At 43.8% G+C, this 214,829-nt stretch overlaps 1 long non-coding RNA gene and 1 pseudogene across 7 annotated transcripts; one reads left to right on the forward strand and one right to left on the reverse strand.

The window, feature by feature from the left end:
• Nucleotides 1–18,675: 18,675 nt before the first annotated feature.
• LOC137571495 (eukaryotic translation initiation factor 3 subunit I-like) lies at nucleotides 18,676–131,382 on the reverse strand (annotated as a pseudogene).
• Nucleotides 131,383–149,931: 18,549 nt separating this feature from the next.
• Nucleotides 149,932–181,363, forward strand: LOC137547512 (uncharacterized). Of its 7 annotated transcripts, XR_011026604.1 has the most exons (7): nucleotides 149,932–150,036; nucleotides 150,437–150,533; nucleotides 160,139–160,229; nucleotides 163,215–163,375; nucleotides 174,725–174,773; nucleotides 175,700–175,870; nucleotides 181,114–181,363. It is a non-coding gene; the product is annotated as an uncharacterized lncRNA (long non-coding RNA). The 7 variants fall into 7 exon arrangements; XR_011026597.1 differs by lacking the exon at nucleotides 149,932–150,036 and having other exon boundaries at nucleotides 150,189–150,533; XR_011026600.1 differs by lacking the exons at nucleotides 149,932–150,036; nucleotides 175,700–175,870 and having other exon boundaries at nucleotides 150,189–150,533.
• The last annotated feature ends 33,466 nt before the right edge of the window (nucleotides 181,364–214,829 follow it).

Below are 214,829 nucleotides of genomic sequence, written 5' to 3' on the forward strand. Positions count from 1 at the left end.
TCATACCTTTTCTTTTATTGCCTTTGTGATGTAGTCCAGCAAGTCTGAGGAAGTACACAACATATTGGGAGTAGAAATAAAAGAAAAGACCAAAACAAAGGCAAATCACAGGAGCCACCTATGAAGCCAGGGGCCAGATAGTTTTACTTTTAAAAATCATTTGCTATTTCCACATGTGCATAATTTGTACCTTATCACATGACAGAATGTAGTAGGTCTGTATAGACACCTCCAACAGAAAAATCATTTAGATTTTGTATTATTATTTTTGACCAAAGTGAATGATGGAGGTTTAGTACTTTTTTGATGAGCATATCTTAGTATCTAATGGATCAGAATATCCATAATTGTTAGGGAAGTATTGATTCTGACCTTTTCATACTTAGTACAAATGTGGCGGGAGGGGTGTATTAAAGTGACACTGGTACGAACTGGCATGAATTGTATGTGTAGTAAGGATAATTCATAGAATATTAGTAACAAAGAAAAATGTTTCTTTTTTTTTATTTTCAGTTATATAACTTTTTAATAACATTGCATCATTCTTTGGAGTTTACAAACTATACTCTGTATTTTAAACTATGAAACAGAGCAGGAAAGTTCAAAGGGTCATTATCTCTGCAGTAAAACCTTAAACAAACAAGAAACAGTGTTATGCTCTTTTGAATAGACAACAACTGAAGTTTCTTAAAGGTAGCCATACATGTAGTGATGATGGGCAGATTCGAACAAGAGACAAATCTCTCTCTAATTGAGGGTTGGTGCACACCAGAGCGGGTTTGAAGCATTTTTTAAAACGCTTGCAGGGGGAAAACTGCTTGGCTAATAAAAGTGAATCCCGGTACACACCGGAGCGGCTCGTTTTTTCCACAATCGCAAACTCGGGGGTTGCATAATTTTTTAGATTTCCGAGGCGTTTCTGCCTCAATGTTAAGTATAGGAAAGTGGAAAACAGCTCTGAAAAACGCTAGATCAGAGCGGTTTTCCAGGCGTTTTTGTTACAGAAGCTGTTCAGTAACAGCTTTACTGTAACAATATATGTAATCTGCTACACAAAAAACGCTACACAAAACGCTAGGCATGTTTAGAAAACGTCTCTAAACATGCCTAGAATCGCTCTGAAATCTGCTTCAAAAACCTCTAGCGTTTTGCGGATTTGCTAGAGGTTTTTGGTGTGCACTGGGCCTCAATCTGATTAGAGGGAGATCTGTTGGCTGCCCATACACCGCAGGCTGTTTCCCGATCAATTTCATGCTGAAATTGTTCAGGAATCGGCCTTGTGATTCTGCATCTGGTTGTCTCAACGCAATCCTCTGATATGAAATGTCCCCAGGGCCCAGTGCAAGTGATACATTACCTGTCTGCGGCCTTTGCTTTTCCTCCGCTGCCTCCGGGCTCACTCTGTTCTCCATACACGTGCGCCACGTGGCCGTGTGTGTGACGTCTTACTAGGCAACCATGTGGGGCAGGCGTGTATGGAGAATGGAGTGTGCCCGGAGCCAGTGGAGGACAAGTGGAGGCTGCGGACAGGTAATGTATCACTTGCACTGGGGGACATTTAACATTAGTGGGAACAGCGCCGAGGGTTGCATCGCATTTGACCTTCGTCCCGATAGTGCATGCCATTACCACTGTGCACCCGGTCAAGCAAGTTGGCCCCACATCTAGCAGCAAGGGGGAACGACTAATGAGACCAATTTCGGCCCGAAATTTGGTTGCATTGACGGTGGGGCATGCTCTTGGCAGCACCAATTTTCATCCAATTCGATTATAATAATCGAATCGGATGGTCGATCAGCCGCCAAGTCGCCTGATGTATGGCTACCTTAACCACCTTACGACCGCCTAATGCCAATTGGCGGTCCTAAGGTGGCTCCCCCAGGACTGCCTAACACAGATTGGAGTCAAGTTCTGGGGAGTGTTTTGCACATCAGCGTGCGCATCCCTGCTTAAGTGACATTAGTCTGCCAGCGGCGATCGCCGCTAGCAGACTGTTAGACGGTGAAACCACTGCCTATTCACATTGTACAGAGCTGCAATCTAATGCAGCGCTGTACTGGGGACAGCCGTGTCATTTGGCTGTCCCCTGGAAAGGCTCCAAACGCGATCCTATGAAAGAGGATCGCTGCGATTGGGGGGAGGGGGAGGGAAAGTTAAATAAAAAATAAGCAATTTTATTTAAAAAACAAAAACATGAATAATAAAGAAAAGCCTGAAGCAGCGATCAGAGCCCACCAAAAGAAAGCTCTGTTGGTGGACAGAAAAAAGGGATCTGTTTGTGTGCTGCGTTGTATGGCCGTGCAGCAAGCTTTTAAAGCTGCAGAGCACTGAATTGTAAAAAATAGTCTGGTCACTACAGGGGGTGTAAGCCTGTCGTCCTTAAGAGGTTATTTCTTCCTGTATTGGAAACAATATGAGACTCATATCTGTGCTACTAATGTTCTATTTCTTAGCTGTACTACACATACAAATCATTATATCATTCATAAGTTTATTTTCACTTCAGATTCCCTTGAAGTCCCCATATACACCATTGCCTCCCTTTCCATGAGCATTGGACTCTTTTGCACAGTGGTCCCCTCTTCCATCCCTTCCCTTCCATCCCATGTACAGTAGCACCTCCTCTATCCATGTGCTTGGCATTCCCATTCCATTGACAACCCATGAGTTCAATGAGCAGCTTTGATCTGTGGACAGTTCTTCATAGGCTATGGCTTATGTGGCATTTGCCGAAATCCAGTCATGCCTGCTGGAAGGGTTTAAGTGGAGCAAATGTAAATGGATTATATGTTGATTAGCCAAAACATTTAAACGACCTGCCTAATATTGTATAGGCTCCCCAATACAGCTCTGTGATCGATACCATGAGAATTGTGAATGTGTCCTTTTGTGTCTGGTACCGAGATGTTAGCAGCAGATTCTTTGAGTCCTGTAATGGGGCTTTCATGGATCAAACATGTTTTTTTTTCCAGTACATCCATGTATGTTGGATTGGACTGAGATCTGCAGCAAAAAAAAAACATGATTCATTATACAAGGCCACATTTGCTCCATGGTCAACTTGGGTCACTTATGTGCCAGTTGTAGGCACCTCTTGGCAGTGGATTAGGTGCTATCCACTGGATGCCGTGAACATCCCACAGGATCTACCATTTCAGAGCTGCTATGATCCAGACGTTAAAATTGGAAGAAACTCATATTTGATCTATGATCTAAAGTGATAAATGCAGCATAAAACTAATATTAAAAACATACAGTTTTTGAAGCTACTGGAAGGGTTAAGTCTCAGTTTTCTACTTCACTCATAAGCTAATTGATAAGATTGCTGTTGCCCTACCAAAATTACCAGATTGTGTTCAGCTGTACTTAGCTGTGTAAACAATGCACAAAATCCTCTGCTGTTATGGGCCGGTTTCCACTAGCTCCCATGCATCTTGCGAGTTGCCCGGCGGCACTTGTTTAGCGAGTATGCATCCATGCACAGCTATGGGATTTGCTGCCACCAGCACAGTAAATGCTGCAATATTGACCGAATAACTAAGGCAAGCGATTAGGATGGCGTCAGAGTTCCCGTGTGATTTGCTTGCGGGGAAACTGCGGATTTCGCCTAATTTCTGCAATAGTGGAAAAGGGCCCTAATAGTATATCATGACTATTATCTGGGAGGGAGCAGAGAACTTTCTCTACTTTGCACATAAATAACTACAGGACAATCTGATAATTTGTACTGCAACTGGCAATCTTATCAGCTTCAGCGAAGTGTTACTATGAATTGCAGATATTGTTTTCTGTTCCCTGCAGAGTGTTACTATGTGCCTGTCAGGCTGCATTGTATCTTTGAGCACACTGCCATCTGCGCTTAATGGGCTTGATTCACTTACCAAGATAACTGATATCACGGTCGCGCTAGAGTTTTGTGGTTTTCTCGTGCAATCGCAAATTTTTGTGCGAAAAATGCATCGTTTTCAGGTGAAAATTCATGATTGTGCGTGAAAACCGCTATGCATGTTATAACATGTGCAAAACGCTAGCGCGACCGTGATATCAGTTATCACGGTTTAGCGAATCAAACCCAATGAGTGCACTGAAAAACTCATTGCACAAAGTTTACTCCTTGCTACCTAGACCATATATTAGATGCTAATAGAGAATGCATGTTCCACACTGATGGCTCAGCAAGATAATGTACTGTATATTTGGATTTACTGCTATGTTTGTTTAGCCATGATTCAAAAATGAGTTCATAATTCATTCAGCTTTTTATTATTTACTTATGTTTATCTGTATGTGTCTCTCCTGTCGTGCCTAGCAAAGGCTTCACCCAGAAACATAACATGCTTGCATTACATTTTGACAGCTAGGAGCTCAGTGTTTGTGAACATCAGATAGGTAAAGTCTAAATCATACTGTAACATGTAAAATCATGCATTCATGTATTCCTTCTCAAAATATACATTAGTCCTGTAAGGTTCAGCTTTGCCTTCTTGAAGCCTAATTTCACCTGGATTGAAAAACAACCCTCCTGAGAACTACACAGTGTAGTAAATACTTTACTCACCATGGGCCCTGATGCTATAGAAAGCAAAAAAATAGTTAAGAATTTCAATTCAAAAACCCAGTTATATTCAAGCAAATCTGGGGTATATTTACTACCTGGCAAGGCAGGTAAAGTTTACCTTGATTCAGTAAATACATTCCTATGTTTCAAGCAGGATTGTTTTTTTGTAACCTACCTTGTTGATCACGTGACCTCTCCACCCTGATTTTCAGGAGTCTATAGGCACAGACGACATGACTCCACTTCAGCCCTCAGTCGTGTTTCACTTTATGCATCCAAGCAATTTTCACCTCCCATTCATTCGCCTATAACTCTATCACTACTTATCACAATGAACTGATCTATATCTTGTTTTTTCCGCCACCAATTAGGCTTTCTTTAGGTGGTACATTTTGCTAAGAGCTACTTTACTGTAAATGCATTTTAACAGGAAGAATAAGAAAAAAAACGAAAAAATTCATTATTTATCAGTTTTCGGCCATTATAGTTTTAAAATAATACATGCCTCCATAATTAAGCCCACGTATTGTATTTGCCTAATAGTCCTGGGTATTACCCTGTTTAAATTATGTCCCTATCACAATGTATGGCGACAATATTTTATTTGGAAATAAAAGTGCATTTTTTCCGTTTTGCATCCATCACTATTTACAAGCCTATAATAAAAAAAAAAATAGAAATATTTCATCTTTACATGGATATTTAAAAAGTTTATGCCCTCAGGTAAATTTGTACTTTTTTTTTATTATTGCGGCCTATTGGTGGTAAATTATGCGTCCAAAAGGCCAAAGTAGTTAAAGGACCTCTGTCGCGAACATCTTACAATTTTAAATACATGTAAACATATACAAATAAGTAGTATGTTTCTTCCAGAGTAAAATAAGCCATAAATTCATCCAGATAGGCTGTGCTGCTGTCAGTGTGCGGTGCGCATGGTCACGCGCGCTCCCGGTGCCCACCGTTAGCCCCCCGATCAATGAATGGGAATATAATTCCCATTCATTGATCTAAGTCCCCCGCTGCAAAACCGGTGGTCTCTTATCAGAGACCGCTGTATTTCTGAAAAAAAAAAAGTTCCCCATCCTCTTTCTAGTTCATGGAAGCGTGATCGTACGCTTCCAGGACTTTTTTTGACTGTAGCCATCTTGTGGCCAAATAGTAAACTACACACACATGTATTTTTTTTTTTATAAATAAATACATTGTATTACATTTAAAAATTTGCTGTTTACTTCCCACACCAAAAATTACCCAAATAACATTTTTAATAAAAAAAAAAAATTACAATTAAAAAAACAACAACAACATAAATAGTTACCTAAGGGTCTGAACTTTTTAAATATGCATGTCGAGAGTACGTTAATATAATTTTTTTAATTATAGGCTTGTAAATAGTGATGGACGCAAATTGAAAAAATGCACCTTTATTTCCAAATAAAATGTTGGCGCCATAAATTGTGATAGGGACATAATTTAAACGGTGTAATAACCGGGACAAATTGGCAAATAAAATACATGGGTTTTAATTACGATAGCATGTATTAATGTAAAACTATAATGGCCAAAAACTGAGAAATAATGATTTTTTTCCATTTCTTTCTTAATCTTCATGTTAAAATGCATTTACGGTAAAGTAGCTCTTAGCAAAATGTACCCTCCAAAGAAAGCCTAAATGGTGGTGGAAAAAACAAGATGTAGATCATTTCATTGTGATAAGTAGTGATAAAGTTATTGGGAGGTGAAAGTTGCTCAGATGCAAAAAATGAACAACCCTGTGGGCTTAAGTGGTTAAAGGAATACTATCGATTCACATCTTTTTTTCAATTGACACAGGAAATGTTTGGGAAGTGCTGCTAAGTACTGGTGTATACATTTTAGTAGCAACTTCTTTGTTTACTGTTATCAAAATACATTCAAACTTTACTGATGCCAAAACTGAAGGCTGATTGAGCCATGAGGAGAGGGGAAATTCCCCTCACACTTGATCAGTTAACTCTATTTGTAGCTCTGTGTGTGACAGAGAAGAGAGCTCCCAACAGCTGTAGCTCCTGTGTCCTGTGTTTCTGACTGACCTGTCTGAAGAGAGCAGAGGAAATGTAACTAATTGTCACAACTTTTTCATACTGTTTTTGCTTTCAGAGTTTGATATGTTTGATATTTGCTTTCTGTAGTCTGATATGCAACTCTGGCTGTGCATTGAAGTAGACACCCCTTCTGCAATTGATTTGTCCCAATATAGCTAAATCCTACCCTCAATAAATTACAGCTTTTGCCTCTGACATTTAACATGAAAAGTAGGAAAATGTTTACACAGCTACTTAGACATTATTTGCACACTGTCATTTTAGAACACTTGGGTATCGATAGTATTCCTTTAAAGAGAATCTGTAGTGAAAATAATGAAATGAATAAAATTAGTTATTTTTTACAATATTCGTTCATAAATTATTTAGTCTTTCCTCACCCTTCCATCCATTCCTGTCAGGTGCAATGCTGCAACAAAATGTTTCTGTTCCCAAGCCAGTATAAATAATACCTGGTTTACTGGGAGGGCGTGGTTATGTATATAGTGTTTCTGATGCTAAAACCAGAATAATTGACAAAGAAGAGTTTTATCTTGAATAATTTACTACATTCTATTTGTCACTACTTGTCCTCTTAAGTTTTCTTTCATATGGGTGGCCAAACTGTATCCTATCCAGCCTCCCATCTGCCCTCAAGCGGCTAAAAGTTAATGCAGCTGAATAACAGTGTTTGGAGCCCAACATTTTACATGTGGTGTAGTTACCCAGAAGCATCATGTCTCGTCTGAGTGCAGCTACTCAATGGCCTGCTTCTCCACTGCCTGTGCCAAATGCTATCAAGGGCATGGCTGGTGTCCGGCAGCAGCTAACAAGTGGTGAATTTATGAAGCGCCTTTCAACAGATGCCACACCTTACGTCACACCCACTTTATGCTGGTACATTTCAGTGAGATCACTGGGAGGGAGAAGGCGCCCCCACAAAATAACAATGGATGTTAAAGGGGCACCATGGCGAAAAATTTTAAAATTAAAAATATGTGCAAACATAGACAAATAAGAAGTATGTTTTTCCAGAGTTATATGAGCCGTAAATTACTTTTCTCCTATGTTGCTGTCACTTACAGTAGGTAGTAGAAATCTGACAGAAGTCATTTCAGTCATGTCAGTTTTGGACTAGTCCATCTCTTCATAGGGGATTCTCAGCAAGGCGTTTATTCTTTAGAAAGATATTCCCTAAAAAGGATTTAAACAATGATGCTGGCCAGCCTCCTTGCTCACTACACAGTTTTTTGGCAGTTGGACAGAGCAATTGCCATTCACTAAGTGCTTTTGAAAATAAATAAATCCCTGAGAATCCCACATGAAGAGATGGACTAGTCCAAAACCTGTCGCTCCTGTCAGATTTCTACTACCTACTGTAAGTGACAGCAACATAGGAGAAAAGTAATTTATGGCTTATTTTACTCTGGAAAAAAACGTACTTCTTATTTGTATGTTTGCACATTTTTTTTTTTTACAATTTTTCGCCATGGTGCCCCTTTAATAAATGTAAAATAGCTTACTCTAAGAACAAGGGACAACACCAATATTAGAAAGAAATTTGAATAATCAGACACAAAAACGATAACGCGTTTCACAGAGCACAGTCCGCTTACTCAGATCAAATAAAGCAGTGTCTTGGTAGCCAAGGTGCAGAGCTTGGAGCGCTCCAAGCGCTGTACATTGGCTACCCAGACACTGCTTTATTTGATCTGAGAAAGCGGACAGCACTCTGCAAAAAGCGTTATCAGTTTTGTGTCTGATTATTAACATTTTCTAATATTAGCGTTGTCTCGTCTTCTTTGTGGTAAGCCATTTTACATTTATTACATCCATGGTTATATTTTGGGGCACCTTCTCCCTTCCAGTGATATTGTTTACAGCCCCCTAGCTATTAGAGGTTGCTGTCAATTGTTTTGTGTAGCCAAACAATCAGGAGTGCAAACCATATATTTGAAGACATTTAAAGACAAAGAACCTGAGTAGGGACAGGATTTCCCCACTTGCTTTTATACTGTGCTTGCTGGTCTTGCAACTCACCTTTGTGAGTACTCTATCACTTTGTATTTATCCAGAAGTTGACATTAATATACTACACCATAAGGGGGTCCTAGTCTCTCTCTGTGTTTTGGGACTACTCTGGACTACACATTCCCACACCTTTTAATGGGATTCAAATAATTCCAAGTTGAAGCAAATTTGTGTTATTTTATGCTAAGTAGCTTGAAAATGGACCAAATGCCACAGCAGCAGCATTTGACTGGTTCATTTTCAAGCTGCCTAAATGGTGAGGTGAATGTTTAGTCCTAAGGGGTGTATTCTTTCCTGAAAAGAGTATTGCTATTACATCCCGAAGGAGATATAATGCAATTACTTGCACTGTAGACAGTATAATAATAGCATAGTGAGAAGGACATCAGAATTATTAGATGCATGTGCAGCATTATTAGAATTAATTGCTTCTGGGAAGAGGCAGGCCCTTACCAGGAAACAGGTGCTTACAATTATAGTGAATGACAACCTACGTTTTATTAATTATTAAATAATGCTTGTTTAGTTTAGCATGTCTAGTGCTAAAGTGACACAGCTTGGATGTGGCGGGTACTAGGGGTATTTAGTGTCAATAGATCCTTTGGTGTGAGCTTAGCCCTGATGGCAGCCGACAAACCGAGTTCCAATCTATGATTTCATCATCAGTATGAAAAGCATCTAAACCAAAACAACTAGAATAATGATCAAATCAATGAGCTAAAAGCAAACTTCATAAGATAAACTGTTTACAAATCGCAGGATGTAGAGAAACCAAATAACCCACTTCATGCAAATAAAGTAAATTAAAGGAATAGAAGGAAGTTAGTGTAATGCTTTCTTTGTGTTGAAAAATCTTTTGTTAATTGTGACATAGGAACAGTTTGTGATTTCTGTGATAATGGCACTATATTTGCAATAACGCAACCCTTAGCACTTGATTCACAAAACAGTGCTAACGGTCGTGCTATGCGTTTAGCACGCAATGTAATGCGTGTGAAGGTTACGCGCATAAAGATTTACATGCGCGCTCTAACAAAGGTTGTTCAGGTTAATGCGCGCACTTTTCCGCGATAGCGCACGCACGTAAATCTTTACACGAGCAAACCTTCACGCGCATTACATTGCGCGCTAAACGCATAGCACGGTCGAGCTATGCGTTAGCACTGTTTTGTGAATCAAGCCCATAGTATGCTCTGTGGTCCCATTATTTCCTTCACTACTGCTCCGTATCAGGGTCAAGTATGTATCCCAAACCATTTCCATATTGTATTGCTCATTGCTTTGCAAGTGGGTGTTTCATATTAATGCAGATGAATGAAATAAGGATACAGTGACGTCAGTCTACTTAGTACACATACATAAAGGGTCCATACAACAGGGGGCTCACCCCTCCTACCTTACAGCTGTTTAATGGTGAATAACAACATCTTCAGAGGCATAGATAACAAAACGAGGGGAGCAGGGAGGCCAGAGTTGTTGCATCTTCCGACTCATCCTCACCCCCACCCACACTCCGCCCAATGGAATGTACCCATATGTCCATACGGACTATCCCCACCCATTCAGTAGCAATGTTACTAAATGTACTGTAGTTACACAGGCTCCACCATGGACAGGAAAAACCAATAGCACTCTGGGCAATCGGGGCCTCCCATCCATACACAAGGGTGTGGGGAATCCTTTCACCATTGCCCAATACTACATGTTATTGGCCCTTTATACACATGGAGTAAGTAGGCCAAATGTACTGCATCCAGGGCAGTTTCTAGGCTAAATTGCACCCAGGGCAAGGGTGTAAAAATTGCGCCCCCTCCCCCCCACCCCGTGGACTCGCTGACCATTACTCTTTAGGGACAGTCACACAGCCACAGGTCAGATCTGCCTACTTACTAGTGACCAGCCGCTCATCCAGGAGGGAGCAGGGACCAGGAGAACACACAGGCGAAGAGAGCCTGGAGAGCCGACTCCTCCATGGACTGCTCCATGCGTCACCAGCTCCCTAGCGGTTATGTCCTTTTGCCTGCCCCCCCCCCCTTTTTCTACTTGTTGGTCTGCGCCCAGGGCAGTCGCCCTGCCCGCACTGCCCAAGAAACGGCCCTGACTGCATCCTAAACCCACTTTCACTTGTCTACACTGATGCTGCTGCTTTAGTGGATGCATGGATTTCTTATATGACACAATGATGATCAGGGCTGTCAGAAGGTTGTCAGCCTAGAAATAGCCCATACATAAAGGACCACAATCAAGAAAAAATGTAAATGTGCATACATACACATGAAATAAACATGTCTCAAAATAAAATGAACTATAAATTACCGTACTTTTTTCCTTTATCACTGTCAATTACTAGTTTATCTCATGGTGAATTCTTAGACAGCTGCCAGAATAGTATATACCTAAGGGACAGGCCTACCAGCATCTTTGTATAGGTCCTTTCCAGGGAATACTTTTGTAAAGAATAAGAGAAATACACATAATTCCTTGATGAGTAGAAGGACTAGTCCAAAACCTTTCAGATCTGTCAGATTTTTACAACGTACAATACATGAAAATGACACAGCAAACAAAGTAATTTATAGTGCATTTTGTTCTGGGACAAATGTACATTTTGTATATACAGTATGCATACGCATGTACAGTAGTGTAATTTACCCAGCACAGGCAGACATTGCCTGATGCCAGATTTGTGTTCTTCAGGGCCACTGCTAGCTACAAGTGAAGCAAGCAGCAGCCTAGGGCCTCACTTTCTGTAGGGCATCAGGCTGGGCTGCCCTGTGCTCCGTAGCCTCCCTTCTGCCTTGCCAGTTAGCTCAGACTGCTGGATGCCTGAGTTCCGGTTAACAGAGACTTTACTGTACTTTAAATCAGGGGTCCCCAACCACCGGGCCCCACCCACTGCCGGTCTGTGAGCCGCTCCTGTAACCTTATAAGCTGGTGGCAGCTTCCTGTTTTATATTCCCTGGTGGCCCCTCTCCTCCATGCACCATCTTCTATAATAGGAGGAAGGAAGCGGGACAGCGGCTTCCTGTGGCCGTTACCATGGGAATCACTGTCCTCGCTTCCTTCCTCTTTACAGCAGCTGCGGGACGCGCTGTTGTTGTAGAAGATGGTGCATGGAGGAGAGGGGCCACCAGGAAATATAAAAGAGGAAGCGACCGGCAGCTCATAAGGTAATAGGAGGGGCGGCTGCGGGAGGAGGGGCACTCTGGGCACCTATCCTAACTATACTAGGGTAACTATACAAGCTTTACTGGGGTAACTATACTAGCTATACGGGGTAACTATTCTAGCTTTACTGGGGTAACTATACTAGCTATACTGGGTAACTATACTAGCTATACTGGGGTAACTATACTAGTTATGCAGGGGTAACTATTCTAGCTATACTGGGGTAACTATACTAGCTATACTGGGGTAACTGTACTAGCTATAATGGGTAACTAGCTATACTGGGGTAGCTATACTATTTATGCAGGGGTAACTATTCTAGCTATACTGGGGTAACTATACTAGCTATATTGGGGTAACTATACTAGCTATACAGGAGTAACTATACTAGCTATACTTGGGTAACTATACTACCTATACTTGGGTAACTATACTACCTAACTAACTATACAGGGGCAACTATACTCCTTATACAGGGGCAACTGTATTAGCTACCTATACTGGGGGCAACTATACCTAGATACCTAATTACCTATACACTGCAAATCGAGGGGGGTGGTGTGGGGGGTCTCCTGCCTCTCCAAATCGGCGGGGCTACCACTGCTAACTAGTCATTGGAGGACCGGAGGGGACGACCTGGTGTGAACAAGCTCCAAGATGTAGGTAGGGCAGGTTTTGTGCACAGATTTTTACGCCAGGAATAGAATCTTGAAACTTATCCTGAATTGGATAGGGAGCAAGTGCAGGAATTTACAGAGGGGATATGTGGAGCAGTGCGAAGAATGGATGAGTATTGCAGCCACATTCATAATTGATTGAAGGGGGGAAATGCATTTCAATGGGAGGCCAGACAGGAGGGAGTTACAGTAATCAAGGCGGGAGATGATGAGGGCATGGATGAGCAGCTTGGTCATGTCCAAGGTTAAGAAGGCGTGGATCTTGGAGATATTATGAAGGTGGAAATTGCAGGCTCTGGTGACGTTTTGGATGTGGGGGATGCAGGAGAGGTCAGAGTCCAGCGTGGTGCCCAGACAGTGGGCCTGGGAGCTGAGAGGTGGGGCGAATGGTTGTGTTGTTGATTGTGAGATGGAAATCTGGAAGGGGTGCAGCAGCGTGGTGTGGAAAGATCAGGAGCTCAGTTTTATAAAGGTTAATCTTCAGGAACCTAGCTGACATCCAGGAGGAAATAGTTTAAAGACACGAGGAGACCTTGTTCATGATAATAGATGAAATATCGGGGGTATGGGGGTAAATCTGATTGTCGTCGGCATAAAGGTGGTATTTGAAGGCCAGGGAGGAGATAAGTTTGCCAATTGAGGAAGTGTATATGGAGAACAGAAGAGGGCCCGAACAGAGCCCTGGGGGACCCCGCCTGAGAAGAGGGCAGGGGTTGAGGAGGAGCCATTGAAGGAAGTTTCGAAGGAGCAATTAGATAGGTAGGAGGAGATCCAGGCCAAGGCAAGGTCATGGATGCCCATGGACTGTCAAGACTGTCGGAGGAGGGGGTGGTCTACAGTATCAAATACCGACCAAAGATCAAGGAGGAGCAGGATGGAAAAACTGCCTTTGGGCCTGTCAAGGGTAAGGTAGTTGACCACCTTGGTGAGGGCTGTTTCAGTTGAGAGTGCAGGTCGGAATCCAGACTGTGGGGGGTCAAGTAGGGTATAGGTGTTGAGGTATTGGATAATGCGTTGGTGGACCAAGGAGTTTAGAGGCAAAGGGAAGGAGGGCGATTGGGTGGTCATTGAGGGTAGGGATGGGTGGAGTGAGGGTTTTTTCAGCAGTGGAATTAGATGTGCTTTAATAGACTGGTCACATTCCCAGCCTACACCTCACTGCAGCTGTCCTTGGCAGGGTTTGGTGCTCCATATCAATTGTTATGTATAGAGAGCTTTAGGGGACCCAATGTAAAACTTGCACTGGGGCCTAGCGCTCCTAAGATACCCCACTGCACTGCAGAGAGGCTAATGCATACCGACAAACATTTGAAACAGGAAAAGGAGACACCTTTTAGTGCAGCAATATTTAAACCAAGGTGACATGTGACATGATGAGATAGACATGTGTATGTATAGTGCCAAGCACACAAATGACTAGGTTGTGTTCTTTTTTCTTTCTTTGCCCGAAAGAGTTAAACATCAGGTATGCAAGTGACAGTTTGTGTCCAGGTCGGGACTGAGTTGGACTGTAGCATACCCCTCACTGATAAAGAATTACAGCCATAAAAAAACTTTCCTGTAAGTAAATGGCTTCTGAGAGCAGGAAAGAGTTAATAGTTCATAGATTTGAGCTTTGGCATACTTCAATGCATGTGTCATTGAGCAGAGACAATGGAACAGTAACAACTTAAAAACTAGATTCAAATATAAAATAAAATCGGGGGATATCTTAAAAAGTAATTTTTAGAAGAAGGAGGTTAGATGCAATGGTTTATCTCATCAGTTGATTTTCACCTTGGATGCCCTTTAAGAAAAGAGCACCCCTTCCCTCAATGTTTTCACACCTTCACATTTACCTACAGTGTTTATTGCACACCTACACCACACCACACTACACCTACAGTGTTTACAAAGGAATAGTGAATGATGTTGATTCGTCATGTAGAGGTTGTTTGTGAAGCATAAACTAAAAAATATACTGTAGAAAACACTTGCTGGAGGAAGACCTGAAGAGCAGAGAGGGACAGAGGGACTTGGTTAAAAATTAGGGACAGTCGCTTCTAAAGAAAAAATTCTGAAGCATTTTTCGTCTCTTCTCAAATGTCATCTATTTAAAATTCTTTGAAATATATAAAATGTATTCAGTTCCAAAACGTTTGTAGACTCAATATGAATCATACTTTCTTCACCCTTGCCTATCCATTAGTGTTTTATGAAGGCTTGAAGAAGAGTCTTTGGCAAATGTCAGTTTTCCCCAGTGTGACTGTGTACCTGTTTTATGGCAGTGATACACTCTGGTGTAAACTCCTTTGAAGTTGCAATAAATTCTGTGTTTTTATTATTTACAAACAAAGCCATCAAAGCTTCAGACGCAAGGTAATTGCTCGTAATTATTCTAAAATTTTCAATATATAAATATGTGTTCCAGTCATTTCTGCTACTGTACCTGTAAGTTGGGTTACTGAACTGTTTTTTATTACTGTGTTTGCAAGTCAAAAGTTACTCTCCAAATGATATTATAAGAAGAATTAAAATAGAATACATAGAGAGAATTAGAATGAAAAAAACTAGACAATTTTAAATACCACACATATAAGATTTATATTTGTCCATGTGTAAAATGTGCTATAAATGACTTTTTATCCTATGTAGATGTCAAAGTAAGTGTTATTAATCTGATGGCTCTGTCCCACACTGACAGGTTTTGTACTAGTCTATCTCCTCACGTTGCAGCAAGGCTGTTATCAAATCCTCCCAGCCATTGCCACCCATTTTTGGTCACTTTCCTGGCTACCCATAAAATTGAGAATCCTTTTAAAAACTGCCCTACTACTGTTTAATTCTCTAAACAATGTAGCCCTGGATACCTGAAGGATTTGTTGGAACTGCATCACATCTCTCAATCTTAGATCAAAAGGATCTAATAGCTTGGTCACTCCCAGAGTCCCCCTTAAATCCTTTGGTACCAGAGCCTTCTGTCATAGTGCCCCCTACATTTTGGAATTCCATACTTAGTCAAGACAGCTCCAACCTTGGAGGCATCTATATGCAAACTGACAAGCCACCTGTTTAGTCCAGCATTTATAAACAAATAATTTGTTCCTCTGTAACACATTCTAAAACGCAATATGTACTGTGCATTGAGTCCTATGGGAGAAAAGCACTTTACAAATGTTGTTGTTTTTGTAGGATTGGTAGCCAGAAACATTCATTCAGAAATCGGAATTATTATCAGATACACAGTAGTTAAATTATTATTAGGATAGAAGCAGCAGTGACCCCTCCACCTCTGACACTTTTGATGGTTTTCCCTCCCACCTTGCAAGTTACCTCCCAATGTTAGGAAGCATGGGGCTAGTATATATTAAAAAATGGAGTACCATGCTCATTGTTAGTTCATCACAATCATCATTCTATTCTGAACTGGGCATTATCACAGTTGTTTGAGACGATCAAAGCCTGAACTCTGAAAGTCTGTGCCACAAGCAAGAAGTGTTAAATATGTGGTGTGTTCTGGAGGTGTAGCTTATAAAGGTACACAACACAAAAACAACCAGGAACACCAATATAGTGTAGTATTCCAAAACAACAGAGCAATACATATATGAGAGAGAGTCATATTGCCAATAAAACAACCATGGTATAAGGCAGTGGTGCCCAACCTTTTTTTGCCCGAGGGCCGAACTTTAAATCAAGAAAAATCTCGAGGGCCGGAACACATGCATACAAATTTTCAATGTAAAACTTTAAACGTTTTTCTAGTAACAGTTAACATGGTGTTGGAAATGGAAAGAAAACGACAATATAAGAATTGTTGTACTCACCATTTGATGCACATTTTCTTAATGAGAAGTTTGCGGCTGATTTTCAGAAACCAATTTCTGGATATTTGGCTGCAAATTTGTAACATTTATTCTTAATACAGAATGAAGATGATCATCTGTGATGCGAGAACGTGAGCCAGTTTCTGTGTCGGGCTGCCCGCTCTGTGTGGGGCTGAGGGGGCTGCCCGCTCTGTGTGGGGCTGAGGGGGCTGCCCGCTCTGTGTGGGGCTGAGGGGGCTGCCCGCTCTGTGTGGGGCTGAGGGGGCTGCCCGCTCTGTGTGGGGCTGAGGGGGCTGCCCGCTCTGTGTGGGGCTGTCTGCTCTCTGGGGGGCTGTCTGCTCTGTGGGGGGCTGAGGGGGCTGTCTGCTCTGTGGGGGGCTGTCTGCTCTGTGTGGGGCTGAGGGGGCTGTCTGCTCTGTGGGGGGCTGTCTGCTCTGTGGGGGGCTGAGGGGCCTGTCTGCTCTGTGTGGGCCTGTCTGCTCTGTGTGGGGCTGTCTGCTCTGTGTGGGGCTGTCTGCTCTGTGTGGGGCTGTCTGCTCTGTGTGGGGCTGTCTGCTCTGTGTGGGGCTGTCTGCTCTGTGTGGGGCTGTCTGCTCTGTGTGGGGCTGTCTGCTCTGTGTGGGGCTGAGGGGGCTGTCTGCTCTGTGTGGGGCTGTCTGCTCTGTGTGGGGCTGAGGGGGCTGTCTGCTCTGTGTGGGGCTGTCTGCTCTGTGTGGGGCTGAGGGGGCTGTCTGCTCTGTGTGGGGCTGTCTGCTCTGTGTGGGGCTGAGGGGGCTGTCTGCTCTGTGTGGGGCTGAGGGGGCTGTCTGCTCTGTGTGGGGCTGCCCGCTCTGTGTGGGGCTGAGGAGGCTGCCCGCTCTGTGTGGGGCTGCCCTGTCTGTGTGGGGCTTAGGGGGCTGCCCACTCTGTGTGGTGCTGCCCGCTCTGTGTGGGGCTGCCCTGTCTGTGTGGGGCTGAGGGGGCTGCCCGCTCTGTGTGGGGCTGCCCTGTCTGTGTGGGGCTGAGGAGGCTGCCCGAGGAGGAGAGGATCGGGTGGTATTGCGTAGTTAAGTATCGGCGTAGTCCCGCGCATACTTGAGAATGTGCTGGTATTTCTAACTATCCCAGCGCTACCCGGGGCTGAATACCAGCATGTATGCGTGGGACTACGCCGATACTTTACTACGCAATACCACCCGATCCTCTACCCCTCCGCGGGCAGCCTCCTCAGTCTCCCCCAGCCTCCCCCTCCGCAGGTCACCGCCGCGCGGGCCACAGAAACTGGCCTCGCGGGCCACAAATGGCCTGCGGGCCGTAGGTTGGGCACAGCTGGTATAAGGCATATGGAGAAAGCCTATCCCTACTTGGGATTGGATGTAATTGGTCGCTCTCTTGAAAATGGTTTGCTGAAAATTCTTGGAACCATCAGAAGGCAAGAAAGAAGAAGGAAATTTTTGTCAGCACGTCGGCCACATTTTCGTTAGTTGCTACTTACGATCCACATTAATAGCATGTTGCTATTGGATATATTGGAAGAATTGATTTTTCTGTAGGCTACACTGTAGCTTTGTGTCATCTCCTAAAAGGACATGATCATTGCCGTAAAATCTTATGGACAAGTTTTAACCCCTTTCAAACCATACTAAAACCTAAGCTGGCTATTTCAGGGTGTGAGTTATTATTCCACAAGACATCTTCGTGTCACTGCCCTGAAGGGTGGCTTCAAAACTTCAAATGATCGATTAATAGCAGAAACAAAATTTATAAATCGGTTCAAAGCTGTGGAGAAGGGTTTGAATAAAGACAACAACTTTTTATATTGGTATGAGGCTGATGATATTTGAACTTTCTCAGCCTTTCTAGCTTAACTTGTGAACTAAGAATTTACGATACCTCTGGGACAATCCTAATCCCCGGTCTGTGAGCATGGAGTAATACAAGGATCCTTATCTCAGCTAACAACCTCTAACCCCATTTAGATGGTCTGTTTGAATTAAGGCATCTTAATGACATGTATTTATGCTTGAAAAAAATATGTTTTCCCTTTTGATGTTGCATGTATATAGCTGTCTGTACCACCAGCCTGCAAACTAACAGGATATAAGCCCGACGAAGGCTGCAAGGCCGAAAGCTTGCTTATTTTTATTCATTTTTAGTTAGCCAATAAATGGTATCATCCTGATTTATAACTTCTTCATTTTAAAGAGAGTTATTTCTTAACCATATCTTTTAACCATATCTTTTGTATCAGGGATGTTTAGTAGAATGAGATACAACATTTTGTGCCTCTATACATGCTGTAAATTCCGAGATATCCGGAACCTCCCATCCTGCCAAATGCTGGATTTGGGAAGCTATAATGTAGATACGTTGAGGGAACAGCCAAACCACCATTATCTTTTGCCCTTTGCAATGTTTCCAGTCTGATCCTTGGCTTTTTCTAATTCCAAAATAATCATCTAAAGATCATTTAGAAACAGTTTAAAAATATTTAACATTTATCCATATAGGTGAATTATGAAAAATCCATAAAAGCTCAGGCATAGTGATAATTTTTATTACTTTAACTCAAGTGGCCAGGCAAATAGGTAACTTAGCCCAGGTTTTGGCCTGTCCCCTTGCGTTAATAATGGCAGGACCAATATTAAAGAGGATATATCAGCATTGCTTAATATGTTGGCGCTTTAGAAATATAATAAATAAAACCATAAAAGAAACTGTCTGTAAACCCCACATACCTATAGAGCTTTTACCTTGCAACAATAGAAAGCTTTTCAGAAGATTCGCATGACAGCCTGTGTGAAAAAATGCTTTGTTTATAAGCTTTTGTAACAGTTTGTGTTGGTGGCATCAGGGCTAGAGCTGTACCATGTAAAAATGAAAAGATGAAAAAAAAGCATTTGTATTACAATTTGCTAGTAATTACTGGAAATATATGTAGCAATTAGAATTTGAGTTAACTTTGATAATTGTCCTTTAAGGTCTGAAACCTGGTAAGGGATGCTGGCAACTTTATTTACAAGTGTTTGAAGCTATCTACATACTCTGCAGTGAATTGTACTATAGAGAGGGATGACCATATCATCAAAAGACACCAAAGCTAATTTGCTCTAATTTATCCAAAGCCCAGAGTATTTTTCAAAGTCAGTGATAATTTTTTGCTTTACCAAATTGCTTTACCAAGGGAATGGGATGTATCCCTCAGGAAACATAAGGCATCATTAACTTATAATGCTATTGTCTCTTCAACCATCCACCATACTTGAAGCTTACACATCAAAGTCCCCCTTTATAAGGGCTTCCAGGGGCGTTGCTAGCCCCAAAGAACAGTGGCACGTGCCCCGGATCTATTCTGGGGTGCCCTGAATGTCTACCAGGCAGAGTCAGCTGTGATGCCTTAATGGTGGGCATGCTGGGAGCTGTGGTGCATCAATCGGGGGTATGCTGGGTGCTGTGGCGCCCCTATGTGGGCATACTGGGTGCTGTGGTGCCATGCTGGGCACTGTGAGGGAGCTGTGGTTCTTCTATGGTGGCATGCTGGGAGTTGTGGTGCCTGAATGGGAGGCCCATGGGAGTATGGGAGGGGGTCCACTAGAAGGTCAGGGAATGCTATGGGTTAACTGTCAGATAACCTGGCAGCAGGCCAGCCCGCCTACTAGAATGACAGAGCAGCCAGCACAGAAGCCAGGTAACTGCCTAGTTATGTTTAAGTGACATTGCTTATTTGTGTGATATGCTGCATTTTTTTTATTAATAGAGAGGGGTCTTCAGCCAACATTTTGCTGGACAGGCCTACTTAGACCACTGTTAAGTTCATGTAAATGTGGCTCACCCATGACCACACCCACAGTCTGTAGCATGGCCACACCCTGTTTTGGCTAGAGTGCCCAAGAGTGCCCCGGTTCTCTTAGGATCCTAGCAACACCCCTGAGGGCTGCTAAAGGCTCCAAAGCAATAGAGAATAAATTAAGGGATGGGGAATCCTGCCTGGTTTCTCTCGAAGTCTAACATCTCACCATCAACTCTTAGCCTACCTGAGGGACATACAGCTTGTAGAATTTAATCCATTTTAGAACTGGTGTTCCAACATTTTAGCATAACTGACAAAATAGCATACAAATGCTACTGAGCATGTGCAAAGTCATGCAGGTCATAAATTAACCCCATCAGCAGCACTAAACTTGCAAGCCGAGTTAGCTGCACACGAGTTAGCTGCCTGTGTGCTGATGTGCAATCTCCACTATCCAAGTGGACATAGAGCTAGAATAAAAAGTTGTCCGAGCGAAGCGAGGACCGAGCCCGCAGCCCAGCGAGCGAAGCGAGCGGGCAAGGGGACACGGATTCTACTCAAAAGGGGTATATCACTTTCAATGTATGCTGTTTTGACAATGTATGCCAGTTTGTTGGAACACAGTCCACAACGCTAACTATGCTCACACAATGCTTACAGTGCCTTACATCAACATCACTGCCCACAAGCTTCGAAGAGATCATCACTAAAATGACCACCGCAGTGCTGATTAGTATGTTTAATGACTGTATGTCACTATTGCAGTCTGAAGGTCATCTGCTTCACCAGAAGACGATCATGTATAACTTTCTGACCACCATGCTAAAAACCAGCAGACCTGGTACAGGAAATTTAATTCAAGAGGAGTTTATTAACATCAGGGCCATTTCTTGGGCAGTGCGGCCAGGGCGACCACCCTGGGCGCAGATCAGCAAGTAGAAGAAGGGGGGCTCAGGCAGAAGGACATAACTGCTAGGGAGCAGGTGATGCGCGGTGCAGCCAAATGGAAGAAGAAAGAAGATTACCAGCGTGATCACCTTCTTTGACTCCTCCTGGGCTGCCTGTGTCAGGCGTCAAGTCATCATCACGTCACCACCGCGTGATGACACCTGATGTCCTGTAGCAGTACTGCAGACTGTCAGTACTCGGTGCCCATGGAGGAGTCAGCTTTCCCGGCTCTCTTCGCCTGTGTGTTCTGGTCCCTGCTTCCTCCTTGATAAGTGACTGGTCACTAGTAAGTAAGCAGATCTACTTGTGACCTGTGGCTGTATTACTGTCCCTAAAGAGTAAGGGTTCGCAAGTTCACGGGGGTGGGGGAAAGGGGGCTCAATTTTTACACCCTCGCCCTGGGTGCAATTTAGCCTAGAAACTTCCCTTATTAACATTACAGTAAAAAGTATGTTGAAGGGAGAACAGATACCAGTTTGGCAAAAAGACTCACATACTGTCTTGGAGGAAATTATGGAAATTTAGTAATCTGTGAACTCCTGTACTCCTCAGAGCATCTCCACTGACCAAGTCTTGTGCACCATTTCTACTGTCACAAGGCACAATAATGGGCAAATACACCTCTCGCCAATGAAGTCCAATCAAGAACTTCATTCAGGAGTGCAATCCAATCCTGCCACAGAAGGTGCAAAGTGAAAACAGATCAATGTGAACAGTCGTCGAGGCAACCTCTCTGCATGTATGTCTTCAACACCTGGCCACACAATGATATCTTACCACACTATTGTTCATCAGAAGGAACTCTCCATCTGAAGTAATGGGCAGTGGGCAAGGCAAATCTGTTCAGCCATCGGCAGAATCACCAGCTTCTAAAACCTGTTGTCCAGGGGGTACCATTGGACAATCAAAATGGGAGTCCACCTGGAGAAAAGGAATTTTACTTACTTGAGGCTTCCTCCAGCCCCCTGCAGTCTATCTGCTCCCTCAATGTCCTTTGGGTCTGATCCGCTGTGCTCCTATGCAGTCCCCTATCCAGCTGGGTTGTGGGCCAATGCGCATAAGCAGTTCAGGGCTGTATGCGTCCTCCATCACACTCCCGTGGCGTTCTGCACTATCACACTTACATTCTTAATGAACTGCTGATGTGCAGAATGCTTCTGGCCACAGGAGCACAATCGGGGGGTGCATGGCCAGGACCGTAGTCCGTGACTGACTCAGTATCAGCGCAGGCAATTTCAGTGCAGGTTGAAGTCAAGTCGAGAATCAGCTTACCCTGCTTTTGCACAAGCTACCATCCTGGACTAAATACTATTCCTCCTTTAAGTTGTAGCAATTGGGGCGGGGGGGGGGGGGGGCAGCACATTATTTGGGCACCAGCTATTACTAGTGGCCAAATTACCTTTATGTTTGCTAATTTGTGCAGCACCCAGCTGAAACTCTGGGCACCCAAATCAGACGCACAGCGTTGGGCCAAAGTCAGTTGCCTCGACTTTACAGGACTGAAGACAGCATAACCGAGGGGACGGCAAGAGAGCTTACAGACTGCAAGGGGCTGGAGGACGTACCTTATATACTCACGTATAAGCCTAATTTTTCAGCACAAAAATGTGCTGAAACGTTACTCCCTCAGCTTATATGCGAGTCCGTGGAGCAGAACAGATGGTGGAGCAGGTTTTGTTATTGGCAGAGGAGCTTATAGATCGTGCACTAGGCTATCCTGCTCTTGCCAGCTGGCTCCCTGCTTTGTCCGTGCCCCCAATCCTCTGCAACATGGTGTGCAGAGTGCACTGCTCAAGACTACCTGTGTCCCCTCAGCATTGTCAGCTGTTCAATGATTGGGAATTCTTCCTGTGTGGCCATTGCTGTGTCTCATATCTATGACGCCATCTAGTGGCGCCTTGAGACACAGCTGTATCATCCTTGGGGCACATCTGGCTATGGAGTGGGGGTATGACTTGTACTGAGGGCACACCAGGCTACTGTGGAGGGTGCTATACTGGGGAGGGGGCTTATACACGAGTCAATCACTTTTTCCTGGTTTCTGGGGGGAAAGTGGGTTCTTCAGCTTATATGTGGGTCGGCTTATATGCAGTATATATGGTAAGTAGAAGTCCTTTCCTCCAGTTCATCTCAAGTACACTTTAAGCAGTGGTATCCTCCCCCATAGATATGAGTTGGTACGGTAATGTATGATGCACCAAATAAAATATAATGTATGCGGAGGCAGATATGTATAATTACCTCTCACTGATACAGAGCCTGTAAGAAAGCATGTCTCCCAAAACACAATTTTAAAAACACTTCTCCAGATACAGTGATATCATTTCCTGCAAGGGATTATCACCACATTATTTATTTGTCGTTACAGATAGCCCAGCAAACGTATGCCTAACCCAGAATTCTTAGGCATGTGTAAGGGGCTGAATAGGACCAAAAAGCCTCCTAACTAAAAACGCTATATAAAACAGAATTTTGCCTTCTTGAAGGTATTTGCAATTGTTCCGGTTAAAGAGACACTGAAGCGAAAAAAATATATGATATAATGAATTGGTTGTGTACCATCAATAATTACTAGAAGATTAGCAGCAAAGAAAATATTCTCATATTTTTATTTTCAGGTATATAGTGTTTTTTCTAACATTGCATCATTCTCTAATATGTGCAGATTACACAACACTCAGCATTCAAAATGATTCTTTCAGAGCAGTCTGTGAACTAATGACCTCTCCTCTGCCAGAGAAAAAGTAAATAGTTAACTAACAGTTGAGATAATAAAAGTCAGAAAACAGCCCTCTCCAGGACTTTGAAAGTCGTAGAGCTTAAAGAGTAACTGTCAGGCTACAGAAGCTAATTTAAACCTCTATTCTCCTGTGTTAAACAGTTTAGAAGGAAGCCAAAAAGGCAATACTGCAGTTAAAAATCTCTCTTACATTTGATGTGTGCTTATCAGCAAAGCTGTTAGACCCAAGCTCTTAAGAGGGCGCAAGCCGCATACCATACTGCAAAGCATTCTGGGGCCCTCCCCTCGGCTGCTAATGAGAAGTTACAGGATCAAGTTTCAGCAGCTTGTAACTCAGTCCAGCGCACAGCACTGAAAAAACTCCGGGCAGAGTACACTGCAGGAGTCCGCTATTGTTCCTAGCCACATGGCTAATTAATATTCACTGCACACTAGTGTTATTCAGTACGAGCTTTTCTGTGATCAGGAAGCAGGCAGGACATGACGACACATTTGGCTTCATAGGAGACAGACAAACATGGAACCTGCCATGAGCTGTCAGGAGCATCATTCTCTGCATATACTATATACAAATTCTGTGAAGTAAAAACGTGGACAGTGAAATGCATATGTAATGTAAGTACAGCCAATCTTTAGCTACTGATATATGTGTTTATTTTCTCTGAGACCTTATACCTAAAGCCGCATCTACACGAGTAGATGCGGCCGCGATGCTCCTTATCAATCGAGCCGCTGATGTGGCTCGATTGATAAGATCCGACAGGACGGATCTCCGCACCGCCGATTCCCTGCTCGCTCCCCGCGAGGGGACCATGGCAGGGAATCGTGCGGGAGATAAGCGGTGCCGGCGGGGACGAGCGGGCACAAGCGGGGAATCGAATGCGGCGCACGCGCGGCGAGCGGGGACGCGGCGGGCACGCGGAAGAGGCGATCCGGCGGCTAATTGAGCCGCCGGATCGCTTCAATGTCCCATGGTGTAGATGGGACTTAACAGCTCCTCTTTAATGGCTTTTTTGTATAGAGATAACAACTGGAGTTTCTTAACTCTTCCTGTACTGGAAACAATTAGACTGATGTATCTGATCTTAATGTTTTATTTCTTAGCTGTACTACACATACAAATCATAATATCATAATTTTTTTTTCGCTTCAGTGTCTCTTTAAGTGAGCATTTGAGGTGCCCCACAGTGCATCACTGATGCAAATCATCCCTTTGTTGCTCACTTGTCGTAGTCATGAAAAACACTGAAATATTCAACACAGCTTCCATACAGGTTGGACTTTTGCTGAAAGCTGCCATTGCTAACCTGCTTCTAAAAATATAAATTGCCTGTATATAATGCTGATCTCCTGGCTTCAGCAGTTTCAGTCACACCCCAGTAACAGGTATACAGGTAATGTTGACACTGTGAAATCAAATCATTTGATCTGCAAACTCATTCTGGGTTAGTGTGACTCAGAAAGATTTAAATGCAGATTAAGGATTACCGGTAGAGCACTGCCAGCATTTTTAGGTTTAGGTTAGCAATGGCAGCTTTTATAATCTGTCACTATTGATAAGTAGAAGTGACTAAGTGTAATGGGACAGGTTATGGACAATCTGCATTATTGATCAGTGAGAAGTTTGGGTTTGACTTAATATATTATGGTATAAGTGCCCTGATCTATTAAGATATTTTGGCTGTTGGGATGTGCTTGGCATGGAGCCATTTACCTCCCTTAGATCAGATAGAACCATCTTTCCAAACGTCTCCAAGGAGAAGAGATGGTAAGCAAATATAGGCAAGCCAAATTCCCCCAGCACTGGTTCCAGTCCTTTACCCTACAAATCCACCATAAGAATGTATACAAATGTGCAGAACACAACGATGGGGGGAAGGGCAGGGAGGGGGGGGGGGCTGACATCCAGCAAGGACACACCTGGAGTTGGAGGGCCAGTGACTTCTGGTAATATATCTGCTGATACTGGATCAGCCTCATATTCTCCTGCCTAGCCTCACTGTTTGCATCCATCTTCAGCTGGGGAACAACATGAAAATAATAGAGCAGCCAGAAACACAAGTGCTGTCGCATTGAAGGCACTTGTGTTTCTATGCGATTCTTCCCAATGCGGTTGCAATCTCTGTTCATTATAATGAATTGAAATCACAATACGTTTGCAGGAATTTGTCAGAAGCCATACATTTGAATTCAGCAATGAATCGTAACGCATGGATGGGAACATGAGAATATTGTGTTGCTGATAACATGAATGTGGAGTCAGATACCGAAGAAGTGACAGGCCTTACTAATGCGTATATTTAAAACGGGCGCCTGAGAATTTCTTATTGCCAATAGTAGAATATTGGTAATATTACTGATATTCTACCATCACCTAACTTAATTCTCATACTGACCTTCCCCCACCTACTCCTAACACTACCTTCACCCCTCTACTTCTGACACTAACCTCCCCCACTATTCCTCACCCCCCTACTCCTAACACTAATCTCCCCCACCTACTCCTAACACTACCCTCGCCCCTACTCCTAACAATATCTTCCCCAACCTACTCCTAACACTACCCTCGCCCCTACTTCTCACAATAACTTCCCCAACCTACTCCTAACACTACCCTCACCCCCCACCTACTCCTAACAGTACCCTCTCCCCCCTACTTCTAACAATAACTTCCCCCACCTACTCCTAACACTACCCTCATCCCCCTACTTCTAACACTAACCTCTCCACCTATTCCTAACACTACCCTCACTCCCTACTCCTAACACTAATTTCCCCACCGACTACTAACACTACCCTCACCCCCTACTCCTAATAATAACCCCCCACGTACTCCTAATACCGGGCATACACGGCTTGTTTTTGCGCCGGCGCATCCCCGCTCGTCCGCGCGTGCGTGCGGATCGATTGCCGCTCGTCCCTGCCAGCGCTTCCTTATCACCGCTCGATTCCCTGCCATTGTCCGCCGGCGGGAATCGAGCGGGCGCGGGTCGAGCGGCATGATCGGGCCAGCTGAATATTATCAGCTGGCCGGATCAGCTGGTAGATACACGTTACAGAAACGTACCATGTATCCCCAGCATAACACTCCATCCTCATCTCCCTAATCCTAATAGTAACCCCCACCTACTTTTAACACTACCCTCACCCCCCTACTCCTAACACTAACCTCCCCCACCTACTCCCAACACTACCCTCACCCCCCTACTACTAACACTAACCTCCCCACCTACTCCTAACACTACCCTCCCCTCACCTACTTCTAACACTAATCTCACCCACCTACTCCTAACACCGAAACAGGAAAAAGGGTGCAGGAGCCCTTATGGAAGAAAGGGCGCCTCATAGGTGACAATGTTAAAAGCTGCGATTAGCAGCAGAAAAGGGAAATTTGAGCGCATAACAGCTGCCACTATGAGCCGCCTACCGGTGCTGAAATTGACAGCATATCGCGGATTTTACTTTGTGACAAAGCGTCCGCTATGCATTTCTACAAAGCCCTAGCACCCACGATTGCATCGGGGACCCGCGGATGTGGAAATCTTTAATGATTGCCGCTAATTGGGAGCCTCCGGCCCAAAATTAACTGCTTAGCTACAGTATCACGACTTTACCTTGGGGGATGTTAAGGGTTATGAGAGGGGAGGCTTAGAAATGGAGGGTTAGGGATAGGCACCACCAGAGGGGTTAGGGGAGGGTTCTGTATGTGAGTAGGGTTAGGTTTAGCAATAGTAAAATATCGGTACATACTACCGATATTGTACTATGGAAATGTAGTAGTAGAATATTGCTAATTTTAGTGATATTCTATTACCGGCAAACCAGGAGTCCTTTTTTAGACGCCTTTTTTCATGTATGCCCTAAAACTACCCTTACTCCTTACTCCTATCACTAACCTCCCCCATCAACTCCTAACACTACCTTCACCCCCCTACTCCTAACACTAACCTCTCCCACCAACTCATAACACTACCCTCAAACCCCTACTCCTTGCACTAACCTCCCCCACCTACTCCTAACACTACCCTCACCCCCTACTCCTAACACTAACCTTCCCACCTACTCCTAACACTACCCTCACCCCCTACTCCTAACACTAACCTTCTCACCTACTCATAACACTACCCTCACCCCCTACTCCTAACACTAACCTTCTCACCTACTCATAACACTACCCTCACCCCTACTCCTAACACTAACCTCCCCACCTACTCATAACACTACCCTTACCCCCTACTCCTAACACTAGCCTCCCCACATACTTATAACACTACCCTCACCCCCTACTCCTAACACTAACCTCCCCCACCTACTCCTAACACTACCCTCACCCCCTACTCCTAACACTAACCTTCTCACCTACTCATAACACTACCCTCACCCCTACTCCTAACAGTAACCTCCCCACCTACTCATAACACTACCCTCACCCCCTACTCCTAACACTAACCTCCCCACATACTTATAACACTACCCTCACCCCCTTACTCCGAACACTAACCTCCCCCGCCTACTCCTAACTGGAAGCCCCCCACCCTGACCTACTCCTAATAGTACCCTCACCCCCCTGCTCCTAACACTAACCCCCCCACACACACACACACACTCATACACACACACTCTTATTTCTAATATTACTACTAACACTAAACTAACTTTCCCCTGGAGAGCACCCGGTAACGTACCCTTCTATGCTCCTCTGCTGTGTCCTCCGATATTTCTGGCACTTGGCCATACTATCAATTTTTCTTCCAAAGTTATATCTAATCAGTTTTGATGTCACAAATTTAAATGGCGTAAAAGGTGTCTTCTATTTTTTGGGAGTAGTCACGTTACTAATGATTTGTATTCTGTAGAACAGCTCCTAAATGTTCCATAATTTTCATGCAGTGTGTTGTCATTTCTCAAGATTTGGCGAATGTCTGCATAATCATATCCAGAAATGTATTACTTAAGCCATTCACCACTTAAGGACCAGGCTTATGTTCCCGGATCTGTGCTGCGTGGGCTCTCCAGCCCACAGCACAGATCACCTTGCAGCCAGGGCGACCAGACTTCCCCCCTTTTTTCCCCACTAGGGGGATGTCCTGCTGGGGAGGGGGTCTGATCACCGCCGGCTGTCTGCGTGTAGCGCGGGGGGGGGGGCTCCTCAAAGCCCCCCTCCGAAGCGATTTTCCACCTCTTTCCCTCCCTCCCCTCCTTCCCATGGGCGGCACAGGACGGCGAACCATCCTGTACCGCCTCTGATAGGCTTCAGCCTATCAGATGCCGTCGATCCCCGGCCAATCAGAGGCCGGGGATCACCTATCTCCTTTACGGTGCTGCTGCGCAGCAGCGCCGTGCGACGTAAACACCGGGGATTTCTTCCCGGCGTGTTTACATTTAGCTTGCGAGCCGCGATCGGAGGCTCGCAGGCTGTTCACGGAGACACCCTCCGTGAACTGACATGGAACGATTTCCATGCAAAACCAGTTACGACCTGCCGCTGCCTATCGGCGTTAGGCGGTCGTTAAGTAGAGAATTGGTTATACATCAGGGATGCTAAACCCATTCATAAGGTCATGCTGTGTTGTTTGATTCACTTCGCTGCACTCCTAATAAACACCCACATCATGCCTGTTTATCCTACGGGGAAAATTGTTCAGGTGAACTGAAGCCATCAGTGTGACGTAAAAATGTCAAACTAATTGTGAGTGAATGTCACTATGGTTGCTAGTGTTAATTATTGTGGTTTGTGGTAGGATTACATTTTACAATGTAGCAGACTCATTTTTATGCTGGGCTGAACCACTTGGCATAGATTGAATCAATCTATTTTAGAGAGACTGTCTGCCTTGCTTTGTAATATGGCTCTTGCTAATGTCCATCATTGACTCTGGGCTATTTTTTTCTGTTTTGCTCCAATAGCGATGAACTGAGACAGATGAAGGGTTCAACAGTAAATTGTATTTGTCTCCACTAATCCATACAGATGGATATTACAGTGACTATAGAACAATGGGGACTTTCCTGTTCTTGCAAGTAGTAGAGACAAACTGAATTGGGAGAGATATTAAAAGTACCACCATAGTGGCATCCTACTTAGCTAATGTTCCTTGCCTGAGTATTAAGGTGATTGTCCTAGGCAGGAATGTGACTAAAGAGTGAAGACTTCGAAAGACTAGGGACGAATGAGAACAATTTAGTATGAAGTGAAATTATCCTAGAGTGTGCAGGGAGCTGTGTAAGCAGGGGTTCACTCACCTCACTTCTGATGTGTTCCATGCTGCTTTCCATCTTCTGATGCTTCTGCCTTCTAAACCGGAACTTCTGCTGTGAAGGCAGAAGTGTCAGAAGATGGAACGCGACATGGCGTCCATCAGAAGGGTAGCAGCAGCCTAGGTGAGTTAACCCTGCTTATACAGCCCACGTCCCCTGCATGTTCCAGGCCCCACTTAGCCCCATTTCTATGGGTGTGCGATGCGTGCAATCACCCCGGGGCGCTGGACTGTTGCGGCCGTAGGGGGGCGCTGTGGCGGTGGGAGCGGGCATAATAGTAATAACTGATCTTTCTTCAGCCAGATAGCCGATCTCCCGCAGCTTCAATGTACTTACTTTCTCGGCATCTGTCTCAGTAACAGCGCCCCCTGTGATGACGTACCGCATGTTATCCCAGGGGGCGCTGTTGAGACAGATGCCGGGACAGGAAGGACATTGAAGCTGCGTGGGATCGTCTGAAGATGAAGAAAGGTGAGTTATTACTATTATGCCCGCTCCCACCACCACTGCAGCACCTACCTATCTAACCTATACTGCAGTCACCTACCTATTTATCCTATACTGGCACCTACTTATCTAAGCTATACTGCAGTCACCTACCTATCTAAGCTATACTGCAAGGCAAGCACCTACCTACCTAACCTATACTGCAAGCACTTACCTATCTAACCTTATACAGCAGGCACCTACCTATCTAACCTATACTGCAGTCAACTACCTACCTATCTAACCTATACTGTCACCTACCTATCTAAGCTATTGATAGGTAGGTGCAGTCACCTACCTATCTAAGCTATACTGCAGTCACCTACCTATCTAAGCTATACTGCAGGCACCTACCTATCTAACCTATACTGCAGGCACCTACCTACCAAACCTATACTGCGGGCGCCTACCTATCTAATTCATACTGGTGGCACCAACATAGCTAACCTAACCAAGAAAACTGCCCTGGCCACACTTCATGAAATACTTTACTCTCCTCCCTGCTACAGACCAAGACACTGCCATGATAACCAAGCATTTTATTTTTAAAGACAATTAAAAAGGCAGCATTCTTACACCTTTACTTTGGGCTCCCTTTAGGCCTCATTAACATAGGAAGCTGAAGGTGGTAAATCCACAGCCTGCCAGCACCTCTAGTGCACCATCTGGGTGCTTCTCATTGCTTGATATGGGCGGGCAGTGCAGTGATCTCCACAAATTAACTAATTACAATAAAATATACTGTGCTGATTATCAATCTGGGGTACTATAATATGGCGGTGTGCTTCTTGTAAAAAAAACAAAGAACAGATGCCCCAGTATAGTTGCCCCCAGTATAGGTTAGCCAGGTAGGAGCCTCCAGTATAGGTAGCCAGTATAATTGCCCCCAGTATAGGTTAGATAGGCAGGCAGGCGCCCCCGGTATAAGTTAGATAGGTGCCCCCCAGTACAGAAGAAAGCGTTCAATTGTACACAAGTCTTTAATATAGGCAAAAGTCCCTTATAAATCTCAGTCTTCAATAAGGATTCTGGCTGTGGTGACACTTCAACCTTTAAATACAATACACCGCCACTCCAAAGCCCCAAACCTTCAAGTGCCTATGACTCCACATGTTTGTAGGTGCACATCGTTTTTATAAATAAATGTTTTATACGGTTTTACGCTATGGTTGGCCAATTATGTTTTATCCTTTTGAGGTGATATGGTACAGACTGATCTAGAACTAGAAAGTCCACAAGGAGGATCCTGTTAAGGCAGGGGGCGGCCTGATGACCCCATAAGCGCTGCCGACCTATCTAACAGAAGGTCATATCACAATGCTGAGTGCCCACTGCTCTGGGGTGTGGTGGCAGTGTGCTGTATTTGAAGGTTGAAGTGTCGCCACAGCCAGGATCCATATTGAAGACAGATTATACGGGACTTTTGTCTATATTAAGGATTTGTGTACCATTGAGCACTTTCTTTGTGGTTTATTGGCATTTTTCCACAAATTAAGTGGCATATGAGCATGGCACATATTGCGTTCTTTGTTGCTGGGTAAACACATGACACATGTGCGAAAGCAAACCCTGCCATTCACCTGCAAAAAAAATGCAGCTGGAAGAGGCTCAGTGTCTGGCAGCTGGGAGGCTGAACTGCCCTACAAGCGTGTAGTTTAGCCTCCCATGTAAAAGGGGCCTTAAAGGTAAACTCTCCCACTAATCAATTTGAGAGGGGAGGATTACAAAAGAGACTTATAGATTGGCAAGTACACACGACGACACACAATGATGCAAATGGGAAGTCAATCGATCGCAGTACTTTGCATCGACTTGTCTGGGATCTTAACTAAAGATCCGATCCGTTGCCTTTATTGCCGCAGGTCGACAAACATCGTTCATGTAATGGTGCACCTAAATCCATGTTACGAGATCACAGAAACAATTGCTCATCACTCAAAAACATCTCCAGTCGTTGGAAAAATGTTCGGAAGAATTGTTGGACAAATCACATAGCGGGTACGGGCCTTTACTCTTTTATAAATACAGAAACCCTTTCTGTATGTATAAAGAAGCAAAACAAAGCACTACTATAAACCTTTTTGTGGGTGAAAAACACACATATATATATATATATATATATATATATATATATATATATATATATATATATATATATATATATCTTAATTATTATCAGGGACATAACACTAGCCCACAGGGCTCTTATCATGCGGGGGCAGGGGCTAATGGGGGCCCGGCTGTCATGAGATGTAGAGCAAGGCAGCGGAAGTGAAAGTTTCATTCATTACCTGTCAGCAGAACAGCGACATGTCCTCTTCACTCTTTGCGGCTTTTGTCTCTGCATGTCATGTGATGTGTATCAGAGAGTTGCTAAGAGTTCCAATGTACGGGCCGGTGCAGCTGTAGAAAGGAGGGTAGATCACATGATGCTAGCTCTGCTGACAGGTAGTGTATGCCATTGCTGCCTTGCTCTGGGGGTAGTTATAAGGTAGTGCAGACTAAATTTTGATCAGGGGTGGGTGGGATTAAAGGTTTTGCTGCAGGGCCTGCCGAGCTCTAGTTACCCCCATAATGATCATGCGTTTGAAGAGGAACTTCACGGAATATAATGTAATGAATAAAATGCTTTATTTTTTACAATATACTTTATAAATTATTTGCCCATTGCCAATTTTTGCCTACTGTAAAATCTTTCCTAACCCTGATTTACATTCTTAAATTTATCACAGGTGGCAACATCTTTACTGCTGGCAGGTGCATCACTGTGAGATGATTGTTTACGGTGTGTTCCAAAGCCAGCAGAAATAATAGATGGTCTCCCAGAATGCTCTGTCAGGAGCAGTGCAGTTTCTAGGCTAAAACGCACCCAGGGCGAGGGTGTAAAAATGTCGCCCCCCCCCCCCCCCCGCGGAGCCAGGTTTAGGTGCACGCAGTATAGGTTAGTCAGGTCTAGTTGCACTCAGTATAGGTCCCCCCAGTATAGGTAGCCAGGCATAGGAGCCCCAGTATAGTTGCCCCCAGTATAGGTTAGCCAGGTAGGAGCCTTCAGTATAGGTAGCCAGTATAATTGCCCCCAGTATAGGTTAGATAGGCAGGCAGGCGCCCCCCATTATAAGTTAGATAGGTGCCCCCCAGTACAGGTTAGCTAGGTGGGTGCCTCTAATATAGGTAGCCAGAATAGTTGCCCCCAGCATAGGTTAGATAGGTAGGCGCCTCCAGTATAGGTTAGGTAGGTGCCTCCAATATAGGTAGCTAGTATAGTTGCCACCTGTATAGGCTAGCTAGGAAGGTAGGTGCCCCCAATACAGGTTAGATAACTAAATGCCCCCAGTATAGGATAGATAGGTAGCTGCCCCCCAGTATAGGTTAGAGTGATAGTTGCCCCCCAGTATAGGTTAGATAGGTAGCTGCCCCCCAGTATAGGTTAGATTAGGTAGCTGCCCCCCAGTATAGGTTAGATTAGGTAGGTGCCCCCCCAGTATAGGTTAGATAGGTAGCTGCCCCGCAGTATAGGTTAGATTAGGTAGCTGCCCCCAGTATAGGTTAGATTAGGTAGCTGTCCCCCCCAGTATAGGTTAGATTAGGTAGGTGCCCCCCCCAGTATAGGTTAGATTAGGTAGCTGCCCCCCAGTATAGGCTAGATTAGGTAGCTGCCCCCCAGTATAGGTTAGATTAGGTAGCTGCCCCCCAGTATAGGTGAGGTAGGTAGGTGCCCAGCCCCCCAGTAAAGGTGAGGTAGGTTGGTGCCCCCCAGTATAGGTTAGATAGGTAGCTGCCCCCCAGTATAGGTTAGATTAGGTAGCTGCCCCCAGTATAGGTTAGATTAGGTAGCTGCCCCCCAGTATAGGTTAGATTAGGTAGGTGCCCCCCAGTATTGGTTAGATTAGGTAGCTTCCCCCAGTATAGGTTAGATTAGGTAGGTGCCCCCCAGTATAGGTGAGGTAGGTAGCTGCCCCACAGTATAGGTTAGATTAGGTAGCTGCCCCCCATTTTAGGTTAGATTAGGTAGCTGCCCCCCCAGTATAGGTTAGATTAAAGGTAGCTGTCCCCCAGTATAGGTTAGATTAAAGGTAGCTGCCCCCCAGTATAGGTGAGGAAGGTAGCTACCCCCCAGTATAGGTGAGATAGGTAGGTGCTGTGCTACCCAGAATAGGGTAGGTAGGTGCCCCCCCATAATGGAGGGGGGAGCCGCAGCCGCATGGAGGGCAGCCCGACCTCTCCATCCCTCTCCCCGGGCTGCCCTCCATGCTCCCCCCTCGGAATGCAGAGTGAGCACGCAGGGAAGCGCTATACACAGCTACTCACCTCCCAGGTTCCAATCGCCGCTCACTCGCCGCTGGTATCCTCCTCTGCCCAGCCGCTGATACACACACTGCTTCCTGTTTAGCAGGAATCAGTGTGTGTATCAGCAGCTATGCAGAGAGGAGACCAGCGGCGAGTGAATGGCGATTGGAACCTGGGAGGTGAGTAGCTGTGTATAGTGCTTCCCTGCGCATTACTCTGCACTCCGAGGGGGGAGCATGGAGGGAGGCCCCGGTAGAGGGAGGGAGAGGTTGGGCTGCCCTCCCCGCAGCTGCGGCTCCCCCTCCATTACAGCGCCCCCCTCCCAATAGCGCTCAGGGCACTCGCACGGCTGCAGGGCCCCTTGAAACGGGCCTGGTCAGGAGATCTTCACATAGATAAACAGTCTAGGCCAAACATCACTGGGAAGGTGGGAGCTGCATACCAATTGACAGCAATATATAGATAATTAGATGATTAACGTGAAAGTGGGTATCTTGAATACTTTACTACATTCTACTATATGTCACCAGCAGGGGCGTAACAATAGACCCTGCAAGGGATGCAACCACAGAGGGGGCAGAAGCCACAGGGGGCCCTGTCCTGAGAGACTGACAACTAAGGGCAAGGAGAGAAAAAAACTTTCTGCTCTCTGCACAGTTGTTCTAATGACTGCATTTGCTCAGCCACTGATAAGGAATCATTCAAAGTTCTGCAGACAAAGATTTGTAGACAGTCCCTATTCAGTGTGCAGCAGGCTCTTGTGTATCACGCCCAGCCCCCAACCTCTCTATGCCTCCCCAAGTGCTCTGTACTGTAGTGATGCTGGAGAAGTCTGCAGACCCAGTTCTGCTCCATCACTGATAGACAGAGTGAGTGTAATAAGCTGAGGCTGTCGGTTTTCTGTATGCATTTTCTGCACATCTGGGGCCATATGCAATTCACTTTTTCACCTGACTTTTCTCTTAGTAGATAATTTTTCATCTTCAAATTAAATTAACTTTCCAGCACTTTTCAACTAAAAAAGTACCAAAAAGTAAATAAAAAAGTACTATCAAAATTATTTTGAGCATTTTCTTGCTTTCTGATGGCTTAAAATGCATTTTATTGACAAATTTAAAAATATCACCCAGGAGAAAACTCAGGTGAAAAAATGAATTGCATATGGGCCCATGTGTGGCTGTATGTGTGAAAACATGCACTTTTATAAGAAGCTAATGTAATTGATAGAGAAAATGCCTCCAGTGCTTCACTGCTGTCTGTCTTTATCTGCATAGGGAAAACACCTCCAAGTGTGGACTAGCCAATTGAATAACATTGGTTCTCAGTTTACCTATGCAGAAAGCAGGGGGCCCATCCAAAGTTTTGCAGGGGGCCCCAGTGATTTCTAGTTACGCCCCTGGTCACCAGAGGTTTTTTTTTTATTGGCCCCGTAGTGTTTAAAGTTTATAGATGTTCTATATACCTTTCATCTCATATAATATTATGAGTAAGAATGATAAAATATCAGAGGCTTGGAGCTCCCATTGTGGTTTGAGAATCTTTTACAGATAGGCACAATCTGTTGCTCGCTAGCCTAGTCTGTTTTTTGGGGAATTTTTCAAACATATTTATGCTAGGCCAGCCACCTTATGTTCACTTGTCTCCGTGTGAGTTAATAAGAGGCCAGGAAAATTCTGTGTGTAATTTGAAATCTATGGCTACACACGTGCCTGAGGCTGCTGCTCAGGTTATTAGGCCTAGGAATGCTTTCATAAAACTTTGGAATACTGCTTGGAATGGCCATATTAGCGGTCACCACAATGGCATGTGCCTCAAGCCTGTACAGCTGTGAATCCCTCTTAGCTTCTTTAGTTTTCCCACCCTCACTCTTCCCCAAAGAAGATGTGTGCGTCATTGACTGATTGTGGCTGCACTGTAGTTTATGAAGTACAATAAAGTTTAATGACCAGTCTTTCATAGCGGATAATGGTGGCAACAGCTCATCAAAGATAAACAGTACCCAGTGGTAAGTTTAGTTTGACACATTTAACATATTTGCCACATCTCCCTTTCTGGAAAGGGTGGGATATGGATGCTGCCATGATAATTGTGCCTTAAAATTGCTAATCAGGGAAGGACTGGCACCTTTTGGACTGACTGTAAAACGCAACTAGTCAAAATAGCTTTCATAGCCCAAATTCATATATTTCATGTGTGCAAATATATCAGTAGTTTCCAGGCGCAGGTTTGAACCAGACACCCTAGTGATGCAAGGTGAAATCAATAAGCGTGTTATCCAGTACATCACCATCACAAAGTAAGCACTGCCTGGAGGGAGGCCAGGAAGTCTGTTGTCTCTCTGCATATACAAGGGCAAGAATTGCTGAATGCACAATTGTTGCTTTTGGTTTTAAATCAAAATGTGATATGATAATTTGCCTGATGGGCACTTGCAAGAATTTCTTATTTGCCCTTCTAGGCTTGGATTCCATTTAGAATGGAGCAAAACAGCCCATTCAGATTGAGGTGAACCAGTTCAGTGTTCACTCTGCTCCATTTTCTCCTCCTTAGGGCCCTTTTACACTTAATGCATTGGTATCTGTTAGTATGCATTGGTACACGTTTTTTCCACAGCACTACATTGTGAAAAACATTTCATTTAAAACTCCTCTATTGTGAACTGAGCCATCTAAAAACATGGACATTACTTTGAAAATCAGTTTTCCTTCAGTTATAACTGAGAGCAACTGATTAAAGAGGACCCAAATTAAAAATACAAGATTTCAGAAATAATATCTATTTTCTAAATTATAATAATAAATTGGAGCCTTTTTTCAGCTGCATGATGACAAATATAAAATATTTTACATTTATTGGGGGAACCCCTCCCTTCTTTTCATATTGCCGGGACAGAATCCAGCAGACTGGTGGAGTAGGTGGTGTCCGGCAAAGGAGGAATTGCTAATGGCTGCTACCTGTGTAACTCCTGCCCCTACTAGACCCACTCCAGTTCGCCTACAGGGCAAATAGGTCCACTGATGATGCTCTAAACATCTGTCTGGAATACATCCACAACCATCTAGACAGGAAGGATGCGTATGCCAGAGTACTGCTATTAGACTTCAGCTCGGCATTTAATACTATATGCCCATACACCCTCCAGAATGTTCTGGCCACACTTGGGGTCCACCCCACCCTACGTCTATGGATCGTTGACTTTCTCTCCAACAGATCCCAAGTTGTCAGGCTGGGGGACATCTACTCACGAGATGTGACGACCAACACAGGGACACCCCAGGGCTGTGTCCTGTCCCCGCTGCTCTTCTCCCTTTACACAAACGATTGCAGATCCATGGTAGACTCTGTCAAAGTCATAAAATTTGCGGATGATACCACCATTGTCGGCCTCGTCACCAAGGACAACATCCAGGATTACCAGCAGCAGGTGGAAAGACTATGCCACTGGTGCAAGGAGAACAGCCTGGTGCTCAACACGGCCAAAACCGTCGAACTTATAATTGACTTTAGGAAGTCAGCACCTACCCCACCTCCCATCTACATCGATGGCACCGAGGTGGCCAGAGTGCCCTGCGCTCGCCTGCTGGGCACCACCATCTCCAGTGGTCTCAGTTGGAGAGTCAACATCACGTCAACCCAACGGAAAGCCCAGCAGAGACTCTTCTTCCTCCGCCAACTGCGGGTTCGGCATGGCGCAGGAGATTCTAACATGCTTTTACACTGCCACCATTGAATCTATCCTTTGCTCCGCCATCTTGGTCTAATATGCGGGAGCCACCGTCAGTGACAGGCACAAATTACAGAGGATCATTAGGTCGGCGGAGAGGATCATTGGGAGACCTCTGCCCCCACTTGACCACCTGTATAACACAAGACTGCGAGCCAGGGCATTGAGGATAGCAAGTGACCCCTCACACCCAGGCCACTGTTTTTTTGACCCCACTTCTACTGGGTCGGAGACTCCGGGCTATCCCCACCAAGACCACCAGACACAAGAACTCTTTCTTCCCGATGGCCGTTAGCCTCCTGAACTCCCTTAACATTCTACCACCCTCTATCAGCGCCCTACCACCTGCATAGGAGCGCCCTACCACCTGCATAAGAGCGGTAGACTTCTGCAGTGTATTTGTGAAAGATGATTACTGAGCTATATGTATATCTAATGTTGATTGTATATTGTGTATGTCTATATTTGAGTATGCTGTATTACTGTCATTCTAACGTTTTTCCTGCCTTTCCCTCTATGTACCGCTCCATTGTGCCAAACCCAATTACGGGCATGACCCAGTCCTGCTTGGCGAAATAAAATGATTCTGATTCTGATTCTGTTATGAAAAGAGAAGGGTGAAAAGTATGCACTGAAATGCTCATAGGCTTGAAGGAGTGTTTATTTATCTTTGTATGTGTCAGAGTGGTGCAACTAAATATTTTGATTTAAAAAATGTTTGGTTTGGGTCCACTTTAAATGGAACCAGAGACGAATGGTCAGCTAAAATAGAAAAAGATTTTATACATACCTAGGGCTTCTTCCAGCCCCATAAGCCTGGATTGCTCCCACGCCGCCATCCTCCGCTTCCTGGATCCGCCGGTACCCGGCCCGTCACTTCCGGCGGACGCGGCCAATTGTCCACATCACAGGGGCTCTCTCCATACCCGTACGCATGCGGCTGTGCAGTAGCCAGCAACATGCGTAACTGTATGGAGAGAGCACCCTGTGATGCGGAGAATTGGCCGCGTCCGCCGGCCGACTGGCCGATTGGCGGTAATGACGGGACCCGGTATCGGCGGATCCAGGCAGCGGAGGACGGCGGCGTAGGAGTGATCCCTGCGTATGGGGCTGGAGGAAGACCCAGGTATGTATAATTGATCCTCTCTGGTTCCCTTTAAGTAAAGGGGCCTTTGCGTCCAGAGTGTGTGTGTTTTTACCTTAAGTTGCTATGAGAAATTCTCTCCACTTAAGATGCAGCAGGTCAGGACTTTGCATTCCATTTACTGATGTTTTTAATCACAAGTGGAAGCGGACCCTATTTTTACCATGGGATCTTCATGCATTTTGCTGCGCCACAGTAAACATACTGAGCTCGTAGGTTTTCTGCTTAAGTGAGAACTGAGCCTTATTTTGTATTTCAAACAGATGTGGGAACTGTCTAAAGGTGGCTCCTAACGGTATAATATTTAGCAAATAATTGTTTGCAAACGATTCTGCGATCTTTCAAAGGCAATTTTTTGGTTGAAAAAAAAAGTTTTATATAATCGGTTTCGATGGATAGGAAGTACAGATTGGTTTGCTGATGGTGAAATAATCGATGTATTACAAGTTATCAGTGACTGCATTTATCTGATGGCTCAAACAATTCTTCACTAAAAACAGGATCACTAATGACCACCTTTAGATGACATGGTAGAGGTTTACCCTAGACAATAATAAGGCCCCAGTTTGTGCTCCCATATATTGTGAGTCAAGCTAGTCTTGGGAAAAAGGCTGGCTAATGTGCACTAGAATATTTATAAAAGTTCAGACACTACTGTGGGTCACAACGCATTCACACAGACTCTTGACAGGTGCTCAATATAGAAAGCGTGTGCTAAATTTATCTACACGCTTGTTTGCCAGACAAGTAAATAAATGAAAACTTCCAGTGACAGGAAGGTAGAAAAGTGATCAGATGCTAAAAACAGCTACAACAGATCTATTTTTGCTTTCAAGGTACTTCTTCAGTTAATCACACTTAATCACTGACTCGTATGGCTGAGTTGCATTCAAACATCACACAAACTACACCTGTTGTTCTGCAGTGCTGTTATTTTAGATTTTGTCAGACGGAATACAGAAAGTCGCAGCATAGTAGGAAGTATAATGAAACAATTAGAACACCTGCATTTATGTGCAAAGGTGGCCAATTTGATCAAACCGTCCGTCACTGTCTTTCTGGAAAGGCATTTCAGATTAGGAGTACAGGAGTATTGTTCTTTACATCTGCGACAAAGAAAAATGAGAAGTGCAACTATGATCTCGTAAAGGAAATCTTAAGTGTGGAAAAAAGTTGAGATTTACTTACCTGGGTCTTCTTCCAATCCCCCACAGCCTATCAGGTCCCTTGCTGTCCTCCCGGTCCAGACCATAGTGCCACACCACCCAACAACAGTCCGTGACTGGCTCAGACCCAACCTGCACATAAGTAGAAATGGCCCGAACAGTTCGCCCACAAACTTATTCGCGCGAACTTCGGTGGTTGTTCGCGATCGAACGTGAACTTTATGGCGGTTCGACCCGCCCCCTATACTACATCATTAGGGTCAACTTTGACCCTCTACATCACAGTCAGCAGGCACAGGGTAGCCAATCAGGCTACACTCCCTCCTGGAGCCACCCCCCTTCCCTTTATAAAACGCAGGCAGCGTCAGCCATTTCACTCACTCGTGTGGCTGCAGTAATTAGAGAAGGGAGAGAACCTTGCTGCTGCTGACATAGGGAAATCTTAGTTAGGCTCTTGTGTTAGGCTTGTTAGCTTGCTCCTTCTTGCTGATCTTATTGCTAAAAAGCACTCCTCATCCTCAACAGCTCTTTTGAGAGCTAATGTTGTTCTTGTGATTTATTTTTTTGTGTGTGTCCCACAGACACTTGTGTTGCATATACAGCCTTGGTAATTCCTACTGTGCCACTGCCAGGCCCAGCAAATTCAGTGACTACCTGTGTGTGTGACAGGCAGCTGCACATTTGTAATACCAATCACTGCATACCTACCTGTTGTTGTTCAGTGCACCTACCTACCTACGTGACTGCACGCAGTGTCACTGCACCTGTTCACGGTACCTGTGTGTGTGACAGGTGCACATTTGTAATACCAATCACTGCATACCCACCTGTTGTTGTTCAGTGAACCTACCTATCTACCTACCTACGTGACCGCACGCAGTGTCACTGCACCTGTTCACGGTACCTGTGTGTTTGTGTGACAGCTGCACATTTGTAATACCAATCACTGCATACCCACCTGTTGTTGTTCAGTGCACCTACCTACCTACCTACCTACGTAACTGCACGCAGTGTCACTGCACCTGTTCATGGTACCTGTGTGTGTGTGAGATAGCTGCACATTTGTAATACCAATCACTGCATACCCACCTGTTGTTCAGTGCACCTACCTACCTACATGACCGCACGCAGTGTCACTGCACCTGTTCACGTTACCTGTGTGTGTGTGTGACAGGTGCACATTTTTAATACCAATCACTGCATACCCACCTGTTGTTCAATGCACCTACCTACCTACGTGATTGCACGCAGTGTCACTGCACCTGTTCACGGTACCTGTGTGTGTGACAGGTGCACATTTGTAATACCAATCACTGCATACCCATCTGTTGTTGTTCAGTGCACCTACCTACCTACCAGTGACCGCACACAGTGTCACTGCACCTGTTCACGGTACGTGTGTGTGTGTGTGTGTGTGTGTGTGTGTGTGTGTGTGACAGGTACACATTTCTAATACCAATCACTGCATAACCACCTGTTGTTCAGTGCACCTACCTACCTACGTGATCGCACGCAGTGTCACTGCACCTGTTCATGGTACCTGTGTGTGTGTGTGTGTGTGTGTGTGTGTGTGTGTGTGTGTGTGTGTGTGTGTGCCAGGTGCACATTTGTAATACCAATCACTGCATACCCACCTGTTGTTGTTCAGTGCACCTACCTACCTATGTGACCGCACGCAGTGTCACTGCACCTGTTCACGGTACCTGTGTGTGTGTGTGACAGCTGCACATTTTTTAATACGAATCACTGCATACCCACCTGTTGTTCAGTGCACCTAACTACCTACGTGATCGCACGCAGTGTCACTGGACCTGTTCACGGTACCTGTGTGTGTGACAGCTGCAAATTTGTAATACCAGTCGTTGCATAATTGTTCACAGTATCTGTGTGACTGCACGCTGTGTAATATACCAGTTCGTGCATATCTGTTAACTGCACCTGTGTGACAGCTGCACATTGTATTGCAATACCAGTCACTGCATACCTTTCACTGCACCTGTGTGACTGCACATTGTATTAGTTAAATCAGTGCATACCTTTCACTTCATCCCCCCTGATATGGACAAAACAGGTAGAGACAGGCAGACCCAGAGGCAGGCCACCCGCCAGGTCTGTTCGAGGTTGTGCTGACGTGATTTCATGCGGCCCTGGACCAAAGTACAGTGCTCAGAAGAAGGCACGTCCCATCAACTCCCAAGATTGCCAGGACGTGGTTGACTATTTAACACAGAAGACCTCATCTTCCGAAGCCACCAGCGCTACTACAAGCACCACATCGGCTGCATTTGACACTTCGCAGGTGTTATTTGGTGGGGAATTAACTGATTCACAGACATTATTGTTACAACCAGATGAAGGCGCTAAGCAAGTTACACCACCTCATATGTCTGAGTTAGGCGACACTATGGACGTAAGGTGTGAGGAGGAGGATAATGAAGTACCTGCTGTTGGTGCAGTTTATGAGGTGTCTGAGGCAAGCGAAGCTGGCGAGGATGATTATGATGATGATGATGATGATGATGATGATACTGCCATGGATGCCACGTGGGATCCTAATAGACAAGATGACCAAGGGGACGGTTCAGAGGGGGAGTCAGAGGGGAGTAGGAGGAGATGAGTTCCTGAAAGAAGCAGGGGGAGTTCGTCGTCAGAAACAGCTGGTGGCAGTGTCTGGAGCCATGTATCGCCACCTACGGACAGCAAGCCAACATGCCCTTCAACGTCATCTGCTGATGCCACTATAGTGCCATCACCCCAGGGGGGCTCAGCGGTTTGGAAATTTTTTAGCGTGTCTGCCGAAGATCAGAGCAATGCCATCTGTTCTCTCTGCCTCCACAAATTGAGCCGTGCAAAGGCCAACAGCCGCGTAGGGACAACTGCCTTATGAAGGCACATGGAGAAAAGGAACAAACTGCAATGGGAAGAGCAGGACGGGTGCAGTGAATGTCCTGACAGGCAAGGTAATGTAAAGCAAAGCAATACAAAAACAACTTTCACAGCATGGACCCAGCAACAATTCAGGTAAGCTGTAGGCTATGTCGGGTGAGGTCTTGAATGAGAGGCAGGCTTTTATATGAACATCAGCCAATGGGAACAGACATGCAAATTCCCACACAGCTGAATGGTAATCATGCAATACTGTGCTACACTGATTGAAGGCTGTGAATGGAAGAGATCTTCATTACAAATGCATGCGAGATTATGCAACCACATGCATGTAAGAAATCCACAGCTGTCTGACTGCAGTTCAACTGCAGTAGGCCATAGGTGGATTCATAACAACATCCTAGGCTACTCTGAACTGCAGTGTGATTGCAAATACCAAAAACTCTCATGGCAATTGTAAACAAAACCAAGCAACCAAATGCAGGTAGAGTGTAACGATTGCGGAATAATCTCCGTGGTTTTGTGTGCCGACGCGGCAGAAATCCTCCACAAGCGTATGAAGAGGGGAACCCAGCTTTGGTGCAAGTACCAGTAGAGGGAAATTCTCACCGGCAGGTGGAGCTGTGGAGCGCAGAGAAGCAAGGTCTCCGCGCTGCCACAGACGCCAGATGAGAAGTGTCCGAATTGCAACCGGGTACGGCTAGATAGTCCTTAAAGAGAAGAGCATAGAGAAAGGCTAAATGTGTGTTCCCCAATCTAGTCGCCACCCAGCGACGGTGAACACACATTCGCAGAAACAAAGTATGAACGCGATCGCGAGAGAGGCGATTGCCAGAAGTGACACAAGACAGATCAGAACAGAACACAAGAGTAGCAAAGGCAGAGCAAATCGACAATGAGAAATAATGAAAATAACAAACGCTAACTAAACGCGAACACCGCACTCATTCGCAACAGCGAACGCGTTTACAGCGCGATCTCCGCACGTTAAGTGCAACAGAGACAAGCACGCTTAACTAACCACCGACAGACAAACATGAAACAAAGAACGCGAGCGCTTGCTTAACGTTTACCTCACCGAGCCTACAGCAAGCGCTCGTATCAGACAAGACAGACAAACGGAAAACGGGAATACGAGAGGAAAGATCCACTGCTCTTTCCGTCAGAGCGAGTGCGATCCGAGTTCAGGAACAGGCTAGGGAAGATCCACTGCTCTTTCCGCCAGAGCAAGTGCGATCCGGGTACAGGGACAAGAAAGCAGATCAGAAGGATCCACAGCCGCTACCGCTAGGGGCTAGTGCGATCCAAGCACGACAGACAGATGAGATAGCAGGGAGCAACCGCTGCTCCAGCTATACTCCAAGAACAAAGATCAGAAGGATCCACAGCCGCTAGTGCGATCCAAACAAGACAGACAGATTAACAGAAGGGGCTACCAGTAGCGACCGCTGCTCTGGTTAGCACCCCAGACAGACAGAACGATTTCCTGACAACCACCGTTGGTGACAGGACAATCGCAACAGAGAGGCAATACAGACAAAACAGATAGCAAGCTAACTGCACTAGGGAAGCTGCCTAGTGCAGTCCCAAGAATTACTCTAAGATAACTTTGACAAGAAATAGCATGGCTGACACTCTAGAAGTGTTTCAACAAACCCTGAAGGATGACCAGCAAAGGACTCTGGGAAACATAGCTCTTTATACTGCCAGCCTACAAAGGAATTAGCTGGTCGATTTGCATAACCAATGTATGCAAATTCCTCAGCAGCAGAGCAGATCAGAAACTTGCAAAGGAAAGACAGGTCTCTCTGCCTGCAGCCCACCTGCAGCCCACAGACTAGAGGAATGGTCAAACAGCTGTCTGCCTGTGCAGCCACCTGAACAGATCATTACATAGAGAAATCAAAACTGCTGGGCTGCAGCTCCGCTGCAACCGGCAGGAGGGACACTTACAGACAGTCACCCTGTCATAAAGGACATGACTATCAGAGTCCGGATCAGTGAATAATGGCGCACAGCGCCTATGCATAAAAATGGCGCTGCATTAAAAAGATACACTTATCGCTATTTATCGTTAGTACTGCATAATAATGGCGCGCAGGGAAAAAAGAAGAAAAACAGCACACAGTAACGTTATTTATCAATAGCGCCATTCATATGCCAAACAGCAGACATTATTGCGCACAGTAACGTTATTTATCAATAGCTAACCTACATAAGCCAAACTGCAGAAGTTATTTAACTGCAAAACGGTGAATGGATTTAATGTAACACTGTCAAGGTTAGGGTTAGGCACTACCAGGGGAGATTTAGGGTTAGGCACCACCAGGGAGTAGGCACCACCAGGGGGTGCTTAATGTTAGGCACCTCCAGGGGGGGTCTTAGGGTCTCTCTCTCTCTCTGCAGCAATCTGCATTCCACACTCTTTCTATAGCACTCTGCACTCTCTTTCTTATTAGTATTTTGCACTCGTTTTCTCTCTTTGTCTGTCTGCCACTTTTCACACTCTCATTGTGGCACTTTATGATTTCTCTCTTACTCTCTGTGGCATTTTGTGCTCTCCGTGTAACAGTTTTTGCTCTCTCACTCAGAACTTTTCCCCAGTACAGGTAGTATAGTTGCCCAAGTATAGGTAGCATAGCTGCCCCAGTATAGCTGCCCCACTATAGGTAGTATAGCTGCCCCAGTATAGGTAGTATAGCTGCCCCAGTATGGTTAGTATAGCTGTCCCAGCATAGATAGTATAACTGTCCCTTTGTAGGTAGTATTGCTGCCACAGTATGGGTAGTATAGATGCCCCAGTATGGGTAGTATAGATGCCCCAGCCAGGGCCGGCCTTAGGTTTCACATCGCCCTGAGCATGACCAGATTTTAGTGCCCCCTCCCATTCATCCTCTTCTCACTCGCGCACTCTCACACTTGTGCACTAGTCAGATCCCCTTTTAGTGTATATAAGCAGATGCCCCCCCCCCCCCTTTTAGTGTATATAGGCAGATTTCCCCCTTTAGTGTATATAGGCAGTCCCCCCCCCCCTTAGTATAAACCAATACCCCTTTTAGTGTATATAGCTAGGCAGACAAATAGTGTATAGTATACAAGCAGATCCCACTTTAGCGTATATAGCCACCCTCGTCCCCTTCCCCAACTGGGAGGCAGTTGGGGAATCTTACTTTTGTGCTTGTAGCAGGGGACAGAAGATGGCTCGGAGTCAGGAGTGACAAGCCAGTCTCTCACTGAATAGTGCGCAGTGTAGACATCGCCTGTGAGCGAGGGGCGGCGCTACTGGCACGCACGGCTCATACAGACTCAGCAAGAGGCAGCAACAGGTTCCTGAAGTCTTAGACCCCATCACCCCCGGCAGCACCAAGGGACGGAGCTACCACTCCCTGCAGCCACAGACAGACTCGGAGTCCACAGCCTCAGCCAGCAGGTAGAAATGCGGCCAGGGCAAGTTTAATGCACATCATGTGCGTCCCCCTGGAAGTTGGCGCGCTGAGTGACCACTCCGGTCGCTCAGGTCAAAGGCCGGCCATGGCCCCAGCATAGGTAGTATAGCTGCCCCAGTGTAGGTAGTATAGCTGCACCAATATGGGTAGTATAGATACCCCAGTATGGGTAGTATAGCTGCCCCAGTATGGGTCGTATAGCTGCCCCAGTATTGGTAGTATAGCTGCCCCAGTATGGGTAGTATAGCTGCCCCAGCATAGGAAGTATAGCTGCCCCAGTGTAGGTAGTAGAGATGCCCTAGTTTAGGTAGTATAGCTGCCCCAGCATAGGTAGTATAGCTGCAATAGTGTAGGTAGTATAGATGCCCCAGTATGGGTAGTATAGAAGCTCCAGTATGGGTAGTATAGCTGCCCCAGTATAGCTAGTATAGATGCCCCAGTGTAGGTAGTAGACCTGCCCAAGTATAGGTAGTAGAGCTGCCCCATTGTAGGTAGTAGAGCTGCTCCAGTGTAGGTAGTAGAGCTGCTCCAGTATGGGTAGTAGAGCTGCCTCTGTATAGGTAGTAGTGCCACCCCAGTATGGGTGGTAGAGCTGCCCCTGTATAGGTAGTAGAGCCGCCCCAGTATGGGTAGTAGAGCTGCCCCAGTATAGGTAGTAGAGTTGCTATAGAGCTGCCCCAGTATAGGTAGTATAGCTGCCCCAGCATGGGTAGCATGGATGCCCCAATATAGGTAGTAGAACTGTCCCAGTATGGGTAGTAGAGCTTCCCCAGTATAGGTAGTAGAACTGCCCCAAGCTCCCCCTCCGTTCCCGCGGCTGCTGCTCGTGTATCCTTCTGAGCTGGCGGCCACTACCTTTATGAACGTTCCTGCTGCCGCCTCCTCTCCTGTGTCACAGGCGCTCCCCGCTTCCTCTCCCTCTGTAGTCAGCTACAAGAAAATGGGTGCCGATGTCCTCATTTGTGGACATCGGTGGCAATTTTCTTGTAGCACTGCTCTAATTACAGAGCGGGGCCACGAGGGGCAACACAGGGGTGCTAAGGGTGTGCTTGGACTAGTTTTGGGGGTGCTTCAGCACCCCCCTGGCGCCACGCATGCCCTCCAGTTATGTGTGCAGCATATCAGGCAGTAGTGGGCAAGGAAGTAATTACTCACCTCTTCCTTCTGCTTTCCAAGCGCTGCGCATCACAGCTCGTCTCCTCCTCAATGCTGCCCACTGTACTTGTGCAAGTACAGTGGGCGGCATTACATGAAGTGATGAGCTGTGGTACGCAGCGCTGGAACGAGGAAGGAAGAGGTGAGTAATTACTTCCTCTCCTGCTGCCTGACACGTTGTGCACATAACTGGAGGGGGAGAGCAGACGGGGGGTTCCAGGTGAGGAAGGGGAGGTCAGACCTCCCCTCCCCACTGCTTTCCCCGCTGACCGCCCTTCCTGGCTGCTACCTCCTACAGCTTGACGGCCCCGCACCCACGGCCAGTCAGCGCCACCTCCCCCCCACTTCTGCCGCCTGAGGAACCCGCCTCATGGGCGGCCTTGGGCTGTCTACATGAAGTGAGCAGGCAGCTGTACATCTGCAAGGAAGATATAATAACAATAACATTTCTACAGCGCTTTTCTCCCATAGGACTCAAAGCACTTAGCCTCTCTCAGATTCAGTAATTGGTAGTAGGATGAGGTATTAACACAGCAAAATTATATTTCTGCAAATGCCTGATTGAACAGGTGGGTTTTCAGTCTAGATTTAAACACGTCCAGAGATGGAGCTGTCTTAATCTGCTGAGGTAAGGAGTTCCATAATGTAGGAGCAGCATGACAGAAGGCTCTGGGACCAAAAGTTTTCAGGTGGACTCTGGATATGACTCGATTATTAGAACCTTTGGATCTGAGGTTGCAGGGGTTGCTACACAGCTGCAACATTCCTTTCATATATCCAGGGCCCAGATTATATAGTGATTTAAATGTCTGATATATGCAGCAGTGAACTGTTTGTTAAATTTGTTATTGTTAATCCATTAGAAATCATAGTTTTGTCATAACTGCATGCATGCTTAATATGCTCAAAATCAATTCACTGAGTGAAATTTTATAATGGATAAGGTCATTTGGGCAGGTCCTCTTCTCCTGCTAAGTCATGTTTTCATGAAGGTAGGTGTCAGCTTGGTGATCTGCATCCCTTAATATATATTGCACTGCTTAATATATTGATGCTTTATAAAAGAAGGATGATGATGACAATGATCACAATACTACTAATAATACATGCATGTTAATTAGTTAAAAAATGTAAAAAGATTAATATAACTGCTTATGTCATGAAACTAATTTTCAAATGAGAGCCTGACAAAGCATGTGGAATCCTTAGAGATGAGCTGAATCACAGTCTCAAACAATATGGCAATAGACTAGAGAGGGGTAAAAGGAAATAAGACAAGTATGTATATATACCTCTGTATATACTTCTGTGATCAGCTGGTGAGCTGGCTACATAAAGAAGGCTTCAGCTGTGGCTCCTGACATCACCAAAGGGTCACACGTTATGTATGCCCAAACGATGCAGAATATTTCTATCGCTTACAATATCAAATGCTTATTGTTATTGCTGTCATATACTGTATCATTCAAAGGTTCGGACATACCATCAGGGCTGTTTTTAACCAACCTTATTCCAAGTCATTGCCTCAAGAGCCATTGGTCCTGGGGGCACCATGCCCCTGGATTAAGCTTTGCCCTCCTTCTATCCCTCTATTCGTCCCCCATTGTGCCTCATTATGTGCCTCCTTTGTGCCTTCTTCTGTCCCACTGTGCCTCCTTCTGTCCCCTTTTGTGCCTCCTTTTGTGGCTGATTGTGCCTCCTTCTGTCCCCCTTTGTTCCTTCTTCTCTCCCACTTTGTGCCTTCTTCTGTCCTTCTTTGTGCCTCCTTCTGTCCCATTATGCCTTCTTTAGTCCCCTTTGCCTCCTCCGGTCTCCTTGTGCCTCCTTCTGTCCCCTTGTGCTACCTCTGCCCCGTGTGCTTCTTTCTGTCGCCTTGTGCCACTATCTGTCCCTGTCCCCCTCCTGTGCTCCCATAGCCCAGTGTGTAAATGCATAGCACAGAAGAAGCTGTTCTCTCACTTCCCTGCCGGAGTCCAGTGCTCTGCATGTGCAACCATCCTGTCTGTTTCCTCCTCCTTCTAGTGCTGACACCTCGCTGTCCTCATGTGGTGTGTAATCATGTGACATGCAGTAGGAGATGCCGAGCACTAGCCTGAGCAGTGAGCCGACGGGCTGAAGCACAGCACTGAACTATGGATGGAGGTAAGAGCATAGATTCTGCTGGCTGCGCTATACTCTGCATATACACACTGGGCTGGGGGAATGCAGGATGGGGGTGTGCATCAAAATACAACAGGAGCAGCGGGTTGTTTGTATCTCGGGACTTCATCCACCTTAGATGGCACATGGTTTATCCGAGTGCTGTTAAAACAGCGCAGGAGATTTGGGCGCAGTTGGCGCCACCATTGGCCGTAATAGGAATTATGGTTATAGCGGCGCTCAGTGAGTAACTTCTGTGCTGTAAAAAGACTGCTCAAATTACTTTTAAAACACTGTAATTCGGCTGCCAGCAATAGCTGGAAGCAGAATTACATAATTTCCCACCATCCACCGCGACCTGGAGAGGGAATAGTAATTAACGCCGCCGGGACTTATGCAGGAGCAGGGTAAGGTGTATTTCGGCTTTATCCTGTGCCCAAATCTCCCGGCTGGTATTTCATAGGTATACTGGTTTATATTCTCTAGAATGTGTGATTGGGGGGAGGGAATGACAAAGGACTTCTTGCTTGTGGTGACAAAAAAGCCAGAAATAGCCCTGCACACCATATTCAATGGTTTCCCTTTGTTTCACATAAGAAACACAGATGGAATTATAAAGTAAACAGAACAGTGTTCACTGTTCAATAATCCAGAATATATTTTTATTGTAGCTTTTTCAAAGTATCCCCCTTTTGCTTTTATGACAGTTTTGCATTTTTTTTTACATTCTCTCAATCAGATTTATGAGGTAGTCACCTGGAATGTATTTCAAGTAGCAAGTGTGCCTTGTCAAGAATTTCAGAATTGTTTTTGCCTTCTAAAGGGGCCCATACACTCAGACGATTTTCTGGCCGACCGATCGATCGATTGCAAATCGGTTGGCCAATCGACCGATCGATGGCCGATTTCGATGGATTTCGATGGATTTCCATCGAACTGGCAGGGTGGAAAATTTAGGTCGATCTGATGAGATTGCTTATCAGTTTGCATTGGCCTTAATGGAAATCTGATGGCAAAAAAATGCCATCAGATCGAATGTCAATAGATTTCAAACTGAAATACATTGGAATTCTATCCTGGTAAAAAATGTTCTAAAAACGCATCAGATAGATCATCAGATGCATTTCTTATCTATCTGCTGCCAATCTGACGAGTGTATGGGCACCTTTAGTGTGTTTGAGAGTATCAGCTGTGCTGTGCAAAGGTAGAGTTGGTACATAGTTTTATACAGTTAACAGCCCTATTAGACTATTTATCTACTCTGACTATTGTTCTTACTATGAATACAACTAAAATGTTAGTACGTGTTCTTTTTTAGACTATTGTAATATACTACTTTGTGGACAACCAATCAGGGGCGTAACTCTCAGGGCTGCAAGGGATGCATCCGCAGGGGGGCCCGGGTAGAGTTGAGCCGAAATTTTCGTAATTTCGCATTACTATAATTACGCATGCGAAATTTGCGATTACGATGCGAAATTACGGTAGCGTAATTGCCATTAAAATCGTAATTGAAAATACCGTAAGCGTAATTTTCAACGCGTAATTTCGCGTTTCGTTCATGCCTTAATTTCGCATTAAACGCTACCGTAATTTCGCGTTAAACCGTAACGCTCCGTATAATATTAAAAACCCGCCGACTTTAAGGGTTAATAGCAAAGCCCCCTTAAATGCTAAGAGCCTCAAATTTGGAGAATATATTAAGGAGATCAGGAGGAATAAGAGGAAAATTTTTTTTGCAAAAAGACCTTATAGTTTTTGAGAAAATCGATGTTAAAGTTTCAAAGTAAAAATTTATACATTTAAAAACCCGCCGACTTTAACGGTTAATAGCAAAGCCTGCTTAAAATTTAGGAAAACCAAATTCCTAGGGTATATTAAGGGGATCAGTGGGAATAAGAGGAAAAAAATTTTTTTCAAAAAGACCTTATAGTTTTTGAGAAAATCGATTTTTAAGTTTCAAGGGCAAAAATGTCTTTTAAATGCGGAAAATGTCAGTTTTTTTTGCACAGGTAACAATAGTGTATTATTTTCATAGATTCCCCCAAGTGGGAAGAGTTTTACTTACTTCGTTCTGAGTGTGGGAAATATAAAAAAAAAACGACGTGGGGTCCCCCCTCCCAGACCTCTTTAACCCCTTGTCCCCCATGCAGGCTGGGATAGCCAGAATGCGGAGCACCGGCTGCGTGGGGCTCCGCACCCTGACTATACCAGCCCGCATGGTCCATGGATTGGGGGGTCTCGGAAGGGGAGGGGCAGCCAAGCTTTCCCCTCCCCCTCCGAGCCCTTGTCCAATCCAAGGACAAGGGGCTCTTCTCCACCTCCGATGGGCGGTGGAGGTGGAGGCCGCGATTTCCTGGGGGGGGGTTCATGGTGGAATCTGGGAGTCCCCTTTAAAAAGGGGTCCCCCAGATGCCCACCCCCCCTCCCAGGAGAAATGAGTATAGAGGTACTTGTACCCCTTACCCATTTCCTTTAAGAGTTAAAAGTAAATAAACACACAAACACTTAGAAAAAGTATTTTAATTGAACAAAAAACATAACCACGAAAAAAGTCCTTTAATATTCTTAATTAACCATTAATACTTACCTGTCCCTTTAAATAAATGATCCCACGCAATATCCTCGGAAATGTTCTATCAGTTACAATGTAACAAAGTTATTACAATGTAACAACTTTGTTACATTGTAACTACGCCGCACCCGACGCCATTCGCCGCTCAGCCGCCGCATACGCGTCCGTGCTGCACGGACCCGACAGAGCTCTGAGCTATATAGCTCAGAGCTCTCTAAGCATCTTTGTATTTGGGCTCCAAGGAGCCCCATTGGTCCTTAGCAGACCAATGGGGTTCCTTCTGATTTGAAGGAACCCCATTGGTCTGCTAAGGACCAATGGGGCTCCTTGGAGCCCAAATACAAAGATGCTTAGAGAGCTCTGAGCTATATAGCTCAGAGCTCTGTCGGGTCCGTGCAGGACGCTAAGTCCTCTCCGGCTCCGCTGCCCTCCCCGCCTCTCCCACATGTCACCCACATGTCACCCACATGTGGGTGACATGTGGGTGACAGATGTGGGCGGGGTGGACCGCGGGGGCCAGCGGGGACTTAGCGTCCTGCACGGACGCGTATGCGGCGGCTGAGCGGCGAGTGGCGTCGGGTGCGGCGTAGTTACAATGTAACAAAGTTGTTACATTGTAATAACTTTGTTACATTGTAACTGATAGAACATTTCCGAGGATATTGCGTGGGATCATTTATTTAAAGGGACAGGTAAGTATTAATGGTTAATTAAGAATATTAAAGGACTTTTTTCGTGGTTATGTTTTTTGTTCAATTAAAATACTTTTTATAAGTGTTTGTGTGTTTATTTACTTTTAACTCTTAAAGGAAATGGGTAAGGGGTACAAGTACCTCTATACTCATTTCTCCTGGGAGGGGGGGGTGGGCATCTGGGGGACCCCTTTTTAAAGGGGACTCCCAGATTCCACCATGAACCCCCCCCCCAGGAAATCGCGGCCTCCACCTCCGCCGCCCATCGGAGGTGGAGAAGAGCCCCTTGTCCTTGGATTGGACAAGGGCTCGGAGGGGGAGGGGAAAGCTTGGCTGCCCCTCCCCTTCCGAGACCCCCCAATCCATGGACCATGCGGGCTGGTATAGTCAGGGTGCGGAGCCCCACGCTGACGGTGCTCCGCATTCTGGCTATCCCAGCCTGCATGGGGGCCAAGGGGTTAAAGAGGTCTGGGAGGGGGGACCCCACGTCGTTTTTTTTTTATATTTCCCACACTCAGAACGAAGTAAGTAAAAGTCTTCCCACTTGGGGGAATCTATGAAAATAATACACTATTGTTACCTGTGCAAAAAAAAAATATGACATTTTCCGCATTTAAAAGACATTTTTGCCCTTGAAACTTAAAAATCGATTTTCTCAAAAACTATAAGGTCTTTTTGAAAAAAAATGTTTTCCTCTTATTCCCACTGATCCCCTTAATATACCCTAGGAATTTGGTGTTCCTAAACTTTAAGCAGGCTTTGCTATTAACCGTTAAAGTCGGCGGGTTTTTAAATGTATACATTTTTACTTTGAAACTTTAACATCGATTTTTTCAAAAACTATAAGGTCTTTTTGCAAATTTTTTTTTCCTCTTATTCCTCCTGATCTCCTTAATATATTCTCCAAATTTGAGGCTCTTAGCATTTAAGGGGACTTTGCTATTAACCCTTAAAGTCGGCGGCTACCTAACATTGATCCATGCGTCAACTTTTCCGCTTGGGAGCATGGCCATACGCATTAATTTCGTAATACCCACTGTAATGCGAAAATTACGCTTACGCGACATTTCACGAAATCCTTCTTCATTACGATTATGTACTTACGGCCATAATCGTAATTACACTAATTACGCGAAATTTCGCGAAATCGTAATTACGTCATTACGCTCATCTCTAGGCCCGGGGCCCCTCTGGGGCCCGCCTAGGGCCATTTTTGGGGGCAGGAGAGGTCGCAGCGCATGAGGGGAGATCATTGGCCACCCACAAATGCGGGAAGGGGGGCCATTCCCCACTCGCTCACCTCCGGCTCCTCCTTCAGCGCTCTCCCCTCTAGCATTAATAGGCAGCAGCAGCGGGCAGGGACAGGGAACGTGGACATACCTCCTCCATGTTCTATGCACCAGAGGTCTGGTCTCTGTAAGCACCTCACGCTACTTCTTGTAACAGGAAGTAGCGTGACGCGCTTATAGAGACTGGTCCTCCGGCGCAGGGAACGCATGGAAGAGGTATGTCCGTACTTTCATTGTTCCTGCCCGCTGCTGCAGATGCCTATTAATGCTGGATTGGGGGCACTGAAGGGAGAGCCCGAGGTGAGGAAGGGGGAGTGGCCACCCTCCCCGCTGCTGTGGATGGCCAATGCTCTCCCCTCATGTGCTGTGACCCTGGGGACACCTAACTGGCTACTTATACCATGCTATACTGTGGGCACCCAAGCCTGGTTATACTGTGGGCACCTGTACCTGGTTATACTGTGGGCACTTATACCTAGCTATACTGTGGGCACCCATGCATGACTATACTGTGGGCACCCATACCTGGCTATACTGTGGGAACTCATGCCTGTCTGTACTGTGGGCACCCATACCTGGCTATACTGTGGGAACCCATGCCTGTCTGTACTGTGGGCACCCATGCCTGGCTATACTGTGGGCACCTATACCTGGCTATACTGTGGGCACCTATACCTGGCAATACTGGGGACACCCAAACCTAGCTATACTGTGGGCACCTATCCCTGACTATACTGGGGACACCTATACCTGGCTATATTGAGGGCACCTATACCTCGCTATATTGGGGGCACCTATTCCTAGCTTTACTGTGGGCACCTATACCTGGCTATACTGGGGGCACCTATACCTAGCTATACTGAGGGCACCTATACCTGGCTATACTAGGGGCACCTATACCTGGCTATCTTTACTGGGGGCACCCGGCGGTGAGCTCTGTGTGGCGAAAACTGCACCCCTCCCACCTGTGTGATGGTGAAGAGAAGAAGAGACATGAAAGCAGAAGAGAAGACAGAATATAGCAGAAGAAGGAAGGTGAAGGTGACAGACGAAGGCAGAAGAAGCTGACAGAACTGAAGACCTGCACACGTTATTTTCATAGTATGAGAAATTTGATAGAATTGCTATGTAATGTGCATGTTATTGCACACATTATGCAAAAATGCTCTGTAGAAAATGCATTAGGCTAGCATGATCGGTTATAAGTGCAGAGGTGTGATCATAGCAATTCAGTTTCCTGGACAGTGTTTTCACATTCAGGAGCGTAGCGAGAAGCAACTCACATAGTGTAAGCACATCATTAGTGTCTGGAGACACAGCCTACACCACTAAGTTTCAATTTACTTATGGAATTAATCTCAGACCCTATTGACACTACATACCTCATGCACAAACGCAATTTCATGCATGCGTTCCCGATGCATGGCATGCGCATCACGGCACGTTGGTGGCTGCAACACAATAGAGCCTGACAGTAAATCACTTGTGTTGTGCAATAAAATGTTTGTGGCTGCGTTACATAGCAACGCGCGGGAGCGCACAGCTGTACTGTGAATGGTAGAATTAAAGTCTATAGACTAGTGATGCTCGTAATCTGTTAATTACTATTATGTAACATTTGCTTAATTTTTCACAATTATGGCCCTAATTAAATACGGTTTGGACATGCCATAGATTTCGCGTAATCTATCCATAATTTCACTACAAGGTTTTATTGACATAAACATATGTAGCAATTTGTTGATGATAGCATGTATGGGAACTTTGCTGTTAACCACTAAAGCGTCCAAAAATGATGTGATATTTTGCATAACTGCGCAAAAATTACGCATGGATTACGTTTATATGTGAAGTTAATTATGAATTTTCCTGAAATTTCGTATTACTATTTTGCAATGTAATTGCGAATTATGATGCCATATTACAATTATGCAAAATTTGTGCTCATCACTACTATGGACTTTCATGTTACAGTACCATGCATATACAGTGGTGTGAAAAACTATTTGCCCCCTTCCTGATTTCTTATTCTTTTGCATGTTTGTCACACTTAAATGTTTCTGCTCATCAAAAACAGTTAACTATTAGTCAAAGATAACATAATTGAACACAAAATGCAGTTTTAAATGATGGTTTTTATTATTTAGTGAGGAAAAAAAACTCAAAACCTACATGGCCCTGTGTGAAAAAGTGATTGCCCCCCGTGTTAAAAAATAACTTAACTGTGGTTTATCACACCTGAGTTCAATTTCTGTAGTCACCCCCAGGCCTGATTACTGCCACACCTGTTTCAATCAAGAAATCACTTAAATAGGAGCTATCTGACACAGAGAAGTAGACCAAAACCACCTCAAAAGCTAGACATCATGCCAAGATCCAAAGAAATTTGGGAACAAATGAGAACAAAAGTACTGTAATTGAGATCTATCAGTCTGGTAAAGGTTATAAATAGTGTTGGGCGAACAGTGTTCGCCACTGTTCGGGTTCTGCAGAACATCACCCTGTTCGGGTGATGTTCGAGTTCGGCCGAACACCTGATGGTGCTCGGCCAAACCGTTCGGCCGCATGGCCGAACTAAGAGCGCATGGCCGAACGTTCCCTGAACGTTCGGCTAGCGCTGTGATTGGCCGAACGGGTCACGTGGTTCGGACCCGAACGCGCTCTGATTGGCCGAACGGTCACGTGGTTCGGGTAAATAAATACCCGAACCACGTCATATCTCCGCCATTTCTCTGTGGGTTTAGCTTTGGGTAGGCAGGCAGGGTAGTTCGCGCTCCAGCCATGCTAGCCAGGGTCCCCCCAGTCATTGTGTGTCGCTGCTGGGAACAGTAGTACACCGCTCGCTCAGCCACACTATATATAGCATTGTTTACTGCCACTGTGTACCTCGCTCAGCCACACTATATATAGCATTGTTTACTGCCACTCTGTGTACACCGCTCAGCCAGACTATATAGCATTGTGTGTACTGCCACTGTGTACCTCGCTCAGCCACGCTATATATAGCATTGTGTTTACTGCCACTCTGTGTACACCGCTCAGCCAGACTATATAGCATTGTGTTTACTGCCACTCTGTGTACACGGCTCAGCCAGACTATATAGCATTGTGTGTACTGCCACTCTGTGTACACCGCTCAGCCAGACTATATAGCATTGTTTACTGCCACTCTGTGTACACCGCTCAGCCAGACTATATAGCATTGTGTGTACTGCCACTCTGTGTACACCGCTCAGCCAGACTATATAGCATTGTTTACTGCCACTCTGTGTACACGGCTCAGCCACACTATATAGCATTGTTTACTGCCACTCTGTGTACACCGCTCAGCCAGACTATATAGCATTGTGTGTACTGCCACTCTGTGTACACCGCTCAGCCAGACTATATAGCATTGTTTACTGCCACTCTGTGTACACGGCTCAGCCACACTATATAGCATTGTTTACTGCCACTCTGTGTACACCGCTCAGCCAGACTATATAGCATTGTTTACTGCCACTCTGTGTACACGGCTCAGCCACACTATATAGCATTGTTTACTGCCACTCTGTGTACACCGCTCAGCCAGACTATATAGCATTGTGTGTACTGCCACTCTGTGTACACCGCTCAGCCAGACTATATAGCATTGTTTACTGCCACTCTGTGTACACGGCTCAGCCACACTATATAGCATTGTTTACTGCCACTCTGTGTACACCGCTCAGCCAGACTATATAGCATTGTGTGTACTGCCACTCTGTGTACACCGCTCAGCCAGACTATATAGCATTGTTTACTGCCACTCTGTGTACACGGCTCAGCCACACTATATAGCATTGTTTACTGCCACTCTGTGTACACCGCTCAGCCAGACTATATAGCATTGTGTGTACTGCCACTCTGTGTACACCGCTCAGCCAGACTATATAGCATTGTTTACTGCCACTCTGTGTACACCGCTCAGCCACACTATATAGCATTGTTTACTGCCACTCTGTGTACACCGCTCAGCCAGACTATATAGCATTGTGTGTACTGCCACTCTTTGTACACCGCTCAGCCAGACTATATAGCATTGTGTGTACTGCCACTCTGTGTACACCGCTCAGCCACACTATATAGCATTGTGTTTACTGCCACTCTGTGTACACCGCTCAGCCACACTATATAGCATTGCGTACTCTGCCAGTCAGTGTGTATATTGCTGGGATCAGTAATACTCCACTCACCGCCAACCACTATATGAGCTCACCATGAGTTCCTCAGAGACCTCCGCTGTGAGCAGCACTCCCAACAACAGCAACAGCCAACGCCCCACGCAAGCTATAACATCCACCCCAGCAGCCAGTGGTCAGCAGCAGCCCTCCCCGGAGGAGAACGTTGTGTCCATCGGTCCGTCGCCAGAGCGATTAATGAGGGCTGCCATTGAGGAGATGATGGGGCCTGATGTGGAGGAGGAGGTCTGGCTCAGGCCAGCATCCCAAGTTAATGTTGAGGACGATGAGGGGTCTGTGTCTGGGGATGTTGGGGTGGCAGAGGTGGTGGGTGGGTCAGACTCAGGAGAAGAGTTGTATGATGAGGATGATGATCGGGACCATCTGTATGTGCCTCAGAGTCCGACCTCGGAAAACATGTTGTATCGTGTGTTTAGGTACTAAAATCTGCATTCCCAGTAGTGTTGGGTGAACAGTGTTCGCCACTGTTCGGGTTGTGCAGAACATCACCCCGTTCGGGGTGACTATATAGCAGACTATATAGCATTGTGTTTACTGCCACTCTGTGTACACGGCTCAGCCACACTATATAGCATTGTGTTTACTGCCACTCTGTGTCTGCTGGGAACAGTAGTACACCACTCACCCGCCACTGTATAGCATTGTGCTCTGTGTCGCTGCTGGCAATAGTGGTACACCGCTCACCCACCACTGTATAACATTTCTGTACTGCCACTGTACTGCTGCCAGTCAGCGTGTACTTTAAGGATAAGTGAAATGAGGAAGAAATCCGGTGAAAGAGGGAGGGGCAAGGGAAGAGGTGTTTCCCCTGACGGTTCACGTACAGGCCACAGGGGAGCACCCAAGAAAACCCACTCAATACCGCCCATGTTGTCCAGGACAACCACCCTCACAGATCCAAAAGAACAGGACCAGATAATTGCGCAGAAAAAGTGGGATCAGCGCATCACCAGGCCGCCTCTGAATGGCCTCAGCTCAGAGATGCGCTGAGCCCCCCCAGAGACTACAAACGCACCTTGAACCCAAACAGAGGCTCTGCATATACACCAAAGAAAAACTAACAAGTGGAAGCAGATGACCAGAATTAAATCAAACTTAGCAAAGAAATGAACAGCGCTACTTAAAAACAGATGAATGCTTACCTGCAAAAAAGTGCAGACCCCACTCATGGGATACAAATACACAATGAGCACACATACAACCTGTCTACCACTTGGAGGATGTTAGTTTCCACTAACAGCTTGCAATGCAATTTGTTAGGTACTCGTCCCTCCCACTGTCGAAGAAGTCTTTCCTCCATGGGAGGGGACCTAACACTAACTAAAACCTACCTATGCATATGCATAGCCTGGGCGCGCTACCAGTAAAATTAAGAATTGCGCAGAAAAAGTGGGATCAGCGCATCACCAGACCGCCTCTGAATGGCCTCAGCTCAGAGATGCGCTGAGCCCCCCCAGAGACTACAAACGCACTTTGAACCCAAACAGAGGCTCTGCATATACACCAAAGAAAAACTAACAAGTGGGAGCAGCTGACCAGAATTAAATCAAACTTAGCAAAGAAATGAACAGCGCTACTTAAAAACAGATGAATGCTTACCTGCAAAAAAGTGCAGACCCCACTCATGGGATACAAATACACAATGAGCACACATACAACCTGTCTACCACTTGGAGGATGTTAGTTTCCACTAACAGCTTGCAATGCAATTTGTTAGGTACTCGTCCCTCCCACTGTCAAAGAAGTCTTTCCTCCATGGGAGGGGACCTAACACTAACTAAAACCTACCTATGCATATGCATAGCCTGGGCGCGCTACCAGTAAAATTAAGAATTGCGCAGAAAAAGTGGGATCAGCGCATCACCAGGCCGCCTCTGAATGGCCTCAGCTCAGCGATGCGCTGAGCCCCCCCAGAGACTACAAACGCACCTTGAACCCAAACAGAGGCTCTGCATATACACCAAAGAAAAACTAACAAGTGGGAGCAGCTGACCAGAATTAAATCAAACTTAGCAAAGAAATAAACAGCGCTACTTAAAAACAGATGAATGCTTACCTGCAAAAAAGTGCAGACCCCACTCATGGGATACAAATACACAATGAGCACACATACAACCTGTCTACCACTTGGAGGATGTTAGTTTCCACTAACAGCTTGCAATGCAATTTGTTAGGTACTCGTCCCTCCCACTGTCAAAGAAGTCTTTCCTCCATGGGAGGGGACCTAACACTAACTAAAACCTACCTATGCATATGCATAGCCTGGGCGCGCTACCAGTAAAATTAAGAATTGCGCAGAAAAAGTGGGATCAGCGCATCACCAGGCCGCCTCTGAATGGCCTCAGCTCAGAGATGTGCTGAGCCCCCCCAGAGACTACAAACGCACCTTGAACCCAAACAGAGGCTCTGCATATACACCAAAGAAAAACTAACAAGTGGGAGCAGCTGACCAGAATTAAATCAAACTTAGCAAAGAAATGAACAGCGCTACTTAAAAACAGATGAATGCTTACCTGCAAAAAAGTGCAGATCCCACTCATGGGATACAAATACACAATGAGCACACATACAACCTGTCTACCACTTGGAGGATGTTAGTTTCCACTAACAGCTTGCAATGCAATTTGTTAGGTACTCGTCCCTCCCACTGTCGAAGAAGTCTTTCCTCCATGGGAGGGGACCTAACACTAACTAAAACCTACCTATGCATATGCATAGCCTGGGCGCGCTACCAGTAAAATTAAGAATTGCGCAGAAAAAGTGGGATCAGCGCATCACCAGGTCGCCTCTGAATGGCCTCAGCTCAGAGATGCGCTGAGCCCCCCCAGAGAGGTAGGTTTTAGTTAGTGTTAGGTCCCCTCCCATGGAGGAAAGACTTCTTCGACAGTGGGAGGGACGAGTACCTAACAAATTGCATTGCAAGCTGTTAGTGGAAACTAACATCCTCCAAGTGGTAGACAGGTTGTATGTGTGCTCATTGTGTATTTGTATCCCATGAGTGGGGTCTGCACTTTTTTGCAGGTAAGCATTCATCTGTTTTTAAGTAGCGCTGTTCATTTCTTTGCTAAGTTTGATTTAATTCTGGTCAGCTGCTCCCACTTGTTAGTTTTTCTTTGGTGTATATGCAGAGCCTCTGTTTGGGTTCAAGGTGCGTTTGTAGTCTCTGGGGGGGCTCAGCGCATCTCTGAGCTGAGGCCATTCAGAGGCGACCTGGTGATGCGCTGATCCCACTTTTTCTGCGCAATTCTTAATTTTACTGGTAGCGCGCCCAGGCTATGCATATGCATAGGTAGGTTTTAGTTAGTGTTAGGTCCCCTCCCATGGAGGAAAGACTTCTTCGACAGTGGGAGGGACGAGTACCTAACAAATTGCATTGCAAGCTGTTAGTGGAAACTAACATCCTCCAAGTGGTAGACAGGTTGTATGTGTTCTCATTGTGTATTTGTATCCCATGAGTGGGGTCTGCACTTTTTTGCAGGTAAGCATTCATCTGTTTTTAAGTAGCGCTGTTCATTTCTTTGCTAAGTTTGATTTAATTCTGGTCAGCTGCTCCCACTTGTTAGTTTTTCTTTGGTGTATATGCAGAGCCTCTGTTTGGATTCAAGGTGCGTTTGTAGTCTCTGGGGGGGCTCAGCGCATCTCTGAGCTGAGGCCATTCAGAGGCGGCCTGGTGATGCGCTGATCCCACTTTTTCTGCGCAATTCTTAATTTTACTGGTAGCGCGCCCAGGCTATGCATATGCATAGGTAGGTTTTAGTTAGTGTTAGGTCCCCTCCCATGGAGGAAAGACTTCTTCGACAGTGGGAGGGACGAGTACCTAACAAATTGCATTGCAAGCTGTTAGTGGAAACTAACATCCTCCAAGTGGTAGACAGGTTGTATGTGTGCTCATTGTGTATTTGTATCCCATGAGTGGGGTCTGCACTTTTTTGCAGGTAAGCATTCATCTGTTTTTAAGTAGCGCTGTTCATTTCTTTGCTAAGTTTGATTTAATTCTGGTCAGCTGCTCCCACTTGTTAGTTTTTCTTTGGTGTATATGCAGAGCCTCTGTTTGGGTTCAAGGTGCGTTTGTAGTCTCTGGGGGGGCTCAGCGCATCTCTGAGCTGAGGCCATTCAGAGGCGGCCTGGTGATGCGCTGATCCCACTTTTTCTGCGCAATTCTTAATTTTACTGGTAGCGCGCCCAGGCTATGCATATGCATAGGTAGGTTTTAGTTAGTGTTAGGTCCCCTCCCATGGAGGAAAGACTTCTTCGACAGTGGGAGGGACGAGTACCTAACAAATTGCATTGCAAGCTGTTAGTGGAAACTAACATCCTCCAAGTGGTAGACAGGTTGTTTGTGTGCTCATTGTGTATTTGTATCCCATGAGTGGGGTCTGCACTTTTTTGCAGGTAAGCATTCATCTGTTTTTAAGTAGCGCTGTTTATTTCTTTGCATGGACCAGATAATTACTTGGATGACCTCTCAAGCGTCCAGCAGTGGGTTAAGCAGCACCAGCACATCACGCACGAGGTCCGAGTCCTCAGCCAGTTACAAGGATCCAGTGGGCACAAAGCTGACACAACTGGCAGCGACACCACGCACACAACTGCCAGATAACCAGACGATGTTGGAGTGAGCTGCGCAGAGGTTGTTCTGGGGAGCTCTACTCCACGGCGGCGGCCCCCCACAATGACATATGACGAGTTTGAGGAGATGGAAGAGGAGGGTATGGACAATGTGGACATAGACCCAGATTTTGTTTGTGAACGAGAACATCGCCGTCGTAGCAGCAGCACAGATGAGTCTGTTGAAGAACCCACTGCTGCACGAGTTCGCCTTGTGCCACAAGGTAGGCGGCGCGCAAATTCAGGCACCACAAGCGGGGAAGTTCAAGTGAGAGGCAAAAGAGGCGCAAACAGAAATCGCCAGCAAGGCAGGTGCTCCAAAGTCTGGGCTTTCTTTGAAGACTGCACTGAGGATGTTACCATGGCGATTTGCAAGGTGTGCAAGACCCGCCTGAGCAGGGGGAAAAGTATTAACAACCTCTCCACCACCAGCATGAGCCGCCACATGCTATCCAAACATTCCACTCTGTGGGCAAACGCGACAGGACAGGGTACCACCAGCAACACTGCCTCCCTTGGGTTCACCAGACTCACCACCAGACCCGCCTCAGCAGCAGTAGCCCAGCCATTGCGTGGTTCACAACATTCACAAACATCAGACGACGCTGACACTGTCACTTTCCGGAGTAGTGCTCTTGAGGTCTCCCCGTGTTCATCAAACACAACAACCAACTGCCCTTCGGTGTGCAGCCCTACGGTTCAGTTGTCTGTCTCGGAGATGTTTGAGCGCAAGAGGAAATTGCCAGCAAATGACCCCCGGGCCGTGGCAGTAACAGCCAGCATAGCCAAGCTTCTGGCCTGCGAAATGCTGCCATATCAAGTGGTGGAGACAAACAGCTTCAAGGGCATGATGTCAGTGGCCATCCCACGTTACGTGGTTCCCAGCCGCTACCACTTTGCGCGCTCTGCAGTGCCTGAGTTGCATGAGCACGTGGTCAGCAAAATAACCCGAAGCTTTAAGAATGCCGTTGCCTGCAAGGTTCACCTCACCACTGACACCTGGACGAGTGCGTTCGGCCAGGGTCGATACATCTCCCTTACCGCGCACTGGGTGAACCTTGTGGAGCCTGGCAGCGATTCCTCACCTGCTACGGCGCGGGTGTTGCCCACGCCGCAAACAGCTGCACCGCCGTCCCTCCCACTGGATAACAACAGCAGCACCTACCTCTCTGACTCCTTCTCCTCCAACGCATCTCAAAGCTGTACCTCACCCGGAAACGCTAACCCAGCACCAGCAGCAGTAGGATCGTGGAAGCAGTGCAGCACAGCTGTTGGCATGCATCAGCAAGCGTTGCTGAAGCTGATCTGCCTTGGGGATAAGCAGCACACAGGGGAGGAAATTTGGAGGGGAATAAAGGAACAGTCGGATTTGTGGCTGGCACCGCTGGACCTGAAACCGGGCATGAAGCTAGACACCTGGCACGAACTGGCAATGTACGCAATAGAGGTGCTGGCTTGCCCGGCAGCCAGCGTTATGTCGGAACGCTGTTTCAGTGCTGCCGGAGGCATCGTCACAGATCGGCGTATCCGCCTCTCCACAGAAAATGCAGACCGTCTGACTCAAATTAAAATGAATCAATCCTGGATTGGAAACGACTACGCAACACTCCAGGACCCCAACCAAGTAACATGACTAATGAACATCTGGGATGGTTTAGCGTTGCCGGTCCCTGTTTATGGAACCTCTTATCTTTATTACATTTATGACTGCATGGCGGTACAAAGCATGCTATCCGCACGCTTCTTGTCCTCATGCAAGGCTTGTGTTGTTGTGTCTCAAAAAGCATGGCCTTCTCCTCCTGCGCCTCCTCCTGTTCCATCACGTCTGCTGCTGCTGCTGCTGCTGGGTTAGCATTGCCAGTGACGGTCCCTGTTTATGGAACCTCTTATCTTTATTACATTTATGACTGCATGGCGGTAAAAAGCATGCTATCCGCACGCTTCTTGTCGTCATGCAAGGCCTGGGTTGTTGTGTCTCAAAAAGCGTGGCCTTCTCCTCCTGCGCCTCCTCCTGTTCCATCACGTGTGCTGCTGCTGCTGCTGCTGGGTTAGCGTTGCCGGTCCTGTTTATGGAACCTCTTATCTTTATTACATTTATGACTGCATGGCGGTACAAAGCATGCTATCCGCATGCTTCTTGTCCTCATGCAAGGCCTGTGTTGTTGTGTCTCAAAAAGCGTGGCCTTCTCCTCCTGCGCCTCCTCCTGTTCCATCACGTCTGCTGCTGCTGCTGCTGCTGCTGCTGGGTTAGGGTTGCCGCTGACGGTCCCTGTTTCTGGAACTTCTTATCTTTATTACATTTATGACTGCATGGCGGTAAAAAGCATGCTATCCGCACGCTTCTTGTCCTCATGCAAGGCCTGGGTTGTTGTGTCTCACAAAGCGTGGCCTTCTCCTCCTGCGCCTCCTCCTGCTCCATCACGTCTGCTGCTGCTGGGTTAGCGTTGCCGCGTGGTCCCTGTTTATTGAACCACTTATCTTTATTACATTTATGACTGCATGGCGGTAAAAAGCATGCTATCCGCACGCTTCTTGTCCTCATGCAAGGCCTGGGTTGTTGTGTCTCAAAGCGTGGCCTTCTCCTCCTGCGCCTCCTCCTGTTCCATCACGTCTGCTGCTGCTGGGTTAGCGTTGCCGGCACGTGGTCCCTGTTTGTTGAACCTCTTATCTTTATTACATTTATGATTGCATGGCGGTAAAAAGCATGCTATCCGCACGCTTCTTGTCCTCATGCAAGGCCTGGGTTGTTGTGTCTCACAAAGCGTGGCCTTCTCCTCCTGCGTCTCCTCCTCCTGTTCCATCACGTGTGCTGCTGCTGGTGCTGGGTTAGCGTTACCGGTCCCTTTTCCTGGAACCTCTTCTCTGTATTACATGTATGACTGCATGGCGACAAAAAGCATGTTACCTGTGCAAAGAAACATGACATTTTCCACATTTAAAAGACAGTTTTTCCTTTGAAACTTTACAATCAATTTTCTCAAAAACTATAAGCTCTTTTTCAAATATTTTTTTTCCTCTTGTACCCACTCCCAAGGTGCACATACCCTGCAAATTTGGGGTATGTAGCATGTAAGGAAGCTTTAAAAAGCACGAAAGTTCGGGTCCCCATTGACTTCCATTATGTTCGGAGTTCGGCGCGAACACCCGAACATCGCGGCGATGTTCGGCGAACGTTCGCGAACCCGAACATCTAGGTGTTCGCCCAACACTAGTTATAAAGCCATTTCTAAAGCTTTGGGACTCCAGCGAACCACAGTGAGAGCCATTATCCACAAATGGCAAAAACATGGAACAGTGATGATCCTTCCCAGGAGTGGCCGGCCGACCAAAATTACCCCAAGAGCGCAGAGAAAACTCATCCGAGAGGCCACAAAATAACCCAGGACAACATCTAAAGAACTGCAGGCCTCACTTGCCTCAATTAAGGTCAGTGTTCACAACTCCACCATAAGAAAGAGACTGGGCAAAAACGGCCTGCATAGCAGATATCCAAGGTACAAACCACTTTTAAGCAAAAAGAACATTAAGGCTCATCTCAATTTTGCTGAAAAAACATCTCAATGATTGCCAAGACTTGTGGGAAAATACCTTGTGGACCGCCGAGACAAAAGTTGAACTTTTTGGAAGGTGCGTGTCCTGTTAAATCTGTCGTAGAAGTAACACAGCATTTCAGCAAAAGAACATCATACCAACAGTAAAATATGGTGGTGGTAGTGTGATGGTCTGGGGTTGTTTTGCTGCTTCAGGACCTGGAAGGCTTGCTGTGATAGATGGAACCATGAATTCTACTGTCTATCAAAAAATCCTGAAGGAGAATGTCCGGCCATCTGTTCGTCAACTCAAGCTGAAGCGATCTTGGGTGCTGCAGCAGGACGATGACCCAAAAGACACCAGCAAATCCACCTCTGAATGGCTGAAGAAAAACAAAATGAAGACTTTGGAGTGGCCTAGTCAAAGCCCTGACCTGAATCCTATTGAGATGTTGTGGCATGACCTTAAAAAGGCAGTTCATGCTAGAAAACCCTCAAATAAAGCTGAATTACAACAATTCTGCAAAGATGAGTGGGCCAAAATTCCTCCAGAGCGCTGTAAAAGACTCGTTGCAAGTTATTGCAAACGCTTGATTGCAGTTATTGCTGCTAAGGGTGGCCCAACCAGTTATTAGGTTCAAGGGGGCAATTTCTTTTTCACACAGGGCCATGTAGGTTTTGAGTTTTTTTTCTCACTAAATAATAAAAACCATCATTTAAAACTGCATTTTGTGTTCAATTATGTTATCTTTAACTAATAGTTAATGGTTTTTGATGAGCAGAAACATTTAAATTATGGCAAACATGCAAAAGAATAAGAAATCAGGAAGGGGGCAAATAGTTTTTCACACCACTGTAGCACATTGCGTGCAGTGTGTCACAGCTGACAGTAGCGCACATTGGGCTTGATTCACTAAACCGTGAGAACTCATAGCATGGCCGCGCTAGAGTTTTTGCGCGCAATCGCGGGTGAAAATTTGCGATTACGAGCAAAAACGCTGGCGCGGCCATGCTATGAGTTATCACGGCTTAGTGAATTAAGCCCATTGTGTGGATGAGCCTTTAAGCAGCCAGCTGCATACATTACTACATCCTGTGCTTGATGGTATCCTCATTTTGTAACAGGCTTTGAATTTAAGGTTATGAAAATACAGACTTTCTTATTTAATTTAAGTCTCGCCTTCTTTTATTCTCCAAAAAGGACAACTGGACAGCCCAAAACATATAACAGATTCAGTATAACAAAGGTGAGCTAATGTATTCATCTGCCATGTTACAGACACCTAATTATCCCGTGTAAAATGCTACTTATATAAATATTCAGGACAAGTCTGTAATTAAGGCTAGGCTGAACTGCTTGAGATTATTTCTTTGGCAGGGATGGCAATGAGCTCGTGGGAACGAGACAACACCTGCCCATGTTACTTGCAAAACTGGATCAGCACCTTTGTTTGACTATAGATGAGAGGGTTCATGGGAAAGGTGAGGACATTCATAAATATTAAATACCTTGATGTAATAAATGATCTATAATGCTATGTTATGATTTAGATACAGGCATCTGTTCCAGAGGATACCTACTACTTACTTCCCAAATGTTCTATTTTTGGAGTAGCCGCTTTATTCCTGCCCTTTCTTTTCTCCCAGAGTCCCCTTTTATTCAGTACTGAAATTGGTGGGCACTCACCCCATTAGGCTTGGTTAACACTGCTCAGGGTGAAAAACTGATCCGGGAAAATCAAATTAGTTTTCTATTTTTCAAACGGATCATTTTTAACATTGGGTATCAGTTTTCCATCTGGTTGGCTCTCGCGGTACCTGCCACTGTCCATCTGGGTTGTCTTCCACTGCTAGTATTGGCATTCAGGTCCTTGCACTGAAGAAACGTACAAATCACATACTCCCCATACTTGTGTTCTGTGTGATGGCATAGATACAACAGATCCATTGCAAATGGACTGATGTAAATGGATCATATTGCTTAACATAGGATCCATTTGCATCTGTTGGAATCCGTTCTGTTTCTTTTTGTACAATGAGAACCAGGCCTTACCCTCTGGGGGCCTCATTTCCTTAGGGAATTTTTAATGCCACCCAAAGATGATGGCACGTTTAATTAAAGTGACTTGTTTGTATGATTAAATACCTGTGCTTTCAATTTGTGTTAACTTAAATGCAAATCTCATCACTATCTAGAATCAGCTGAGTGCGGCAACTGAAGATTGTTAGCATGGATATACAGGCTGGATTTCTGCAAAGGCCACAAAGGCCATGGCCTAGGGCGATAAAATCAGATAAGATCAGAAGGGCGGCATGACTTGGAGAGAGAAGAGGTCATATGTCAAAGTAAATCATCTACCCTGTTCCCGCAGCGCAGCCAGCCAGCGCCCTGCTCTGCACTAATAGATGAATTCCAGAGTTCCCCAATCCCTGCACCTCTCACTTCCTGATGTGTTATAACAATCAGGATCAATCATAACTGTCACCTGATGATTCAATTATCTATATGATCGGCATACAGTACAAGTGTAAGTGAGAAATACCAGGGATTTACATTACAAAGCAGATAAAACTAAGTTCCGCTGAGTTCTAATGCAGGCATTCACAAACATTTCTGCTAGTTTCTTTGCCTTCTTTTTTACAGCTGTGACACTGACCCCAGCAGTTGTAAATTACACTTTCTTATCTAGGCCTAATTTATTGCTTTTTTTTTTCTTCCTAGCCAGTGATCTCCTCTCTGCTTAAGTTAACTCTTTCCTGACTCATTTTCTGTCCTTCAGCTCTGACCGTCTATGAGAACTGCTGCAGCCTGGAATGAAAATGCTGTATGCTTCCATTTCATTGCTAAACTACACATTCCTAGTAGTTTGGGTCACCCTGAGCTGCTTGGTTACTCTGTTGTACTCGTCCAAGCCCTATTTCATACAGCCTTATCAATCCCTGCCATGTACTGATGAGGACCAAAAGTCCTAAACAGGCTGTCACATGTGGGTTTGATATGGCTGTGTAAAACTTAAAGCTATAGGCTTGCTATATACCAGCGGTTCTGGATGCTTGCTTGGCTTAACAAGGGCGAAAAGGGATAATTTGCATATTTAGTAGTAGTGCATTGTGGGTAACCACAAATGTTCATTTATAACTAAATTATTGCAAATTTCCTTCTGTTTTAAGAAGGCAATTACACCAAGCTTTGCTTTTTTAGTAAGAGGGCTTTTTGGTCCCTTTTATCCCCCTACACATTCCTAGTAGTTTGGGTCACCCTGAGCTGCTTGGTTACTCTATTGCTAAACTGTCACTGTCACCTGAGCTGTTACTACCTCTATGCTAGTGTGTATGGTTTGGCATCCTGCTTACCTGTAGCAGTGAAGCATTGCACCATCTTAGCCATCAGCAAAAGCAGAGAGTTTTGAATCAGGATGATACCATTTATTGGCTTAAAAGAAAAAGAGTAATCGTTCTGCTAATAAACCTTCTTCAGACTTTGTTCCTGTATACTGTCAGTATGTTAGAGCACACCACCATATGTACATTCAGCATTCAAAAGAGATACATAGATTTTTCAGCAAATATAAATAAATGTCATTCAGATGCTTTAAAGTGGAGCTGAACTCTTGCACAGGACAGAAGGAAAACATGCAGAGAAATGCACCCTGTATGTATTTAGAGAGCCTTTCGAATTCTTCCACATCTGTGTCTAATAACAAATTTGATATCTTCCCTGTGTCACCTGACTGCCACAGCATATACGCTTATTTTAAAGCACAAGATGTTAATATGTCTGCTTCCATGAAAGTAGGAATTAGACACACTGTCTATTTATTGCAGGATTTGTATCAGCTGTAACAAAGACATGTTTTTTCTTTAAAGGTTATTATGTTGCTGAGTATCTTTTAGAGCAGAGAGGAAGTTCTGAGTTCAGGTCCACTAATTACAACCAAACATCCAAAGTAGGTCTTGACAGGATGTTTGCTACTTACCTGTTCTCTGTTTTGGATGGGCTTCTCTCCATTGCACTGCCCTGCCACCTGTTTGTGGCTCCGACTGCAGCCAGTCACACAGAGGACAAAGAAGCAGCGCATGCTCTGGCCACTCGCACTCCTTGTAATTTCCTGCTCCTGCCCAGATGTGAACAGCAACCAAGGCTGGTACAGTGTTATGCATTCTTGACGAGTACCGGTCATACATCAGCGTCATTTCTCAAGTATGCATTTCCAGAACACTATCGGCTGCTGCGCACATTCGAGTAGGAGCGCAAATTTCCATCGTGAGAGGGCAGAGCATCCACTGATTCTTTGTTCAATGAGGGGCACAGCAGCACAACTGAAATGAGCCCATTCAAACCAGTGATCGCTAGTCAGATAGATTGACAGAATGTTTTTTGGTGGTGGTGATGGCGGGGGGGGGGGGGGAGCGGGAGGGGAGGGGGGGCGCTTGGTGACAGCAGGCCTAGGGCACTGGAAAGTACGAATCCGGCCCTGTGGATATACATTTACATATGCACCCAGTCCATGACGCAGCATGTCGTGCGTAAACTTGAATTCATAGTTTCCTACTTCTCTGCTAACCATAGTATGTTCAATATCATATATATTTATTTCTTGACTATTACCAATGGTAAGTGGTTTTCTTTTGAAATAAATCAGTTCTATATTCTACACACCTTAAGCATTTGCATGCCACTTAGCAGCTAGAGACAGAGTTGCACCTCATAAAAGTGCTGCCAATAGATGTGGGCAGAAGAGTTGTATTTAAAGGGAACCGAGGTGAGAGACACATGGAGGCTGACATATTTATTTCCTTTTAAACAATGCATATTGCCTGGCTGTCCTACTGATCCACTGCCTTTAATACTTTTAGCCATAGACCCTGAACAAGCATGCAGATAAGATGCTTCTGACAAAAATCTGACAAGATTAGTGTAAGGATATATGGGGCGATGAGGATATGTACGGTAATATTCAGAACATGGTGGCCATTTTGACTGGTATCTGATGTAGCATCCATTTTAACCCTCGCTTTAGGTGGAATTCATTTTGTATATTTCTGTCTGCTGTGTGGGTGAAATACTGTCTTAGATGTGTATGTCTGTTAGAGACTTTCTGGATGCTGTTTTGAAATAACCTGACACATGTAAATGTTCAATTTGCATGTCTCTGTAAAGGGCTGTGAATCTCATTTGAATAGAATTGCTGACTTCAATAGCCCACAGACACCTAGACATAGGGCCTGATTCACAAAGCGGTGATAACTCAGTTATTACGCCTTAAAGACTTTAGGCGTGATAACCTTTGCACCACACTGGTGAAAAGCCAGTTTAGGCGTGATAAGTTTAGGTGTGATAAGTTTAGACATGCTAAGTTTAGATAAGTGTAGATAGCGTGCAAAGTCCCGCACGCAAAGCAGCGCCATTAAACTCTATGCGAAGTGCACCAGACTTTGCTAGAGCAAAACTTTTGATCAGCTGTGCACTGCGGTGCTAACCCAGTTGGTGCTTAAACTTATCACGCCTAAACTTATCACACCTAAATAGGCCTGAACGATTTTAGGAAAAGATTGAATCGCACGATTTCTGTCAGAAATTGCGATTTCGATTCGATTCACGATTTTCTTTAAATCAAGATTTAGCACTAAATTCACAATGTACATTACTAGGAAAAGGGAGGGCGAGTTGCATTGTTGATCAAGCATGTCTTTGACAGCGCAGATTGTCATCCAATTCAATATTAATTATTGAATTAGATGGGTCGATTGGCCGCTAAATCTGCAGATTGAAACCTCCCTCAGCAATGGTTGCAAGTACAATCAGGAGGAATAAACAACCAAAATATTGCACAAAGTAATGAGAGGTTTACCTGCTTGCTGTAATCTATGGACTTCTTGTGATTACATTCCCCCCATGGTTCCTAAAAAGTCCCGCTGCCCGTGATTGGCTATTTTGAGGGAGGGGGCAGGACTGTACAATTCCAAATTGCATGGCCACATACATGGCCATGCACACTAGCGACAAGCTGAGGATGGAGGGGGCGGGCCGTGCATAATTGGCAAGCTGCAGCCGATGGAATGAGCAGAAATGGAGGGGGTGGGCTGTCCATGATTGACAAGCTGAAAAGAGAGGATGGGGCGGGACGTGCACATGATGCGGCTGATGCAGGAGCTGTGATGGAGGGGGCAGGACTGGAGGCTTTCCGTCGAAGTTTAAATTACATTATAGCTGCGGCTGCACACTGCAGTGAAGAGGCAGGGGATGTACCAGTGATGTTGAGGTACTAGTAGGAGACAGCCGCAGCTAGTGTGAGAGCCCGTGGGCGGAGTTTGCCATCCGTTCTGCTGATTGGCTGCACACTAGTAGGCAGAAGTTGGAGGAGACACTGAGCAGCTTCCGTCACGGCGACTGAAAGTACTGGCGCTGAGCCGCCCCAAACCGCTGCTGCACCGAGCGGTAGCGGGGAATTCTGGGCTGACAGAAGAGGGGGATAAAAATCGCGCTATGGCGATCACGGAATCGTCTTTTCTGTGATCACGATTTCGATTCAAAAATGATTTATCGTTCAGGCCTACACCTAAATTTATCATGCCTAAATTTATCACACCTAAACTTATCACACCTAAACTTATCATGCCTAAACTGAGTTTAGGCATGATAAAGAGCTTTTCACCAGCGTGCTAACTGTTATCACCGCTTTGTTGATCAGGCCCATTGTGTGAAATAGGAGGCTAGACATTAGCAGGCTATTGTCCCAGTACACAACTGGGCCGTCTGGTGTCTGCTGTTGGCTGTCTCAAAGGGCCTGCAGGAAGCTCTGATCTTTGCATGAAAGAGTTGAGCCTGGATGTAACAACCATGATGTCACCCTTTTTTGGTAGAATGTGAGGAAATTAGATTAATTTTGGATGAGGAGTTTGGGTTGCCCCAGGGCATATTTTGTCCTATCAGAATCTGCATCCAATATTCAGAAATCGTAATCCTCCAGAAGATAGGAAGAATGCTGATTTCTGATCAAACTGCGTTCTCTTGCAAACCAAGTTTGGACCTTTACGTTGGTAAAGTATGATTTCTGTTTTATTCCCTTTTTATTTTGATGAGTTAATTGTCTTGACACACAGTCTTTATACCTTTTTACTTTGTTTTTGTATATATTCTTGTATATATTTCCTTGTGCATTGTTCCCCTTTTGGGGTATATTAAATCTTTATTTAATAAGTAGTCTTCCAAGTACTAAGCAGAGCTTTACATCTCCTGGAGAGAGACTGCACTGTAATTGTATTTCAAGTTCAGTGCCTGATTGTGTCCTCGGATTGTTCATTGCTACCTTGTGAGATTGCATTGTGAGTACGGCGTTCTTGTACTTTGGCCTAAAGCCCATGGCTGAGCCAAAATATGTAAACACCAGTCTGAATGTGAGCAGCTCAACAGCAGTGTATGAATTGTCCTAGTGTCTAGCAGTATTGTCGCAGATGACTGCTAGTGGTGGTTGAGTCGTGCAAAGTGTGGTTGATGGAGACAGCCTTGTGTTAGCTTGAATAAGGCTGCTCCTGCTCTCAATCTTGGTCAAAAACCCCATCAGGAACTGTCTCTGCAGGCTTGGCGGGGAGCTGGTTCCTGACAATTAGCTGCATGCTTGTTTCAGGTGTAAGATTCAGACACTATTGACCAGAATGTTCAGCAGGATTTCCAGGCAATTAGTGTTGTAAAAAGAAATAAATATGGCAGCATCCATATGTCTTTTGCTTCAGGTGTCCTTTTAAAGGGGAACTGAAGAGAGAGGTATATGGAGGCTGTCATGTTTATTTCCTTTTAATCAATACCAGTTACCTGGCAGCCCTGCTGGTCTATTTCTCTGCAGTAGTATCTGATTAAAACCAGAAACAAGCATGCAGCTAGTCTTGTCAGATCAGACTTATAAGTCTGAACCACTGAAGCACCTGATCTGCTGCATGCTTGTTCAGGGGCTATGGCTAATAGTATTAGAGGCAGAGGATCAGCAGGGCTGCCAGGCAACTGGTATTGTCTAAAAGGAAATAAACATGACAGCCTCCATATACCTCTCTCTTCAGTTCCCCTTTAAACTTTCAACTGTTTTTTTTTATTGTTCTTTATTGTTTCAAGTCACAAAAGCCTGTATTAAGTCATAGGTGTTTCTTGGCAGAGTTGCCTGGTGTTTCGCAAATTTCTGATTTGCATTTCCTGTGCAGGAAGAGGATATTTAAAGTCTTCTTAAAGCACTCTAAATTGTGCACGTCGTCTTTGTATTTTCCAGGGTTGCTCTACAAATGTACCCATAGGTAGTACAGAGAGGTGGTAAATGAGATGAAATTAATTCAGAATTTTATGCAAATTTAAGGAAAATTGTTTGCAACTAGGAAATGAGCCAATCAAGATTGGAAGGAAGTACATTTACCAGTGCCTCAGGGTTTAGCAGCATTAAGATTTGCTGACATACAACACATAGTTATCAGTCTTGTGATATACAAAAACAATATGACTGCTACCAAAACCAGGCTCCCTCTAAAGTAAAACTTTACTGTATCTAAACAAATGAATTTAGGTTATGATTGCTCATTGTAAAATCTCACCCTGATTTATATTTTTACATTTATCAGTTATGCCAGCAATTTTACTGCTGGCATAGTGAACCACTGTGGGATTTTTCCCCGTGTTGTGAGCAGGAACACCACATGACCTCCCAGAGTGCTCTGGGGGGGAGAAGCCTGCGTGTCCTAAGCTAAACATCACTAGAGGGGGGCGGGCTACATACAAATATCCAGCAATATATAGATATAAGAATATAGATATAAGAAGCATTTCTAAAGCTGAAACCAGGAAAATGATGGTAGAAAAATATAGTATCCTTTAGCCATTATCACCATTGTTTGTACAGCTCTTGATCTAACAATATTTGGATTTAAATAGGTGCTCCTGAAGTTAATTTAAATGATAAAATGAGTTACTTACCTCAGTATTAGGAAGCCTGTGGTTAGTCCATTTCTGGGTCCCTTTGTACATATTCAACAAGAGTTTGTCGATTATGCTCTTGCAATCACACTCTCATCCATATAAAAACACATCTGGGCATGCATGAGCCGTACTGGATTAATATTTTTTCTGCCCCTAGGCCAACTGTCTTGTGGCTCCCCTTCCATGTGCAGAACACCCCTCCTAATCCTTGTGCAGCCCCCCTCTTCCATGTTTAACCTTCATGTACAGCAGCAGTGGCGTAGCTAAGGAGCTGTGGGCCCTGATGCAAGTTTTACAACGGGGCCCCCAAGCACTCTATAAATAACAATTGATATGGCGCACCAAAACCTGCCAATGGCAACTACAGTGTCAGAGGTACAAGAAAGGGATGGGGAACAGTTTGTTAATGATTACCACTAATCAAAGTATCTATAGAAGTGATTATTATGAGCACAGGACCAATAGAGAGCTAATACTTTAGTTGAGAAAAGGCCCTTCGGGGCCCCTCTGGCCCAAGGGCCCCGCTACCTCTGCAACCCCTATTGCTACGCCCCTGTACAGCAGCATCCTTCAGTTATATACAGATCCTGTGAGCAGCAGCTCCCTGTTTCCCTGTGTCGCTCCTTACTTGTAACCACTGTATTCCATTTACAACCTCTTCTGCCATATGCTGCAATCCCTTTTCCATCTTCTGTTCCTTCAAGTTCCTTGGCCACCTGCTGCCCAAGGCCCAAGGCCTTTGTGGCCTTTTCTGGCGGGGAAATCCAGCCCTGTGCACAAGTGTAGGCCATGCAAGCCCAGTAGAACAAAGGCACTCATGCATGGCTTTATCCTCCATGCAGCTTTGTTCTACTGGACATGTGTAGGCTGTACTCGTACAAGTGCAGTATAAATCTGCTTGTGCACAAACAGGAACACAGCTACGAAGAAGAATGTCCTGGGCTCAAAGATGATGTGGAAAGTCTTTGGACCATCCAGTGGCTTTCCACTACTTGTCTAAATCTTACTCCCCTCTGGTCATAGGTTTGCTTTAAGAATGGCAACTTTGCAGATTTTCAGCAGATCAGACAATACTAGTCCCGTCGCTTCTGAGCAGCAGTTACCTTCTGCTTAGTTTTTATTTCTGCTGCCGAAAAATTCCATTCAGATTAGAAAAATGCAACACAATTGCTCTGGCTTTATGAGCAATAGTTAAAATATCAAATATAAGGGACATAATACTGAAAAACAATACTTTTTTTTATGTGTACCAGTACTTTAAAACTTTACACAGAATATACTGCATATTTAAAATACTAACTCCTAAAATACAGAAAGTGTATTCAAAAAGGGAGTGTGTGTTGTGTGTGTGTGTGTGTGTGTGTGTGTGTGGAGTGTGTGTGTGTGTGTGTGTATATGTGTGTGTGTGTGTGTGTGTGTGTGTGTGTGTGTGTGTGTGTGTGTGTGTGTGTGTGTGTGTGTGTGTGTGTGTGTGTGTGTGTGTGTGTGTGTGTGTGGAGTGTGTGTGTGTGTGTGTGTGTGTGTGTGTGTGTGTGTGTATATGTGTGTGTGTGTGTGTATGTGTGTGTGTGTGTGTGTGTGTGTGTGTGTGTGTGTGTTGTGTGTGTGTGTGTGTGTGTGTGTGTGTGTGTGTTGGGGGTGGGGGGGGAGGGGTTCCTTTAAGCTGCAGAATAACAAAAAAAATCAGACGTGGCAAACAATATCTGAGTTATCTCTCTACACAGGACAAACTAAACAGCAAATATAGATCATCATGATTGTATGAAATTCAACCAATCTAGTAAGGCTATCTGATGCTCTAGTCTTGGTAGATGGATTCAGTTGTACTTTTGTATGTACTGAATTTGTGGTTTCCTTTCCACAGCTTGGGAAAAAATGTGTGTGTGTGTGTGTGTGTGTGTGTGTGTGTGTGTGTGTGTGTGTGTGTGTGTGTGTGTGTGTGTGTGTGTGTGTGTGTGTGTGTGTGTGTGTGGAGTGTGTGTGTGTGTGTGTGTGTATGTGTGTGTGTGTGTGTGTGTGTGTGTGTGTGTGTGTGTGTGTGTGTGTGTGTGTGTGTGTGTGTGTGTTTGGAGTGTGTGTGTGTGTGTGTGTGTGTGTATGTGTGTGTGTGTGTGTGTGTATGTGTGTGTGTGTGTGTGTGTGTGTGTGTGTGTGTGTGTGTGTGTGTGTGTGTGTGTGGAGTGTGTGTGTGTGTGTGTGTGTGTGTGTGTGTGTGTGTGTGTGTGTGTGTGTGTGGAGTGTGTGTGTGTGTGTGGAGTGTGTGTGTGTTGTGTGTGTGTGTGTGTGTGTGTGTTGGGGGTGGGGGGGAGGGGTTCCTTTAAGCTGCAGAATAACAAAAAAAATCAGACGTGGCAAACAATATCTGAGTTATCTCTCTACACAGGACAAACTAAACAGCAAATATAGATCATCATGATTGTATGAAATTCAACCAATCTAGTAAGGCTATCTGATGCTCTAGTCTTGGTAGATGGATTCAGTTGTACTTTTGTATGTACTGAATTTGTGGTTTCCTTTCCACAGCTTGGGAAAAAATAATGTTTGCTAGAAATCACAGCAATATGTAGATCTACAATGAACAACATGCTGCTTTCTTAACTAAATGGACTTTTATTTTACAAAGAAACTTTTTTCATTAAGAAATTGCTCAAAAATCAGCATGGCCACTCTTCTTGGTTTGTGAATGAGACCAGGAACTTATTTTTTAAATAATTTTGATGCGTAACTAAACAGATTAGTTACTAATGACTTATGGGTGAGGGTGATTTCAGGTAAGGGCCTGTTTCCACTACACGCAGATTGGACGCAGAATGGATGCAGAAAAACTGATTCCAAAGAAAGCCTATGGGCTTGTTTCCACTAAACGTGATTTTTCTGATGCAGATTTTCCCCTAGGGATTCTTTGGAGTCAGTTTTTCTGCATCCATTCTGCTTCCAATCTGCATGTAGTGGAAAAAGGCCCTTAGTGGAAACAGGCTTTCATTGAAGTCACTTTTTCTGCATCCATTCTGCTTCCAATCTGCGTGTAGTGGAAACAGGCCCTAAGGGTTTTCTGTCAGGAGCTGAGGATTACGCTAGCATCCTTTGAGCATTACTGTGTTAAGGATCAGACTAGAGTATGTGTTAGGATTCACATGATGATTGTGTATAGTGTTCTGTTTAGATCGATGTTATACATCATTGCATAAGTGTTAGGATAGCTTTTGTGTGAAGGGTTATTGTTAGGATGTGGACAGTGGATACTAGTGATCGGTAAAATCAGTGGTCTACTATTTAACATTGTTTTCACAAAAATGCATTCTTGCTCTCTGATCACCTCTGGCCCACCATTAATGTCCCCCTTATCACAGACGCTAAAGACGGATAGCCCAGGGCCCTACTATCGTCATTAGCTATCTTTTCCATTATATATATATATGAAAACGGCTTACAAAGCTGTCACCCATCTCTATTGGCTAGTTTAGGTGTCACATGATGTTTACTTTCATTTTAGAAGTTAAAGCGGACCTGAACTCAGAACTTCCTCTCTGCTCTAAAAGATATGCATAAGCATAAGAACCTTTAAACAAAAACACATTTCTTTGTTACAGCTGACACAAATCCTAAAATAAATCCCCAGTGTTTCTACTTCCTGCTTTCAAGGAAGCAGGCATATTTTTAACATCCTGTGCTCTCAAATGAGCTTATCTGCCTCATCTGCTGTGGCAGTCAGCTGATACAGGGAAGAGATCAAATTACAACTTGTAATCAGACACAGATAAGGGGGAATTATACAGGCTAAACTCTCTAAGAACATACAGGGGGCATGTCTCTATGTTTTCCTTCTGTCCTGCGCAAGAGTTCAGGTCCACTTTAAAAGGATAAATTTGTGTTGAACCTCACTGCAGGATAATCAGCTGGCACGATCACCCTTTCTTTGCTCAGCCATACCTGTCATTCATCTTCACATGGGTACTCACAAATTGCTAGAGGCAAATTACCATCAGTGATGATGATGTTTAGAAGAACTTATGGAGAAGCATGTTATTTGTTTGATCAGCTGATATAGTTGCAAAGAAGAGACTTGCATATCTGTCACCTGACCAAACTGATCACATGCTTCTCCTGGAGTTCTCCCAGAGATGACGATCACTAATTAACATACTTTTAACATTGATATACTGTATATTTTTTTTATTTGGCTGGATGAATGGTTACTTAAAAAATACTAGTAGGATGAGAACACCTTGGGATAGTGCAGAAATCATTATGCATGAGAGGTCATTTTAGGCAATCAGTGGCTTAGGAAAAGGGTTGTGGAGGTCTCGAACACAACTGGACTCCTGCTGTAGACAGGCCAGCTAGAGTATCAGCCACAGCAATGGCTTGAAACTCATTGCTGTTAGAGAGTGCCAATGGTTACCAGTGAGAATGACACACCTCCAGTGACGTATGTGAGTGTGCATTGTACTGTGTATAATATAGGCTAATACAATCTAGTTATTTAGGTATTATATCTTGTGTACAATGATGAAGCAGTGTAAATATTTACTCTGTCTCCAGTAATGCTAAATATATTGCTAAATGACATGGCAAGGAAGTTTCTCTGGTCATTACACAGCAGCCTGCAAATCACTCATCTTATTTACTCATTGTCATAAGCAGAGAAAATCCCTTGATCCTCTGAATACTGTCATCTAATGTACCATATCTGCCATACCAGAGAAGGGTTTTTACATCATCTTTAATTGTTAATGACATATAATACAGTGGGAAAGGGCGTGCGGTAGTACCTGATTCTTTTATAGCTCGCTTTGGTTGCTATTTTTAGCCTTTGTTTAACTTTCTTCTATTTAAGTTATTTTCATTCAGCTATTTAGCAGTGTATGGTAACAAAGCACATCAAGCGCACTGGCACTACTGACCCATGATGAAAAGGATGCTTTATTTACTCTATGTGGGATTTTTTTTTTTAAACACGAAGGACTTCGTGTGGGTGTGTTTTTTGTTTTGTCTTGATTTTTAACCACTTCGCCACTGAGGGGTTTTACCCCTTAAGCACCAGAGCAATTTTTACCTTTCAGCGCTCCTTCCATTCATTCGTCTATAACTTTATCATTACTTATCACAATTAAATGAACTATATCTTGTTTTTTTCCACCACCAATTAGGCTTTCTTTAGGTGGGACATTATGCCAAGATTTATTTTATTCTAAATATGTTTTAATGGAAAAATAAGAAAGATTTGGGAAAAAATTCATTTTTTTTCAGTTTTCGGCCATTATAGTTTTTAAATAATGCATGCTACTGCAATTAAAACCCATGAAATGTATTTGCCCATTTGTCCCAGTTATAAAACCGTTTAAATTATGTCCCTATCACAATGTTTGGCGCCAATATTTTATTTGGAAATAAAGGTGCATTTTTTTCAGTTTTGCGTCCATCCCTAATTACAAGCCCATAGTTTATAAAGTAACAGTGTTGTACCCTCCTGACATAAATATTTAAAAAGTTCAGTCCCTAAGGTAACTATTTAGGTATTTTTTGTATTGTAATTTTTTATTTTTTTTTATTACAAAAAAAAAATAAAAATTGGGGAGTGTGGGAGGTAATGAGTTAATTTTATGTGTAAAAGTAGTGTATTTGTATGTGAAAATGCTTTAGGGTGTAGTTTTCCTATTTGGCCACAAGATGGCCACAGTAACATTTTATTTATGTGACCTGCAAGTGTCCGGAAGGACGCTTGCAGGAAGTACAAAGAGGCTGGGAACTTTTTCTTTTCTTCACAATGATCGCTGCTTCTCGTAGAAGCAGCGGATCATTGCAGGGGCTTAGATCAACGAACGGGAATGGATTTTCCCATTCATTGATCTCCGGGCGAGCGGGCGGCGGCGGGCATTCGAGCGGGAGTGCGCGCATAAGCGAGCGGAAGCGCGGGCAGCGGCGGGAAGGCAGGAAGTATGGATTTCTCCATCCCTGGTGGTAAAAGGATGGAAAAAGGGATGGAGAAATCCATACGGGTGGGGGTAAAGTGGTTAATTGTCTCTTTCTTCTTTGTTTTATTGTTGTTGTGTTCCCAATGAATTGTTCTCAGGAGCAATCATCCAGGACTAGACTGTATATAATAACAAAAATGAGAGTCTCATGTTTCAATTAGGGATGGGCAATGAGATGCAAATAATTTTGAGTTGATGCAAGATTATGCAAATTGTGTACGCAAATTTATTCATCTTGAAAATAGACCAATCTAATTTTACCCAAGCAGGATTTGATAGGTTCATGATCATGCTGCATACATTTGCATACAAAATATGCATAATTCTGCATCAACTCAAAATTATTTGTATCTCATTGACCTTTCCTAGTTTCAATAACTATCTATACAGCAGTCTGTAAGCATGTTTCAGCAAATGTAGATTTACAGATTTACAGTGACAAACCCCCAGTATCAAAATCCTCAACGACTGCTCAGTGACAAACCTCAAAGTTACAGTAGCCCAGTGGAGGGCCGCTTGGTTTCAAACCTCTCCAGTAACTGACCCCCTAAAAAACACCCAATTTCCCCCTCCAGAGAGATATCTCAGTAGCAGACCCCAGTGACAGGCTTCAGGGACTGACCCTTCAGTAAGAGAACTGATGTTCACAGACCCCCTTAGTGACAAATCTCTGAGACAGACACCTCTGTGATAGCCAGGGCCCTCAGACAGACTTTAGTGACAAAAACCCAGTGACAGACTTTTTAGTGACAGATTCCTAAGTGACTGCACCCCTCAGTGAATGACCTCAAGTGCTAAGACTGCATTGAAAACCCTGAATGCAACCCCCTCGATGACACTTTTGCGTACATCAAAAAAGGGCGTCGGGAAAAAAGGGCGCGTGGTGTAAACGATAAACAGTATTATCGTTTATAGAAATATTGTGTAGAATTTCGTTTAGAAATAGTGTTTTAAGAATTTATAAATCACTAAATAATGTGTATGAGATCAGCAATTCTTAAAACGTTAATCTTCCCTGTTTGTAAACTGAAACTTATATTTACGTTTGTTAAAAACCCTCCCTGTACCTATCCCTAACCCCTAGACCCCCTGTTGGTGCCTAAACCTAAGACCCCCCAGTTGGTGCCTAAACCTAAGACCCCCCTATTGGTGCCTAAACCTAAGACCCCCCTGTTGGTGCCTAAACCTAAGAGCCCCCTATTGGTGCCTAAACCTAAGACCCCCCTGTTGGTGCCTAAACTTAAGACCCCCTTGGTGGTGCCTAAACCTAAGACCCCCCTGGTGGTGCCTAAACCTAAGACCCCCCTGGTGGTGCCTAAACCTAAGACCCGCCTGGTGGTGCCTAAACCTAAGACCCCCCTGGTGGTGCCTAAACCTAAGACCCCCCTGGTGGTGCCTAAACCTAAGACCCCCCTGGTGGTGCCTAAACCTAAGACCCCCCTGGTGGTGCCTAAACCTAAGACCCCCTATGGATAATAATGTTTTACAGACATTAATAAATAAAAAATGTAAATAAAAAAATGTAAATAATTTTTTTGGGTGGATAATAATGTTTTAGAAATGTTTTAGAAATAGTGATTTAGTATCTTTATAAACGTTATTCGTCACGGGCTCATTTTGTAAAGTTAAATCATCACAAACATAGTTATAAATCCTTAAAAATCTCCGGGCGCCGTTTGTTAAAACGTTAATAATCTCCAGCGCCTTTGTTAAAACGTTAATAATCTCCAGCGCCTTTTTTTCCCTGTTCGGCGCCCATTAAACGATATTTATAATGGGAGTGAATGGGGCGCCCTTTTTGTCCACTTGTCTCATGCGCCCAAATCTGCTGCTTCCGACACTTTTTCCTAATAGTACTGTATCTTCAGTAATCTTAACTGACTTGCACACTTTTAAGTTTTGCTCAGATGGGCATGAAAAGGGCTTGCAAACTGGACATATGGAAAATTTCAGGCCTTTTAATCCTTATTCTTGTTGACCAACAACAAGTTGTTGACAACATTCATTGATGTTTACTTGGTATTCAACAAAACATTTCGGACATCTCTTTGAAACACAGCATTTTCTGCAAGGCTTTGTAGGAAATAGGAATGGCTATCTGGAACAAAGCATTTTTAGCTCAGCTTAGTGTTTTGAGGGCTGTGTGTGAGAGAGAGCAGTGGAGCATGTGTCCAGCAATTGGATTCTATCTACTGTTATCTTTCTTATAACGTCCAACAGTTCATATACTGAAAAAGATTTTGGGGAGCCATTGGATATGGATGTGATGAGGGAACTTATTTCCGAACACGCGGAATCCAGCGCAGAAGACTTGGGCGCAGCCGGCGCCACCATAGACCGTAATAGGAATTATGGCTATAGCAGCGCACAGGGAGTAACTTAGGCGCTGTCAGAAGACGGAGCTGAAGTTACTTATACAACACTATAATTCAGCCTCCAGCAATTGCTGGAAGCCGAATTATTTCATTCCCCACTATCTATGGCGGCCTGGAGGGGAAATAGTATTTAACATGGCTGGGACTTGTGCAACAGCAGGATCAGCCGGCAGTCTCCTGCGCCGATTCCTCTCCTGCGCCGATTCCTCTCCTGCGCCCAAGTTTCCCAAGTCCATTAATCTCATACGCACTTATTCCATCCTATATGCAGTTTTCATGAGGAACACCAGAAAGTATGAAAATTATAGAAGAATGTCTCAACTCACTCCTTATTTGCTCCTAAGTTTCAGTTTTATAGTTGTAGTCTTTTATATTTTGTTGGAAAAAAAAGTTTTTTTTCTGTTTACCAATTACCATACATCTACAGTATCTTTTCATATTACACCAATGCACATAGAGGTTTCTAAAGAAAGGAGACCTTTTTTCTGTTCTATGTGTAAAAGAGGTTTCCTCACTCCTGTAAGATTCTTCAGTATTCAACTTCAACCATACAATGAAAAAAATATAAAATGTCCATAATATTGACAAGGAGCTAGTCTATTGGCTGAAGTAAGTAGATTACCTGTACTTGTAGAAGGCCCAGGAATCTCCTTCATTCATTGAAAATGAAAGTTATACTCTTCAGGAGTGACAAACAATGAGGTAACTACTATGGAAGAAGGGCAGGCAGCAGGGAGGAGGGCCCAACTTTGTCCTTCTCTTCCTCCACTTGACCTCCTCATGTGCTCCTGAGCTACTCATGCTGCCCTCCATCCCTCCCAACTGCTACTGTGTTTGCAGAGAAGCACAGTGATAGTGCTAGCATCTAACCACCTCCAGTGCCAGCTCAGCAGTCCATCTTCCTCTGTTGCAGCTGTCCATCTTCGCTCTGCCTCCTGTTTCTGAGTCTTCATGCATATTGTATGACATGCAGAAGACCAGGACAGAATTAAAGTGAAAATGAGCAGCTGCAGGAGAGGAGAATAGACAGCAGACTCAGCGCTGGAGAAGGGAAGATTCCAGCACCACCACTGTGGTTCTCTGCAAAAGGGGGAGAAGAATAATGGGCATTGGGCAACTGTTGGGAGATCATGAGGGGAGTGAAAGAAAAACAGAAAAGGCCACACATTATTGAGAAGAGGGAGTGGTGTTATGCTGACTGCACTACTTGTTGTAGGAGGAGAGGAGTTATTATGGGCACATTTGTTGGGGGGTGCAGAAAATGATGGGTGCACATAAGAAGGATGAATGATAGCTACATTTGTTATAGGAAGGAGGGGACAATGGTGGGCACACTTTGTATGTGGTTAGATGTCCTCATCCTTTCCCACTCTCTGTCTATAGTTTATTAACATTCCCAAATCTTTAATTTTCCCATTGCCCTTGCCCAGATATGCACAAACCTGTGCAGAGACTCTTGCAACCTGTCTCTATACTCATTCTCTGCTGCTCTGCAATCTTCTTGTCCTGCCTTACTTTAATATCTGTGCATAGATGGATTCAGATTTAATGAGGCAAGGCAAGGTAGTAGATTTGGGCCCCCTTGTGGTTCTATTGGTAAGCCACATAGCCTCTGAAGACGCGGACCACGCAAAACATTTGTTAGGCAGCCCACACTGCTACGCTGCCTCACAGCCTATGTCTGAATATGGTATGTCTGTTTTTATTACAAGTCTCATGAATTGTTACTAGTATGGACAGCAATATTTGAAATAAAGCGGTTTTAAAGGGAAGGTCTGAGCAACCTAAAAATAAAAAATCAACTTCCCTCAGGCTTCCTCCATCCCCTGGCAGCCGTCCTGTGCCCTCGCTGTAGCTCCGGTGGCTTCCGGTCTCCTCCGGTGGAGATGCCGACCTAGCCGGGGCGGCTTCTACTGTGCTCCAGCATACAGCTCACTGGTTGCGCTGACATCATCCAGACTGTACTGCACAGGCGCAGAACTACTTCGCCTGCGTGGTACAGACCAGCGGATGTCAGTGTGGCTCTGAGAGCCGCTTGCACATGCGTAGTAGGGATCTGGTGGATAGGTGGACCCAGAGCCACCATCGGTGAGCGGAGCTGTGGGGAGGGCACAGAACGCCTAGCAGGGGCTGGATGAAGCCGTGGTAAGTGGATTGTTTTATTTTCCTAGTGCTCGGATGTGTCCTTTAAAGTAACGAAGAGTAGTGCCAGACTCAACTATCTACTTGCATATTGAATACTACTATCTATGGACTCTTATGCCTTGGAGCACACTCTGATATCTGCATTAACCACTTAATGACAAGCAGACTTATAAAAACATCCTGCTAGAGCCTCTTAATGGCTCCAGGACGTTTTTATAAGTCAAACAGTGCAGCTGCCACTGTGCGCATGCGCACTCCCACGCGCTTGTGCACTTTCCCGCGCATGCACGTGCGTTCCAGCTCCAGTGGCGGAAAAAAAACACCATACAAAAAATACACCTTTATTTCCAAATAGTATATTATCACTATACTTTGTACTAGGGACATAATTCAAATCTTGTGATAGCCAGGACAAATAGGCAGATAAAATGTGTGGGTTTTATGTACAGTAGCAGTGTTAATAGTAAAACTATAGGGGCTGAAATTGGAGAAATAGTGTATTTTTTTCATTTTTTCCTTATTTTCCCCTTTAAAATGCATAGAAAATAAAGTAATTACTGAAAACAAATATCAACCTCAAAAAGCCTAATTGGGGGTGAAAAAAACAAGATATAGATCATTTCATTGTGATTAGTAGTGATTAAGCTATTAGCAAATGAAAGGGATGAGCACTGAGAGGTGAAAATCGCTCTTGTCAGTTAGGGTAAAAAACGCTTTGGGGTGAAGTGGTTAACCAAACAACAATCATAGCTGCTGTACCCCCAGATTCACCTTTCTGAACTATGTCTCGCATTATAGCTACAGTTGAATTATAATAGCGCCATACTGCAGTGCCAGCTGTCTTTCTTCACTCCTTTTTTTTCATAATTTGGTTCTATTGGTAAACTGAAGTGGCAAGAGATCAATGAAGGTGACAGGTGTGCCACTTGATGCCCACCAGGCCCTAAGCAACTGCCTAAGTGGCTTGGTGGATAATCCTGGTCTGTGTCTGTGGCAACTTTACATTATCACAACCCTATCACATTAGTCTTGGACACCTTTTCCCCTCTTTCCAGAAGCTGCCATTGCTGTGTTAATTGCCTGCTATGGCAAACTCAGCTCACCATCTCCTGAGTCCTACAGTGGCTAAGTCAGCTGCTTAAAATTTGCAACAAAGCAAAAAAATTGTATTTCATTAATCATCACTATTGCCAACCCCCCTCGTGTATCTCCTCCCTTTAAAAAAGGTACAGATTGATTTTGTTGTAGGCAAATACTGTAGTTGCATGTCAATAAAATAGGGTTCAACTTCCAAAGGGTTATTGTTATATATTACATTCCTGTGTCAAATGAACAATAGATGTCAACATTATTTTTTTTTACATGTTTCCACCCACATACAGTATGTCTTACTCTATACTTTCTGTTTATGGTACAAAGTGTTGTTTTAAGTATTCTCCCCCTGTGAGAAGGTCATGCCACTTTAGTTGTCACAGCTTAATTCCTACTGATTTGAAGTTTCACTGCCCCTCCAACACATTATTATGACACAAACCAAGTTTTCAAATAATTAGATTAATTATCAAAGCACACAATCCATCGTTGACTAAAGAAAATAACAAAAGGACACACTTTTCACCAAAATGTACAGATTTAGTTTTAGTATCAATAGAGATTTTTTTTTTACAACATACCTGAAGTAATGTGACTAGGGCTGCTCAAATCCGGATCCGGGAGATACCCAGATAGTTGCTATCCGGATATCTCCCAGTAAACCTGTGCAGGGTGGGCGGGGGGTCAATCTTACCTGTCTGACGTCTTCTTCGTCCGTCCCTTGGTGCCTCCCACGATGCGCGCCACGCACGTCACGTGATTACAAACACTTCCTCCTTCAACCCGGAAGGAGGAAGTGTTTGTAATCACGTGACCGCCGCTTGGACCGCATAGAACTAGAACTATCTGGATGTCTCACGGATCGGATTTGAGCAGCCCTGGATGTGACACTGCATTCTGAACTGCACCTTGCCGCCCTTTATTTTGCTTTTGCTTGCTTGTATCATGCTTTGTTTTTTGTTCTTTGTTTTTTGTATTGATGCCCTTCTGCATTTTATGCCCTGTTTATCTATACTCTGTTATCTACACTTTTTATCTCTACTCTGTTAATTGCTTGTGCCAAACCCAATTCCGAGCATGACCCTGTCGTGCCTGGCGAATAAACTGATTCTGATTCTGAGATAAACATAGATGCATATAGTACTAGCTCCACTAAGAAATACTCTGAAGTGCCTTTCTGCTATCTTGTGCAGCAACTAGTTGTTATTTGAGCATAGTTGTTATCTGAGCAAATGCAACAGTCAAACAGAAAGTTGAATTTAACCCGATACCCTGAAAAGTAAATAGAAGGCAAAACTTTTTTATCTGGCTGAGAACACAGTGCTGATAAGGTTTTAGTACTGGAGTTCAGAGTCCTTATTTCGGGTTTTTTTGCAGCTGATTGAAGCAGATTTTGACTTTCAAAGTATCTTTATTGAGAGAATCATGCATTACATAATAAAGACAGATCAATAGTGGTTTTCCAATTGGAGTGATGCATGTTGTTAACCGGATTATTACAAAAGACACTACATAATACCGATTTAGGAAGTGTTACCTTCCAGATCTATTTCTTGATACTGTGATTGAAGCAGATTTTAATCAGGCTTTCGCAGCTGCTGTCACAATCTAATCCCTACCATAGTCATATGTCTATGTACAGTATATATTGTGTAGTGTATGTATCATAGTCTAGGGCCAATTAAGGGGGAAGGCAATTAACCTATCTGTATATTTTAGGCATGTAGGAGGAAACTGGAGTGCCCGGAGGAAATCCACACAGACATGGGCAGAGCATACAAATTCCACGCTGGTAGTGCCCTGGCTGGGATTTGAACCGGGGACCCAGCGCTGCAAGGCGAGACTGCTAACCTCTACATCACCACACTGCCCTTATCTATATGCCTGTATTCAGTTTGACAGTAGTTCAGCCAAACTGGTCAAAATGTCCTCCAAACAAACACCCGTGAAAAGTCTGAAAATCAGTTTTTTTCCCCTAGTCTCTGCAGAGCAACTACAGCACATAAATGCAAACAAGCTGTGTGGGAAACCCACCACATGCGTGATAAACATGATAATATATTTAAAAACAAAACATAGGTGGGGAGGGAGAATGTTTACACCTGGATTTTATGTGGCTTGGAGGGGAACAAGAGAAAAACACCAAACCTTTCATTAACAAGCATGTTGAATCCCTTAATACTGTACACAACGGAATTATTAAGGGTAATTTTGGGGACTCCCAACTACAGTGACACCATGGGCTTGATTCACAAAGCGGTGATAACTCAGTTATCACGCCTAAAAGACTTTAGGCGTGATAAGCGGTGCAAAGCTGAGTTATCACCGATTTGTGCTGCTCTTCGCGCGAAGCTCCCGCGCGCAAAGTCCCATAGGGCTCAATGGACGCTGCGCGCGAAGCACGGCACACTGCGCGCGCAGCGCGGTGCGCTACGCGCGCAAAACTTTGCGCGCGGGAGATCGCGCGAGTTTCTTCTTATCACTCCTAAACTGAGTTTAGGCGTGATAAAGGGCTTTTCACAGGCGTGCAAACACTTTGCACCGCTTTGTGAATCAAGCCCCATATGTTGACTGAGCACATTTTGCTTCATATCCCATCTTTTTATTTTTAAACACCTTTCTTTATCAACAGAACTCCAAAGGCATTTTTAACAAATGTCTTTCAAATTAAAAAAAACTCTTCTGTATAAGTCCTAGCTTAAGACAGACATGTGCATATGCAATTCAAAGTGATCACCTAACATCACCTGAGCTACTGTATGTCCAAGTGTAAAGAGCATAACCCAAAAAATAGTTGCTATTTGCCTGAGCAATTCTCCTGTGTGCCGGGTGATGAGGAGTGAGGTTTTGTGCCGTGGAGCTGTCCCTTGGCACCACAGCACTGCTGCTTCACTTTCCCAGCACCCATCACTGTCACCTGACATCTGCCACTGGAGCCACTAGGCTTCCTGGAACTTTCCTGATGTCCACTATTGCACCAAAGCTCCCTGTTGCTTCCCGTTTCTCTGTACGAGACCAGCTGAGACTGCCGGCATCGCCCGGTACTGTTCTTCCCAGCTAATACTAACATTGGAGCCCCAGAAAAAGCATCTTCCTAGCTCCCGCCGAGGATCCCCATTAATCCTCTAGGTTGATGAATGAGAATCGAGGACCAATGAGGAACCCAACAAGGGCTATAAAGATGCTTTTGCCGAGGCTCCAGTGCTACTAGAAGCAGAGAAGAGCAGCAGCACTAGATTTAGCTGGTCCGGCAGGAGTAACAGGGAGCAACGATGCCAGGAGAACCTGACATGCAGCGATAGATGTCAGGTGAGCTTCGAGGTTTTTGGTGCTTAAAGAGGAACTCCAGCCTAAACAAACATACTGTCATTAAGTTACATTAGTTATGTTAATTAAAATAGATAGGTAATATAATCTCTTACCCCCACTGTTCTAAAAGAACAGGCAAATGTTTGATTTCATGATGGCAGCCATCTTTTTGGTTGAAAGGAGGTGACAGGGAGCATTAGACACAGTTCCAACTGTCCTGTGTCCTAAGCACCTCTCCCAGTTGCTAGGCAACGTGAATAACAACATAGGAAATCCCATCATGCTCTGCACAGCATCAGGGAAAAAAGCCCGGGCTTTTTTTCTTTGATGGGTGGAGCTTAGGTAAAAATGCAGCTAAAAATGATGCTTTGGTAAGAAAAACAAAGTTCTGATGCTGTGAAACTGTTAAAGAAACGCCAAGCCTTTTCAGTTCTGCTGAGTAGATTTTTAGTCCGGAGGTTCACTTTAAGAGGTGGCTAGCGGCCTGGACCTGCAACTGGAGGAGATTCTTCAATCAAGATTTAAAGCAGAAGAGAGAAAAATTATGTGACAGCTGAAAAACAGAATACAGAAGAATGTTTTTATTCCTTAATAAAGTTTATTATTGTATTCTTAACACTACATAGGTATAGGGTCAAAATTAACTTATAAAGGATCTAACTAACTTTTATGCCTAGAAGGCTTACCTGGAAAGGGACGGACATCGGGGGTCCACTTATTAAAGGTTTCCCCCAGATTCCAACATAAGCCCCCCAGGACCTATGCACCCTCGCCTCCAGTGACCAGGACATTGCTAAGGGCTCTGTAAGAGAGGGTGAAGCTTTGTTGTCCCTTTCTAAAAGAGCCCCCCATATCATATAGCATGTGGACTGGCATAGTTAGTATGGCAGAGCCCCACGCAGGATGACACTCAGCCACTCTGGCTATACCAGCCTGCATTGGTGAGAAGGGATGAATTAAAGCTTTGGAGGGAGTACATTTCTTTTTACTAAAAATGGCATGCCCCCCACCCCCTTTAAACTTTTATTTTAACTTTGTGGGTTGGTATAGCCAGGATGACTGAGTAAACCTGTAGGGGGGGGGGGGGGCATATTAAACATACCAGCCCACATGTTACATGAGGCTCCTTATTACTGCCACTCTTGTGACCACCTATCAAAACCCTGCTGCCTGCCTGCCAGGAGCACATGCAGCACGCTGCTTCTTATTATTATGCTTCTCAGCAATATACTATTTATGGAGTCTCGGCAAAGCATCTCCCCGTAGTCCAGGATTTTAATCAATGAGAATCTTCCCTGATGAGGATTTTCATTGGTAAGTCAATCCTCCTCAGAGAGCTTGCAAAAAGAAGTATGTGCTCCTTACGGTCAGTAGCAGAGTGACAGGTGGTCCTGGCCGGCAGTGGCGGTTGTAATTTTAAGGTTGAATAAAGTATTTGCATCTTTGTTATGTTGCCCTTTAACCACTTAAGGACCATGGGCTTAAACCCCCCTAAAGACCTGGCCATTTTTCACAAATTGGGCCACTGCAGCTTTAAGACCTCGCTGCAGGGCCGAACACAACTCAGGACACAAGTGATTCCCCCTTCCTTTTCTGCCCAGTTATCTGTTGGTGGGTTACTCTGTTGGTGGGTACGATTGCTCCCCCATTGTTTTTTTTCTTTTTTACACATATTTACATCATTATTTTGATAATAAATCTTACTATTTTCACCAGTGCGATCGGCTGTCATAGGCTTCAGCCTATAACAGTGAATTGCTGTCTTGCCCCCCAGGGGGACTGTCCCCAGTACAGCGCTGCATAGATCGCAGCGCTGGACAGACTAAATAGACAGCGGTTTCGCCTGCAAAACTCGCCCCCAGGACTTCGATGGCGTTAGGCGGTCCTGGGGCTAGCGCCATATTCACACCCATCGGGTTAAAGTGAACACGAGCCAGCCGCAAAACTTAAAAAAAGCATACTACCTAATCCAATGGGGGGTGGCCGGATCAGGTAGCATCCATTACCACCTCTCTCTGCTGCTTCTGTGTACTGTATTAATCCACTTTTAATCCACTTTTTTTCTGTGACCCCTGGGGTCATGTATAGTAAAGCTTCAGAGCCTCCGTGTGGGCAGACAATTGTTGTTGATGTCACCCTTCCTGTCTTGAATAGAAATATTGTCAAAAAAGAAGCTATGTACACTTGGAAATCTATAATGTATGCATTAAAAAAAATATTGAGCTAACCATTATTTAGAGCTATTTGTTACAAAGTCCAGTACCTCTTTAAGTGGACCTCAATAAAAAAAAATAGTTACATAAAATATGAGATAAATATTAGAACACTAATGAAAATAAAGGAGTAAAAGATGTCTGCTGATCTGCTGTCTGGTGTCTGTCTCCCTGTCATACTGTGTGAGCATTCTCATAACAAAATAAAAAAATTCAGGGGGTATGTGAATACCACTGTGAGCTGTCCAGGGCACTGCTACATAAGTCATGAGTGTCTTCCCCTAGAACCCCCCCCCCCCCTGTTCCTTTAATAACAGGGTGGTCCTGCAGAGAGGGAGAGAGAGGCTTATCAGCTTCCTGCAAAACTAGAAATCACTGGGCTCCCCTGTCGCTGCATCCTTTGCAGGGGCTATTGTTATGCCCCTAGCTCCCTGCATGACTAGCACTGCACCTGGTACCAGAGCAGGATCATCCAGCAGGCAACCTAGGCAGGTGCCTGGCCTGGATGGTGTCATGGGCCCACCTGCCACCTTCTCTGACCTCTCTCTCCAATTTAGCTTACTAAAAAGACCACATGGGAGCCCCAAGTCTACTACCTTTAGGGCCCCATTACATCCATCTCTGCCTGGTACCCTTCCTCAGCAGTATGTCAAAGGGGGGAGCTGCTGAATGAAAAAAGAAAAGATGTCTTATTAATATTACATAAAATAATACACCCATTATTATAAATCCCAATAGGGGAGCAATAGAAGTAAACGTTAAAAGTGCTTCCACTTTAACCACTTGCCTACCCACAGTTCTTTGGCTATAACTTTATCAATAATTATCACAACTAAATTATCTATATTTTTTTTTCAGGACAAATTAGGTTTTTTGTGGCTGATATTTGTTTTTAGTAATTACCTTATTTTCTATGCATTTTAAAAGGAAAATAAAGAAAAAAGTGAAAAAATACACAATTTATCCATTTTCATACATTATAGCTTTAAGGTAAATAGTTCTATTGTACATTAAACCAACACATTTTGTCTATCTCTCCTGTTTATTTTAACAGTTAATTTGTTTTGCTATTGTATTAGATGTAACAATTAAGTAATGCATACAATCTGCTACTGTCTGCTCCTGGACTGTGTATTTTAAACTTGTTTACTAATTACCTCTGCCATTGAATTCCCTGGAAGGAGGAGAGGGGTTTGCAGTCATTCTTTTAGAACTCTGTAGTGATGTTATCAGGTCAGAGATAAATAAGCAGTGTTATCTAAAGGTGGCCATACACTTATAGATTTGCTCCCTGCATGACTAGCACTGCACTTTCATTCTGAAATCTATTGGAAATCTGTTCCTAGTGTGTGACACACATCAGATAGATGCCTGTTATATTCGACTTGACAGGCATCTGACAGAAATCTGCTGGTCGAATCTGCTGCAAATCTAGAAGTGTATGGCCACCTTTATTTTCACGTCATCTGGACAGGAACTGGTTACGTAAAAAACCAACACTTTTTTATTGGCTTAACAAAAAACGGGGCCATTTACAGAGGTGCAGCGCCACGGAAGATGATGGTGATATATAAATCCAAAATAATAGTAATTACGGAGGCAAAGTTTATTCATGTTAGAAAAATAAACGTGCAATTATCTGCTTTTGCTGATTTATTTCAGAGCGCGGGTCCACTTTAGCATAGCTGCACGGACCTACAGCCATGTGATTTACTGAAAGGACTATTCAGAGAGTAGGCTCTTGATTTCAAACACTTCTCAGCTACACAAGAATTTATGAACAAAATGTCACTTCTGCAGAGACGGGACAAGGTCCTCCAGCACCCAAGGCTGAGACACCGATGTGCGCCCCTCCATCCCTGCCACCCCAGCCGTCACACACTGATTGCTATTAGACTAAGAGGTGCCACAGGGCCCACAACCTCTCCAACACCTTAATATCTAGTTATCTGGTGTGCAGTCACTGCTATGTATCCCCTTTTCTTATTTCTTTCTGCTTCAAACACAATTAGGAATGACTGCTGAATGAATTCTGCGCCCCCTCCTACACTGCGCCCTGAGGCTGGAGCCTCTCCAGCCTATGCCTCGGCCCGCCCCTGCACTTCTGTCTATCTGAATGAATGTCTGAGGTAGCAATAATAATGACAATAAGAATATACATAATAATAATAAGAGCTATTAAAATCTATATATATTTCACCTTTAAGTCCTCAGTTGTAGTATGTAATTACTTCACCTTGAAAAGATGTGCTACTAGGCTGGACTCCACACAGCCAGTGACTTGGATTTTTACTAATGATAGTGGGTGTTGCCTGCAATTTCAGTTATGATGCATGTGGGTCAGCGACATTGCGGAGTCCCCAAGTCCTGTGAAAGAGGTAATCCTTTCCTTCTCAGAATTCTTTCATGGAACATGACTACATTGGAATCTGAAGAATCAGGAAATAATTTGCATAAAATCATTAACCCATTCACAACTGTGCTTAGAATATACCTTAAAGGGAACCTTAACCCAGGGGGAAAAAAGTTTCACTTACCTGGGGCTTCCCCAAGCCCCCTGCAGCCATCCTGTGTCCCCGCAGCTCCTCAAGTATCCTCCGGTCCCTGCCATGGGTTAGTTTCATTTTTGGCCACTGAGAGTCGGTCCCCGGCAACGCGTACTCTTTTTCGCTTTCCCCACCGTCATACACAGGCGCAGTATGCTTGCTCCTGCGCAGGACGCATTTCACAGCGGTAAAGGCGAAGAAGAGTACGTGTTGCCGCTGAAACTAACCCGTCGCAGGGTCTTGAGGAGCTGCAAGGGCATAGGATGGCTGCAGGGGGCTTGTGGAAGCCCCAGGTAAGTGAAACTCCCCCCCCCCCCTTGTTAAGGTTCCCTTTAAAATACCTCTGAACTAAGGGATATGAAGGATGCCATATTTATTTCCTTTTAAACAATAGCAGTTGCCTGGCAAATAAATATGTCAGCCTCCATCTCTCTCTCACTTCAGGTGTGCTTTAATTGCAAAAATAAAAATTATGGAAGATGGACCTCATGTGAATAAAATCACTTATTAGACACATCACCACTAGTTGCCCCATACATATACCCCAAATTTTTGAGAGACGAAAGTGGGGCAGCTATAAGATGCACCCCTGCCAAACCCTCTAATTGTGCATACTACAAAGAAATCATAAGCAAAATATGTAGTTTATTTTCAGACCAAACTGGACCTTTCTATCATCACTAGATATATCAATTTAAAGGATGGGTACACAGTTTAATTTAATGAATCATGTTTTTCAGTAGAAAAATACATATATTTACAGTCAGATAACTGTACATTAGTACATAAAAGGGGCCAAATGAGGAAGAAAGAGGGACAGACGGATTTGGTTCTGTTGTGTCCAGTAGTCATGGCGGCAGGATAATTGAAACTAGATTTATTTACAGGATTTACCAACTATGTACACACACAGTGTTTTTTTTCTGCATTTTCCTAGCCAGGGCAGAACAGGAACCAACAACCCACAACAGCATAGATAATCTCATGCAGTAAGCAAGAAGAACAGTGACATTTACAGGCTAGATGTGTGAACACCACATATTCCCCTTTGTAAAGCAAAACGGCTTAATGTTGGGGATAAGTATCTGCAGGGCAGTTATGGGAGTATTCAGAGTAACTAAATGAGTTTTAGTGCGCATTAGTTTAGATTAGGGTGACCATATTTTGATTTCCAAAAAAGAAGACGATCACAACAGCATGTGGCCAAATATACAAGACCTTAGCAGTGTGTTGTCCAACTTCGAGGGCATGGAGGGCCATTTTTTTTCCAGACCACATGGTGGAGGGCCGGCCAACCACAAAATGCAATCAGATTCGCAGAAGATTTCCCCACAAAATGCAATGAGATTGGCAACAGATTTCCCCACAAATGGAATCAGATTGGCAGCAGATTTCTCTACAAATGCAATGAGATTGGCAGCATATTTCCCCACAAATGGAATCAGATTGGCAGCATATTTCCCCACAAATGGAATCAGATTGGCAGCAGATTTCCCCACAAATGCAATCAGATTGGCAGTAGATTTCCCTACAAATGGAATCAGATTGGCAGCACATTTCCCCACAAATGCAATGAGATTGGCAGCAGATTTCCCCACAAGTGCAATCTTATTGGCAGCACATTTCCCCACAAATGCAATGAGATTGGCAGCACATTTCCCCACAAATGCAATCTTATTGGCAGCAGATTTCTCCACAAATGCATTCTTATTGGCAGCAGATTTCCCCACAAATGCAATCTTATTGGCAGCAGATTTTGGGACCCGAACGAGCTGGCTCTTTGGGAACCGAGTGGCTGAGCCAGAAGAGCCGATGCTTAAAGAGCCGGAATTTCCATCACTAGACTGAGTCTCAGTCTAGTAGACTGAGACTCAGTCTAGTGATGGGAATTCCGGCTCTTTAGAAAGCATCGGCTCTTCTGGTTTGGCCGCTCGGCTCCCTTTAAAGAGACGGTTCGTTCGGCTCCCAAATGGCTCTGACTTACCCGGACATTTCTAAAACCCGCCATGACGCCCCAGACAGGTCGGAAAAAGTGGACCTGTCTGGGCAAAAGAGGACGCCTGGTCACCCTAGATTTAGATAGATACTTCCAGTAGCAGCTTTGGCATGATGAGAAGTTAACGGGGCAGACTGGTTGGCCCAAATGCAGTATATATAGTATCATAGAGGAAGTGTCCTCTGTCTTTCTCAATGCTGTAGACCTTCTTACTGTTTGCTTGTTTTTCTATCTCTCCCCCTATTACAGAATTGCCATGCAGCTTATGGAGAGCCATTCTTAGAAGGTACTTATACATATGACCTCATAGGCTTTAAGAACAGCTTAAGATGAATGGAAAGCAGACCATTGGGGTGCTATCCAAAGAAAGGTATGTAGTGAAAAGCAGGAAAATGTAACTGCCCACGTCAAATATCCAATAGTGTGCATAGAATGTCATGTTTATTGATTTCACAGAACCTAAGTGTTTGTTTAAGGTGGAGAGATTGAACATGTGGCTCTGCACTTCATGTGCTTCAGTCAGTGGCGTGGCTACGGTACCCCTTCAGTACTGTGATACACAACATCACAAGTGGCTTTTCAAGGACAGAGGTGTAAGCCAAGGAATGGTTCGTTAATGATTACCACTATTTACACTTAAAGGTGATTATTACCACTACAGCACCAATATAAACAGCCAATGCAGTTACTGGAGGATGGCCCCATTGGGCCTCTCACATCTTGGCGCCCTGGTGCAGTTTAGATCATCTGCATGCGTGCCCTATTGCTATGCCACTGGCTTCAGAAAATTACCACCCTACTATTCTGGTAGCAGGTAAACCAAGTAGACTTTCCTGTGGATTCATTGTACTTAGTGACTGAAGTCACTTCTAAACTGAAACAAATAATTACATGACACATCTTGAAAGAAGTCAAACCTTGCTATTTAAATTTAAATTCAGTGTTTCTTTTTTAGGTCCTTTAAAGTGTATTTTATAATGAGCCAACACATGCATCTAATATATCCAAGGGTACATTTTGCATCCATATATGTGTTGGGTTTAATTCCTATGCCACTCCTACACTTAGATAATGTTCTGCTACTAGAGTTCGCCGGTCTAAATTTAGGCAGTGACATAAACCTTAAGCATGGAACTGAATCAACAATGCTTTCTAAATGTAAACTTAAATTCATTATTACAGTTAAGCTCTCACTGTTTCGTTTTATGACTTAATTCAGCATTTTGTAAGGAGTGTTCTGACAGTAATGCCAACTGAAGCAAACTCTGAGAATTCTACACAATGCTGACAGCATACAAATTCCTCAGCAAATGTTGTCACTTGTTACATAAAGTATATCTAAACCGTTCCTACAGAAATAAATATCTGCCCAGAATAGTTTTATGCTTTGCAATAACTCTGCTGAAGAAATAGAAAAATGCTGAGTGAGACAGGCAAATATCTGAGAGGAAGTGGTAACGCTTATATGAAAAAAGGCGCCTGGAAAAAAAGGTGCAGGGTTTGCTGCTAGTAGAATTTCACTAAAATTAATGGTGTTCTACTGAATGTCCATAGTAAAATATTGGCATTATTTACACAAACCTACTCTCACACAGAACCCTCCCTCTACCGATGCCTATCCCTAAGACCCCCCCCTCTGGTGGTTCCTAACCCTAAGACCACCCCCCTGGTGGGGCCTAACCCTAAGACCCCCCCTGGTGGTACCTAACCTTAAGCCCCCCCCCCCCCCCCCCCGGTGGGGCCTAAACCTAAGACCCCCCTGGTGGGGCCTAACCCTAAGATCCCTCCTGGTGGTGCCTAACCCTAAGTCCCCCCCAGTGGGGCATAACCCTAAGACCCCCCTGGTGGGGCCTAACCCCAAGACCCTCCCTGTTGGGGCCTAACCCTAAGACCCCCCTAGTGGTACCTCACCCTAAGACCCCTCCTGGAGGTGCCTAACCCTAAGTCCCCCCCTGTGGGGTTTAACCCTAAGGACCCCCTGGTGGGGCCTAACCCTAAGACCCCCCTGGTGGGGCCTAACCCTAAGACCCCCCTGGTGGGCCTAACCCCAAGACCCCCCCCCTGTTGGGGCCTGTCACAGGACCCCTAGTGGTCAGACCACAGATTGCCTTCCAATCGGTTTCTGCACACAGACCATGCAAGCTTTGGTCGCGATCTTTGCGCAGAAACAGACAGGAATTTGGGCAGCAGCCCGACCAGAAGGGAGCCTGTGAAAATATGGGTGATTACAACTCACACACTAGTTCATGGGATCTGCCACTACCTCTGTTTCCTGAGACAGAGGAACTCACTAACTGACTAGTCCTGCGAATAAAACGGTTAAACACACGATATTCTATCTAGCCAACAACAAACAAATAGTAGCGTATCTTCAGAGACCCGGGATCAATTCTGTGTGTGCTGATAAGCAGAGTAGCGGAACAGTGAATGACTTAGGAAAGTCGTTTATTCACGCAATATAAATAATTAATATATACAGACAATTATTTAAAATCAACAATTATGAAAACAGTGATAGCCAGTATGAAAATAAAAGAAGGGAGAAAAATACTTAGTTGCTGGAAAGATGTCCTTATTGTGGGAAGAATCATAAAGTCCTTGGTTTCAAAGTCCAGAGTTCAGAGTTCAGACCAGGTGGATGCCAGCATATCCTCAAGCTGGCATCTGATGAGGGCAAGATGTTTCAGTGTGGAGGACCCTGCCCGCCTGCTGGCTCTGTGCTTTTGATGAAGCTGGTTTGGGGGTGTGGCAATGCCAGCCCCCTCTGAGCTACCAGCAAATGACAGTTCATTCCCTCTGAGAGATTTTAGAGCTAAACTTATGAATTGCTGTAACTCCTGAACCATACACGTTACATTTAGGGGGGTAACAGCTTCATACTTGGAGGAAAATACAGATTAATATGATACCTGACATGGCTAGTGCATCAGATCAGGGTCCTGAGTAGATTCATACCTGGGTGGTAGGGGCCCCGGGCCCCTCTCGACTGGTATCAAGAGATCCAGCATGACCCTACAGATCCAATGATACCGCTCTCATAACCACCCTATTTATTGTATTCTGTAAATGGGCAAAAGATTATATTGTACATTCATTTCTTCCTGCTAAGGCCGGAGTCAGCCTGACTGGAGTCCAGCTGTGTCTGCTTCTTGGCTATGAAAGGCCCTGTTGGCTCCTTCAATTAACATCTGAATGTGAAATCTGCTTAGACAACTGAGTTTACACCTCTGGCTTGATCAGCAGTCACAGGGCCAGTCTTCCTGCCAGCTGCTTGTCACCTTATACCTGATGGATGGGCCATCAGCACAGCTTGAAGCCAGGGACTCTCTGGGCCCAGGCTCATTAGCATATCAAAAGGGCCAACCAGCATTTGGAATGGTGCTCTCTTTGCTAAGAAAAGGACTGCAGACCTCCTACACAATAAATCCAGATTGTACCGATTTGAAGCGCAATCGACGCAGGAATCGAGTGCGATCGTTCGTTTCTTCACGGGCGGTTCCAGGACGCGCCTGCGTCCCCGCAATCGTCCGTGACAGCCCCCCCCCTTGTCCGTGGCTTAGCCACTCATCCGCAAGATGTGTGGCGGCGCCGCTAACCTGGCTGACGGGCCTCGAGTTGCCGGTACGGCGGGAAAACCTATTGGAGCCTGTGGCTCGGTTCCCCTGGACCGGTCGCGGTCTGCTACCCTCAGGGTTGACCCAACATGGACCGTTCTGGACAGGGCGTTTGCGCCACTGCAGTCGGACGTGGTGTCTGCCGGGACTGCGGACAACGGGCAGTGGGTTGGTTAGGTCAACAGCCAGCCCACGCAGGGTTCCCCTGCTGAGTGGCTGTGGACCTAAGGGAACCCCGCGGGAATCCCTGGACCTGCCCAGCTCCTGACAGACGGCACATGCCCTGCAGTAGTTTGCTACATCCCTGTTCATCCGGGGCCAATAAAACTGGTTCCGAATACCGGCGAGTGTCTTGCGGACCCCTGAGTGCCCTGTCAGAGGATTACCATGTGCGGATTTCAGCACATGTCCCCTGAACGCACTCGGGACCACAAGCCATTTGGTATTCGCGTGGGATCTACCTGTAGGGGGCTGTGCAGGCTCACTGTACAGTCTCCCACCTTCCCAGTACACCTTGAAAGCGGCCCCGTCTGCGAGGGGCTCAGCGGCTTGCTGCATGAGCACCTCCAGGCTTGGGTCACTTTGTAGTGCGGCTGAGAATACGGCGCTGTCAGTTTCAGCCAACTGGCTCATGTCACACGAGGCCAGCGGCTGAAAGGTCTCATCCCTGCGGTCAGAGGAGGGGGAGGAGGCCGGAACCCCCTCCACCTGTTCTGAGCTCGGGTTCTGAGCAGTGCAGCTGCGCGGTATTGCTAGCACAGGTACACTGTCAGAATGGCACAGACGGACATTACTCGGATCATCATTGCATGCAGTAATGACATTGACAGGTATAGACATTTTTTCATTACAGACAGGTTGTACAGGAGACTCAGGTACAGTTACAGCATCATCACAACAGACAGTCTGTACCTCAAACTCAGGTGCCTTTGAAGCAGGCACTATTGAACCTGGTACCCTTGAACTGGGCACATTCAACCCACCTCCCCCTGGTGCTCCCCCAAGTGTATAAAGTACCTGGTGGTGGGTGGAGAGTCCGTCTCCTTCCGTGAGCGACAAGGCGGTCGTGGCAGGTTCATAGTAGGACACAAGCTTGCCCAAATCAGTCCCTAGCAACACAGGGACTGGGAGATCCTTCATAACCCCAACAACCCTTTCGTGGACCCCTCCCACTCCCCAATCCAGCTTCACTCTGGCGTGGGCTATGTGGAAAAGGTTGCCCTCTACTCCAGTAAGGGCAAGGGATCGGCTGGAGCTGATGCTCTCCTTTGGCACAAGATGTGAGTGAACTAACGTGATGTCTGCTCCGGTGTCTCGAAATCCGGTGACAACTTTGCCGTTCACTCTAACAAGTTGCTGCTGGTCGGTTCGGTCGCGGATTTCCTGTCCGCGTGCAAACAGGACAAAATCCGATGATCCAGGCTGTGGTTCGCTGGCGGGTTGCCTCTGCTGTGGGTGAGGTGCAGGTGATGCAGATGATCCAGGTGCTGGTGGTGTCTGTCTCCGCTCCGGACAGTCGAATTTCATGTGTCCGGGCTGGCGGCAGTAGTGACAGGTGACCTCTCCAGGCACTGCGGGCCTGGGTGCAGCAGCTGCGCTGGGTGGCCTCTGTGGCGGACGGCTCACAGGGGCAGGAGGGTCTGCCGAGGTATTGGGCTGACCTCCTCTCCAGCTGGATGGGACAGTTCTGCGTGTATCAGCCACCCGGGTAGTTGCAAAAGTCTCAGCAAGGTCTGCAGCGACAGTTGCTGAAGTCGGCTTGCGTTCTAACACAAATTGTCGTACATCAGCAGGGCAAATGTTCAGAAATTGCTCCAGGACTATCAAGTCCTCCAGGACATCATAAGCCCCTTTGGTGAGGCCTAGAGTCCACTGCCGGAGTGTGGTGAGCAAGCTGCTGGCCACATCTCGGTACGAATCAGAAGGCTTTTTCTGCCAGGCCCTGAACTTTTTCCGATAGGCTTCTGGCGTCAGCTGGTACTTAGTAATGATAGCGTCTTTTATAGCAGCATAATCATTATCCTTCTCCGCAGGCAATTCTGCGAAGGCATCAAGCGCTTTGTAGCGCAGCAAAGGTGTCAGATGTCTGGCCCACTGGTCTTGGGACAGACGATACTGACGGCATGCTTTTTCAAAAGACCGCAAAAACAAGTCAATGTCAGTGTCTTTTTCAATATTGGCAAATTTAAATTTCGCACTTACGGGTGCTGCAGCTCCTTCAGCGGGGAGGCTGGGCGGTGAACTCCGGCTGGCCTGTTGAACCTTTGCCATGTTGAGCTCATGCTGTCGTCTCTCCCGCGCCTCTGCGGCATCCCTCTCCGCGTGGCGTTCAGCAGCAGCAGCAGCAGCTTTGCGTTCCGCAGATTGGCGCTCCCGTTCCTCTCGTGCTTCCATGTACTGCATGTACTTCTCCAGGTCAGTCTCCATCAGCTTTTGTAATGCCTGCTGCATTACCGGGTCAGCACCCCTGGACAGTCCAGTACTGGCCGGTTCCAGGCGAGTACTTTCAGAAACTCTGGGATTGGGGTCCATACTGACAGTCTCTGGCGTAACTGTTGCAACAGGGCCCGCAGGATGCTCAACCTCTGTACGCCTAGGATCTTCAGCCTCTGGTTCCCCTCGATTGTCAGATGGGCTGGTATCCACCTCAGCGGACACTCCCGGCTCCCGCAGTTGCTGGGTATCCCATCTGGACAAGTCTGCTATCAGGTCCTGTTGTTTCCTGCGGCCGACGTCAATGCCTCTCACTTGGCAAAGATTTTGCAGGTCCGACAGGCACATGTTCTGGTAGTTCCCGGACATTTCCATGCCAAATAAAATAAAACTTTTGGGGAGGGGTACTGGCTACACAGTCTCTCTGTATATATAAAAAATATATTGCCTTCCAGCTACACCAACGAATTAGTTCGTTTCTTGATAGCGCTAGCGCTATCGCAGATACTTTCAGCACAACACAGATCCAACCGCTGCCTAACACTGTCACAGGACCCCTAGTGGTCAGACCACAGATTGCCTTCCAATCGGTTTCTGCACACAGACCATGCAAGCTTTGGTCGCGATCTTTGCGCAGAAACAGACAGGAATTTGGGCAGCAGCCCGACCAGAAGGGAGCCTGTGAAAATATGGGTGATTACAACTCACACACTAGTTCATGGGATCTGCCACCACCTCTGTTTCCTGAGACAGAGGAACTCACTAACTGACTAGTCCTGCGAATAAAACGGTTAAACACACGATATTCTGTCTAGCCAACAACAAACAAACAGTAGCGTATCTTCAGAGACCCGGGATCAATTCTGTGTGTGCTGATAAGCAGAGTAGCGGAACAGTGAATGACTTAGGAAAGTCGTTTATTCACGCAATATAAATAATTAATATATACAGACAATTATTTAAAATCAACAATTATGAAAACAGTGATAGCCAGTATGAAAATAAAAGAAGGGAGAAAAATACTTAGTTGCTGGAAAGATGTCCTTATTGTGGGAAGAATCATAAAGTCCTTGGTTTCAAAGTGCAGAGTTCAGACCAGGTGGATGCCAGCATATCCTCAAGCTGGCATCTGATGAGGGCAAGATGTTTCAGTGTGGAGGACCCTGCCCGCCTGCTGGCTCTGTGCTTTTGATGAAGCTGGTTTGGGGGTGTGGCAATGCCAGCCCCCTCTGAGCTACCAGCAAATGACAGTTCATTCCCTCTGAGAGATTTTAGAGCTAAACTTATGAATTGCTGTAACTCCTGAACCATACACGTTACATTTAGGGGGGTAACAGCTTCATACTTGGAGGAAAATACAGATTAATATGATACCTGACATGGCTAGTGCATCAGATCAGGGTCCTGAGTAGATTCATACCTGGGTGGTAGGGGCCCCGGGCCCCTCTCGACTGGTATCAAGAGATCCAGCATGACCCTACAGATCCAATGATACCGCTCTCATAACCACCCTATTTATTGTATTCTGTAAATGGGCAAAAGATTATATTGTACATTCATTTCTTCCTGCTAAGGCCGGAGTCAGCCTGACTGGAGTCCAGCTGTGTCTGCTTCTTGGCTATGAAAGGCCCTGTTGGCTCCTTCAATTAACATCTGAATGTGAAATCTGCTTAGACAACTGAGTTTACACCTCTGGCTTGATCAGCAGTCACAGGGCCAGTCTTCCTGCCAGCTGCTTGTCACCTTATACCTGATGGATGGGCCATCAGCACAGCTTGAAGCCAGGGACTCTCTGGGCCCAGGCTCATTAGCATATCAAAAGGGCCAACCAGCATTTGGAATGGTGCTCTCTTTGCTAAGAAAAGGACTGCAGACCTCCTACACAATAAATCCAGATTGTACCGATTTGAAGCGCAATCGACGCAGGAATCGAGTGCGATCGTTCGTTTCTTCACGGGCGGTTCCAGGACGCGCCTGCGTCCCCGCAATCGTCCGTGACAGGGCCTAACCCTAAGACCCCCCTAGTGGTGCCTCACCCTAAGACCCCTCCTGGTGGTGCCTAACCCTAAGTCCCCCCCTGGTGGTGCCTAACCCTAAGACCCCCCTGGTGGGGCCTAACCCTATGACCCCCCTGGCGGGGCCTAACCCTAAGACCCCCCTAGTGGGGCCTAACCCTAAGACCCCCCTGGTGGGCCTAACCCTATGACCCCCCTGATGGGGCCTAACCCTAAGACCCCCCTAGTGGTGCCTCACCCTAAGACCCCTCCTGGTGGTGCCTAACCCTAAGTCCCTCCCTGGTGGTGCCTAACCCTAAGTCCCCCCCTGGTGGTACCTAACCCTAAGACCTCCCTGGTGGGGCCTAACCCTATGACCCCCCTGGTGGAGCCTAACCCTAAGACCCCCTGGTGGGGCCTAACCCTTAGACATCCCTGGTGGTACCTAACCCTAAGACCCCTCCTGGTGGTACCTAACCCTATTACCCCCCTAGTGGTGCCTAACCCGAAGACCCCCCTAGTGGGGCCTAACCCTAAGACCTCCCTGGTGGTGCCTAACCCTAAGATACCCCCGGTGATGCCTAACTCTAAGATCCCACCGTGGTGATTCCTAATGCTAAGATACCCCCTGATGGGGCCTAACCCTAACCCCCACTGTTGGTGCCTACCCCTAAACACCCCTAAAGCTTTCCTCCTCCCTCTACCGCAAAGCCGCGATGTGCAGAAATCAAGGTAAATTTTGGTGCATGGAGGCGCCCGATTAGCGGTAGTGATTTAAAATAATGTTCAGGCTCCTGGGCTTGCGGAAATGGTAATAGCGGCAATGCATTGCAGAAATGCTTGCAGAAATGCAAATAGTGGTATTGCAATATGAAGTAGCGGATTGCATTGTGGAAATTCATTTTGAAATCACTACCGCTAATCGGGCGCCTCCAGGTACTGAAATTTATCTTGATTGCCGTATATTGCGGCCATTATAAAAACCGCAATTTGCACCAAAGAAGGTAAATTTCAGCACCCACTGTGCCAGCACCACTGTGCGCCAAATTTCCTTTATAATAGGTGCCTATGGTGGTACTGTTTTTTCCTAAAGGGCACCTGCGCTCCCTTTTTTTCTGCTTTAGTAGAAACTGGGTTTAACTGCACATTTATTCCTGAGAATTGTAAGTTTATGAGAATTTGGGGCTTGCTGTTCACCAAACAGTGTATTAATGTTGCTGTTGCAATTACTATATTTTGAATCACTTGGCACCAACAGAAAATCATAGCTGTATACACAACACATGGACACAGACACGTACCCCATAGATTTGCACCTAAAACACATATTTCTGATAAAGTATGCCAGACATCAGTTGCTCCAACATATCCAATTGAATAACTTGAAATTTTGATGATGAGCCGTTTTTCATTCACAAGTTTGATTGGACTTGGAAAATCTTCATGTGAGGGAAGCAGGTAGGAGTGATGAGGGATCTATAGCCCATAGCGTTGCACTGCGTCCAGCGTTATAAGAATTTATCAATACTCTGTAAACTTCTGCTGAAATCTACCAAAATGTAATTTGCTATGTAGTGGAGTAATCAATCAATATCTAATGGATTTGCAATCAGATAGGGATCGATTGGCTTGGCATATTGGGAAATAATTGGGTGTACTCATGTTCTGGCCATGTTCCGACCTGCTTCAGTTTGGCCGCAGGGAGAAGCCAATTGACAACTCTCCCTGCGCTGGACAATCTAGTGGGATACAACAAATATAACCCCCTACTGATTAACTAATTTGTCCTGTTGGTCACGTAATTTTGTAGCAATTCTGTCTGTGCCGCTATAGCTACAATTAACATTACGGTCTATGGTGGCGCCCAAATCAGGCACAGCACAGGCGCTGAAAGAACCAGACTTGCCAATTGGCCAGGTGTACCCAACTTTAGATGAAGGTCAATAAGCAATAGATAGGATTATAATATTTTCTCTCCTTTCTTCACATCCTAGTTCAGCTTTGTGTGCCGTAAGAGAGTATTTTGAAACTGTAACAAGAGCCAGTCTAAGAAAAAAGTATTCTGTTTTTTAAAATGTAAACGTATTTCATTATGGGAAAAGTGAACTGGAAAGGGTCACATTAGAAAGCCTTGAGAATGAAATTGTTCTAATCATATCATATATAATTTTGCAGCAAACCATATCCAGGTGATCAAACCCCAAGGGGTATATATTTTCAGATAATCTCCTCTGGACTATACTTATTAATTCATTAATTTTCTTGCCTAGAGCTGGAGCCTTTTAAAAGCAGAACTACAGCCAGATTTTCCACTATAGTTTAACCACTTTACCCTAAGGGGTGTGGATTTCTCCTTCCCTTTTTCCACCCTGTTAACACCAAGGGACGGAGAAATCCGCACCTGACACCGCTCCCGTCGCTGTCCGCGCTCCCGCTCGCTCGTCCGCACGCCCCAACGCTCATGCACACCGCCGCTCGCTCGCCCGGAGATCAATGAACGGGAAAAACCGTTTCCCATTCGTTGATCCAAGCCCCCGCAATGATCAGCTGCTTCTACGAGAAGCAGCGCGATCATTGTGAAAAAAAAAAAGGTTTCCCAGCCTCATAACACTTCCTGCAAGTGTCCTTCCGGACGCTTGCAAGTCGCATAAACAAAAAGTTACTGTGGCCATCTTGTGGCCACATAGTAAAACTACACCCTAAAGCATTTTTCATATAGAAATACATTAGTTATACACAAAAAAATAACTAATTACCTCCCACACTCCCCCATTTTTTTTTTTTTGTAATTAAAAAAAAAAATACAATTAAAAAAATACATAAATAGTTACCTTAGGGACTGAACTGTTTAAATATTTATGTCAAGAGGGTATAACATTGTTACTTTATAAACTATGGGCTTGTAATTAGGGATGGACGCAAAACTGAAAAAAATGCACCTTTATTTCCAAATAAAACATTGGCGCCAAACATTGTGATAGGGACATAATTTAAACGGTTTTATAACCGGGACAAATGGGCAAATACATTTCATGGGTTTTAATTACAGTAGCATGCATTATTTAAAACCTATAAAGCCCGAAAACTGAAAAATAATAGATTTTTCCCCACATTTTTTCCAATTTTCCCATTAAAACACATTTAGAATAAAATAATTCTTGGCATAATGTCCCACCTAAAGAAAGCCTAATTGGTGGCGAAAAAACAAGATATAGTTCATTTCATTGTGATAAGTAATGATAAAGTTATAGACGAATGAATGGAAAGAGCGCTGAAAGGTGAAAATTGCTGTGGTGCTCAAGGGGTACAACCCCTCAGTTGTGAAGTGGTTAACATCTAACAACACAATCCTAGGAAAAAAAATCCTGAAATGGTTAAAATGTGCTTTCACTTTCCCTGGGGCCTTACCACCACACATTTCTTACCCCATGTTCATGTTGACATGAAATAAAGGGGATTTTTTTCACTACAAATCCATAGTGAACACAGATGGGGTTGATGGGAGTGTTGCCGAACCTGTTATCTTGTCCTGACTCTGCTACTTGCTTGTTCCTTTTGCACCATGCCTGTATCTGCTTACCTGTTGCTGAACATGTTACTTTGTCCTGACTTACTTATTGTTTGTTCCCTTGGTACCGTGACTGATTGTACAGGATCTTCTCAAAAAATTAGCATATTGTGATAAAGTTCATTATTTCCTGTAATGTACTGATAAGCTTTAGACTTTCATATATTTTAGATTCATTACACACAACTGAAGTAGTTCAAAGCCTTTTATTGTTTTAATATTAATGATTTTGGCATACAGTTCATGAAAACCCAAAATTCCTATCTCAAAAAATTAGCATATCACGAAAAGGTTCTATAAAACGAGCTATTAACCTAATCATCTGAATCAACTAATTAACTCTAAACACCTGCAAAAGATTCCGGAGGCTTTTAAAAACTCCCAGCCTGGTTCATTACTCAAAACCGCAATCAAGGGTAAGACTGCCGACCTGACTGCTGTCCAGAAGGCCATCATTGACACCCTCAAGCAAGAGGGTAAGACACAGAAAGAAATTTCTGAACGAATAGGCTGTTCCCAGAGTGCTGTATCAAGGCACCTCAGTGAGAAGTCTGTGGGAAGGAAAAAGTGTGGCAGAAAACGCTGCACAACGAAAAGAGGTGACTGGACTCAGAGGAAGATTGCAGAGATGGACCGTTATCAGACCTTGGGTGACCTGTGGAAGCAGTGGACTGAGTCTGGAGTAGAAACATCCAGAGCCACCGTGTACAGGCATGTACAGGAAATGGGCTACAGGTGCCGCATTGCCCAGATAAAGCCACTTTTGAACCAGAAACAGTGGCAGAAGCGCCTGACCTGTACTTGACACTGGACTTCAGACATTTAGGCATTTCCCTCTCCCCAGTCTTCCTCCAGACTCTGGCACCTTGATTTCCGAATGACGTGCAAATGTTGCTTTCATCCGAAAAAGTACTTTGGACCACTGAGCAACAGTTCAGTGCTGCTTCTCTGTAGCCCAGGTCAGGCACTTCTGTCGCGGTTTCTGGTTCAAAAGTGGCTTGACCTGGGGAATGTGGCACTTGTAGCCCATTTCCTGTACATGCCTGTACACGGTGGCTCTGGATGTTTCTACTCCAGACTCAGTCCACTGCTTCCACAGGTCCCCCAAGGTCTGGAATTGGTCCTTCTCCACAATATTCCTCAGGGTCCGGTCACCTCTTCTCGTTGTGCAGCGTTTTCTGCCACACTTTTGCCTTCCCACAGACTTCCCACTGAGGTGCCTTGATACAGCACTCTGGGAACAGCCTATTCGTTCAGAAATTTCTTTCTGTGTCTTACCCTCTTGCTTGAGGGTGTCAATGATGGCCTTCTGGACAGCAGTCAGGTCGGCAGTCTTACCCATGATTGCGGTTTTGAGTAATGAACCAGGCAGGGAGTTTTAAAAGCCTCAGGAATCTTTTGCAGGTGTTTAGAGTTAATTAGTTGATTCAGATGATTAGGTTAATAGCTCGTTTAAAGAACCTTTTTGTGATATGCTAATTTTTTGATATAGGAATTTTGGGTTTTCATGAGCTGTATGCCAAAATCATCAATATTAAAACAATAAAAGGCTTTGAACTACTTCAGTTGTGTGTAATGAATCTAAAATATATGAAAGTCTAAAGTTTATCAGTACATTACAGAAAATAATGAACTTTATCACAATATGCTAATTTTTTGAGAAGATCCTGTATATATTTTCTCAATGTCTTGTGTATATTCTGTGTATTTGGTTAGTTAGCTTACTGAGGTCCATGTTTACACTGTATTCATTATTTTGTGATTCCTTGTCTGTGTCCAGCATATAGAGCGACTGCATGTTGTTTACATTTAATTTGCATGTGATGTTTTGTATGCACATTTTGCACCAAGAGTGCCTTGCAATAAACACTAGTGCATGATATTCTGGTTCCAGTTCCAGTCTCAGCTATGGGTACCGGGTCCCGTAACTTCCTCTAGTCACGGCCAGTCTGCGCAAGAGGAAGTGCGCTCTCTGCTTATCTCTCCGGCGGCTTCAGCAAATATGGTTGACTCTTCTAAGGAGTCCTAATAGTCACCTACTGTGTGTCCAGCGGTTACCTCCAGCATAGTTCTCATTTTAGTATACAGTATATAGAATATTATCTGCGTAGTCCTGTAATATATACAGTTTTCCATGTGGTCCATTCATGGCTTGTTTCACTAATCTAGGCAGGTGAATAACAACATGTACTTCATCTGTAATTTATGATGGCCCAGTCCTGCAATAGCATAAGAACAAAATAATTTTTGACTAGATGCCATAGCTAAGTGCACATTAAAGAGCTGACAGTGGTTGGCCGTTCATCTTTTGAACTTGATGTAAAATAAAGAAGAGACTTCATGAGCTCTGCAGTTATTTACAATATGAAGAGATGGTATTTCCTGTCAGCTTCATATTATGAAATCGCTTTAGAATGTATCATTGGAGTCCTAAAGTGGTCCTTATAAACAACATTCCGGATATTGTAAAGCAAACTTACAGCCACAGCTTTTAGCATATGTAATGTATTACGTACTTATCTACTTATTTTACATGTAAATGAAATGGCGTCAATGGAAAGACGAGTATATATATATATATATATATATATATATATATATATATATATATATATATATATAGCTCATCATTGCCAGCCCAAAATATTTGACTTACAAACATGACACTTGGTACTTATCTTCATGATGTAAGCAGGGATTTTTGGAAGTTTTTAAGGGGATGGAAAGCGCTCTGTAATAGTGTTGATCGAACACCCAGTTATTCGGGCTCGAGTCGGCTCGGCCGAATATCCCGAACATCTGGACCATGTTTGGCCGAGCCAACCCGAGCCTGATGGAAGTCAATGGGGACCCAAGCATGCCTGAAAAAACTTGCAAAATGAGGGAAACTACTGCAAAATGGGTTGGAAATAGTGTGTGTGTGTGTGGGGGGGGGGGGGGGGGGCATTTACACATAGATCTTAGGCTCAGAATAAAAGCAGGGACTCATGTTTGCAGAGCAGTGCGCCAATTATACTTGACTGCCAATAAAACAAATTATAAATGTTTTTTATGGGCACAACTGTTCCCAGCTGGCACTGAAAGTACTGGTTTTTTTTTCAACAATAAGCAAGAGTAAAATTCAATAAACTGTGTTTTTTTATGGGCACTGTGGCTGCTGCCAGTGGTGAGGCTGGGGCACTGTGGCTGCTGCCAATGCCTGGCAGTGGTGAAGCAGGGGCTCTGTGGCTGCTGCTGGCAGTGGTAAGGCAGGGGCTCTGTGGCGAGCGGATCAGTCAAAAACAGCCTTATCAGCCTGACGATGGACTGTACACACAGGCAAAATGTCGTCAGAACGACCGCCCCGCGGGCGGGTCTGACGACTGGTAGCTTGTAAAAGTCTGATGTGTGTATGTAGCTTTACAGTGTGACAGAGATGCAAGACTGTTGTGAGGAGAGACTAAAATAAAGGTTTAACAGATAATACTGCAGTAACAAAGTGATAATAGAGGCAGAACACAGAGGTGGAAATAAGCTAAAGAGAGAAAGCCCTCAAGACTGAAAACCTGCAGAATCAGTTACAGTGTGAGAGAGTCACAAGAGGAATAAAAATACTTATTGTTATTATTACAATTGATTTATAACGCCAGCATCTTCCGTGGCGCTGTACAATAGCATACAGGGTATAACAATACAAAGTACAATACAACAGTTGATATAAGACAAGAGAGTAAACAGCTAAAGCAGCAACACATTAAAGAGACTCTGTAACATGAAAAACCTCCCCTGGGAGGTACTCACCTCGGGTGGGGGAAGCCTCCGGATCCTAATGAGGCTTCCCACGCCGTCCTCTGTCCCACGGGGGTCTCGCTGCAGCCCTCTGAACAGCCGGCGACAGAGCCGACTGTAGATTCAATATTTACCTTTGCTGGCTCCAGCGGGGGCGCTGTGGCTGCTTTCGGCACGGAAATAGACGTAAATACCCGATCTCCGTCGGGTCCGCTCTACTGCGCAGGCGCCGGAAACTTGCGCCTGCGCAGTAGAGCAGACCCGACGGCGATCGGGTATTTTCGCCTACTTCGGAGCCGACAGCCGTCAGAGCACCTGCGCAGGAGCCGGGAAGGTAAATATTGACGTCACCGCTGCACGGAGGGCTGCAGCGAGACCCCTGAGGGATGGAGGACGGCGTGGGAAGCCTCATTAGGATCCGGAGGCTTCCCCCACCCGAGGTGAGTACCCCCCAGGGGACGTTTTGTAGTTACAGTTCCTCTTTAACTACATATTTTACACAGAGGTGGGAGGTATGTACCCCCATTACACAGCATTGTGAGACAAAAGGGGAAGAGAGCCCCGGCCAAAAGGCCTTACAGTCTAAAGATTTAAGGTACAGGACAGTCGGTAAAGGGAAGCTGTGTGTGAAGTGGTAGAAATGGTGGTTAGTGGGCAGTGTCCTAGGTAGGAGAGTATGCTTGCCTGAAGAGGTGATTAATATAATTAATAATATTAGTAACAAGCTTCATCAATAATCAATACAAATATGACTCTGTTAGTAGGGCTTATAAGAGAATGGTTTCAGGCAACTCAGTTATGAAGAAAAAGAAACTGCCAGCATTTTTTGTAATGTTGACTTACGCACAGCTTTAGTGCCAATCTTTTGATATTGGAAACTGTACAGGAGATGTATTGTTTGGGTTAGAACAATTTCAGATGGTACTGTGCCTAATAATGTGGCACAAGTGGGTGTCTCTTGTTGGTAAATGTATAGTTCAGCCAGGGCCGTGCAGAGGGTCCTTAAGTGGGGGGTGCTCAAATTTTAAAAAGGGGCCTGGCAACATCTTCCCCCGCATGCCCCCCTCCTCATTTCTGGCTAGGGGGTATTGGTTGTCATGTTAGTGCTGAATGCAGATGCTGGGTGCCATGTGGGTTCTGGGTGTGAGTACAGAGTGTCATGTGGGTTCTGGCTATGTTTAGGTATCGAGTGTCATGCGGGTGTTGATTGCAAGTACTTAGTGCCATGTAAGATCTGGGTGCATGTACTGGATGTCATGTGGGTGCTGGGTGCAGATACTGGATGTGACATGGGTGCGAATACTTGGTGCCATGCCTGTACTGGATGCTGGTACTTTATGTGCGGGTACGGGTTAAGTGGGTGCTTGGTGCAGATAGTGGGGGCCATGTGGAGGCTGTGTGCAGGTGTGAGTACTGGGTGCAATTTTAGGCATGAGTGCAGATACTTGCAGATACTTATAGCTTTATAGCAGTATCAAGCAGACTTTGTGTCTCCTTCCAACCAACTCTTTTGGCGCCACCACCCTCAAATCAGCAGTGAAGGGTGCCCACTGTTAGTGGGTTAGAGTGGGCACAGTGGAGCCCACAGTGGAGGCACAGACTCACCTTTCATTACTGGAACCTTTGTCCCTCTTGATCAGCACCCAAGCTTCTTTTCAGGCAAAGAAGAAGTGGTTACCAATATGCAGTGGTTGCTAAGCATTAGTAGATGCAAAATTGCAGTAAGTGCCAAGGTGCAGCGAGTGCCCAGATACAGTGGGTGGTAAGATGCAAAGGTTCACTTTGTGCTAAGTTGCAGTGGGTGATGAAATGCCAAAGTACAGTCTGTGTCAAGCTGCTGTGGGTACCAAGGTCCAGTTTGTATTGGGTGTTTATTTGCAGTGGGTGCTATGCAGTATTGGGTGCTGGATGAGTAGCAGATGGTGATAAACAATAGTGGGTGCCATGTGAGTGTTAATTGGTACAGGGAGACATGTGAGTGTTGGACATGAGTTAGTAGGGAGTGTCATGTGTGGTCTGGATGTGTGCCATGATAGAGTACTCTCCCATATGTGTTCAGACCAAGGGGTACTGGGTGCTATTTGGGTCCTGGCCATGGACGGGTACTGGGTGCATATAATGGCTTTGGAACTTGGTGACGTGCGAGTACTGTTCCATGTGGGTGTTGATTATGGGGGTATAGGGTGTCATGTGGGTCTTAGATACAAATACTGAGTGCCAAGTGGGTACTGGGAGTGAATACATGATGACATATGGGTGATGGATGCTGGATAGTAGGGTATTTGTTGCCATGTGGCTGCTAAAGGCAGATGCTGGGTGCCATGTGGGTTCTGGGTGCTGACACAGGGTGTCATGTGTATTCTGGCTGTATGGGTGTGTATCAACTATCATGAAGGTGTTGATTGCAGGTACTCAGTCCCTTGTGAGTTCTGGGTGCAAGTACTGGATGTGATATGTGAGTGCTTGGTGTTTGTACTGGGCACTAAGTGGAGGCTTGATGCAACTGGAACTACTGCAGATGAAGCATGTGGGTGTTGGGTGTAGGTACTGGGTATCACATAGGTGCGAATACTTGGTGCCATGCCTGCACTGGGTACTAGCTATGGGTGGGCATTGTGTGTTATGTGGGTTCTGTGTGCAGGTACTTTGGGTGCTAGTACTAGTTATGTGAGTGCAGATAGTGGGTGCCATGTGAAGGCGGTGAGCAGGTGTGAGTAGTGAGTGCCATGTTGGGACTGGGTGCAAGTACTGTGCCATGTGGTGTGGGTGTGAGTACTGGGTGTCAGCTATAGGGTGAAGGGGTGCAGGTACTGGGTGTCATGTGGCTGTTTGATGCAAGTACTAAGTGCCATATTGAGGCCAGATCTGAGTATTGGGGACAGGGTGCAAGTACTGGGTGCTTGCTATAGTGGGGGTTACTGGTTGAGTGTAATGTGGGTGCTGAATATTGGTGGGATTGTTGTGGGTGCAGGGGGTGGGAGATCACTGTGGGTACTGCTATGAATGGCATAGTTGCTGCTAGGGGAGGTAGAGGTTAGTGTGGTTGCTGGGGGAGGTAGAGCTCAGTGTGGGTGCTGGGGGAAGGGTAGGTCACTGTGGGTGCTGGGGGGGAGTAGCTGTGTGTGCTGTGGAAGGTAGAGGTCAATATGAGTGCTGGAGGAAAGGGAGGTCACTGTGGGTCCTTTGGGGGAGGTCACTGTGTGTCTTGGGGGAGGTAGAGGTCATTGTGGGTGCTGGAAGAACGGGAGGTCACTATGGGTGCTGCTGTGAAGGGCATAGTTGCTGCTAAGGGAGGTAGAGGTCAGTATGGGTGCTGCGGGAAGGGTAATTCACTGTGGGTGCTGTGGAAGGAAGAGATCAGTATGGGTGCTGGAGAAAGGGGAGGTGACTGTGGGTGCTGGGATAGTCAGTGTAGTTACTGGAGGAGGGAGTGGATGCTGGGTGTTGGGAGAGGTCGCTGTGAACGCTGGCAATGGGAGAGATCACTGTAGGTGCTGTTTTTGGGTTGGGATGTCCCTGTGGGTGCTGCAGGGGACAGGAAGGTAGCCACTGGGGGAGGGAAAGATCCCTGCATGTGCTTGGGGAGGGATAAGTCAGTGTGGGTGCTGGGGTAGGCAGGATCACTGCTAGAGCTTGGGAGGGAGAGGTCACTGTGGGTGCTAGGTGGAGGGAGAGGTCACTGTGGGTGCTAGGTGGAGGGAGAGTTCACTGTGGGTGCTAGGTGGAGGGAAAGGTCACTGTGGGTGCTGAGGGAGGGAGAGGTCACTGTGGATGCTAGGTGGAGGGAGAGGTCACTGTCGGTGCTAGGTGGAGGGAAAGGTAACTGTGGGTGCTGGGGGAGGGAGAGGTCACTGTGGATGCTAGGTGGAGGGAGAGGTCACTGTGGGTGCTAGGTGATGGGAGATATCACTGTGGGTACTGGGGAGGGAGAGGTCAGTATGGGTCCTAGGGGGAGGGAGAAGTCACTGTGGGTGCTAGGTGGATGGAGAGGTCACTGTGGGTGCTGGGGGAGGGAGAGGTTACTGTGGGTGCTAGGTGGAGGGAGAGGTCACTGTGGGTGCTAGATGGAGGGAAAGGTCACTGTGGGTGCTGAGTAAGGGAGATGTCACTGTGGGTGCTAGGTGGAGGGAGAGGTCACTGTGGATGCTAGGTGATGGGAGATATCCCTGTGGGTACTGGGGAGGGAGAGGTCAGTATGGGTCATAGGTGGAGGGAGAAGTCACTGTGGGTGCTAGGTGAATGGAGAGGTCACTGTGGGTGCTAGGGGAGGGAGTGGTCACTGTGGGTACTAGGTGGAGGGAGAGGTCACTATGGGTGCTGGGGGAGGTAGAGGTCAGTATGGGTCCTAGGTGGAGGGAGAGGTCATTATGCCCCACTAGGATTCCTGTTTGGGCCTCTTCACTTCAAAGTGTCCCAGGTGGGGGTGGAGCTTCCCGCGGGTGGGTGTGGCTTATCACAGTCGGGGGCGGGGCTTATTTTGCGCCTTTTTTTGAAGATTTTAAAAGGGGGGGGGGTGCCTGGGCAACCAGAGCACCTCCCTCTGCACGTGCCTGAGTTCAGCCATTCTGGGGACTGTATGTGTGTTGTCAGGCCACTTAGCTGTGTATGCTGTTTTTTCACAAGTGGGTGTTGGGTAGAAGTAAATAGTTACTGCATGACTCAGGGTGCTCAGCAAGCATTGCATTGATGAGGAAAATTAGAAGGGCATTTGGTTTAATAAAGGACAGCACCTAAAGCGTTGTACACTTGCTAGATGGTTCCTGGCCGAGTCAGCCGGTTGGGTCCATTCCTCAAGGGACGTATCCATGCCAGTGTTTAGGTTATACTGAAAAATGGAGAGGTGTTCTACTTGATGAATCTGAACTTTCCTGATTTATTCCCATCAATCAATGTGTACTGTGCCAAAAATGTGTGAGGACCTCCGCCCTTGAGGACTGGAGTTCAACTGGAGAGTACTCATAATGCTCCTGATCTCTGTCAAAGAGGAGCTGTCAGCCATACTATCTCAGAAAAAAAACACATATATAAGTAGATAAATACTGTTTCTACTTACATAACATATGTATTGCACTGTCCATGTTTTGATTTTCGTGATTTTTCTACAGTAAAAAAAAAAAAAGAGAAAATCCTTATCATTTCCCATTTTAAGTGTGGCTATTTTGAAGCCAATCCTGATGTCATTTCCTCCCTTAATCTCCTCTGCCTGATTTGCCTGCCCTCCACTATAGAAAGTGCATTGTCTCAGCATGAGAAATATTGGCCAATCAGAAAGGAACAGAGGTGTGGGAGGGGAAAACATGAGGGAAAGAGGCTTCAGCCAATCAGGCTGCATTAAGTCTGAGGGGAGAAAGAGAATCAAAAACAGACAACGCAGCATGCCCTGCAACTTTCTTTTTGTGTACTAAATTTTCTGTGTACCAAATAAGAGTCAGGTAAACTGGGGAATGATAATTTATCAGCAAGAAAAGTAATAGTGATTTTAACTGTTGGATTGCCTGGTTAACATCATTACTTATTTACCAGATAAAAATAAATAATTGATTTTATGCCCGACAGTTACCGATCTGGTCGCTACCTCTGCACCCCCTTGTAACGATCGGTGTAACACAGAGAGGATATGATTACCGGTGATCTGCAGTATCACTGAGAATGCAGATATATACCCGATTATTGATGATCTGCAGTATCACCGATAATCAGATATACCTCTAACCTCTGGACACCTGAGTAATATGAGTGTTTGGTGCAACCGTATACTTTGAAGAGAGCACCCGAGTAGAGGGTGCTAGGCAGTACGAGATACTGTTTAAAGAACAGGTTCCTTCCACTGGTCTGATGCTCCCCAAGGGGCGGAGCCAGGCTGAGAGTGGGAAGGATCAGAGAGTGAGTGACACCAAAGGTGAAGTGTCACTGACAGGACTGGAAACTATCTCCCAACAGGGAAGATAGTTCTCGAGGTCGGACAGGCCAGGTCGTTAATACACAGACAGATAAAGTACAGAAACAGGAGACAGATGCGGAATCCTAAGACTAGCAGAGTTTGGCAACAGAGTATCAGATATAGCGAAGTACCTAATCAGAGATCAGAAGAGTGGTCAGGAAAGCAGAAGGTCATAACAAATAATCGACAATGCCTAGACTTGGGTGTGAGCTCCTAGATCATCAACACCCCGGAACTGGTCTAGAATATAACACAGATGTTAACAGGATTCCTAGACTAAGGTGTGAGCTCCTTGGTCATCAACACCTTGGAAACTGGTCTAGCAAATAACACCGATACTGACAAAAGGTCTGAGTGCTACCACGTAGTGATCGCAACAGCAGACAACCGGCAAATGCCCAGCCACCAGTATATATAGTTCAGCGCTCTCCAGCGCCTCCCCCAAGTGCTGGACCAATGGCAACCGTTTCTGGCGTCAGCTGACCAGCCTGGTCAGCTGATCTCCCACTGACCGACATAAAGCTCTTCCTCCCAGCGCGCGCGTCCACCTAAACCTATGTGGACTACAGCTCCCAGCCATACCAGAACTTTGTTGTGAAATGCCCGCTGCGCTGCACGCGGAATCCGTTGCCATGCCACCAGTGCATGCGGCGGTCCCTCCGCGTTCAGGCAGACACAAAGACGAGTGAACAGTTGCATCAGCTGCCGCGCTGGACGCGGAACCCGCCGCCCTGCTAGAGGTGCATGCGGCGGTGCTTCCGCGTTTTCTCACACCCCTATTGCTATGCCACTGGCAATCGGTTAATATTATGAATGAGCATTAAAGAAAAAAGAATCCCAGAGTGGCTCAATATCCCAGAAGTAAAGATGGATAGGAGTACACAACTTTGTGATACAACGCTTGGGCAAATAATGTACCAGTTTAGTAAAAACTGTGGTGTGGTAATGTAAGATGATAATGCACTCGTTTATTCCTCATCATTTAGGATCACTAAAAAACAACGTCGTGGGGCCACTGTACACTCACTCGATTCTTCCCTGAGATGGCACAGAATGATTGCCCTGGGGTTTATCTGGCATATGTACATGGCTTAAAGGGATACTTAAGTAAAAAAAAAAAAAGAGTTTTACTCACCTGGGGCATCCCTCAGCCCCCTGAAGCTGTATGGTGCCCTCGCAGCCTCGCTCCGATCCTCCTGTCCCCGCCGGCGGCTACTTCCAGTTTCGGAGAGGCTGGAAACGCGAGTGATTCTCCGCATTCCCAGCCACTATATCACCCTCTATGCTGCTATAGCGTATCCCTTTAATGGTGCCCACAAATGTTTTAATGACACTTGAAAAAAAATTTGAATTGCCACCAAATGAATAAGACGCACACATGGCAGATTGATCAAGAAAACATTTTGATCCATTGTGTTCCTTTTTTCATTAACTATCAAAATATATATTTAAAGAAATAGATGTCATTCTCAATAAAATATTCAATTCTCAGTTGCTGAGATAAAATGATTACATTGATGTGTAAAAGCATGGTATTCTTGACACTTGTGTGGGTTTCTTGACAGAGGATTGACTGTTTGGGGAAAAAGTTGAAAATAATTTTTTTTTTCGATCAAGAAAAATAAACGATTATCCCATTTTTCAGACATGTTGGAAAAATCTTTATATTCAATCTGAAGGAAGAATCTAACTAAATGATCTAATCGAAAAAAAAAATGAAAAATTGTACCATGTATGGGCACCTTTAGCCTAATGCAAGCAAACACATGATCCTCGGCAGATCTTCAAATTACAAAGTATTTACACTTATGGGGCTACAGAGTAATCTACCTAATGTAAATGCAGAGGTAACACAAAATGTCTATCTCTAACCCCATCTATCCCAAATTAAATGGAATTTAGGTAGGGATCTTCTATGTGAACATACACATTTCTTACAGGGAAGAGTCTGATCAGCCTTCGCCATCCAGTGGCAACATCTTTAGTACTGGGAGGTGCATCATTGTGTAATCATCATTTGTTTACTGAGAGTACCAAAGTCAGCAGAAATAACACCTGGTCTCCCAGAATGCTCTGGAAGGAGAATTCCACATAGTTGAACAGCCTAAACAGATTAAACAGACATCACTGATAGAGCAGGGCTACATACCAATATACTACACTATGTAGAATGTATAGATATAGGAAGGGTTCCTGATGCTGAAACTAGCATAATTTATGAAAAAGTGGGTATCCTAAATAATTTTCTACATTTTACTAAATGTTCCTGTTTATTAATTGTTCCTGTTCACACAAACTAGGCTCACCTTAATGTCTTTTCAAGTCATTATTAGGTGGGATGATCTGCTACTGACTCACCGTGAGATGGCTTTTGCCACATCTCGTGCATTTAAATAAATGTATAATATACATGAGTACAGCCAAAGGGCAGACGTAACCGCATTCTGGGAAAGTGCAGCCAATTCTGTTTTATCATCTCTATAAAATGTACTAACACATGTTTTTACCATACCACCGGATGCAATGCAAACAGAAGCTGTAGGAAATGACTGTGACTTTTTAAAGATACAGTAAAAAGCAGGAAAATGTTTTTTGGGTCAGTCGCTTTACTTTGCACCCTACATTTACAATAATAAGCACTAGATGCATAGATGAAATATACACAGCCACTTCATAATGTCTGTGTAAACTGCCTAGCAAACATTCAGTTACAGTGGTATGGTCTGAAGTACCAGGAAAATAAAACTTAAACAAGTTGGCTTGAAAGCCTTCAGTGGAGCCATGACTGCCTTGGAAGAGATGGCAGATAAGCTCATTTGAAAGCACTGGATATTAAAGGTATCTGAGCAACTCTTGCTGTCAAATAGCTGAAGGGGCTGCCATGTTTAAGAAGTTGACTTCCCCTGACTTCCCCTGCTCCCTTTTCACTGCAGTTATCAATAAGTAACTCATCTTATCTCTTTGAAGTGCAGTTTTCCCCCTCCTCCCACCTCCATAATGCTTAATGGGTTTGTTTGAATCTAGGGGTGCATACACACGCACTACGGAAGCCAACGACGGGTCCATCAGACCCTCCCGCTGGGCGGACTTTCAGCTGACAGTAGTGCGTTTAGTGGAAACAGGCCCATAGGCATTCATTGTAGTTAGTTTTTCTGCATCCATTCTGCATCCAATCTGCGTGTAGTGGAAACAGGCCCTAAGTTAGATATTCGCTAATAGAAAACCTGTGTGTAGTCATATGTTTATGCAGAGTTTCTTCTCTTTCTCCCACGTAATGGGGAATTTTGCATACATGATCAGGTATACCAAATTAGTTGATGCACAGGAAAAGGTGCCTTGTATTTTATACTCCTGTGGCAGCCAACCTAGTTTTGATATCCTGTCGGGGGAATAGATGTGTGTGCAGGTCTCATGACTTCCCTGTTATGCCGGGCATACACAGCACGTTTTATGCGCCGGATCGAGCCATCGGCTCGATGCCAGCGCATCCCCGCTCGTCTGCGCGTGCGCGCGGATCGATTGACGCTCGTTACCGCCGGCGCTTCCTTATCACCGCTCGATTCTCTGCCATTGTCCGCCGGCGCGGGTTGAGCGGCATAATCTGGCCAGCTGAATATTATCAGTTGGCCGGATCAGCTGGTCGATAGTTACACGGTACAGAAACGTACCGTGTATCCCCAGCATTAGAAGGGAGGTGTTCCATTATGTTCTAGCTTTTTCAAAGAACTCCTGATAATCAGCTGTTTTAGATTAACCATGATAAATGACTGAGGCTCAGACAGATGCTTCAAACACAACAACATTAGTAAACAGTTGCAGTAAGAAGATCAAATATCTCGCTGGGGATACAGTAAAGGAGCTGGAGGACACTATCCATAAATCGCTAACTCTGTTCTCAGCTGGGGTAGTTGCTGACACACCAGGAGAACTTCAGTACCAGTCCCAAGGCTTAGCTTCCTTCTGCAGCCATCACAAATCAAGTTACTCACACTAGTAAATGTCCACACAAATTCTCACCATGTAGTGATCCAATAATTGTTCCAGGCAAGCCTTCCTGAAAATGACCTTCCTACTGCAGTCCTGAGCTGACACATATAGGATGATTCCTATCATGGGCTCTTTACTACTAAGCAACCGAAAAACAAATGTTTTTCTCATGGCTGCATCTATGCTGTGCAAATGGCAACAAGCCAGATTCCAAGCCTGGCTCACATGCTGTGCGGGACTAGTGATGGTTATGTCTAGGAGAACTCATGGAGAAGCATGTGATCAGTTTGGTCAGATAATAGATATGTAAGTCTTTGATTTGCTAGTCGTGATTATGTGCTAAAGCAGGATGTGATATTAGCAAATCAGAGCTTTGCAAATCTATCAGTTGATCAAACAAATCACATGCTTCTCCATGAATTCTCCTAGACATGACAAATACCAATATGCACTTCTAAAGGTATTTTTAGAGGCAGAGATAACAGGCTTGTGTCTCAAGCAAGTGCGAAAAATGATTAAGAATCATGACCTACTCAATAAATGCCATTTTCATTTGCAGAAAGCAAATGGCAGTACTCATGAACAGAGACAACTCATTAGGCAGCTCTGGTCATCCATGTGAGATGACACTGGTCATTATTAAAACAATGTTATACAGAATATGTAGAACATATTAGAGACGGAATCAAGCAATGGAAAGTTTAGTTCAGGCCGTGTCCTGGCTGGCAGCTGCATACCTGTGCACATACTAAATGCATCCATTCTGCAAATGTTGGCTATGTACAGGGCAGGGTCCAGACTTGTTACTGCCTGTGACAAACATTGTTAGGACCCCCCTAATGCACCTTACTCTGGTGGGCCACTTCTCCTCTTCGATGCTCATGAAGCTTTCTTTGGTGGACCCCCTCCACACACCTTCTCCTCCTCCATCCTCCCCTCTGCCTCTTTTTCTTTTCCTGGACTCAGCAGGTGAAGCCAGGGTTCCCTTGCAATGTCACCAGCATCCACAGCATCGCCACATCACCGCCATGGCCTCCAAAAAGAAAACTTCAGGTCGCGGGGTAGAGTTTGGATGCCACAGCAGCCAGCCAGGATCTACAGTTTGGAGGATCAGGGGAGGAGAACATAGTAACATAGTTTGGTTGAAAAAAAGACATCCGTCCATCAAGTTCAACCAGTGATCAAAGTCATGTATTCTGACATATCCTCTCCACCACTGCTGTAACTTTTACCATCTGGGTGGAATTAAAAACCGGTAATTGGACCAAAATGGACCTTCACTCTTTCAAATTCCACCTGTACTCCACATGAAAAAACGTAGCCTCAAATTTGCTAATCCTGGTTGAGGTCGTTGGCACATCAACAGCTTCCTGTCCTCCTCTGAGAACAACATAGTCATAGATTGGAGACACTGCTGCAGAATTCACAGGTCTTTCGGTGCAAAAGGTTTTCAAGTGTTCCGATGATGTGCAGTCAAACAACTTGGCACTGCAGTCCTTGGATGCAGTCACAAACATGGTCATATTTCTGGAAGTTTGAATATAATTGATGTGTTTTTAGTACTCTTAAGTACTATTGACAATCTCTCCAAACGTTGCACTATACTGGTTATGTTCTCCATTTTCATGGCCAGATGATGTTTTCACCCAGTGGACCCCAAACTGCACTGGTTATTTTAGATACCCAATCCAGATCAGGCACCACCCTAGTAGTTTCAAAAAATGTTATTGGTCACATGAGGGTAAAATTCAGTAGGACAACTAGTTGCGCTACTGCTTTTTAACTTCATATGATCACTATTTTTTTTTTATATTACTACAGTGGTACCCGATCTGGATTGGATATCTGACATTACGGCACCAATGGCATGGGAATGCTGAAATCGTGGGCACACCTCTCTTGTTTATTTGTGCTGTCCCTCCCCCTGGTTATTATCAATGTGGGATGGATCCCTTAGGTCAAAAAGCTGACAAAGCATTAATAACCTATTTGCTTGTTTGTGGAAAACATGATGATGCTTCCTCCAAAGACAATTCCACAGGTTCTGGCAGCTGAATTTGTCTGCACTTTAGGCAAACTGCTTCCCTGTTGTCTGCTTTTCAGTTGTCTGCTGATCCACTTGCTGGATCCACTTGTTGGATCCTGTGGCTGGATAGTGTAATGGTTAAGGGCCCTGCTTCTGACACAAGCTACCTGTGTTCGAATTTACTGCCTACAGAGTGCGCCCTAGTGGCTGCAGCTCAAGTGCTTTGAGTCCACCAGGAGAAAGTCAACATCAACCAACCAAATTGCTGCTGTGTGGCCATTATTGATACCAAGTCACTCTCCATTCACAAAACAAGAAACATTTTCAACTGAATCCTTAAAGGAGTTCTTTCGCGAAAAAAAGTAGGCAGTTAAAAAATGTGACAGATGACAGGTTTTGGGCCAGTCCATCTTTTTAAGGGGGATTCTGAGGGCTTTCTTTGTTTTCAACAGCATTTCCTGAACAACAGTTGCAAAATTTAACTGACATAATAATGTGCAAGTGATTAGGGAGGCCGGCTGGTATCTTGCTATTTTGGCAGTTAAACTGTTGTTCAGGAAATGCTGTTGAAAACAAAGAAAGCCCTGAGAATCCCCCTTAAAAAGATGGACTGGCCCAAAACCTGTCATCTGTCACATTTTTTAACTGCCTACTTTTTTCGCGAAAGAACCCCTTAAGCCCTGTAAAATGTATATCACCATCACGATTGAATTTGATCAGGGTGATAGAATGCTTATGGCCCTGACATAGGATAGGTCTCAATGCTGACGCAGCTGCCGGTGATCTCAGTGAGTGTGGAAAGAAGACGAGAGTCAGGAGCTCTCATCGAATGCCCTGGACTCTGGCCTGGCACTACAGCTGAGCAACAGCCAGAGTGGCAGTCAGGGCAGGTATGGACTGCTGGGGCAGGGTTCAACAAAAGGATCAAGCAGCTGCAGTTGGTGCACATAGGCTCACATGTTGGTGCAACTGCATGCAGCACTTGTAATTACTAGTGCAGTGCTGCCCAATTGGCCCTGGTTGTGTGAGCAGGTGGAAACTCCCTTCATCCCCCTGGGCCAGTCCACACCTGCTTGCTCTCCTCCATCGGCGGCATCAGCCACGGATTTTCCAACTCATAGCTAACTGCAGGCAGCCTCTGTACACTTGCCAGCTTGCCACTCTGTAATTGTGGCTGCCCTGAAGCACGCGACTCATGCTGTTTCATTGGAGAACAGGCCTTGTCTATGTATTTTTGAACTGCCATCTTTTTTAACTAAATGATATAATGCACACTGTCCCCACTGCAAGACAGTAACAACAACCTGATGTCTCCTAATTTCATATACTGTAGGCCTGAATGACATGGGAGCTTTAGCTGTGCAAGACACAAGGGAGAAGCAATACGTAAAGGGGACCTGAAGTGAGAAGCATATGGTGACTGCTATATTTATTTCCCTTTAAACAATACCAGTTGCCTGGCAGTCCTCCTGATTGATCACTTTGGTATCAGTAGTGTCAGAATCACACAACAGAAGCAAGCATGTGGCGAATTAAAGAGAAACTCCAACCAAGAATTGAACTTTATCCCAATCAGTAGCTGATACCCCATTTTACATAAGAAATACAATGATTTTCACAAACAGACTATCAGGGGGCGCTGTGTGACTGATTTTGTGCTGAAACCCCTCCCACAAGAGGCTCTGAATACCGTGGTACTGCTGGCAAACTGCCACAATGTAACAATGTTCACAGACAGGAAATAGCTGTTATTAGCTGTCTGTAACAGACAGAACAGCTAGAAACAGCTAAATAACCTGCCCACAGTAACAATGTCACCATGTAATAAATGTCAGAATGTTAATCTGGGAGAGGAAAGATTTTACAATGAGCAAACACTGACTAAATCATTTATACATAATTATGGTAAAAAATGAAGCACTTTTTTTACTACATTATTTTCACTGGAGTTCCTCTTTAAGTCAGACTTCAGTTGATCTGCATGCTTCTTCAGGGTATATGGCTAAAAGTATTAGAGGCAAAGGATCAGCAGGACAGCCAGGCAATGTTCATTGTTCAAAATGAAATAAATATATCAACCTCCATATTCCTCTCATTTAAGGTTTTTAAAAGGAACCTAAACTGAGAAGGAGATGGATTTTGCCTTTTAAAATAATACCAGTTCCTTGACCCTCCTCCCAATCCTGTGTCTCTAATACTTTCAGCCACAGCCCCTCAAGAAGCATGCAGATTAGGTGCTCTGACTGAAGTCATACTTGATTAGCTGCATGCTTGTTACAGGTGTGTGATTCAGCCACTACTGCAGCCAGCAGGACTACCAAGCAACTGGTATTGTTTAAAAGGAAACATGCATATCCCTCTCAGTTAAGGTTCCCTTCAGGCAGTATTATGTGCTTTGCTACTGAGATTGAAAACCTGCAGTGCTAAAATGCCAGTGTGCTTATATAGGATACCAGGATAGCATGAAAGCATACTTACACCTGACTTGTCACCCTTGCTGGGCACTTTGCTATACTGTACATATGCACTATAATAATATTGTGTTGTGATAATAAGGTCTTAAATGATACACGAGGTGACACGTGACATGATGAGATAGACATGTGTATGTACTGTTGCAAGCACACAAATGACTATGCTGTGTTCCTGTTTTTCATTCCCTGCCTGAAAGAGTTTAACATCAGGTATGCATGTGACAGTTTCTGTTCAGGTCGGGACTGGGTCGGACAATAGCGTAACCCTCACTGACAAGGTATTACAGCCATAAAATACTTGAATACATGAATAAGGATACGCGTGGCCAAGCCTGCGCAGGTGCAGAAAGCCCGCCGACTCCCTGTCAGCGAAAACGAATCTAGCTGGCGGCGGTGGGCCGGAGGCTCGGTGAGTGACTGCAAGGGCATGGGACGGCTGCAAGGGGCTGGTAGAAGCCCCAGGCAAGTAAAACTGATTTTTTTATTCCTGGCTTAATTGTCCCTTTAAACATAAAATAAAACTGTGGGATACCCCAAAAAAAAACATTTTTAGAAGAAGGATAGATACAATTGTATATGTCTAAAGTTTATTTTCATATCATGTGTCCTTTAAGTCCTCTAATGTTATAACAATACAGATAACACGTGCCAACAGGTGATTTTTTTTTATGGCATCAGTAAGAAATGTAATAGTAAAAGCCATATTGTGCTGGAAAGAATGAACATTGCGGTGCCCTGTCATGGACACGAGTACATAGCTTCCAGCTGCAACACTGAAGGGCGGCTTATTACATCTTTACAAATATGACAACTTCATCTAATTTAACCTTCAATATGTTCCATTCCTAAGGGCTGACAGATCCTATTCAGGTCTTGTGAAGGTAAGAGACTGCCTGCTGCATGCAGACATGTATTGGAGGGAAAGGCAGCTCTTTTAAGTCATGCTTCAAGCAGGAAATTACTAATCCTCTCATAAGCAGCAGAATGTTGTCTAATGATGAGCTTGCTGCAACCTGTCTATTTCAAAGTCCTCATTGCAAACTGAAAAGCAGATTCTGATGTACTGATGCCAGGTACCTTGCAGCTGATCAACACAGCTGGACTGAGGTCAAACCCTGAAAAAAAATTTGAGACATTCATACAATACTATTACCGGAGAACTCCACGGAAAAACATAATTTTGCTTAACTGACTTAAAGAGACCCTGTAACAACATTTTCAGCCTTATTTATTCTATCCTATAAGTTCCTATACCTGTTCTAATGTGCTCTGAATTACTGCAGCCTTTTCTAGTTGCACTGTCTCTGTAATATATCTAATCTTCTTTTCTTTGTCAAGCTTTGTTGACCCAGAGAGGAATTCACTGCCTCTGCTGTGATAGGGAGAAATTATGCACGCCCCCTGCAGGCTCTGTGTGTGCTTTGTTTATCCCTCACAGATAGGTCTCTGCTCTCAATTTCAGCGTGTCTGAGGAGGGAGGTAACTACCCATGCTAAGAAACTGTGAGAATCCCTGACTGGAGTGCAGATAATTCCCTATGTAATAAAAACTTGTAGTATATTGTAACATGAGATCTATATACACAAACATCACTTCCTGGTTAGCGGCCATGTTTTTTGTTTGTAAACACTGCCTAAAACGGGCGATCAAAAGCCAGGATGGTGGCAGGGAGCGGCGGAAATGGCAAAGAGTGATCCAGGAGATCACTGTGACTCAATTGGTATGTTTTTTATTGTACAAATCGGACAGTACAGATTCTTTTTAACCTATTTTGGTTCCTGGACGTAGTTTCTACGTCCAGGAACCATGCGCGCTACCGCGCGCTCCCGCGGCCGATCGTGCGCGTGCACGCGCACTCCCGGCCGCGGATTCGGTAGCCAAGGAATCAATGTATTGGGCTATGGAGCCCGATCACTGATTCCTCTCCCCCGCTGGCCTTTTCTGGCCGTTCCCTTCCCGATGTGTCACTCTAAGCTCGTGCTACGCTTAGAGTGACGTCATGTAAATAAACTCATGGCCGCCATCTTGTGGCCAAAAAGTAATACTACACCTGAAAAAAAAAAAAAAGAATTAACACACATTTACATTATAAATCTATTGTTTACCTCCCACCCTCCCAAAAGTACCCAAATATAATGTTCACTATAAAAAAAAATCCATTACAATAAAAAAAAAAACATGTAAATATTTACCTAAGGGTCTAAACTTTTTAAATATCAATGTAAAGATGCACCTTTATTTCCAAATAAAATATTGTCGCCATACATTGTGATAGGGACATAATTTTAACGGTGTAATAACCGGGACATATGGGCAAATACAATACGTGAGTTTTAATTATGGAGGCATGTATTATTTTAAAACTATAATGGCTGAAAACTGAGAAATAATGAATTTTTCCATTTTTTTCTTATTCTTCCTGTTTAAATGCATTTACAGTAAAGTGGCTCTTAGCAAAATGTACCCCCCAAAGAAAGCCTAATTGGTGGCGGAAAAAACAAGATATAGATCAGTGCATTGTGATAAGTAGTGATAAAGTTATAGGCTAATGAATGGGAGGTGAACATTTCTCACGTGAAAACGACGGAACCTGAATGGGTTAAAGGTCCACACCAGCAAAAAAAAAGTGAGCAGCTAAAATCTGACAGAATGAGCAGGCTTTGGACTAGTCCATCTCTTAATGGGGTATTCTCAGGGCTTTCTTTGTTTTCAAAAGCATTGCCTGAACTGCTGTTTACCTGCCAAAATAGTAAGATACCTGCCTGCCTCTCTACTCACTTGCACGCTATTTTGTCAGATAGACTTAGCAACTGCTGCTCAGGAAATGCTTTAAAAAACAAGGAAAATCCTAAAAATCCCCTATGAGGAGATAAACTAGTCCAAAACCTGCCAGTTCTGTCAGGTTTTAACTGCTTACTTTTGTTCACTGGAGTGTCCTTTAACTATACTGAAAGTGTCTTTGTATTATAAAACTAACAGTTTTGCGTTAGTGCAGTGCTGAAACTAGTGTTTTCTGTCAGCCTAGAAATGTGTTTTTTTGGTTTTTTTTGACAGGGCTGTTAAGTGCCTCAAGTCAAGTTTCAGACCCATGATACCAGTTTTAAATCTCACAGGTACTCTGAGCTTAGCGCCCACCTTTTAGATTGTTACCCCCACCCTTTGGATTGTAAACCTCTAGCAGGGCCCTCCATTCTAATATTTCCCGCTTGATAATGCACCCTCACTGTCAGGCACTCCTCTCTCAGACTAAACAGACTTGATCTATTTCTACCAAAGAAATCAAAGTATTGTTAAACAAAATCATTCAACCCTACATGATGCTGCTTCTAGTTTCTTGTTCTGTGCTCCTTGTATGTCCTACTTTGTATGTTAACCCCATTTATCTATTGTACAGCTCTAGATAATATGTTGGCGCTTTATAAATACCATGATGATTTAAATAATAAATATAAATAATAATAATAACTTTTTTCCTGTGACCTCTTCCTCACAGTTACCTCATGCTGCCTAATAGCCCTGACTGCCCTTATGTATTGCCTAAAATTGCCTAATTGTAATTCTTTATAACAAATATTAAGCCACCACCTGATCTATAACTTACCCATCCCTAATGCAATACATTTCCCTGACTCTGACTGATAAGCCTAGAATAACCCAAAACTATGAATTCCCCTGATCTTTCTATCCTTGAAAGTTTTAATACTGCCAGTCATCCAGATAGCAGGCTCCTACATGAGCAGCATCCAATTTAGCACCTTTGCCCATTGTATGTATTATAAACCTATTGCACTAGCTCTGGCACACAGGTGTCAAAGACAAGGACCACAGAGTTAATATGTCTTCCTCACAGACCCTTCTGTTAGGTTTGCTTGATGAAGATATACACATTCTTAGGTAATTAGAGTGGTGAAACCAAGAATTTTAGTGAAGCAGACTGACTAATTCATAAAACATTAACTGAGGGAACTCCTCTGCCGTCTAATTCCAAATGGATAAAATTGAACAGCTGAGTTATTTTTGGCGTGAGGAGTGTCAGTTGAAATAAATGTAACTTCATGCATAAAAAGAAAGGTGGGACCCGACTATACTTCTCAGCCACCCTAAATAAATTATTTCTAGGAAAGAATGTGTTTGCTGACATCGAAAAGCAGGATCAGTACTATACAATGTTTATAAGCAAAATAACATTCCTTCCCATGGCGAAACAAGTTACTGAGATAAAATGGAATGAAAAATATAAATAGGTATTTTACATTAACAGCATACTTTTAACGTACCCGTATGCAAAGTCACATTGCAATATATGTGGCTTCCTATATTTGGACTGGGAGGTGTTCGATAGTCAGGCCATGGTAAAAACTTCAGATAAATCCTTGTTTCTTGTGGAACATTAGCTATAATATGGCAACCTTGTGTGCCCAAATATATGTAACATTCACCTTACATGCACTGAACAGGGGATTTTGTTGTGATGTTATAACGCCTTGGTGATCAATATAGAGCCCTCCATTGTGGAACTCACTTGTGTCAAATTCTAATTGAACATCCACATTCAGGTTAGAAAGACTGAACAAGAGTGTGTGTGTTTGTATAATTCAATACAGAAATGGTCTGTCAGGCAGGCACAGGTTAATAGCTCTGTTAAAAGCAGCTGTAACTATTCATTGCTTTGTGCTGTATGATTTAACACTCTACATTTACAACACTTTAGACTAGGCAGGGAGCAGCATTGCTGCATGGTCTGCATGGTGTATCTGTAACCTCAATTACTGTTAACATGGGTGTAACAATTACTGGTGGCATGGGCGTAACAATCACCCCTGCGACCCCTGCCATTGCAGGGGGGCCCAGAGGCTTTGGGAGCTCATCCACCTCCCTCTCCCCAACCGCAAGTGCAGCCAATTAGCAAAGAAACCTCCCCCTACACTCACAAAAACCGTGTGCAGGAGCGTGTGTAATTTTTTTCCTGCTTCCAGAGACTGCTTCACAGCAAAACACTCTCTGCTGCCATTTGCCATTTCCCAATCCCATGGGGTTCAGGGACAAAGGGGGTCCATGCTATAATTTTTGCAGGGGGACCCTATTGAGTCTAGTTACGTTCCTGGCTGGTGGGCTAACAACATTGCATTTAGCAAGCAGTTAGCACCAGTGCTGCGATGGCTGCATAGTATAGAAAACACTGCCTTGTCAGTCAGCTTTAGCACAGCCAACCAGTAACAGTGCTACTTATCTTGAAAGACTCCAGGCATGATTAGCATTTCTTACATGTGGTGTTAGACATCTTTCCCAGCGTGGGCCCCTCAGACCACCTCCACCTTCTCTTCTTCCCAGGCATTGAGCAACCATTTTGCAGTGAGTAGTGACGAGCTTTGAAATACAGGTAGTCCCCGGTTAACGAAGGAGATAAGGACTGCAGGTTTGTTCTTAACCTGAATCTGTTCTTAAGTCGGAAAATTGTGCCATCTCTGTCCCCTGTACCTCCTCTGTGCCCCCTGTGCCTCCAGTGCCTCCCTCTGCCCTCTGTAACAGCTTATACAAGTTTAAAAGCCATTTTTTCTTTGATTTTTTTAAATCGATTTTCTCGAAAACTCCAAAGTCCAATTTGAAAAACATTTTTTGACTTGTTCCCATGGAAATAGAGAATCCATGCCATTCGTATTGGCAGGTTCATCGTAAGTCGGGCGTTCATAAGTCGGGGACTACCTGTACTACGAAATATGAATTTACCAAATTTGAGCAGAATTTTGGTCCTTAAATTCAGTCAGATTTTCCCTAAAAAAACTTGATGTTCACAATCTTTGCTTTGCTTCACTGAGATTCTGATTAATTACAAACCCCCCTAAGAAGCCATTGTCTCCAATTTGCATTTTTTGCATTTTTCATCATATTGTTTAACATCAGATAACTATAATCAGTTAAACAAGGTTTAGCAACGCGCAGCGATCGCCACCGTCATGTGGGATCATTCAGATCCCCAATGATGGCCACAAATGTTTTGCCATGATTGTTTAAATGATTGTTCGCACCATCGTTACTGAGATCATGAAGATGGATAAGGGAAGAATCTTTATTCGCCGCTGAGCCCCTGATCCATCTTCACATGGCTGCTTTGCTTAAAGGAGAACTGTAGTGAGAGATATATGGAGGCTGCCATATTTATTTCCTTTTAAGCAATACCAGTTGCCTGGCTATTCAGCTAATCCTCTGCCTCTAATACTTTCAGCCATAGGCCCTGAACAAGCATGCAGCAAATCAGGTGTTTCTGACAAATTTAGACAGATATGACAAGATTAGCTGCATGCTGGTTTCTGGTGTGATTCAGACACTTCTTTAGGCAAATAGACCATCAGGGCTGTCAGGCAACTGGTATTGCTTAAAAGGAAATAAATATGGCAGCCTCCATATCCCTCTCACTACAGTTCTCCTTTAACAGCAGTGGCCTCTTTCAATAAAACAGAATCAGTGTCTTAACTGCATTAAGTAAATGTATTAACAATACTAAACAATAGCATAATAATCAACAATAATCATAGTCAATTTTACCAAGCTCCAACCTGCTGATATGTAGGCTGCAGACTTAGTAAAATAATTGTTGTGTTTTACAACTAAGGCAAAAATCCCAATCTACTTAAAGCACACCTCTTGTGAAAGGAACAAAAAAAATGTTAGGCGCACTAATGAAGAAAGTTGTAATGCCCCAGTACATTTTTTAAGTAATAAAACTTACTGGAGCCCTGATGGACCTTAGTTACCTGCAGGTAGCTCCGCCCCTTTGCAGACAATGGCCTCAGCCTTTTTTATATCTCCAAACTGATATGTGCTGAACAAAAAACCATATACACATATATGCAGGATATCAATCTCAATATTTCTAAGCTCTGTTTCACCTTTAAATCAGTGCTGGGCGTAATGGAAAAAACTACGCTTACGGATCATTACGCGTAATTTTACGCTATTACGCATTACGGAATTACGCTTACGGCGTAGACATTCATTTACGGTACATGTCTGTAATTACGCATAGCCCTTACGCAATTACGTGTAAGAATACCGTAATTCAGGTTGTTACGTTATTGGCTTACGCGTAAATTCCTACTAGCAATTAATGCGGTCATGCTGCCAAGCGGAAAAGTTGACGCATGGATCAATGTTAGGTAGCCACCGACTTTAAGGGTTAATAGCAAAGCCCCCTTAATTGCTAAGAGCCTCAAATTTGGAGAATATATTAAGGAGATCAGAAGGAATAAGAGGAAACATTTTTTTTTCAAAAAGACCTTATAGTTTTTGAGAAAATCGTTGTTAAAGTTTCAAAGGAAAAATACATACATTTAAAAACCCGCCGACTTTAACGGTTAATAGCAAAGCCTGCTTAAAATTTAGGAACACCAAATTCACAGGGTATATTAAGGGGATCAGTGGGAATAAGAGGAAACATTTTTTTTTCAAAAAGACCTTATAGTTTTTGAGAAAATCGATTTTTAAGTTTCAAGGGCAAAAATGTCTTTTAAATGCGGAAAATGTCAGGTTTTTTTGCACAGGTAACAATAGTGTTTTATTTTCATAGATTCCCCCAGGTGGGAAGAGTTTTACTTACTTCGTTCTGAGTGTGGGAAATATTAAAAAAAAACGACGTGGGGTCCCCCCTCCCAGACCTCTTTAACCCCTTGTCCCCCATGCAGACTGGGATAGCCAGAATGCGGAGCACCGGCCGCGTGGGGCTCCGCACCCTGACTATACCAGCCCGCATGGTCCATGGATTGGGGGGTCTCGGAAGGGGAGGGGCAGCCAAGCTTTCCCGTCCCCCTCCGAGCCCTTGTCCAATCCAAGGACAAGGGGCTCTTCTCCACCTCCGATGGGCGGTGGAGGTGGAGGCCGTGATTTCCTGGGGGGGGGGGGTTCATGGTGGCATCTGGGAGTCCCCTTTAAAAAGGGGTCCCCCAGATGCCCACCCCCCCTCCCAGGAGAAATGAGTATAGAGGTACTTGTACCCCTTACCCATTTCCTTTAAGAGTTAAAAGTAAATAAACACACAAACACATAGAAAAAGTATTTTAATTGAACAAAAAACATATCCACGAAAAAAGTCCTTTAATATTCTTAATTAACCATTAATACTTACCTGTCCCTTTAAAAGCCAGTTCCCACGCAATATCCTCGGAAATATACTTATGTTACTTTGTAACTCCACCGCACCCGACGTCACTCGCCGCTCACCCGCCGGCCGCCGCATACACGCTAAGTCCCCGCCGGCTCCCGCCGTCCACTCCGCCCACACCTGTCACCCATATACATGCTGGCACCCATGGGTGCCAGCATGTATATAGGTGACATGTGGGAGAGGCGGGGAGGGCAGCGGAGCCGGCGGGACTTAGCGTCCGTCACCCGACAGAGCTCTGAGCTATATAGCTCAGAGCTCTCTAAAGCATCTTTGTATTTGGGCTCCAAGGAGCCCCATTGGTCCTTAGCAGACCAATGGGGTTCCGTTAAATCAGAAGGAACCCCATTGGTCTGCTAAGGACCAATGGGGCTCCTTGGAGCCCAAATACAAAGATGCTTTAGAGAGCTCTGAGCTATATAGCTCAGAGCTCTGTCGGGTGAAGGACGCTAAGTCCCGCCGGCTCCGCTGCCCTCCCCGCCTCTCCCACATGTCACCTATATACATGCTGGCACCCATGGGTGCCAGCATGTATATGGGTGACAGGTGTGGGCGGAGTGGACGGCGGGAGCCGGCGGGGACTTAGCGTGTATGCGGCGGCCGGCGGGTGAGCGGCGAGTGACGTCGGGTGCGGTGGAGTTACAAAGTAACAAAGTTGTTACATTGTAACAACTTTGTTACATTGTAACTGATTAGTATATTTCCGAGGATATTGCGTGGGAACTGGCTTTTAAAGGGACAGGTAAGTATTAATGGTTAATTAAGAATATTAAAGGACTTTTTTCGTGGTTATGTTTTTTGTTCAATTAAAATACTTTTTCTATGTGTTTGTGTGTTTATTTACTTTTAACTCTTAAAGGAAATGGGTAAGGGGTACAAGTACCTCTATACTCATTTCTCCTGGGAGGGGGGGTAGGCATCTGGGGGACCCCTTTTTAAAGGGGACTCCCAGATGCCACCATGAACCCCCCCCCCCCAGGAAATTGCGGCCTCCACCTCCACCGCCCATCGGAGGTGGAGAAGAGCCCCTTGTCCTTGGATTGGACAAGGGCTCGGAGGGGGACGGGAAAGCTTGGCTGCCCCTCCCCTTCCGAGACCCCCCAATCCATGGACCATGCGGGCTGGTATAGTCAGGGTGCGGAGCCCCACGCGGCCGGTGCTCCGCATTCTGGCTATCCCAGTCTGCATGGGGAACAAGGGGTTAAAGAGGTCTGGGAGGGGGGACCCCACGCCGTTTTTTTTTTATATTTCCCACACTCAGAACGAAGTAAGTAAAACTCTTCCCACTTGGGGGAATCTATGAAAATAAAACACTATTGTTACCTGTGCAAAAAAAAATAACAACATTTTCCGCATTTAAAAGACATTTTTGCCCTTCAAACTTAAAAATCGATTTTCTCAAAAACTATAAGGTCTTTTTGAAAAAAAAAAATTTCCTCTTATTCCCACTGATCCCCTTAATATACCCTGTGAATTTGGTGTTCCTAAATTTTAAGCAGGCTTTGCTATTAACCGGTAAAGTCGGCGGGTTTTTAAATGTATATATTTTTCCTTTGAAACTTTAACATCGATTTTCTCAAAAACTATAAGGTCTTTTTGAAAAAAAAATGTTCCTCTTATTCCTTCTGATCTCCTTAATATATTCTCCAAATTTGAGGCTCTTAGCAATTAAGGGGGCTTTGCTATTAACCCTTAAAGTCGGCGGCTTTTTTATATTATACGGGAGCGTAATATTACGCGATTACGGCAGACTGTGTAATTTCAATGGGAGTTTACTGTCTTACGCGTAATTTGTTACGCGTAATAACATAACCAACGGTCTACGCGTAATTAATTACGCGTAATACCGTAACCTTACACGTAACGCTTAAGGTGCATTTGTAGTGAATTACGATGCGTAATTACGCTAATGCGTAATTTCGGCCCAGCACTGCTTTAAATATCATAAATACCTAGCATATCATACCATAGGGAGCCTAAGTTGTTCAAAAGTATACAGATGTATTATTAGATATCACAATATTAACCATAAATCACAGACAATTAAAATTCTTAAAACTTTCATATTGTAGACATAGTGCAACAAATTCAAAAGCAATGGGCAGATGTAATAGGTGCACCTATTTTATGACAATTCGGATTAATCTTCAGGCCTCTTTGCTATAACGATTGCATATGCTACAAAAGCGCCACCCATGGAACAAACTTTCCTTCAATGCAGTATATTTAATTTTCAAATCCACAAACAGAGCAATCTTCCGCAATGGCCCATTATTCCCAGAATAAGAATGGGAATAATGGGCCATTGGAGAAGATTGCTCAGTTTGTGGATTTGAAAATTAAAGATGTGGTACAAAAGTTGCCTTCTTTTGTTATGGATCCTAAAGCAGTGTTGACGGAAATTGATGGTGTGCATATAGAGGAGAACTGGTTATTGGTTGGTCTGGACGTGGAGTCGCCCTTCACGTCAATACCAAATAAAAAAGACCTGGAGGCTTTCAGCTTTTATTTAGACAGGAAATACGGAGAACAGCAGGGTCATGCAGAATACATACTGGACATGATGAAATTGATTTTGGAGAACAATTTTTTTGAATTCAAAGGCAAACTTTATCGCCAGAAAAAGAGTGTAGCCATGGGGGCATCGTGCTTCCCATCCTACGCGTTCCTCCACCTTGGATTTTGGGAGGAGTTGTTGGTGAGGGGTATGCGTGGGTACCGGGAGCACGTCGCCCTATGACTAAGATATATGGATGACATATTGTAATATGGAAAGGTACGGAATCTCAATTGCATAATTTTGTTTGTCATCTAAACAATAATGATAGGCGTATTTTCCTTACCTATTCCCTGAGTCAGTCCGAGATATCCTTCTTAAACTTACTCATTGAGAAAACAGGCAATACACTTACTATGAGTACATTTTGAAAGGAAACTGCCAGTAATACCTTACTGCCTTCTCAAAGGTGGGTTGTCCCGACGGTCAGTTCATGCGTTTGCGACACAACTGTAGCAACATTGAGGATTACAAAAGAGAAGGTGAAGAACTAAAAACGAGGTTGATGATGAGAGGTTACCTCAGGCATATTGTTAACAGGGCCCACTATAAGGCAATGTCCAAGAGAAGGTCTGACCTGCTTGCATATGCTCCAACACAAAATGTAAAGAAAAAAGATGGGGAAGTGGGTTGAGTTGTGACTACATACAGTTCCCATTGTAATGAAATAAAGGAAATATTGGTAAGACACTGTCATTTGTTGGGGAGGGACCCCATTATAAGACAAGACAAAGACAAATAACATTTATATTGGGCTTTTCTCTTGGCAGACTTAAAGCGCCAGAGCTGCAGCCACTAAGGCATGCTCAGTAGGCAGTAGCAGTGTTAGGGAGTCTTGCCCAAAGTCTCCTACTGAATAGGTGCTGGCTTACTGAACAGGCAGAGCCGAGATTTGAACCCAGGTCTCCTGTGTCAGAGGCAGAGCCCTTAACCATTACACTATCCAGCCACAGTGGGCCTTGTTGGTAGAGATTCTCAATAGGATTTTGCGGAATTGAAATTTCCAAGCTCTGATCGGAAATCCGTATTTCCGTTTGGAACTTGGAAATCGGAAAATGGAACTCGAAAATCGGATATCTGTAGAAATACTGCATTACCACAACTCGGTAATTCTAGCCCAATCACAGAACTCGGACGCATTGGACCAATCAGAGAATGCAGAGTCAACTCGGAAGTATTTGGCCAATCAGAGAATGCAAAAAATGACCCAAAAAAACACTACTCGGAAATCTGACCTCGGAAAACGGAAAACGATTGGAAATCCGTGAAATCGGTAATCGGCATTGGCGGAAATTGGAATTTCTGTGGAATCGGAAATTTACATTTCCGACCATCCCTTTCCCAGCTTTATTACCAGACCCAATCTCCCTATATACAAGAATATCAGACAAATTTCTCCCTCTTTTAGCTGCCATATGTGGGTACTCACCCACAACTTGTACCCACATATGGCAGCTAAAAGAGGGAGAAATGTGTCTGATATTCTTGTAAATAGGGAGTTTGGGTCTGGTAATAAAGCTGGGATAGTAAAAAGGAATCGGAAAGGTATGTTTCGTTGTTGTGATTGCTTAATGTGTCCTTATATGCAAAAAGGTGAGACCTTCTCTAATAGTGATAATACGGTTTCTTTTTGGATCAAGGATTTTACAGATTGCAGTACAGAGAAAGTGATCTATCAGTTAAAATGTAGCTGTAATATGATCTACATAGGTAAAACCTACAGACCACTTAGGGTTAAAATACAGAAGCATGTAAATAATATCAAAGAGTTTGTATGTTCTCTCCGTGTCTGTGTGGGTTTCCTCCGGGCACTCCGGTTTCCTCCCACATTCCAAAAACATACGGATAAGTTAATTGGTTCCCCCTAAAAATTGCCCCTTGACTACTGTACTTACACTACATAATATAGACATATGGCAATGGTAGGGATTAGATTGTGAGCTCCTTTGAGGGACAGTTAGTGACAAGATAGATATATATATATACACTGTACAGCGCTGCGTAATATGTCGGCGCTATATAAATACTAAATAATAATAATTAAAAAAAAGCAGGGAATTAAAAAAGTCCAGTTGCAATGGACTTTAAAGATTTTCACAACTCTGATCTACAGTACTTAAAAGCAAAGGCCATTTATAAATTAAATATAAGTTCAAGAAGAGGTGATTTTGATCAACAACTATTGAGGACGGAATCTTTTTGGATCTACAAATGCAACTCTATGCAGCCATATGGTCTGAACAGCGATGTGAACCTCAAGGTATTCCTATGAGTTTTCCTCTATTTCTTGCATTATAGTCAATGAACACTAGATGGCGCTCTATTCAAGTTCTTAGCCATTAAAGAGACACTGAAGCGAAAAAAAAATATATGATATAATGAATTGGTTGTGTACTATGAATAATTACTAGAAGATTAGCAGCAAAGAAAATATTCTCATATTTTTATTTTCAGGCATATAGTGTGTTTTCTAACATTGCATCATTCTCTAATATGTGCAGATTACACAACACTCAGCATTCAAAATGATTCTTTCAGAGCAGTCTGTGAACTAATGACCTCTCCTCTGGCAGATAAAAAGAAAACTGTTCACTTACAGTTGAGATAATAAAAGTCAGAAGACAGCCCTCTCCACGACTTTGAAAGTCGTAGAGATTAATGGCTTTTTTGCATAGAGATAACAACTGGAGTTTCTTAACTCTTCCTGTACTGGAAACAATTACACTGATGTATCTGATCTTAATGTTTTATTTCTTAGCTGCGCTACACATACAAATCATAATATCATAATTTTTTTTTCGCTTCAGTGTCTCTTTAAGTCATAGTCGTCATTTAACGCACCCTGTGCACCCCCTGTATGTACACGTCTGAAGAAGCCTATTGGCGAAACTCGTCACGTGTTTGTGGACCACGCTGATCCTCCCGTACCTCTGCCCTCCTCTCCAAAAGCCTTGCACCCGAAGGTGGCCGCAGCGCGGAATTTAAATGAAAAAATCGCTCCAACAACATGGCCTGGCTGGCGTATATACAGCGAAGGCTGTGAAAGGACGTGTGGCTTGTCCTAAGTATCGGGCACATGAGTACCGGCCCAGCCGGAAGTTTATCAGTAGCGCTTGCTTCGCACTAGTGATGGCTAATTATGCAGCATGGAAATAGCGCTGCAACCTGAGGCGTCTGTGAAAAACAAGCCTGTCATAATACTTTGGTAGCTGCTTGGCTGAGGGGTTGCACATATATCTGTGCGTGTAATGAGGGTGTATTTTACATTCTGACTGTGAAAGAGGCGTGCATCACACTGCATATGGGCAGGATTGAAGGAAAGTTTGTTCCATAGATGGTGCTTTTGTAGCATATGCAATAGATATAGCAAAGAGGCCTGAAGATTAACCTGGATTTCCATAAAACAGGTGCACCTATTACATCTGCCCAACGCTTTTGAATTTGTTGTCTGCGATTCATGGTTAATATTGTGATATCTAATAATACATTTGTATACTTTTGAAATGTGCTGAAAACTGGCTCAAATGGACCTTCAATAAGTAGTACTAATACTATGTGCTAGGGCATTATCACTTTTCTTCATTACCTTACCTAATATTTTTTTTCTCCAGTGGTGTCCATTAAATATAAAATTAAATAAAAAAAATTTCATTGACAGCATCTATTCTTGGCTGTATAATCTATACACATAATCGAGGTGCAGAGAGCATACAACATTGCATCTGATAAAAGCTGCAGAAGAGTTTGCCTACTTCAGTCCATTTTGGGCACCGGAAGCTACAAAGACATTAAGCTAAAAGGCTAGACACTATTGCTGCATTGGCAGATGCCTGGCATGGTATGTTGTGATTTCCTGGAAAATTACATGTCAGACAGATGAGTTGTTCATAACAATGGAGGCTGCTTGGCACAACTGTGGTCTGTCAAAACAAAACTAGATTATCGTAAGTGAGACTTATGAAATGCTTGTTTTTCTCATACTGGTTCTCAGGTAATACAGGCATCAGTGACTCAGTCAGGACATTTGTCAAGTGACTTACTGACTGACAATGCAGCTCAGTGACAGTGTAGTCAATGTTGTGATTGATCTGAATTGTTCAGCTGGAGTAGACAGAGACTGCACCAGGATCCCACCCAAACACACACAGTTTATCATCCATGGGAAATAGCCATGTCACATACAAAATGTTAGGCATTCCCTGCTGAGTAAGCAAAGTGCATAGAGGTGCAGTATAATTTCAGAAAATGTTTATTTACTTTCTGTTTGTCTTACTGGTGTGCCAGATATGACTGATTTTACTTGGCTTTGTTTGTATCAGATGATCACTATAACAACGACCTGAGCAGTTTGTAGGCAGGTTTCTAAGGTAATCTGCGGAAGGCCTGCAGGAAATAATATTCGATCCAGAATTGTGCAGGCAGGGCCGATACAAAGTTTTCCAGCACCAGAGGCGGAGATTCTAAAGTGCACCCCCCGGAATTGAGTCCACGCCAGTGTAGGTAGCAGATGTGGGCCAAAAATAAACTAGGTTGCATCCCTCCCCAGTATAGGTAGCCAGATGTGTTCCCAGTATTAGATAGACAGCCCCCCTTCCCAGGATAGCTAGCTAGGTGTGATGCCAGTATTAGGTTGGGGATAGGGGCATGGGTACGCCCTTGGGGCTGTGTGCCCAGAGGTTGGTGCCTCCGCAGTCTCTGCATTAGCCTGGTCCTGTGTGCAGGACAATCATGTGGGCAGGGTGGGCCATTTATATGGATACACCTTAATAAAATGGGAATGGTTGGTGATATTGACTTCCTGTTTGTGGCACATTAGTATGTGTGAGGGGGGAAACTTTTCAAGATTAGTGGTGACCATGGCGGCCATTTTGAAGTTGGCCATTTTGAATCCAACTTTAGTTTTTTCAATAGGAAGAGGGTCATGTGACACATCAAACTTATTAAGAATTTCACAAGTAAAACAATGGTGTGTTTGTTTTTAATGTAACTTTATTCTTTCATCAGTTATTTACAAATTTCTCTGTTCTCTTTGTTTACAGTCATTGACATGTTGCTGAGATTAACACGTGAGGAGCGGAAAGAAATTGTGTTGATGTCTAGTGAATGCAGTAACCGGGTCATTGCAGCAGATTTCAATGCAAGACACCCTACGAGACCACCCATCTCACATGCTACAGTTAGCAAACTGCTTGCTAAGTTTCGTGAAACTGGTTCAGTGTTGGATTTGCCAAAATGTGGACGCATGAAATCTGTCACTAATGAAGAAACATCAGTGGCTGCCCTAGCTTCATTCAGCAAGAGCCCGCAGTGTAGCACTCGCCACATGTCACTGGAGAGTGGCATTAGTTGAACATCCCTTCGGCGGATATTAGCTACTCACAAATGGCACCCTTACAAACTCCAGCTACTGCAGCATCTCAACGAGGATGACCCAGATTGGCGCACTGAATTTGCAGAATGGGCAAAACAAAAATTGGAACAGGACCCTAAGTTTACGCAGAAGATTTTGTTCAGTGATGAGACAAACTTTTATGTGAATGGTGAAGTTAACAAACAAAACCACCGTTATTGGTCTGACACTAACCCACATTGGATAGATCCCTCCAAAACTGGTGGGAAAAAAATTGATGGTATGGTGTGGTATATGGGGTAAAAAGATAGTGGGGCCATTCTTCATCAATGGAAACCTCAAGGCCACTGGTTATGCGAAATTGCTACATGATCATGTTTTTCCCTCTTTATGCACTGAAGCTGGCATGTTCCCTGAGTTTTTCCAGCAAGATGGTGCACCACCACATTATGGGTGTCAGGTCCGAGCATTCCTAGATGAACATTTTCCTGGAAAGTGGATTGGTCGTCGTGGGCCAGTTGAATGGCCCCCAAGGTCTCCCGATCTGACCCCCTTAGACTTTTATCTTTGAGGTCATCTGAAGGCAATTCTCTATGCTGTGAAGATACGAGATGTACAGCACCTGAAACTGGAAGCCTGTGCTAGCATTTCTCCTGTGGTGTTGCTATCAGTGTGTGAAGAGTGGGAGAAGAGGGTTGCATTGACAATCCAACACAATGGGCAGCACGTGGAACACATTTTACTTGTAAATAACTGAAAGAATAAAGTTATGTTAAAACCAAGCACACCATTGTTTTTCTTGTGAAATTCACAATAAGTTTGATGTGTCACATGACCCTCTTCCTATTGAAAAAACAAAAGTTGGATCCAAAATGGCCAACTTCAAAATGGCCGCCATGGTCACCACCCATCTTGAAAAGTTTCCCCCCTCACATATACTAATGTGCCACAAACAGGAAGTTAATATCGCCAACCATTCCCATTTTATTAACTATTTAAGGACCGCACTAATTGAAATCTTCGCCCTGTTTTGGTGGGCTCCTGGCTGGCAGGGCGTAGATTTCAATTAGCTGAGCGCATCCGCTGTTTTCGCCTCTCTCCGCCAATTGCGATGCTCAAACCTGACGAGTCTTGACGCATCTCACAGGCTCTGCCTTTCTCTATGATGGCAAGGCCATGTGAGCCGGTCAGGAGCCGTTTCATTGGCTCCTGGCCGTGTCTATCAATGTAAGCCGCCGCCATTGGCTTACATTGATAGACATGGCTAGGAGCCAATGAAAGCAGCTCCTGACCAGATCACATGGCTCTGCCGTCATAGAAACGGCAGAGTCTATGTCCTGGGGGTCCCGGCGAATGGCGATAACGGCGGTTGTGGCGGGTATGTGCAGCGATTCATCGTTATTTTGTTGGGATTCCGCCTTCCTGTACCAGCGGTCTCTGGTCCTTAAGGGGGCAGAGACCGCTGGTACTTAAAGGGATACTGTAGGGGGGTCGGGTGAAAATGAGTTGAAGTTACCCGGGGCTTCTAATGGTCCCCCGCAGACATCCTGTGCCGGCGCAGCCACTCCCCAATGCTCCAGCCCCGCCTCCCGTTCACTTTTGGAATTTCAGACTTTAAAGACGGAAAATCACTGCACCTGCGTTGTCATGTCCTCGCTTCCCCTGATGTCACCAGGAGCGCAAGGCGCAGACACAGACCATACTGGGCCTGCGCAGTATGCTCCTGGTGACATCAGTGGGAGCGAGGACACGGCAACGCAGGCGCAGTGGTTTTCTGACTTTAAAGTCTGAAATTCCAGAAGTGAACCGGAGGCGGGGCCAGAGCATCGGTGAGTGGCTGCGCGGGCACAGGATGTCTGCTGGGGACCATTAGAAGCCCCTGGTAACTTCAAGTTATTTTCCCCCGACCCCCTTACAGTATCCCTTTAAGTGGTTAAGGTGTATCCATATAAATGGCCCACCCTGTACTGCAATGGGAACAAATAATGACAAAAATAATATCAAGGAAATGTTAAAAGTGTGATGACTACAATAGGAATCAGTAAAATGCGGGCACTGTAATGTTAGCCCACATCACTATAATGTTAGTAATGCGAAAGACTGTAGCAAAGGTATCAGTCACTTTTAAATACAAAATCACCAAAAAATACACTCCCTCCTCTCCAAATAAATTCTCTGGTCCAGGGATAACATAATGGCTGCACTTTTGTGTTTGGAGGGCTAACAGCTGGCAAAAGTCACACAACCCTAAAAAATCCTCTCATGGTCCACAAGTTTCAGCGTTGTTCCTAGTTTAAATTCGCTGCCTCTAGGACCCCTCAGAAGGTTTTGGAAGCACTCGTGTCTCCAAGTGCTATTGAAAACAGGCAGCTCCGCACTGTACATGTGCAAGTGTGCACGAATATGTGCAACGGGAGTGACAGCACTGGAAGACTCTATAGGATAGGTAAGTATCTGCCTTTAAAAAAAAATTGCTTCAGTTTTATTTTATCACTCAGATGAGTTTCTACAATAGGCAAAAATTATAATAACTAAGCAAAAACAAATCTTAATTTCATTGGTGCCATTTTTTTAAAAGGAACTTTAACCAAGGATTGAACTTCAGTTCAAGCAATGGCTGATACTCCCTTTATCACAAGAAATATTTACCTTTTCTCAGATATAGATCATCAAGGGGGTCTGTGTGGCTGATATTGTGGTAAAACCCCTCCCACTGTGTGATGTTATGACCTAGGTCCTGACCTTGTTGCATTGTGGGAAATAACAGCTTTTTCCAACTGCCAAGCATGCAGTATCTCTCTCTGTGCATAGAACTCTCAGTTAGGAACATTCCACACACATCACCTGGCAGAACTAAAGCTGTGCCAACCTGTGATATATTTCATAATGTTAACCAGGGAGAGGAAAGATTTTACAATGGGTAAACACTGACTGAATTAATTTATAAGTGAATATTGTAAAAAAAAAAAAATGCAATTTTATTAATTATGTTATTTCTTATTTCAGTTCCTTTTTAAGTACCACATCCAATATTTAATGTTTTTGTAATAATTGATTCAATATAAAAAATAAGATTGGAAAAAAAATAAAAATAAAGAAAAAAATTGCCAAGTGAAAGTTGTATTTTAATCAACAATATGCCATATTATCACTGAAAACTGATCATTGATCATATTATGGTTGCTTACAAATTGAAAGTTACTGTAATGATAATACTGGTGGTCATCCAACAATTCAATTATCAAAAAAATACATGGTCCAATAAATCTTTTGATTTGGTTAATTTTTTTAGATATACAGTCCAGATGTACATCAAAATCTGTTATCAATTAAAATTGTAAAATCATTTTAAAATTGTATTGTATGGATGGGGAAACTTAATGTGGAGGATCTTCTCCCAAAAAAATTAAAGTGTACTTGCTTTTGAATCCAGTGCTGCTGAAATCAATATTTGCAAAGTAATACTGCAGCTAAACGCACTACAAAGACAGGTCACTTTGTTTGGAGGTGAACAAGAAAAGGAATTGGCAAATGTAGATGTATGTCATGACCATCATTGTCTAGGGCAGGGGTAGGGAACCTATCGCTCGGGAGCCAGATGTGGCTCTTTTGATGGCTACATCTGGCTCACATACAAATCAGTAGGGGTTGATTCACTAAGCTACACTGCTCAAGCAGCATCAAGCAGTGCAGCTTAGTGTGACAGCGCAAATAACATTTTCAAAGTAGGCACACTACTGCTCTAGTATGCACTACTAACTTACTCACAATCTCCCCAAAACGAACAGCTGCTCCAATTGTTCCACTCTGGACCCTGTCAGGTCCAGTGACTGTGTAGGACGAGATCTCGTCTACAAAGTGAATCAACCCTCAAGTCAGCTAGCTAATTGTACAAGCTGTTAGTCAGTATTTCTCCTGTCTGGCTCTCGGGTGAAATTGCTGATGTTGCTGAAACCCTAGAGAAGCTGAAGACATGTCTGACACTTCCACACATCAACTGTGTACACATCACCATGGCAACAGGGACATGAGCCCTCTGCTGCACATGCGCAATGTCCCAGTTTGAAACATATTATATGGCTCTCACAGAATTACATTTTAAAATATGTGGCGTTTATGGCTCTCTCAGCCGAAATCCTCGGAATGGGATAGTACCAGCTAACAAATGACCACTGTAGCCCCAACCTGGAGCAGATAGCTGCTCAGCATGGGCTGGGATTCTTATCATACCTTCAGTGAGTCTGGTACAGATTTTTAACCTGATTACCACCAACAAATATAGCTTCTTACAATGGGCCTGATTCACTCACTTGTAGTAATATTGCCATGCACAGATGCCACACTGCATTATTACCCTTACTTCCAGCAGCGTGTAATGCAGGGAATACGCCATGAGACTTTTTGGCAGATGGATGGTTTGATAGATCATTTCCGAGAGGTTCAATCTGATTTTCAATTGTTTTTCTGATCGATTTCTCATAGAAGTGAATGGAAATCGATCAGAAAAACAATCGGAAAATGAATTGAAAAATCGATAGGACTGTAAATTTGCGGAAAAATCTCATTGTGTATGCCCAGCATAACGTGGGTTGTGTTATCAGCGTGACTCACAGTATTTGAGTAGTGGAACTTTGCTATGGTAACGAGCGTTACTAAGGGTAAGGTGCATTACCACCAAGACAATGGTCGTGCTACTCAAGTACCACGGGTCATGCTAGTAGTGTACTCTGCACTACATGCTGCCAGAACTAAGGGTAATATTGCTGTGTACTGTCTGTGAACGGCAATATTACCGCAAGTTAGTGCATCAAACCCAATATTTGTAAAATAGGCCGGGATTCAAACCTTGGATTCTCATTCTGCAAGATGAGAGTGATAACCTCTTAGTCAGCCACCGTACTGGCCTCTAATATCAATTATATAATTGCTGAAAACATTAAAGAGAAACCTTGACCAAGAATTGAACTTCATCCCAATCAGTAGCTGATACCCCCTTTTATATGAAAAATCTTTTCCTTTTCACAAACGGATCATCAGGGGGCTCTGTATGGCTGATATTGTGGTGAACCCCCACCAACAGTGAGATATCAGGTTTCCTGTCTGTGAACCTCATTGCATTGTGGGAAATAACAGCTGTTTACAGCTGGGTCCAACTGGTAAAAAAGCAAGCAGCATCTCCTTCCACTGACATCACCTGCCAGCAGTAAAAATGTCACCATGCGGTAAGTCAGAATGTAAATCAGGGAGAGAAAAGATTTTACAATGGGAAAACACTGACTAAATCATTTATACATAATTATTGTAAAAATGAAGCACTTTTTTTTTACATTATTTTCCTCCTTAAGCAGAAGATACAGACACTTCCTGTTTTTTGTTACTTTGCCTGTTTGTGAAGAGGGTGAAAGCTTATCTGTTTTTTTCTGTAGTTTCTTTCCCTTCCCTTGCATCACCACTGTGTGCATCTAGGCTAGCCCCTGAATCACTGCTGTTTTGTAAATATCAAGTCTAAAAGTGAGATAACAGGCATTTTAAACATTTTTCATTGGAAGCTGATGCTGGTAAATGCTGTTGATTGGAATGATAAGAAAGAGAGACTTTCCATTACTCTAGCTTGCACAACATAAATATAGTAGTGTTTACTTAGGTTCAGTGAAATGGTGACTATGTTTTTGTGAGAGATGTTTCCAAGGAAAACTGAGGTCAAGGAACCTGTTCAAACTATATTTCATCTTTGTTATTATTGTTTAACTTTGCTTGTAAGTTGTAATAAAGCTTGAAAATGAGAGCTCTTTTAGGGCTTTTTCACATGGAAAGTTGAACTGCACACTCATCGCAATTTAGCCTCCAATCTGCTAGCTGTTGAGCACCTTCTGATTGCAATGTCATGCAGTGTTTGTAATGCCACGCTTTTGTAATGCCATGCTTGTCAGTGTTTGGCATGCGGTGCAGTTCATAGCACAAAACAACCGCGCTCACATGTGTCTATGCATGATGGAGCATCATAAAATGCCCATACTTAGCATTACCCAGCTGGTACAGTGGAGCAGCTGACAGGGAGTGCACTCACAACCATCAACTGTCCATATGAAAGAGGCCTAATAGTACAATCCATGCTGATTTCCAGGGCTGGGCTAGAGGAGCGCCAGCCTTGGGATGCAGTGCCAAGCTGCATGCCCAATGTGTCAGTACAGCTGGAGGTAAACAATCAGTATGAGGGGAGCAAGCACACACTTCTCCACACACGTACCAGGAGCCGCACTCTCATTCCCTGGTATGGCCTGATGCTTAGCAGCTGTTGCTAGGTGATACATCTGCTGGGCCACTGTTATGCTTCTCTGAGTCCCTTGGACTTACACCACACCCTTATGTATCCCACTCCCCCACCCTTTAGGTTGTAAGCCTATTGGGCAGGGTCATCCTCCCCATGTCCTCTTCTTCTCCACCATATAGTCTTGTCTCTTATATTTATACCTACATTGTAACATTACCATTTTGTGTACCATTGTTGAAAATGTCCCTGTGTAACTTTGTTTAATGCTGTAATTACCTCCCTATCTGTAGTACAGTGCTACATAACATGTAATGCTATAATAATAGGTGCTTTCAGCGGGGCTGCCTGTGCTGTGGAACGTGGTGCCAGCTCTGAGAGTGGACAACGGAGAACTCTCTATATACGGTACCAGGCATGAAATATGTGAGTATACATGCTTGGAGTTTGTATACAGTGTATGATGCTGCTTTGGAGTTTGTGGGATGCTTCACTGATAGCCATTTACTGAAAAGAGGTTCAAAGTAACCAGGAGATCAGGATGACTACAACCAATTCCTGTTGATTTTTTCTTTCTTTTAATCAGCTTTATTGGATGCATCAAATGACAACACATACAATTATAACTCCTTGTCAATAATAAAAGCAACATGCTTACATAGTTAATGTATAACATCAGTAAACTCTAATAGCCAAGGTAAGTGTCAAGCTTACAAAACCTTTTTCTGAATACTATATAACAAGGTCCAGGAATCAGTGCCCACTCCCAAGTGAGCCCTTATGCAAGCAAAGTGGTACTAGTTTGGGGTGTAAACGATAAATGAGAACCATAGGGAGAATTGAGCCAGGGTTCCCAAATCTTACAGTGACAGTGAAGCGAAAAAAAAATTGTTATCATGAATTCTATGTGTAGTACAGATAAGAGAACATTAGTAGCAAAGAAATGAGTCTCATGTTTTTAATTTCAGTTATATAGTGTTGTTTTGTAGCATTGCATCATTTTGTCATATTTGCAGCATGCTCTGTTTTATAGTGTAAAATACAGAGTGTGGTTTGCAGAGCTAGCGATCCTTTGAACTTCTCTGAAGTAAAAACCTTATCTGAAGCTGACTGTCACTGTTTCTTTGATGTAGAAGTGCTCAAGAAAACAATCACCCAATTTGGGTCCATGGAGCTCATATACAATTATCTTATACGTTTATTTTCACTTCAGATTCCCTTGAATGCATTGCTTGAATAGAATATATTTGAATAGAATAGAATCATTATCTTTAGCAGGAAATAAACCACTCTCTAAATTGGTGTCAGCAGTAGAATCTATATTGGGGCGAAGTGGCTATCTAAGGATATAGACTGGAATCAAATTGTGGTAAAAATTAACTACATACGTCAAAATGAACGTTACAAGTTCTATCCAAGATAATATCCCTTTTTTTAAAGGGAATCTGAAGTGAAAATAAACTTATGAGATAATGAATTGTATGTGTAGTACAGCTAAGAAATAGAACATGAATAGCCAAGTCATATATTGTTTCCAGTACAGCAAGAGTTAAGAAATGTCAGTTGTTATCTATGCAACAGAGCTTCTCTGAGCTCCATGGACCCAAATTTAGTGGTTGTTTTCTGGAACACTTATACATCAAAGAAACAGTGACAGGAAACTTCAGATAAGGTTTTTACTTCAGAGGAGTTCAAAGGGTCATTATCTCTGCAAACCACCTTCTGTATTTTACACTATTAACAGAGCAAACTGCAAATATGACAGTATACAGTAGAATCCCTTTGTGATAAACTCAAAGGGGCCAGGAAGAGTAGTTTATTATTATAAAAGAAGTTTACTATATCAGAATTTGCCATACATTGTATATTCATACAGACGCATTTGCTGGGACCTGAGGACTGAGTTTACTGTATCCAGAGGTTTACTATATCAGAGTTTACTACAATGAGATTCTACTGTATGATGCAATGCTATGAAAAAAACGCTATACATCTGAAAATAAAAATATGAGACTCATTTCTTTGCTACTAATGTTCAATTAATTATCTTTTCTAAACATACAATTCATCATATCAGTTTTTTTGCTTCAGTATCACTTTAATGGAGCAAGGGGAGATAGAGTTAATATATAGGGTACTGGCAGCTCTGTTAATTTTAGACCAGAACAGACCCACCATGTGTGCCAAAAAGTGCCCGAGGTTTGACATCCTCTACAACATCCCAGGTACATTGAAGGTGAGTATTTCAATATTCTGTCTGGAGTAAGGTAAGTACAATGAAAAACGTTGATAGAGGTCTCAGTGAAGTTGGAATTAGGGGAACATTTTATAGCGCTGGCCCATAACCTGTTCCATGCTTCCTCCTAGGTCTTTCTCCCAGGCCAATTTAAATGAGTATTTAATCTCTAATGGGAATTTGAGAGAGAAATGATTTCTTTATAAAAGTGAAGGGATCTTTTATGTATAGGATGCCTTTATCCTGAATTAAACTATGAATCAACCTGTAGTTGGAAAATTTGGTTCACCAAATTGAATATTTAAGGAATCTCTTAAGTAGGAAAATGAAATAGTTGCACCTTCTATAACTACCGGTAAATCTGCTACTCTAGTAATATTAGAGGAACACCACCATGAAAACTTACTGTAATTTAATCCTTGAGGAGTTCCAAGTTTCCACTAAAAGCGGAGAAAGAAGAGAAGATTTGGAGCAAAGCTAAAATATTCAAATTTCAGCATGTTCCAATTTTTTAAGGAGACTTTGATGAATTCTAGGGTTGTTTTTATAACAGGGTTAATTTTGTGACTTGGTAGGTCCTGGAGATTTAACTGCTTATTAAAACTATTGTCCATATCCAACCAATTTGGAGGGTTTTCTTTAGATGCAGTCGCAAATAAGTGAGCGAACCTTGCAGCTTCATATTTGACTCCCACGTTTGTGGAGGTTTTTTTTGTCTTGCATAATTTCAAAGGGAATTCTGGCTTTGGAGTTGCCCCAAATAAACTTCATTACCTCCAACTGAATTGGGGCTAATTGTTTTTGAAAAATGAAGATGGGAAGGAATATAAACAGATATAATCATTTTGGCAGGATTATTATTTTAACAGAATTTATCCTCCCTAATCATGAAATTTGTAATTTCTACCAATTCAACAAATTCTCTGTAATATGCTTTATGAAGGGGGGGGGGGGGGACATAAAAACCCTGTATGGACTTTGTAATATGAACTTCAAAATATTTTAAATAATTTTCCTTTCAAATAAAGGGAAAATTACTTTTAATCATGTAAGAGTCTCTCTTTCAGGAATCTCAATCAGTAAAGCCTCTGTTGTATCATCATTGCACTTTTGCCCTGCAACTCAACCAAGATTTATAGACAAGACAAGACGCAGAACATTTATATTGCTCTCTTTCTCCTGGCGAACTCAAAGCGCCAGAGCTGCAGCCACTAGAGCCCACTCTATAGGCAGAAGCAGTGTGTTGCCCAAGGTCTCCTCACTGAATAGGTGCTGGCTTACTGAACAGGAAAAGCCGAGATGCGAGATTATCCAATACACTATCCAGCCACTGCTATAAGGAGTAATATGTGGGAATTGGATAATGTTAACAGAAGGACGTCGGCAAAGGCGCTACATTTGTAGGAATAATTTCCCAAAAGAGGTCCTTGAATTGAAGGGTAGAGATGGCCCGAACAGTTTGCAGGTGGACAGTATCCAGCGAACTTCTGCTATTCAGGTTCTCCGTGAACTGCAAACATATGGCGTGTTCGACCTGCCCCTATACATCATCATGGAGCCAAACTTTGACCCCTTACCTCAAAGTCAGCAGACACATGGCAGCCAATCAGCTAGCACCCCCTCCTGCCCCCCCCCCCCCCTATCAAAAAGCAGTTGCAGTGGTCATATTGGATTAATTCTCTGCTGGCTGCTGACTATTAGTGAAAGCAGGGTCAGACTTGCTGCAGATAGGTAGGGAAAGCATCATCCAGGCCTGTGTTCTTGTTCCTCACTTGCTGTGAAAGCACTCCAAACGGCCCTTTTAAAGGCTAGCAGATCGGTCTCCTGTGTTTTTTTTTTTTGTGTGTTTTTTTTTTTGTGTGTGACACTTCACAGCCCACTGACACCCAGAGCTGTATGCACATTACTGCTATTGTTGTTGCCTTATTAAGTTACACGCACAGAAACACTCCAGTGCATTACTATTTCACTGTATTCTGGTAGTACTATTGCATTTCTCTGTGTGTGACATTCCACAGTCCACTGACACCTAGAGCTGTGCATAATGTGATTTCTGCCCTTTAGGGATTAAAACCCGACTTTGCGTCAACTCCATAATTTTTGCTGGGACTTTTGGCATGGATCCCCCTCCACCATGCCACAGTCCAGGTGTTGGACCCCTTGAAAAAAACTTTTCCATCACTTTTGTGGCCAGAAACAGTCTTTGTAGGTTTTAAAATGTGTCTGCCCATCAAAGTCTATGGCGGTTTGCATGTTCGCGAACATTTTCAGAAGTTTGCGTTTGCCGTTCATGAATGGAAAATTTTATGTTTGCGACATCTCTATTGAGAGGCCTCTTCTTATCCATTCCAAAAGTGGTTCTAGGGCCAAAATAAACAGGGCAGGGGATAGAGGACATCCCTGTCTGGTTCCTTTTTCTAATCTGGAATGGAACAGATTCATACCCGGTTGCCAAAGTAGCTGTTGAGGGATAGGGATAAAAGTTCCTTAACATGGACATAAAGGGACCACAGAAATCAATTTCTCTAGCGTTTTAAATAAATATAACCAGTTGAGAGAGTCAAAAGCATTCTGCATGTAAACAGCTAAGAGCAGTGAGGCCTTGTTCACATTGTGTTCTGTTCGCGTGTCCGTCCGCGTTTGGCATTTTGTGACGCGATTTTTATTTCCGATTCCCGGCGATTACCTGCGAGCTGTTTTTTTTTGTAAACCGTTTTTCTAAGCGTTTTTTCCGAGCGATTGCTTTTTTTTCATTTCCTGATGTCAGTCAGGAAGTGAACTCTTTGATCCGGAAAAAAAATGTATTTATTCTTAAAAACAAGAACGCAATCGCTGCACAAAGCAATATACTATACCTTACTATACCTTCTATTGAGGCAGAATCACCTCAAAAATGGCCCATGCATTGCTCTTCTAATAAGATCGGAAACGAACTGTTCAGATGTGAACTGTCTCATAGACAATAATGGTGTAAGCGCTTTCAGGACTATTTTCAAAAATCGCCAGCGCTTAAAAAATGTGAAAAACGCCTTTAGTGTAAACGAGCCCTAAGGGAGATACCCTGTACATTTATTAGAGTATTGAATCAGGTTCATTATTTTATTTTTATTGTCAGGCCCTTGCCTGGAGGGAATAAAGTCCACTTGATCAGAGTTAATCAAATTAGCTATAAAGGAATTTATAGCTTTGGTAAGTATCATATGATCTACATTGATAAGGGATCTTAGTCTATAGTTTCTATATAAGGTGTGGTCTTTGTTTTCTTTGGGTATAACCACTATAGTCGCCCTGTTGGAGTCCAGGAGTATTGGGTGACCTTCCCAGATTGAAAAATTGAGGTGAATCCATCCAGATTAGGTGCCTTGTGCGATCTAATTTTTTGAATTGCCATCTTTCATCAGAAGAGATTGGTGCATATATATATATATATATATATATATAAATATATATATACCTCAGTGACAAAATATTATTACCTCTAAACACTACAGTGTTTCAATCTGTGACCATGAACTACATTAAAATACTTTAATTTGGCGCCACCTGTTGATATGTCCAAGCAATAACACCCATATTTCTACAGTACAAGTGTTTAATGAATGTGCATTTTCTCTCCTGTTGGATGTGTGCAAATATACAGTAATTAACTGTTTCATGCTTAAAGACAACTACCAGAGGTATAAAAATAAATTCAAACAAACTATAGAAAACCGAATATCTACAATACAAATAATTTTTAACCTTTTAGCAGCTTCAAACAAGATGCCTTGTTTGAAAGCTGCTGCTGCACTGACAGCCTCAGTCGAGATAACACGTTTGGCTGCCCAATGCAGACAAACAAGTGCATGGAAGTAAGAAGTTATATATTCCTGCTCTGGACGGCTTCTTCTCTTCCTCCACTGGTGGCTCTGAACTCTTGGCAAGTCTTCTGGGTCCTGATCACTTCTGACCACATGATGTCCAGGAGACCATTTCAGTGGTGCAGTGCTACCCAGTGGTGGCAGAGGTGATGGAAACCACCGGATAGCGCTGTATCACTCACATGATCTCCTGGATCCTGATCATATGTAATGTCATGTGTTCGAGACAGTGAAGACCTGCCAGCAGTACGTCGTCACCGTGGGGAAAGAAGAAGAAGATCCAGCCATCCGGACAGGTACAGTCTGTACGAGCGCTCCCTGCCGCCACCCCTAATTTGCCTGCACATACCCCGCCGAGCCTGCCTGGATGGGGAAGGCACACTCCCCAGTGCTGGCGGAAAAATTCGGCCAAAAAGGGTTAAAGGTGCATTTGTGGATTGCTTATCCATCTTCATCTGGCTATGGCTCATGCACAAGCTAAATCACAAAATGTATTAGTATTCCCATTTTTTGAAAGTCCAGTGGCTTTGGACTCATCCCTCCGTACTAACTTATAGCTGTTGCATAGCTGTTAAGATGGTCAAAGAGATGCAAATAAGTCTAGCTTGCATACAAATATAATGCACACTGCCTGCATCTTGGATTTGGGACAATCAGAAGTGTATCTGATTGTCCAATTCTAAGGTACAGTACATACAACTTGCATACAAGCCAGAATTATTTGCATTTCATTGACCATCTCTAGTTGGCAGTAAGTAAAGGTACTTGATTCAAAGAAGTGCCCACACCATCACATGGGCTCCATTACTATGGTACCCATATTACAAAAGGGAAGGAAGGAGGCATGATTACAAATTTAGACATGGGGGCACCACTAGACAACAAGGAATGGAATAGGGACCATTTACACTACCAGTGAATTATACAGAGGAGCACTAGACACCAGGGAAATGTATAGGGAACCATTAGACACCAGGGAAAGAAAAAGGGGATCCCTAGACACCAGAGTGCTCAAATTATGGAAAAAATTGCCCTTATCTACCAGTCTAGCAAGGTAATTGCTCAAAATTCTGCAAGCCAGACTGCAGCAATAGACGTAGTGAGAACTGCCAAATGGGCAAGCTAGTTTTAGAAGAGAGAGATGCACAAGGGACCATATTGCCAACACTCACTGGATTACAGAGAAAGCAAGGGAATTCCAGAAGGAAGTCTACTTTTGCTTTATTGACTATTCAAACGTTTATGACTGTGTAGATCATGACAGACTATGGCAGATTCTCATGGAAATGGGTGTACTATGCCATCTCATTTGCCTTTTGAAAAATCTATATGCAAACATAGCTAGAACTGAGTATGGAATAACTGATTGCTTCAGAATTGGCAAAGGAGTGTAACAAGGTTGCATATAGGCCCTTATTCAATTTCATTTTCTCTTAAGTTTCCTAGGTGATATTTTCTCACCTCATCAATAAAATGCTTATTAAGCCACCAGCAAGAAAGAAAATACTCTGAATAATGTTGACAGTACTTTTCTACCTAATTGTTGGTACTTTTTCAATTGCAGACCAATGGAAAGTTATTTTAGTAAATGCAAAATAAATTGGGAAAAATTATAATATCCTTAGTTGTGTTCCACCTCACCATTCATAATCTTCTGTACAACCCAAGGATATCTGTTTAAATAGCAATCACAGGATTTTGAAAATAAAATGTTTATTAATGCAAAAAGTATTCAGTACAAAAAAAATCACACAAAGGATTTATGTTTGTCTTTCTATAGAAGCCGAATAAATTGTAAGAATACAAATATAAGGTCATAAATAACGTGATGAGCTGCAATTATTTGTAGGCAAAAATGCCAGATTGTTTGGAATCAACGACTGTTCATCAGGCCCACAAGAATATTGATAATATCGTACCCAGCAGTGCATCATATTTGCAATAAGCAGATAATTCCTCCAAATTCAAATGGATAGGTCAATCAATACTGATATGACACCCCATCAAATTGTTTCTCAACATTTTATTGGTGTGTACCCCTATTTATACCCTGTACTCACCAAGTACCCCCTAGCATAGTAAACATTATCACAGGTACCCCTTGACAAATATATATTTAATGCTAGTACATGATACTTGGTTCCTAAACCATTTCCAAGCGTTTATTATTACTTTTAATTAGCTAAAATACAAATCTGGTGTTGTTTAAATAAGATTTATAATTTTCTTAAACTCTAAATTTGTTGTTCTTGGTTAAGTATATCAAGCCCAAGTACCCCCTGGAACCATCAGAAGTACCCCCTGGGGTACGCATGCCACACGTTGAGAACCTAGGAAATAGAGGACAACCATCCAGGCAGTCATTGTTTGCTGTCAGTCAGCGGCTTACTACAGATGTTAGTCCAATGTCTCCTGTTTTGTGCAACAAATTACTTCTACAGCATAATGAGAGACCTGAACAAAACATGCAGCTGGAGCTGTCAGTTCTGCAAATTCTTTACTGCCTTTAATTAGAAAGATACTATTTAATATAATTAAATTACAAAAAAAAAATACATGAGCAGCACTAATCTATCTATAGGGATTTTACAAGGAAAGTGGAATTTCTCATTCAATTTTCTCTCTCTTTCTCTCTCTTTTTATCTTTATTTGTATTTGTTTTATTGAGTACTTAAAAGCAATTACCTCACCAAATTCACATGAAGTTTAAAGTGTTTAATCTTTAGTTTTGATAATGGTTTACCATATAGACCAATAAATCATTAACCCTGCTAAGTGGATATCGTGAGAGAGAGAGACAGGCATGCACTGCCTTTGCATCATTGTGTAGGCAATGTATTTGTACAAATGAGCACTCTGGGTGATGTAATGGCAATGCAATGTAGGGTTAGCTGGTGTGGTTTAAACATGTTTTGTATTGTTTTAGGAATTAACATGTTTATGTAGACTTCTTTGAAATACACTTAATCTGTGAAACCTGATATAACAACATTTGGATTATAGTGAATCCCACTTCCTGCTGGATGTAAACAAATGGAAGCACGGTACTGGATGTTATCTTAGTAACATTAGTAACAGTAAGTTAAATGAATGTGAACTTGCTTATTTAACATGACATAAAGCACTGAGGAAAATACAGAAGCCTACAGCAAGCCATTAAAAATCAATTCACCGATTTTAGTCAAATAAAATGTGCCATTGAAAATAGATCTATGCTCATGCTGCAGCTTGTCACCGGTGGCTACTAGAGGTGACTATACACACATGGATTTTGCAATTTGATTCTCTGCAAATTTGATCACTCTGATTCAACCGGAAAGGAATAGATTCTTTTAAGCAATCAACCAAATTTTGATTGATTTTAACAAAAATGTATCAAACATTTCAGGCTCCTTTTACACTCGCATTGGAAACCTGCGTTGCATTACCCTGTTTTACCACAGGGTAACGCAATGGAAATGCAAGGCAAAGGGGCCTAGCACACTTACGGCATTGTGCCACATGGCACCGTAAGTCGCTGCAAAGCCGCCACAAACTCAACAGCACGTTACTGTTGGGCGCAGCAGCAGAAGTAATGTAAGTCAATGGGTGATGTAGGTATTTTAAACATGTTGGCGGTGGTGGTGTGGTGCACATGCGTGGAACAATGGGAATACGTCGGGTAAACCCGGGAATTTCAGCGATGTACTTCCTGTCCAGCAGGGAATACGTCACTGGGTGAGGGGCAGCGAGCTAGTCCCATTTGCGGCATATATTTGGTCACTAGCTGAGTGCAGATTATCTACCACATCCTCTCCTCCACTATATTAGCGGTTTGTATGTTTGCCGAGAAGGTTTAGCTGGCTTGGTATTTTTAACTTTTGCTATAGCTGCAATTTTTTATAATAAAGACGGTATGCTTTTACGCCATGTGGAGCCTCTTTTTGTTTACACAGCTGTGGAAACGCTGATGGTGGATTGCCAGTGAGGCTGTGGGGTGGCCTATACCCCAGAGGCGATTACGGGCCTTGAAGGCTGCAACTTCTGGTGAGTTCTTACCTAAAGGGGGGACCCTGTATTGAAGTAATAAGAGACTCTATTACCTGTGCAAGCATTTATGAGTGACTGCCTATATATTTAAAGACAGTATATATTTTTGCATTGCATCGATTTCTTGCTATTCATTCATGTAATTTAACTATTTGGAGGACATTATTATGCAGCTTTACCCTGTCTCCGCCCTCCTGCAGCATTTGGCATTTTGGGTCTTATGATTACTAAATGGCATGCTAATACATGAACCAAGAAAGACATGACAGAAAAATTTATATTCTCTGCTGGCTACTTTATTAGGTACATGCTAGCATTGAGTTTGACCCATATTGCCTTCAGAACTGCCTTGATTATTTATGGCATTCTTTAGAGTGGACACTGCCTTATGTGTGAGTGGAGGGGTTTCAGGGGGGGGGGAGGGGCATGTGTCTACTTTCCTTTATGGTCACTTTGCCTAAATGTGTGTTGGGAAGAAACTGGGGCCCACTGCCTTTGATTTACACTAGGGATTCTCAAACTGGGGGTGCCTCAAGCACCTCCCGGGGTACCTAAGCGTTCATCCCCATGCTTTGTGCATTGCCATCAGGTAATGTGCTCTAAGGGTTTGTTCACACTGCAGGTGTTTTTGTTATTTTTATTTTTTTAAGCGCAGGCGATTTTTCAAAATCGCCCTGAAAGCGCGTACACATTGATACTCTATGAGATAGCTCATATCTAAGTGGTTAATTTCCAATCTGTTTAGATAAGCGGTGCTTGAGCCATTTTTGATTCCGCCTCAATAGAAGGTATAGGAAAAACGCAAAATGCTCACAAAACTGCTTTGTGAAGCAATTGCGTTCATGGTTTTAAGAATAAATACATTGTATTTATTCTTTTCCGGTCAAAGAGTTCACTTCCTGATTTGCGTTCGGGAAAACAGGAAAAACGTGTCAGAAACCGCTAACCACAAAAAAGAATTGCCTACCCAAGTGTCGGAAATCGGAAAGAAAAAACGCCTCAAAATAACCCCACTGTGGACGGACATGCGAGCCAAACGCAATGTGAACAAGGTCTAAAAGATTATTTCTTGATCCTTGTCATGTCCATTCAGGGGGGATGCTGCATAGTGGAGGGAATGTTGCCTCGCTGACTACCTGAAGTGGAAGATGCTGGCTAATGGTGGTTACTGATTATTTGGAGGCGGTGCTGCCTGATGGGGAGTCAATTACTATTTGTAGGGGGTAATTCTGCCTAACAAGGGGGTCACTGACTATTTGGAGGGATGGTTGCTACTTGGAGGGCGGTTGCTGCCTAATAAGGGTCATAACTGCATTTCGGTAGATGTTTTTGCTGAGGGGTGCCTTGAAAAAAATTCAAAGCCATCAAGGGCGCCCTGTCCCAGAAAAGTTTGAGAACCACTGAATTACACAGTTACATTACAGTTAGCTCTGCCCACATCCTGTCATGGCCAGACCCTTTTTTCACATAGTGCACTGCACTCGCTCATTTCCCCCCCCCCCCCCCCCCCCAATTTTGCCACAATGTACATAGCACGCAACCTCCTCAAGAAAATTTGGTTGGGGGATATGGATCTGTAAATAATAAGAACTGGATGTCAAACACCCTAGGGGTATGCTGGGTAGGAATTGATTCCTTCTGAATAAATTCCTTTCAAAAAGTGATCAATTGTTTTGGAAGATTGGGTAGAAATGTATATACTGTATGTATGACCAGCTTAAGCAGTCAATTCCAATAGCTGGCAGCCTCACTGTACACCCCCCCCCCCCCCCCCCATACCCCACCTCTCACTGCAGAATCGATCCGATGGCAGGTAATGTTATACTGATCAGGTCCAAATCATGAATAACACCATTGAGGGTGCAAAATGACCTAGGGGTGTGTGTGTGGGTGAGGGTTTGGGGGGGGGGGGGGGGTTTGGGGGACTGGAAGCCGGGAGATCTGGAAGGAAATATTTCCAAGCTCTTCACAGCCTTTTTGCTCCATGTATCCACATACAGTACCGTGCAAAGGTTTTACCAAGGTGTGAAAATATGCTGTAAAACAAGAATGAAATATAAATCAAACTAATATTTGGTGAGTCTACCCCTTTCCTTCGAAACAGCATCAATTCGTATACATGCACTTGCACAAAGTAAGGGATTTTGTAGGATTACAGTTAAAGGAGTACTATCGATTGAAACGACTTTTTTTTTTTAATACTCTATATTAGTGTACACATTACCACTAGTGCTAGGGGCACTTTATTTATTCACCCAGGTCTCTCTCTCACTATCCCTGCTTAAAAATTAATTTCTCACACAGCTCATAGTAGTTTGGGTCACCCTGAGCTGCTTGGTTACTCTGTCACACAGCTCACAAATATATTTCACTGTGTCACTCACAGCATGCAGCAGACATGAGGAGAAATAGGCTGATCTGAGGTGGTTACAGGTAACTAAATGAGCTGTAATATTGCTGGAATATAACTAGCTATTGTGTTTACACTCAGACTGCTTGCCTGGCTGTCTGCTTGAGGTGATACACTCCAGGCTGCATCCACTTTACAAGCTGCTGAGAGGGGCAGATCACTGTTTACAATTAGCATTATTAGTATCTTTATCAGTCAAGAGAAGCAAAGATAATAAACACACATTGCTAGAATCTTTAACCCCTTACCACCATATCAACAAGATTCTTTCAGCAAGGTGATAATTAAACTATAAACTGAGGAGTTGATAGCAACTCCCCTGTGCAGACATGGTCTAGCCCTCTGGGAGCAGTCAGTATTAGATACATTTTGTATCCAACACTGACGCCAAAACTGACGGAGAATTTTACAGCTGAGAGGAACAGCTGTGTGAGGAATCAAATTGCTCCTAGTACTTGCCCTAATGTGTGCTACAACATACAGCATTTAAAAATAAATGCATACATCGATAGTATTCCTTTAAGTAACCAATTACACCGAAACGTGCTAATAATCATAGTGTTCATATGTAGGTGGAAACACAGTCATTCACTGAAACAAAAACAGCTGTGTGGAAGACTGAAAGCTGAGTGAGGAATAGCCAAACTTTGCTACCAAGATGAGACTATGGAAGACAATTTCCTGTCACATGTCATACACAATGGCAAGACGCAGCTCAGAAACAAGACATAAAGTAGGTATACTAAATCAGCAAAGTCTCTCCTAGGCATAGATTTCATGCAGAAAGGCTTTACGACGACTGTTCAAGCACTTTCAAAGAAATGGGCAAAATCGAGGACCATAGACATTAGTCAGCCAAGGAAATTTATTGTCAAATAAAACACATCATCCGTATTTCCATTTAAAGTACAGCTTTAAATGATCACAGCGCTGTGTAATATAAATACAATAAATAATAATAATAATCTCTAAATGTGAGCAGTTGAGGGGGTTGCCACAAATGAGGAGGCAGCAAATAAAAAATGAAAAGGAGGTTACAAATTGGGGGTGGCATGTAGAAAACAGGAAATGCTGCTCAAGGGAGCTGTACATGAAATTGAGAGGCTGCTCTACATAGATGTAGCGCATGGAAGAGGTGGCTGCTTATCAAACGGGAGCCAGTCAGCTTAACAGGGGATGGGGCAGAGAAGGGGGAATAACAAAAAAAATTGCCTTGGGAACAAGGCTGGATTTACACTTTGTCCATCTACAAGCATGTTGGGGCGACCTGTCCATGTGCAGCAGTTCCCCTCTGATTTTACAAATAGCCCGCATTTCATGTGTTACATTCCTAGAGCTGCAGCCCCGCTTTCATGCACAGCTCCCTTGGGCATCAGCTTCCCTTTTCATGTGTTGCTTCCCATTTGCAGCCTTCTCTTTCATATATAGTAACAAAGCCCGATTTTGTTTGACTGATCTATAAAAGTAATTGTTTAGTAATACAAATTTGAAGCTACTTTATCTTAATTTCTGGGATTCTCTTTCACACGGGTCAGTTCCTTATGACTGGCGTACAACTGATGTTTTCCCTCATTCAAGAAGAGAAAAATATAACCTGTAAACTATAGAGCTGGAAGCTTAACATCAGTTGTGGGTAAATCGTTTAAAAGCATCCTAAGGCCTGTTATACAAAATTAAAGAGGAACTATGAAAGAAACTGTCCTTCTGCAAACCCCACATACCTACAGAACTTTTAGCCAGCAACAGTAGAAAGCTTTTCAGAGTTAACTAATGACAGCCTGTGTGAAAAAAATGCTTTATTTATAAGCTTATGTAGCAGTTTGTGTCAGCGCCAGGGCTAGAGCTGTACCATGTAGATAGGTTTCACTTCTCTGTCACTATTCAGAGAGGAATGATTTGCTTACACACACACTGCATTTTCACAAATCATATGAGAACAGCTAAGGGATTTTTTAGGTACAGAGAAGGATATGAAGAGAAGGACCTGCACTTTTTCCTTACTTGAATGCTCCCCCCCCCACCCCCCATTCAGAATTAGTTATTCCTGGCTCTGCATGAGGCAGAGAGAGTCAGATAGAGGGAGAGAAAGAGAGAGAGAGAGAGAGAGAGAGGAACACACAGAGCTGCAGCTGATGAATTATTTACACACATTTGAAGCTATATTGCTGCTTTCTATCATTCTGAACAGATTCCAGTCACAGTATTACAGCCAGTGGAAATTGTTTCTGTATGCTGGATGTTCTGGACACAGTCCTCCACAGTACCTCTGTAAATTATGTATTTTCTTCACATAAAAAACATACACACATACAAAAAAGCCTTTGTATTGCTATTTTTGGTAATTTGAAATATGTGTGGCATTTTAGTTAACTTTGATAGTTGTTGTAACGATCGGTGAAGCACAGAGAGGATCTGATTACCGGTGATCTGCAGTATCACTGGAAATACAGATGTATACCTGATTATAAGTGATCTGCAGTATCACCGATAATCCGATATACCAGCTAACCTCTGTTCACCTGAGTAGAGTGTAGTGTTTTGGTGTAACAGTAACACTTTGAGGACAAGCCTCAGCGCAGTCAGGAGTACTGCACAGATTCCTTCCGCAGACCCGGACTCTCCAAGACGGCAGGAGTCGGGCTGACAGCAGGAAGGATTGTCTGAAAGTAACCCTCAGGAGGAAGGGTCGCCAGGGCCGGCCCGCTCATGAGGCGGGGTGAAACTTTTGCCTCAGGCGGCAAATTTCCAGGGGCGGCAGTGCGGCACCCGCCCGTCCGTGGGTGCGGGGAGCCGGCCCGCCGAGCTGGAGGGGTAGCTGGCAGGACGGGGGTATTGGGCCAGCGGCGGGGAGGGGGGTCGGACCCCCCCCTCCCTCGCCTGGGTCCCCGTCCTCCGCTCCCTTCCAGCCTAAATAGACGCAGCCGAAGTGTAAGAGGCACGGGCGGGGAGGACACTCACCTCCTCCTCGCTCCAGCGTGCGCTCCACTGACATCACTTCCTGCAGGACGCTGCAGGAAGTGACGTCAGTGGAGCGCACGCTAGGAAGAGGTGAGTGTCTTCCCCGCCCGTGCCTCTTACACTTCGGCTGCGTCTATTTAGGCTGGAAGGGAGCGGAGGACGGGGACCCAGGCGAGGGAGGGGGGGGTCCGACCCCCCTCCCCGCCGCTGGCCCAATACCCCCGTCCTGCCAGCTACCCCTCCAGTTCGGCGGCCCCCCAGAGCGCCCCCCCCCTCTCGGGGGGGGGGGGGGGGAAGGGGCGGCGGTGGCAATTTTTTTAAAATTTGCCTCAGGCGGCAAAAAGTCTAGGGCCGGCCCTGAGGGTCGCTAACAGAGTGAGGAACCGCCTCTAACGGTAAGGTCGGTTCTCGAGGTCGGACAAGCCAGGACGTACACACACGGACAGATACAGTACAAGATCAGGAGACAAAGGCGGAGTCTAAGTGCAGGCAGGGTTCGGCAACGGGGTATCAGATATATCGAGGTACAAAATCAGGAGGCAGAAACAGAGTCTAGGGACGAGCCGGGGTTCGGCAACAGAGTATCAGAAATATCGAGGTGCAAGATCAGAGTTCAGGAGGATAGTCAGGCAAGCAGGAAGTCACAACAGATAATCACAATCAAACTAGTACTTTAAGCTATCAACAAAATCTAGCTAAGTGTAGGATTACAGCTCCAGCTGGTCCCGGCACACTTGCGGATCTGACTACGGATCTGGGTGCTCCCACGTATGTGATCGCAACGCCAGACAACCAGCAACTGAATAAGCAGCAGAATATATAGTTGCTGGACTCTGCTGCCCCGCCCGAACCATTCAGCCAATCATGAGTCCTGCAGGAATCAGCTGACCTTCCTGATCAGCTGACAGTTCCTCTGCAGGTATAAAGGTCCTGAATTCAGGCCCGCGCGAGCATAGCTCTCCATCTGCCTAGGTGCACTAACAGACCCAGCCACACCAAGCACATGCTGCTGCTGCAAACAGCCGCTTTGCTGTCAGGACATGCGGCGGCTTTTTCGCGTTCCACCACACCACCAGACGCGTGCAAACCGCCGCGTAGGACGCGGAGTCAGCCGCCTAGCCCCCCGAGGAGTGGACTCCGGACAACTCCTACCAGGTTTCTCGGGATGTAAAGCGTGAAACTCTTTCCTTAATTCGTCCGCATGCATGCGGTTCCCAGGTACCCATTGTCTCTCCTCAATGCCATACCCTTTCCAATGCACCAGATATTGTACTGAGTTCTGTACAATGCGCGAATCTAAGATTTTCTCTACCCCATACTCGGGTTGGTCCCCCACCATCACAGGAGGAGGAGGAGTAGGACCCACATGCACCGCAGGTTTGAGTAGGGACACATGAAACGACCTTACGCCCCGCATGCTGGCAGGAAGATCAATGGCGTAAGTGACGTTATTAATTCTTTTGGTCACTGGAAATGGACCCACAAACCTGGGACCCAGTTTGGCAGAAGGCTGCTTCAGGGTCAAATGACGTGTGGACACCCAGACTAAATCCCCTGGCTGAAACTTCCATTCCACGGACCGTCTCTTGTCTGCTTGACCCTTCTGACTCTGGAATGCCTTCTGCAAGTTCCCCTTAACAACTCCCCAATTGTCCCTGAGTGACCTCTGCCAATCCTCTAGTGCTGGAAATGGAGAAGAGACAACTGGAAAAGGGGAGAATTTGGGTGACCTCCCTGTCACAATTTGGAATGGAAAAAACCCAGATGAGGAATTCTTCAAATTATTTTGTGCGAATTCCGCGAAGGGCAAAAATTTTACCCAGTTACTCTGTGCCTCCGCAACGTAACATCTTAGGAATTGCTCCAAAGACTGGTTGATACGTTCCGTCTGCCCATTAGTCTGTGGGTGGTAGCCTGACGAGAAAGACAATTTCATGCCCATTTGGTGGCAAAATGCCCTCCAGAATCCAGACACAAATTGGACTCCCCTATCCGACACAATGTCTTCCGGAATGCCATGCAGCCGGAAGACGTGAATGATGAACAACTCGGCCAGTTCCTGAGCCGAGGGGAGTCCTTTCAGGGTCGACTACCACCCAAATGACCGACATTCATTCAGACCTGGGCAACTCCCCCACAAAATCCATGGACAAGTGGGTCCATGGCTCACTCGGGGTGGGCAAAGGCTGCAGCCTACCTACAGATGCCAGCCGGGAGGGTTTACTCTTGGCACAGACCGCACACTCCCTGACATACTCCTTGCAATCTGTTGCCAAAGAAGGCCACCAAGCACACCTGGCAATCAGATCCTGCGTTCTGGCAGCTCCAGGATGACCAGCATTCTTATGGGCGTGAAAGAGATGCAGGACTTGTAAACGAAAGGGCAGTGGGATAAACATGACCCCTTCGGGCTTTCCCTCAGGAACATCCTGTTGAAAGGGGCCCAAAACCTCCGTCCAATCCTCCCAAGTCTCCGTGGCGGCTAACACTAGTTTCCGCGGGATAATGGACTCAGGAGCGGGCGGCTGTGCTGTCTCTGGTTCAAAACACCTGGAGAGGGCATCTGCTTTGACGTTTTTGCTGCCTGGGGTGTACGTGATTATAAACCTAAACCTCGTAAAAAATAAAGACCATCGGGCCTGACGGGGACTTAGCCTCTTCGCTCCCTCGATGTATTCCAAGTTCTTGTGGTCGGTATAAACTGTGATCGTGTGTTCTGCCCCCTCTAACCAGTGGCGCCATTCCTCAAACGCCAATTTAATGGCCAGAAGTTCCCGGTTGCCTATATCGTAATTTTTCTCTGCAGGTGAGAACCTACGGGAGAAGTAAGCGCACGGGTGTAATCTGCCCTGCAAGCCAGACCGTTGAGACAGCACCGCCCCCACCCCAACCTCCGAGGCATCAACCTCCACGATAAAGGGAAAGGATGTGTCCACATGCCTCAAAATTGGTGCTGAGCAAAATAATTCCTTCAAAAGAGAAAATGCTGCCACGGCCTCAGGGGACCAGTGGTTGGTATCCGCCTCTTTTTTCGTGAGACTGGTAAGGGGGCAACTAACGTGGAGTACCCCTTAATGAACCTCCTGTAATAATTCGCAAAACCTAAAAATCTTTGTAGAGCCTTTAACCCCACTGGCTGTGGCCACTCCAACACAGCTGTAACCTTGGCAGGATCCATTGAAAGGCCTGAGGTGGAAATTACGTACCCAAGGAACGTGACAGTGGTCACCTCGAAAATACACTTTTCCACCTTAGCATAGAGCCTATTTTGTCTTAATTTGTTCAAGACAAACTTCACATGGACCCTGTGCTCGGAGAGGTTATTGGAGTAGATTAGTATATCATCAAGGTATACCAGCACGAATCTACCCAATACCTCCCGGAATACCTCATTGATTAATTCTTGGAAGACGGCTGGCGCATTGCACAACCCGAAGGGCATCACTAAGTACTCGTAATGCCCGTCGGGTGTGTTGAAGGCCGTCTTCCACTCATTGCCCTTTCTAATGCGGATTAGGTTGTATGCCCCCCTCAGATCCAACTTAGAGAAGATTTTTGCGGCTGTGACCTGCGTGAATAAATCGTCTATCAAGGGTAACGGATAGCGATTTTTCACCGTGATTTTATTGAGGCCCCGATAATCGATACAAGGTTGAAGACCCCCGTCTTTCTTTTTAACGAAAAAGAAACCGGCCCCAGCAGGCGAGCGGGATGGCCGGATGAACCCCTTGGCCAAGTTATCACGAATGTATTCCTGCATAGCCATCTTCTCTGGACCGGACAAGTTATACAGGTGACCCCTAGGGGGCATACAACCAGCACGGAGATCAATGGGGCAATCGAATGGGCGATGAGGAGGTAATTGCTCAGCAGACTTGGGACAAAATACATCAGAGAACTCAGAGTACTCTTCGGGAACACCCTCCACACAAATCTTGGTCTGACCCAATGTCACCTTCCCTAAACACTGTTGGTGACAATGATCGGACCATCTGGTTACCTGCCCCGTAGCCCAGTCTATTTGTGGAGAATGGACTTGTAACCACGGCATGCCTAGGATGATAGTGGAGGTTGACATACGCAATACAAAAAACTGTAGTTGTTCCCTATGCAGTGCCCCTAACGTGACTTTAACCTGCGGGGTCTGTGACAGAGGACGATTCCGTTGCAGAGGGGAATCGTCTACTGCCGTGACCTGAATGGGAGGACTCACTGGAGTGAGAGGAATACCCATCTCCTGAGCAAATTCAATGTTCATAAAATTAGCCGCTGAGCCAGAATCAATGAAGGCCTCAGTGGCTACCGACTTATTCTCCCATGTAATCGTACAGGGGAGAAGCAATTTTTTCTCTTTTTGGGGTGAGAAAGGTGTGCCCAGGGTGTCACCCCCCACTACTCCTAGGCAGACTCGTTTTCCGGCTTGTTAGGGCAGTTTCGCACTCTATGCCCCGCTTCAGCACAGTACAGGCACAATTGTTCAGCTATTCTCCGCCTTCGCTCCACCTGGGTCAGTTTTGATCGACCAATCTGCATTGGCTCGGGTGGAGACAGGGCCGGAGATGTCGTTACTAAGGGTGCAGCGGAAGGTGCCGCATAAGATGTCACCCTGGCACTGTGACTGCCCCTAGTCTGCCTCTGATGGCGTAGCCGACGATCGACTCGAATGGCCGATGAGATGGCCTCATCGACTGTCTTGGGCTCGGGTAAGGTTAACATTAGGTCGGAGACCTCCTCCGACAATCCAGACAGGAAGTAATCCATCAAAGCATAGGTGTCAAATCTGGCGGTAACTGACCACCTACGAAATTCTGCTGCGTAATCCTCGACGGAGCCTCTGCCTTGCCGCAAAAGTTTGAGCTTCCGCTCAGAGGTTGCAGCAAGGTCAGGGTCATCGTATATAACTGCCATAGCCTTAAAAAATTCCTCTACCAAGGTCAGAGTTGTATCTGTGGGAGGTAGATTGTATGCCCAGGACTGAGAGTCACCAGTTAACAAAGTTTTAATAAATATGACCCGTTGGGTCTCAGTTCCCGAGGATCGGGGTCTCAACTCGAAATATGATAGCACTCTACTCTTAAAATTCCGAAAGTCAGATTTGTGGCCGGAAAATTTATCAGGTACGGGCATACGTATGTCATCACTAGGAGGGGATCGCACCGAATCAACTGACGTCTGAAGGGTTCGCACAGAGCCTGTTAGGGCATCAATTAATGCTTTGTGCTGGCCCAGTGCTTGATGGATGTTATCCACCGAAGTGGCAAGCACATTCAGAGGGTCAGCGCGTGCGTCCATCTGTTTTTCGGTCTGGCGTTCTGTAACGATCGGTTAAGCACAGAGAGGATCTGATTACCGGTGGTCTGCAGTATCACTGGAAATACAGATGTATACCTGATTATAAGTGATCTGCAGTATCACCGATAATCCGATATACCAGCTAACCTCTGTTCACCTGAGTAGAGTGTAGTGTTTTGGTGTAACAGTAACACTTTGAGGACAAGCCTCAGCGCAGTCAGGAGTACTGCACAGATTCCTTCCGCAGACCCGGACTCTCCAAGACGGGAGGAGTCGGGCTGACAGCAGGAAGGATTGTCTGAAAGTAACCCTCAGGAGGAAGGGTCGCTAACAGAGTGAGGAACCGCCTCTAACGGTAAGGTCGGTTCTCGAGGTCGGACAAGCCAGGACGTACACACACAGACAGATACAGTACAAGATCAGGAGACAAAGGCGGAGTCTAAGTGCAGGCAGGGTTCGGCAACGATGTATCAGATATATCGAGGTACAAAATCAGGAGGCAGAAACAGAGTCTAGGGACGAGCCGGGGTTCGGCAACAGAGTATCAGAAATATCTAGGTGCGAGATCAGAGTTCAGGAGGATAGTCAGGCAAGCAGGAAGTCACAACAGATAATCACAATCAAACTAGTACTTTAAGCTATCAACAAAATCTAGCTAAGTGTAGGATTACAGCTCCAGCTGGTCCCGGCACACTTGCGGATCTGACTACGGATCTGGGTGCTCCCACGTATGTGATCGCAACGCCAGACAACCAGAAACTGAATAAGCAGCAGAATATATAGTTGCTGGACTTTGCTGCCCCGCCCGAACCATTCAGCCAATCATGAGTCCTGCAGGAATCAGCTGACCTTCCTGATCAGCTGACACTTCCTCTGCAGGTATAAAGGTCCTGAATTCAGGCCCGCGCGAGCATAGCTCTCCATCTGCCTAGGTGCACTAACAGACCCAGCCACACCAAGCACATGCTGCTGCATGCAAACAGCCGCTTTGCTGTCAGGACATGCGGCGGCTTTTCCGCGTTCCACCACGCCACCAGACGCGTGCAAACCGCCGCGTAGGACGCGGAGTCAGCCGCCTAGCTCTTGGCACACGCGGCGGCTTTTCCGCGTTTCCTCACAGTTGTCCTTCAAATAGCACAGAATAATATTATTTCAGTTCGAGAGCATGGTTTTATTAACCACTTGAGGACTGCAGGGCTAAACCCCCCTAGTGACCAGGCCATTTTTAGCTAAATTGGCCACTGCAGTTTTAAGGCCAAGCTGCAGGGCCGCACAACTCAGCACACAAGTGATCCCCCCCTTCCTTTTCTCCCCACCAACAGAGCTCTCTGTTGGTGGGGTCTGATCGCTCCCCCCATGTTTATTTTTTTTTAAATAAATATTTTTGTTAGGGTTTTTTTTCTAAAATCCCCTGTTCCTTTAAAATTATTCCCTCCCTCCCTCCCCACAGCCGGCCAATTATGGCGATCGGCTGTCATAGGCTTCTGCCTATGAGAGCCGATCGCTCTCTTGTCCCCCATGGGGACAGCCGTGTCACACGGCTGTCCCCGGTGCAGCGCTGCTGCTCATCGCGGCGCTGCACCAAGTAGATAGACGGCGTGATCGCCGTCTAACAGTCTCCCGAGCGGCAATAGCCGCTCAGAGACTGAAGGCGGGGCGGAGCTCCGCCCTCCGAGCATGAGATGCGCGCGCACCATGCGCGCGATCTCATGCTAAACAGAGCCCCAGGACTTTACGCCAATTAGCGTTAGGCGGTCCTGGGGCTGCCGCCGCGGCCACGCCTACTAGCGTGACGCGGGCGGCAGGAGGTTAAAGACACGTCTTATCTCACAAACATGCTCAGCTTTTATGAAGTGGTGAATTCAAATATATATTTTGGGAAAACAAAAGATGTAGTATACTTGGACTTCGCAAAGGCCTTTGACATTGTACCCCACAATAGCCTGGTGCAGAAGCTGAGGATACAGGGATTAAGAGAAAATGTGTGTATGTGGAGAGAACTGATTAAGGGATAGAATGGTGGTGGTAAACGGAATATTTCTAAAAATGGGAGACTGTTAGCAGTGGGGTACCGCAGGGGTCAGTACTTGGTCCAATTCTTTTGTGCCTGGAGAAAACCCACACAGACACTGGGAGAACATATATTGTTTGTGCATTTAGCGCCCTGGCAGGGATGAGAACTGAGGACCCAGCACTGCAAGGCGAGAGTGCAATCCACTATGCCACCATGCTACCCATGAGGTATATAACACATTGACTGTCATGTAGTCTTTGTTACCTGACAGTCATTGTCATGTAGTCTCTGTTACCTGACTTTATTCATATTCATTCAGAACCCAATTTATAGCCATGTTGTAATCCATTCAATACTTCTTTAGTAATGTAGTATGGAGGTAACACATGCTTGCCTGGGGGATTTGAAGGGCATCTAGCCTTTTGGGACAATATAGCCTAGTTGTATTTGGAGATGGGGGAACTCTGCCTAATTATTTTCTGGCAAATTTTGGGGGGACTCTGTCTGGATATGTTTGGGAAAGGTGGGAAGGAACTGACACTAATCATGTTTGGGGGTTTGCCAGGGGGCTATGTCTAATTATATTTGGGGACGGACTTTGTCTAATAGGAAGGGTGAACACTGCTTAATTATGTTTGTGGATTGGGGGGAATGGACTCTGCCTAATTATGTTCTTGGATGTATTTCTTTATTTTTTGGGGGAGGCGGGGGGAGGAGGCTGGTACTGCCTTGATTTCAGCAGTATGCAGAGAACTAAATAGCATATACTGCAATGTCTGTTTAGGGACACGTATATGCTTCACAGCACTATGTTATGACTGAGTGCTATACTGCATGCATTTCTGTGCGCTGCCCCATATAGTTGAATTGGGTCAGCTCTGCAACTGAGAGCAAGGCAGGTGTCAAGCCTTTGGAAAATGCATGGCCATCTGCACTGCTAATTGTGATGCAAAGGCCACGTAAGTGCACATAATGCTGAATTCTGTGTTTTTGGGTAACATGTTGCCTTGCTGTTATGTGGGGGATCTCCCTGCTTATTTATAATCTAGAGCAAGTTGTTGTGGAAAATGTCTTCTTTGTTACGTATGTCTCATATGACTGGGAACTAGGGACTTATTTTTTAAGGAGAGTGGGCTTCAGCTTAGGTTTTGTGGGCAGGCCCATTGTTTGTCAATGTCATTACATCCCTGCTGGGTTCATGTACTGTACATTTAGCTCCATCCTGACCCATCATGAGCACACTCACTTTTCAGATTAACACGCTATAAGCATAGCACCTTAACACCTTCCTGGAGCCCACTGGAGTCCTGAATTTTTCAGGATCCTAGCAACTTCTAATGCGTTAGAACAGTTTTTCTCAAACCTGTCCTCGTCGTGACTCCCCAACGGTGCATGTTTTGTAGGCAACCTCACCTATGCACAGGTTAGGTAATTAGTGTCTCAGCTACATAGAATTCACCTGGCTGAGACACTCATTACCCCACCTGTATATAGGTGAGGTTGCCTGCAAAACATGCACCGTTGGGGAGTCACGAGGATAGGTTTGAGAAACACTGATGTTAGAATGATCCTGATCTATAGCAAAAGTTTGCTCTCCTTGCATTAATTTTAAAATAGGCTAAATGTCATCAAAATTTTAAAACAAGAGCATATAGTTCTACATAGCTAGGCATCACTAATACAAATACGATGACCTTGTGATAATCAGAATAATGTGGTTATCTACCTAATTTTGATCTTACTGTAGCAGCTCTCATTTCAAACCTCAGATATTGCTGATGGATGGGAATTGAATTCTTCTAATCCATCCCGTTTCAGATGGTTCCTCCATTGGTATTCAAGGTCCATAACTGAGAATACTTGCATGGTAAGCTGAATACTGTACTGGGTGAGGTTTACAGGCAGGGCCTGATGATATCCTATATAAAGATATCCTAATATAAAGTTGCGCACATTTATATTAGCCACAAAGGAATTTGGACACAAACTCTGCTAATAGTTCAAATATTGGTAACATAATGTTACCAATATTCGGCTATAGGTTGCGACAGTTCCATAGCAATTGCCATCTCAATGGTATCCTTCTCTACCCTCACCCTACACTATCCTATCCACTAACTGTCCTAGTGCTATGCCTAACACTAACCTTCCTACCACTATGCCAAACACTAATCCTCGCCACTTACCGATAGCTTGTCATTTCTTGCCAAAGCTGGCAATGCTCACCGATACTGCTTGCCGCCACTTGCTGAAAATTTCCCGAACCTGGTGCCGCTTGCTGATAGCTCATTGCCACTTACCAAACATTTCCCTAAACCACACTTCCTGAAGCCAGTGCCACATGCTCAACCTCGCGTCAGAATAAAAAAACCCGCCACACCATAACCTATGGTACTGCAAAGCGTGCCTGACGCTCACACGCCTAAACTACATGCTTCCTATAGTTGGGTGCATGGCTCTTAATATTATTAGTACATTTTCATGCAGCAAAAAGTAATTACTGAACACAAATCTCCAAACTAATTGTTAGTGACTATTTATTTTTTTTAGTTTCTCTCGGCATTGCTGCTTGTCTCCTGTTACCAATTCTGTAATTACTCTAATGTCATCTGCCTAAAGTACAACTACATTGGTGGTCTAAATTATTATTGCTGATGCTCTAACCACAGCTTTTTAGTCTCTTCAGTGAAGACACTAGATGGCAGCATGGATAACATGACACTACTTGTCATTTCATACACCTTTTACTTTAGAAGTTACCTCCAACCTGCAGCTAGCTTTCTTGTCATGCAGGAAACCTACCAGAAGCTTCTTCCATGTATGGCACTTCCTACTCGTGTCTTGGAAGTAATCCAATGTTTGTGGTTTGTGGGAAGCGTACACCTTTCACCTGATTACATAGCATTTGATGTTGCAACTGCCAAGTGACTCAACCGGAGACATGAAAACTGACATATTTTGAAGGTATTTTCCTTTATGCCAGCACACCTTTGTCATGTTAAGCAATACTTCATACTCAGTGTATTATCATTCCTACTGTAGCCACCATTTTAACTTGCTGAGAAGTAGCAGGAAAGGTCTATTGTTTTCTATATTTTATTACATTGTAGATAGACAGTAGTGAAGCCACTCAGTATGGACTAAGCTGCAGAACAACGAGCATAAAGTCTCACCACATCATGAGTAGAGTAGAATGCAATACATTACATGTAATGTTCTACTAACTGTACTCTAAAGGTGGCCATACATGGTACAAAGTTTCATTTTATTTCGATTAGATAATTTAGTTCGATTATTCCGTTAGATCGAATATACAGATTTTTCCAGCATGTCCGATCTGATTTTTCTCAAAAAACGGGATAATCGTTCGAATTTCTTGATCGAAAAAAAAATATATTTTCAACTTTCAGTCGATTCGATCATTTAGATCGAAAAAACGGGATAATCAAACGTTTTTATTGTACCATGTATGGCCACCAAGGTGGCCACACACCATACAATTTTTTACATTTCTTTTCAATTCAAGGACTACAATCAATTTTTCTGATTGTAATATAAAAAAAAATCTGACCAATGTGCCACAATCATGTGTTCAATTATTCCCCAATTATGAAAAAAAAAAGATTGAAAACTCTGAAAAAATTGATTGAGTCTATATACATTAATAAATTGACTATCTACCCCACATCATTTAATTTTCATAAAAATTGATCAGAAATATCCACCACTCCCGATTAATTTATATAGAAAAAAATGGGAAATCCGATCAGATTTCTTGATCGAATGAAAAAAAGTTTTCAATTTGTCAGGACAACCAATCGTTTTTATTAAATTGATGTAAAATTGGATCATTTTATTGTATCGTGTGTCCACCTTAAAGGGGGCCACTAATGATCCAATTTCTAGCGAAAAATCGTTTGAGCGATCAGAAATTCCGATTGGAAGTGAAATCGTTCACTACACCATCAACGAACCAATCTTTGTTTCCTATCTATCACAACCAACAGAAAATTCAAATTTAGTTTCGACGAAAATCCAATCGTACGACTGATTTTATAATCGTCTGTAATTGATTGTGCCCATCAACGGAGATTATTTACAACCAATCTGATCAGAATTTCTGATCGCTCTAACGATTTTTAGCTAGAAATTGGACCGTAGTGGACACCTTTAGTCTTTACGAATTTTTAATGAATCTACCCCAGTGTATTTTCAGCAGTACTTTGGAGCTCCAGCAGAAGGGTAGGACAATGTAAACTCCATTGCTGCTAATCAGGCAAGTCAGTATGACAAGGTTGGCGCCGGCTGACTATGCAAAAAATTCTGCTGCAAGCAATTTGATGGCACTTAACTGGCATTTATTCGTGATTTGACCTCCGTAAATGTCAATAAAAAATGCCTGTCAGTGCTAGTAAAATCACTAACAAGTACAAATCAACATCAGTGAACACCTATGAAAAATGCCAGTCATCGCCAATTAACATCTGTCCTTGCCAGGTAGCTTCTGAAAAGTGCCAGTCAGTGCTTCTTAACCCATTTAGGACTACCATGCTCTGGCTCCTTAAGGACCAGAGGATTCTTTTTAATTTTACACTTTCTGATCATTGTGATTGGCCCACAGTGATCAGGCGGTCAGGAACCAATGAAAACAGCTCCTGACCAATGTACCTAACTCCGCTGTCTTCAGACAGCAGAGATATGTGCCGGAGGGAACGTGCTATTGTGTCCCATGCGCGGGAGCCGCCAGCACTAAAACGACACCACATCAGGCTTAGGCAGCCAAAAGTGCGGAGTAGTTTTAATTATCAGTAGTCCCGAGTCAGTTAAATCGCAAGTTGCCAGCCAGAGCCAACAAATTCATGCTTAAATGCCAAGAAGTGATTATGAAAAAAGGGAAAAAAAGCCATGCATGAGTGGCTTTGTTCTACTGGGCATTTACGAAACTGCAAGCCCAGTCTGGTGCAAGTCAAATAATTTTAGAGGGGCACTTCCCTGGAACAGTGGGATTTAAAGGAGTTCCAAGATGAACTAATCATATGTTTTTTTTTACTTACCTGGGGCTTCTTCCAGCTCCTAGAAGTGTCTGGGCCTATTGCTGCATCTGTGGTCTTCTCCAGGTGTCCCACAATCAGCCTGTAATGGATTGCCGACCTTACATGGATGGCGGGTCCCAGAAAGGGCATGCATGCCACCCGTGATCACGCTCACGTCAACGGGATTGTTGTGTGCATGCGCAGTACTTATGTATCTGTACTAGGAATTTAGAGAGTAAATAGCAGTCAGGTGAAGCTAATCAAATGCAGTTAAGTATGTGATCATTAGCAAGCGTTACCCCTTTTATAGAATCAGAAGTTTTGGCAGTTTGACCCCTAGTTTCCACCCTTAAGGTGGCCACTAACTGTCCAATTTCTAGAGAAAAATCGTTCGAGCGATCAGAAATTCTGATCGGACGAAAAATCGTTCACTACACCATCAACTAACCAATCTTTGCTTCCCATCTATCACGACCACCAAGAAAATCCAAATTTTCGTTCGACGAAAATTCATTCGGGCGACATTTTTTTTCACTCATTCATAATCGATTGTGTCCACCAAAGGAGATTATTTACAACCAATCCGATCAGAATTTCTGATTGCTCGAACGATTTTTCGCTAGAAATTAGACCGTTAGTGGCCAGCTTTAGGCAGAGAACACACGTGTCTCTCAGTTTTCTGCGCACGTTTTTCTGTGTATGTTTTCTGCACACCAAGTGTGTTTCTATGCAGGAAAACACATGCATTTTTTCACAGCAGATGATGGAATTGATAGAGAAAACTGACAGAATGTGCAGAATCAGGATGCAGAATGTCAGTTTTTTTTTGCGTGTGAAAAATATATTAAGTGTGAACTAGCCTATTGATTAACATGAGTTCTCAGTTTTTTTTTGCAGAAAACGCGCATGAAAACAGTCAAGTGTGTTCCCTGCCTAAAGCTATCTGAAGCAGTCACATATTCAGGATGAAAAAAAATAACAACGACAAAAAAGACTGAAATGCAAAAAAAGCTATACTAATAAAAACAAATCGACGGTAATTTATGGGAATTCACCTCCACAAAAGATAAAATCATAAGAAATACTCAAATACATTACTTCCCTATCTATTGAAATCATCCCATGATTCTGAATAATGCATTTTAATAAAATCTTTCTAAGCTTTCAGGTGACTCATTGAGCATGAATTGTTTCAGTAACATTATTGATTATTGGCATGAATGCAGTGTTTAATGAGCCTATAAATGCTTTTCTGCAAATATGTACTTATCAGCGGTGCTTGGATACGGTTATTTTATTATGCCTTACCAGTGTTTTCATTCTGTGTGTTCTGGTTGATAAGTCTTTGATATACACGCAGATTACACCTGTGACTACACACAGTCACCCTTCATGCTTCCTGCTCATATCAGCTCCAGCATTTGCACAGGATTTTTAATAACCACCGATCTTCCAAAGTGACTCCCCACCTTGTGTTCATATACATTTTTCCATTGCTTTTGTCCAGTCAAATGAACATGTGCAGGAAGTGTCAGAGAGTTCAACCATGTATATGATTAAGCATTATTTTTATGCCGCAGATGAAGCATAGCTATACACACATCTCATTTGCTATGAAACCATTAATTCAAAAGGTCCAGATGTTTGAGCACTGTAACGTGCAGAGCTTAAAGAGGAACTCCAGTGAAAATAATGTAATAAAAAAGTGCTTCATTTTTACAATAATTATGTGTAACTGATTTAGTCAGTGTTTGCCCGTTGTAAAATCTTTTAAATCTCTGATTTACATTCTGACATTTATTACATGGTGACATTTTTACTGTTGGCAGGTGATGTAGCTGCTGCATGCTTTTTTGGCAGTTGGAAACAGCTGTAAACAGCTATTTCCCACAATGCAACAAGGTTCACAGACAGTAAACTGCCAGGAGTACCACGGTCCTCAGAGTTTCTTGTGGGAGGGGTTTCACCACAATATCAGCCATACAGCGCCCCCTGATGGTCTGTTTGTGAAAAGGAATAGATTTCTCATGTAAAAGAGGGTATCAGCTACTAATTGGGATAAAGTTCAATTCTTGGTCGGAGTTTCTCTTTAAAAAGAAACTTTACTTGACATAAATTAATGAACAAACGTTGCTCATTTTTCCCACTATTACTTTTGAATTTTTTTAGTCAGTTTGGCCATTGTTAAATCTTTCCTCACCTTTATTTTCATTCTTAGAATTATCACAGGTGGCGACAACTTGACTGCTGCAAGGTATATCACTTGTGGATTGCTTGTTTGTTGAAGGTTCCAAAGTGAGCAGGAAAAACACCTGTTCTACCAGAGTGCACTGGGAGGAGATTTTGTGACTTCATACATTACATACCAATATATAAAAATATATAAGAAATATTACGGATGCTAAATCCAGCATAATTAACATAAAACTGTGTATCCTGAATAATGTATAATATTGTTGAATTTGTTGGTGCCTCTTTAACAAAGGCGTAGGTTTTTTTGTTTTTTTTTACCAAGTTTTTGCAAATTTAAGGAACTGTGCAATAATGAGATTACAACATTCCAGTTCCTTATAGTAACTTATGAGTTATGTGATATATGTAAATATCTACTTTATATGTATTTTATGCACACATCTACTTTGATTGTGTTGTTTTCTGCAGGTAGATGAATACTCTTAGGGCCTGATTCACAAAGCGGTGATAACTCAGTTAAAAGACTTTAGGCATGATAACCTTTGCACTAGCGAAGTTATCACCGCTTTGTGCTATAATTCACGCGAAGCTCCCATGCGCAAAGTTTTGCGCGTGCACACGCGCACGCGCGCACGCAAAGTCCCATAGGGTTTAATGGGCGCTGCGCGCGAAGCACGGTGCGCTGCGCGCGTAGCGCTGTGTGCTACGCGCGCAAAACTTTGCACGCGGGAGTTCGCACGAATTGCTTCAGATCACGCCTAAACTAAGTTTAGGCGTGATAAAGGGCTTTTCACTGGCGTGCAAACACTTTGCACCGCTTTGTGAATCAGGCCCAAAGTCTTCTGTATGGCAACCTCTTATGGCAAGTAGCAAGTGTGAATGTCCAATAGAAACTCAAAGTATAAAATTCTGCAAAATGTAAGTCTTCAGAGAAGAGAGGTCTGCACCACTAACTTAATGTAATATGCTCTTTTATTTAAGGATCAAGCATGACAATCAAGCAAAACAACGATGTTTCGGGGCAATCCGCCTCTTTATCAAGTTGTCCTTGATGCTTCAAGACATAACAACGTACTAAGACATCAAGCATTTACTGTATATACACAGAAGTAATGTTTTGAACCAGCAATTACAACTGCTGATACCCCATTTGTCCTGGCACTGGAGGACCTGATGGGGAACTTTTAGGGCTGGCTCAGACATTGAACTATAAATAGATTCACAAAGCTGATGCCTGCCTGGTACATGTCATTTGAACCGTTTGGGGTGTATTCCAGCATATTTGAATGATGATTTGTACTTTGTTTAGTCTCTGAACATGAGAGCTGGTAAGCCCGTTCCAGTATACCAGACATTTTTGCTCTGATGATGCTGACTTTCTTTTATTAGCATAATACCATTGCTGACTTTTTGTTTAATACATGTGACATCACAATGTGAAAGTTGATATGGAGTATCCAGATAGCTTATGGTGATCCAGATCCATTAGCATATTATAAGGGGCTCAAAGAGACCAAAAAGCCCTCTTCCTGAAAAAGAAAAAAACGTTGCTAAATTCTAAATTTTAGCAGTTTTATGTGAACAAGAAAGATCTCCCGAAGTGGGTTTACATGCCTGCAAGTAAATCTATAATTATTTATTACTGGAATACCCTAGTTTGCTAAGTCTTTAGGTAGTCCCACACAATACGCTAATTAAAAATGATCGGTTGTATAGGAAAAATTGAAAAAAAAAATTCAATATTTTCAAATGGTTGTCAGAGAGAATCCTGATCAATATCAATTTTTCAGAAAATTGAATGGTGTAGGATAGATTGTTTTAATTATAGACCCAAGCAATTTTGGGGGAAGTATTTGATCTTATTTTTCATAATTGGGTAAAAGTTGGGCACCTGTGTGTGGTACTTTGGTCAGATTTTTCTAAATTCACAATCAATCAGAATAATTATAATTCTCAAACTGAAAAAGAATTATAAAAAAATGGTATCATGCGGGCCACCTTTGAAGAGGAACTCCAGTGAAAATAATATAATCAAAAATGTCCTTAATTTTTACAATAATTTTGTATAAATGCGTCAGTGCTTGTCCATTGTAAAAGCTTTCCTCTCCCTGATTTACATTCTGAAATATATCACCTGGTGACATTTTTACTGCTGGAAGGTGATGGAATTGCTTTATTGGCAGTTGGAAGGAGCTGTAAACAGCTATTTCCCACAATGCAACAAGGTTTACAGACAGGAAACTGCCACGACCATGGTCCTCACAGTTTCATGTGGGAGGGGTTTCACCACAATATCAGCCATACAGAGCCCCCTGATGATTCGTTTGTGAGAAGGAATAGATTTCTCATGGAAAAGGGGGTATCAGCTTCTAATTGGGATGAAGCTCAATTCTTGGTCACGGTTCCTCTTTAAGCAATGATAGAACAGTTTAACTGGCTGTTACTGATTTTTTTTTTTTTAAAGAGGGCAACGTAAACAATTGCCTCCAAAAAAGTGTAATTCTCTGTTCAACGAGGCTAAATCAGGTTTTGAATTGTGGAAACTGCATACCTAGGATTTCTGCAAATTGGAAACAAAAAAATGTGAGTTTAGTAACAGTTCAGGAATTTACTATGATGACGACAGCATTTTTCAAGTGCACGTTACATACAAACATGTCCACTTATTGTCGGATGTCAAAGAGATGCCATTTTTCACATTAGCGTAATTTTGATCAAATATTACGCAATTATAACATATCCTTTAGTAGTGTGTGGTGTATGTAACTTTGTAGTCTGCCATATTTTTTTTCCTTTTAAACAAATGCCAGTTGTCTGTCTTTTCTGCTGATCTTTTACCTTGAGGAGTGTCCTAATCACACACCTGAAACAAACACGTCGAAAACATACACTGGCAGACTTTCTCAAAATATGCCCAAAATGGTAGGTCAATCCCTTTGTGATTGACATCTAATCAGAGAGAGATGTATTACAGCCACACACTGCATGTAGCGTTTTGATAGATTTCAGCATGAAATTTAAGAAAAAACTATAGTACTACTGCTGCTTCCCCAGAGACAGTGATGGGCCTCCCAGGCCTCCCCCAAGCTATATTGCTCCTCTGGAGCTCTTTCTGAGTAGCGGCAGTAGAGCACACTCACCTGTCCGGCCGGCGTGCTCCCTCTTGTGTGCTTCTGTCATTTCTCAGTGCCGTTACTCCGTGGCCTGACGGTGTTACATGAGTGCATACATGCATTCTGCAGCAGCACTGCAGGAGCAGTATTAGTGGGAGGAGACCAGGGCACCCGTCACCAGCTCTAGGCCCCAGGCATAGACACCGTTGCGCTCCCACCCCATTTCAACCACAAATTTACCATCCCATTTGATCGGTAATTTCGTCCGATTTCTACCAGAAATTGATAAATATTATGATTGCCGGCAATGTTGGGGCATTCATCTTTGGCAGATTTGATCACAGTGATCTAATCTTCCAGGAAAAATCACATAGTGTATGGGCACCTTAAGGTCTGGAGCCAAGCTTGAGATTTGTAAAGCTCTTGTAAAATATGTTTTTGTTTTTTTTAAATATCACATCCCTCTAGTGGGATCACACACATAGCATTACATTAGCAAGAACTTTTCAAATCACCAGCACTTGGGAAAGCGCCACTAGTAGGTTCCAGGCCTAGGTCAGATCACAAGATACGTGTTCTGGGTCATTAGATTGACGTATTCGAGTAACAGGATTAGCAGGACAGCCAGGAAATGAGCATGGTATTTGGGTGTGCTAAGAGACATCAACATGAGTAAAGAGTAAATGATTAATTTATAAAAAAAAAAAAAACTGGAAAAAGAGGATGTAAAATCTACCGGCATTTAACGTGTTTTGTAATGTATAAGAGCTAATAGAGTGGCCTTTAATGCCCTTTTTTCAAGTAAATTTACTCACACAGTTATTTACTTCCCTCACAGATTAAATAATTTGCTTGGAAGGACTCATAGAATTAAAAGACGCTATCAGCATAGAAATTTCCAGAACTAATTACATAACACTTACATGAGGTTATTAAGTTAGCACACTGCTCTTTTCCCCTTTATTTACAAGGTCTGTTCCAACATCTCTGCTGTCCGAAGACAATTCTGCCTCATCAATCTAATCCATCACGTTTAAACCTGCTCTTCCTGCTATATTATGTCAAATGCAGCAGGCAAGAATCTGGCACATTTTACCTGGACTGTATCTGAGAAATTCTCCTGACAAAAAAAGATACTTCTAATCAACTTTTAACATAGATGGTGTTCACTTATTTTTTCATGGACAGCATTGAACTTCACTTTGGCTGAAGAATGAGGTTGCGGTAGTGGTGTAAGGTCGCGCTCACAGTGATACACTGCATCAGATAATACAATCACCTTGCTTATGCAATGCTGCTATATTGTAATGGTACCTTCACATCTTTGCATTAATAGTGGAGTGCGGTGGAATCCGTCACCATAATGCAGTGCATGCAGTATAGTACTGCGTAACACGCATGGTAACGGCCGCAATAAAGTGTCACTGTTTACTGCAGATTGCATGTATAACGCCTAATGTGATTTTTCCTTTTAGTGCAATATTGCTTATGCAAGAAATGAAACGCAAGGCCCCACTGGGAACATAGCCTAAAAAACACACACACAAGACTCAGAGACAATCAGGGTCTCCTTTCATGGACGGAAGGTTGAAAACATTTTTGGCACCCTTCATCTGATTATAAAATTGCATTGCATGTGTTTTTTATAGGAAATCAATATTTGGTTTCAGACAGGCACGTTTGCAACTTTTTTTTCTTTTACAGTTCGCTGTACTTTCAAAAGGGCAGCATCAGTGGCGTAGCAATAGGGGTTGCAGAGGTAGCGACCGCATCTGGGCCCTTGAGCTAGAGGGGCCCCGAAGGGTCCACCCTCTATCGCAGTATTAGGTCTCTATTGGTCCTGTGCTGGGAATAATCGCTTCTATAGATGCTTTGAATAGTCCTGAACAAAATGCTCCCCATTCTCTTCTTGCTCCTCTGACGCTGTGGGTGTCTTTGGCAGGTTTTGGTGCGCCGTATCAATTGTTATGTATAGAGTGCTTGGGGGGCCCCAATGTAAAATTTGCGCTGGGGCCCATAGCTCCTTAGCTATGCCACTGGGCAGCATGTTGCATTTTCAGTGGAAAACACATCCAATTTTAATGTAAATGATAGCAAGTAGGGCCACCAGCAGATTCCTCCTGTGCATCTGCACACTTTTACAAATTTTACTTTCAACAGATTCCACCAAATTACATTTTTAAAAAGTTGAACTTATCTTGGCTTACAGTGAACCGTCATTAAAATACAGGTGGTGGGCACTACTGGCATGCTGAAAACAGTGGTGCATCTCCGGTTTACTACACTAGAAGATTTGTGTGATTATTTGTGGACCGTTGTTAAGGAGCAATTGCTTTGGCCGCACTCCTCTGGAACTTCCCATACATGATTGTTTAGGCTGCCATTCTTTTAGGTGTCTTGGAATTTGTTCTACATTTTGTTCATCATTTATATTTGTCTCTGTAATTATTATGTCTATCAATTCTGTATTATGTACCATTGTGTATATTTTGTGTGTACCATCATCTGTAGTATGTACCCCATGTTTGTTTCTTACTCTGCACAGCGCCAAAGAATAGTTGGTGCTTTATAAATTTATAATAATACTTATGGGGATTTAAACTTCAGAACTCAAATCTCTGCGGTGGTGAAATCATCCTATTTTCACCTGAAGAACATTGCAAAAATCAAGCACCTCATACCCCCAGAAGATCTGCCAACCTTAGTCCACGCCTTCATCACATCCCGACTGGACTACTGCAATGCTCTCTACACTGGCCTTCCAAAAAAGGTCTTGTACCGCCTACAGCTGATACAGAATACTGCTGCCAGACTGCTAACCAACCAACCCCGTCACTGCCACATAATGCCAGTCCTGCATTCCCTTCACTGGCTACCTATAGAATGGAGGGTCCTATTCAAGATCGGCCTACTGACATTTAAATCCCTGAATAATCTAGGCCCTGGATACTTGAAAGATATGTTACAGCTGCGTAGCAATCCCCACATTCTCAGATCCACAGGTTCTAATAATCTAGTCATACCCAGAGTCCACTTGGAAACTTTTGGTCCCAGAGCCTTCTGTCATGCTGCCCCTATGTTTTGGAACTCCTTACCTCAACAGATCAGGACAGCCCCATCCCTGGATGTGTTTAAATCCAGACTGAAAACCCACCTGTTCAGTCTGGCATTTGCAGAAATATAACTTTTGTTGTGTGAATACTCCATCCTACTAACTACTGAATCTGAGAGAGCCTAAGCGCTTTGAGTCCTATGGGAGAAAAGCGCTATAGAAATGTTATTATTATTATTATTATGTAATAATGCTTGTCCAAAACATTGAGGGCTAACTACTTCTAAGCAAAGCACGGAAGGATAGCATTCCACTAGATATGAGAACATTACATCACTTGACCTTTTCTCTGACCTTCACACAGAGAAAAAAACTGTAAAGCTATTCAAAGTTAGAAGTTGTTTGCGGTATATCAGTGTTGCTAAAATGTCAGTTTAGTGTACTTTTATCTCCAACGTCAGCAGCCATTCAGCATATTGCCAGAGAAGATAAAAGATTCTTCATTGAGGCTGAAAAGGTTAAGTCTAAGAAATAAATTAAGAGCATTCCGGTCATTACAATGTCTGTGGATGGGTTTTGTGGTGTGCATCATCTGGCCTCGAAGAGTGAACTCAGAAGATTAGATGGAAGTATCCATTGTTTACTATGAGAGCACCAGTCTAGTCTACCATGTAATGGAAAATGCAAACAGCACACAAAGAACACTTGAAAATAAAGTGGCGCACTGAGGTTTGGTAAAGGCTGCAGTAAAAATCACCTTAAAGGACCACTATCGCGAAAAAAGTAAGCAGTTAAAATCTGACACAACCGACAGGTTAGGGCCAGTCCATCTCCTCATGGGGGATTCTCAGGGTTTTCTTTTTTTTTCAATAGCATTTCCTGAACAGCAGTTTAACTGCCAAAATAGTAAGACACCAGCCAGCCTCCCTACTCACTTGCACACTATTTTGTCAGACTTGCAACTGCTGTTCAGGAAATGCTGTTGAAAACAAAAAAGACCCTGAGAATGCCTCAAGAAGAGATGGACTGGCCCAAAACCTGTCGGTTCTGTCAGATTTTAACTGCCTTCTTTTTTCGCGATAGTGGTCCTTCAAGGTGTTTTTTTTTTACTTTTTTTGTTGTTACATGTTACAGTATTGTGTAAACTGTTGTAAGTAGTTTAAAACAAATTCAAAAGGACATTGAAGAGAACCAAAAAACATCGTCTATACTGTGGCCTTGATTCATAAAGGGCTGTGCGATAAAAGAAATCAGGTCAGTAAAATACCGCATTCAGAATTTTAGACTTTTGTTTGCTAATTCATAACGAATTTCACAGGTGTGGTGGAAGTTAGGTAATTTACCCATAAAATTGGCTTCGATTCACAAAAAACCTGTGTGGTAAGAGCAGAAGTGTGCGGAGTTCGAGCGCTGTATTAACAGCGCAGGAGATTTGGGCGCAGCTGGCACCACCATTGACCGTAATAGGAATTACGGCTGTGAGTAACTTCAGCGCCGTCAGAAGACGGAGCTGAAGTTGCTCTTAAAACACTATAATTCGGCCTCCAGTAATAGCTGGAAGCCGAATTATATCATTCCCCACCATCCACGTGGACGTGGAGGGGGTATAGTATTTATGCCGCCGGGAACTTGTGCAGGAGCAGGATAAGCCATATACCGGCTATGTCCTGCGCCCAAGTCTCCTGCGCTGTGGAGTTGTTGTTACATGCTGTTCCGTGCAGTGACGGCATTACAACAGTAAGAGGCATCCCCAACAACCTTTAGATTGTACATGTTTGTTATACTCCCTCTGCTACTCTGAATCTGTCCATTAGTCTTTCTTAACATTTTTTTATTGCCACAGTTTAGATGAATTTCCAAGAAACATCAAACATGCCATGCTTGATGATTTCCCCACTTGCTCCTCTGCATCTTCAAAACAGGAACCTAAAGGATTAAACATCTGAAGGGCTGCAGGGGAAACCTGGGGGGTAGAAAAGCTTGACCCTCTCGAGAAGGGGTTACATCCTATCAGTGGGACTTGCAGCCGGAGACAGAGGCTATTGTCACAGTTCCTGCACAGTTTCCGCACTGTTTCTGACACACCAGAGCTGCCGAACCGCACATGTTTCTGGGTTTTACTGCATGTTCTAATCTTCATGAATTGACATTTACTGACATTTGTTGAGGTGTTTACTGCACAAGTCGGTAATTTACCTCACTGCTTGGTAATTTCAGCTTGCCATGCGGTAACAGCCTTTATGAATTGACATTTTCCCAAGTGCTCCATAAAGTCAGCTTTTTTCTGTATTACCGCATGCAGTAATGCTTTATGAATCGAGGCCTATATGTCCAAATCAGAGTTCTCCGAAAGTAAATCATTTATCCATGTCTCACCATGTTTAACACAGGACTCAACTTACAAACAGGTTACATCCGGAAGTTTGTTTGTAAGTAGGGGACTGGCTGTACTAGCTATTCTCTGCTTTATTAATTTTTAGGTGTTAGCCTAGGTAATTAGAATGAACATGTAACTATATTCCAAGTTCTGCAATACTCAATACATTCCTATGTTATTATTTCAAGTTTAAAGAAGTAAGGAGATTAGTCAGAAAAGTAGGATAGTAAAGAGGAACTCCAGTGAAAATAACATAATGAAGAAAGTGCTTAATTTTTACAATAATTATTTATTAACTAAAGTCAGTGTTTGCCCATTGTAAAATCTTTCCTCTTCCTGATTTACATTCTTACATTTATCATATGGTGACATTTTTACTGCTGGCAGGTGGTGATGTCTGTGAAAAGAGATGATGCATTTTTGGCAGTTGGAAACAGCAGTTATTTCCCACAATGCAACAAGGTTCCCACAGTGTGATGTCAGCAGCCTGGTGCTGACATCACACTGTGGGAGGGGTCTCACCATAATATCAGCCATACATGGCCCCCTGATGATCCGTTTGTGAAAAGGAAAAGATTTCTCATGGGAAAGGGGGTATCAGCTACTGACTGGGATGAAGTTCAATCCTTGGTTATGGTTTCTCTTTAAGGGTATTGGTGTGACAACAATTTTCATACACTTAATGACTCGCGCACTTTTGCACCTTACTTCTTTTTGCTGTAGACTGGCTGTTACAATCCTTATCGAGGCGTCTGTAGGCTTTGCCCCACCTTCAGTCTCCGAGCATCGATCGCTGCTCGGGAGACTGTTAACGGCGAAACCGCCGTCTTTTTACTAATAACAGCACTGCGATCTGCAGCAGCACTGTACTGGGGACAGCAGTGTGACACGGCTGTCCCCCTGGCACACAGGAGAGCGAGAAGAGAGGATAGCTGAAGCCTATGACAGCCAATCGTGTCATTGCCTGGCTAGGGGGATAGAAGGTTTTCAGTGAGACAAAATAATAATAAATATGGTCACTGGACTTATGGAAGAGGGGTCATTATCTAATAAACTAAATGTAATTAGATCCTCTTGGGACAATATACTAAGCACGATTATGTGATTCAGGAAGAGATTGAGTATAATGAATGGAAGAGCGAGTATGTATATTCAGAAGAGTGTGTTTTTAAGGCAAATATGTATGTGAAGTAGGAGAGGGGGAGTATAGATGGTTCTAACTTTAATTTGAAAAAAATAAATAAATAGTACATTTTATAAAAAAAAACAAAAAAACCCCAAAACATAAATATTTATATAAAAAAAATAAACGATGTGGGGGCGGTTCGGGGCGATCAGACCCCACCAACAGAGAGCTCTGGGGGGGGGGGGGGGGGGGGGAGAGAGTCACTTGTGTGCTGTGTTGTACGGCCCTGCAGCAAGCCCTTAAAGCTGCAGTGGCCAATTTAGTGAAAATTGGCCTGCTCTTTAGGCGGGTTTAACACTGCTGTCCTCAAGAGATTAACATGCACGGGTACCCATACAAACTGCATTCCAAGTGCTACCACTAGCCCCTTGTGATTGGACCTCACATTCTGGTGGAGGTAATTTGGGCGCCTGCTGGTAAAATGGGCACACATAGACCACAATGTTAATTGCAGCTATGGTGGCTACTGGTAAATTTTGTAAATAGGTGGAGCAGATATCTGCAGAGGGGGGTTTTCAGAGGCGAAGGCAGTGCAAATAGAAAGAAATTGTAACAGGAGGTTTGTTTAGGGTTAGGCATCAATAGAGGGGGTGTTCAAGTGAAAATAGGGTTAGGTTTAGCACTAGTAAAACAGCTGTAAAAATGATTGCTATTCTGTTATCGTCTTACACATTGCGCAAGAGTAGAATATTGGCAATTTTACCAATATTCTACTAGCCGCTATCTACAGTGCCCAAATTACCGCGGCGCCCTTCTTACATGTATGCCTCACAGTTACAACAGCAATGCCAATGGAGATAACCCGCTAATGCAGAGCATTATGTTTGGGAAACATTCTGTGACCCTCAGGACTTCACACTATGCATGTTGCATTATACACAGCATCAGTTACAATTTTATCAACCCAATCTCCTACAGCATGATGCATGTGTTTTAGTGTACACTATGTAGAAATGTGCTGTTGCCATTGGTTTGAATAATGCAATCCATTATGATGCGGAGATGTGAACATTCCTTTTCAGTTGTTGGCTCATGTTAACATGTTGCAGTATTTAGCAGCTATAGCTGGCAGCCGAATTACAGTGTTCTTGTAGTAATTTGTGCTCTGTCCTTTGACTGTGCCCAAATTATTCACTGAGTGCCGTTATAGCCATAATTCCTATTACGGTCTATGATGGCGCTGGCTGCGCCCAATACTCCTTCGCTGTTATTACTGCGCTCGCTATGGTGCCCATTGGTAATATACTGTAATCTTGATTGTGCAATCTTAACAAATCAATGTAGTGGAAGGGTAGACTATCTAACAGATATGTTAGATATTACATCATATTTCATATATATGGTAAGATGAATAAAGTACAATGCAGATTGTATTGTCGATGCTGTTTGTGAGTGACAGTTTTCTACCATTCTGTATTCATGACAACTAACAAATGCTTCTAACAACTGCCTGTAAATAGCATTCACGGTACTCTCATCAATAACTATGGGTGATCTTTTTTCATAGAAGCATGTGCTGGTTTTTAGATGGCATAATCTAAAAAACAAGAAAAACAAGTGACAAGGGCTGGTTAAGGCCTCTGCCTCTGGCACAGGAGACCTGGGTACGAATGCTGGCTCTTCCTGTTCAGTAAGCCAGCACATATTCAGTGAGAGAACCTTAGGCAAGACTCCTTAACACTGCTACTGCCTATAGAGTGCAGCCTAGTGGCTGCAGCTCTGGCGCTTTGAGTCTGCCAGGAGAAAAGCGAGATATAAATGTTCTGTGTCGTGAATGGTCTTCATATGAAATAGACATTATAGAACTGTGGATTGAGAATGATTGACGTGTGTGTTGCACTGGATAAGCAGAGCTACGTCACAGAGTTTATATGACATGCCTATTAACTGCACAAGTGTCTTGTAAATGCAATACTTTTACGTATAGTTCTGTATACAGGTGACTTTATATTTTTATGATAGATTGCAATATTTAAGAGAATGAAGATACAACTGGCTCTTTAGATTTACATTTGCTTTGTTGTTTATTTTTTTACATAACCAGTAGAAGAATGCCATAACATATTAATGGAACTACAGTATACTGTTTCAAAGCACTGGATTATCATACGTTATTTGAAAAATACATTTAATTTGAATGTTTACTTACTTCTCATGTTTGTTTTACTTGTGTTTTTTTTATTAAATAATTTTCTAAAACAAGACCAAAAAGACCAAAAAAAAAGGTAATAGATTTATTTATTATATTCCATATTTTCAAATTACATTTGCATGTTTTGCAAACAAAACAAACAAAAACAAACACACACACACACAGGACACACACGCACACACACACACACGCACACACACACACACGCAAACTACCATCTCTAGCAAGCCTTGTGTGACACTGGTGGTAGAAATAGGTAGTCCAAAAACAGAGACATCTGATTATTTTATTATTAAGAGATAAAATTGAGAGTTTATTAGTCCAAGCCTTTCTTTGACATCCCCCATCACAGGGAATAAGACAGGGCGCAATAGGTATTAAAATCCATGAGCACTGAGGTTCACCTCAAACTGCATAACCACATAGGTTTTGCATTGGTCAAGGGACCTAGCCCCAGGCTTACAAGCTCAGTCCGTGTATACACGCACACACGCACACACGCACGCACGCACGCACACACGCACAACACACACACACACACACACACACACACAAACACACACAAAATATGTATACACAAATGATAAAAAAAGGCACTGATGTGTATGACAACAAAAGTGATAGAACATGTCTTTGGCTTAAGCTCACCTTTGTTGAAAAGCTCCTAGACAGAAATCAGTCTTTGGATTGGGACAGCACACAAAAAGCATCCTTCTCAAGATAAAAGATTTATTTAAAGTAGTACAATTCTCCTCATAAATAATCATTATAAGACATTGAGATGTAGATGGCCATGAAAATATGGAGTCTGTGTTTATAGTCAAGCTGAATAGTTCTCTGGGATTGATGCAGCGCAGCTTAGTGGATCAACCTCCTTGTTGTCTGCGATCATATAACACATTTTTTAGGGAGCTTTGTGGTAAACCATGGCTCATATTAGGCTTGGCTTGGCTCATGAGGCTTGGCTCATCAGGTTTGTTTATGAAACTTACAGAATTTACTTTACCATTACTTGAATTATCTACTTTTCTCTGCTCTCAAAATAAATATGCTGTATTGGCACTTTGGGGCAGAGAGATGGAGATAAGATCCAATAAAACAACCACAAAAAAAAAAAAACACCAGGTCATTGCTCCTAAGGCTTGGTTCACACATAAAAAGGTGTCCAGTCCTGTCATGTCAGTTTTTGTATGTGTTTCTATGGCTGTGTTCACACATAAAGGGTGTAGTTTCCGGTCCAGTCAGGTAAAACTGATAGAAAACTGTTGCAAAATTGACTGGACAGTACAGGAGATTTATGTGTGAACCAAGCCTAAGTGTTTATCTAGTTTAATAGTAGTAGTATACACTGCTAAGTCAAGTATAATAATCAAGCATGTCTCACTTCCTAGGCAGTCCTGCACCCTACAGATGGGTATTGGGGATGTCGTGTCAAGCTGCTACCCTCTCAACACTCAAATTGTGTGTTGAACTTCTGCCTTTTTTGGGTATCATTATTTCTGTAAGAAGTTGTATGGGGAGGGGAGATATGCAACCGATTTTGAAGACGTGTTCAGATAATAAATGGAGGGAAGATTGTGAATTAGGATGTTTGAGTATAGTGCTGATAAATGAACATGGCCTGAATATCCTGCCGAGTATCTTCTCATATAAGGATATAGTACTTTGGTGTTGGTGGAGCCTGATAACAAGCTGCTGTGAGGAGGCGCAAGATGGTTTCCTCAAGGTGGGATTCTCTTGATCTTTATTAGACAACAGTCCAGTATTTCTTACAGAAAAGTATTGTAGTAATACATGTTTTGCTATACACATGTTTATTCCCTTTGTGTGTATTCAAACAAAACAAAAAAAGGGAGGAAAATAAGCATATTGAACATAATGTCACACAAAACACCAAAAATGAGATGGACCAAATTATTGGCACCCTTTCAAAATTGTGGATAAATAAGATTGTTTCAAGCATGTAATTCTCCTTTAAACTTACCTGGGGCAAGTAACAGGTGTGGGCAATTTAAAAATCACACCTGAAAGCAGATTAAAAGGAGAAAAGTTCACTTAGTCTTTGCATTGTGTGTCTGTGTGTGCCACACTAATCATGGACAACAGAAGGAGGAGAAGAGAACTGTCTGAGGACTTAGAACCAAAATTGTGGAAAAATATCAACAATCTCAAGGTTACAAGTCCCTCTCCAGAGATCTAGATTTGCCTTTGCCCACAGTGCGCAACATGATACCATAAGGAGATGACATCCCCGCAGAGTGCATACTCCAAAATGAAGAAAGATGCATCTTTCTTCATTTTGGAGTATGCACTTGACTAGGATTTAAGGGGTGTGTGTGTGTGTGTGTGGGGGGGTAATGTTAGGAATTATGCATTGCCTTCTCCTGCCTGCTGGTGGCAGCTTTCACTTGGAGAACTTTGGACTTTCACTGTGCCACCAGCAGAGGGCTTTGTGGACATTTAGCAGCCCTGAAGTTCTGCCTTCCACCAGCAGGTGGCTTTATGCTGCCTGTACCAAGGACTTGCAGTTCTTTGTCTGTCCTGCAGAGGCCTCTATGGGACTTTGGTTAATTACCACCAGCTGCATCCTGCTTCTATTTAAGACTGCCTTTGCCTCCAAGCAATTGCCAGAACGTCAGTCTCTGTAGGTCTGAGTTCCTGGTCACTCCTGTACCTAAATCCTGTTTCTTGTAAACCTGTTTCTTCATCTGATTACCTGTTGCTGAACCTTACTAGTCCTGACTTTGCCTCTGCTCATTCCTTTGTACCTCGATATATCTGAATTACCGCTGCTGACCCTGATACGTGTATTGGCCTGTCTTTGCTTGCTCCTTTTGTTACCACACTATTGTGTATATATTATTATTATTATTATTTATTTATAAAGCGCCAACATATTCCGTGGCGCTGTACAATGTAAGAAAACAAACAAGGGATACATAATGATACAGACAATGATATACATCAAATATGAACACTGATACAAGATACAGCACTGCTGATTACAATTTGATTTAACATGATGACTAAAATGTATAAATGTCTAACAGTGTGCAAGCAATTAAATTAATAACATTCCATGACACAAAAGGGTGAGAGCCCTGCCCTTGCGAGCTTACAATCTAAAGGAATGGGGAGGAAACAAGAGGTGGGGGAAGTATACAGTATATGTACAGGCAGTGCGTAATTAGGTTATTTAGTGGGTGCATGGCCTAAGCTAGAGAATAATATATACTGTATGTATATATTATCCTGTGTGTGTTTGCTTGTATATAGTTAGTCAGATAGTCATGGGTTGATTGTATGTGTGCATACTGTTTGTCTGGTTGTGGAAGCTTCACTGTATATATTCTGTTTGCATATGTTTGCATCATATTTGCATTATTGTCAGTGCATTCCCTGGTTGTCTGTATATAGCTGGCTGTGCATGTGGTTGCATCTTATTTGCATTATATTATACACTACTCACAATAAAACCTTACTTTGCACCTTATGTTATGGTCTTAGTTGTTTGTATCACTGCACATTGTGGTCATCACCTGTTCCTCTGTTCAGGCCTCATAACAACAGCAAACAAATTGTAATAAACATACGAAAGGAAAGGAGCTTCCGGGCACCAGATGAGTCGCAAGACAAACCACCGTTTATTTCATCCTACCAAACACAGATACAGCTGCAACATATGGTGGCCTGACAGCCGTTTCACAAGCACAATGCCCGCTTCCTCAGAAACCAAGGTTGGGATGTTGGAATAAAATAGACGGTGGTTTGTCTTGCAACTCATCTGGTGCCTCCTTTCCTTTCGTATGTTGCTGTGAATACTTGCTCCGGAGGCACAGTGAGTCGCCATCTACCCCCAAGAAGGTCTGCCTGGTTAGTCTTGTGCCGATCTACTCTACTTCTACTTTATCGGAAACTGTAATAAACCCAGGCCAGATTTTTGGGATCACTTGTTATCCTTTGTTCTCCAGCCATGGAGCATCTTAGTGATTCATGCTCTTTACACCTTAAAAGGATTCTGGCTAAGCACACTACCTTCTTATAGGAAGGCCTTAATGGATTATTTCCCCTGCAACACTGGCAGATATGTCTATATAGATTGATACTGTACTGGGCACAATTTACAATTATGTTAGAGTTTTAATGTATATAAAATCTGAAGAATTTCAATTTCTGTTTTACACCATGCCTGATGAAGGGGCCTGAGTTTTTGTCAACGATTACAGTTGTGATCCATGTAGTTTTCTAAAGCACTACATCAAAGAAACAGTGAAAGACAACTTCAGAGAAGATTTTACTGCACGGGAGTTCAACGGGTCATTAGCTCTGCTCTGTTTCATAGTTTAAAAAACAGAGTAGTTTGTGAATGATGCAATGTTATAAAAAAATCTGAAAAAATGAGACTCTTTTCTTTGCTACTAATGTTCTATTAATTATCCGTACTACACATACAATTCATTATATCATAATTTTTTTGTTTTAGCTTCGGTGTCACTTTAAGCTTGCTATTTCTCTACTAATTTCTTACATTGTGTATCATTATGCTGGGGGGGGGGGGCATTTTGGTGAGAATGAGAATGCCAGTTTGAGTAAACAGAGGGTCTGTCATCTGTGGCAGTTTATACCCATGACTAAAAAGCAGGTGCCAAAGTAGTAAAAACTGTGAATCAGTAATATGGCAGCTAAAAAGTGATTCAGCTGTGTGATTTTCTGTAGCTTGTCGTTGCCTGAAAAAGATGTGGGAGTTCTATTAATGAGTCAACTGCGTTGAAAAGCACAGATCAACATAGAAAACTGTATCAGACGTGCACAGTCTGAGGCCAGATAGAATTACTAAAATCTGCTTGAACTTTAGTAACACTTCTGATGCAATATGGTGAAAGTAAACCCAAACTCAAAAATTTACTTTCAAAAAAAGGTGCTTTGTGGTTTGCAGTGCACCTCACATTTTTACTGTCAGTTAGTTTTAACCGGTAAGTATTTTGAAGTTCAGATACATTATATGTAAAGCACATCTCTCAGACAGCACGCACGCACGCACACACACACACACACACACACATACATATACACACACACACACACACCTACCTTTTTTTTCCAGAACTGGTCCTAAGGATCTTTTGTACCCCAAAATTTCTAGATCTGATACATGACCTACCCAAATTTTCAGATATTTTGCAGTCTTCTGGAATCTGATAGGTGTAAAGGCCATGAATCTTTAAACTTGCCCTGGAATGAATGGCTGAATAATAATATCTAGATAATAGATTTTTACTATGCGTTTCTGTATGTTGGACTATGAGGCCTAATTTGTCTACTGTAACTTTTGAGATTGCTTTGCCTATTTTTGGACTGAACAGGCGCATCACCATATGGTATTTTACTCAAGTTATTTCACTAAGACTGGACAGCTGACTAGGGATTTAACCAAAGAGGTTTTTTTGTGGTAACGTGCAAAGCCGTGCTAATGCATAGCATAACCGTGCTTTGCGTTTAGCACGCAATGTGACGTGCGTGAAGGTTTACGTACATAAAGATTTATGTGTGCGCGCGCTAATGAAGGTGTTTGCGTGGTCATGCGCACACTTTGCCGCGACAGCACACACTTAAACCTTTACACGCGTAAACCTTCACGCTCGTCACATTGCATGCTGAACGCATAGCACGACCGTGTTAGCACGGCTTAGTGAATCAAGCCCAATGTATGGATCTAGCTCATTATATGATTGTGCTGTGGCTGCTTCTCCAGCATAATCTCTAGCATGTTTGAAGTCATCGCTGTAGCTGGTCATTATCCACATTGCACTGTAGAGATGCTTAGATGTCTTCAGTCCATGACTTCTGCTTTGGCTACAAAATACAATGAAATGGCCTGTTTATAAGTTGGTGCAGAGGCTACATATGTTATCTAGATTTAAAGAGAATCTGTACTCTAAAATTCTTACAATAAAAAGCATACCATTCTATTCATTATGTTCTCCTGGGTCCCTCTGTGCTGTTTCTGCCACTCCCTGCTGCAATCTTGGCTTGTAATTGCCAGTTTTAGACAGTGTTTACAAACAAAAGACATGGCTGTTACCAGCTTGTGATAGGCTGTGGAGAGGGTGTGTATAGCTTCTGCCAATAACAGCAGACAGCACATTCCTGCCTGAGCCAGACAGAAGAGAGAAGATTAGATTATATAACAGAGATAACACAGCCACTGTGCAACTAGAAAAGGCTGCAGTAAGCCAGACCACATTTGAACAGGTATAGGAACTTATAGGATAGAAGAAATAAGGCTGAAATTTTTGTTACAGAGTCTCTTTAACCACAAGCCCTCAGGCGTTTTCACTTTCTGCATCCGAGCAATGTTCACCTCCCATTCATTAGCCTATAACTTTATCACTACTTATCACAATGAACTGATCTATATCTTGTTTTTTACCGCCACCAATTAGGCTTTCTTTAGGTGGTACATTTTGCTAAGAGCTACCTTACTGTAAATGCATTTTAACAGTAAGAATAAGAAAAAAACTGAAAAAATTCATTATTTCTCAGTTTTCTGCCATTATAGTTTTAAAATAATACATGCCTCCATAATTAAAACCCACGTATTGTATTTGCCCATTTGTCCCGGTTATTTCACCGTTCAAATTATGTCCCTATTACAATATATGGTGACAATATTTTATTTGGAAATAAAAGAGCATTTTTTCATTTTGCATCCATCACTATTTACAAGCTTATAAAAAAAAAAATATACAAATATTTCATCTTTACATAGATATTTAAAAAGTTTAGACCCTTAGGTAAATATTTGTGTTTTTTTTTATTGTAATTTTTTTTTTAATTAAACATTTTATGTGGGTATTTTCGGGAGGGGGGGGGGATGTAAATGGTGTTTTATTTGGAGAAATATATGTGCATTTTAATTTTTTTTACTTTTAGATGTAGTTTTACTTTTTGGCCACAAGATTGCAACCTTGAAATTGTTTACATGACGTCACTCTAAGCGTACAATGTACGCTTAGAGGCACATAGGAGTCAGAAAAAGCGAAGCTTCCAAGAGAAGATCTCGCTTTTTCTGCGGGGGGAGAGGAATCAGTGATTGGGCACCATAGCCCGATTCATTGATTCCTGGGCTAACGAATCCGCAGCCGGGAGCGCGCGCGCGAACGGCTGTGGGAGCGCACATGTCCTCCTTGACGTATAACTACGTCAAGGAGGACAAAGTGGTTAAGGTATCTTTGAATGTGACAGCATCACCCATGGGCAAACTACCATCTCTAGCAAGCCTTGTGTGACACTGGTGGTAGAAATAGGTAGTCCAAAAACAGAGACATCTGATTATTTTATTATTAAGAGATAAAACTGAGAGTTTATTAGTCCAAGCCTTTCTTTGACATCCCCCATCACAGGGAATAAGACAGGGCGCAATAGGTATTAAAATCCATGAGCACTGGAGGTTCACCTCAAACTGCATAACCACATAGGTTTTGCATTGGTCAAGGGACCTAGCCCCAGGCTTACAAGCTCAGTCCGTGTGTACACACACACACACACACACACACACACACACACACACACACACACACACACACACACACACACACACACCTTTAACTTAAAGGGGCACTATTGCTAATTTCATCTTTTTCAGACCCTTTAACATACATATGTCTTTTTGAAGTATTGTTATGGCACACTATATAGTCTAATATAAGTGTAATTGTTCACTACCAATAATGATTTATAGCCAGGCAGTCACGTCAGTAGCTTTCCCTTTCCGATGCCAATGCAGACTATACCATTGTATAGTAGGGAGACATCTGTTATTGATGGTAGAGCTGCTGTTATTTGAATCCCTTCTGGCCAGCTCATTTACCTTTTTCCACCTTGTAACTACACTAACGTGCAGTTACTCTGCTCACAGCAGCCGCCGTAAAGCGTAGGACATAGCCTCCTCCATACAGCACTGGCTGTGTGCGCTGTGTGTTGATACGCTGCCTGGCCACTAAGGACCCCTTTCGCTAAGCTGGCAATGAAACGGACACCTATTGTTGTCCATTTCTATGGCAACCTGACCAGCTTCTGAACTGCGCAGTCCTTAGCGGCCGGGCAGCGTATCAACACACAGCGCACAGCCAACGCTGTATAAAGGAGGCTGCGTCCTACGCTTTACGGCAGCTGCTGTGAGCAGAGTAACTGCACGTTAGTGCAGTTACAAGGTGGAACAAGGTAAATGAGCTGGCCAGAGGGGAGGCAAATAACGGCAGCTCTACCACCAATAACAGATGTCTCTCTACTGCACAATGGAATAGTCTGCATTGGCGTCGGAAAGCTAAAGCTACTGCCGTGACTGCCTGGCTATAAATCATTATTAGCATTGAACAATTACATTTATATTAGACTATATACTGTGCCATAACATTACTCCAACAAGACATATGTATGGTAAAGGGTCTGAAAAAGATGAAATTAGCAATAGTGCCCTTCTAAAGAGGAACTTCAGCCTAAACAAACATACTGTCATTAAGTTACATTAGTTATGTTAATTAAAATAGATAGGTATTATAATCTCTTACCCACCCTGTTTTAAAAGAACAGGCAAATGTTTGATTTCATGAAGGTAGCCATCTTTTTGGTTGAAAGGAGGTGTCAGGGAGCATGAAACACAGTTCCAACTGTCCTGTGTGCTGTTCAGCCCTCCCAGTTGCTAGGCAACGTAAATAACATAGGAAATCCCATAATGCTTTGCACAGCATCAGGAGAAAAGAAGCCCGAGCAGTTTTCTTTGATGGGGCGGAGCTTAGCTAAAAATGCAGCTAAAAATTAGACTTCTATAAGAAAAGCAAAGTTCTGATGCTGTGAAACTGTTAAAGAAACACAAAGCCTTTTCTGTGCTGCTGAGTAGATTTTTAGTCTGGAGGTTCACTTTAAGTTAGTGGTTGAAATGGCTTGTGGGTGTAACCTATGTCTTTTAATAATACTCAACTATAAACTGATATTTTTTTGCCCCTAAGATGCCCCCAAAACAACATCTTGGTTTATACTCAGATGTTATATGTAGTAGTAGTTGGCCAGTGTGTACCTTTCCCTTCCCAGCAAACACTTCCAACAAACAGGTAGTGTTTCCCCATCTCCTTACATGATGCAGAGTGGCTACAGTGGAGTACAATTTCCTGGTCTAATGCCAGGTCCTCTCTTCTTGCAGCTTGCTCCTCCAACCACTGTGCTGTGGTCGCTCTGCGTAATGTAATGGGGAGATAGGGGGAAACACTGGATGCACTACTTGTTTATTAGTGTGGGGGGGGGGGCACTGGCCACTTAGTTTGCAGAGGGGGAAAGTGGAAGGTACACACTGGCCACATTACGTGTATACCAAGGGGATGGTGAAGATAGACAATGGTCACACTAGATGTTTGCTGAGGTGGGTACAAGGGGAGGGGAGATGCACACTAGCCACACTACATGTTTGCTGAGGAGGGGAAGGTAAACCCTGGCCTTACTACATGTTTGCCAAGGAAGGGGGAAAGATACACACTGGTCACACTAGATATTTGCTGAGGGGTTTTATAGGGGAAGGTATATGCTGGCCAAACTAAATGTTTGCCGGGGGTAGGGAGGCATCCTCAGTGGTCACACTACATGTTTGCCGAGGGGAGGGCAAAGGGGAAGCAACACACTGGCCACACTACGTTTGCTGATATGAAATACAATGCTATTTATCTTGGGAACCAGCAGGACTAGAGGTCTGCAATTTGGTTGTGGTGATTGTGTGCCTCAAATTAAATGAATATGTGAAATGTTTAAATTAGTGGGCTGAGTGTCTAACCTAGGTTTATACTCGAGTCAGAAAAAAATGTCTGGTTTCTCAAGGATTAAATAGGTACCTCTATATTCAGATCAGTTTATATTCAAGTATATATGATAATAATAAATAACATTTACTTTTAGGGGTGTTTTATAAACATTTTCCCGGATATTGTTAAAAATATTTCCAAAATATCTCTGAGTGTTTATGCATGCAGAAGAAGCAGCATTGCCACCTACCCCTATTTTGCTTAGTAAATCCGCAATAAAGAGGTTTTTTTCCTACCACAGTTATAATAAATCAGGCCCACTGTGTTTCAAAACACATACCTGTGTTTATTACGGACAGTAATTATTCCATGAATTGGTATTAAAATGTGTGGTGTGGTTTTGGTGCTCGTGTGTCTTACCTTTACTGTTAACACAATTTTCAAGTTGCATTTTTTTCATACCCACTATTACTCTAGCATGTGTTTTATTTGCAATGGCTGATCCATTTTGTAATGTACCATTAGAGATGTCCCGAACGGTTCGCCGGCGAACGGTTCCAGGCGAACTTCGGTGGTTCGCGTTCACCTACCAAACACGAACTGTCCCGGAAGTTTGATTCACCCCATAATGCTCTATGGAGCAAAACTTTGACCCTCTACATCACAGTCAGCAGACACATTATTACCAATCAGACTGCACTCACTGGTGGAGCCCCCCCCCCCCCCTTATACAAGGCAAGGTCCTTAAGCCATTTGACTCACTCATCTGTCTATACTAATTCGTTAAGGGACAGCTGCTAGGGAGACTGTAATTAGGCTCTTGTGGGCTCCACCCTCCACCCTTCAACCTATTCCCTCCTACCGGAGGGAGGAGGGTCTCATCTGCCAGAGAATTATATTATTTCAAAAGCCAGTTTACATACCATAGCTGAGAATTAAACCCAGGTCTCACTGTGTGGTGGGCAAGCACCTTAACCGCTGTACCACAACAGTACTAACTGAAGCTGGCCTAGCATTTACCATTTATGCTCAATCCAACAGAAAAATTAGACAAGATAGCAGCGTTAGGAAGACTTGCCTAAGGTCTCCTACTGAATAGGTGCTGGCTTACTGGACAGAGACGAGATTTGAACTCTGGTCTCCTGTGTCAGAGGCAGAGCCCTTAACCATTACACCATGCAGCCACTGCCTACGGATATGTAGCCAGACATGGCCTTGTCTTTTGTGTTCAACAGTTGTCCAAAGAGAACCCCAGATAGCCAGGTAGATTCATCTCTCTCTCTCTCTCTCCCCAACACTACATGTTGAAGCCAGCCTAGCATGTACCATTTATGCTCAATCCATTTATGCTCAAAAATACAATTCCGCGGAAAGCGGTGACCATCCCTACTAAGAGAGAGAGAGAGAGAGAGAGAGAGAGAGATGAATCTACCTGGCTCTCTGGGGTTCTCTTTGGACAACTGCTGAACACAAAAGACAAGGCCATGCCTGGCTACATATCTGTAAGCAGTGGCTGGATGGTGTAATGGTTAAGGGCTCTGCCTCTGACACAGGAGACCAGAGTTCAAATCTCGTCTCTGTCCAGTAACCCAGCACCTATTCAGTAGGAGACCTTAGGCAAGTCTTCCTAACGCTGCTATCTTGCCTAATTTTTCTGTTGGATTGAGCATAAATGGTAAATGCTAGGCCATCTTCAGTTAGTACTGTTGTGGTACAGCGGTTAAGGTACTTGCCCACCACACAGTGAGACCTGGGTTCAATTCTCAGCTATGGTATGTAAACTGGCTTTTGAAATAATATAATTCTCTGTGGAGGGTGGAGGGAATAGGTAGAAGGGTGGAGAGCTTAAAATAGGTGTTTGTGTGAAATCTAGATGTTAGCCTGGGACATTTGATGTGTATTTCACTCAATCATGTCTGCCTCCAGGTATTAGAGCCTTTGAAACATGTTTTCTATCATTTTTTCTAGGCGTTAGAATTTTTTGTATTTTTCAAAGTTCGCCTCCCCATTGAAGTCTATTGCGGTTCGCGAACCGAACCTTTCGTGGAGGTTCGCGAACAGGGTTCGCAAACCGAAAATCGGAGGTTCACGACAGCTCTATGTACTATCATATTTGTTTTTACCACTACATGGACGCATAGATTATATTGCTTTTTACTGTATCATACTTTCACAGTTGAAATCAATTAACAGCATGCAAGAAATGTAATATGTTTATTAAATCGTAAAAAGGTGTTAAAGAATTATACAGTAACTTAACTTATAAATACCTTATATGAGTAATTAAAAGTATATGTTTCTATCTTTTATTTTCTAGTCATTAGTATTGCATACAAATTTGAAAGGCACTGGGTTTGTCATGGGCCCCTTTATCAGGAAACAAATCAAATGTAGCAGATCACAGGAGAGCTGATAGATCAAACAAATGGCTTATGACTTGGTGGCACTGAGGGTCAAAAAGCCACATAAATCCATGAGGAGGAAGTGGGATACTTGTTTGACTTCAATATGGCTCCTCAATATATTCAAGCAGTTAAGGAGGCTCTACAGTGGAAGGAGGAAACACAGAAACCTAGAAATACTCAAGTACAACCTAAGTTAAAAAAGGACCTTTCCCTATTTCCACTTATGGTGGAGATTTCAGAACTAGTTGAAGGGGAGTGGTCTAGAGTAGAGTATAAAGTCATTCAAAATGATTTTCAAAATGATACCCTTATCTCCTACAGATTTACTGGAACCAGGTTCCAAAGTGGAAACTTTTTCAGGAGATTTTCTAGACTTATTCACTCTAAGGCCTGGAGCCCACTACAAACCGCTATCGCTAATCGCAATCGCTAGCGTTTTCTATGAGCGGGTTGTAAGCGATTTCATGAGCGTTTTCGGGAGCGATTTTAAAAAAAGTGTAATTAATTTGCCAGCGGTTGTGTAGTGATTAGCATTTTTAATTCTGATTGGTCCTTTCAATTAATTTTCATTTTGTTACAGTGTGCAGTAAAAAACGCTTGCAAAATCGCTCTGTGTAGGTTTTGATGAACGATTATGCCAGCGTTTATATACTTTACATTGCAGAAACGCTAGTGCTAATGCTCAAAAATGCTGCATGTCCTGAGTTTTGCGATTTGGTAATCGCAATCGCTCCAGTGAAATTTGGTCCATTCATTAACATTAGCTGAGCGTTTAGGGAAATCCCTACCGGTTTGAATCGCTCCCTAAATGCTCAGAAATCGCTCTAGTGGGTTCCAGCCCTCAAGGAGGCTTTGAATAGGCAGAGGAAGCTCGATCTTAAAATATTTACTTTTTGGCACTAGCTTTATCAAGACCTGTTATTGCAGTGACCTGTGGGAATGGTTCAACGGGTCTGGAGTGATAATGTACAGGGAGCCCTAGAAAGTGGGCTTGTTAGGAAATCAACAGCCACCACATTAACTACCTTAAAAAATCTGTAATGAAAAAACGTCCCCTGGGGGGTACTCACCTCGGGTGGGGGAAGACTCCGGATCCTATTAAGGCTTCCGCCGTCCTCCTCGGTCCCACGGTCGAGTCAAAAATCCTCCCGGAGTGGCGGCAATGTAAATATTCACCTCCGTGGCTCCAGCGCAGGCGCAGTATCCGCTCTTCCCACGGAGATAGGCGGAAATCTCCATCGGGCCGCTCTACTGCGCAGGCGCAAGTCTCATGCCCCTGCGCAGTAGAGCGGACCCGACGGAGATTGGCTATTTCCTGTCTATCTCCGTCAGAAAAGCCGAAACAGCGCCCCCGCTGGAGCCTGGAAAGGTAAATATTGACTGGCTGTCGGATTTGTCGCGCCAGCTTTGAAGGGCTACAGCGAGACCCCCGTGGGACCGAGGAGGATGGGGAAGCCTCATTAGGATCCTGAGGCTTCCCCCTCCCGAGGTGAGTACCCCCCAGACGACTTTGTTCTCGTTACAGTGTCTCTTTAAGACCGCCCCACGCCAAAGGGCATGGCCGCGGCGGCAGCCCCAGAACCACCTAATGCCAATTGGCGTCAAGTCCTGGGGTCGGCTACTGCAGGAGATCGCGTGCAGGCTGCACGCGCATCTCCTGCTTGGGAAGCGGAGCTCCGCCCTGCCTTCAGTCTCCGAGCGGTGATCGCCGTCTTCTCAGTTAGTACAGCACTGTAATGGGGACAGCCGTGTGATACGGCTGTCCCCTGTGGGACACAGGAGCGATCGCTGTGATAGGCTGGCCTCGGGAAGGAGGGTGGCTTAATATAGCAAAATATAGCAAAATAGCCTTTTTTATTTAAAATAAAAAAAAAAGTAAATAAATATTTGTCAAAAAAAATAAATCAATAAACATCTGGGGGGCAACCACACCCCACCAACAGAAAGCTCTGTTGATAGGGAGAAATGGGGGGGGGGGGAGAAATCAATTGTGTGCTGTGTTGTGCGGCCCTACAGCTTGGCCTTAAAGCTGCAGTGGCCTATTAGCAGAAAAGGTCTTTAGGGGGGTTTAGCACTGTGGTCCTGAAGAGGTTAAATGTGGCCATAGACGATACAATAAAATGATCGGATTCCCCCCCCCCCCCCTTTTTTTTTTCTTCAATATAAGTCGATCGGGAGTGGTGGATTTTCCAATCAATTTTTAATAAATTTGAATGGTGTAGGGTAGATTGCCATGTTTTTAATATATACACCCGAGCAATTCTTTCAGTTTTTAATCTGTTTTTTTTTTCATAATTGGGGTATAATTGAACACTTGTGTGTGGTACATTTGTCAGATTTTTCAAGTGTTACAATCAATCAGAAAAATTGATTGTAATCCTTGAATTGAGAAAAAAATTGTATGGTGTTTGTCCACCTTTAACCACTTCACCACTGAGGGGTTTTACCCCCTGAGCACCAGAGCAATTTTCACCTTTCAGCACTCCTTCCATTCATTCGTCTATAACTTTATTATTACTTATCGCAATGAAATGAACTATATCTTGTTTTTTTCGCCACCAATTAGGCTTTCTTTAGGTGGGACATTATGCCAAGAATTATTTTTTTCTAAATGTGTTTTAATGGGAAAATAGGAAAAATGTGGGGAAAAAAATAATTATTTTTCAGTTTTCGGCCATTATAGTTTTTAAATAATGCATGCTACTGTAATTAAAACCCATGAAACGTATTTGCCCTTTTGTCCCGGTTATAAAACCATTTAAATTATGTCCCTATCACAATGTTTGGCGCCAATATTTTATTTGGAAATAAAGGTGCATTTTTTTCAGTTTTGCGTCCATCCCTAATTACAAGCCCATAGTTTATAAAGTAACAGTGTTATACCCTCTTGACATAAATATTTAAAAAGTTCAGTCCCTAAGGTAACTATTTATGTATTTTTTTTAATTGTAAATTTTTTAATTTTTTTTTAATTACAAAAAAAAAAAAAAAATGGGGAGTGTGGGAGGTAATGAGTTAATTTTATGTGTAAAAGTCATTTATTTGTATGTGAAAAATGTGTAGGGTGTAGTTTACTATTTGGCCACAAGATGGCCACAGTAACTTTTTGTTTTAATGCGACCTCCAAGCTTCCTTCCGGAAGCTTGGAGGAAGTATAATGAGCATGGACACGTGAGTTTTTTCTCACAATGATCGCGCTGCCCATAGGAGAGCAGCTGATCATTGCGGGGCTTAGATCAACGAACGGGAATGGATTTTCCCGTTCATTGATCTCTGGGCGAGCGGGCGGCGGCGGTTTTACTAGCGGCGGGCGGCGTGTTTACGAGCGGGAGCGCGGGCAGCGTCGGGAACGCGGAAAGTACGTGTTTCTCCGTCCCTGGTTTTTAAAGGATGGAAAAAGGGGCGGAGAAATACGTACGCGCGGGGGTAAAGTGGTTAAAAGGGATTCAAACAATCGAATGATTCCACTCAGAAGCAACCGATCTGGTATATATGTCAGCAGGACATGTTCTTGACCTGATAGCAAAATCACATGTGATTCCCCAGGGCAGAGCAATGCAGCAACAGGTTTATGGTTTTTACATAAAAGATTCAAGAATGATCCTAAGAGTTAAAGTCCATTAACCTTGGTAAGCCTGGCCAAGAGAACGTGCAAGGACAGTGGAGAAGAACACATCGTTTTTTCCGTAAAGTGGACCTGAACTCTTGCACAGAACAGAAGCAAAACAGAGAAATGCACCCTGTATGTATTTAGAGAGTTCAGCCTGTCTCATTTGTGTCTAATCACAAGTTGTCTCCCCTGTGTCAGCTGCCTGCCATGGCAGATATGCTAATTTGAAAGCACGTTATGTTAACTACCGGTATATGTTGGCTTCCATTAAAAAAAGGAAGTAAAAACTGTGCAGATTTATTGTAGGATTTGTATCAGCTGTAACAAATGAATGTTTTTGTTTAAAGGTTATTATGCTGTTGCAGATCTTTTAGAGCAGAGGGTAAGTTCTGAGTTAGGGTCCGCTTTAAAAATGCAGGCAATATATCAGAGAAATGCTAAAGAGGCACACAATTTGTTTTGAGATGAGGCTAATGTGGATGGAACAGGAGCCAGATTGTTGGTCTTATAATGCACTTGGGAAAAAAAATACTTCATACTTAGACAGTTTTGGTGATCAAAAGTACTGGCATTTCTAAAATTACCACCCTGGTATTTTTTCAAGAACGAGTCCTGACAACATTCAAACACAAGCTTGTCTTATCCACATACAGTATACACAGAATCTTCAGCAGATGGGAGCCATACATCGACTTGATGCCTTTCTTTGTGAGAAAATGGCAAGAAGCATTCAGGAGCTGTCTGTCACCGGAAGAGGGGCAGGAGGTTGTGCTCTAGGGTGCGGATGTAAGGCAATGACAGTAAAATTGGGGTAAGCGTTTGTAGACAATTTTGTGTTTTCTTTCCCAGGCCGAGTTTAGCTTATTGAAAACGGCTTGTCTATTATGTCTAACAATAACTAAAAAACTAAGCAAACTTTCTGCTTTTAATTTTGTCTAAAAGGCAAAGGAACAATAAGCTTTGAATCAAACATTTTAGTGATAGCAACAAGGAGGCGAAGCAGGTGGTATTGATGCCATTCATTTGAGCATAGACTCTCAGCTACGCCACCTACTTCAGCTATGCAGCAGTGCAACAACCAGGAAGAGTTTGACAGCGCAATTATGGTTTGACTGCCAGGTGCTGCTACTGAAACATCCGTTGATGTTCAGTCAGGTGCCCAAAGCATTTTTGGTGTAGGGTCAGTGAACTGGTTACTTGGAGGTAAAGGCATGGACTAAGACAAGGAATGGTGAATATTGGTTAGAAGTGCTGATGGTTGGTATCATTTAAGAGGGATGGGGACAGAATGAACAGGGTAAATGTATGTGTGATTAAGAAGGTAAAGGTTGGGTGTCAGGAAGGTAGGTTTTCATTTGGTACCGGTTAAAGTCAAGTGTCAAGAAGGGGCGTTTGACTAGTAGGGGGACTTCATACAGGGTACATGTTAAGTAGATGCATCAAAAAGGTGACATTTATCACAATAGGAGGTTTGAAGTAGTTACTGTATCAGGCAGGGGTGTATGGATAAACTGGGAGGTTAGAGTTATGCCTGGTACATACCTTCCATTATATTTGGCCTATCACTGACCAATATTACCACCTCAATGTAGTATAAGGGTCAACATATATTGAATATTATGAACAGATTGTGTGTAGGTAAACTCTCACACTACATGGAGGTGGTAAAATTGGTCAGTGATTAGGCAATTATAATTTAAGGTGTGTACCAGGCTTTAGTGTCAGGGCCCTTTCACACTGGGGCGGTGCATCAAATTGGCACACTGCTACTGCAGCCTAATGAAAGTCTATGGGGAAGTTCATACTTCCTACGCTGTGCCCGAAGTGACTAATTTAACGCTAGCGCATACCTACATTACCGTGCGGCTCCTGCTGCGATCTGCATCGGCCGGGAAGTCATGTAAATCTATGGCGACGCAGGGTTCTTTAATGAAGTTGGCATCGCGTTGTTGTGGCATGCAAGCGTATTTTTTACAATATGCTTCCATGTAGTTTTGCATACCCGAAGCTGGAAGTGACCGCAAGCGAGCCTGCTTGGCTGAATGCCAGACAGGGGACACGATGTACTAACACGGTGTTCCTTGAAGGACAGTTTTTGGCAGTGCAACGGGCGAGATGAACTGCATCGCTAACGCCAATTTACAGTGTGAAACCAGCCTCAGGCAAGTAACAAATTCCAGTAACAGTGTTGTAAACCTAATACAATACACAGTCCTCAACTATGAAGAAAAAACACAGCACCAAAATGAAAATTATTAGGATAAAAGTTGTTGTTTTTTTACTTCGATTATTAATGCAACGAGGGTCCATTCAATTTTGATAGGCCAATCACTTGCACATTTTACCACCTCCATGTAGTAGGTGGCTGGATAATGTACTGGTTAAGAGGGCTCTGACACAGGAGACCAGGGTTCAAATCTCAGCTCTTCCTGCTCAGTATGCCAGCACCTATTCAGTAAGGTGACCTTGGGCAACACTCCCTAACACTGCTACTGTTTATAGAGCGCATCCTAGTGGCTGCAACTCTGGCGCTTTAAGTCTGCCAGGAGAAAAGCAGAATATAAATGTTCTGTGTGTTGTCTAGTATGAGAACCAATAGGTTTTATATACTATGAATAGATTGTGTAGGTGCTCATACTACATCGAAGTAGTAAAATTGGCCAATCAAAATTGGAAGTCAGTATGCACCCTTAGTAACCCTGACACAGGCTTTAGGTGTAGTGTAGTTTTTATAAATCGGTACACGTTAGGACCCATAGTAGTTTTTAAATGCTTCTAAGCATTTAAGGCCCTGTTCACATTAGCAAACACGGACGGCCGTGCGTTCGGAACGCAACTCATACAAACACACGCCCTCCGCGTTTGTATGCGTTGCGTTGCTGATCCCATTCACTGAAGTGAATGGGTCAGCCGCGCGTTTCTGGAAAAAATGCATGCAGCCTGCGTTCCAGGACCGCACTGGTCCGGAACGCATGCATTGTGAACATCAGACAGTGCAGTCTATACACTGTCTGATGTTGTGCGTGTCTGCCTCCTGCACACGTTCCCGAAACACGTGCAGTGTGAACGGGGCCTAAGATAATTCTTGGAAAATAATTAGGTTTTAGAGTTTTTTTTCACAACAACCACTACCAACATTTACAGCAGTTTTTATTTGCTGTAAACATAAATGGAAGTGAAATTCTACTTCATTATTTGATTTTTTCAGCATATTCTCAAAGCATTACAGGTTTTACAAACATATCCAGGTTGTCTCAGATTTGATCAGGTTAGAAAAAGGATTTAAATGAATATTAATGTAAATAGTGCCACCTAGAGACCATCGGTGGGTAACACATGCTACATACATTTCAGAAAAAATGAGTAGCTGCTGGTGATGATGGAGGAGATGCAAATATTCTAGATTTACAAGCAAACTGGATACATCTTGGGACTGAGACAAACAAATGTAGCAGCTGCATTCCTCTCATCAGTCTTTAGTAATTGCTCAAGTTTTCTGCACGTACTTCCATGCATCTGAACTAGATAGCAATAACCCTGCTATAGGGTTTAGTGAGGCTGTGGAGCAGTGGGTTTAACATACCACAGAGGATGCAGGAATTATCCAAATTCATGGAAATTTTTATTTTTGCTGAACTGTATTGCACTGAAGTCAGTGTAGAAAGTGAAAACGCTCTGTAAGAGTACTAGAGTACTTCTACACAACACTGTTTAACAACATACAAAACTTTTTTTCAAAAAAGCTGGGACCTTGTAATAAACGCAAATAAAACCAGAGCATGGTGATTTGCAAATCATGTCAATAAATATTTAATTGAAAATAGTACAAATAAAAAAAACAACATTGCAAATGTAAAAACTGAGCTATGTAACAGTTTTTTGAAAAATATGCTCATTTTGATTTTCACACCAGCAACACACTTACCGGACCTTCTTTTAAAGCATATCTCTAGTGTAAATTACACATTCCATGGGACCTCTTCTAATAGGAAGATATAATTACTTTATAATATATTTTATAGAATTACTTCATACCTTTCCCCGAATCCCTCCCCAAGCCCCGTATCTGCCGCCTCCCAGTGCGTAGCCCCACCCCCTGCTGACAAACACCAAGGTATTTTCTCTATCTTGAGTAGAGAAAAAACCATGGACGCCATGAAGGGGGTGGGGCTACACAATGGAAACGGACAGGTATGGGGTTTAGGGATGGATTTGGGGAAAAAGACACAGCTGAAAATTATAACTTCCTAGAAGAGCATCCTTGGAATGTGCAATTTAAACTAGAGGTCCGCTTTAACAACACTGCACACATTATACAAGTGAGGGACTAACGGATTAAGGCTTAAAGAGGAAATGTAGCAAAAAATAACAATGAATCAAATTGCTTTTTTTTCCTTTAATATTCACTTATAAAGTAGTTGCGGTCTCCTCCTGTAAAATCTTTCCTCTCCGACTTACATTCTGAAATCTTTAGTCCAATAAGGTGTTCTCTGCGGAATGAGAGTTCTAAACCCGGTAGAAAATATACTTGGTCTCCCAGAATGCTCTGGGGGGAGAATTCCACATATCTAATTAGCCAAAGCTAAACATCACTGGGGGGGCGGGGCTACATACCAACATACAGCAATATATTAGGTATAGAAAGGGTTTCCGATGCTGAAACCAGGATAATTACCAAAAAAGTGGGTATCCTTAATAATTTACAATACATATATTAGCACAGTTTTTCATTGGCTAATAAGCCTGGATTCCAGGCCATTTTAACACCTAGACTCTTATTATGGAGCCATGGTGTTGTAAGATGTGTATGGTGTGGGTTGTACCATCTTGCTGCAAAACATGTTAACTGTATGGCAGCATTAGTTGTTCCAAAACCTGCATATATCTTTCAGAGATTAAAGGGTGCTTTACCAGATGCGCAAACTACTTATACTTACTATACTATTGCATACCCAAACCAGTATGGATGTATGCTTTTGAACTTTACACTGATGACCAACAGAATGTAACAAAAACGAAATCCAAAAAGAGCTTCAAATTTAGAAGTTTCAGACCATAAGACAGTTTTCCACCCAGGGCTGTGGAGTCGGAGTTAAGGAGTCGGAGCAATTTTGGTTACCTGGAGTCGGAGGTTTCAAACTGAGGAGTCGGAGATGGACTCGGATGATTTTTGTACCGACTCCACAGCCCTGTTTCCATCTCTCCTAAGTCAATGTGAAATAAGTTTTGTCCCAGATAAGGCAGAAGTGCTTCAGGACGTTTATATATCGTTTCACCTTCTGCAGGTGAGCGTTTTAACTTGCATTTGTGGATGAAGCAATGACCTACAGGGGCGTACATCTGCAGGACTTCTTAAAAGAGTGCTCCAACTCCTCCCAAGGGCCTGCGGTTATATATGTGGAGGTAGTAACTCCCAAGTGGGAATGAGCCCCTTGTCCATAAAATGTTGTAGCAGCTGACCATAGTTCGTAATGCGTGATAACTTGCACTTTTTCCAGCTATTGCTCACCTAAAGCTTAGAGTATTGCAACAGCACCAAGGCAATGAATCACAATGTACAGTCTCTTGCAATTCTGGGCCACTTGTATGTATGTATGTATGTATGTATGTATGTATGTATGTATTTATGTATGTATGTATGCGATTGGCAGATTAAACCCAACAAACCTATTTTCATTTTTTTGTAAAATGAAACAGCCATTGACAATGGTTGTTCAGGTCAGTGTCAATTGTTTCTTCTCATAAACTTTCACTATAGAGCTACAATAGGTGCTGCTACAGGACTGCACTACTTCCATAATAGCGTATGTCAAATAAAAATTAATACATTCAAATATATCAGATGAACATTTTGAAATCTGTAGCAAAGAGTGTACATATACAACAATTTAGAGTTGATTTACTAAGGTTGGAGATCACTGGATAAATGTTTCAGCAAGTCTGGTCTAGCTTTTTAAACAGATTGTCTATTTCAGATCACAGTGGGGCTGACAAAGGATTGGTCAGTAACTGTGTGTTTACAATTGTGTGGAACACCCACAGTGAGAATTGTTATTCAATAAGTCCAGACTGACCTGCATTTAGTACTAACTTTTTTGTGAGTGTGTATACTTTACTGTGGTCACATAGATGTTAATTGACTTTCATAGACTCCACTAGGTTTTTATATAATCCAGATGATGGAGGTGTAGACAATTTGTTAACAAACATTGGACCAGGTGTGCTGAAGCAAACATGTTATATCTTCTCCAGTTGTCTCCCACCTTAAAGGAATACTGTAGGGACGTCGGGGGAAAAGGAGTTGAACTTACCCAGGCTTGTAATGGTCCCCTGCAGGCATCCTGTGCCTGTGCAGCCACTCACTGATGCTCCGGCTCCGCCTCCGGTTCACTTCTGGAATTTGAGACTTTAAGTCTGAATACCACTGCGCCTGCGTTGCCATGTCCTCGCTCCCGCTGATGTCACCAGGAGCGTACTGCGCAGGCACAGACCATATTGGGCTTGTGCTATACACTCCTGGTGACATCAGTGGGAGCGAGGACACGGCAACGCAGGCGCAGTGGTTTTCAGACTTTAAAGTCTGAAATTCCAGAAGTGAACCAGAGGCGGGGCCGGAGCATCGGTGAGTGGCTGCGTGGGCACAGGATGTCTGCGGGGTACCATTAGAAGCCCCAGGTAAGTTCAACTCATTTTCCCCCGACCCCCCTACAGTATTCCTTTAATAATCAATCCCAATGTGCAGTTTAATGTTTTAATAGTATAAACAAATAGTAAATATGATAATAAACAAAATTCTAAAATATGTATATATTAGAACAATTTTCCCACACTTCTGACACAATGTCAGGGATCTCAGAACAAATTACCTCGGAATTGGTGTCTGTTTCCCAAGATTTTGCCAGCCAAGATTGGCCAGAAGGATTATGCTAAACTTTTCTTGAAACCAAAATTAATTTCAAGACTAAAGTTAAAAGAAAAGGGACCATATGCAATTAACTTTTTCACCTGAGTTAT

This window comes from Hyperolius riggenbachi, chromosome 1 (genome assembly GCF_040937935.1).
Source record: "Hyperolius riggenbachi isolate aHypRig1 chromosome 1, aHypRig1.pri, whole genome shotgun sequence".
Lineage (NCBI taxonomy): Eukaryota > Metazoa > Chordata > Amphibia > Anura > Hyperoliidae > Hyperolius > Hyperolius riggenbachi.